General features: G+C 43.2%; 2 protein-coding genes across 5 annotated transcripts; both read right to left on the bottom strand.

The window, feature by feature from the left end:
• Nucleotides 1–59233: 59233 nt before the first annotated feature.
• Nucleotides 59234–177564, bottom strand: Ttc17 (tetratricopeptide repeat domain 17). Of its 3 annotated transcripts, none has more exons than XM_057781335.1 (25): nucleotides 177402–177564; nucleotides 157813–157902; nucleotides 150872–151041; nucleotides 150197–150308; nucleotides 149708–149839; nucleotides 146828–146937; nucleotides 145805–145949; nucleotides 145272–145411; nucleotides 142535–142695; nucleotides 140167–140279; nucleotides 137242–137388; nucleotides 134821–134936; nucleotides 134499–134664; nucleotides 132901–132978; nucleotides 132560–132784; nucleotides 129225–129411; nucleotides 105464–105634; nucleotides 95344–95603; nucleotides 93110–93263; nucleotides 89713–89833; nucleotides 87278–87437; nucleotides 86477–86560; nucleotides 64350–64469; nucleotides 62031–62174; nucleotides 59234–60295 (listed from the first exon to the last, which is right to left on the bottom strand). In XM_057781335.1, the coding sequence occupies exons 1-25, from the start codon at nucleotides 177558–177560 to the stop codon at nucleotides 60164–60166; spliced, it is 3597 nt and encodes a 1198-aa protein (XP_057637318.1). In that variant the 5' UTR covers nucleotides 177561–177564; the 3' UTR covers nucleotides 59234–60163. The 3 variants fall into 3 exon arrangements, with proteins under 3 accessions (XP_057637318.1, XP_057637319.1, XP_057637320.1); XM_057781336.1 differs by having other exon boundaries at nucleotides 150872–151038; XM_057781337.1 differs by lacking the exon at nucleotides 105464–105634.
• A 4730-nt stretch (nucleotides 177565–182294) lies between these two features.
• Api5 (apoptosis inhibitor 5) lies at nucleotides 182295–206136 on the bottom strand. 2 transcript variants are annotated; one of them, XM_057780820.1, is made up of 14 exons: nucleotides 205918–206136; nucleotides 197977–198138; nucleotides 196223–196316; nucleotides 195696–195761; nucleotides 195072–195223; nucleotides 193986–194192; nucleotides 193331–193435; nucleotides 192142–192231; nucleotides 191009–191190; nucleotides 190092–190185; nucleotides 189605–189661; nucleotides 188028–188104; nucleotides 187472–187608; nucleotides 182295–184347 (listed from the first exon to the last, which is right to left on the bottom strand). In XM_057780820.1, exons 1-14 carry the CDS (start codon nucleotides 205984–205986, stop codon nucleotides 184265–184267), a joined length of 1575 nt encoding a protein of 524 aa, XP_057636803.1. In that variant the 5' UTR covers nucleotides 205987–206136; the 3' UTR covers nucleotides 182295–184264. The 2 variants fall into 2 exon arrangements, with proteins under 2 accessions (XP_057636803.1, XP_057636804.1); XM_057780821.1 differs by having other exon boundaries at nucleotides 182295–184342.
• Nucleotides 206137–280375: the final 74239 nt, after the last annotated feature.

Below are 280375 nucleotides of genomic sequence, written 5' to 3'. Positions count from 1 at the left end.
CTCCTCTTGGTCGTTGGTGCTCCTATAACAGTGAGAGGAAAGGGACATGGTGTCAGCAATCAGCAATCCATCGCTCGCAATCCCCTGCTGGTATTCCGGGCTAGGGCAGCCTCTCCCCCTCCTTCCCTGCCTGGCATTATTTAGACTTTCCTAGAGACAGAAGGAACCCAAGGGGGCAAGTGTTCAAGGCTACCGACTGTTGGGCAAAGGGACGGCACCCTTACCAGCAGGTGGTCAAATATGTGTTCACTCCCAGCTGGCAAAATCTGGAACTATTCATCAGGAAACCCCATTTCTGGCAAAGTGGAGTTCATGGTTTTAGCAAGTCAAACTGAAACAGCTGTTTCTCCCACAGCCGCCAAAGGCTGGGGTAGTTCCACCATGGACAAATAGTTTTAGATTGGACACTGTTTGGGCCAATGATACCAGACCAGTCACGGAGAAGGCCCTACCTGTCAGCTCTATATTTTTAGTTGGCGTCATTCTGAACCTATTATGACATCATGGCCTTTGGGAAAGGGTGGTTAATGGATGGTCTTGGGTTGGAGGAAGGAGAGCTGGGTGTGATTTGGAGGCACGATCTTTTTGTATATCTGTGACAGAGCCAATGAGACTACAGGCCAGCATCCCGCCCAGGGCAGAAACGAGAACCCTATTACTTGTCCATATCTCAGATATCTGGGAAGAATTAGTGTGGACATGCTCTGAGATTCTCCTGGATAGGCTGAAAATGTACACATCTTCTTCACACTCATACTGCCAGAAGCACTGAAGTAATATTTGAGTTTTCCCCAGGATCTTAGATAACTCTAAAAGTTGGACTGGTAAGAGATCTGTCCCCAAAAGACAAGTGCCCAGTGAAATTTCTAGTTCAAATACTTAATGCCAAAGGGAGGTAAAAAGAACTAATCTGAGAAAGGGGAAATTCAGGAAAGGGTCTACATGCATAACAAGAACATTTTTACAGTCTTTATTTCCTGAGATTAAAAAGCTCAACTTACTGGGTCTTGGTGGTTGCTTGATCAAAGGACAAAAACTCAGATCCCATAACCCACACTTTTGTGGCTTATGGGCATCTCTAACTCCAGCTCCAAGGGATACAAAGCCCACTTGTGGCCTCCATGGGTACCGATATCCACACAGCAGTAGAAATAACCGACCCCCTGCAATATTCTTTCCAAAAAAAATGAGTCTTAGACCTCAGTCCCAATCAACACCAAGCAGAAAGTCAGGGCTTAAGCTAATGTTGACTCCTAAAACAAACCCCAGATTTCCCTCGGTTGTTTAATTTCTCAATTTGTACATGTACTGTGCAACCCGCCAGTCTTTCCTCCACAGACCTTCACCTGCGAAAACACTGGTGTAAACATATTCTGTAGGTTGGAAAAATCCTCGTCTCTGTCCTGGAAGTTCTTTCTGGTCAGCCTGATGTCTGTTCTGCCTTCTTCAAGGTGGTGTAATAGAGGGCAGACTAGATGAACACAGACATCTAATCAATTGCCTCTTGGGCTGATATGTTTTCAAAAGTGGGGCTGAAATGCTCTGGTACCCAGAAAGGTGACGGAGTACTCTCAGCGCCCAAGTCTACCTACTTGTCTTAGGTGCTGAGGGCAAACTCCACTTCCCACTTCTTCCTTGGTTCTTGCTTCTCCTGAGTTTTCACCTCTAAGAATAATGAGAATCTCAAAGACGGAACCGCAAGGGGCTTGTTTTATACAATGTTGGATCTCTGTCACCTAATATATAAAACTCAGTCTTGGAGTTTGGTAAGCATTAAATAAAATTTTGTAAGCAAAACACTCAGCACTGTATTGGTGCCCAGTAAACAGCAGAATAAATTATGAAGGATGTAAAAGAAATCAGACCAAAATGCTCAGAGGCTTCAAGTTAATACCCACGGGGCAGGGGGGGTATGGCTGCTATGGAGTTTTACTACAGGACCAGTAGAGGGCACTCCTGAGTAAAATGGATTTTGTCTACATTTTCTTCAGTTCTTCATAAAACAAAACTCCGCTGAGAGGCTTTTTCTCCATCAGAAATCTTCTTTTATTTAGAGAAAATTAGAGACTTTAGGGATCTGACCCGGGTCTATTTTCAGAGAACATGTGGGTCTTGAACTTTGGTTCGGTCCCCTGTCAAGGTTCAACTCTTATGTTGAATGGAATAAAAAATATGGCTCCTCTAGGTCTCGTCCCCCAGAGATTCTGGACTGAGACTGAGAGCTAACAAATCTCTGGCCCTTGGAGTGTTGAGGATTCTCTTATTTTCTACTCGGCCTCCTTCCATAAACAGCTAGATCACAGCTGCAGAGGGTATTGACAATTTAGAAACAACTTGCCACAAAGGTATCCTAAAGTCTAAACATTCCTCTGTTCCCCAGAAGATTTACACCAAGGCGGTTTTGTAGCTCAGAGAAGAGCAGCAAAGTGAAGGAAACGATCACTCCTACTTTGGGGAGTCTTTAAAGGGTGGATGCAGATCCCTTTCAGACAAGAGACCTAAAATGACCGCACAAAGCAGGATGGACTGTCCCCAGGCTTCTGAGCCAAGCTTTCCCACACTGGTTTCCTTGCTGAGATTCCTGTCAATCAGTTGGTTGGCTTCCCCAGGCATAGCTATTTTTCCACACTTATTTTCTAACTCACAGTTAATCGGTTCACTATTAGTAGCCCAAGAGATGAGGAGAGATATTTCTGTCTCTCTTACAAGTCACATCTGCTCACCACCTGAGTTTGATTAACAGTGGCCTCATTTCCTTTAGGGTACCCGAGAGACTCGGCTCCTACCTACTTACAGGATGATACAGAGCTTGGAAGGGACTCAGAATGAGACATAGACTTGCCATTTACAAAGGTTCAAAGTGTGAGATGAGCATTCTTTTCTGCTGGCATATCAAAAGTAGTGATAGGCACTGAGGACCTACGAATTTCAGGACTTGTATTAGACCATGTATGCATCATCCCATTAAAACCTTAGCCAACACTGACAAACAGGTCTTAATACAATGTACTTTTTCAGTTGAAAAAAAAAACAACAAGGTACAGGGAGGTTAAAATACTTGTTTAAAGCCAAACAACTGTCATGCATAGTATTAGTATTCAGAAATTTGAGCACTGGCTGGGCTCTCTAAAACAGACAGTAATGAGATATGCTTCAGGGTCAGGAAAGGTTTCTAAGGCCAGCAGAGGCTGTGCAGGTGAGGACACACTGGCTTAAGGTCAAACCAAGACTTATGGCAGCATGTGATGTTATGTCTTGCTCTAATAGAGCAAATGAAGCCTACCTCAGAGGGATATGTCTCAGCAGGGTGAAGTGTTTTCTCCCCCTTTCCATCTGGTGGTCTCTGAGATACCTGACCAAGGCACACAGACAACAGGACTCATTATATTTTGGTTTTGGAAAATGCTTTGTATTTTCATAGTTTGGGAATGAACTGGAAAACTGACAACTGGGCCTTAAAAGAAAAGGTACTCTTTAGAAGTTCCATCACGAAGAGAACGAGCAGGTCATGGATGATCATCTGCCACCATCCCTGTTACTCCACGTGCCCTTATCCTTCTCTGTGTCTTTACTGGGGTCTGCTTGCCCACTTCTGGTCAAGGGCAGCGTGGACGTCTTTGGTACGGGGGTTGTACAGCTAACATCACAAGAGGCACAGCTCCTTGATCACAGATGACAAAGAGTCTGCTTTCAACCACCAATGAGCTTGGCTGCTTATGCTCATCCTCTACTTCCTGAAGTCAACAGAAGGGAGCTGTCCAGTAAGATGGTGAGTTTCCGAAGGTGTGGAGGAAAAGAAAGGAACTCCAAGCGCCTCAGGACCACTGACTACAGGAAGAAGATCGGGCCCCAGACTCAGGCCCTCATCTATAGAGTTAGCACCAAACGGCATTGCCATCCTCATACAGGATTCGTGCCGATCACATCTACAGGACATGTACAGCTCACACTAGCACAAGCATCAGATATTCTGCTTCATGGGATAATTTGTTACTCTAGCTCACCGGTGTCGGTGGCTATGTGGGGCCCCATCGGATTCAAAGAGTGGTTAGGTGAGCAAACAAACCACAACTTTGGTTTGGATTATAACTTAGGATAGAGGGTCTCAACCTTTCATATAGTTCCTCACGCTGTGGCGACCCTCAACTATAAAATTATTTTTGCTGCCACATCATAACTGTTATTTTGAATCATACTGTAAATATTTTTGTAGATAAGGTTTGACAAAGGGGTCACAACCCACAGGTTGAGAACCACTGACTTAGGAGAATCAGTGTTCTGATGGGATATGTTTGTTCTGCTGAGGGACTTGTAGTGCAGCGAACTTCTGGCTTCTTCTATGAATGTAGCATGTCTTCAGTGGGGGTCAGCTTTTATGATGCTGCAATTTTTAAAATAGAGATCCTTAACATTTAAAAAAAATATGAAAACTTGGGGCTGGAGAAATGGGCTAGTGTTTAGGAACACTGTTCTGTTTTCAGCACCCACACTGGGTAGCCTATGACTGACTATGATTCCAATTCCAAGGGATCCAATGCTCTCGGTTAGCCTCTTAAAGCACCCACACATAGCTAGCATACGTTTACACTAATACGCGCGTGTGTGCGTGCACGCAAACACACACACACACACAGAGAGGCCTTTTTTAAACTCTCAAAACTTAGAAACCAGAAAAGTAATGAAAAGGAGAAACTCTTGATTTGGTGACTGTGTCTAGGGAGATGGTGAGAAAGGATAGTAACTACTTTGATCCTCTCTTCCCCTTATATCACCTCTTCTCATCACTCCCCTTTTTCCAAATGTGTGCAAACAGAGTATGGAAAATAACAGGTAGGATCACATAGCCCTTGCCCTACACCAGGATTCAAAGTGCTATAGCCAGAGGCAAGGCTGAAGTCACTCTCTGCAGATGTGGCAACTTCTGACTCTACGGTTCTATTTTAATTGAAAATTGTGTGAGTATGTGCATGTGTGCACATGGAGGTCACAGCTCAACATTAGCTATTGTTCCTCAGCAGCTGGCTACCTTGTTCTTTTTGAGACAGAGTCTCCCAGTGGCCTGGCGCTTGACAAGCAGGCTAGACTGCCTAGTCAGTGAGCCCCGGAGATCCCTGTTTTCTCCTTCCCTGTGATGCAGTTATCACTACATCTCACTACCACACTCAACTGTTTGCTGATGTTGTTACAAGAGTGCTAGGAAGACCAAACTCAGGGTCTTACGCTTGCAAAGCAAGAAACTAATCAACTGAGCCACCTCCCCAGTCTCTGGCTCTGTGGTTTTTAATACCAAGATGTAGGGTCAGAGTAAAGCCTATATTCCTGGGATCCCTAGCATAATGAGAATATGGGTTTCTAGTAAGAAGGTTGTCATAAAAGTCTAGCCTTTTCACCAAGAATATTGCCAAGACTCTGTGGTCTTAGTGAATGGCCCTTGCTCTTCTCTCCGAACTGGCACTGGCACACCATTCACGTGCTTACATCAATTAGCTCAGGAATGAAAGGAGTTCTGGCAGCAGGATAGCCATAAGGAAGATGAATTTGGAACAGAAACAGAGGCCTTTGATGGCTTATGGTCCACACAAGGACTCTCTAATTGTCTAGGAACGCAGTCAGTAAGGGGCTCATCTGAAGAAGAACGAAGACTATTGAAAGGATCTTCCTTCTCTTGACTACAGGTGTCATGGTGACATGGATTTGTGAAACCCAGGGCTAAGCTTCCCTCACCTAGATGTTTCCCCTTTCAAAGTGAAGGCTGCTGGGATAAACTCCGAGTTGCAGTGAAGGCTCCATGACAGTGGCTCAGGCTATGTCAGTAAAGAGCAATTCCTTTTAGTAGGAAGTTGGGAAGACACACTTTACCTAGTTCTCTCAAGACCAGAGTTCACAAGAGAAGGGAAGCGGTAGCTTCAGAAAAGAGAGGAATTAACTAAGAAAAGTCATCAGTAGAACTGCTACCCAACACACAGCGCACCTCAAGAGACATTGTTCCTAACTCACTTCTCCAATGGTTACAGGGTCACCAGTGGCCACAGACGTAACAGTTAAAACATTGAAAATAACATATCAGATACTCGGTAATCTTTAGGCCCTGTGCCAAATCACATGCAAATAACAAGTTAATGGATTATTATAGTCGCTCTTTGAAATACGTACCTAGGTTAACAGCCAAGAAATGGAAGCTTCAAGAGTTGAAATAATCTATCAAAAGCCACATACCCAACCAAGTATAGGAGTCAGTATTTGACTCCCAGCCTGACTGTTCGTCATTATACTGTTCACAGGACACTGTCTATCAGGGTCCTATGTCTACCTTTATTGAGTGACTGAGGAAAAAGAGGAATGTCAAATTTAAAGACATTGTGGCATCTACCTCTGTGTACCCATGTATACAAAGGTACACATCACATGTGCTAGAGTGATGTCGCGTAAGCCATGTCATTCTAGTCTCATGATAACCATCCAGGGCAATGGTTCCCAACCTGTGGGTCTCGACCCCTTTGGAGATCGCATGTCAGATATCGACATTATGATTCATAATAGTAGCAAACTTACAGTTATGAAGTAGAAATGGGATAGTTTTATGGTGGGGGTCACAACCTGAGGAACTATAATAAAGAGTCACAGCATTAGGAAGGTTGAGGACCACTGCTCTTGGGTATGGGTTATAAGGTGAATACTCCCACTGTTCAGGTCAAGTGAGCAATGCAGATAAATAATTTGCTTAAAACACATCCACATGGCTACTTAAAACCTATGTAGTGGGGCTGGAGAGATGGCTCAGTAGGTAAGAGTACTGGTTCCTTTTCCAGAGGTCCTAAATTCAATTCCGGGCAACCAAATCTGTAATGAGATCTGGTGCCCTCTTCTGGCCAGCAGGGATATATGCAGGTAGGATACTATATACATAATAAATAAATAAATATTAAAAAATAGCCTAGGTAGTGTGCGCCAAGTCCATTTTGGCATCATCAGAACAGTGATGATACATACTCAGAGCCATCTATCACTAATTCCTCATGACGGGTCTAACTCAGAACTAGGCTAATTCATAAACAGTAAATAATAATTCACTGATTGGTCTTCCAGCCCATCAACTGGACTATCACTGAAGCTGCCCCAAACCTTATAAAAGTTACAGGAAAGAACAAAAAAGAGTAAATCCTTTTTCTTTCCCTACACAGTTTCAGTAGTATAGACTAAACTAAGTATTTCCCAAAAGGGCATTCCTGTCACCTAAAGGGGCCTGGCAGAAAAGAAAAGTCAGACTAAAGCTGAAACAACACAACCCTCGGCTACCCTGAGCCAATGCTGCAGGTTCAACAGTGTCTTTATTCTCCAGGTTGGAGGCACTTTTAATGCTGTTTTAATCCCTCCCTGGCCACCATATGACTTCCGCCTTGCTCCTCAGAGTGTTACAAACAGTAAGGCATTTGATGGAGGAAGGAAAAATTCCTTTCTTTTTGGAATCCATCAGGAATACAGGACCATCTTCCCTTGGACCCTTTAAGCCTCAAATCCTTTTACTTCTTCATGTCAACATGAATTGACTATACTGCCAAAGTAATTTCTGAAAACCTGTCATTTTCCTTAGCCAGGAAATCTCTCGATAGACTTCAGAGGGATGGGGAAATCAATAATGATTGATAATCAATAATGAGCCGGGCGCTGGTGGTGCACGCCTTTAATCCCAGCACTCGGGAGGCAGAGGCAGGCAGATTTCTGTGAGTTCGATGCCAGCCTGGTCTACAAGAGCTAGTTCCAGGACAGGAACCAAAAAGCTACGGAAAAACCCTGTCTCGAAAAATCAAAAAAAAAAAATCAATAATGATTAAATCACTGGCACAGTTATTCGTGGATCATGTTGGGCATCATTTTATTTGCGTTAGATGGTAAACTCTAAAGGTGTACCTGGGTGGGGTATCTGATTAATCTAGTCAAGCTTGGGTATGACAGGTATGAACCAGAGTGAATGCTTCATTTTCAAGGCCCGGTCTCTAGGGCAAGGCATCAGTGGGTCTGGGAGACATCAACAGGTGGGCTCTGTCTTCAAAACTGAGACACCAATCAACATGAAGTAGTGGGGTTTTCAAGGTGGAACTTAGTTAGAGAAGATGAGTCCTCTAGTCAATTAGTAAGGAGAATGCCGAAGTTTTCTGCTGTAGATGGAATTATTTGCTTGATGGAGGACGGTGAACAACTGAGCTCTTGGTCCGGGAGCTGGGTCAATTTTCATCCATGCCCGCCGAGGATATCTTCAAATGTTTGTGACTGTATAGTTATCATGTAGGGTCCTGTGCTCAGAAGAACTGAGTGGTTTGTAGGAGAACCTAAAATTCGTGACCCTGGGGTTGTCAATCATCTCATCTCTGAAGTCGCATTCTGCAAGTCTGTAGGCCAGTGGAGTATGAAGTGAATGGAGAAGACAGGTAGGTTGTGTTCCCACTCTGTTTTCTGGTGCCAACACCCTGTGCAGAATGCCAGTGAGAGTTCGGCACACTCAAGCAATGAGAGTTCGGCACACTCAAGGTAGGTGAGTGTAAGTCTAGGATGGAGGGGGCAGGGATCCTACAGTTCTGAGAGGTCACGTTTGTTGTCGTAAAGCTGCTTTGAATGTAAGAGACAAGCCACGGAGCTCTAAACATCACCGATGACCACGGGACCCTAGCACAGAGCTTGTCACTCATGGCCCTTGTCCTAGTCAGGGTTACTAATGCTGTGATGAGACACCATGACCAAAAGAAAGTTGAGAAGGAAAGGGGTTGTTTGGATGGCACTTCCACATCATTTGAAGGATGTCAGGTCAGAAACTCATACCGGGCGGCAACCTGGAGGCAGGCGCTGATTCAGAGGCCATAGAGGGGTGCTGTTTACTGGCTTGCTCATCAGCCTTCCTTCTTATAGAACCCAGAGCCACCAGTCCAGGGGATGGCGCCACCCACAATGGGCTGGATCCTGCTCCATCAATCACCAATTGCGAAGATGCCCTACAGGCTGGCCTACAGCCAGATCTTCTGGAGGCATTTTCTCAGTCGAGGGTCCCTCCTCTCAGATGACTATTACTTGTGTCAGCACAGCCCTTCCCTGTAGTTAATGCCCACATGTGGGATGCTGAAAACCTTAACATAGGAAGGGTGGACAGAACATGACCCACAGAGCTTTTCTTCTCAGACTTTCCCTGCTCAACAGCAAGCCAGAGAGCACTGGCACTGGGTACCCTTACCAGGAAGTGAGGAAAATTCACTTTGCTTGATGGACCATCATTCTTCTATGAATGGAATGCCTGGGCATGCATGAACTACAAGGCATGAGGTGTGTACTTTCTGGGATTGTGAGAATGAGTTAGATGTTCTTTTGTCTGTATTTAAAGCCAACATCGCAGAGTATAAAGAATAGTAAAATTCACGCTGACAAAAATAAAATAATGTTTATTTAACACAACACTGAATGCAATCAGCTCCATAACGGAGTCTAGAGAGGCCCAGGAAAAAAAGGGAAAACTTTTATCTCAGTATCTTTAATGGCATCATCTTCGCGCTTTCTGAACAAGGGGTCTTAAATTTTCATTTTGTATTGGGCACCCCAAATTATATAGTTGCCCCTCCTTATCCCCCTATTTTTGAGAAAAAGGGGATAAACACCAGGGTTATCCAAGGCACTGAAGAAAAAGTTGGAACTTCATTCTTTTCATTGAATGGCTCTTTGCTTGAGGTAACTCTCTCCAACGTCGCGTGAAGAGGCAACTGACTCTCCTGAATGAATATGAGGAAACCCAGGGCAAATTCAGGTTCACCACATACACTCAGGGATGTCAGATCCACCCCTAAACCAGCCGGAGCATTTCTTCACTGGCATCTCTGGACTTCTCAGAAGAGGAAGGAAGATTGTACGTGGCTCATGGACTTCCGTACAGTGAGAACCCTGGGCATACTCGCATGTGTTCATGTTGTCTTGACACATACAGATGCATATATACTTTGCATGCATGTCTGCACTTGACAAATGCCTCGGCATGTTCAAACCTGATAAAGATGGATCCTGGGTGGGACGGCTGGTGGGCATGGAATGCCTTTGGTCTATTGCCCTTCTGAAATTTGGTCCTTGGGAGACCACAGCTGAGAGTAGAGAGGGATTTATAGGTTCAGGGGATGATGGAGGCCATACGGCTGGATTTTAAGACCAGCCCAGTTTCTCTTCTCTCTACATCTAAGAGAAACATTTCTTAGCCTAAGTAAAGAATAGGGCAATTTTCTTGCGAGAAGACTAACCCAAGTGACCTTAATTTATAGGCTGTGAAAGACGTTGTTCTTCCAGTGGCCAGAAAGTGATCAGAGCAGTTCCTTAACCAGAACCCAGAGTGATGCTGGGGTGCATATCAGACATGCTGACCTGGCTTTACTCCAGGGTGGAGTCTCCATCCGCTGCTCTCCCCAGACAGAAAGTGCTCACATTAACTAGAGCCTGTATCATCTCTATCTCCTCCCTTCTTTCTTTTAATAATTTTATTTATTTGTATTTTATGTACATTGGTGTTTTACTCACATGTATGCCTGTGTGAGGGTGTTGGATTCCCCTGGAACAGGAGTTACAAACAATTGTGACCTACCATGTGGGTGCTGGGAATTGAACTCAGGTTCTTTGGAAGATCAATCAGTGCTGGTACTGCTGAACAGTCTCTCCAGCCCGTCCCCCCCCCTTTTTAAAGATAGGCTCCCATCCTGTAGTCCAGCCTTGCTTCAAACTCACAATATGTAGACCAGACTGGCCTCAAGGCTGTGGCCATTCCCCTGGCTCTGCCTTCTGAGCACAAGGATTGCATCCATGTCTCTCCATGCCCAGCACGCACCTATTTCTATGCACATCCATATACGCCCCCCCGCCCCCCCCCCGCGCTTCCCTGCATTTTGGTTTTTCTGGTTCCAGAGGGTGAGGCAATGCTGATTCTAACTTCCAGCTTCCCTTCCCTCCCTACAATTCCCTTGCTCTTGTTGGTATTCCTTATCAGTTGCCTTTGGTGACTCAGCCACTGCCCCCCCCTCCCGCTTAGAAGCGGAAAACCCCCCAAACCACCACTTTCCTTTGCCATGTCACCCAGCTGATCTTCCATCACCCCACTGCAAGGCTTCATTGTCTTTTTCCTATTTCAAGTTCAGTTTAACCAGACAGCCAAACGGCAAGCTCTTATCTCCATCTAAAGACAGCAGGCACCCCCCTCCCCAGGCACAGTTGTACTACATCTCCCAGAACAGGCTGCTGTTCAGAGAACAGGCGATCCAGGTTTCCTAGAAGATCCCTATGCAGGGGAGAGAAAACACAGCCCTTGAGCTGACAGTGCTGCCTGCTTCCCTAGATCAAAAAAAAAAAAAAAAAAAAAAAAAAAAAATCCTGCTTTCAGACACATGGAATCCCCATTGACGAGGTGTGGCCAAAAGCAGGCGTTACATTTTTCTCTGGGTACCTGTCAAAGCTCGGGATAAAAGATGAGGATCATGACCCTTGATCTGCCTTTTCAACACTCCGGGGGATTCGGACCCTGTTTCCCAAGGTCAAATGACTGACATTAAAGCCCCCTACTCAACTCCGCCACTCTTCAAAGCTCCTACCTAACAATGCTCTCTCTACAACACACGATACAGACGGTGGATTTACCTCGATTAGAAAACCCTCCAAGTCCTTTCAGAACTAATCTTGGGAGAGACACTTGTTGATTACCGCCTGGCTTTGTGCAGGGGTAGGAGGCAGGAGAGACCAAGAGACCAAGGAGGGAGGGAAACCCCGGACTCAGACCTCCACATTGCCACAAGGTACTTGACAACACATCAACAAAATCTCCCAGGATGCTCCCCACCTAGCCACATACCCTGCAAACCCCTGAGCCCAGGCTTGCTCATCTCAACGCTCCTCCCGTCCCCACCCATCCCCCACCCTACCCCCACTCCAAAGCAAGGGAGGCCAACTTTACAGCTTCATAGATGACTCCAGTGAGCTTCCGTCCTTTCCCTCCCTCGCTGCCCGCCCCCGCGATTTCGCCCTTCACCCTGTGGGGGCCTGCCTCTCTTCCTAAAGCAAAGTTTGCCAGCCGCCTTTCCGGGCGGTTTTCCTCCACACAACCGGCCCTACGAAATTGTGCATAAAGATTTCCCTCTACAGGTGGTTGTGAGCTGCAGCAGGTTTTTTGCTCTTCCAATGGAAACATTTTTTTCTATTTTACCAACTAATAAGTTTTTTTTAAATCATTTTTTGTTACTAAATCACTAAAGACATAGCATCTTTTGCCAGATATTGTGAGGAGAGAATAAATTCTCTGTGATGGAAACATTGCCACAGCCACCACCAGCATGCCCTAACTCTCTTTATCACCCTATATTCCCCCTCACTTTGTTCTCACTTCATGAAACCTTTTTGGAACTAGATTTTCATGTGCAAAATCATTACCAGGATAATGAAGACATGTAGTGAATGAGAATCAGTCCCAAACCTGGCAAACTGGAAGGAGCAGTTGCCCCCTAGAGAAACTCCCGGCACCCGGCACCCGGCCACCCCCCACCCCACAACACAGCATCTCTTTCCCAGGTCAGCATTACAACTGACTCCTTATAGGCATGCCTCTTGCAAGAATCATACACACATGACCCTAGCAAAGCCTGCTAAAGAAGTCTAGGCAATTTGTACGGATATTGTTCAATGAAAAAAAGACAGTGATCATGGACAGTCATAAAGAAATACTCTCCCGAACATTCACCAATTGACATTATAAACTTTGCAAAAGGCAAACACAAGGCAGTGCATGGTATAACCTACCTTGGCGAGCTCCTTCACTTTTTATGCAAATGTTTTCCCCTCCACGCTCTACACAGATTTCTAGGGAAATTTGGAAGGGCTGGTGAGGGGGTGGGAGAGGGGAGGGGATGAGGGTAATATAAATAAGGAAGCATTTGAATTGCACCACGCAAAGAGCTCCGGATTTCGCGTCGTGTCTGCACTCTTCCCGGAGCAAAGCAAAACAGTTCTCTTTCAGTGCCAGACTTGTAGGGAGAGGGAGAAGAGAGCGGGAGGGGGAGAGAGGGAGGGGAGCGAGGGAGAGAACAGAAAGAAAGAGGGTAGGGGAGATGCTGAAAGAGGAGAGGGAGAGAGGGAGGGGGAAGAGGGGGGGAGGAGAGAAAAGCAGCCAGAGGGAAAGAGAAGAGAGGAGGCAGCCCCCTCCCATACGCCTACCCCCTCACATTCAGGCACCTCCCGAGTAACTAACTGATCAGAACCCAGAATTCACCACCCACGTTCGAAAACCCCAACCAGGGACTAAGTCTCAATGCATACACACTGGGGTCTATTTATAGACACACCCTAATGATATGCCTTGCATTCTGAGTGTAAATGTGTGTGCACGCTGCCCGAATTACATATGATTCCTTTGACAGGTAAGATTTTTTTATTTTATTTATTTATTTTTTTTAGTGCTGCAGTGCGCCTGCTTCTATCTATTTAGCCTTTCTTTGAGTCAGGAAAAGATGCCTCGGTTTTGAAGAGGCTCTGGAAAAATAATGGGGGTCTTGATGTTTACAAAACCCCGGCTTTCCCCCACCTCCTGCAAAGCTGGGATATTTGCAGAGTTGGGGCTGTTTGGAAAGGCTCCAGCCCTGGCTCCGTGTAGCACGCCCAGTTCCAGCAGCGTGTGCTATTGACCTGCATTGACGTCAGTGCGTCATTAGGTCTCCCTTAGAAACACTGACTTTCAAAAATAGTATCAAATTAATTCAGCTGGAGCTGGTGAAGAAAGGCTACTAGCTAGAATCAGCCATAAAACTCCAGAATTTTCAGCCCTAGATCTCTTCTTCTTTGCTGGGAGCCAAATAGAATCAGATTGTATGGAAATTGCCATCGATGGGATTTTGTTTTCTTAAGAAAGGGGACCAAATTAGATTGCAAAACCCAGAAGTGCTGCTTCTTCTCTCTCTCTTTTTTCTCCTTTTTTTTTTTTCCTGATCTAAAAATAACTCCCTGCCTGAGCCGACTGCGGTATCTTTTGTGTTGCAGCCTTGGTTGTTTTTTTTTTTTTTTTCTTCAGTCTGGACCCTGTGAACAGTGGCACACAAGCATAGACTACTGATATATTCAAAGCCAGGAATTCATTTTGCTAAAACAGGTGTGCCTTATGAGGGTGAGGGGCATTGTGGTGGAGGGGCACCACGGGAGAGACTTATGCCATTCATAGATTCTCTGTTTCATTTCTTCCAATTCAGTTTTTTCCAAAGACACAATTCCCACCCCACGTGTCTCACGTGGCCTCTGACCAGCACATGCAACCCCCATTCATGCAGACACAAAGTGCCGGTGCATTCATGCTTCGTGGAGGCAGTACATTCACACAGTACATTCACAGACAAGGACTCTGGGATAGCCTTCCCCTTGTGGTTGCTTGGCAGAAAAGGTACAAAATTCATGCCTCAAAATAGAAGGAGGCTTCATCTGAGGGGAACTTAAATATGTAACCTGATGCCAAAATTGCATCATTAAAATCTGCATTTATTAAACATGTGCTCGTTACTGGGGACAATTATATCCTTTCCATAGCTAAATAGTGTAATTTCCAAAGGTCTGGTTTACATCCAGACATTTTCACATGTACCTGTGACTTCTTCATGGGAACACTTATTGCCTCCACCAGACACATAGATAAGATACATCACTTTCGGATCTTGGAAAGGGGATGTGATTTTGTTGTTTGTTTTGTTTTTAGAAGAGGGACATGGTAAGCATCTGGTGGTCTTTATTTCTTACATTTCTTGCTCCTCGGCCCCTCCCCCGAATCACCCTCCTCAAATGGACTACACTTGTATCTCTAGATGACGAGAGATTTGGCTTCCCTGTCCCATTCAGTCCTTAGCATCTGCCAGACGGTTAGAGAGGGGACTAATTAGGACTGTTGTGTACAGGGGTACTCACAGAGACCACTTGGATGACAAAGGATGTATGAGGCCTGGGGTGGAGGAGAAGAACCCAAAATATATTTACATCATATGACTTAAAATTATGTGGACCTTCCTTAATTTTTAAACACATTCATCAGGTCTGATTTGCAATTCTCACCTCCCCTCAATCATTTCTGTTTATCTCTATATCCCCAAATGAGGAAGTTCCTCCTTCCTTGAAAGCTTTTGGGGAAAGAGAAGGGCATCAGATGTAAATCCCAGTATATCAGACAAGGACCCAATCTGCATAATTCTTCCTTGCCAGGCTGGTGGGAGGGGGGACACAGGTCAGAGAAATCCCTACTTAGCCACTACTCACCTGTCCCTTGCTAAGCCCCTAAGCTAAGGAAGAGTATCAGGGGCTATACAGGAGGCTATGGGGCTAAAGGTTTTTTTTTTTTTTTAGGACAATTCCTAGTGACTAGAAGAGTGTTCAACTGATGACAAACAGACTGCCTGTTTCCCCTTTTCTGGGACTTCTGGGAGGACCATACAGTTGCTAATGGTTCATGTTTTAGCAGCAGCAGCAACAACAACACAAAAGGCAGATGCTATGAGAAAACCATATACTCCCCCAACATATCCCCAACCTAACCTCACAGACTTCAATAAGGATACTTTATTTGTGGATGCTTTCAGCCAGGCAGGCACCTGCAAGCCACTACCCCAGCTTGCAAGGGTTCCCATACACCCTTCATCACAAATGCATTCATTCATAGAAACTACAGTCATTCATGCACCTGCACACAACCACATTCATTCATATTTTAGCCACAATTTTGCCTGCAAAGTCTGAAAGTGTACACAGCAGGAACGCCATTGGAAGGCTGTAGTGTATTCCTCTTTTTTTATTACCCCATTCCCCATTCTTTGCCCTGCTTCTTTTTCCTTGAGGGGGTTCAAGTCTGAGGCATATGAAATCCTGGCAGGAATAAATTTCTGGCATCCAGACAATCAAATCCCCAGCCCGCAAAAAGACTCGCTGACCCCTGGCCATGATTAGATCATGGACAAGATGCCAGAGTGCTGGCAGAGCTGCTGATACCTAGGTTGGGGGGGGGTGCAGCTATTTTCCTGGTCTGATGTTTCTTCCTGGGAGTCCAGTGACTAAGACAAGGCCGAGGGAGGGGCTCACGTGTGGCCCATGACAGCACAGTCCCCCACTTGTCCTTTGGGTAGAGGTGAGGGCTGTGGTGAGCTGTCAAGTCCTGCAGGAGCCAAGACTGTATCCCAGGCCATCCCTGGAGACTTCTTGTTAGCTTTTGTTGGTGCTTGGATCGGAAGCTGAGGACTCTGCATTCACCCTTTTAGATCCGCTGGGCATTCTCCCCACCTGTTCTGTGCCCTAGGAGATTGACTTCTAAGAAATGCATCAGCAGACTCCCCCCAGCCCTGACTGAGCTGGTGGGGGCGGGGAGCTCTCTAAGGGAGAGTTGAGACTTCAGGAGAGCATGGAGAAGATATTCACACGTGTGCCCCACCTTTCTCCTTGCCAAGCTAGGGTTCCTCTTCCCTCTCTACTAAAACCATAGTTTCTGACAAGTTGCCCTCTTGAAAGTTACAGTTATGGGTGCTTCTGAAATGAGTGAGTGTATGCGCGTGCAAGTGTGTTTATGTGTGTGTGGAGTCCCTGCCCTCTGTGCACATCTAGACAAGTAATTCTCAAGTTCTTTCTGGCTATGGAACTCTTTTTTGTTGTTGCTGTGTTTTTGTTGTTGTTGTTGTTGTTTTGTTTTGTTTGAGACCGGATTCCTCTGTGTAGCTCTGGCTGTCCTGAAATTCACTGTGTAGACCAGGTTGGCCTTGAACTCAGATCTGTCTGGCTTTGCCTCCCAAGTGCGGGGATTAAAGGCACGTGCCACCATGCCAGGCCATCTCTGGAACTTCTAAGCAGGACAAAATCCATGCATCTCATTGACAACTACTAGATACCTAAAATAATTCTCCCATTACAAGGCCAGGTAAGTAGTGTTTTATTTTTAAACAGGAACCAAGGAGAGCGTTTTCAGTGAGTAGATGGCACTGTAATGTATGACAGAGTAATGGTTATCAGGACTCTAGAAGTAGGCCATCTGTTTAGCTGTTTGCTAGCTTTGTGTTCACGGCAAGAGATAATAATTCGAACAAGAGCACCCTGATCTTAGACCTACAGTGAGGTCTGCATGAGACAATGCATGGAAGGCTGTGTAACATAGTGACTGGCACACAGGAGCCCCATGCTACTTACCTGTGAAGAGCATCCATTCATTCTGAAAATGGCCATCTATGAAGCATGTAGAGCTTAAAAAGCTTCAAAACCATGACCAAAAACATTTATATCATGATACGAAAATATCCACCCAGCTGAAAGTAATGCTTAGCTTTAAAATGTGCTCTCCACTCTGAATTTCCTCAACCATTCTATTCCATCTATGGGTTCAAACCATATTAACCAACTGAGATACACCGCTGGAGAAACAGAGATCTGGTAGACCTTCCGAGAGTCTATGATAAAACATGGATCATCTTTGGGAATGGATGATATAGGTTAACGTCATTGCCTGGTGTTTTCTACACAGCCTGCTCCCCTTAGCTGTAGTTTGCTTTCTTTGGTTTCAGTTACCCACAGTCAACTTTGGTCTGAAAATATTAAATGAAAAGTTTCCCAAAATAATTCATGACTCAATGGGTAAAGAAAGACATTTGCCACCAAGCCTAACTTGAGTTCAGTTCCTAGGACTCGCATGTTAGGAGATAATTGACTTCTTAAAGTTGCCCTCTGACCTCTATACACATGCCATGTCATGGGTGCATCCTGACACCCACACCCCCACGCATAGTAAATAAATAAAAGATAAGCTTTTAATTTGTAGCCATTCATTCTAGGAAGCATGAAGAATTTGTGCTCTAGATATGAATAATACTTTGTCCGTGCATCCACACTATCGATGCTACCCACCCTGTAACTAGTCAGTAGCGTCTCAGTATTGTGCTACCTAAGCTGCATCATAACATCGACACCATCCACTCTGCTTCTCTCATCACACAGACATTGGCTCTTCTATCCACACAGGTGTGCCTGACATCATAAGAAGGATGAGATTTTGAGAAAGAACACATCAACTTTATTGTATGGTATATTGCTCTATTTTTATCATTGTTGTTGTCTTTTTTTAGAATTTTATTTATTTATTATGTATATAGTGTTCTGCCTGCATGTATGTCTGCACACAAGAAGAGGGCACCAGATCTCATTGTAGATGGTTGTGAGCCACCATGTGGTTGCTGGGAATTGAACTCAGGACCTCTGGAAGAGCAGTCAGAGCTCTTAACCTCTGAGCCATCTCTCCAGCCCATCATTGTTTTTCTTAATCTGAGTCAATCTACAAATTAAATGTTGTTATGGGTATGTAAGTGTTGAAAATTATGGTGGATCTTGCAATTTAGTACTGTCCATAGCTTCAAGTATCCACTGGGTGTCTTGGAATTTACCTCCCACAGAGGAGGACGGACTACTTCAATTATGTAAATGTGGGGATATTTGCCAGAGAGAGATTCTCTTCAGACCCTGAGAACAATTGAGTAGACTTGCCTATAAATAACAAAGGATGGAGAAGGGAATTCAAATGTCTGAAACATGTGCTTGTCCTCAGGGAGTTTATGGCTTACTCCCAGAGTTAAAATTTCTCTACCCAAAAGCAAGCCGAAAGTCCCTGACCTTGCTGGGTTTGCCTTCTATGGTAGTGACAGATAATGACTAACTGATAACCAGTAAGCACTCTTGTTTGGACAGTGGTCAAGGCCATGAAGAAAGAGGAAGGGAAAGGAGAGTGACTGGCAGAAAGGCTTATTCCACATGAGGCTGCCAGGAATGATTCTCAGGGAAGTCATTTGAACCAAAGGACCCACACGAAGTAAGGGAGAGAGCCACATCAAATTTGAAACACAAGTACTCCATTACCAGGGTCAGCAAGCCCAGAGTCTCTGAGGAAGGCTTATATTGCAATATTCCAAAAACAGGAAGGAAGCCAGGGTGGCCAAAGAAGGCAGAGTGGCCTGTATCAGACAGGGCCAGATGCTGTGAATCATTTCTCTTTCTTCCAAAATTCTTGCCTCCTCTCTCTCTCTCTCTCTCTCTCTCTCTCTCTCTGTGTGTGTGTGTGTGTTACGTGCATATGTACATGTCACAGGAATAGTTTAGAGGTCAGAGGATAATTTGTGGGACTCGGTTCCCCTTTTTTGACTCAGGTCACAGATTTGGCAGCCAGTGCCCTTACTGGCTCGGGCATCTCCCCGGCCCCAGATGTAGTCGATTTGACTAGCTCACTAAATCTTGAGTCATGTCTGGAGGTGATTACAGGATCATGAGGAGGGGAGTGCCTGATCTAATGACCACTTTAAAAGGATCCTTCTAGCTGCTGTAGAGGTGACCAAAGAGAGCAAGAAGGAACGGATGGATCTGTTAGGGATGCTGTCACGACAGTCAAAACACGCGATGATGATGGTTGGAGCAAGGTGTGTGGGAGCCGGGAGCCTACAGGTTCACTGATAGAGGTGAGCAGCCATCTGATCAGCAAGAGATCCTTACTCAGAAGGACCATGTCCCCTGCACCCCTATAACACAACACATTATGTGAGGTGTCAAGCCAGAGAACACAGTGTTGTGGGAACTCAGGTTGCATGTGGCCGGCTGATGAGCTGGCACTCGAGTGAGCTGTGTTTTCAAGGATGAGTGGGCAGACATGGCGGCGGAGGAGTGGATCCTCCTAAGAAAAAGGGAAGCTTGTGGGGGAAGACATACAAGCAGGGTTACACAGGCCATGTTCCCATCTGGAGGTCACCCAGTAGATATGGTACGCGGGAAAGGATGCCTGGGAAGATAAAACTGAAGAGGGAGGTCTGTGAAAAACCATGAAGGGCCTTCTGATGCCACAACAGATATGGGCAAGGACAGCCACTGCTGTCTATCTGTCAAAGGTTTTTCTGTGACTATAGCTGAGCTTTAGGGTATGCTGGGCACCCTGGGGCTGGGGAGCCCATGACTTACCCTCAGTACACTCATTTGTTAGCCAGATCTTTGCCTCTCCCTGGTCATGAATTCTTTCCTTTGTTCCAGACAAACCAGCCTAATATGCCTGGTCAATGAGCTAGCTAGTCATCACCATCCCTTCCTTTCTGGTGTCGCCTGCTGTTGGATCTGTCTGTCTGTCTGTCTATCTATGATTTGTTTATATTTTATGTGCATTGTTGTTTTGCATATATTGTGTCTATATGAGGGTGTCAGAGACCTTGTTACTGGAGTTACAGACAATTGTGAGCTGCCATGTGGGCGCTGGGGATTGAACCCAGGTCCTCTGAGAGAGCAGCCAGTGCTCTCTGAACCATCTCTCCATCCCCCAAGGTGTTGGTTCTTCACATCACATACTGCACATAAGATTCTCCTGTAATAGAGAAGTTCCTTTGGACGGGCGGGTGGGGCTTACTTGCACTCCCTTTGTTCTCCATGTAGTGGCTGGCACTTGATCACCGCTCCATTACATTGACCACTTCCATGCCTGAATATACAGAGCTGAGCAGCCTTCTCAGGAGTCAAGAATAAAATGCAACTGCTCAGACACACTGGTATCCAAAGGCATAGCCAAATGGGACTCAGGACACCATCCCACCCCGTTCTCATTCCCTCGTTCCCTGGCCATACTGGAAAGAGACGATCAGGACACAGTGAAGCTTGCCTTGCCTTGCCTGGAGCTGCTTGTCCTGGGGACAAAAGGCACATGCAGGCAAGCACACTGAGGCTGGATTCTTAGCGAGACTGGAAATTGGGCCTGCTTAGGTCTGTGTAGTCCCCATCCCCTGCTCTTCTCCAGAGCTTGGTTATTTCATCTACACATGGCATCCCTTCTTCCTCAATTCCAGGCTCTGTGCTTCACCAAATATGGCTTTCTTTGACTTTAGGAGCTTCAGCCCCACTCTCTCTATTTAACTGGCCAGTGAAAACAGCAACCAGAAGACAGAGGTCTCAGGATAGCAACAGGGCTGTACGGTCTACCTTGATACCTGACACCTCAGAAAATGGGTCACTTAAGGACACATCGCCAAGGCACAGATGGGTTTCCATCTACTCCGTTACTGTGGCTACCCAATTGTGCTTGGCCTGTTACTGTCTTCATTCCTAACTGGATCTTTCCAACCTCCACTTGCCATTTTGGGGTTGGGGAACCAGAGGTATCAGTGAAGCCAAAGACACAGGAAAGATGAAGATGCTGGATTCTTCTTCATGCATTGAACGCAGTGCTGCACCCAGGCTCTGGTAACTTGTGATACCAGGTCCAAAGGAGCACAGACCCGGTGGGCAAAGTCTAATACCTGTGTTGATCATGTCAGTGTCACAGTAATGGAGGGTGAAGCGTGCCGGGGACACCATCCCCAACTTCCTATCAAAAGCTCACCTCCCGCAGTTCCTTCCCAAGCTTCAGCTTAAATGTGAAATTAAGTCTTCCCTTGAGATAAGAGTCTCCTTTCCAGTCTCCTCCTACCACTAGCGGGACGCAAGGCCAATGACGTATGGGGAAGGGAGACCAAATCTGTTCCCCAAACCTAGGCTAGTAGACAGGCCTGGTGTCAGTACCTGCACCTAGTACCTATCGCCCCGGCAACCACTGGGCAGAGGGGAGGGTCCCTAACCCGGAGACGGTGCCGCTGCAGATGGAAGACTTTTCTCCAGCCGCAGCGGCCTCCCTCCCACGCGTGGAAGCAGAGCTGCAGTGGGGGCGGCGGTCACGAGGGAGGCACGCGGCCCTGAGCCGCGCACACGTGAGGGGGCGGGGCCGCGTCCAGGATCCCCTCTCGCGGCCGCTGACGTAGCAGCCCGGAGTCCGCCCTGCCCCACCCGGCCCTGCTGCCTCTCCCTCCCCTAGAGCCCTGCGCGGGTGCGGGGGCGGTGCGGAGCCCCGGAGCCCAGGCGGGGGAGGCGGGGGCGGGACGCCGGGTGGAGGGGATGCAGGGGAGGAGGGACGGGGGCTCCGAACTGCTTCAGATATCCTCCCCGCCTCTCCAAATCCTTGTCGAGCGAGGGCAAGCTGGTGGGGGAGATGCGGAATGGAAATGCGAGCCTCGGGAGGCACAGGGAGTGGGCGGCTGGATATGAGGCCCCTGCCCCCGTCCGCCCACGCGCCCGTGCTCTCCCAGCGCTGACGATGTCCTCGCTCCAGCTTGGCTCGTGACTCTGCTTTTTGCTGGCAGAATTCCGCAGCGCAGCGTTCACTGGACGAAGGGGGAGCAGCGATGGCTTATAGGGGTGACCCTAGTCTATTTAGATGCTAGCCACCCCACTTACCTTCCTACCCATCCTACTTTGACTTCCCAAAGGACATTGTGTCTTCACCCCTCTAACCCCCGTAGTCGTGGTCCACTCCTTGAGACTCCAGTCCTGGGTCTCTATCCTTCCTCCAGCTGCACGCCAGGCTATGAAAGATGTGTTTCGGGGCTGGATGTGTAGTTCCTTTGCTTGTCTAGCATTCACAAAGATTTGGGTTTGATCCTCAGCGCTGTATAAGCAGATCGGGATTGGTAAAGTAATCCCAGCAGTTGAGAGGCAGAGACAGGAAGTTGAAGTTCATGAGTTCAAGGTCGTCCTTGTTGGAAGCCAGAATAGGATCCCTGAAACTTTGTTTTAAAAGAAAAAAAAAATGCTCATCTCCTCCTTGGGCTTCCTGATCTCCCGAGGCTGTGTTTGTGCTAACAGCAGAGGGATGTGGTGGGGTCTTGGGACTGTGCCCAGACTTGTACACCAGGGCCACTTCAGTGAACACCTTGGACAGGTCAATGGAAAATCAAACAGGAGTGAACCTGGTCAGACCCAACCCTAGTTCTTTCATCCCTCTCTGTTACAGATTTCATGACACATGTTCCTCCCTGCGGGGAAACATTGTGGTTTGGTTCTGCTGAAACCCAGAAGATGCACTCAGTGGCCCTGGTACCTGGGCAGCAACCTTGACCTGGGGGTTTTCTTAGGGATGCAGTGAGGGAAGGCAGATGCTGAGATAGGCATATCCAGTATCTGCGAACACACAGTAGGTAAGAGAATTAAGTTGAAAAGTCGGAGAGCCTCAGAAATCACACCAGTGTCAGTGCTCTGCCTTAGGGGGTGCCAGCAGCTTTTAGCTAGCCTGAGGCAGAATAGGGGTGTGCCTTGACAGAGATGCCCGCTTCTGTCCAAGGGGTAGTGGTCAGGTTGAAATTTTCCTAGAAGACAGGCAAGCCAGGCCCAGTAGAAGCTATTTGAGCTTGACCAGCCTTGCACACAAGCTGAGCAGCATCAAGCCAGAGTTTATCGCTCAGGGCTTCTTGCCTCCCTGCACAGTCGTAACCAATCTGTTGAATTTAGTTGTCGCTAATGGGGACTTAGACTCATCATTCAGAAAGCCCCTGCGCAGCACTGGCTGCTCGGAGTTCCTGCTATTTGATGCAGTTTAGCACCAACTTGAGCTTTCTGGGGTTTTGTTTGTTTGCTTGCTTGCTTTGGACTTCCCTTAATTCTTGTCACCTGATACATGATGTCACCTCAAAGACGGGGATTTATGCACAATCTGTGGTGGGTTGACCTCCTTTGTTAAGACTGTAATGGATTAATAAAAGTGCTGTGGATTCCCAAGTGGCTGCAGCGGCAGAAACACTACAGGTCAAGAAGCGGCAGTGAGTTGCAGGTCCCCTAGCGGGGACAGGCCGTGGGCAGGGCGTGCTGAGCTGAGAGCAGCCAGTCCCAGGCAGGGATGGCATAGTTCCCCGAGTGACTGCAGCAGGCCATGAGGAGAGACAGATAGATGGGCATGTCCCGAGACCACACCACAGGTCTCTGAAGGCGGCTGGTCATGGGCAGGGAACCATGTGGTGGACAAGACAGGTGGATAGGCACGCCTTGCAGAGAGAGGTTGGATATTTATTTAATGGGTTATGGAAGGGAAGGGGGAGGAGAAGGAGGAGAGAGAGAGAGAGAGAGAGAGAAGACAAAAGGGAGAGACAGAAGCTGCCTCTTCCAGAGGGAGACGGAAATAGGGAAGAGACTCAGGCTGCAAGCAGGAAGGAAGATCTACCTGCCTCAGTGGATGGGGGAGGGAGTGGGCGTGGCTTGTCTCTTAGGACAGACCATTACAAAGACAGGACAGAGCATTTGGCTTCTTTGGCCATTCATTTGTTTTCTTGTTTCATGACTTGAGGTAGGCACCAAGTGAAAAGTCAAAACGACGTGGGCTTTGAGTTTTGGATACACAAGGAGGAAACAACCCAAAAACCCAATCACATCACAGTGAACTCAGAGAACCAGATTGTTCAAGAGGCAGAATGAGAACATATTGAAGAGGCTGCAGATAGCTTGCCTCAGGGAGTGCATCCATCAATCAGCTTGAGCTGCATGTGCTGCGGTAACAAATGAGCTCAGCATCAGTGGCGAAAAACAAGATTTTACACACACACACACACACACACACCATTAATTTCCCCTAGCTCTGTGGCTCAATTTCACATATCTTCCTTCTGGAAGGGAGAACAATGGCGGAGTTTCACTCTGAGCAGGAGGACATAAGAGGTGATGGAACCATGGGATGACTTCCCTAAGGTTCTCTATGTCACATGCACATTTTCTTGGCCCAAGTCCGTCAGCTGATTTAAGTCCACAGTAAATTGGAGCAGGAAAACAATCTTTCCACATGGTCAGCAGCTCTGGCAGGGCGGAGGGTTTGGCTACACAGGCTACCACATCTCCTTGGCGGAGGTGATGGTTAGGCTAATTTCACACTCAGACTCAAACTGAAGGAATTCCTGCAGAGGGAGTCTTGTTAGCCACAGACATAAGGGACTTGGCCCATTCCCTACCCACTGAAAAGTCTTTGCTCTTAACTTCATCTTGTCTGCCCTTGGTCACCGTGTTTAGTTCCTCCTCCCCTTTAAAGACAGGGTCTCACATCGCTCTCAAACTCACTCACGGAGCTGAGTATGACCTTGAATTCATTATCTACCTCCCAAGCACTGGCTTTACCGGTGCAGGGTAGAAGGCTTTGTAACTGATGTACTTAAGTGCCCTGGAAGATCCCTGGCAGAGAGGCATCTTTAGGAGGCAGTGGTCACCTGGCTGTCAGAGTATTTTAATCCCAGAAGCCTTGCAGCCTGGCCTGTGCTGGGGCTGGATTGCTGTATGTGGGTCACCTATAAGTGACCCCAGCAGGTGTCCCACCTGCTTGGAGCAGCTCTGGGCTATAGAGTCTGCCCAGATCCAGCCTTGTCCCTTGGTGTTACCCTCCTCTCTGCTTTCACTTCCTGCCTTCTGCACAAATGCCACAGAGCAGCGGCAGACTCGTACTGTAAGTCCCGAGCTGTTAGATACTGTGCTGAGCTATCCTTCACGATTTCTTCAGGGGCGGGGTGTAATGTCTTCCCTCCCTCCTCCTCCTCTGCTTTCTCAGGTACTCCAGGTGCCCCAGGAAGCCTGGTTAATGTGACAGTTCCGGGTGGGGATTCACATGTGACTGAAAATCCAGCTCACTGGCTTAAGTTAAAGTGCTGGGGTTCTTACGTGTGCTCCCCTCAAACTCTCTTTCTTTGGTTTTTAGAGACAGAGTTTCTTTGTGTGGCCCTGGCTGTCCTGGAACTCACTCTGTAGACCAGACTAACCTCAACCTCACAGAGATCCATCTGTCTCTGCTTCCCAACTGCTGGGATTAAAGGTGTGAGCCACCACCCAGGGATTTTGTCTTTTAAATTCACGCGACTAAAACTTCTGCAGAGCAGAGGCGACTTCAGATATGGCTTTGTAGCATCTTAAAGTGCGCATATAGAGGGACTTTGCCAAGCATCTGGTCTTGAAGATGCTGATGACAAGTGCCACACACTCAGCCTCAACCAGAAAAGGCTGTCTTTGCAGTGAAAGGCAGAGGTGCAGAGACTCATGACTGCTCACCGTGCTGAGAACGAATGAAGGCTGTGTGCTCTGTGCTTTGGTAATGGTAATAAGTACCCTCACGCTCCGTGTGTGTCTTCGTGTGTGTCTCTGTGTGTGTTTGTTTCTGTGCACCTGCACAAGGAGGGCAAAGGTCGATGTTTTGAAACAGGAACTATCACTGAGTCTGAAGCTCACTGATTCCGCTAGACTGGCTGGCCTGTGAGCGCCAGACATCTTCCTATCTCGGTGCCCTCATCCTGGGATTCTGGGCATAGGCCACTGCGCCCAGCTTTTCTGTGGGTTCTCAGGGTAGCACTCAGCTGGAAGCACAGAGCAAATGAATATCTCCATCCGGATTTTACCCATAAGGTATTTTGTTTCCACAACATATTTAAAAACAAACAAAAAACCCAAGTCACCAGCTGACTAGACTGCTTAGGGTTTTTGTCTATAGACTTTGGGCATCTTCGATTTGTTTGATTTCTGCTGATTTGGAAGACTCAGCATCTTAGGGCCCACTGCCCTACTTGTCTTTCATGGAGGTGTTCCTTAAAATAAAGACCAGGTCTCAGGGTCTTTCAGTTTTAACATGGCAACCTGACTGTGAGGGGCTGCTGGTCAGCATATCATTTTTATCAGAAGAGTTCCTTGGAATGAGTGAGTGGAGAGGACACTCTGCTGAGTTTGGCCATGTAAGAAAGCACACCGTACATTTGACAGAGACACTGGCTCACAGGGGCTTGGACTGGGTTCAGTTTTCTTAGCAAGAAGAGCTTCAGAATGTGCTACCACAGAAAAACTGTGTTACTGATGGAATAAAGACCCATGTTCAAGCTCAGGAATGAAAGGGTTTGCAAGAGGATCAAACATCTGACAGAGAGATGAAATGATTAGTGTACTATCCATCGAATAAACACGCTTGAAACTTAAAAAAAGAGGGAGTTTGAAATCTAAAGCTGTGTCTCCCACTCTTTTTAGGGTTCTTGTCTCTCATTCAAGGTGCTCACCCTGGCTCTTCCTGGTTTTGAGTCTGCAGCAAGACATTTGAAATGTTGCAAAGAGATTTGAAGACGATGGGGACTGGAGAAGATGGGATTGCCCCCAGTGACCTGATCCAAGATCTGCTTCTTATTCTGAGATTCTGTGCTTGCGTTCTGCAACACTGTGCATTCCTGGACCCAGGCAAGCCCCACACACCTGTTCCTGGCTGAGCTTGGGGTGCATGCTGGGATCTCCATCAAGCTGAGCTTCAAGACATACCATATGTTTGTGTATGTACACAAACACATGTGCACACACATGTACACACGAATCCATATATAGACAGTGTGTGTGTTAAATATATATAATTAAGTTAATTTGTGTGTCTGTTTGTGTGGGGCTTGGACACGCCACGCACGTTTGTGGAGGTCAGAGGACAGCTGGTGGGAGGAGTCTCTCTTTCCATCATGTAGATTCTCGGCATTGAACTCTGCTCATCAGGCTTGGCAGCAAGTTCCCTTACTCACTGAGCCACCTTGCCGGCCCCAGATCTAAGTGCACAATCCGGTTGCAGTGAGCATGCTCTTGTGCTCTGTGTCCTTCAGCACTGTCCATCTCCTGGGTGTCTTCATCCTTAGGAAACCCTGTCCCACCAGTCACTTACAAGTCTCAGTCTTCTTTCTTGTTCTATGGATTTGCCTATTCTAAGAGCCTCACATAGGAAGAACCCTATGCCGTGTGTCCTTTTGTGTCTGACTGACTTTATTTAGCAGCATCTTCCAGAGTCGTTCATGTTGTAGCATGTGTCAGAATGCCACCCCCTTTAAAGCTGAACATTTTATAGTGTGAACACACATATTCTTTCTGCATCCATCTGAGGACAGTCACCTGTGTTGTTTCTAACTTTGGCCGGTGTGACTAATGCTGCCATGACAGGGACATTCAGGTTCCTTGGAGTCCCACTTTCTGTTCTTTTGGGTATATTTCCCTGTCACATTTCCCCTTAAATAACCAACCTGTAGTTCTGCTCTGAGGTGGTGAGGTGCCCCTGGTACTTTCCAGATGTTCCTATAGCAGCAGCTCTTGGACAGAAGCTGGAAGCAGAGCCAGGTAGGTGCTCCTGTGCACAGGCTTCTGTGCTAGGCTGTTACCTCCCTAGGAGCAATGCTTTCCTCTCTTGATGTGGCTGGCACATCTTGAGGGGACAAGCGACTGGAACATGCTGTGTTTTCAAAGAATAAGCAGAGTGTGAGCTTTCGAGTGAACTGGCACCTGCTCGTCTTTCCTTTCTCAATTCCTCCTCTCCTTTGAGTGCCCCCATGACATGGGCCTGGGCCTGGTCCTTATCTCAGTAAGAACAACTCCAGCTTAGTCAGGCCTTTCCCTCCATCCCTGGTTACCTCCAGCATGCTGACTTCTCCTCAGGGAGCAGCTGGCTCTGGCTTGCAAGAGAAGCACCCTGGGGCCACTGGTGGAGAAGAGGGGGATCCAAGTACCTCAACAGTTTGGTCAGAAAAGCACTGCAGTGTGCTTGACTGTGTTCCTCATTCCACAGTCCTGGGGAGGGAGTTGGGAACCTCAACCCAGATTCCTTTTCCTGTTTTTTTTTTTTTTTTTTTTTTTTTTTTTTTTTTTTTTTTGGTTTTTCAAGACAGGGTTTCTCTGTGGTTTTGGAGCCTGTCCTGGAACTAGCTCTTGTAGACCAGGCTGGTCTCGAACTCACAGAGATCCACCTGCCTCTGCCTCCCAAGTGCTGGGATTAAAGGCGTGCGCCACCATCGCCCAGCTCCTTTTCCTGTTTTTAAAAGAGACTAAAGTAATCTCGTTGGGTGTTGAGAAGGCTGCCCTTCCAAAACCACACTTAGTCCTTGGTTTAGGAATTGGGGGCTCTGAGATGACTGCCCTAGTCTTGTCAGAGCTGGTTTCTGCCCTTAGACGACCCAGTGAGGCTGTAGTTTAATCACTGAGGTCTTCTGTCTCCTGTTTGTGATTAACAATAGACCCTGTATCAATGGTGTGAAGGCCTGATGCAGGAGGACAGCCACTGTCTGCTCCTGGGGAGAGTCCACGTAAGGAAAAACAGTTAGCAGGATCATACCCAGGCTTCTGTTTCATCTGCCCCCAGCTGTTCATCTCTCAGGAAAGGCTAAGTGGTGCAGGAAGAGGGGAACAGAGAGATAGAAGATCGGCAGAGGTGGTAGGGGGTTGAGGCTTAGCAGGAACCAGAAGAAAACCACCTAAAGACAGACAGGCTGAAGGTCATTGACCCTCCCTCTGTCCTTCTAAAGTGAGCAAGGCCGAGGGGAAGACCCAGGCAGAGTAGGGAGGTGGCGTTAGGGTTAGGGTTATGTCAGGAGCCATTTTCCAGGGATGATGGCGGGGACCATTGTCCTGGGGATGTTTGCAGAGAGCCCCACACCCCAACTGTATTGAGAACTGTTTGTTGGCAGAGCCCACCCCACACCCAAATATCTTGACAGTTATCTGTTAGAGGAACCTGCCTCGCATTCCAACTATCTAGAGAACTGTTTGTGGTTGGAATCACAAAAGGAACGATTCCTCTTGCATAGAGAACTAGGTGTGTCGACTCGTGACCTCCTGACCGATGACTCGTGACCGACTCCTGACCGTCGCTGCAAGATCCCTTCCTGCCCTGGCCATGCCCCTGCCCCCATCCCAACCGAAATTCCTCATCCAGGGGCTATATAAGCCACAACCATGACGCTAATAAACGGAGGCTTTGACAACAGATCTTTTTTTTTTTTTTTTTTTTTTTTTTTTTTGGTTTTTTCGAGATAGGGTTTCTCTGTGGCTTTGGAGCCTGTCCTGGAACTAGCTCTTGTAGACCAGGCTGGTCTCGAACTCACAGAGATCCGCCTACCTCTGCCTCCCAAGTGCTGGGATTAAAGGCGTGCGCCACCACCGCCCGGCAACAGATCTTTCTTGCTTGGCCTTCTTCGTCTCTCTTGCCCATGTCTTTTCAGATAGCGCCTCTCCGGGACCCTGGAATAACTGACCTGCTGGGTGGTTACAGGGTTAGGGTTGATACCCAGATACCCAAGCTTGTCAATGCTGGGTCTTTTCTGGAACTTGCACTATTGTGTTTTTATTTTCAGGATTTTTATTGATTGTGTTTTCTCTTTCAAGATTTGGCGCTTCCTTTTTATTTTATTTTTTTTTAATATTTATTTATTATGTATACAGAGCATTCCTTCCATGTATGCCTGTAGGCCAGAAGAGGGCACCAGACCCCATTACAGATTGTTGTGAGCCACCATATGGTTGCTGGGAATTGAACTCAGGACCTTTGGAAGAGCAGGCAGTGCTCTTAACCTCTGAGCCATCTCCCCAGCCCATGGCACTTCCTTTTTAATATTTGAAATATTTATTGGGGATGAAAACACATCCTCTCAAGGGTACAGACTGTGACATGGAGACAAACTGAGGGCTTGAAGGCCAGGGATTGGAAGGCTCTCTGAGTCTCTGATTCAGCCCAAGAGCAGGGTACTCATTTTTTCCGCCTCCTCCATGACTCTATTTCCCTACTCCTGACCCCTGACCACTGCTAGGAGGACCTTCGCCTGCTAGTCCACTAAGAGGACATTCATGAGGACCTGAAGGCCGCGGGTGCTCCTATGATGCACAGCTCCCTGCTGAACAGCATCGTGAACCCCACTGGTTCTGGGACAGGCAGATCCTACCTTCCCTGCCTCCTTTCCTCCTTTCCTGTCCCCATGAGAGATGGTGTAGTTAGGAGAGACAGACGCTGGTTCCCAGAAAGTGTATGTCCCAGAAGAAGATGAGGGATCAGGTTATAGAAATGAGGGTGGAAGTTGCCTGGGTACCCAGTGACAATTTAGAGAGGGGTCTATACTTTAAGTGCTAAGGACATAACTTAGTGGGCAGAGAGGCAAAAACACTTGACACTCACAGTTGCCAGAACGCTGTCCGAGCAGTAACATGCCTCTGAAATCCCAGCTTCCTGTGGAGAGATGGGAGACAAAGACAAGAGAATTCCCTAGAGGCCCCCCAGCCAGCTAGCTTGGTGTACACAACAGCAAAACCCAATAAAGATACTTTCTTGAAAAAGATAGAAGGTGACAGCACTTGGGATTGTTTCTTGACTTCCACATCTGAAATCAAGTGTGATACGTAATGGCTGCTTCCACGCACACACACATGCACGCACACATGCATGCATGCACACATGAACAAACACACACACACTTCATATACACATCCATATAAAGAATTTTATAAAGAATCTGTGGTCGTATGGTAGCAAAATGTCCAGGGCCAACATATTCCATAGAAAGAGTCGTTAGTCTGAAGCATACCACTATGTGTGGCTAGGGCCCTTAGGAACGCGTGGTACAAACAGGTTCAAAAGAAAACAAAAAACACGTCAAATCATGGAGTTCAGGTAAAAGAATGCAGCAGCAGAGGTGTTCGTCTCTAGACAGGCTAGTGCTGAGAGGTTAGTATAAAACCTGAGCTAGGTTCAGGGTATAGAAGGAATTGTGGTGGCAGAAAGGAAAGTGGTCCTTCTCTGCTTGAGAGGACCTGACGGCTTCTTAGGGGAGGTGAGGGAGATGGTTCCCAAGCATGCTGCTGCAGAACTGGGGGAAGAGCGTGCCGCAGAGGAAGCCTGTGGAGTGACCTGTGCTCCGATGGGCTCACGGCAGCACGGCAGTCTACGGTCACTGGAGGGAGCTGAGGTTAGAGAAGCCACATGGCAAAGGGCTTCCTGTCTAGGAATATGGACTTCATCCTTGCCATCTGGGATCCTGGGGATCTAGGAAGAGAGTGGTGTGATGAGGCTGGTGTTCCTTGTGGGGAATGCACCGACATGGTTGGGAAAAGAGTAGCGAGTGGGCAAATGTGGTGGTGGGAGAATGGAGAGGCGGAAGAAGAGGAGGGGAGGGCAGAGCAGCGAGGCGTGGAAAGAAGAGGAGGGCAGGGCGGAGGAGAGAAGAAGGGAGTGGGAAGAGTGAAGGAGGAGAAGACAGTCCTCGGGGGACCTCCACCATGACAGAGAGGATGAAGAGAGAAACTGCTACAGTGTTTGTGGTAGAACTGAAGCCTGGGTGACAATCTAGTGGCTGCAATAAAGGAGAAGGAAGCCGGGCGGTGGTGGCGCACACCTTTAATCCCAGCACTCAGGAGGCAGAGGCAGGCCGATCTCTGTGAGTTCGAGACCAGCCTGGTCTACAAGAGCTAGTTCCAGGACAGGCTCCAAAACCACAGAGAAACCCTGTCTCGAAAAACCAAAAAAAAAAAAAAAAAAAAAAAAAAAAAAAAAAAAAAAAAAAAGAAGGAATTAAGATGGTTCTTGGAGTGTCTGTGTGAATGGTGGTGTCATTCACAGGACAAGGATTTAAAAGGAAGCATGTATTTTGGGAGATCAGTTCTGTGCTAGGCATATTGGGAATGAGATGCCTGTGAGAAGTTCCAGTGAGAATAGATGCCCAAATTTTTTGGATGTAAGCAGGAAGTTACAGAAGGAGGGGGAAGTCATGGACACAGTGTGGAAGTTGGGGAAGGGCTGGGTATACATCTGCTGCTTGCCAGGAGTTGAAACAAAGGGCTTGGATGAGATTATTTTGGGTGAACCATTAAAGTGGGGGCAAAAGGAGAGCTGAGGGAGAGAACGTTAAATAAATAAGCACTCTGCAGAAGAACATGGAGCTTCCAGAGGAGATAAAGACCAAGCAGAAGTTCCTGTGGCAAGACCTGGAAATATGTTGTCATGGTGGTGATGGTGCTGTCTGCTGCCTCAGAGGGATGAGGTAAGGAAAGGATCTCAAAATGTCCATAAGGTGGACATGGATGAGATCAGGGTCAATGGAATGAAGATGAAAAAGGCAAAATTGCTTGGAGAGAGGAGTCAAAGGAAAGGGAGGAAGTGTGGATGATTCCTTCAGAAGGCTTGGTAGTGTCTCTTAAGTAGAAGGATGCAAAGAACTTGAAGTTGTTGTTGTGGTGGTGTTTCTCTGAGGGATACACAATACCAAAAGAGCATCACCACTCACGATGTGTGTGTGGGGAGATGTGTGCTTCCGGAAAAGGGTGGGCTCCAGAGCTAAGATGATTCAACTCAGAGGAAGGATACAACAAAGCTGATGATGGTGATGATGGTGGTGCTAGCTCAGAGAGGTGGGAACCTGGGAAGGTCCCACACAATGTGACACATACTCTGCCCCCCAAATAAAAAGCTCTTCTTTGGGGATTAAAAAGATCTAATAGCAGATTTGTAAAGTGAAGAAAGAAAATCTTGAGAAAGAGGCATATATTAGAGTTCAGATGCAGATAACAAAATACAGGAGTGTGAATCAATGCAGGAAGTATTCAGGCATTGGATGCTCACAAAGTCATTGGGGGGTTGGAAGGCCCTGGGATGAATCCAGGAGGAGCTCATCACTGATTTCTTGAAAGAGTTGCTCACCACCTCAACCACCATCAAGAAATGGGCGAGGCGGGAGGGGAAAGTTTGGAACCCACAGAGACAAATGCTGAATCCAGGGAACCCTCCCTTGACTGTGACACAGGAGTCAGGAAGCCATGACTCTGCTTTTGGATACAGAACCAAGTTTTCAAATTCAAGTCTCCCCGAGAGTTGTTTGTCAGAAGAGCCCGAGTGTCTCTCCAACTGTAAGACAGTGGAGCCTGATTGTTCAACGCTATAGGAATGCCCATCTTCAGTCCCACATTTAAACTCCAGTAAAACAATAGCAGTAGCAATGTGCTCCCGATGCAACAACAGCCCCGCCCCCCCCCAATGATGCATCCGTGCTATGTCCATTCATCTAACCACAGCGGGTGTCAGAGGCTGTGTCAGTAGGGTTCAGTAGACCACATCTGGAACCTCAGCTCTAATTAAACTCGCAATCTAATTACCCTTACACATTGCCATCATTCTCCAAGTGCAGGATAGATATGCACCAATGTGCAGTAAATGAGAATGTGACAGGCGTCATCAGTGGCTTGTGGGTAAACTGACTCTCAGAAAGGAGAGCAAGGGCTCGACCTGCTGCACTTTTCCTATTTCCTTGGTTTAACTACCAGAGCCAAGTCAGACTGCAAACATCCAAAGTGCTGCCACTGAAGACATCTGAGGTTATGGGAGATGAGTTGATGGTATTGGTAAAGCACCTGCCTTGCAAACATGAGGAAATGAATTTGGAAGCTCAACATCCATGTAACTGCTAGGTAGGTGTGACTACCTGCTTGTGAGTCCTATGCTCCAAAGGGAAGACAGCAGATCCTCAGAGTAAGCCGGGTAGACTAACTGAATCAGTGAGCTCTGGTTTCACTAAGAGACCCTGGCTCTCGCTATAAGATGTGCTGTCTACCTCTGGCCTTCACACACATGCACTGGCTCACATACATGTGAACACACACACATGCACACACACATAACAGACAGACACAGACAGACAGACAGACCTCATGAGAATGGTTCTCAGCAGTCTGTGTCGGATGGCTCCAGCTTGCCAGCCCTGTCTCAGTCCTCTCTGGTGGCACTGATCTCTGAATTAGCTCCACCGCAGAGGACTGACTTTGACTTCTTTGTAGGGGACTCGTGTCCTCAGGCACTCTCTCTTGGTCGTTCCTGTCTCGATTTTCCATATTCCATAGGTCGGGCTGGCCTACATCTGAATGTGTATTTCAGCTCCGCATGCAGGTAGAATGTAGGAACAATCACAGGGCAGAAACAAATCTGTTTGTCCCACCCTCATTTGGTCCCAACTCCATGAGTTTCCAGGATCTTATTCCTTACTCAGCCCCTGACCAGGAATTCTCATTGACAGAGCTGTGAGAAACCCTGAAAGTGCTGGGGCCTCTCCCTTGTCTGCACACAGTCACTCCACTAAATGACCACAATTCCCTTGGGGGGATTTGGGAAGAAGAGTTACAGCATCAGCTTGCAATGTCATATGTGACAGAGTACACTGTTTTTCTCCTCACCTGATGTGGTCTGGGAATTTAGTGAAGATGTATGCCCCCTTTGATATCCTCAAACAATTTAACAATTTGTCAGTTCTCTCTCTCTCTCTCTCTTTCTCCTTTCTGCCCTCCCTTCTTCCCCCCTTCCTTTTTTCATTCCTTCCTGTCTCTCCTTCCCCCTCTCTTTCTTAACTATTCACATAGGATCTTTTTTTTTTTTTTTTTTTTTTTTGGTTTTTCGAGACAGGGTTTCTCTGTGGCTTTGGAGCCTGTCCTGGAACTAGTTCTGTAGACCAGGCTGGTCTCGAACTCACAGAGATCCGCCTGCCTCTGCCTCCTGAGTGCTGGGATTAAAGGTGTGCGCCACCATTGCCCGGCTTTCACATAGGATCTTGATGATGGAATTTCCCACATATTTTAGTCCTTGCTATCCACAATTGTTCAGCAACTACCTTTATCTGGTTCTGTTGCTGTCTGTGTCTACTGTACCTGTGTTTCTTATATAGCCAATAGCTTGTTTGTGGTTTTATGACATAACCAAAGCTGGGATTTCTTTACGAGGAACAGGGTCGTGGAGACAGCTCAGACAGTAAAGTGCCCACTGTATCATAAGGAACTGAGTTCTACCCCAAAACTCACATACAAAGACAAGTACCCGAGAGCCTGTACAGCACTTAAGGGCACTTGTTTCTCTTGCGGAGGACCTGGGTTTGGCTCCCAGCACACACTTGGCGGCTGCAACCACCTGTAACTCTGGTTCCAGAGGATCTGACCTCCACAGGCACCAGGCATGTACGTGGTGAACATGCATACATACAACCCAAACACTCATACCCATAAAATAAAAGCCATTGAACACATGCAGTTCCAACCCTGGGGTGTGGAGACAGGAAGATCTCACTGGCTGGCCACCCTATCCCAACTGGTTAGCTCCAGGATTATTGAGATGTGGAGGCCCAAAAATGTGAACCTATTTCCACCTTGACCAAAGGTCAGAGAGTTGAAACTCACCTCTATTCCTTCAAGGTTATTGTGTTTCTACCTCAAACAAAGGTCCCACCTAGATTTAGATTAGAGAATTCTGCTGTCTCAAGGTTATTGTCAACAGGTGTGGCTAATATCCAGCCCTTGTTTTTCAGGAATAGAGAAGTAGATATGTTTCTACCTCAAACAAAAGTCTAAGGATCTAACTAATGTTCCACTTTTCTTAAGGAGATAACATTGGATTCCATCCAGGGAGTGGTTTGCCTGCAGAATGTTTTGGTCTGGGGTGTGAGCGTGACTTGTTTTGTTCTAGCAATAGATTGTTTAACTATGACTGTAGCCCATGACCTTCAACTGGCCTGTTTATTTCCTTGTATCATGTTAATTCAGTTTTTTTTTTTTTTTTTAAATCTTACTCCTACCTCTTGGGGTCGGGGTATTTTAAGCAATTGGAAATTAAACATGAGTGATTTCAGTGTTCACTGGAACTCCCTCCTGGTTCTATTCTATGCTTTCTGTCTTATTATTTTTACACATGTCTTTGTATTCTTTTATTTCTGATCCCCATGCCCCGACCTTGGCAAGTGGTATTTTTGTCGAGGCTGGTCCCCAACATTGAGAGACCACTGTCTAAAAATGAGAGTGACAGAGAAAGACAGCAGATACCCACCTCTGGCTTCCTCACACACATACAGAAATGTGCTCATACTCCTTCCCACACATGCACCCCACATATGCATGCATCTGAACACATATACTCATGCTTGTGCACACAGACACATGCACCTGCACACACAGATCTGCCTTCTATCCTTTTTCCCTTCCCCCTTCCCTTTTTCTTTCTATCCAGTTTTCATCCTTTCTCTTCTCCGCTTTCCTCTCACTGACATACAAGTTACAAACTTTCTAACTGGCTCTCAGAACACAGAGATCGTCTTTAACGGTAATCTGGAGGCTGAGTCAGGTGTTAAGGGCAAAGGACAGTCTCAGCAAGCAGGATCAGCTGCCTTGGGGAGGATGGGAGAAGTGGTCTCTGCCTGTGGGAGAGCTTGATAGAGTTGTATGGGTTTCAGGTAATTAGATTCACCCAAAGCCCCTTGGATACTGTCACTCTGATTTGGGGGGGTCTGTGGTCTTAACTAACCATTGACCCAGCTTTCATGTAAGGAATCTGGTGAGGCTGTGAGTTCAACCAGCACTGCAAGCTAACCACCTGTGGAGAAAAAACTCTATCTGAACTTGGGCTCTGTTCATACACTGAACTCTGAAGGTGATGATGCTGGTTTAAGGCAACCCAGGACACTCTTAGGAGAGTCACAGGAAGCCCCTGTTTCCCTGGCTGTGGTTTTTTTTTTTTAATATTTATTTATTTATTATGTATACAATATTCTGTCTGCATGTATGCCTGCAGGCCAGAAGAGGGCACCAGACCTCATTACAGATGGTCGTGAGCCACCTTGAGCCACCATGTGGTTGCTGGGAGCCTGGCTGTATTTTGAGTTCTGAATCGAGGGCCTTGAGTTTGTTAGGATGCTACTGGTGTCTGCACCACAGTCAGGGCTTTTCTCGTGGCCACAGCTCCTACTCATGGTCAGGCAGACACAGTCTGGGGAGCTTAGGTTGGAGGGGAGCCTGCAGGCTGGCAGACTGGTGATGTCAATGGATGGCCTAGTTTTATAAGAAGTCTATGCTAGCAGAAGGGGCTGGGGGTTGCTGTTCTTTCGGAGACAAGGCCATGCATGTGCAGAAAATACAGCCTCAGTGGACTACGAATCCCAGCGGTACAATGGAAAGCCACGCATGCGCAGGACATTTTCTCCCAGACACACCTGAGCTCCCCCTTAAAAACGGGGGGGACACCTTAACCCGCCCCTTTTCCCCCATCTCTCCTTTTGTCTCTTCACCCCCGTCCCTTACCTGTTGTCCCCATTAAAGTTCGCCCACGTGGGACCCCGCGTGTCTCGTCTCTCCTTTCCCAACTCTGTGTGTCTCGTCTCTCCTTCCTGAACACCCCACGTAAATAATAATAACAGGGGTAGCATAGGAAACCAAAAGATGCTGCTCTTCCCCTAACCATCTGCATGGAGTTAGTGGGTGAGCTGTATCAGTGAGCTTTGTGCATAACCAGCCTCACCAAGGAATTAAACACCTACAAATCGCAATACTAGAGGACCTAGACAACAATGAGGACCCTAAGAGAGACATATATGGATCTAGTAATCTACATGGGAAGAAGAAAAAGACAAAATCTCCTGAGTAAATTGGGAGTATGGGGACAATGGGAGAGGGTTGAAAGGGAGGGGAGAGGAAGGGAGGGGAACAGAAAAAAAATGTATAGCTCAATAAAATCAATTTTTTAAAAAAAGAGTAAAAAAAAGAAAGAAAAAGAAAAAGGAATTAAACAATGAATTCTTGCCAAACTAGGAATCAGTGCTCAGCAAGTGCTAGTTCTAATTATCACTAAAGTGAGTGGTGGATGGAAGGAATCGGGTGGGTGAAGAGTGGGCAGGTCTGACAATTGCAGTAAAGATGCAGGAAGGGCAGTGGTGGAAGCTGATGCAGGGTCCTGCCCTCCCTTCCCCTTCTCTTCCTTGCCCTCCTCTAATGTCCTCTGTTGGTAACAGCTTCAGGGTACAATTCGCATTCCATACCCATTTAAATCATACAGCTCAAAATGTTCTTAACTATATTCCCACAATGGTATAGTCATCATCACAAATGACTATAGGACATTTTCATCAGCTCAGAACCAAAACAAAGCTTGGGGGTGGGGTGCAGCTTGGTGGAAGAGCACTTGACTAACACATGGGCTCCATTGACAGCTCTGCAGGCAAACAAACAACCCCTCTGTCTTCTTCAGTCATCACCCCCAAATTCCCATCACCCCAAATCAAGGAACCCACTAATCTAGTTCCTATCTCTGTTTCCGGGTTAGCCTGCTTTGGCTATTTCATATAAATGAGGTAAAAATGCATACTAGCCAGCCTGCTTTCTGAAATGGCCTTTTATTTCAGCTGGAAGAATCCTTCAGCACAACAGAGCACCAGTGGTAGACTATCAGACAATAGTAACAGGTGTACACATGTGTACGGTGTGCATGTGTACACATGTTTGCATGTGTGCGCACGTGTGTGTGCTGGTGAAGGAGCAGGGTTTGCAGGCTCAGATTTCACATTTTTGGAATGTAATAATCCCCCGCCTGTTTTTTGTTTTTTTCCCTCTTGCAACGTGCTTAGAAGGGAAAATGCCAAAAGCCAACCAAAAACAGAATCCAGGAGGTTGCCAGTGAGTCACTCAGTGGCTCAGGCCTGTTGTGCAAAGCAAGGCTGGGAAATCTCCGCCCTTGGGGCTCCCCTCTGGAGTGAAGGCACAGGAAGAAGAGACCAAACCGCGCTGATCTGGGGGGGGGGCAGGTGGATGGGAGAGGAAGATGAGAGTGGCTCCCAGCAGATCGCCACAATGGAAATATTGAATGGGTGGCCATGAGAAGCGCACAGAAGACTGTGTAGAGAGGTCACTGGGAGGGCGGTGGCCTGTCTTCTCCACACAGAAATTATGCAAAGGAGCATCCAAGAGGCATCTGTATTTTTAGTGTGGGCATCACCGAGTGGCAGAGAGATGGAGTTGGGGGCTCTGGCATGGCAGTCCCATGACAGAATTAAAATGCCTACCAAGGACAACTCTTGCTTTTTACAAGAAACTTTCCCATGCCTTCTAAGTCAAAGAGAGAAAATCCTCCTGGTGGCATGAGCCCACCAAGTCCTGTTTATGCAGTGCATGAGGCCGGCTCTGTGCATGCGCCGTGCTTGCTGAGTTACCTCTCCAGATTCTATTTTTAGACCTTAGTCAGTGTAAAGAAAATTATTACTTGAATAACAGTAGGTGGTGCACAGATGTGACAAAGACGGTGGTGACTGGATGAACACGGAGCTAGAGGAGTGTCAGAGTCATTGTCAGCCCAGTCCCTCTGTGACTCATGGCTTTCCCCAGGGGAAACTCCACTGAACTCAGACTGAGTGGCTCCCGGCCCTGCAGACCTCAGTTGCAGACACTATGAGTGGGGATGCCCCTAGTCTCTGCATTTCCTGTTGGAGGGCAAAGGGAGGCTTGCACTTCTGTCCGTCTCACTACAGTGTCTGTCCTGTCCTCACAACACACAGGATCCATTAGTACTTATTAGCTGAGAGCATGAGAGAATGAACGAGCAAACAGTTGTCATCTCATTATTGCCCTAACACAGAAGGTAGTCACTCTGCACATCTACTTGCAAATTCATCCCCTGCCCCTAACTTCCTTGAGCCAGCTTCATTTTTAGTCAATAATCAATTTCCTTGTTGTGCACAGCGGGAATGAAGATGCTGGGGATGCTGGGGAGATGTGATCGCTTTTCAGCCTTGAAGGGGGCGTGGGAGGGGGTGGGGATGCTGGAGCCAGGCAGACCCAGCCTCCTTCCTCCTCCGAAATCTTGGTGTCTGGGACACTTTTGACCATTTCAAGTTTGAAGAGTCTCCCCCAGGTATAAATTAACCAACAAGATGGTCCTGAGTCACCTTGGTGAATGTCGTGAGTGACTGCAGTAGGGAAGGAGAGAGTAAACACGCTCGGCTCCGACTCAGGGAGCCTTGCTCTGGCTCCTTTGCCTTAGCTAGCGATGGGCTTGCCGGCTGGCTGAAGATTCAAGTCCAAGCTTTGATTAAACATGCAAACATGGAGCAAAATGGGCAAAAATACCTATGCTAGGAAAGCCCTCTCCTGCTGTGAGCTTGCAGGCTGGTAGCTGGGCCAGCAGCAGGGGCCCTTTGGGCAGGTGACCTAAGGGACTAAACGCTTGCTCTCTAGACTGCAGAGACCCTGCCGCTCCCTCCCTCAGGAATGTGGGCAGTGCGATGTTGGCATGGTGACCAGTTGGCCGATCTCCCCCTCCTCTGCATCTTGAGGAGCAGAATGGGGGCCCTGCTAGCTCCACTGGCTCCGAATGGCAGGGAGAGCCCAGTCCAGGAACTGAGGGGGCCTACAGCTCCACTACTGCCCGGGAACAATGAAGCTGTTGCCCTGGCAACAGAGACTGGCCTCTCCCTGGGCCTCAAGGCTGAGTCTGGGAATAGGTGTCTTAAGAACAGGAGGTGGGAAGAGAGGGGTCTGGGCTGTTCTCAGAGCTGGGAGAAGGATGTCGCTAAGGACGGGAGCCCAGCTTCTCCCCAGAGAAGATGATCGGAGCCCTGTTGGCCCATTCTCCAGGACCATTGTTGAAGGCGTTGCCGTGGAGTCCCTCAGGAAGGGAGAATAACAGCAGTCTAGTTCTCTGAGTAAGGACTCACCCCCTCTCCAGCTCTCACAGCTTCTGAAAGCTGGTCAGGGTCAGTGGATGGTGAAGTTGACACACGGGGCTGACAGGATGACAGCTGTAACTTTGGGGTCATCCTGAGAACTCTGGGCTGTCTGTGGCTGCCGAGGGCACAGATTGGAATGAGGTGCTGATACACGCAGGTCAGGGCCAGGTCCTCTGCTCTCTGAGCCTGAAAGCTAACAGATCCTTCTAGGGACCCTGGGGGTTTGTTTCTGAAGTGCTTTCTTCTTGGGCAAGACAGTTCAGCTTCAGATCGAGCTGCCAGGCCCCAGGGAGTCATTCCAGTCCTCAGCATCCGGTCTCCCCAGCTGTAAAGCAGGCCTCACCAGGGTGGCACATTGGCATTGAACAGGGCTGACGCCCCTAGTCTCGGGGATACAGGAGGCCCACTTGTTTCTCTCGTCAGAATACTGCAGCTCGGGTGCTTCTTGGCATTACACAAACTGTCCAGATACCCATCTGCAGTGACCCTCGTTCTTCCCGAAAGCCCCTGCACCTCGGTACTTATTAACCTTCTGGGGAGCGGCGTTTAGGAAGAACGTGGCTCTGTCGTGTCAACGGCTGACTCTGAGAAGGGGCAATTGCAGGTTCCCCTTGCCTACCTGCATTTCTTATTCCCCCTTTTGAATTTCAGTTGATTTCACCAAGAAAATGAAGGATTAAGAAAGGGTGAGGTGCTCCTTGAGAAAGGCCTGCAGGCTCAGAGGCACTGGGGGTGGGCATCTTGTCCCAAAGGTGCCCCAGGCTTTGTGAACATTGTACTTCCCAGGAGGCAGGTGGCAGGGGAACACCTGCTCAGTTACTGGCCCACCCACACCTTGCATCCCATGGCTTGCCCACCTCCATAATCAGCACCCAATATCACGATTAGGAAGCCTGCGTGGGTGTTGGGGGAGAGGAAGGCGGGAGGCAGGCTCATAGCCAGACTGTCCCCTTACAGAACTCGTGGCTCCCTCTTGTGGCTGTGAGGCCTCATGACGCCTGGCGTCCTGTCCAATGCCCTTGGCGACTAGCAGCTCAGAGTTATCCTCCTCCTCAGGAAAGGACACACCAGGCCAGGCTGGTTGTGCAGTCAAAGTAAAATCATGCCTAGCTCAAGTCTTATTGGAATTCCAGGACTCTTTTCTGCTCCCTCCTAATCAAGAACCTTGCTGGTAAATCAGGGGTGGTGGAGCACGCATTTAACCCCAGCACTCGGGAGGCAGAGGCAGATGGATTTCTGTGAGTTTGATGCCAGCCTATTCTACAGAACAAGTTCCAGGATAGGCTCCAAAGCTACACAGAGAAACCCTGTCTGGAAAAACAAAGAAAGAAAGAACCTTGCTACCTTGCTGGCATCTACTGTTCTCCGGAAGGCAGACCGCGGCTGTGCTTCTGAATGAACCGTGGGCCAGGGGCAGCCTCTATCCAGAGACCTTGTCTGGTCTGAGAGCAACTAAGACTGTATGAGAAGCTCATGGACGATTTAGGAATTTCTGTAGGTCACACGATGAGGCTGTGCCCATCGTTGTCCCCGTGGGCAGAACCTGAGAAACTGAGGCACCAATGGCTGCTCTCTGGTGCCTCCATGCAGGGCTGTGTGCTCCTTCCAGTCTGAGGTCCTCCAGCCGAACCCATGGCCCCCTGAAAGAAATGATGTTCAAACGTTGGACTCACAGACTTTTCTGGAGAGAGCTTCAGGGCTAGCGTCATTTCTCAAGGGACTCAGAGACTTAAAAACCCCAGCAGAGCAAAGGGAATGTTCTTCAGCACCCTGTGCATCCCTCCCCACACTCCCCACGCTCGCCACTGTGGGAGGGGCACATCCTGCCTTTGTATCTGTCTAGAGCTCCTTTGAGCTGCCCTCGGGGACAGATTGAAAACTACAAAAGAATTTCAGACTCATTTCTTCCTCAACGTATTCGTTTCTGCCCCCAGAATGACCCTCCTTAGTCACCGGCTTGGGATCCAAAGAGTGTTAGCCGGTTTCCACAATCTCCTTCCCCTTAACAAGGCACAGCGTGTCACCCTCAGGAGTACTGGGATGAATGTGACTGTGGGTGGGCAGGTGGCATTGCTGCAGGAGCTCTGTGACTTCCCTCTGCATACAGAGGGGAAAGGGAACGTCACAGGACCGTTTTCTGGGGAGGCTACGTCGTAGAGTTTGATGATTCAGTAGCTAGACCATGATGAGCTATTACACAGTTAACCGAGGGACAGCCACAGGGCTAAAAGATGTATAAGGCAGAGAACAGAGAAGGTGTGGTGGCCAGGGATGTGCTGTATAACACTTGAGACACTCAGGGCTGTGGATGCAGCTCACTTGGTCCAATGCTTGTCCTGTGTTTGATCCCCATTGCTACATAAATGGAGTGTGTGGTACACGTGTCTAAACCCAGCACTCAAGTTGTAGTATCAGCAGCATCCAAAGGTCAAGGCCAGCCTGGGTCACATAAGGTATGTTGGGGGTGGGTATTCAAGATGTGTAGACACTTGCGCTGGAGTTGGGTAAGACAGGAGCGCCAGGTACAGACTGTGAAATGTTACAGACAGAGAAACACAGGACCGCACTCACCTAGTGATGCCCTTAAAGTTCATCTAAGTGGTGCCAAGTTCACTCCCAGTTTTAGGAGTTTGTTATATATTTTAGTCTCTGACTCATCCCTCCCCCTCTTTCTGGCTCTGTCTGTGCATCAAGTGTTTTCCTCAATAAATCTTTGCTTGACTCTTTGAGACAGGGGCTCTCACTGAGCCTGGAACTCACCTGCTAGAATGACTCGTCAGTGAGCCTCCCTCAACCCCATGAGCTGCAGAGATCCTCCTGTCTCTGCCTCCCAGTGCTGGGACTACAGGTGTGCGGCCACGCCCAGGTTTTCCGTGGTTCTAGGAATGGAATCCATATCCTCCTGTTTGCACAGCAAGCACATCACCCACTTGACCCTGGGTGCTCTTCTATTGACAGATGTGTGATCTGCAGGAATTTTCTCACATCATTTGGGTTGTGTACGACTGTTGACCACCAACCAGCCTCTCCACTAGGATAAGGGGATGTGCTGATGTCCATGAGCAAGACAGGGTACAGCTGATAGAGGTGGGTAGTTGTGAAGGAATCACCCTTCCAGTGCTCCTTGCTGCCGTAGATTGCGGAGTTCCTGTATAGGGTCATATGTGTAACTTGATCCATAAGAGGGAACTGTGGGTACCTGGGGGAGGGTCCTAGCCCAGGTTCGCATTGTCGTGGGAGTCTTTGGCTCCCTTGGCTGTTCTCATGCTCTTTCATTCTGTAATCTAGGCTGGCATGGAATCCTCCTGCCTCAGTCTCTTAAGTGCTGGGATCATGGAACTCCTCAGTTCCTCTCTAGAATACTGTTATCAAGCATAGCCCTGCCTGTTCTCATTCTTTGCTGTCTGGGTCATGATGGGACCCTGTGTTCCTGCATATGTCCCTGGTGTGCCTCGGAGGCCAGACTTCCTGGTCTCGGTCTTGGAGCCTCCCAAATGTTGATCTAAATGAACCTTTTCCTCCTCATAAGAGAGTGATCTCGGGTATTTTGTTGTAATCCTACAAAGCTGACTAATACGTGTTCCTGTTGTAATCCATTCTCCCCCATCCTCCGTCACAAGTCTGAGCCATGAAGCCCATTGTCATGGGGAAGGAGGTAGGTACTTCCCAGAACAAAGCTCCCTGGATGAGAGGGGAGACACACTGCAGGGAGGGTCATTTGCATACAGGAAAATAAAATAGCAGTTCAGGAATGAAGAGGTGGCCAGGACTCAGAGCCAGGCGGTGATGGCAAGGTATGCAGTAGTTGGCGGCAGAAGAAGTATCTTTCCTGTGAGGACCAGGCCAGGCAGAGAATGCCCACCTAGCTTCTCCACCTCTGCAGTCCACTACCACTCTGAGTTTGAATGTCTGGCTTGTCTCTCCATCACAGAACACCTGAGAGATGGCTGAGGAACCTGGGCAGTGCAGGCTCCCCCAGGGAGGTGGTACTCAGGAAGTACTAGGATGAAGCATCACTCAGGGAGGGGAACAGGACAGAGCCCCCGGCAGATGGACCCTACAGGCCTGGAGTGGGAAGCAGCTCCGCGTTTGAGGAGCAGAAAGCATTCTCGTGCAGAGATGGCTCAGTGATGGAGAGGCTAATGAAAGAGAAGGGCTTCCCCATGAGCCAGTACCACCGTCGCCTGCGTCTCCTGGCCTCACAGCCACCATGGTATTCTAATCATCTGTCGCAGGCGGAGCCTTTCCTTCTGACAGGTTGCCCTCCTCCTCTGTTGAACTCCATTCCTGCCCACCCTGTGTTTATTATCTTGTTATTTTGGGGGGATTGAACCCAGAGCATCACACATATCAGGCAAGCACTCTATTATCATCAAGCTGCACCCCTAATCTTTGTGTGTGCGTTATATGTGCATGTGTGTGTGTGCACATGGGGGCCAGAGAAAGATATTGGCTGCTCAAATCCTATGTGACCCCTTGCCTCCTTTCCCCATAGTGCTGGGGTGACAGAGTATGCACACCCACACTAGGCTTTCTACATGGGTGCTGGAGATTTGAGCTCAGATCCTCAAACTTGCATAGCAATTGCTCTAAATCATGTCCCCAGCCCCTTCCTGTGTTTAGACCCACAGCTGCTATTCTCTGAGAAGCTCCTCTGACCTTCTCAGGTGGAAAGGACCTCCTCCCCTTCTTTGTACCTCTGTTTAAATTGCCCCCCCCCACGTGTGTGTGTGTATGTGTGTGCACGCACATGGGCATTCACTAGTGAGCATGTGTTTGTGGAGGCTCGAGGTCACCCTCAGGTGTTGTTCATCAGATGCTGTCCACCTTGTTTATTGAGACAGATTCTCTTACTGGCCTGGAGCCAACCCAGTAGCTGAGCTCTCAGTCTGGCCAGTGAGCCCCTTCTGTTTCCACCTCCCTAGTTCTGGGATCACAAGTGCAGCCACCATGCCCAAGCATGTGGGAAAATCCCACATGAGTTCTGGGGGCCCAGGACGCCCCCTGATGAGCCATCTCCACAGCTCCCTCCGCAGTGCTTTCTGAATATCACCACCATCTTTTCCTGAGACCCCTTGCCCGTCTTTCTGGTCACCTGACTGGTATTCCTGGGGGCAGACCCCGAGTTTCACTGGACACCTGACTGATGTTCCTGAGGGCAGACCCCGAGTCTCACTTTGTTTGTGTTCCCGGTGTTTTCCTGGTGCTTGTTTCTGCATCACTGGCCCATGGACTTTCACCTTGTTAGTTTCTCTTGAGGCTTGGGTCCCTACCATCTGCCTGCCCAAGGAGTCGCTCATCAACTATCTGCAGGAACGACTGTTCACATGTCTTCCGAGTTCTTGGATCTGCCTGGTGATCTTGATTGGCAGTCAAGATAGGAAACAGTGTGGTTATTTAGACCACTGGCATAGGCAAACACTACAGCAAGGGCTTCCCTCCTCCCCTGCAGAGCCAGGACAGCAGCACCAGGGACAAGAGGGTTCGTTAGCACTCACAATGGTGGACCCACCAGAGCTCCTCGTTCCGGAGCACCGGAGCGTGTGCATCTTTCACAGGTTCGCAGAACACTCTTGGTCTGGGGACCATCGTTTGAGATCCAGTAATCACGCTGACCACAAGATCAAGTTCAACCCCAGCCCTTCTTCCTTTATTTCCGTATCATCCACCTGCTTTCCTAAGCCAGAACCCCGGATCCTCTTGATGCCTCACCTCTGTCTCAAGCCCCGTCGCTAAGGATCGTGGCTTTCTATCTTCCTCGACATTCTCTCCTGTCTGTCCTCAGCGCAGGGGCCCTATTTCCTCCCTGAGTTCTCTCCTTATCAGCACTTCGGCACCAGTCTCCTGGGCCCGTCTGACCCCTCAGTCCACTCTCTAATAGACCTGCAGCAGTGCAATCATATTATCCAGAGGGTGGAAGATGGCAGTGGCTCCTTTTCGCTGTCTGCCAGAGGGCTCTGTCTAGAGCAAGCGCCCCTCCCGCTCGCAGCACCACCAGAACTGCTCCTGCTCTTCTCCCACCGCAGCAGGGCTGGACTCTTCTCACTTTCCTTGCTCTCTCAGGATTTTAAGCCCAGTCTTCCTTCTGACCATTCCTTCTGCCTGCCTGTCCCTGCAAACTCACCCAGGAAGAACTGAGTTTGTTTGCTTATCTATTGATTTAGAAAGCGAGCAAGCAAGCAGGAGAGTGCTCAGACATGCGCCACTGTGCAAAGGGGAAAGGAAAACTTGCAGGAGTCAGTTCTCCCCTTCCACTTTGGGTTCTGGGGACCAGCACCACAAGTACTTTCATTCCCTGAGCTATCTTATCAGAACCATTATTATCATCATTATCTTCCTCCTCCTCCTTCATCACCACAGACAAGGCTCCTGGTCTCCCAGGCAGGCAAGGCTGGCCCTGCCTCCTGTGTGCTTGGATTACAGCAGTGTTCCACCATACCTGGTTTATGCTGTACAGGCAACATCGGGCAGGGCAGGCTTCACGCATGCTAGGCAAGCACTCTACCAGCTGAGCTACACCCAGAGCCTGCCCCACTTGAAAAAGGAAGGAACAGTCTTCTCAAACTCTGCTTGCTACTGTATCTTTCAGGTGGGTTTAGGTTGTTCCAGAAGAAGACTAAGAATTCACACATGTCCTTTAAGTGAACACAGCATTAAACTGACACCTAATGTCTTTGTATTAGTTGATGACCAACATAGAGAACCATAACTGTTGAAGATACAGAAAGTAGAAGACTGAATAATGAACACACATACTGCACCCCCAACACCAAGACTCAGGGATCATTGTGGAAGAGTGGACAGAAAGATGAGGACCAGAGGCTGTGCGTGACTACAAGGAATCTGTCTTCTGGATTCAGCGGGCGGTGCACAGATGGACTCACAGCGGTTGCGACAACATGCACAGGGCCCGCACAAGCTCAAGCCAGACTAAGTGTCTGCATGAAAGGCAGAGTGAGGCATGAGAGTCCACCCTCAGTTGTGTAGCTGTTTGTCAGCTGCTGGGCAATGAAAAGTCAGCTTCTCCAGGAGCACAGCCTCTGGTGAGGTGACCATGCTCCAGTGCATCCAAGAGTATTTGGGCAGAACAACTTTGTCTTAAAAGTGTAGAAAATAAAATTATACAAAGTTGGGTGGGTAGGGAAGGGGGTAGAACTGGGGTTTAGAGTTGGGGGAGGGGAAGATATAAGCAAATATCTTCCATGTATAACAAGTCGCTCAAAATAAAATGATGATGCTGTAGGGACAGAAGGATGGAGAGACTGCTTGGTGCTTAAGAGATCTTGCTGCTCTTGCAGAGCCCCATATGGGGGCTCGCATCTGTCTAGAACTCCAGTTCTAGGAGATATGATATCTTTGGCCTCTATGGGTCCCAGGCACACACATGGTTCACAGACATACATGCAGGCAAACCCTGCCCATCCCCAACAGGGATAGGGTAGCTATCAATCCTGTGGCCTCCAAAGCTGAACCCTGTGTGGGAGAGATTCTGAGAGAGAAACACCTGATCTCAAAGATGTTGTGGCAGAGAGCTGCTCCTGGCCACTGTTTCCTGTGCTAATGAGTTTTGGCATCCCTTCCTTGGGGGGATCTTGAGTGGTCTGTAGCCTTGGTCATATGGCAGCCATCTTTGGCACCTATGATTGGTAGGTGAGTACAGGGGAGACACGCACGTACATTCAGAGGCACTGTTCTTTTGGGAGCTATGGGAGGCCATGGCATGACCTTCAACACAACCTGCCTGTGCTTCCTTAGCAAGAAGAACAAGAGTCTGCTCCATCTCACAGCTAGAGTCTTCCAGAACTCTTAAATTTTGTGCAGTCTGGAGAGAGGAGCAGTGGCTATTTCCTAAGAAGTTGAGAGTAGTTGGCATCAAGGGCTCTGCTCTGGCCTTTTAAGTGGGTATCTGTCAGTATGCCTCTACTGGTGTTAGACAGAGTGCTTTTGGAGATGTGTGAAATTCATTGTCTAACACCATGCTAACCTGTGGAACTTTGATTTCTAATCTGCATGTCCTACACAGAAACTGTTGTAAGTCCTTGCAATGAGTCCAGTATTGAGAAAGGAGAATTGTAAGTAAAATTTAATGAACTTATGTGCAAATGTCAACAGGCAGATGTGGTTAGCTGGACAGCATTGTCCTCTCCTTTCGAACTTATGCCTCCTGTGCAGCTAGCTAGCAGCCGTGAACACTTTGGTGCCTAAGCCTACTTAAGGCCCCCTGACCATGAACACCACTGTGCCTAAATATACAGTTGCCAAGGGCGGAGAGCTTGATTCTCAGATCCTCAGCCTTGTGCCCAGTTGGCCTTGCAGGATTTGGAGAACAACAGGCAGAAGTGCATTGATCCCTTAGCCTATCCAATTGCCTAGCTCCATGGAAGTTGCTCTGGGTACCTGATTGTAGTGGGAATGGCTGTGGAGACAGACTCTAGACTCAGACTAGAAACTCTTGGAAAGAACTTAGCTATCAATACTCCAGCTCTTCACAGCCATTTTTTAAGAGGCTAGCATGTGCTAAGTGTCCCACTGGGACTTCATTTCAACAGGGTTTTGAGGATAGATAATTTTACGGATCATCTTGACAGGGACTTAGTTTTGTTCCTGCTGCTGTGATGAACATTCTAAAAATGCAACTTAAAGGAGAAAGGTTGTGTTCACAGTTTCAGGACATCATTGTGGGGAAGCCAAGGTGGCAGGGGTGTCAAGAAGCTCAGCACATCACATGCACAGCCAAAAGCAGAGAGCAATGCATGCATGCTGGGGCACGTCTCGCTCTCTCCTTGACATTCAGTCCAGAGTCAAGACTGTGAAATGCAGCTGCCCACGTTCACGGTGGGTCTTCTCACCTCAATAAATATAACTAAGAAAATCCCTTAGTCATGCCAACAGGCAACCTAATGTAGACAACTCTTCATCTAGACTCTCTTCCCAGTATATCCTAGATTGTGTCCAGTTGACAACTAACCATCATAAAGACCAAGGCTGTTCAGATACACAGCTTATATTTTCTATGTCTCTGAGGTATTGCTCATGAACCAAGTAACACTAAAGTAGTGGCTGCTCCCATGAAGGTGGACCTCATCTTATATGTGGAGGGCTGCACAGAACAGAGTGGAGGGAGGCTGAATCCTTTCTGCCTTACTGAGCTGGAATGGAGGTCTACTTGCCCTCAGTGCTCCTAATCCTTGGCTTTTCAGTCACCCTACTGAGACTCGGTGACATCCAGCTCTTTCTAGCTGGCAGAGAAAAGATCATGGGGCTTCTAGATGCCCACAATCACATGTACCAATTCCTTATCCTAAATTATATATGATGTAGAGGGATCACAGAGAAATAAAACATGCTGGCCTGTGCAGACTGAAGCCGCGGACCCCCGCGCGCAGACGGAAACGGCTGATGGGGGATAGTCCAGGCATGAAATAGTGAAGCCCACAATGAGAGCAGACCGCCCTACTACAATTAAATCAAGTAGGTTTTTTGGGGCCTGGCCTGCAGAGAGGGAGGTCCATGGGCGAATGGGGAGCTTGGTCCTGTCCCTTAAGACCCTCCTGAGTGGGGAGAGTGTTCTAGGCCCATGCCGGGACACAGGAAACTGAGCGGTGATGGAGGAGTTAATTTCATTGGTTAAATAAAGAAACTGCCTTAGCCCTTTAATAGGACAGAAAATTAGGTAGGTGGAGTAGACAGAACAGGATTCTGGGAGAAAGAAGCCGAGTCAGTGAGTCGCCATGATTCTCCCACTCCAGACAGACGCAGGTTAAGATCTTTCCTGGTAAGCCAGCTCGTGGTGCTACATAGAATATTAGAAATGGGTTAGATCAATATGTAAGAGCTAGCCAATAAGAGGCTGGAACTAATGGGCCAGGCAGTGTTCAAAAGAATACAGTTTCCATGTAATTATTTCAGGTAAAGCTAGCCATGTGGGTGGCTGGGTGGCAGGGACGCAGTCCTGCCGCTCATATTACAACAGAGCGGGAGCATTCCCAGACCCCCTTCATCCCCCGGTTGGCCTGCGAGGGCTGATACCCTCTGCTGGGGCTGCTCCTCCTCTGCTGTGACCTCTCTCTTCCTGGCACATCCCAGCTTGTGCCCAGGGCCATCCTTCACTCCCCCTCCCTTCTGCGGGCCGCGGGATCACCCAGTATAACCTGTTTGGGCACTGGGACGGGAGCTCGGGGCAGAGGGCAGCGGGAGTTTCTCTGTTTTGGTGGCTGGCCTACAGAGGGGTAGGCCTTTTGTGGATGAGGTCCCTAGCGAACGGGGAGCCTGGTCCTGGTCCTGAAGATCATTCTGAGGGGTGAGAGAGATCTTGGCCCACGGCGGGAGCCAGGAAACGGAGCGAGGGCACTTTGTAAGCGGGGCCCTTAGCCAGCAGGGAAACCTGTTCCTTACTTAAAAGACCCATTAGATAGCATTGATAGGAGGAGATGGGCAGGCGCCAAGGCAAGAACTCACCCAACAATCTGAAAAACAACATGAAAACACCAGAACCCAATGATCTTACAACAGAAGGACTTGAACACCCTAACACAGAGGAAGTGGAAAAAATTGACTTTATGAAAGCAATAGAGTCCCTTACACAACATGTAAAAAACACCCTTATAGAAATGGATGAGAAGTATAACAAAAAGTTTGATGAAATGAGTAAATACGTAAATGATACCCTGGGAAACCAAGAAAAAACGATCAAACAGGTAATAGAAACAGTTCAAGAATTGAAAACGGAAATCGAAGCAAGGAAGAAAACACAAAATGAGGACCAGCTGGATATGGAAAATCTAGGTCAACGAGCAGAGGCTACAGAAACAAGCATAATCAATAGAATACAAGAGATAGAAGAAAGAACCTCAGATTCTGAAGACAACATAGAGAAAATAAATGCACTGATCAAAGAAAACAGCAAAGCCAACAGATTTTCATCACAAAACATTCAGGAAATATGGGACACAATAAAAAGACCAAACCTAAGAATAACAGGGATACAAGAAGGAGAAGAGTTACAACTCAAAGGCCCAGAAAATATTTTTAACAAAATTATAGAAGAAAACTTTCCCAACATAAAGAAAGATATTCCTTTGAATATTCAAGAAGCATACAGAACACCAAACAGACTGGATAAAAAAAAATCCCCTCACTATATTATAATCAAAACACAAAATATACAGATTAAAGAAAGAATATTAAGAGCTGCAAAGGAAAAAGGGCAAGTTACTTATAAAGGTAAACAGATCAGACTTACACCTGACTTCTCTATGGAAACCATGAAAGCCAGAAGGTCCTGGATAGAGGTACTGCAGAAACTAAGAGACCATGGATACAAACCCAAACTACTATACCCAGCCAAGCTATCGTTCACTATCAATGGAGAAAACAAGACATTCCAGGATAAGAACAAATTTAAACAATACGTAGCCACAAATCCAGCCCTACAGAAAGTAATAGAAGGAAAATCACAACACAAGGAATCCAACATAGCCAACACTGCCTACAATAACTCAGGCATCTAGCGACCCTTCACCAGCACGACTCAAAGAAGGGAGACACACAAACTCTACTACCAAAAACAATAAGAATAACCGGAGTAAACAACCACTGGTCATTAATATCACTTAGTATTAATGGTCTCAATTCACCTATAAAAAGGCACAGACTAAAAGATTGGATACGAAAACAGGATCCAACATTCTGCTGTTTGCAAGAAACACATCTCAACCACAAAGACAGGCATCTACTCAGAGTAAAGGGTTGGGAAAAGGTTTTTCAAGCAAATGGTCCTAAGAAAAAAGCAGGTGTGGCCATACTAATTTCTAACAAAATGGACTTCAAACTAAAATCAATCAGAAGAGATTGAGATGGACACTTTATACTCATAACAGGAACATTCATCAGGTTGAAGTCTCAATCCTGAATATCTACGCCCCTAATATAAAAGCACCCACTTATGTAAAAGAAATATTACTAAAACTCAAGGCAGACATCAAACCACACACACTAGTAGTTGGAGTCTTCAACACACCTCTCTCACCAATGGACAGGCCAATCAGACAGAAACCTAATAGAGAATTAAGAGAATTGTTGGAGGTAATGAAGCAAATGGACTTAACCGACATCTAGAACACTCCACCCAAATAGGAAAGAATATACCTTCTTCTCTGCAGCTCATGGAACCTTCTTGAAAATTGACCACATACTCAGAAACAAAGGAAACCTCCACAGATACAAAAAAATATCAGTGTCCACCTGTGTCTTATCAGATCACCACAGATTAAAGTTAGAAGGCAACAACGATGCTACCCCCAGAAAGCCGACAAACTCATGGAAACTGAACAGTCAACTACTGAACCACACCTGGGTCAAGGAAGAAATTAAGAAAGAAATTAAAGTCTTCCTTGAATTTAATGAAAATAAAGAGACAACATACTCAAACCTATGGGACACGATGAAAGCAGTGCTCAGAAGAAAGTTCATAGCACTAAATGCCCACTTAAAGAAAACGGAGAAAGCATACATTGGGGACTTAACAGCACACCTGAAAACTCTAGAAAAAAAAAGAAGCAGAAGCACCCAGGAGGAGTAGAAGACTGGAAATAATCGAACTGAGGGCGGAAATCAACAAAATAGAAACACAGAAAACAGTCCAAAGAATCAATGAAACAAAAAGTTGGTTCTTGGAGAAAATCAACAAGATCGACAAACCCCTATCCAAACTAATTAAACGACAGAGAGAGAACATGCAAATAAATAAGATCAGAAATGAAAAGGGGGACATAACCACAGACACAGAGGAAATTCAGAGAATCATTAGATCTTACTACAAAAGCCTGTATGCCACAAAACTGGAAAATGCAAAAGAAATGGACATTTTTTTGGATAAGTACCATATACCAAAGCTAAACCAAGAACAGGTGAGCGATCTAAATAGACCGGTTAGTCACGAAGAATTAGAAATGGTTATCAAAAATCTCCCTTCCAAAAAAAGCCCAGGACCAGATGGTTTCAATGCAGAATTCTACCAGAACTTCCAAGAAGACCTAATACCTATACTTCTTAATGTATTTCACAATATAGAAACAGAAGACTCATTGCCAAATTCCTTTTATGAAGCTACAGTTACCCTGATACCAAAACCACACAAAGACCCAACCAAGAAAGAGAATTACAAGCCTATCTCACTCATGAACATCGATGCAAAAATCCTCAATAAAATACTGGCAAACCGAATCCAAGAACACATCAGAAAAATTATCCACTTTGATCAAGTAGGCTTCATCACAGAGATGCAGGGCTGGTTCAACATACGCAAATCTATCAATGTAATCCACCATATAAATAAACTGAAAGAAAAAAACCATATGATCATTTCATTAGATGCTGAAAAAGCATTCGACAAAATTCAACACCCCTTCATGATGAAGGTCTTGGAGAGATTAGGGATACAAGGGTCATACCTAAATATAATAAAAGCTATTTACAGCAAGCCGACAGCCAACATTAAATTAAACGGAGAAAAACTCAAAGCCATCCCACTAAAATCAGGAACATGACAAGGATGTCCACTCTCTCCATACCTCTTCAATATAGTGCTTGAAGTTCTAGCAATAGCGATAAGACAACATAAGGAGATCAAGGGGATTCGTATTGGAAAGGAAGAAGTTAAGCTTTTGTTATTTGCAGATGATATGATAGTATACATAAGCGACCCCAAAAACTCTACCAAAGAACTCCTACAGCTGATAAACACCTTTGGGAATGTGGCAGGATACAAGATCAACTCCAAAAAATCAGTTGCCTTCCTATACACTAAGGATAAGGAAGCAGAGAGGGAAATCAGAGAAACATCACCTTTCACGATAGCCACAAATAGCATAAGATATCTTGGGGTAACTCTGACCAAGGAAGTGAAAGATCTATTTAACAAGAACTTTAAGTCTTTGAAGAAAGAAATTGATGAGGACACCAGAAAATGAAAGGATCTCCCTTGCTCTTGGATTGGGAGGATCAACATAGTAAAAACGGCAATTCTACCAAAAGCAATCTATAGATTCAACGCAATCCCCATCAAAATCCCATCAAAATTCTTCACAGATCTGGAAAAGACAATAATTAACTTTATTTGGAAAAACAAAAAACCCAGGATAGCCAAAACAATCTTATACAATAAAGGATTGTCTGGAGGCATTACCATCCCTGACTTCAAACTCTATTACAGAGCTACAGTATTGAAAACAGCTTGGTATTGGCATAGAAACAGAGAAGTCGACCAATGGAATCGAATAGAAGACCCTGGCTTTAACCCACAAACCTATGAACACCTGATTTTTGATAAAGGAGCTAAAAGTATACAATGGAAAAAAGAGAGCATCTTCAACAAATGGTGCTGGCAAAACTGGATGTCAATCTGTAGAAGAATGAAAATAGATCCGTATCTATCACCATGCTCAAAACTCAAGTCCAAATGGATTAAAGACCTCAATATCAGTCCGAACACACTGAACCTGATAGAAGAGAAAGTGGGAAGTACTCTACAACACATGGGCACAGGAGAACACTTCCTAGTATAACCCCAGCAGCACAGACATTAAAGGCATCATTGAATAAATGGGACCTCCTGAGACTGAGAAGCTTCTGTAAAGTAAAGGACACTGTCACTAAGACAAAAAGGCAACCCACTGACTGGGAGAAGATCTTCACCAACCCCCCAACTGACAAAGGTCTGATCTCCAAAATATATAAAGAACTCAAGAAACTAGACCGTAAAGGGCTAATCAACCCAATTAAAAAATGGGGCACTGAGCTGAACAGAGAATTCTCAACAGAAGAAGTTCGAATGGCCAAAAGACATTTAAGGTCATGCTCAACTTCCTTAGCGATCAGGGAAATGCAAATCAAGACAACTTTAAGATACCATCTTACACCTGTCAGAATGGTTAAAATAAAAAACACCAATGATAGCCTTTGCTGGAGAGGTTGTGCAGAAAGGGGTACACTCATCCATTGCTGGTGGGAATGCAAACTTGTGCAACCACTTTGGAAAACAGTGTGGCGGTTTCTCAGGAATTTCAGGATCAACCTACCCCTGGACCCAGCAATACCACTCTTGGGAATATACCCAAGAGATGCCCTATCATACAACAAAAGTATATGCTCAACTATGTTCATAGCAGCACTGTTTGTAATAGCCAGAACCTGGAAACAACCTACATGCCCTTCAATGGAAGAATGGATGAAGAAAGTATGGAATATATACATATTGGAGTACTACTCAGCAGTAAAAAACAATGACTTCCTGAATTTTGCAGGGAAAATGGACTGAAATAGAAAACACTATCCTGAGTGAGGTGAGCCAGACCCAAAAAGAGGAACAGGGGATGTACTCACTCATATTTGGCTTCTAGCCATAAATAAAGGACATTGAGCCTTTAATTCGTGATCCTAGAGAAGATAAATAAGAAGGTGAACCCAAAGAAAAACATATAGGCATCCTCCTAAATATTAACCTTCATCAGGCGATGAAAGGAGACAGAGACAGAGACCCACATTGGAGCACCGGACTGAAATCTCAAGGTCCAAATCAGGAGCAGAAAGAGAGAGAGCACAAGCAAGGAACTTAGGACTGCGAGGGGTGCACCCACACACTGAGACAATGGGGATGTTCTATCGGGAACCCACCAAGGCCAGCTGGACTGGGTCTGAAAAATCATGGGATAAAACCGGATTCGCTGAACATAGCGGACAATGAGGACTACTGAGAACTCAAGAACAATGGCAATGGGTTTTTGATCCTACTGCACATACTGGCTTTGTGGGAGCCTAGGCAGTTTGGATGCTCACCTTACTAGACCTGGATGGAGGTGGGTGGTCCTTGGACTTCCCACAGGGCAGGAACCCTGATTGCTCTTAGGGCTGACGAGGGGGGGGGGGACTTGATTGGGAGAGGGGGAGGGAAATGGGAGGTGGTGGCTGGGAGAAGGCAGAAATCTTTAATAAATAAGTAAATAAAGAAAAAAAATAAAAAAATAAAACAAACAAACAAAAAAAAGAAATAGTCACACTTCTGAATAAAGATTACTAGGGAGGCAAATGTTTTTATTTCCAGAACTGGGGGAAAGCCTAGTTGGAGAGTGAAGGCCTGTGTTAACAAGAAAAGCTCACACCTATTGATAGCTTCATATATGGCTATATTTATTCCAAGGGCTTATTGGAGTCAGGAGCTGCACATGGCCAGCAGTTTTCCCACGCCTTTGCTGTTCTTGATGATTTAGACTCCCCTATCCTTTCTAGCTCATGTTCCCTGGTGTCTCTTCTCCCTGATGTCATTATAGTGTTGTGGAATATTATTTTAAATCGGCAAAGATGTGTTACATTTGTTTATGCTGTGGGATATTACTTTAACTATGTGAAGGTGTGTTACCTTTGCTTCTTGCTGCCTTTGCTAATGATGTAACTATGTGTAACATTTGTCTGTGCTGTATTTGTTTAATTATGTAAAGACTTGCTGCTGTTTCACCTTGCCTGCCTAAGGCACCTGACTGGTCTAATTAAAAAACTGAATGGCCAGTAGCTAGGCAAAAGAGGGATAGGTAGGGCTGGTGGGCAGAGAGAATAAGTAGGTGAAATCTAGGCTTGAGAGGAGGAGCGAACAAGGGAGAAAGAGAGGGACAAGCCTGGGGACAGAACAGGCACCCACCAGCCAACCAGACAGGAGAAGCAGTGAAAGTAAGATAATACAGAAGGAAAAAAGGTAAAAAAAAAAAAATAATCCTGAGGCAAAACATAGACGAAGAGAAACAGGTTAAGTTAAAAGAGCTAGTAAGAAATAGGCCCGAGCTAAGGCCAAGCATTCATAACTAATAACAAGTCTCTGTGTCATGATTTGGGAGCTGGTTGGTGGCCTAAAAGAAAAAGCCTGGTGCACTATAGTCTGCTGCAGTTTTATTGTTTGGTCTTTTCAACACGAATTCAATAGTTTTGAGCAACTACTAAGTTCTGGGCCTATTGTGAGAACAGAGGGTACAGATATTGATTAGACTAAGGAGCTGGGCACCTGGCAGGGGACACTTCAGTGTGGTGACTGTTCCCACATGACATCTAGTAAAGAGTGCCCTAGAAAACCAGCAGAATTAAGTGGGCACAAAAGAGAAGACCTTGAGGAGCTGGCAACCTGGGTAGTAAAAAAAAACTAGCCTCAGAATGAGATGCACACACTGTGTGATTCTGTTTCTGACATGATGGGAACGCAGAGCTGCAGGGACAGATGAGAGGCCAGCGGCTGTCAAGGGTTAATGGCGGAGGTGGTTGGGCTGAAGAGCATCAGTGGGAGAGGCCTTTGTGCGTGGTAGGAAACTCATTGTTACTTTTTATTGTGATATGAGGGATCAAACCCAGGGCCTCATAAATGCAAGGCAAGCACTGCCACAGAGCCACAACCCCCAGCCCATGGTGGAAGCTTTATATTCTGACTGCTATTATGGCTGCAGGATTCTACACCCCTGTGGGAACTCAAAGTATACACCAGAAACTTTGTTGTAAGTTTCAAAAGCCAACAAGCATTTGCTGAAGGTTTCTGGAAAACTATCAGACTGTGATGAGGTGGGGAGGCAGGACCTCACTTCCACACATACTGGAGGTCCTCCTGAGCACAGCCTTGCCACATCCAGTCACGAAAGAGCCTGCTGCTTTCCAAATGCCACTCACTGGACTGCCTGCAGCGAGCCAGCGTTAGGGATGGCCTGACGTGTTCTGGAAAACTCTGTAGACTGCTGCCCTTGGTGGGCCCCATTCCATCCTGGCCTCACTTTGTCCTGGGATGTGTTTCTTGGGCAGACAAGAGGCTCAGGGCTCATCTGACGAGTCGAGGAGTCGTGACTCTGGCTTAACAAACGATGCTTCCTTTCCAGGAAGCCCAGTCACACGGCGAGCTCTGCTGACGCTGCAGCTTTCTGGTCAAAGTTTCAAGCTCTGGGTTTGTACAGCAGCGATAGATGGTTTCATTTCTCATCTTGATGCTGTGAGATGACCCAGAACTCAGGCAACCAGAGGCACAGTCATCAGAGAGTCCAAATTAGCCCATATCTGAAGGAAAAACTACACCATGGAGCAATTTTGCTCATAAACAATTTTTTATTTTCGTTTTCGGTATGTGCCCTTAAATATTCCAAAATGTTGGAGTTTCTGATTCTCCAGGAACCAAAGGAGAGGGCACTGTATGGGACACCCAACCCTGGCTCCTGGCTCTCCTCTGAGGAGCTGATGTGCCAGCGTCAGGGAGAGGGCTGACAGTTACGCCTAGTCCAAGACGGGGAACACAGCGAACAAGGAGTTAGTAACGCAGAGTCAGTCTGTAGAGGGCTTCAAATACACATATTCTATATATATAAACCTGTTATATAGGATTTCAATGTATTGGTATCCTTGTGATCTGCAATTAAAATACAAATGATAAAGATGTTGCACACGGCTGACTCCCCTGCTCAGCCCCCCTCCCACCCCAACATAAATAACTTACAAAGGTCAGATGACCCTAAGAGTTTCTGCTGTTGTAAATATTTTGTTTGTAAAATTGTTTCCCCTTCCTGCCCTGCAAACAATCTCTGAGCACTCATAACATAGCAGCATGGAATGGACGGGACTGGGGCAGGGCCCAGAGCTGGTGGGGACAACAGGAATCCCTGCTTCTCACTGACCGGCCCCAGGTGGCATTGCAGTTCCAGGGACAACAGAGGCTACACAGGAAGCAGAGAATGGGCAGTGTGGCTCGAGCCTCTCCAGGGACGAGGCTGGACCACAGAGGAGCCTTGAAGGCATGGAGGTTTGAAGATAGAGCAGAGCTCCGGCTGTCTTGGCTCATATTTACAGTGTCTGGGAAACCCTGTTTCTGAAGATGCCTCTTCTGAGGGTGGCTGGGGAGGAGGAACTTAAGAACCAAGCAAAGCCAGCTCTGCAGGCCAAGTCCTATTATTCACACACACCATTCACGTGGGTACCGGCAGTGGGGCTCTGCTCTGACTGTGGCTGGGAGAGCTGGGGAAGGGAGGCATGCCCTAGGGGGAGCGCCGGCCCTTCTTCAGCATCAGGTGGCACTGGATGGTCTGGACCCGGTTCTTGGCAGGCACGAACTCTGGCTGTAGCTTCAGTGTTGACTCATACCACACCAGGGCCTTCTCAAACTCCTCCTGTGAGGATAGGGAACACATGTGACTACACACGCTGTGACCAGTGACAACCCACCATGACTTTGCAGTGAACTTAAGTCTAAAGAGAGCTGAGGTGTGGGAGGAGACAGTGGCCTGTCCCTAAGGCACAACCACAAAGCAAGCAGTGGCTGTTCCCACAGGCCAAATAGAAAGCAGAAAACTGGCCTGTATTGGTCTGGAGTGGCAGTGGCCCCTAAGAGCCACCGCCACTAAGCCCTGAGATGTGCCTGGCATGGTGCTGGTGCCTTATGATGTTCCTTTTACTTAGGCTCCGAAGCCTTGGGACTGAGGCCTGGCAAATGCTCACGGTGCATCTTTGATTTTTTCTAGCATGCCTGGCAAGACGGAGCTGAACCCGGGCATCTCTTGCCACTGTATAAGATTAGAACTTTGTATTTTCCTAAACACTTAAGATGTCTAGAAGTGAGCACTGTTACACTGAGCACAGTTCCACACAAGGAGACCAGGAGGCCTCACTGGCTGTCTCGCTCAGTGAGACACACTTGCTCACTCACTGCAGCAACTTCACATTTACTGCAATAAAAACAGTCCAGTTTTAAGAAGCAAGAAGAAGGTTACACATTTGGAGATGCCAGCCTGGTCAGAGACGTCATACCTCAGAAGTCAGAGATGACATCAGCCTGGCCAGAGGCAGGCAACCCCTCACTCAGGGATGGTACCCTCCTGGACAGACACACTAATACATCAGAAGTCAGGGATGACCCACGCACGGCTTACAGCCCAGAGCTGCTCATTCTATTATCTGTCAGGAGAGCAGCATGGAACTGCTCCCTTGCCCTCTCCTTCAAATGAAAGCAGATGACCTGGTTCCCATGTTATATGTGGTTATGACAGATTTGGTAGACCGTCTGACATTTTAAGTTTTGAAAGCAAGGCTGGGGTTGCAGAGCCCAATGAGAAACTACTTGTTTAGCATGTGCGAGGACTCTGGGTTTGCTCCCCAACATCACACACATGCACACGCGTACACACACACTCGTGAAGTCAGACCTCTTTCTTTCTAGATGAGGAAACTGGAGGGCGGCATTTTCATTCTCCCTGGTGAAAAGTAGCTGCAAAGCTACTGGATTTCATCAGCGAGTGTTTATTTGCTGGGCACCAAATCTGCTCTACACATGAAAAAGAGCAACCCTGTCCCAAGGGGCTCAGAGGGGGAGACGAACACTTGAGTCATTTCAAGTGTTTTAGATTACCGGGCTAACGCCACTGTGCTAAAAAACTAACGGTGAAGAACATGGAGTTGTAAATGCTTAGATTATACATAACATGTGCAATTTAAGGAAGTGCAACCCATGGGGTCAGAGAGATAGATGCGCAATTAGGAACACTGGCTTCTCTTCCAGAGGACTGGGTTTGTTTCGTAGTACCCATCTGATGGCTCACAACTGTCTGTTCTCAAGGATCTGATGCCCTCTACTGATCTCCAAGTGAACTAGGCAAGCACATGGTACATATACACACATGGAGGCAAAATAGTCATACACATAAAATACAATCTAAAATAAAATTGCAAAATATCCAACCCCCTCGCCCCAAAAAAAACCAAGAACCCAACCCAACCCCTCAAACCCCTGTGGATAAACTTTATTTTGAGGTAGCTGGGAAACTGGAGCACAGTGACATATTCTAGAAAAGCTCTGGAGTCAAGGTGTCCTCTGTATCAGACCTGAGCTGGCTTACACCCCAGTCTCACCATCGCCACGTAGACGTTGCCCAGAGTGAAGTGGTTCACGGCAAAGTGTGGCGCGATCTCCACAGCCATGGTGGCCACGATGACAGCATCATTCCAGAGCTTGGCGTTGTGCAGGATGTTGGCCAGGCTGATGAGGGGCACATCCTGGGGAAGGAGGAGAAAGAGAGGGGAACTGAGCTTCTCTCCTGACTTTGTGAACATGAAGAATACTCCAGCGATACTTTGTTTATGATCTAATAGATAAAGGTTGCCTGAAGATCAGAGTGCACAGCTCGCCACACTAGTCAGCCATACAGGCCAGGCAATGGTGGCGGACACCTTTAATCCCAGCAGCCACACTATTTAGTCCCAAAAGCTGGGTAGTGGTGGTGCACGCCTTTAATCCCAGCACTAGCGAGGAATGTACGGTGGGATGAGACAGGAAGTCGCTCTCCTTTCAAGAATGAAGATTTCATAGAGGTAAGAGCTCTCTAGTGGCTTGATTGCTTTGCTTTTCTGATCTTCAGTTTGAACTCCAATATCTGCCTCTGGGTTTTTGTGTTCCCTGCTCCCGGGAGATGACAGAGTGTGACAAGGAGGGACACAGAGCCAGGCTGCTGTTTGCTACTGATCTCTAAGCGAAGAGCAAAACAGCTTGCACCAGAAGGAAACCCAACAAAACCCTGTCACTGAGAAAGCCTTCCATGAAAGGATTTAATATTAATAATACTAATGATAATAATAAGTATTATTAATGCTCTTATATTGCTCTACAGGCCTACTTCTGAAAGCGAAGACAACAGCAAACAGAAGTGAGCGCTGAATGACTTCCCCGGGAGCGTGCTCTCTGTCACTGCAGACGGTGAATGGAAAGTCCACGGACAGACACCTGGACACAGCCACAGCCTGCGCTGAGTGGTGACACGAGAGTGTGCTCCAGAGTGCGCTTGCACGCGCTCTTCTGAGCTACAGCCTCGATTCTGTGCAGGGACGAGTGTGTCACTTGTAGCAGCTGGCAGATGTGCCCATAGGCCAGGTCCAGTCAGCCACTTGTTTCTGTGGTGATTGGAAAGGAACTTCCCCCTAACTGTTGTGGCAGTCTTCACACCACAGGCAAGACCACAGGTGTGCAGAGGCTCTCTGGAAGGCACAGCACAATGCCTTCCTGTCTGCCTTGTCTGCGGCCCACAGTGTGAAGCACAGAAGAACTAGCCAATTCCCACAGATCTCTTCCCTTTAAGCATGCCATCTGAGCGTGGTTGTCACACACTGCACTGGGTCCTAAGGGAGACATGGACAAACAACAAAAAGGGACACAGCTCTGTCTGATGGAGGTGGGTCTTGTATTAATCTGTTGCTTTCATTGGTTAATTAATAAAGAAACTGCCTAGGCCCATTTGATAGGCCAACCCTTAAGGGTGGGTGGAGTAAACAGAACAGAATGCTGGGAGAAAGAAGCCGAGTCAGGGAGTCGCCATGATTCGCCCACCAGACACAGACGCAGGTTAAGATCTCCCTGGTAAGCCACCAGATCGTGGTGCTACACAGAATATTAGAAATGGGTTAATCTAGATATGAGAGCTAGCCAGTAAGAGGCTAGAGCTAATGGGCCAAGCAGTGTTTAAAAGAATACAGTTTCCGTGTAATTATTTCGGGTAAAGCTAGCCGGGTGGCGGTGGGAAGCAGCCCTGCCGCTCATATTTCAACATCTGTCCTCAATGGGCAGATGAGAGAGCAGTGTTCAATGTCTGAGCCCAGGTCAGAACGTCAGTGCAAAGCATAGCTGTGCTTGGAACCCAGAGCTGCCCTTGGTGAAGTGGCTCTCTTCCGCCAGCCTGGGCGCCACATGACAAACACACACAGTTGGGTCTGTACAAGGCAGGGCACCTAGACTAATGTGAACTAGGAGTGTGCATTATCCTCAGTCCTACTCTCAGCCCGTGACAACACCAGGGCTATGGGAAGAGCTACAGCAGCATGCTGTGCTCGGAGGAGGAGAAAAGAATTTGCTAATATGCACAAAGAGATTGGAAGTCAAGCACTTAGGAGCTGGCCAAACCCACAGGGGATGAGCTAACTCCAGAGAGACTTCCAGGCAGAGGATACCTTGTATGAGGAGTGGCTCTCCAGTACAGGAAGGTGTGAGGTGACAGACTGTCACCACGATCTCAGACCTTTCTTTATGCTCCAACTCTGTGACGTGGGGATAGCCACAGGTCACCTCTCCCACCGTGACCTCTGTGCGCCACCTTCTGAGCATGTGGACGCCTAACTGAAACAGCATGAAGCCACTGGCCATCAGAGAGGAGCACACAGATACTCCCTCACCCCCTTGCTCACCTTCATCTGGTGGGGGGCGTAGTGTAGGGCCTGGCGTAGGCAGTCGATGGCTTTCTTCCCCTGGCCTTTCACTCTCCAGTAGAGGGCTGCCATGCTGGAAAGGACCCACGATGTCTGATTCTGCAAAACACCAGTGGGTTAAGCAGAGTCCCCTGGACCACACATTCAATGCTGCCATTGAGTCAGAGGTGCTGGTGCGCAGCTAGCCACTCCGTGTTTTCATGGATCCTTAAGACAGTTCCTCAAGCTGGGCTCTACTAAATACAACTTTCTACTGCCAAGAACACTTTGATTCCGAGAGCCCGTGTCCTTGTCCAAGGTCACTGGAGTACAAGCAGAGTGGCTCTCGTGTCCCTATTTTGTTCTATTTAACTTCTTTGAACCAATATGCATACTTAAAAGAGAAAAGTTACCTTCCCACCCTCCTCTCTATAAACACTACTTTTAGTTTCCTATGTAGTTTTCATCATATCTTTATGCTTTATATAAGCAACTGTCGATATAGAATTATCTTTAAAAAACAAGACTTTATATGAATCAGTGTTTGTTTCACTATGGGAAACAGTGTGCCTTGAGGACTTTCTCTGTTGGCCTGAGGAAAGCGTCCTTGTCACCTTGTCAATAGCCGCATAGTGTTTCCTGGTGTGGCTGTCCGTCCTTTCCTTCACAGAACTCTTATTAATGAATACCTCTTCCCAATATTTTATTGCTCTTATTGCCTAAATGGGATAAAAAGCTGTACACAGGTGTGACCTTACTGTGTGAGCACATGTGCACAGTTCAGAGGTGGACATGGTACGCAAGGGATGTACATTTTCACTTGGTACATACTACCACGCTGCTTTTCACAGGACTGTGGTGACATTCTGCCAGAGACATGAACGCTCCCATTTCCTAGCAGCTGGGCGGCAGAGCCCTAGGGACCTGTTCGATGGGAGAGGTGGGCGCCAGCTTCTGTCTGCACTTCCCACTTAAGAATAGCACTGCCTACTGTTGCATATCTGTAGTATTTTGGATTCTTTTTTTTTTTCAGACCTTCGGTTGTCTCATTCTGTTAACGTTCCTGAGGTCTTTGTCATGCTTTCTGCAAAAAGTACTAAATGAGTTGAGACTCCACAGACAGCAAGAAGGCTACCTTTGAGTCCCAGTGCCTCATATGACACAGGTTTTTATTTCTGTAGAATTTGGTTTTTTCATTTATCTACAATGACTTCTGGGTTTCTGGCTATAGTTTAGGAAGGCTACCTTTACTCCAAGATGATCAAGAAAATTTACTGTGTTTTTCTCCCCAAGAAAATTTTAAATTTAATTTTTACATGGAAATCTTTGATTCATTCAAAATTTAACCAGACATAAAATGTTTATCCAACTTACTATCCTTCCAGATGGTCACTCAGTTGTTTCAACAGTTTTAAAGGAAAAAGTCACCTCTTCCAATTGTTGCCTCTGTCGCACACAGAATCCAGCTCATCCATGCGGCGCTAAGTATTTCTGTCTCATTCACTGTCTTCACTGGACATTAAATGACACTAAGAATTTCCTCCAGCCCATGTGCCCTTTTATCCAGATGGGCACTGGAATGGCTTCCTGCTCTAATGCCCTATGCACAAACATGTGCAGAGTTGTGCGGGAATATTATTTTATGCGTGTTGTTTTTGTTTATGTTGCATTTGTTGAACTCTGAGAAGCTGTGATTCTTTGCCCGTCTAAAACACCTGATGGTCTAATGAAGAGCTGAATGGCCAATAGCAGGGCAGGAGCAAGGTCAGGCAGCCTGGCAGGCGGAGAGGATAAACAGAAGGAGAACAAGGAAGAGGAGAGCAAGAGAACAAGGAGAGGCAGACTGTAGGGGCCAGCCGTCCAGCCACCCAGCCAGTCATGGGAGTCAGGAGTAAAGAAAGGTATACAGAAATAGAGAAAGATAAAAGCCCAGAGACAAAAAGTAGTCGGGATAATTTAAGAACAGCTGGCAAGAAACAAGCCAAGCTAAGGCCGGACATTCATAACTAAGAATAAGCCTGTGTGTGTGGTTAATTTGGGAGGTGAGTGGCAGGCCCCAAAAAGAGCTAAAACAGTAAAACTTTATACAACACAGAGTTTCTGGGATCAAGAGATGTGCTGGGCGACAGGACAGGCAGATGGTCAAACCCCAAGAGAATTCTATATGATTTCCTACACACTTACTAACCTACACTTACTGTGGATCAAAAGGGCTCTTTGAGGGAGGTACATAACCCAGTTCTGAGTCTACCATGGCCATAAAAGGGTGCTTAACTGGGGTCTTAGTTTTCATTTCTTGATCATCAGTAGAACTAAGAATTGCTTCATGTTTATCTAACACTTCTTCTTCCTGGTTTTTCTCTGCTTTTGGAAGCACTGAGGCTCATGCTGGCCAGGCTCTGCACTACTGAGCTGTGCTCGGCTTTCTGTGGGCGGGTGCGCATCGACCGTGATCCCGCCATCCACCTGTGTTCCAGCCATCTCCTAGCTTTGCGGGCTTTAGTTAGAACTTCCGCGCCTTCCTCAAACCTTTCCCGCTTGGAAATCCACCTTCTACATTTCACTCTAACTCCCAAAGTAATGTTTTTGATACTTGGCCCTTAATTTACTCGGAATCAAGTATTTTTTAAGATATAAGGATTGAATTGCTAACCAATAGCCACTTCTCCCTTTAAAGGGCCCTAACTACTCTTTAATCCTTATCTTTCCTTAGAAATCCAAAGTTTTGCTCTTCTCAAAATTTTTTAGAATAAAAAGTTAGATTAACAAATGACACGGCACACCATGGTGTGTCATGGCCGAGGATTGTGGTCAGAGGTAACTTTAGAGAGCTGTTTCTCCCTCGTCTCCCTTGGATCTGGGGATGGAACTCAGGCTTACACCAAGCTGCCTATGTGTCTTCGGATCGGCAAACAGGGTGTACGTAAATACAGAAATATCTACAAACATAAATATACCAAGAATATTGACCCTATTTAGGTCTTTTAAAATATCTTTCAATTTTTATCCTTTCTGTTCATAGGTTCAGCTTCATTTGTTGTTATAACAAATGCTATGAACACATTTTTGCAACAAAGGAAATGCAACTTATCTTTATTTACTGCCCTTCCATGCAGCCACCAAATAAAAACGCTCCTAAAAATCTGACTGTATATTTTCTGAGTACTACATAGGTAGCAGTATTTTTTCTGAGAAACATTGATTTTTGCCTAACACACTATTAATTCTTTTTGCTTGTTTCCAGTATGAGGCATGTTCTCCATACGCTCAAATATCAGAGTTCTTGGTCCCCAGTTGTTGGTGCTATCTGGGGAGACGGTGCAACCTTGATGGAGGAAAATGTCACTGGGGTGCGCTCTGAGCAGAACCATGGCCTACTTCTAGTTTGCTCTCTCTTCCTGCCTTCCTGCACACGTGGAAGTGGAAGTGACCTTGGGGCTCCAGCTCCAGAGGCCTGAGCCACGCCTCCCCGCCATTAGGACTCTACTTCCTGGAACCTTCCTTCTGCAAGGCACTCCTGGTCACAGTGTTGGACCACAGCTGAAGACAGGAACTCAGACACACGCAAGTGTAGGGTTGTCATACTTTTCCCTGAAGCCAGAGAATTCTTTACATCTTTTTTTTTCCCATAAGGAGTTAGCTCCCAAGTCCTGCTGTGTAAACCATGGTGGTCCCAGACTGCTCATTCTGCATTAGTTCATATCAGCTGTGACTGAATTTCTCAAATGCACTCTACTTTTCAGAATTTTCTCTTTCAGTGTGGTAAGTGAAATTCTGAACTTTCCTAAGGTTCTACTCCTTTCTAAATTTCTTGGACAATCCACACTGGTCGATATAAATCTTAAAAATACATTATTGGATCCAGTCTTTCAATAGTTTGCCTATTATATTGCTGTGTTCATAAGATTAAGTTTTTAATTTAAATTTTATATATAATACATTATATACTGTAGTCTTGTTTTAAAGATTACTTTTGACTCAAGGAAGTAACTGGATAAATGTTCTCTTTTCTCTTGCTCCAGAGTCTATCTGTTGGGATTGAAGTATTTACCAAAAGTCTGGTAGAATTCCCCTACCCAGCTGTGTCGTATTTCTTGCTGAAAACATATTTAACTTACTGCTCAAGACTTTTCAGATTTTGTCTTTGTTCTTGAATCAGATTAAATAAATTACAGGATTTTTTTTCCTTTTTTAGGAATTTAAAGTTAGGTATTTTCAAATTGATTGATATAAAGATGTAAGTATGCCTTTATTTATTGATTGATTATTTAATTTTTGTGTAGTGTAAGTGTGGCATAAATGTTTGTGTAAGTACATGTATACACACCTGTGTGCCGAGGCCAGGTGTTCTGAGGCATTATTTTCAACCTTATTCCCCTGAGAAAGTTCTCTCATGGAACCTGAAGCTAGGATGGCAGGTAATAGCCTCAGCAATTCTGCCTCTGTCCCCACAGCACGTAGTTTATAAGTGGGCGTGGCCACAACTGGCTTCTTATGTTTGTGCTGGGGATTTGAACTCGGGTCCTCATGCTTGTGCCACAAATGCTCTTTCCACTGAGCCACCTTCCCAGCTCCAGCTGTAGCTTTTAAAAACCTCTTTAATCAAATACAGCTGAAGTTTTATTTTCTCTTTTCTCCTGATATTAGTTACTTATAATTTTTTAAAATTAATTTTGTTAGAAGTTTTTCTAAATGTTAACAAAATCCAAGTTGTTCAGTGTTGACTGTACTACATTCTCAGATGAGTATATTCTTTGTTCTCACTTGCACTGATCTCTGCATCTAATAATAGAATATACACAACTAAGATATAAACAAACTCATAATTATAGATGGATGCTTAATATGCTTCTTGGTAATTCATTAAAAAATTACTGAAGCTAGAGAAAACAAGAACAATACTATCAATCAATGTATGCCAGCATTTCTAGATTAGTCTGCCTAACAACAGATGCTGTTTCTTTCTAGTGCATGAAATATTTCCCAAGGCCATCTTCTAGACCATAAAATAATCTGAGTACATTTAACATGTTTGTTTACCACTACACAATAAACAACAAGCGCATGGAGCTGGAAGATGCTCACCTATTTGAAAACCAGGTGCCACCTTTAAATTAGTAAAAAAAGAAACCACAGGAAGCTGTAAAATCAACTTAATCACATGAAAATGTGATAAATGAAATTTGCTCTAAATTTAATGAGACTACTTAGCTTTAGAATAAAGGGAAAAAATCCACATTACAAACTTCCAATTTAATTTCAATCAAGCAGGAGAAACTATAAAGGGCAGGTGGAAGCAGGCATCAGGAGAGGTACCTCAACAGTCAAGGGTGTTGGCTGCACAACAGGAGGCATGGAGTTTGGATCCCAGCAGCTGTGTACATCTATAACGCTAGCTCCAAGGCAAGTGGAGACAGGGGGGTCAGGTGGAGACGGGGCAGTTAGGTCGAGAGGGGAGCTACTAAAGTTGTTCATCTCCAGACTAGGTAAGAAAATGTGAGCCCCAGGATTCAGGACCCTGAAAGGAACAGGTGCAGGACAGAGGAGGATATCTGATGCTCTCTTTGGACTCTTTATGCACACACACACAGATATGTGTCCCTGTGCATATATACAAAAATACAGGTAATAAGTAAGCTGATTTTTAAGAGGAAGCAGAAGAAAAACTAAAACAACCTCAATGCATATTAAACCGTGGCTAAGATGGATAAAATGGACACCCTTCTATGTAGTCTGAGCAGGAAAAAAAGAAGACACAAAACATTACAGGATTAAGAGTGGGTAGACATTACTACAGATCCTATGGATATTCAAACGGTGGTAAATCAGTAAATCAGTTCAATCATTTACATGAAAAGTATGAATTCTTTCACAGATACAACTACCAAAGATCACTGAAGAAGAGATCATCATGGCTATTTAAAACACTGAATTATAGTTTACCCCCTTAGAAAGAAAACTCCTGTCCTGAGTGAACTGTAACAAACATTCTAGAAAAAATATCACCTCTCCAAGAACTGTCTCAGAAAACTCAGGTGGGAGGAATACTTCCCCACTCAATACACATGGTCATTATTATCCTGACTCCAAACCTAACAAAAGCATTATAGTACAAGAAGTGCCGTGAGACAGACGAAGCTTTCTTCCCCCTCTTCCTCCCTCTCCTCTGTAGCTCAAGCTGGCCTTGAGCTCATTCCCCAGCATGCCAACCTGTCCTTCTGTGACCTGTTTGCCACAGGTATTTGGTCAGTGCCAAAAGGCTAACTCAACAGGGTTTCAGGTTTGTTATTTCTTTTAAAATAAGTAATCATTATTTATAGGTTATGTCTGTATTTGTAACTTTATCATCTTCTTAGCAAATCTTGTGTTTTGGGATAACGTATTGGTGTCTTTACATAGAGAAGTTCCTGAGGGACTCCTGGATGTGAACTTTTCTTAGCTCTTTATCTTTAAATGTCTTCTTCCCTCCCTCACCGAAGGTCATATAATTCTAGGGGGTCTGTGTCCTTTCGAAACTGTCATCTGGCTTTGAAGGTGTTATCAAAGAGGCTGTCATTTCAGTCACCATCCTCTGTAGGTGATCTGTCCTCCCCAGTCTCCACGATGTCAGAAAAACCTTCATTTTCCTTCACTGCTTTATCTGGAGCACTGAAAAGTGATACGCGGTAACTAAGCCCTCAGTAAATATCTGCTCAATGAGTAGATGAATGAATGGCTGCTTTCATATTTATTAAGCTGTTTGCCTCAAGGCCAAAGCCTAATTCCATAACCTGCACCATGGTCCTGTGGCTGTGAGTTTGCAAATCACCTTGTTCTGTCGTGAGCAGGCTTCTTGTTATGTTCTGTAAATGAAGGGTCTGTGGGGCAAGGGAAGTTGTTCTCCCTGTTCAAATGCAATGCCACTCAGACTCATACCAGCAACAGCACACAGGGCTCCCCTGCCCCCCACTCCCCTAGAACTAGCCTCACTGGTCCTCATCAGCAGGCAGATTGTGTTAGAAACAGGCTCCAACCCCTGAGAACTCATCCTGCAGATGTGTACTAGGAGAGGCCCAGCGCTCGCCTTCTCCCACCTCTGGGCTGGGAGGGCTCCCTATAGCTGTTACTCCTGGTTGACCTCAGTATTTCCTGTTCCCCTTTCACCTTCTACAACAACGCAATCGGTTTTCTAAACTAAGTTTGCTCTTCTGAAACATGTGGTGTCTTTTCTGTCTCCCTGATGGCACCCTGACTGAACAAATGCTTTTAAGGTTATCTTGGTCTTTGCTGTTGGCAGCTTCCGTAATACTGTACCCAGTTTGGGACACATCACATGTCCTGTCTACAGACTGACTGATCTCCCTGTCTCTTTATTTAATGTTCTTGCTTTTAAGTCCACTGTTTTATGTGGAGGTGCAAAGTCACCAGTGTGCTGGTGAGGAGGAGCACCGTGGACAGAGGCCTGACTTGTGAAGATAAGGGCAGCAGGTCCCAGGATCCATCAACTCTCTGGGCACAGGAGCCAGGTCATTTCTTACATGAAGCTTCTAAGTCACTCTTTAGCTTCTTCTAACGCATCCACCCACTGTGTGATTAAAATCCTTAAATAATTAAATTTTTAGCTTTAGGTGTTCCACTTACAGCTGGCACACACATGTAACCCCAGCACTGGGGAAGTGAAGGCGGGAATTCAGGAGTTCAAGATCACCTTCAGCTATGCAGTGAGTCTGAGGCAACCCTGGGCTACACTGGGTTCGGTTTCAAAAATATCACTCCCCAAACCCTTCTTCCTAATTAGCCTGTATTCATTCCTTTCTCATTTCATTTGATCTTCACTGTTGCTATTAAACTGTTTTTCTTTTACTTTTTTTTTTGGTTTTTCGAGACAGGGTTTCTTTGTGGTTTTGGAGCCTGTCCTGGAACTAGCTCTTGTAGACCAGGCTGGTCTCGAACTCACAGAGATCCGCTTGCCTCTGCCTCCCAAGTGCTGGGATTAAAGGCGTGCGCCACCACCGCCCGGCTGTTTTTCTTTTACTTTATCATGTTTAAATTTGCTTAAAATATATTATAATGGGTGTTTAGGAAGTACAATCATGGGCCAGAAAGATGAAGAGTAGGTAAAGGCACTTGCTGTTAAGTTTGACCACCTGAGTTTGGTCCCTGGAACACACATGATAGAAGAAAAACAACCACCAAGTTGTCAGCGAATCCCTGCATGTGCATACATTAATTACAATTTTGTAATAAAAAACATACAGTGCACGCATGGAATAGGAAAGCAGTGTAACACCCCCTTGTGTTCATTACTAGCTTTGCTGATCAGTCCATTTCCATCTTGTCTACACCCTCAATTACATTAAACTGAAGCAAATCCCAGTCTTTATGTAGTTTTGCCAATAAATTTTTCAGAGTACTGCTGAGCTAAAAACTCACATTAAAGCCCATGATTAATAGATCATGTCTAAAATACTGCAACTTATTCTGTAATACCATCCATTATTTAGTTGGCATATTTCCCCCAATTGGATTATGAAAGTTCTGTTTTGCTTTTACAGGTTGAATAATAATTTAAGTGAGGTTCATACACTGCAATTGGTTGGCACATTCCTTATGCCTCATTCAGTCTCTGGAGTCTACCTAGTTCTTTCCGCGGCAATTATTTCTGTGAAGAAGCTGCGCTACACAACACGTAGCCATTCCTGAGCTCTTGCATGCTTCCCAATAACTCTGCCCAGCATGCTCTTCTGTCCCCAACATTGTCCGTCAACAGCTACCAGGGACTGGACTGGACTCAGATTTTACTTCATAGGGAGAGTGAGGGCAGGATTATTTTTAATAGTGATGTGAGCTTTCAACACTTCACATACAGTGCCACTCTCTGTTTATGAAGCCACTGGTCCCCAGGGGCTACCATATACTTGTGAGCATGACTACACCCATTAACATACCAGGGATATCATTCCTAGTGTTTTAGTTAGAATATCCTATATAGTTTCCACATCAATTATTTGTTTATATCAAGATACAGTGAATTTAGTAGGAAAAATGCATGTGATATTCTATTTACATTTTCAATAAACAAGCCGTTCTCATGCACCCTAGATAAAAATTACTACAGCAGATTTATTAGTTTAAATACAAGTGATAGTTCAAATCATTGTGGTCACTAATGTCGTCACTCACCTTACCCTGTTCTTAGACCATGGGAGCTTATTTACACTGGCTCTGAGTTCTTCTGACATGACCTAGTTCCTGTCTCTGGGTGATTCCTTGTGTTGTCAGACTTGGTAAAAGCTATTTCCAGGGGCTGGAGAGATGCTCAGTAGTCAACAGCATGTACTACACTTGCAGAGGATCTGAATTCTGTTCCCAGCATCCATAGGGCAGCTCACAGCCATCTGTAACTTTAGCTGCAGGGGATCCTATGCCCTTTCTGGACTCTATGGGTACCTGCATTCACATGGTGTACAGATTCACTCAGGAATCCATATGTACACATAGAATAAAGGAGTCTTTTTAAGAAAGCAATTTGTCCAAGGAATACACTCCCTGCAGTGTAGCAGGGAGCCTGGACACCACAGCTGAGACACTGAGGTGCTCCTCAGCACAGGCTGGGCACTGCTGCAGCCTCCAGTGTCAGCAAGGCTTATTTTACAAATGATACAGTGTAGCAGAAGCCCTCACTTATATTTCCAATTCAGGACATTTAGCATCCCTTTTCCTACAAAACCTCTGTTATTAATGATTGCAAGACCCAAATCTGTAAGAGCATCAGAAGAAGCAGAGGACAGACAGCTCTTGACATTGACAATAACTGATATAGAGTGAGAACTTCAAAGCACAGGGGAAGTCAGGTGCCTGAGATTATGCGGAACTCAACTGTTTCTGTATGACAAAGGAAACATTCACTGGGAAGGGACACACCTGGCTGCCCAGATGGCATGGACTCTGCACCTGTGAAATGGGGCACATGGAGAGAGAACTCCCCTGTGCCATCTCACAAGGTCCAACAGGACCACGTGGCAACCTAGTACCTGATGCAGGGTGATGGTGGCAGCTTGGTGTGGTGCACGCGTGGTGGCACAGAGGGGCCTGTGCTGAGGCATCTGAGCACTGAGTGGAAAGCTCAGCTGAGTGTTGAGGGTCTGATGATGCTTATTGATCTGAACCTAGAGTGGAGTCTAATTAATGTCATCTGTTGGCAGTTGGTGATAATTAATGGCAATGCAAACTCGATAATTCCCCAAGGAGATAATTACTGATGGGCACTTGAAGAATACTAACAGGTAATAATTATCCTAGAAGTTGAAGGCAAGAGAACACAGAGGTCTTTGTTATGCCTTGTTATGGCCATCATGAAGGAAGCACACCACACCTGCTGTTACTCAGCCCCATGCTAAGGTACTGACTTCTGAGTAGGGTCTTTAGACCAGTAGTATTATCTGAGAATATAGTACCAACAAAAATCCCAAGCTTGATCCCAGACTTATGGAATATGGGGGAGGGCCACACGGACCCATCATTATGTTTTAACGAGATTATGACTCTGGTGTACCCTGAAGTCTGAGTACTACAGAAGGCTACCAATTCAGAGCTCAGGACTTTAGTCTGCGAACCTACAATGAAAGCAATGTTAGATTAATGTTTTAGCTCTTCATCCATGAAAACCTAATAACAGGTGGTAACAGGCAGCAGAGCTTATAGTGAAAATGACCCTGGTTGGTGAACTGTACCTGGACTGGGTAACTGTAATAAAACATGAAAACCCCTTAAATGGAACTTGAGACCTAAGTTACAATGGATCATGTGATTTGTTTGTTCTTTTGGACCTTGGTAGAGAAGGGAATAGGCAGAAGATGATCCTCTGTGCAGCTCACTTATACACACCTGCTGCTGTGTGGCGCTCACTGCCTTTCCTGTACCACACCCTTCTGGTGAGGCCAGGAAGCCACCCAAACTATGTGAAAGAAGTGTTGAACTGGACTGACCAGTTTAGTGCACTTGGCTGTGCACTCCTATAGCCATGATACTATACTAAATTACTTAAAATACTATAGTACATTACTATACTATAGCTAAATTACTTCAGAGGGGGTTGTCTACTCATTCATATAGCGTTATTTCTATTTATACCCAGTACTGATTTGGTTAGGTGCTCTTTGCTGTTTCTTGCATATCTGAGCTCTCACTCTTGACCATTTATTTCCCTTTGGCCTGAAAAGACCATGCTAGAGAATTTTAGTTGGAGTCTGCGGGTAACATACATCCTTCCATCTCTGATAGTCCAGACATCTTTTGGAGGTTTATCTAAACTTTATTTATTTTTAAAGAATCAAAGCATAATTCACATAGAGAGAAATATGGATCTTCAGTGTAATGTTCAGCCTTGACAATTACTTAAATACCCAACAATCCAGAAAGTGCTTTCATGCTGCTCCCTTTCTACACTGTCCCCAGGAAGCAGCCTAGCTTCTATCACAACAGTCACGATAAACCTAGTTTATGATGTGTCTAGAATCCCACAGACTCCAGCTTGCATCTTCTAGAATCACACAGAGCTGGAACCACACATTATGAATTGCCCCAACCCGCGTGCGTGTGTGTGTGTGTGTGTGTGTGAGAGAGAGAGAGAGAGAGAGAGAGAGAGAGACTTCATGTGGGTGGTATATATACATTCAAGGAGAAGATACACACGTGATGTGCATGGAGACCAGAGGTTAACTGGAGTCATTCCTCAGGTACCCGCCTTGTTTATCTAAGACAGTTTCTCTCTGACATGGATCTCATCAAGCAGGCTACCAGGTGGCCCATGAGTCCGGTGGAGCTCGTCTCTGCCATCAGCGCCCCTCCCCTCCTCCCCGTCCCATGACCAAACTCATGTCTCATGTTTTCATGGTGTGATGGCTGATGACTGGCTCTAGAACCAACTAAAATGCACCACTTTTGCAAAGAACTTTCTTGATTAGATTATCTGAAGTAGGAAGAACCTTCTGTTGGCAGCCCACATAAAAGAACACAGAAGAGGAAAACTGCTTTTTCCCTGCTTTACTCCAGTCTTGCTGGCATACCTATCTACTAGGCGTGCTTACTGCAGCAGCATTTCTTTAGACATTAGAAACAGCGTCTTTGGGCTTCTAATACAGATTAAAGAAACTCTTTAGAAACTCTGCAGGCCCTAGTGCTAGATAGGGGTTTCTGAGACATTCGGGCTTGTGGACAGAGAATGTGTCTGGGAATGCATGAGACAGCATAGTTATACCTCAGTCATAGCCAGAAAGCCAATCTAAAAGATTCCCCTTTAATTCTCTCTCTCTCTCCTCCAATACAGAGGCACACATTCTATCAATTCTGTTCCTTTAGAGAACCCTGACTAATATGGATGGCAAACACTTTACCAGATGAGCTATTTCCCCACCCTCAACTTCTTTTATTAGCATACTTTTGAGTTTTGTGGATGCTGGCTCTGTTGTACTGAATAGTATCTAGTCATGAATGCACCAGTGTCTGTTGCCCATTCCTCCACTGTTCCAATTTCATTGGCGAATGTGGATAAAGCTTCTGTGCACATTCTTAATGAGTACTTCTGTGGATATATGCTTTCATATTTCTTTGATAAATGTACAGCAGTAAGATTACTGAGCCATGGAGATTTAAGTTATAACAAGCTGCCACCCTGCTGACAGAGTCACTGGCAGCTGGCTACACCCTCTCCAACATTTGCCATTCATCTTTTTCTTTTTAAACCTACATTTATAAATGTGATTCCTTTGGGTTTTGGTTTGCATTTGTGTTCTTTATAATTGCTGCGTTCAGCCCTGGGCCAGATACATGAGTTGTGAGTGTCTGGCTCTTTTCTGTAGCTTGCCTCTTTTCTGAAATATCTATGGAAGAGAGGTTTTAATTTTTGTTGAAGTCGGCGCGGTGCAAGGCTGGCAGGCTGGGACGGGGCGGGGCTGGTGAACTTCTGTGCCTCCTCGTCCTGGGACGCCACGGGACACCGGGCAGGCGGCTGGCACCATGAAGATCTGGACTTCCGAGCACGTCTTTGACCACCCATGGGAAGTGGTTACCACAGCTGCAATGCAGAAATACCCAAACCCCAGAATCCAAGCGTGGTTGGCGTTGACGTGTTGGACAGACATGTCGATCCCTCTGGAAAGCTGCACAGCCACAGGCTCCTCAGCACAGAGTGGGGCCTGCCTTCCATTGTGAAGTCTCTCATTGGTGCAGCAAGAACGAAAACCTACGTGCAGGAGCATTCTGTAACTTTTGTTGAAGTCTAGTTTTTCCAGTTTCTTCCTGTGCAGTTCATGCTTTTGTGTTCAGAACATCTTCACTATCCTAGTCTAAGGATCTCAAGATTACCTATGTTATCCTCATAGTTGCGCTGTTTCAGCGTTGACAGTGACAGTCATAACTCACCTCGAGTTGCCCTTTAGGGACTACATGAGGTACAGTGGGCTCCCCTTTATTTTAATAGTCATCTATTCACAACACACTTTCACACTGAGTACTATGGTCATCTGTGGCCTCTTACTTCTGTTTTGTGCCTCCATTTACCCATCTTTGCTCAGCCTGCACGCAATGAAGAGTCTTCGTTGTGTGAGGAATCTGCAGGGGATGGAAGTCTAGGGTTTTCCTTCAGTAGCTGAGATTCCTTTGCATTCCAGTGTGACGCCTGTGAAGAAGTTGGCTGGAGTTCATTTGAAAGTGACACCCTTTTCTCTGTCTTCTAAGATTTTATTTAGTCTTTTGTCCATAGTCATTACGATGATAACATAACAAACAATTCTTTGGGCCACAGACGTTCTTGATTCTATGGAATAATATCCTTCATCATTGTTAGGAAATGCTTAGCTCTTACTTCTTTCTCGAATGTTGCTTTTGCACTTTCTTCTTTTTCCTGGATTATGCTGGACTCTTTGCTGTTGTTTGTTCTTTTCTTGGATGTGTCTCTTGTCTTTAGACGGGCATTTATACTGATCCTACTATTTGGCTACATAGAAGATATGTACCAAGAAGTGAAGTTGCTGATTCCCTGGCTACGTCTATCTTTAAGAAGACCTATGATACTTCCCCCTCTCCACAGCAACAGTAAGATTTTATGTTCATACCACCTGCATTTTTTACAATCCTTCTTCATCTTTACTAATATTTCATTTTTATCATTCTTCCTAAAGGATGTGAGGCCATTTGTATTGTGGAATATTAGTTTAAGATGTGTTGCATTTGTTTGTGCTTTGGAATATCTGATGCAAAAATTGTTGCATTTTTTATGTTGCATTTATTTAATTCTGTAAAGCTGTCTTACTTTGCCTGATTAAAACATGATTGGTCTAATAAAGAGCTGAACAGCCAATATCTAGGTAGGAGAGGGACAGGCAGGGCTGCCAGGCAGAGGGAATAAATAGAAGGAGAACTCTAGACTCAAAAGAACAGGGAGAAGTGAGAAAAGAAGGAGAGGAGGATGCCAGGAGCCAGTTACCAGCCACCAGCCACTCAGCCACAAGTCACTCAGCCACCAGCCACTCAGCCACCAGCCACCCAGCCAACCACGGAGTAAGAAGGAAAGAAAGATATATATAGAATAAAGAAGGCAAAAGCCCAGAGGCAAACCATAGTTAAAGAGAAACAGGATAATTTAAGTTAGAAAAGCTGGCTAAAAACAAGCCAAGTAAAGGCCAGACATTCATAAGTACAAATAAGTCTCTGCATTTATTTGGAAGCTGGGTGGTGGGCCCCCAAAGAGGAAATAAAAAATCAACTACACACTTTGGTTAGAGTTTGCCTTTCTCTGACTGGTAATGCACAATACTTTTCTCATGATTTTAGCCACTGCATACTAACACTTCAGATATGGTTACTTAAACCCTGTGCACATTTTTAGGTTGAATTTTTAGTATTTATTATTGAATGGTGTTGTAGGAAGGCTACTTGTTTGTTCCTGGCTGCTCAGCCCCGAAATAACCACACAAAAACTGTGTTAATTAAATCACTGCTTTGTCTATTAGTGCTAACTTCTTATTGGATCACTTTTACATCTTAATTTAACACATTTCTATTAATCTGTGTATCACCAAATGGCTGTGGCTTACTGGCAAGGTTCCCTCTGGTACCTGTCTCTGTGGGGCTACAAGGTTTCTCCTTGACTCTGCCTACTCTCTCTGTATATATCTCTTCCAGCCTGGCTATATTCTGTTAAGCCATTGGCCAAAAGCAGCTTCTTTATTCATTAACCAATAAAAAGCAACGCATACACAGAAGGACTTCCCACATCAAATGGTAGAACTTTTTGATATGCTTTGGACATTACGTTATCAGATGGATGATTTGACAGTATTGCCTCCCATTTCACAGCCTGCTTCCCATGCCAGTGACACACCGAAATCTTTTAGTCATGGTGGAGCCTGGTCTCTCTTTTATTCTTCTGACTCCTGTGCTCCTGGTGTCACAACCAAGAACCCTTTGCCAAGCCCAGCATCAGCGTTCCATGGATTCTCCCAAGAATCATGTAGTTTTGGCCTTTGAGCCACTCTGAGTCCAGCTATATGTAAGAGTTGAGCTTCAGCTTTCCCCACGTGGATTACCATCTCCTTCAAGCCATTTGTCACCTGACTTCTATTGTTTGGTCTCATTTTATGACCATGCAGTAAGTTCTTAGTTTCAGTTTTTATGATTCTCAGTCCCCAAAAGCCCATTTTTCTCACAGATTCCAATTCTCTATAGAGAAATTTTTCCAATCCTATTCTACTTTCCTTCTGTCTTCTTGAGCATACTGATTGCTGAGATTTTTAAAGTCCTTGTCTTAACTCCAGAGCCTAGATCATCTGCAAGTCAACGTCCACAGTCTCTCCTTTCCCATGGACAGCTAGTATGATTTAGTGGAGGGGCTGACCTTTGTACCACAGAAGCTCCAGATGAATTGATCTTCTTTTTTCAAATGACAAATTTTATTATAAAATTTAATGTTCATACTTGAAAATATCATTTTCCTTCGCATTTATTCATCATTCATTTGTTCACGATTTAATTAATGTGTGTGTATGCACATATGTTGCAACACTCGCATGGAGGTCAGAAAGCAGCTTGAAGGTCTTGGTTCTCTCTGCCTACCATGTGGGACCTGGGGGGGTCAAACTCAGGCCATCAGGCTTGGTGGCCTGTGCTGACCCAAGGTTATCTTCTTACAGAGAACTTCTTTCTTCTCACATGGTGTGTGAGAGCTGGCCTGCTTAATTCAATCACTGGGAGCTGAGTTTTGGGTTCTATACCACAGTGCAAAGGCTCCTCTCTGATTGGGTCCTTCTTAAAGGCACAAATCTTCAGATGGTTCAAATGAAATCCTGGGATATTTATCAGAAGCCCCTGACTTCAATGGTGATTGAAAGCTCAAATTCTTGCCTCCATAGTTGGCAAGATCATCTCAAACTTTCCCATGGATTCTGTCTTAGATTCCTGTCCTTGTGCCTTGTTGTTCAGAGTTTGCCAGAGAACTGTTGAGAGCGCTGAGACCAGGAACCCACTCTTCTCCCAGAGAGCACCAGTTTCTCTCTGGCCAGAGGGCTCCCGAGCCTGTGGGTTTGTCTGACTTACCACCCTCCCCTGTACAGTAGTTAAAATGGAATACTTTATAGTTTCTGACCCTTCTGAATATCTCCATCATTTTCCCTGCTCCTTCATTCACCCTTTCTTCTGTTACATTTATGCTAAGCCAAGAGATACCGACTTTTCTTCCTTTTAGGAGCGCCTTAGAAATGAAGTCTGAAAACGCCTTCCCTCTAGTGTCAGCTGGAACTATACCCACCCACTTTGTTTACAGTGTTCACGGGAATTGTTAACCTCTTCCCATACTGCATGCGAATTCCGAGTCAATCTGGAAATGTTTGCCACATTCAGGCCACACAAAGACCCTACATTCTATTTGTACTTACACGAGATCTGTTTTTAGATGAGTTTAAGTCTCTGATCCACTTGATATTTATCTTGGCGTATGTGTAAGGAATGGATTTAATTTTTACATTTTTCCTACCCAGCATAAAACGTATTTCTCTGCACTGGGGAGGGGGTGTCTTTATATGCTAAGCTGCCACATGCAATTAGCTTTCTGTCCTTTCTCATCGGTCTGCATATTCATGCACCACCATTAAACAGTTTTAATTAAGGACTTCATGTATGTTTAATGTGAGGTTAAATCCTCCTCTTCTCCAACTGTTCTTTTTCACAGTCTGCCTGGTAATTCTTCATTGTTCACTCTTATGGATAAACTTACAATTAGCCTGTCTGCTGCTGGGGAAAACACAGCACTTTTATTGTTAGTGCTAGAATCACGAATTAACTTAGGAAGAACGAACGTTCTTGGGCTTTAGGGACTTTACAGTCGGGACTATGGCTGTATTTTTCCATTTGTTATATCTTTCAGCATTGTTTTATATTTTCCCTCAGTTTTAGAAATTTTTTATAAGTTTACAATTTCTTCATATCTATATGAAAGCCCCTCGTTTTAAATATTTTTACTTATTTTAGTTTAGCCCTAATATCCTAAGTGATTTCAACTTCAGAATGCTGTAGATGTTGAAGCTTCTTTTTTTTTGTTTTTTGGTCAATCAATACATGACCCTCTTTCTTATGCACTTGAGAAGAACATGGCCTGTCACTGCTAGACAGATTGCTCTGCACCTCGGTCACCTGGGTCAAGTGCACAACTGTTCATTTTCCTGCTCATTTTACAGTTATTATATAATGTGTATTAAAATCTACCTAGATGAGAAGTACGGCTACTATTTTTTTTTTAAAGGTAAGTCACGGTATATATTTTGGAGCTATGTGAATTAGATACAGTTAATAGGGCTCATCTACATTGAATTGGTTAGATTCCTATGGCTGTACCAAATTGACTCAAGCTTAGTAATTTAATGAAACAGAAATATGTTATTTGCACAGTACTGGGGACAAGAATCCTAGATCAGTATTACTGCGAATAAGTGATCAACAGGGCTGAGCTCCCCACACAGGACTGAGGGGAGGATCATCTCCTGCCTCCTGTGGCCTCTGGTGGTGGTCAGCACTCTTTGGGGATCGTATCACTTCTACTTATGTCCCTGTGGTCATGGTAGCACAGGCTCCTCTATCCTCCCTCCTGGAAGACCACCTGTGGGTGCATGAAGTCTTCCTATATAAATTAGGAAAACCTTTCCATCTTTCAGTTCTGAAAATCTTACCTGCCAATACCCCCTCTAATCTAAGGTAACTTTCATAGACTCTGGAATTCAGACATACACATCTTTTGGGGGTTATGGTCCAGTTTACTATAGATTCCTTTATTTTTATGAAATACCACTTAAACTCCATTAATGCTTTTTATCTCAATGTCTCCTTGATATAAGTATTCAGTGATACCTAATTCTTTTTTGTCACTTTGTATGATGTCATTTTCCTGTACTTTCAACTTTTTCATATTCAAATATTTAAAGTGTCTCTTCTAAGTAGCACATGGCTGGGTTTAAAAGCCGATGCACATATGACTTACATGTCTGTCTTTGTACTCACCTCCCAATGCATCTGTCAGTCACCTCCCGACTCATCTGTGTCTGTATTATTGTTTGATGCTTTCTGTGCTCTTACCTTTCTTGACTTCCTTGAATTTAATCAGATACTTTTATGCTATTGCATTTTCTTTCTACTAAAATGTATCTTAAAATAATTTTGGTAGTTAGCCTATGACTTAAAACACACATTTTAAAACATGTAAATCATTACTCTTACACTCTGATTGACACCAGTTAAGCTGTGGTACTCTAAACCCCATTCAGTCCCTATGGAACTGCTGTTGTGTATTTTATATGGTTACAAGAGTGAGTTGCTCAGGTACTACAGTCATTGTTTTGAATATTCATTGTGCATTTCCATCTTAACTTTTGGTGTTCATTTCTTGCATATCATATTTCTACCTGAGATATTTTTATACAGATCTCCCTTTACATTTTATTTCAGTTTAGATATACTAGTGGAGAAGTCCCTCAGTTTTTGATAACTGAACACATCTTCATTTTTCTTCGGCTTCTCAAGGGTGCTTACACTGGCACAGAATTCTGGGCTTGCCACTTTCTTTATGCAGCACTGTGATGGCTTCTTATTTTTCTTCACATTCCTTTCTTCTTCTACATAAGCATAAGATCTTCAAATTAATTAATCAGTACACTGACCTTACCTTTTATATATGCCCCTACCCAGTCTATTTTTTGACAGTGTAGCATACCTGTATTTTCAGAGGATGGCAGTGGTCTCCATAGAGCATCTTAGCTGTGCAGGCAGACACCATGCTTGACACTAGGCCCTTCTACCAGTGCTGCTATGGTCATCGAGGTTGTTCAGAGCACAATCTATCAGACGGGGTACATGGGAGCAACAGTCCCTGCAAGCTCATCACCATTTGCATGTGGGGTTTATAATCATCCTCAACTCAAGGCTCATAGTTTTTTTCCTAAAAATTTTATTCTTTTGACTTTTGGAATTGAGTCTTTGTTGAAAACCCAGCAACACGAGTCTATTCTGAATACTTTTAAAGATAGGTGAGATGGCTCAGTAGGAAGAGGCACTGTGCACAGGACTGAATACCTAAGTTTGACCCCAAGACTCCACAAGGTGGCAGGAGTCAATTTCTAAAGAAAGTTGCTGCTAACATCTACATAGGTATGGTGTACATGTCTGAACTCAAAATACACACACACACAAACACACAAGAGAGAGAGAAACTAGTAATTAAAAATATAATGCTAATAGAATATATTTTAGAATTGGCTATCTTAAACTCCAAAAGTAGATGGGAGTTTTTTTATTTTAGCTTTTATTATTATTATTTTATTCTATTAATTATATTTATTAGACAGGCTCTCTCTATGTAGTTTATTTACTTACTGAGACAGGATCTTTCTACATAAGCTCTGGCTGGCCTAGCGGATTTGAATTTTCAAAATACAGTTCCAAACTTTTTTTCTTTTAGGAATGTTTTTATAAATTATAATTTTAATATTTGCTTTGGTTCATTTATTTAAGGCTCCTATTTATAGCTAGCTTTTTAACTTTTACTTTATTTCTTATTTTTAAAATTTTTTTTTGGCATTTTCTATATTGGGGGTGGTGCTTCTGGTTTGTATTTTTGAACAAGGGCTTACTGTCTAGTCCATATTGGTCTTGACCTCACTATGTAGCCCAGAATGCTTGCAAGCCTGTGGTTCTCCACCTGCAGTTCTGTCTCCTTTTGATGAAAAGAATGATCCTGTTTGGTTCTGTCTTTCTTGGGTATTATTCAGCATGCTTGCTTGTGTCTTCTCTTGTCTTCATCTGGAAATAATTTCTTTCACTTGGAATTCTTTTGGATATGCCATTGCTTATCATAACCCCCATTCCCCCCACCCCCCTTTGCCAGCAATCTCATTCTCTAGCTCTCCCAAGCCTAGCTAAACTGTTCTTCCAGACTTGCTGGTTCACAGTGGGAGTCCAAGGCTCAGTTCCACCAGCTGTGGGCTCCTTATTGCCCTCTAGACCCCAGCATGGGCTCTGGGCGCCTCATTGTCCTGTCAGCATCAGGCCTGGGCTCCTCATCGTCCTCTAGACCAGCAGACTCTAGTCCTGTCCTCAGTGAGCTCACACTCACACTTGTGAGTGTCTCTAAATGAATACAAAGATCTGTGGACACCTGCTTTGTGTAGGACCAATAGTAACTCAGAAGCATCTTCTCCTGTGCAGGATGGAGTTGTTCTGAAGTGGGGCGATCTCTCCTGGAGACTGAACTGCTGTGTCAGGAGATAAGTGACAAGGATTCTCTCTTGTTTATTAATGCAGAATGATTTGCTTGAATAAGTATCATTGCTAACGCTTTTGAATTAGTTTCTTTGTCATACAACATGCCATTTTAATTAGACATGTTTTACAGAAAAATGAGAACTTGCTAAGTCTTATTTAATTTTATCCTGTCATGTTTTCTTCTATTCTTTTTGATTATCTCTTTCATATTTTTTCCTTCCTGCACCTCCCTTTTTCCCCAATCTATCACCGTCTCTTCTGTTTGCTAGCATTCAGGGTGAGAATCCTGTTTTCACACCCTTTGCTAACCTCTCCCTGCATTTTTAGTTTTGCTCTGTGATCTTGATTCATAGTCAGGTGTTTCAGGTTATTTTTTAAATTCATGCCAAGAAGGCTAGACTAAACCATGTTTTTGACCCCTGCAGGATCTCTCTGCTGCGTGGTTTCTGCTGGGCCTTGATGCCCCTGTGTGGTGGCCCCGAGTCTGGGTCACTGCCACTCCTGTGTGGCGGCCCTGAGTCTGTCTACCTTCCTGTCAGGTAGAGGACTTACTTCTGTGAACATATTGGGAAATGGCTATCTGAGCCTGCCTTCTGCCTCCACTTCCCATGTGCCTTCTATGTTGATCTCAAGCACTTTTGCAATTTTTACTTATTACTCTTTACATTTGGGTCTGTAGATCACATCCGTGACCCACTTTCACTACAAATGGACAATTCCCATGTGTGATACGCAAAGGAAGGCAGTTGTTGCTACATCTGTCATATCCACACTCAAGTGACTTGCTTTTCTTAGTCACTGTTATAAATAACCTCTTCAATATCAGACAGCACCAGAGAGATTCTTATCTACAAAGTAATCAAATTAAAAATATAATTTCTTCTTAAGGTAGAAAAGTCATCTCTTCAGATCAGAGATTTGAGCCACCTTCTCTGAGCTGTAGGGAAGCAGTACTACAAATGTGCTTCAGGACTGCAGGGAAAAAGCTACTTTACAAGGTATTTCCTGTCAGTAGTGTGTTCAGCCTCACTTCCTGTGCCAGGTCCCCGAGCTCCCAACAGCACCTCTCCACCCAGGCAGAGGAAAGGAGACACTGCTGACGGGGCACACCTCATCCCAGAAGGCAAAGACGGGCGGGAGAGAGGGAAAGTGCTGATGGAGACGGGTGGGGGAGAGGGAAAGTGGTGATAGAGAAGTTATGAAAGTGAACAGGATAGCCTGAGTGGGGATACTTCACCCTGGGCCTCTGGTCTTGCTAGTCACAGATAAAAGAGGCAAGAGACATGTGGGAACCAACTAAGAAGTCTTAGTAGTCCAACAATCTACTAGTCACTTGGGAGACTTACTTTTTCCAACACCTTGGCGATTCGGGTGCCGATCTGTTCAAGTGACTGCTGTGGATACTGGTCTTTGCCGAGATTCTGCAGTACCTGGAACAGAAGGAGATGGCAGGTGAACAGGGCTAAAATGAGACTGGATGTGGATGCTGCTGGTGCTTCTGAGATGGGTGGTGGAGCATAACATCAGAATACTTTTCTGGGTCCCTGCTGTGCATCTGCTCAGAGCCAGTCTATGAAAGACACTCTTCAGGTGACTGACAGCCCATGGCCCTCTCCCACGTAATAAAAGTTATAGACACATAAAGCAGTTATCACAGCTCCATCCTAGGGACTGAAAGGAATTGGGCTCAGCCAAAAGCCACACAATTCAGGGCCAAAAAAGAAAGAAAGAAAGAAAGAAAGAAAGAAAGAAAGAAAGAAAGAAAGAAAGAAAGAAAGAAGAAGAAAGAAAGAAAGAAGAAAGAAAGAAGAAAGAAAGACACATGCACATACCCCTCCCCCATGTATATATACATAATTTAAAAAAGAAAGGAAGAAAGGAAGAAAGAAAGTCACGTGCACATACCCCTCCCCCATGTATATATACATAATTTCAAAAAGAAAGAAAGGAAGAAAGAAAGACACGTGCATATACCCCTCCCCCATGTATATATACATAATTTAAGAAAGAAAGGAAGAATGGAAGAAAGAGAGAAAGAAAGAAAGAAAGAAAGACAGAAAGAAAGAACGAGTGAGCAAAAAAAGCCCTGGCCACATCAAAACTGTGAGGCTGACATTCCAACAGTCAGAACAAGGCTGAGTACTCACCTCTGTTAGCTGGCTCTCACCCGTGTAGTGCAGGCTGGCTCTGTTGGACACTCCATGTAAGTGGTCGAGGGTATGCATGCTCGTGGGGAGATTGCCATTGCACAGCGGTTCCATTGCTGGCTGTTGTATAGGTGTGGCAAAGTCTATGTGCTCTGTGATGCTGGAAAATGGAGATGACCACATCAGAAAATCCAAGTAGGTAGAGACAGCTCTAACAATCAGCGGATCTAATTCTATATGGTACTCCCTCACCAGGGAGGGCTTGGAATTAGCGGGTGTTCCTTTTAGGAAACAGAGTAAGACACACAACGGTTCCTCCAGCCTGCTTTTCCTTAACACGCAAAAGCACACTTGTGCTCAAAGAAAAAGTCATCTATGAGACAGTAAATTTTATGCAGACCCAGATGGACACTCATTGTATTTGGTATCAAATACAAGTATTTCACTTCATGACCTCAAGAGGTTACTTTTTAAATTACAATTTTAAATTATGTATATATACATGGGGGAGGGGTATGTGCACGTGTGCAGGTGACCAGAGGGCACAGATCCCTGGAGCTGGAGTTACATGCGGCTGTAAACCATCAATATGGATGCTGGAAACTGAACTCTGGCCTTCTAGAAAAGAAGTACATGCTCTTGAATATACAATCATATGCTCTACATATGGTAATTTGGCACTAACAAATTTTACTTTGCAACTTAAATTTAAAAATTTTAACTTACATTTGGGAAACATTTATTGCTCCATGATTATTTATCTCAAACCTGTTGTATATCAGATACCAAGAGTACAGTAATTAAGCAAACATAAGCAGTCCCAGTTGTTATGTTACTCATGTCTTAGAAGGGGTAGGATTACATCTAAGCTAAGTCATAAGACATGCAATAATGAAAATGTGCCCGAGGGTATTTATCTCCTCTGTGCCATGAAGAGGGTGGTTATGACAGCTCTGTGAGACAGCAGAGCTCAGAAAGCCTTGGTGTGAAGGCTATGGGCAGAGCAGGAAGAACTCTCATAGTAGGGACGGAGAGGCAAGGCGCCAGGCAAGAGGCCTAATGAGGTGACTGATGCACCTGTGCGGCAGCAGAGACGCTCTGGAAGAGCAGTGTAGAGGCAGAAAAGTAATTCTGAAAAGTTATCGGGGAGTAAAAATATTAAGAATTGGTAATAGACAAGGCTTGAAAGATGAAGGGAAATAATTATAAGGATGATAGCCAGGTTTTTGACCTGCACATGGATGAATTTATTTCTGAAAAATATGAAATGGAGGAGCTGGAGAGATGGCTCACTTGGTGTGGAAAGGCCTTCTGTTAATGTGTTGCTTTTATTGGTTAATGAATAAAGAAACTGTCTTGGCCTGTGACAGGGCAAAAGAACAGAGCTAGGTGGGGAAAACTAAAATGAATGCTGGGAGAAAGGAGGCAGGGAGCAGTGAGAAGCCATGGGGCCACTGGAGACAGATCCTGGGAATTTTGTGGTGATACACAGATGAACAGAAATGAGTTAAATTAATATGTAAGAGTTAGCTAATAAGAAGTTAGAACTAATGGGCCAAGCAGTGATTTAATGAATACAGTTTCTGTGTGGTTATTTCGGGTCTAAGCAGCCGGGCAGCTGGGAAGAACAAGCGACCTCCAGCAGACTTCACCAGCACTCACTGGTTAAGAGCACACATCACCCAAGTGGCTCACAAGCTCCTGCAACCTCCACTCCACGGGACTCTATGCTGTTGTCTGAACTGCATGGCCACCTTCATTCACACATATACATTATTAAGAAATAAAAATGAATCTTTAAAAAATATGAAATGGAGAAACAAAATCAATTTTTTTTTTTTAAAAAAAAGATGGCTGCTGCGCAAGAAAAGTGTTTTCTTGAGACGGAGGCTACAGATAAGTCTGGGGCTTTGAAGAGCGGTCTGGCCTGGAGACACAGATTTGGGAGGGCTCATCACCATCTGTGGTGAAGGAAGTCATAGGAGCAGTCACTCTGATGGAGAAACAAGAAGGGGAGCAGATCTAGGGCACAGCAACACTTCAGGACAGGAAGTCTGCATGAGTCCCCTTGTTTGCTGTCTCTTCACAGGTGCTGGGACACCTCCATTTACCCCACTTTCCCTGAACATGCACCACATCTGTGCAGTGGGCTCTGTATTCCTAGAGAGAAGGATCTGGTCTTCAATGTGACCTGTGCTACACGAGACTTCTGGTAGCTTCCAAAGTGCGGATGAAGACGGCCTGCGGTTCACCCACCGCTCTTTGCATGGACTGAGCCCATCTAGGCTGTGGGCGGGTAGTAATGGTCATTCTCTGTTGACCACAGTGCCGGAAAGATGGCTCTGCCAGCTACCATTGGCACAGACTACATCACCCTGTGGTTCACGGCTGTGGTTCGTGGGTAAGAAAATTCCATGAACATCAAAGATACTCACTCAATGTTTTTTGAAGAAACTGCCAGCCAGGTGCTCACAATGGCAGTTAGCTCTACCCAGCGAAGTTTGAGGCATTCATCTGGACTGGGCCATCCCAAACTCTGGTAGTCACGCTTTTTTCCTGGAAGGAAAGGATGTCATGAATAGACACAGTACAAAGGAATGTCGTTTTCCCTATTGATGACACAACCCAAAATGGCATGTTTTAGTTCTTGTCTTTAGAATGGGCACCATTGACAAACAGATCTAATTAAAATTTTATTATTCGTGGCAATGGAAATAAAAATCCTCTCTGAATAAAGTCTTCTCAAAGATAATGAAATAAAACTTGTCTCCTTTGTTGTACTTGAAGTTGGTCAACATGAAGTACGAATTAAGATCTCTTAGACACTAACAATCTTATCACGTTTAATTTTTACCCTTCTGGGTTTGGATTTTTATGAGGATAACTTTGACTTAATGGAAACATGTATCTCTAGAGCTGGCATCTAGCCCTGGCACTGTGGCAGTGTGAGCTGGATGCTCTGTTGAAAGGATACTGTAGTGCACTGGAGGCCATGTTAGCAGCACCTATCAACCCATGAGAATTCAGTAGCACAGCCTCCCCAGGAAATATCGTCACACACTGCCAAATGTTCTCTGGGTGCAAAACTGCCCCAGGTAGACTCACTGCTACAAAGAAAAGTGTCAGGATGGGATCTACGACAGTGTGAGGTCATAATTTATTCCATGAGTGTTTTTCATGTGTGTTCAGAAGCTGAATTCTATGTTTGCAACTCTTAACCTCACTAGACTTTGGTCCTTACAACTCACAGGAGGAAGCAGCCACAGTTCTCTGGCTGGGGGGCACAGAGCTGGAACCTAGACACAGGTTACTTGACTCTAGCACACACGAGTCCAGTTCCTGTGCTGGTAAAGTCACCACCTTTTTAGCCTGAGTCATTCTCTTTACATCATGCCACGAGAAAGAGCAAAACCAAGTCTTATCTGATGGGCTTCTGATGGGGGCAGCAGGACGGAAAACCTTAATTCTACTTAGCACTTTTTACACTGTAGGTGTTTACCAGCAAGAGAAAACATCTGAAGTTCAGGCAGGAATTTAGATTCAGATTTTAATAAAGCAAAAAATAACAGTTTGGAAGAATTTCAAATTAACTTTAAATAAAAAATACATTTCACAATAAAGCTCATTTTCTTTTTGTATTTAAGAAATTCACTTGAAAAATATTTATTGAGCACCTATTATAAGGGTCTGGGAACTGTGTAACACAGGGGTACACACATAAAGAGGCAGCCTGCTCTGCAGCTCACAGGCTAGTGAGGAAGGCAAACATGAGCACACTGTTCCACCGTACAGCGCAGTGCCTGAGAAGGAACCCAAGAGTTGCACAAATGAAAGAGCAACTAATTTTGTCTGAAGGTAGCAATGGAGGAATGGCACTTGACTTTAAAGTTTAAGGGTGAGCAATATTAGCGCCACAGAGGTGGTATAAGGGCATAAAGGCAGAGGGGACAGCATGTACAAAGGCATAGATAAAATAAGAGCATGGCTGTTTCATAGGTAGCGTTGAAGGGTGGAGAGAGGCTGGTTTATAAAGGGTCTTGAATGCCACACTAGGAAGTCTGCACTTTATCTTGTAGGCAGTGGGAAACTTCGAGCCCATATCTCTCCATCTTGTTCACAAGGATATCATAAGAGGATGTTAAATGCCTTGCTGAAATCCAGTTACATTATGTCTATGGCACTTCCCTGGTCTTCCAGTTTAGAAGCCCTAGCCAAAAAAGGAAATGAAATGAGTTCAATGTTATTATTAGCAGTTAGTGTATCTACTATGGCTCACAATGATCTCCACTCCTCCCCACAGGTTTACAGATATTTGCTCAATAATTTGCTTTAGAACTTGGACATGATTTACTGGAAGGCTATTAGCTGGCAGTGGACAGAATCCATACTGATTTAAACTGGGCTACTAACTCCCTGTAGTATTTTTGCACCTTCTCCATCCTGCATTCTCTTTTAAGAACAGTACGTACCTTCATGATTTACAAGTACCTTTAATGTTCCACTAGAATCTACCAAGCTGAGATCATTTGAAACTGCTTAAGTGGGACCATGGCGTAGCTCCGAAGTAGTGGAGCTATCTAATACGAGCAAGGTCCTCACTTCAATCCCCAAGCACCACAAGCAAGCAAGTAAGTAAGCACACACCTGCCCAGATGTTCTCATATAATCTCAGCCATATCAGCTTTAAAATTCCCTTTGTAAGAAGGTTTCTTTAAAGTAATACAGGATCATTAGAAAATGTCTGTAAAATGAACAGGCCATAGAGAAGAAACTACAAATGGTCTGCAGTTTTCTCAGGACCCACAGAGAACATCTGCAGGGCTCTGGTCACCTGCTTCTACACGCGTGTCAACACACTTGCTTGATAGGCCAAGTGCAGCTGATCTAAGAGGCCATCAACTCCACGGGATGGACTACTTCAGACAATTTATGACGGAAAAATCCTGCCAACTATTACATATAGTCAGTGATATACACATACAACTATACATACTGTGACAAGCATCTCATGTATCAAAGACATTGAAATATGAAAAAATACAGCTGACAAAACACAGTGTGTTTAACTCTCAAATTGGAAACATCCTTATGCCATTCATAAACTGTCTTTACTCATTTGCTGTGTTGTGTTTCTCTGGTGTACAGCAGATGCCACAGACATGCAATATTTAGGCTGCTTATCAGCTGTTACTATAAGGAGCCCCCTGTAATCAACATCTCTGTCTACATGTCTTTGGTGACTACAAGGCAACTTTCCTAGAGTGTGTTAACAGAAGAAGAATAATTGGTACGTTCTAAATTCCTCTGACTCATCTAGCCAAACTAACCACAGGGTTGCTCTGCTAATTTTTATTTAGAGACAATGTGGCAAGCACAAGTCTCCATTGTCTACATTTACTCTCCCATAGTTGCTACTGACTGGACATATTTTACTAAGGTGCACCCTGGGCTTGGACAATATATTCTATTCTATACATTCTACTATTGCCCTCTGCTTTAGTCAGCACATTTAACCAGATAAATAAGACAGATTTTAATGAATTGAATTTCAGTCTAAGATAGTAAAAATATTCCTTTAAAAGGGAATATGATGTTTTTAAAAGAAGAATTCTATTACCACCATTTAACTACTGGGGGAGTAAAGAATCACCTGAGTGTATGACAGTGGCCTTTAACCCAAATAGTTAATGCTTAAAAATCAAAGTCTGAAAAGAATTTCTGATATGGTACTTTTATTGTCTCATCTGAACTGCTCTAAGTCACAGAACACATTCCTTGTGAGAGAGACAGTGGCCTGAAAGAAGAATTGAGATCTGACACATCCTCACTTACCTTGGGGTCCTGGAGATGCCACCTTCGGGCCAGTGATCTCTAAGTTTGCTTGGTAACGCTGTCCACTTTCCACTTGATTGGACTCTACTTTTTTCCCAGGAGGTTTTTTATGATCCCCTTTGGGTTTCTTTACACGTTTGACCTGGAATGTGATCTGGAAATCAAAAATGTTAGAAAAAAAATTGAGACCAAAGAGTGAATCTGTCTCTCACTATATATTTCAGTGGTTTTAAGGATACCCCAGTCCACCAGAACTTGATAAGATTCTACTTCTGAAGACACCACACACTTTGGTCAGAGGACATGGAAAATCAAGTTGATACTGACCGGAAAGCTTCCTCCTCACTGGCTACCTTTCCTAGCACCAAAAAGGACAATGCAGGCTATTAGAGGAAAAAGGTCACTGATGACTTTATTCAGCTGTGAAGAGTAACAACCTGCATGGCAAGATATGTTCATGGGTGCAAAATTATCATGGATATGATGGGGTAACCAATTGCTACCTTACTGGGTTTAAGATCTGCTCCTTAGGAGGGAATGAATGCCTGGTTCCTGGGGGTAGGGTGAGATGAACCCATTACTATTGTGCTAAATGGGCACAGTATCAACATGCCTTTGAAATCTGTACCTATATACTCATTGACAGTGTAGTTCTGAGACTGCAGCAGACAAGTTTCTTTGTGTAGTGAACGGTGGTTAACTCAGAACTGGCCAAGACACAGAGTGTTCATCCACAGTGGGGCAGCTATATCTTACCCCTCCTCACAGGCTCAGGACAGCTGGGGAAGAGAGCGCAGAAAGACTAAGAGTCAGGGGTAAGTAAGGCACCACGTGGGCTGAACATTCCAGTGGATGGTCCCATACTCATTTTTCTATGTGTACTCAAATGGGACTGGGTAGGTTACTAGGGGGAAAAAGAGGTTGAGAGTTCCGGGTCTTAGAAGAGTTAGAGAGGGTAAATACAATAAAAATATATACATATGAGATTTTCAAAGAATATTATACTCAAAAAATAACCTGGATGCATACACTAATTACCCAGTTTGGTTGCTGCACATTCACACTGTGTACATGTGTGGAAACAGCCACTGGAGATAAAAATAAATCTTTATATATACATTTTACCATAAATATGAATAATTATTATGGATCAATTAAAAATCTCTGTGAGATGTGAGTACATGTGTGTGCTCATTTGTGTTTGTGTGGGTCTCGTCACAGGCTACCTGGCCTGAGAGCTTCGGGGATGCTCCTGCCTCTGCTTCCTTCTCCCTGCGGGAATGCTGGGAGAAGATGTTTGCGCTCCAGTGGCTGTGAGCACTCCAGAGGGTTCATGAGTGCACTGGAACAGACAGTGCTTCTATACACTGACACATGCCCTAGCTTCCAATTATAAACATTTAGATATATAGTTTGAAAAGGAAAAACACCTTCCAAAAGCCAGTCCTGCCAAGTTTCCTTCAACCTTATTATTATCAGTAGTATTAGTCTGAACAATCTATGTTGCCCAGATTAATTTTGAATTCCTGGGCTTATGTCATCCTCCTGCTTCAGCTTACCGAGTACCGAGATTACAGGTGTGTGCTGCATTCTGGCTAAGTCTAATTTTAAAGATCTAATGAAAACTTGGTAGTGAAATGTACAAAGTAACCTGGTCCTGACGAGCACATAGACACTAAGAGAAGCACCGCATCTGCCCCAAGTCTGTGGCTTTGAGGGGCTTTATACCCCTCCCCTTCCTCTCCCTTACCAGACATCAGCAATGTTTATACAAATGAAATGCTTCCTGGAAAAGTCTGGTGTGAAGAGTGTCCTGGAATGTGGAGTCCAGTAGAGCATGTACCCAAAACCTTCACACTTGTCCATTAAGAGTTCCCCAAATAGCTGGGTCTATTTCATGACAACTGAGATGGTGAACTCTTCATTTACACGTATGTGTGTTTATGAACACACTGGCATGCATGGGTATGGAGGTCAGAAGACAACTTGAAGTATACACCCTCAGGAGCTGTTTACTTTGTTTTTGAGATCGGGTCTTCATTGGGGTTCCCGATAAGGCTAGGCTGGCTGGCCAGCAAGCCACAAAGATTCTCCTGCCTTTGCCTCTCCAGTGCTGGCACCACAAGCACGTGGCACTATGCTTGGTTTTATAATGTGGTCTTTGGGGACTGAACCGAGGTTCTTGCTCTTGCTTGACTGGGCCTTCTCCTCGGCTCCGAGCCGGCAATTCTTACCCATTCTGTTGCTTCATCATCTTCACTTCTGCAGTCACCATAACAAGAACTTTTGGCTACTCCATCCTGGGGGCCTTTCTTCAGTACCCGTATGCCCTGCAGGTCCAGACGCCGACCCTTCATTTCCAGTGTTCCCCCAAAGCCTTCTAGGGGCCAGGCCTGCTGAAACTCATCCACCAAGGCCAGTATCTCTTCTGACATCTTTGTTTCATCTGACTTCTCCACCTCGTCAGAACCATTGCTCTCCTCAACCACTGTGCCTGCAATTCAAGGGTTCGTATTGTCAATAATCTCATAGCATATACTCAAGTTCCACGTGACTCAAACCTTGTTTCTATGGACATCTTGGCTCTGCTTAGCAGCTTAGCTATAATTCTTATAGAATACCACTCAGCATCTTCAGACATCACATCAGAGCACCATCTCTGCCATTTAGCCTTTGCCAAACCCTGCCGGAAAGCAATGGCAGAAACCGCAGGCAGGCAGGCAGGCAGGGATGGTGTCGCTAGCGACAGGACAGCTGTGGTTCCCATGATTTGTTTCGAAAGACCACTTGATCTCTCTATAAAACATAGAAGGCAAAGATGATGTTTACTCTTATTTATTTAGTGTGTAGGCCTTTTAAATTTTATTCAGTTACCATGAAACAGTTATGTGTCCAGTCCACATTGCTTGCTTAGTTATCTGAACAATGATTTAGTAAAAACTACTCTAATTCTACATGAAGGCCATTTTCAATGATGGTTATTATAAAAATAGCCATATGCTCACTTCATTCCTTTAAAACGGGGTACTTATGTTGCTCAAGTATTTAAGGCTTTCAGTGGAATTTGCTAGCAAAAATTTTCTCTCAAGAATCTGGCATGTTTGTCTTATTTTCCTAAGAAACTTGCAACCTTTAAGTTCCATCCCATACTTAGACTATGAGGATGCTCAGAAATGATTATTCTGAGTTTCTTAGTGTATTTTCTTTTGCTAAATTGCTGACTACTCAATCATTGCTCTTTATTTTGAATTAATCACCAGACCTTATATTGTGTTTTTTATAAATGTCATGTCTTATCCTTTCCAGAAGTGGATAAGGTACAAAAACAAAGAGCAAAATGCTTCCTTTTATAGCATGTCCCACTGGTTAGCCTGAGAACATCGGCTAGACAGCCTATTTCAGTTCTATTATCCCTTCGGCTGGCAACCCTGGCTTTTTCAGAGATAAGGACATCGCGTTAGCAGGCCAGTGTCAGGCCTCCCACGCAGACACGACCAGATCTGTAGCCACAGAACGCATGTCAGTCGTCCCCGGGGGTGGGGATGAGCTAGAGTGATGACCACAGCTGAAAACAACTTTGCACAAGGCCAGTGGTGTCACCCTCTGTTTTGCTGGCACCTCTGCCCTCCTTCCAGTTTCTAGTGTGCAACATGGGCGAGCCTGAGGTCAAGCTGTGCTTCTTCCTTAAGAAATCTGGAAGGTTCTATTTATGACCACGTGACTACAAACCTTACTGCTGTCACTTAAGTAAGTTCCTCTTAGACTTCCTATGCCAACTGCTGCTTTCTACATTTTTTTATGATTATGGTCAGTACTTTGAGAAAAGGATGTGGGTTTGCCAAAGCCCCTTCTTCAGGACACTGAAACAAAACCAGCTGGTTGCCGGGCGGTGGTGGCGCACGCCTTTAATCCCAGCACTCGAGAGGCAGAGGCAGGCGGATCTCTGTGAGTTCAAGACCAGCCTGGTCTACAAGAGCTAGTTCCAGGACAGGCTCCAAAACCACAGAGAAACCCTGTCTCGAAAAACCAAAAAAAAAAAAAAAAAAAAAAAACAAAACCAGCTGGTTGTTGTCTAGCTCATGGCCAGGGGTATAAATGCAGCCAACAAGGATTAAGGGATTAAGTTTAGGGTCTAGCTTGTTATGATATTCCTAATGTCCAACCCTGGGCCCGCACAAGAAGACCCCAGTAGCTGTGGAAGAGATGGGAGCGCAGAGCAATCTCATCTCTGACGTGCTTGAGGTCCTGCTGTTGCTGTCTCGCCATGCCTGCAGACAGCTGGAGACTAAACTCATGGTCTCCTTTGTCAGGTGTTCACACATAACAAAAGCCTGCAGCTCAACCTAGCTGAATGGCAAGCAACATAAAATTAAGCTTCATATTAGCCAGGAAAACAGCTGCAGAGAGTTGCCACTGGGAATCCTCAAAGCAATGTCCATGGAAGAGCTGTCTGGCAACTGACTAAGTTGTCAGAGTTGTCGCTACTTGTTCGTTTTCTGATTTTCAGGTTCTTTTTCTTTCTCCTCCTATGGTTCCCAAATGATTCATTTTCCCCATTCTGAAACAAGACAGAGTCTTTGATAAATTTCATCCATGAAAACATATGGGTTTACAAAATGTGGCTTTGGCCAAAGGGAGACTACCAACTACTTTTCAACCTTTAGTTTGATTGCATAAGGAGGCTCTGTTAGTTGGTTTTTTTGTAAACTTAACAAAAGCTAAAGTTTTCTAGGAACCCTGGTTAAGAAAATGCCTTTATCAGATTAGCCTAAAGGCAAGTGTGTGGGATATTTTCTTGATTAGGAATTGATGTGGGAGGGTCCAGCTAACTCAGTGTGGGTTGGTGCCACCCCTAAGAAGGCAGGCTGAGCAAGCCATGGAGAGCAAGCCAGTAAGCAGATCTTCTCCTTGGCTTCTACTTCAGTTCTTGGCATCAGGTTCCTGTGTTAACTTCCCATCATGATGGACTGTGAACTGTAATGTAAAATAAGCTTTGCTTTTGGTTACAGTGCTTATCACAGCAATGGAAACCCCAACTAGGACACATGCTGTGGCTAGGAACTCTTTCTTTCTTTCATTACTGGCTGTTATGTGAAAGCATCCATGCTGTTTACCTGCAAAATGTCTAAGTTTTCAAGGTTATTACTTCCCACTGCTTCAGTCATGTGTATATGGACACACTTAGTATTATACAAATACATAACTTAAACTTGAGAGAGAGAGAGAGAGAGAGAGAGAGAGAGAGAGAGAGAGAGAGAGAGAGCGCATTTCATAATGGAAGCAAGTATTTGAGCGAAGAAAGGCCCTGGAATTGCTTCAGGCGTTTGCGGCTAGTATACAGTGAGCCGCTCAGAGAGGGTGTTTGAGTCAGAGTGACAGCAGTTCTTAGGGAACACTAAACACATACACTGTTTATATTTACTCCTCTGATGGGTGGTTCACAAATGGGCTGTACGTTGTGGGTGAGGGAAACCAGTGTTTGTTTATTTAGCTTTTCCTATGTATGTATCTATCTCTGTCATAAACTATTTTGATGGGAGCAAAAAACACATGAAGATTTTGACTCTGGAAAATTAAATATAACAATAACAAACTTTGAAACAGAAAGTTATATATGTTTGGAACAATTAAAATTTTTTATAAGACAAAATTATCTGAATGCAATCACACAGTACTTCCCAGAGAAAAGGTAGAGTTGCAGCAGGGTTTAGACAGAGAAACAGTCTGGGGGAAACTTTCTAAAAAAAGCATATGTGCACTGGCTCAGGTACTTACGGAACAAAGTAGATATGTATGCAGGAATAAGGAAGACATTCGAAGCGCTACTACTTGCAAGTCGATTAGAACAAAGCATGTAGATAGGCAATCAGCAAAGGCAATTCAGAGAGAAGCTGTGACATTAGTATTTTCTGGTGGAGTCTAGAAAAGGGGTTCCTACAGAAGGGATCCCTTGTTCTTTGGGTAGAATAATGATAAAGTATGTGAAGGCTGTGAGGATGATGACAGCCCAGGTCTAGGAGTACTGAGTCAGTGGTGAAGGTGTGGGTGGTAAGGGACAAGAAAGGACAGAAACGGGACCAGAAAGGCATTTCATGAAACAGAGGAAGTTGACTTTGGGACTGCAAAGAGAACGTTGGAAGAAAAATAGGGTGAGCTTAAAGATGGTTTTGAAGTCTCATGTGAAATTGTAGGCTTCTATGAGTGGATGTCAGCTTCCAACCTGAGTATGAAAATGGAATACTGTCTACAGAAGTGAAGTTAGTGGAGAGTTAGGATTTAATGCAGTTATCAGATAGCTCATATAAACATTTTTGCTGGTGCACAGCAGTGTGACGAGGGCTGGGATTTCACAATCCATGGAGCTTAGAGACTAGACTAGAATGGAAAGAAGCAGCGATCTGCAGACACTGCCCAGGGAGAGCACTGTCGTGCCCCAATGTCCCATAGAGCTGGAAATACAGCCTTCCGTATGGTAACAGGTTTGGACTGCGGAGGAATCTCAGATTTTAAATAACACTGGAAGCAGCAGGAGTGACTCTAGGCTTGCAGCCCGTGGGGCAGATGGTGTGATATAAACTGAAACAGAGACTGACACCCACGTCTCCAGTTTCCCCTCATCTCCTTTAGCAGGCGCTATTTTCATATGGGAAATGGAGGATAAATATTGTGACGCCGGAGAGAACTCGAGCACCCACAGTGAGGGTCACATGGGTTCACAGTGGGTTTCAGTCATATTAGGGATTCTGTCAAGAGTCACAGAGAGTAGGGGTGCTGAGAATGCAGATTATCATATGTGCCCCAATTTAAATGAAAACAGCTCAGTGTGATTTCTCAATGTTTCAAAAACACATGAACATTCAGGCTTAAGTCTGGGGCCTTTAGTGTAAGAGATTCCAAAGGAGACTATGCTAATAGAGAGAGTCCTGGTCACACAATGCTGAGATTGGTAGCTGACACACAACCCAGAAACTAGCAGCTGAACAAATACTTTGCTAGGAAAGCTGTGAAAACTCCCAGTGAGAGCATTTTAAGGATGGTGAGACCTGGGGCGAAGAACTGGAAGGAAATGAGCACACTGGACTGATGTGGAGAGTGAGAGGGCAGGCAGCCCCTTGACGCCACGAGGGCAGGACAGTAACAGGAAACAAGACCACTGGCCTCCTAAGAGGAGGCCTGTGTTCCAGCCCAGTGTTAGAAAGGTTTAAATCAATGAAGAATGGAACGGATCATCAAAGTAGAGATGGGAGATCCAGATGCCCAGGGTAGCCACGGAACCAGTGGATGACTTGCTGCTAGGGGCACTATTGGGAGGGAAAGAAACATCAGAACAGGAATAAAAGAATGTGATTATCTTTTTTTGGCAGGGGTGGGGAGGTAAGAAATGCATTTATAGTTTCAGAAGAGTAGCTTTGAGAGCATTTTAAGGAGCAAAGGTTAGAAAGATGTGAATAGATTTACAAAAAGTACATGCACAGTAAACAGCCTAAAGGCAGACCTTCAGGTCTGACTTAAAACACCCCCTCTATGGTCTGGTAATAGAAACACTAGTCAATGGAGCACCAGAATTGAACTGGTCTGTTTGAAGCCAGGCTCTGTCATGCCATCCAGTCTGGCCTTGAGCTTGCTATATATCCTGAACTGTCCTCAAGCTCATTGATCCTTTTTGCCTGGGCTTTCCAAGTACTGGGATTCCAAGTGAGCATCACGAAGGGCAGTGGAGAATACTCACTTTTAATGATACCAAACATAGGACACAGACTAACTTGGTTTCAAATTACGATGCAACCAGTTAGGGCCCTGGGCAATACTGTCTGGTGCTCCAGTATCCTCCTTGATTGTAAGTCAGGTTGCAAAGCTGAAGGTCTGCTGGGGACTTATGTCACAAGCACTGGTGTAAACCATCAGGATGCTAATCAGAAAGCAGGGTCTAGAGTTAAGCACTCACACCAAGGTGGGCAGGGAGGTTTGATGTGTTCTGAGCAGAGAAACAAAAACAAAAAACAAAGCAGTGGTACTCTTTCTTCTTCTGTGTGAGTCATTACAGCAGGAGCAACAACTCAGAGGACAATCTAGGAAAGCCAATGGGAATCTTCCCTGGGGGCTCTGGTACCAAAATGAGGGCTCCTTCAACTAACAGGTGCTCCTGTGTGTTAAGCACTTGGCTCAGGGAGGTGACCTGCTCAAGCTTTAACGCCCAGTGGTGGTGGAAGTAGGTCATGATACCACTGTCTCTGTACAGCATCTACATCTTCCTTCTCTAGTGGTGGCTTGCCACTGAGGACCTGTGGACCAGGGAAACAGGTACTGAGCAGTGATCTGAAAATGTCAATCAGTGGCATCATCTTCACTCTCAGCAAAGTGAAATTTTTAAGAAAGGACACATGAGTAAAGTTCTTTCTTCTCTAGGGAAATGTGTGTTGGTGGATAAGGTGTCTGGATGTACATTTTTGATGAGGACTGACTTACCAACTAAAAATGATGTTCTCACCCATCAAACCTCTATTTCTGAAGTCCACTAATAATGAGACCACATGCATCATGAGGCTAAATATAATTTTAGATATGCCACCTTCTGACAATTTGAGGGAGTTATCTAACTTTCCTGAGCCTTAATTGGCCATCTATAAAGTGGGCTTAAGGATATCTGTTTAACAAGTTAGTGATGCACAATCCCGTGTAAGTTATAAAATGCCATCACGGTTAACAGTCACCAGAGAGGACCTAACTATTTGTATTTCTTTAAATTTTCCCCCAAAACTAGACTTCTCAAAATGTCTTTAATGTCTATGCTTGGCTGCGTCCATGAAAACACACTATCATGTTTGCGGTAAAAAGCAGGACTTCTTACAACTGATAACCACAGCAAAGAAAGACTACTGATAAAAACATGTGGACTGTTCTCTTGTGGACATGTTATTGGTATCCAGAAGATAAGACAAAGAACTCCAGGTGATTGACACATGGCCAAGAAAAGTGAGTGCCTAAAAGTGTTCACTCCTCACACTGAGCAGAATCATCAGCGACAAAAGGAATCTGCCTGAGTAAGTCTGCATGACGCTGAAGGGGCTCGAGAAATTCCCTGCCCCAGTCAGGGTAAGTACGGCTCATCCTAAGCACGGGGGCTGAATAGAAACACATGGAATTGAAGATATAAAAATGCTGAGCAGGTGATTGCTGTCTCAGGCAATGATGTGTTATACAAAAGAGAGATGGGGCAAAATTGCGGTTGGGTTTTACTCTAAATTGTCCTAGAGAAAAACAGTGATTAATGTAGTAGTCATAAATATCCTAGATACTAGAGAGTTGTAATGGAATAGGGACCATTTCTATAAATGGGTGAAATGCTCTAGCATGACTCAGTGTCCTTTCTGATGACTGTAAGCCCAAGGACCTCAGGATGTTCAGGGAACTGTGTGGGTGTAATGGTGCCAAAAAAGACATGAGATGGCCAGGCGCCAGAGAGGAGTCATCCTGACTAAATGAGCAAACCCACTGTCCAGTTTAAGGATTAATTCCTGTGAGTTGGTAAGTGAGATTTAGTTTGCTTAAAGTCTAATACTTTCTAATAGAACTGATTATTTCTCTAAATCGATAAGGGTGAAGGTCACAGTGGGCAGAAAAGACACAATTGTTCCCATCAGTGGTGGTCTCCCTGAGGACTTACTTGCTTCTTTTATACAGGAGCTTTTAAATGTTTAATAGTAGGAGAAAAGATTTTCTATTAGTATCTACTTTAGACATTTTATTTATTTATTTGTGTATGTGTACACATGTGTGCATGCATGTGTCTGGAGATGAAAGGATACCGTGTGGGGGTCAGTACTCTCACTGTGCCATGTGGATTTTGGGAACAGACTCAGATCATCACACATACCTACCACTGTACCAACCCTACTTGCTAAGTATTAATTCAACCTACATAAGACAAATACCATGTTCAATTAACAAATGTAAGATTTCACAGGTCATGGCATGTAAAAAGTTCAAAGACTGGGCACTGAAGAGAAGGCCTGGTAGAGTGCTCATACAGAAAATCTCAGTTCAGTTCCAAGACCCATGTCCAGTGGATGACAACCATCTGTTACGCCGGCACCAGAGGATCTGACATTCCTTCTGGCTTCTGTGGGCATCGGCATGTATGTGCACATATCCACACACAAGTAATTAAAAAATAGTAAAAATATATTTATTTTTTTTAATCCCCAAATATATTTATTTTTATTACCCAACTGTATGCTGGGTATTGTGGGGCAGACCTTTAATTCCAGCACTTGATTAGCAGACAGGTGAATCTCTATGAGTTCAAGTCCAGTCTGATCTACATAGAGAGTTCAAGGACACAGTTAGGGCTATGGAGTGAAAGACCCTGACTCTCGAAGAATAAACAAACAAAAACGATGGGACTGGAGAGTTAGAGCAGCTGTTGAGAGTGCTTGGTGCTTTTGCAGAGGACCTAGGTTCAGTTCCCAGCACCCACGTGGCCTACAATCTTCTGTAACTCCAGTTTAAGGAGATTCAGAGTACTTTTTTGACCTCCAGGGGCACCAGGCATGCATGCAATGCTCATAAATTCATGCGGGCCAAACACTTAACACATGAAACAATAAGTAAAAATGAATATTAACAGCTGGGGCGATGGCCTCGCAGTTAAGGACACTTGGGCTCCTCTAGAGCATCTGGGTTTGCTTCCTAACTTCCTAACTTCCATGGCAGCTAACTAACAAGCCTCTGTAACCCCAGGGGTTCTGATGACCTCTTCAGGCTTCCACAGGCATTGCATGCATGTGGTGCAACAGACATGTAGGCAAAACACCTACACACATAAAATAAGTAAATCTAAAACAAAAAGAGTTAATGAAAGCTCATAATCTGATGGAAGCCAAGACACACAAACAAATTTCAATATATAAAATGTGTTTTGTAAAATGTAGGAAGAAGATAGTAGACGGAGGTTCTTAAATATTTGGAAATCTTTGTGAATGTTTCAGAGGAGGCAACACTGGAAATGTATAGGATCTCCCTCCCTCCCTCCCTCCCTCCCTCCCTCCCTCCCTCCCTCCCTCCCTCCCTCCCTCCCTCCCTCTCTCCCTCCCTCCCTTTTTGAGATAGTCTCACACATACCAGGCTGGCCTTGAATTCCCTATGTAGCTGATGTGTGACCCTCCACACCCAGTTCATGCAGTATTGGGAACAAACCCAGGACTTTGTACTTGCCAGGAAAGCATTACCATTTGAGCTACATGCCCAGGTCAGCGAAGCATTGGCAGAGGTCAGTATAAGTCTGTGTGAAGGATATGGAGGCTCAAAAGAGGCCCGAGAGAGGAATGGGCATTGTACTTCCTGCTAAGGTATAGTTACAAAAGGAATGGAGGCCAAGCTGCCTAATGGCCCACACTAGTTTAGATTCTTCTGAATCATAATAGAGAGTTCCTGAGAAATTTAGGCTTAGGAAACTTACCTGATTAGAAGTATATTTAAGAAACAACTCTTGGGGCCCACCATGAATCCATTAACAATGGACTTTGTTGGTCTTCTCTACACACACACACACACACACACTATATATATATTTCTAATTCTATATAGACTTATATGTATGCACACATAGATAGCGCATATACAAAGTAAAAGGTAAAAGGCTATAGTTAGGAAAACAGATTAAGAGGAAGGGCAGAAAGTGAAGATAGCCTAAGTCAGTTAGTAGCAGAGAGAGTAGATGAAGAATGAGAGCTTCAATAGGTCTTAGTGACTGAGGAGATAAAGGGGACCGGGGTGGGTTGAGCTGCAATCACAGGATGGGATATCGGAATTAAACGCTTCAGTTCAAACGCCGACCCTATTCATCAAGAGAAAGAGCCTACAAAAATTAGCTGGAGCTGTGGAGAAGCCTTAAGCCAAGCACAGCCTGGGAGTCACTGGTGTACTCATAGGAATCTGTACCACCGAAGGCAAGACACTGCATGGGCAGGAAGAAGAGCAAGGCCAGGACACAGGTGCGCTGCTGACACAGGACAGAGTTAAGTGAGGAAAGTGGGAGAGCATTTGAGGACAGGCCAGGGTCAAGAGCAAAGGATGCCAGAAGCCGGAGATGTTCCTCTCAGCAGTGACTCACTGCACAGACTGAGAGCATTGAGAAGAAAGAGGCACATGCATGAATCAAGTCTGTTCTAGCAAAAAAGGGACAGAAAAGGAAGAAAGCATGTGAAGAGCACTTCCCCGTCATTTGGAGTCACTCTCCTGACTCTGTGAGTGTCACAAGAAGGAAACAAACTCTTGAGAGGAGAGAGGAGTGTAAGCCTGATGTCTGGGAGTTGATTTTCCCACAGAAGCATAGCTCAGGTCAAATCAACTTACTTTCAAGTCTAAGGGCATCTGAGCCCCTCCCTGAGTTCTCAACAGAAAGCACAGGGTCCTCCTCTGCTCCGTGCTTAGAGGGCTCTTCTTCAGCAGCATCCAGTGACTGTGGGTTGCCAAAATATTTCTGTTTGTCATGGCTGTTGTCCAGGGCTTTCTCATGACAATGACCTCAATGACAAGAGATACAGATACACACATTAGAAACATCTCTCACGCTGCCTCATAATGCAAGGTCCCGAAACATCAAGAGCAAAAGGTGACAATGCAGACAGTGCAGAAAGCAGTACATAGGTGTATGTGTGTGACCCATGATTTTTACTGAAATTCAAGTTTTGGCTGCTATGGTATTGTAAGAATCAAGTATTTTGGTGAAAAGCTGGTAGGCAACAAAGTTCAAGCCTCAAGATCTTGTTTTTATTCATCACTGTAAAATATCCCCTTGAAGCTAAAGATACTATAAAAAGCGGTGGTGGCACATACCTTTAATCCCAGCACTTGGGAGGCAGAGGCAGGCAGATATCTGTGAATTCAAGGCCAGCCTGGTCTACAAGAGCTAGTTCCAGGACAGGCTCCAAAGCTACAGAGAAACCCTGTCTTGAAAAACCAAAAAAAACAAAAAAGTGAGAAATATAGAGCCTGGATATGTCTGAGAATAATGGATTACAGAAAAATATACTAGTCTTTCATATAGCTCATATGAGTCATATCAAAAGGTGAGGGATTACTTAAGTTATATGCATTAAAACCCAAGGAATTAAAGGAGAATGATAGCAGCAATCCCACATTAAGACTGCAATGTGAAAAGGTCGCTTGATTTCCTTTCAGACAGCATGTTCCGGCTCCCTGGGTAAAGATGTTCTAAGAACAAAATGTTAAATCTTGAATGAGACCCTGGCACTTTTGGCTACCTTCATTATTCCCACAGCGGGACTGATCTCACTACAGTTGTGCCGGGAGTCAAAGGATTTGGCCCTATCAGGAATATCTGTTGACACTCCCAGGACTGAGTTCCACCTGATGGTCTGGGCCAGAGAATACTATGTCTGCTGTGCTGAGACATCTCTCCTTTGTCACTGTTTGTCTCCGATGGTTTGGCTCACTGAATGGGATCTTTCCCCCTCCTTTCTGCTCTCCGTAGACTGTCACTGAAGATGCAATCACTGGAAGGCCACAGATTTCTTAGTAGAGACAACCATTTGGTTAAGAATATGTAAGTAATTTCTTTCCTTTACCAGGACATTTAAGTGTGACTGCAGACTGAGGGAGTCACTTTCCAAACGAATGCTTCTCACATACAGCAAAGATACTGCCAAAGCTGAGGATTCGGTTTCAAGAGTTCTTGCTTTTCAGAAATTACAAGCAGCTTGGGAAGACAGCAAATACAAGGCAAACAATGCTGAGGCGGCACGTGTGCCCAGTAAGTCCTTCAAGAAAGCACTCTGGGGGCATAACTTCAACTCTGAAGCATCCAATAAGCCTACAGAAGGGTGCTGCAAGGAAAGGTGCCAATATTTATGGTGTGCTTTGTGTTTTTTTTTTTTAAATCCTTCCCCATAACCCTTATAAAAATTGTTAAATATCTTTGTTTTAGACACAAGGAGACTGATTCTTAGTGAAAATAATAATAATCCAAACTAAGTTAAATGGTAACTGGAATTTGAGTCGGCCTGGTCACCCTTTACTCAGAAGGCCTCCGAACAGAGGATGGAAGCCTGCCGGCACCATAGGTAAAGAGCAGACGTGTGTCTAGGAGGCAATGGGGAACACAAACTGACAGACACAGTGTGCATGCACATGTGTCCACAGAGGGCTGATGGAATGGGAGCCATGAGCAACAGGAGCTGCAGTCTCCCCCTACATTCTTCCGGGGGACAGAGGGTCCTGATCTGTGCCTGCCTGTGCTTCACCAGCTGGTGCGAACAACGAAACACAGAGAACTAAGCACAACAACGCTGAAATAAAACAACATGGACAGCTCTCCACACCTAACTGACTTGAATGTACACTTCCCAGAGACAATTCTTGATTGGGATATAAATAAGAATGGTTGTTAAAGCAGAGAGGAAATACTGACGCTAAGGACTGATTGCATCACTTTGCCCGATGCAGGCTCTGTAAACTGTGATAGTATCAAAGCATAGGCTGGTGCAGTTTTCTGATGCCATCTGTCACATCACCTTGCTTCTCTTCTCTTTCCCTTTTCCTACTGCAAAAACCATTTCATCATTTAAAATGTCTCAGAGAGAGGAACCTATAAGGTATGATCTTCAAAAGCCCTCAAAGCTAAAATTGGTCTTCCTGAACAGCCTCAGTGATGGAAGAGGGTCATCTTTCTATCTGTTGCTTTCATTGGTTAATTAATAAAGAAACTGCTTGGCCTCTGATAGGATAGAATTAAGATAGGCGGAGTAAACAGAACAGAATGCTGGGAGAAAGAAGCCGAGTCAGGGAGTAGCCATGATTCTCCCACTCCAGACAGACGCAGGTTAAGATCTTTCCTGGTAAGCCAGCTCGTGGTACTACCCAGAATATTAGAAATGGGTTAGATCAATATGTAAGAGCTAGCCAATAAGAGGCTGGAACTAATGGGCCAGACAGTGTTTAAAAGAATACAGTTTCCGTGTAATTATTTCGGGGCATAAGCTAGCCATGCGGGCGGCCGGGTGCCAGGGACACAGCCCTGCCGCTCAACGTGCTAATGAACTCCACGTAAAACCTGAGAGGGCTTAAAAAGGAGAGAGAGAGAATTCAAGACAGTTTTTTGCTGTTTGTGGGTTGCGTGTGGCAAAGAAATTGTCCTGACTCAGCAGCAGGAAAAAAACTGGCTGTTTTAAAATGCCAGCTTTCTGCACTGTGCCGCCATTGCAATCTCTGTCTGGCTCCTGCGGGAGAAAGAGTCTTTGAATGGAGCATTTGGAATAAAGTGCTACGATTTGTTTGATGGCAACTAGACTCGCTGTGTGCCTAAAAGGAAGTCATTGCGTGCTATGGCTCAGGGGCACCAAATGGCTCTGAGGCAGGAGCAGCTCAGCTCCTCCATGCTGAACTGTGCTGGTCTCAGGCAGGAACTACCGTAATAACCATAATAACAGGGCAGTTAAGGTTTAGACTGAGCAGGACATAGGTGGTACCATATTACTTGTACATGGTGCAACTTAAGTTTTTAAGAAGTGCTTAACATCTTAAGAAATGCTCCTGGATAGTAAAAAAATTACAGATTCACAATAGAACTGATTCAGACACTGTTGGATGAATGTACGTAGGCTTGAGAGAGAGAAAAAAATATATATAAAGAATAAAGTTAATGTCTTAAAAAAAAGGTAAAGTCTTTAAAGAGACAGAGTACAGATAGTTATAGATTAAAAGAAATAAAGAAAAATAAGCCACGTAACAATGGAATATTCACAGAGAGTCTGGATTATGTACATTGTGTTTTCTTTAAAATTTTTGACTGTAAAGGAGCTAAGTACAGAGAGACATTTCATTACATGGGCTGCCAAGCTAAACCAGAATGGATATAAGGGTATTATCATTTCAGAATTTGGGACTAAGGATATGATGCTTTGGAGAGGGTCTTCTTTTGTTTTCACAGAGGATGCGACCCTGTGGATTTCTTCTATCCCAATATGGTATGATAGACCACGCCCTCCTGAAAGGTTACTGTGAACACCCTCAAAAAATTACTTCACTCAACTGCCAACTGAGATGACCCTGGCACACAGGTTATACCATGAAAGACGTAATTAACGACGCCCCCATTCAGCAGGAAGCAGTTTGGAGAGAAAAAACTGCGCCCATGTTCCCAAATATGGTTTATAAATGTTCTTTTACATTTAAAGGGGGATATGATATAGATATGAATAATTTGCATTGGTGTGGATTTGAAGGTCAATTTTGTTATATGTATATGCGTATTTCTAATCTTTATTAAGGTATTGTGATTGTGTAGTTCATTTAAAAATGTAATGTATAATTAGAAAATATAGGTTGTTAATGGATAATCATCTATAATAGTCAAATTTGTAGTCATGTTAGTTAGATTTTCTGGATATATAGAGATATATTTCAGTTAGACAGACATTCTTCATCTCTTTCAAAGACTGCAGAATATGGCATTTAATGTTTTAATAACTTAGGGCTTTTCATGATAATGAGACACGTCTGCTCCTGACAGCACCAATCTATTTCAAGAGGAAGATGGGCACCGAAGAGGCTCCTTAAGGAGTTTGATAGCCATTTGGGCAAGAAACTGCTCTTGCCTGGACTGTTGCATAAACTGGACACAGAGAACCCGCAGAAAGAGGACTGCTGAACTTGCCTAAAGGTGAGATGGTCTTTCAGGGTTCCTGACTCATGAAAGAATCTGCAAGACATTCTGCAGGACACAGCAGATAGTGACTGAACTGCCTTTGAAATTCCCTGCTTCATGGAAACATCTGCTGGATACTATGGGCCTGAAGGCTGAAGATGGATGCCCCAATGGTACAGAGGAACTTTGGGTAACTGTACAGGCAGCGAGATGTCTCTGTCATTTCTAGAGTTTTGGATTTCTTATTTGTTTAGGAAATATTATATCCTTCTGGAGTCTTTGATGGAGTTGAAGAATGGTTAGTTATAGTTTTCCTTAGTTATGATAAAGGATAAAATAGATATAAGTATTGTAACTGTAATTCTTGCTTTATAACTGTTTTGCTATATGTAATTGTACTATGTTAAAATGAAAGCCTTCCTTTTTGTTTAAACCGAAAAAAGGGAAATGATGGAAGAGGGTCATCTTTCTATCTGTTGCTTTCATTGGTTAATTAATAAAGAAACTGCTTGGCCTCTGATAGGGTAGAATTAAGATAGGCAGAGTAAACAGAACAGAATGCTGGGAGAAAGAAGCCGAGTCAGGGAGTCGCCATGATTCTCCCACTCCAGACAGACGCAGGTTAAGATCTTTCCTGGTAAGCCAGCTCGTGGTACTACACAGAATATTAGAAATGGGTTAGATCAATATGTAAGAGCTAGCCAATAAGAGGCTGGAACTAATGGGTCAGACAGTGTTTAAAAGAATACAGTTTCCGTGTAATTATTTCAGGGCATAAGCTAGCCATGCGGGCGGCTGGGTGCCAGGGATGCAGCCCTGCCGCTCTTATTACAACACCTCAGACCTGGACCCTCTTGGGAAGCAACATCTGTGAAGCTGACAAATGTCCTCCAAATCACAAACCCAGGCCAGTAGTTCTCAGAGGGAAACAGAAAAGGGGAGGGAAGGAAGAACAGGCAGCTATTCTGTATGAGGCGTTTCTTAGCAATACAAAGCATCGGAACAGCCCAGTGAAAACTAAATACTTGCGTAGAATCTGAGTTCATTTCCCAGCACCCATGTCCAGTGACTTCACAATCACCCATAACTCCAGCTCCAGGGGAATTAAGGTCTCTGGCTTCCACGGGGTACCAGCACTACCCACTCAGAGACACAACATATGCAAAATTTTAAAAAAATAAATCTTCAAAAATGAGAACTATTAATGCTAACTTTTTTACATCAAAAGTTAAAAACAGACTGGTTTTGAGTCAACTGTGATCTGTCTAAGTAGCTGGGTTACTGGTAAGTTAAGTCGCCTAACTTTAAAACTACATCTCCAGTCATCCGGGTGTGGTAAAGGAGAGTGTTAGTGAAATACTTTAGAAATAAAGTCTGTGTTCCCTAGACCAAAGTACACTTTTGCTCCAACTCAGAGCAGAACTGACAAGCCTTGAAACATGTTACTTAATTTCCTGATAGATTATATTCTTATTAAAGATAAGAAAATATTGGATCTATACCAGAAAACAACACCCAAAATAGTTGGGTATGCTGAAGCAGGAGGATTTGAAGCCAACATGAGATACGTAGTTAGACTCTGATGAGACAGCCAGTCAGACAGACAGATAGGCATGCATGCATGCATGAAAAGTAACAACAGCATTTTCTATACACAACATCTACCCCGAACTGATGTAGAAGGGAAGATACTCTATCTATGGCTTAGGCTACCCTTGAGACGTATGCCATAATTTTTAACAAAGACCTCATGATTTAAATGAAATGCTTTAGCTAACAAGGTCCCAAGTGAAAGACAAACATTCTTCTATGCATAACACTCAGGACTTGCTCACAAAGCATTTTCATCTAAATCAATTCTATCTCCTTGTTGCAATCCCAGCTAAGCAGGAAACTCCAAGGAGGGCTCTTTTGCTTTGGGAACTGCTGTAGGAGCTTTAGCAATTCAACACTTCTTCTCTGTGTGGAGTGTCTGCTGTATACTAGGGTTATTAATACTTCTCTGTGTAGAGTGTCTGCTGTATACCAGGGTTACTAATACTGACCTAGGTTATGAGGGTGTTGTGGAAAAAAGAACTAGCTAATACTCTTTGTCAAAGTGTAAGTAATTTGAGGGAAAAAGATATAACTGATTTGTGGATAGATTTTTTTCAGAGTAAATTAAGATCTTGAGAGTTCCTGTCATTTCTAAAGTTAGGCAAACCTTTTTTCTTCTCATTAATTCTGTTTACCAAGTTCCTAGAAGATTACGTTCCACTTCCTAACAAGAGTTATCACTTACATGATAAATCTTAAGGAGTATGGTATTCCACACACATAACTCCAGCATCAGAAATGCTGAGGCATGAGCACCAACAATGGGGCCAGCAAAGTTATGGAGCAAGATTCTGGAACTCTTAGCCAAGTAACTCAGCTGGTGTCACAGAGAAGATGGTTTGGTGCTTTTGGCATGATTATAGTCAGGAACAGAGCAAGAACCAGACTTCCTGAGTACAAATTCTGTCTCTAGAATCATTAGTATTCTAAAGCAGGGAATTACTTTTATTATCTTTGTGTATCAGATCTCTCAACTGTAAACTGAGTTTAAAAATAGTAGGCCTTCACTCATTCATTGTAAATTAAATATAAAGAGTGAGACCATTGTGAGCATGGGATAAGCTGCTGTTGTTATTAGTGTTGGTCCCTTGAAAAGTCACAAAGGAAAAAGTTCTCTGGTATGACCATTCTTTAAAACAAGGCCTTTTAGTTTTAGCCATTGAATAATCTTAAGAGATGACCCACTGGAAGTTACTGAGGTACAGGCATAACTTCAGAGAATGCGTATATGTTCACATGTATGTGTGCATTTCTGTGCATGTGTGTGCATGCATATGTTTGTGCATTGTGTGTGTGTCTGTGGTATGTGCGTGCATCTGTTTGCATGCATGTATATGCATGCATGCCTGTGTTTATGGGATGCTGGAAGCAGAGATCCTATCAGTCTTTGAAGAGAAACAGCAACCAATTCAGCTCCAACTGCCTTCATTTCTGAGCCCCAAGGCATCTGTTAGAAGTTAGCCTCACAGTAGCCCCACAGAAGAACCCTTACTGGCAACAGAGAGCTTTGTGTCAGGAATGACAGTCCTGTGTATGCCTTCTCCTTTTAAAGATCAAGATGGACACTCCATGCTAGGAAATCAAATTCCACCTTAGTCAAAGCCTTAGCGCGCAAATTTGAACAAATCAACAATCTATTTTTGTCAAGTTTCTTTCTTTATTTGAACCGAAGAGATAAGCTCTTGTGTGCAGAGACTCTTGGGGAAACAACAATTAATGAAACCACTGCTGAAGTAAGAATTTAGAACACCTTGAATTATGGGTAACATGAAGTGGTTGCTAAGGACTGGAGCTGAGAGACTGATGAAGGCGCTTCACCTCCTTTGCCCTATGCTGTCTTCTATTTGGGGAAAACAAAAGAAATGGTTTTAACAGCAGGAATGCTTCCTTGTATTTCACATTCAGCAATTAAAGCCCAATAAAATTCTTTGCAAGAAGTTTAAAGTAATGGCTATATGCAGACTGACCTTATAAGTGCATTGCCAGGGAGAAAGAAGCTATCTTTAACACTTGAAATCGGCAATCACTGACTGGTGTACACTGGGATTCCCTCCTGGTAAACGGAATGAGTCGGAAGATAGGGAGGGAAGAAAGAAAGAAAAAAGAAGTAAAACACATGACTGTGTGTCCCTCATATTATAAATTCTGGAGTTGAATTCTATCCCAAGGGAAGGGGAGGGTTTATCTGGTGTTGAACTGATCTCTATTGTCATAGAGTAGAAAACAAGAAACTGGATGTAAATTTGGCTTATTGATCCTGCCACATGGCCTTTCCTGAGATGACCAAGCTAGGAAGCAAAGTCAGGTTTGGTGGAGACAGAATCACAACACAGCTTTAGAAACTACTTCAGTGAGAAATCCAGGCTCTGCCTTTAGAAATGTGAAGGACCAGATCATACCCAGCAGCATTCACTCATTAGAATCTTAAAGAAGTTTACTATGAGAGGATTTTACATTCAGAAACTATGAGGAAAAGTTAACCACTATCCATAGCCATTACCATTTTTAATTTTAATGTGGCATTCTTTAACTTGGAGAAATTTTCTTCAAGTTAGGATAGTGAGGAACTAAGCTCAACTGAATTCCTCAGGATTCCTAACTAATTCACAGATACTAATACTGAATCTGAGTCCAAAGAGATATTTGCTTGTAATGTATATTACAAGGTTGGGAGAATATCTGTTAGCTTATCGTGGACAAGTGAGAGGAGACTCTTCTTTATCTATCTTCCTCCCGCGGCAGGAGTAGCAGACTTTAAAAAGCTCTCTACTGACACATGCATATGAGAGATGGTTTCTACAGAGCATTCTGGGTAAATACAGACCAAACAATCCAGCTACTTGTTACCATTGTTTTACAAAGGCGTTCTGAATACTGAAACCCCAAGGATCATCAGCTACTACAGCATTCCAGTAAGGACACCAACACAGGAGGAACAGAAGAAATAATAGGCATGAAGGTGAAAAAGTTTAGTTCTTGCTCTTGAGAAGGTTAGGAAATTGCAGCACAGTGATTAGTTATAATATGACTTACGATTAGTAGACCAGGAGCCAGGCACAGTGGTACATACTTTTAATCCCAGCACTTGGGAGAGAGAGGTAGGTAAATCTCTGTAAGATCAAAGTCAGCCTGGTCTACAAAGCAAATTCCAGGCCAGTCAGGGCTACATAGTGAGGCACTAACTCAGAAAATAATAAAACCAAACCAAACCAAACAGAATAGGGGACCATATACGTCAGAAGGCAGAGTGGGCCTTCAAAACTGGATATGTTGATTTGTGGGATGAGGATTCAAAGTTGTGGGGGAGGAGTTACTGTAAATATGTGTAAACACACAAAACTGGGAAGTCAGTGTGGACATACAGGTGTGCATACACATGTTAAGGAAAGTAGACTATGTACAATGTATTCATTATATGTCAGAATTTGATTCAATTTGTAAACTTTGTAAAAAGCAGACATAAAAATATAGAAACTGATAACATGATTGCTCCGCGGTGTGGTTAAGGGGAAGGTTTTTAGTATAGATCTGAGGGAGAGACTAGCTAGAGGCATCTGGAAGAGTCCAGGGCAGAGATAAAAAGTAGACTGAATATGGCCAGCAGACTGGGCCTGGCTACAGGAGAAGCAGAGGAGAGTGTGGGGAGGAGGGAGATAAAGACAAGAGAGTAGGTAAAAGAGAGACCAAGGGAGCGCATAGCTGAAGTAGCAGGGTTATAAGGAAAATGAGAAGCTGAGGGTAGGGAAGCTCCTGAGCTGGAGGAAGTTTAGGGTAGTGGGGGTTGGGAGAAGGAAGAAGAACTGAGAAGAGTCAGCACAGACTCTTGAAATAGAACAGCGAAGGGCCTCACCATCAGAAGTATCTGCTGGGAGCAGGCTTGCCCTTTCTCTTAGAGTGAGGCTGTGATGCGAGGACAAGACTGTTAGATTTAAAGCTAAATTGGCTTTACTTATCTGTGTTTAATAAACTGTCTTGAATTTCTTGAGTTTAGTAATTGTAAGGACAGCATCTCAAACAAGAACCAGAGACTTAGGAATTCTCTAACTGCTCAGGCCTTGGGTCCAGTGACTTCTCATAGGATTCAGATATGAGCACCAGGAATTCTTAGCTTTGCTATGCATAGTGAGTGTATCTAAACAAAGTTTAATAGAATTAATTTTTAATGTTTAATTATATTTTTATAACGTACATGTGTGTTTGTGCATGCATAGAGCTTGTGTAGGGGTTAGACTTTTGGGAGTCTATTTTTTTCCCTTTTACCATATAGGTTCTGGTGAAAAAACTTGTCATATGGTTTGATAGCATGTGCCTTTACCACTAGGTCACCTCTCTGTCCCCACTAAATTTTAAACAGCTGATGTGGAATTCCCCTCTGTATGCTGTGATTACCATTAATGAATAAAGAAACTGTTTTGGTCCTATAGCAGGGCAGAACTTAGCTAGGCTGAAAACTAAACGGAATGCTGGGAGAAAGAAGGGTGGAGTCAGAGAGAAGCCATGTAGTCCCGCTGGAGACAGATGCCGGAACTTTAGCTGGTAAGCCACAGCCATGTGGCAATACACAGTTGAATAGAAATGGGTTAAATTAAGATATAAGTTAACCAATAAGAAGCTAGAGCTAATGGGCCAACTAGTGATTTGAATAGTATAGTTTCTGTGTGTTTATTTTGGGGCTGAGCGACTAGGAAACAGTAAGTGGCTTCCTCCAACAAATTGGCACCCAACACGGGGAACTATATCCACATTAAAAAACCTGAGAAAACTTAAAAAGGAATTCTGGACACAAAAGAACAGAGTTAAGCATGGCTTTTGGTAGCCACAATTTTTTTTTTCTAGATGGGCTTGCAGTGAGCAAGGTGCCGCAGGGCGCAGTAAAAACTACGAGACTTCTTTTTAAAAAAGTGGCGGCTTCCTGGTTCAGCAGTACAAATCACTCTGGCTCTTTCGGGAGGTCTAGGAAATGAGCATTTAAATGGGTTTTGTGAACAGAGTACGATAACTTGCTTAATGGCAACATAGACTGGTTGTGTGCCTGAAAATGGGGCAATGTACATGGCTCTTGGAGGCAGCAAACAGTTCCACTCTGCCATGCTGGACTGGGTGGGGCAAGCCGTATTTGACCTAGCTATGCCACAGCTTAAGTTTTTAAGAAGCACTTAGCATTTTAAAAAGTGCTCCTGGACAGTAAAGGATTACAGATACACAATAAAGACAAATTCAGATAAAAAAGATCTTTAAATAAGACACAGTATGTTAAAAAAAATGTATATAGGCTTGATAGAGAAAAGAAAAAGAGGATAGTTATAAAAAGAAGTAAATGGTTTTGAAAAAATAAAACAAAGTCTTTAAAGAGACAGAATACAGACAGTCATAGATTAAAAGAAGTGAAAAAAATAAACCATGTAAAGATGGAATATACACAGATGATGGAGGTGGGTCTTGTATTAATCTGTTGTTTTCATTGGTTAATTAATAAAGAAACTGCCTAGGCCCATTTGATAGGCCAACCCTTAGGTGGGTAGAGTAGACAGAACAGAATTCTGGGAGAAAGAAGTCGAGTGAGGAGTCGCCATGATTCTCCCACTCCAGACAGACGCAGGTTAAGATCTTTCCTGGTAAGCTAGCTTATGGTGCTACACAGAATATTAGAAATGGGTTAGATCAATATGTAAGAGCTAGCTAATAAGAGGCTGGAACTAATGGGCTAGGCAGTGTTCAAAAGAATACAGTTTCCGTGTAATTATTTCGGGGCATAAGCTAGCCGTGCGGGCGGCTGGGTGCCAGGGATGCAGCCCTGCCGCTCTTATTACAACACACAGAGAGTCTGAATTATGTATACTATTGTGTTTTCTTTGAATTTTTTGACTGCAGAGAGACATTTGATTCTGGGGACTGCTAAGCTAAGCCAACATATATATTTTAAAGGTATTTTGATTTCAAAATATGGTTCTAAGGATATGCTGCTTTGGTAAAGAGGGTTTTCGTTTGTTTCCACAGAGGATGAGAACCTGTGGATTGCTTTCAGACTAACATGGTTTGATAGACCAAGAGCCCCTGAAAGGTCACCTTGAATATCCCTCAAAAAATTACTTTGCTCAATAACAGCAGGAAGCAGTTTGGAGAAAAACTATATCCATATTCCCAAATATTGTTTATAAATGTTTGTTTACATTTAAAGGGGGATATGCTATAGAGATTTGCATTGGCATGGATCCTGGTTTATTGATACAATTTTAAGGTCAATTTTGTTATACTGTGTATATATATATATATTGCTCTTGATTAAGGTATTGTGCAGCTCATTTAAAAATGTAATGTACAATTAAGAATATAGGTAAATAGAAAGTCATCTATAATAGTCAAGCTTGTCACCATGTTAGATTTTCTAGATGTACAGACATGTATTTCAGATAGATAGGTATTCTTCAAACCTTTCAAAGACTACAGAATATGGCACTTAAAATGTTTAATAACTTAGGATTTTTCATGACAATGAGACACATCTGCTCCTGGCAGCATCAAGCTACTTCAAGAGAAAGATGGGCATCAAAGAGGCTCCTTATGGAGCTGGTTAGCCATCTGGGCAAGAAAGTGCTCTTGCCTGGACTGCTTGATGAACTGGACATGAAGGACCCGCAAAGAAATGACTGCTGAACTTGCCTAAAGGTGAGAAGATCCTTTGGGGTTCCTGCTTCATAAAAGAGTCCACTTCTGCTAATGTAGGCAGAACTGTCTTTGAAATTTCCTGCTTCATGGAAAAGTCTGCTGGATACTATGGGCCTGTGGGCTAAAGGTGGATGCTCCAATGGTACAGAAGAACTTTGGGTGACTGTCCAGGCAGCAAGATGTCTCAGTCAATTCTAGAGTTTTGGAAGTTGCTTACAATGCACTTCCTGTTTACTTAGGTAATATTATATCCTTCTGGAGTCTTTGATGGAGTTGAAGAAGTTATATAGTTTTCCTTAGCTATGATAAAAGATAAAGTATATATAAATACTGTAATTGTTGATTCTTGATACCTGTTTTGTTATATGTAATTTTATTATGTTAAAGTTAAAACCTTCCTGTTTTTATTTAAACAGAAAAGGGGAGGTGATATGGGATTTCCCTCAGTATGCTATGATTACCATTAATGAATAAAGAAACTGCTTTGGACCTATAGCAGGGCAGAACTTAAGTTAGGCTGAAAACTAAATGGAATGCTGGGAGAATAATATAGTTTCTGTGTATTTATTTTGGGGCTGAGTGGCTGGGAACCAACAAGCGGCTTCCTCCAACAAACAGCCACTCAAGTTATTCTATAATAGAATGTTTAGAGCACAGTCCTGTAGACGTCAGTGACAGAGTTCTTCACTTCCTTCACTGCAGATCCCACTTGCAAGGGCTTTGGATTTGGAGGTGGGGAAGATAGGCTTTGACTGGGGCACGTCTACCTACTTGGGTACCAACAGCCAATGAGTATCCTTACTGGGTTTGCAGTGTCTTACTTCCACTCTGTTATCCACTGTCCTATTCAGGAAGCAAAAGGCTGAGTATCAGCACTGACAGAGAAGGCACACATATCCAAACCTACACAGACAGGAGCACCCACAGGGCATATTCCGTTGTCATCTGTATTTGAAAATCTTATCCATTTCTTTTCCTAACAGACTCAATGTTTTATTCCCATCAGACCCATAGAACTCAGTAGATGTCATCCAATAATCAAGCCCGGGTTTAAACACACAGCACTCAATTTTTGGAAAGGTCTCCAAACTAGGAATTCATTTGTTTCCTATCATACAAAAAGCATCGCCAAAGCTACAAGTCACTTTAAAAAAAATGTCAAAGAGCCCTCTACCAGTAAGGGATGGATACTGCATGTATGTGTAGTGTGTGTATTCTGTCAATAACCTTTCTGAAAGAGGAAGACTCATGCAAATGCCACTGTGTGAGAGCAAAGTTTTATGTCCTGGTTAAATTTTCTGTCAACATTGTCACAAGCTAGCATTATCTGAGAAGAGGGAACCCTTGTAGAGAAAATGCTTCTATCAGATTGCCTGTAGACAAATCTGCAGGGCATTTTCTTGATTAGTGATTGATATAGGAAGGTGAGCTTCTGAAGACAATTTCAGCCTTGGCACAGAGTCCTGGCTTGAGTAAGAAAGCAAGCGGGGAAAATCAGGAGAATCAAGTTAACAAAACTCTGCTTTGGCACTTGGGAGGCAGAGGCAGGTGGATCTCTGTGAGTTCAAGACCAGTCTGGTCTACAGAGCTAGTTCCAGGACAGCCTCCAAAACCACAGAGAAACCCTGTCTCGAAAAACCAAAAAAAAAAAAAAAAAAAAAAACTCTGCTTTGGGAAGTCAAGTTCCTGTCCTAACTTCCCTCCATTAGGGACAGTGATCAGGACACATGAGTGGAAAAAAAGTGCTTTCCTCCCCAAGTTGATTTTAGTTATGTTCTTCATCACAGCAACAGAAAGCAAACTAAGAAACTTAACATCACATGAGCTTAGCTGTCTCCAAAAAAAACACCAGGGGTAAATGAAACCTTAAGATATAAGATGAGGGGCTGGAGAGATGGCTCAGAGGTTAAGAGCATTGCCTGCTCTTCCAAAGGTCCTGAGTTCAATTCCCAGCAACCACATGGTGGCTCACAACCATCTGTAGAGGGGTCTGGTGCCCTCTTCTGGCCTGCAGGCATACACACAGACAGAATATTGTATACATAATAAATAAATAAATATTTAAAAAAAAGATATAAGATGAATCAAAGCCCAGTGAACTTGCCTAATAAACACTGAGTGCACAGAAGCAGAAGCCGAGAGACTTGGGTACAAGTGCAGTGACACTTAGTCAGAGTCACAGGAGGGCGAGGACACAGGCCCTGTCACCCTGCTCACCTCACTCCTTGCTGTTGCTCTGTAGTTTGCCCTGACTAGTGTGTGTTCAAGAAATCACCAAGGATCCTATTGCAGAGTGGAGCCCAAATACAAATGAAGATCTTGTCTAACTTTGTGATAACAACAACTTTCATAGTACATGTGGTGCAGAAAGAAGGACCTGAGATGCAAAGCTCACTTAGTGCTCCCTAACCATACATGGTTTAGAAACTTGGGACAGCATCCCTAACAGTGCTGGCTGCTTGTGCTCCCAATGTCTCAGGACTCATCTTTCTGAGAATACAAACTTGTGTCTTACTAATAAACATTATGCTTTCTATGAGTGGCAAAGCTGCAGTGCCATCCATCCCGGCTGCCTTTGTTCTCAGTGTTAGCCATTCCTATCAAGAAAGTCACACTGCAAGTGTTTCCCAAAGTCTGCTCCCCTCCCCCATCTGTTTCATACTGTACTGTGGGAAACAATACAGGCTACACTACTATTGATCTTTCTTCTCAATCTGTTCCTCAGAACTGCAGTACCCACTCCTTGGCTATTGTGACACCTTGACAACTCAATTTTCATTTTTCTTTTCTCTCTTTTTTTGGGGTGTGTATGTTAAAGACAGGATTTCTCTGTGCAGCTCTGGATGTCCTATAATTCACTCTGTAGATGAGGCTGGTTTCTAACTCACAGATCCTCCTACCTCTGCCTCTTAGGTTCTAGTATTAAAGGCGTGCACCACCGCTGCCTGCCAGTGTCTATTTTTAAATGTTAGCATTTTGGAGACTCTGTTCTTGGCATTCAACACCCTGAGTTCCCCTCCCCCTCTCCAAGGGAACCTGAAGCAGTAAATGAACATGGAGCGAACTTGTTACTCCAGTACAATACCAATGCTGGCTCATTTCTCCTCTGAGCTTCCTTTTTTGATTAGTGACACTAACATCTACCTACCTTGCAAAGTTAGAAACCTCTCTTGTAACTCACATTCTAAACAACAATTTTCTGTCCCTCTTCCCTCACGGCATCTCTGCCACTCTCAGCTCCTTTTCACTGTGCTCTGACAACTCAACTCTTTATTGTGTTGAGAAGCAACCAATGTTATCCCACTAAATCTTTGAGCAAGCATACTTGGATGTTTACTTGTATACTGTCCCTCTCCTATCTAGAGACGTCTTGGGTTCCTTTACTTTTCTGCTCTCCTTTCCACACTCCCTCCCTATAGAAAACTCAGTATTTTGAGATATAGTGAGCTCTTTCCTGAATCTTTCATTTCTCCCCTTTTATTTGATTTTCCTAAGGCAAATATGCTGCAATATATTCTATTTTTGTAAACATACAACCAAAACAAACATCCTCAATCTCACAATTACACCCTACTTTTTTACACCCTCATAAAGCTTGCCATTCCATTTTCTCACTTTCTTCAAACCCCATTTCATAGGTTTTAAAAGATTGCCAACAACCTCCAATGCTGGATTTATCCTGCCGTCACCTGACTCAGCACCCCAGGATGCTCCTACTGGTGTCTTGATTGCTCTTCTGAATACTCCTGACTTGTGGGTAAATACTCACCTTTACTCTTCCCTACTGTACTGTCTACTTCTTTCCAATTCTCCTGCATCTTCGCCTTGCCTAATGTAAGCTAACATGCCTTACTAGTAATTGTTTATACAGTCTCCATTCTATATCAGTTACTCAGGCACTTCCATAGAAGCTTGTTATGAAAAAAACCCCAGGTGCCTATGGCTCACAAACATGGTTTCTAGCCTGTCCTTCACTGACCATTATAATATTCATATAGCCAACTGTCAACATCTCATCTCCACTTGGTAATTCCTGAGGAAATGCAAGCATAGTCTGTCTAGATACACAGCTCTGCTCCCTCAGCCTGCTCACTCATTTTCACGCCTCCATGAACTCATACCAGCTGTTCGGGAGCTGACTTCCTTGCCTTCTCTGTCATTCTCCACAATCTCCTTTTATGGATGTTCTTTTATCCTAAACATGATCATTTCTCCTGTGTCTGACTCAGGCCAATATTGCTTTTAGGAACATGCGTGCACACATGTGCGTGCAAGTGTATGTGTGTCTCTGCATGTGTGTGCATATGTACACCCCTGAGTTTGCTGTGCAGGCAGAGGTGGAAAACAGAGGTTAACAATGGGAGACTTCTGTCCCTTTTATCTTATTTTTTGAGAAACGGTCTCTCACTGAACGTGGAGCCCACTGGTTATTAGCTTGGCTAGTCCGTGAACTTCTGGGATCCTGCTATCTCTGCTCCAACACCCCCCTCCCCTTCACCAGTGCCAGAGTTAACAGATGTACACCACAACACCTGGCTTTTATATGGGTGGTAGGGATCTGAACTCAGGGCCTCAGGCTTAGGAAGCAAGCAGTTACTCTCTGAGCCATCTCCCAGCCTCTCTCATGGATTCTTTGGAAGTATCATCCTAACTCGTCTTCAAGTCTCTACCCTCACCCCACCACAATCTATTCTTCGCAGAAGAATCTTGTTAAAATGTAAATTCAGTCACTTTATCACTGTTCAAAACCTTCCAAACATCTTGCTTTTGAAATGAATCCTCCAGTTATTAAAACAACTTGCCACACAATAAACATGAGGCTCTTATCTTCCCTTCATTTCTACTGCAAAGAAATCTGCTTATAAACTGTGTCTTCCTTGGCCAAGCCTTTGCAAAGACCAGTCTCTCTGTCTGAAGTCTCCTGCTGTGGATGGGCACCGCATTGTCTTTGCCACCATGCCGTTTCTTGGGTGGGATCCCCTGATGTGCTTGTGCTGGTCCCCCACAGCAGCACTCTTATCCTAAATAGTTACACTCACCATCCACTCTCCATTTCTTACAACTCGAATGCAAGTACATAAGAGATAAAGCTTTGGTGCTTGCTTTCCAGGTCCTATAATATTTCCTGGCACAAAGTATTGGCTGAATGAATAAATAAACCACATGCAAGTTCTTTAGATGAAATAAATCAAATGCTACTTTGTTGCTTAAAGATTATATTCACAGTCTGGTGAGATGGCTCATGGGTAAAGATGCTTGACATGCAACCGTAGTGACTTAGGTTTGATCGCGAGAACTCACCTAATGGTGGAAGGAGAACCACAAAGTTGTCATCTGAGCTCCGCATGGGTGTCATGGGACATGTGCCCCAATCCACCACATTATACATACACAATAGCAAATAAATAAATGAAATTTTGAAGAAAAAAAAGAGAGCATGTTTGCCATCACTGCTATGGAACCAGCTCTGTTGTGGAGCATTTGCTTAGCAAACATGACAGCTTGGGTTCTACTCCCAGCACTGTGTGGGGATAAGGGGAGCAATAGATTATAGACACATCCACCACAGATCATTTATCATGTTCAATTTTTCTTAGGTATTATTTGGCTAGTACTGTTTCTCCACTTCCTTTTGTTGGGGACTTACTCCAGGGTCTTGCACATTCTAGAGAGGCCCTTTGACACTCTACACTCCCAGCCCAGGTTAGTAATCTATACTGACAGGATGGATGGTCGTGGAAAGAACTTGTATAAGGGTCGGTAGGCTCCTTTCTCAAAAGAAATAAAAATATTTTTACGTGTAGGACAAAAGGTTTTCACTATAATTTAAGAAGGCTTGGAATGGTGGTACATTCCTGTAAGCCCAGCCTTCAGGAGGATAAGGCCAGGGGATCACAAGTTTAAGTGGAGGCTGAGCTATACTGCAAGGCCCTGCCTAAGACTAAACAGTCAGGAGATATTTACACATTGTCTTAGGGTTACTTTGCTGTGATGAAAACCAGGATCAAAAGCAAGTTCAGGAGGAAGGAGCTTATTTAATCTCACAGCTTGTAGTTCATCATGCTGGGATATCAGGACAGGAACTCAGAAACCGGAGGCAGGAGCTGATGCAAGGACCACGGAACAGTGCTGCTTTTTGGCTTGCTCCACATGGCTTACTCAGACTGATTTCCTACTGCACTGGCACTACTAGTCCACGGGTGGGAATGCCCACAATGGGTTTACCGTCCCCCCCCCCCCCCCCGCCAACATCAATCACTAATGAAGAAAATGCCCCTACAGACTTGCCTACAGCTGGCTTTTAAGGGGACATTTTCTCAACTGAGAGTCCCTCTTCCCAAATGACTGTAGTTTGTGTCAAGCTGACAAAAACGTAGTTGTGTCACGTATCTTCACTGTTTTAACCCCATGAAATACAATTTACAGTGTCCTAAAAGAAAAAAATATGTTAAAAGATTTAACTGAATTATCTCTGTGTGTGTGTGTGTGTGTGTGTAGGTCAGGACAACTTTGGGAGTCGACTCTCTCCTTCCACCATGCAGGTCTTGGGTAATTCAATTCAGAGCATCATGTTTGACCGCCTTTACCCACTGAGCCACCTTGCCGGCCCCAGAGACAAAAATTTTGTTCATAAAATCTAAGTACTGGGAACATCCAAAGAAAAGCACTGCTTGCTGACTTAATACATGTATAGTTACCAGTTTCCGTGCAAAACCCAAAGCAATTCACATGCAGCAAACTAATGCACAAGTCTTGAAAAGCATGCATCTTGTGTATGCTTGTAGGGAGGGCAGTTAGAGCTGTTCTCCATAATCTTCATAATCTACTGAAATTCATACTTTTCAGTATACACATACTTCTTTTAAGGGATGACAACAAAAATGCAGGGAATATATTACTTTTATTAAACATCCCAAGCGTCAACAAACATGAATTCTACTACCATGGATGTGGCGGTGGTTTATTGTGTGTTTAAAAGCACGAAAATTAACGAATGAGTCAGACGTGCAGGAAGGCAGCGGCTTGGGTTAGTTTCAGTTCTACTGACTGATCTTTGACCTGGGCAAATCATAACCTTTGTTTCTAGACCCATAAATTCACAGTCTTTTTCTTATTCTTCCTTATCACATGGATGCATGTCAAAAGAATTATCTGGTAACTATAACTAGAGTCCTTAAATTGTTAAAATTATTTTGTGAAAACAAATGGAGGTGGCCTAAATATATATTGAAGTTCTCCCCAAACTAGATCTATAGAAATATCTTAAAGACACACACACACACACACACACACACACACACACACACACACACACACTTCCAGCCATTCTTGTGAAGAGATGGTGAAGCAGAGGCTCTCAACTGCAGGTGGCATATGCTGCAGAGTCTGCAGGAGGCAGCAACTTGCAACATTGCTTCTTTAAAATCTAAATTACAGAACACTGTGCACAGCAAGCCATAAAACAACAGAAATTCTGGCTGCAGAAAACAGACTAAAATCTTATAGAATGAAATGTTATAAAAGAGATATTTATGTAAATGCATGTGATAAATGCAGAAATGCTGTAAGAAGAATACAAAGTCATCCACCTATACATTGCAAGCTACTAAAGTTCACATACACAATTTAGAAATTGTTGCAAAGGTTACTTGCTGTAGAACAATGGCCTGATATCCTGTAAAGTTTTTTAAGTTGTACTGGTGTAATAAAATGCCGATTGATCAGTAGCCAGACAGGAAGTACAGGTGGGATGACCAGAACAGGAGAATTCTGTGAAGAGGAAGAGTCAGTCTACAATTGACACAGAGGAAACAAGATGAGACTGCCTGGCTGATAAAAGGTACCAAGCCATGTGGCTAACACAGACAAGAATTATGGGCTAATATAAGTTATAAGAGGTAATAAGAAGCCTGAGCTAATAGGCCAACTACTTTATTATTAATATAGACCTCTGTGTGGGACTGAACGGCTGCGGGCCCTGGCGGAAACCTTCTGTCAACAACTACTGAACATGTATTATAAAGAAACTTGCCTAAAATTTTAAGATATGCTGATTTTATGTATGGCTTATTCTATAGAATATCTATTCACAGCTTCTAAATATCTAGGGTAATGTGTTAGGTAAACACGTCTTGGTGCATTGGTGGTAAGCCATTGTTGAAGACACCACATACTTGGGTCAAAGAACAGTACTGATCGGGAAGCATCAACACTGCTGGCTAGCTTAAATAGTTCTGGAAGGTGCTATGCATGCTTCCAGAGGAGAAAAGTAGTCCTCAGTCTTCCTAAGCTGTGAACCTTGTACACTACAATGACTGGCCTGGTAAGACATGCCTGCTAGTGCAATGGTGCCAGGAATGTTGTGGGAGGAACCAACCACTTTCCGATTAGATTTAAGGCCTGATCCAATGAAATCCAAACCTGGCACCATTACTGGGCCCAAACCCTATGACTAAGTAGACCATAGGCCCTAGGAGAGAATCTAGTACTATTATTCTGCTAAATGGACACATTATCAAACCTCTCCTAACAATTTATCATTGTATCCATAGACGAAGGCATCTCTTAACCTTCATTAGAGAAACTTCTATTTACAGTATGTAATGATCAACACAGAGAACTACACCTGGCCGAGGAATAAAGAAAAAGAGACTCCAGAATCTTCAGCCCTAAATAGACACATACACTATATTCCTTGCTTCAAAGACTCAGGGATCATTGTGGAAGGAGAGTGGAAAGAGTACGAGACAAAAAGAGTAGACTGCTACAAGGAAACAGTGTCTTCTGGATGTAGCAGGGCAGCTGTACATCTGAACTACAGTGGTTGTGACAGCATTCACAAGATCTGCGCAAACCTAACCCAAATCAAATAGCAGCATAAGGAGAGGAGTTGGGCGTCAAGTTCTACTTCCTAGTCAAAGAGCTGCTCAGAGAGAAAGGGTCAGTTCTTTCTAAGAGTATAGCCCCTGAAAAGTTGGCTATGCTCTAGTGGAAGGACACACACCCAAGAATATGTGGACAGCATAAATTGGCCTTGATGTGGGATGGGGCACAAAGGGAAGAGAAAGTGGCTCTGAGAAGAGTTGAAGGAGGCAGGGTGAATATGATCATAATACATTTTACAAAATTCTCAAAGAAATAATAAAAACCTTTAAAAATCCAACCTTTTAAGTCTTCCTTTATAAAACACCTGAAATGAGTTTGTTAAATAAAGAAAAATTCAGTAGTAAAATTCATTCAGTGTGATCACTGAGATTCATACCTAGGAATACTAGGCTAATGCCATGGTTAGACATTTTCCTGTTTACACGCTCACCATCTCAATACTGACTAACTGGGAGAGCCTGTTCTAGTAATCAGGGCGAAGGCTTCATGACTTACACAGTTGGTTACTTAGTGGAAAAGGATTAATCTTGTCCAGTTTTGCTCATGAGTTCTCTCTGAAAGAACAACAGCAGTTCATCTTTCAAGATAAATTGTTTTCTTTCGTAGTTATATTGGACCCAAGGCTATCATGGAGATAATCTAGACTAGCAGATGCTCCACATCTGATAAAGATGTGTCTCACATTACTTGTTCCTGGACAAGTTAGGCTCTTGGGGGACAAGCCCATCACAACTAAATTCCTTCTGTTTACAAGGGTGACAGAGGAATAAAGTGTAAGAAACAAAAACAAAACAAACAAAAAACTGAACACAAGTGTGTACCATTAATGCAAAGGGAAATAATTTTCAGAGGAAGGCCACTAATATGTACAAACTTCCAGGAACCAAAGTGTTAAGAGAGGTGAGAGAAGAGGGCAAGGACATGAGTTTCTCCTAATAAAAGACCCTTAGTAAGGAGAACAAGGCTCTTCTTGGGTAAATGAAGAAGAACCAAACTTTCCCTTAGAAAGCTCTGAATACCTGATATTTACTATAAATCTTTTTTAAATTACATTTTTATTTAATGCACGTGTGTGTGTGTGTGTGTGTGTGTGTGGTTACACATGTGGAGGGTGGAGGACAACTGGTGGGAGCTGGTTCTTCTTACACCATGTGGGTTACAGGCACTGAACTCAGTTCTTTGGGATTGGTAGCATGTGCCTTTCCCTAATGAGCCATCTCAATGGTCTTACTATGAATTTCTAAAGGCTTACTTTTACCCAGTTATCTATTATAACTTAAATATCTCACTTAATTCTCTCAGCAAATATGTGACAGTTTTTATTGTCTTTCATTGCAAAGGTAATGATATGGTTTTTTTGGAGGGCAGAGTATGGCCCAGGCATGAATCTGTGTAATTCTAGTGCTGGCCACATGACTATTCCTTACTAAAATACTGTCCAGGCCTTCCGCATTCATGAGAACTCTAATTCATACCATGCCCAACACTGATACGCATCTGACCTATGTTATTATGTTGCTGACAGAGTTTGGTATTTAATGATGCAAGGACATTTATTCCCAATTCTATTAACATCCTGAGGCAGTCTGGTAAAGAGAATCAGGAAATCAGTTTCTGTCTTAAGTCTATTATAAATCATCTAAGTCAGGTCACATAAACTGGGTGTCAGATTTGTTCAATTTTTAATATCCAAATTGAAGGAGCTGGAATGGCAGCCCTCTGCCTAAGCATTACACTATAATCTGGACATCAGCGGATGTCCATTGCTGCTCTATCCAGCACCTGCTAGGTGCTGCAGATCCACACACGTGTAAACTGTTTCTGTCATAGTTCAAAGGCTGACTGTGAAATAAACAATCTTCTTATAATGAAGGTTACTGGAGTTCATGTGACTTTTAGGAAGGTTTCATGCTAGTTCTACTGAGGAAGATAACCTTAAAGAGAAAGGACACTGTGATGTACTACTAAGTGGTTACTGTGAAAGTGCAGGAAAACCGAGTCTACTCTGAAAGGTAAGAGCTGTTTTCAGGGACTAAGTATGTAGAACTGTGCTCATGACACATGCTGAGCTTCATGAGTTTCCTTTACTATGAATATCGGTTATGGTTAAACAGAAATTTTATGGTTAAACAAAGAGAAGACACATAACCTCAATTTTACTGTATAGTTTAGCCAGCATTTCTTAAGCCGGAATTAGCTTTCTAGAATCCTGAGGGAGTTTCTAAACCATCTCTGTTCTTGCAATCAAGACAACAGCACTGGTTGAGCTCCTAATTGTTCTGGCATTTAACAGGTGCTTACCACTACAGACAGAAGAGGTGATGTTGTACAGAAAAGGGTAAAACTGCATGCAGCGGATCAGCTTCAAGCTGCTCTCACACTCTGGGCATTTGGTAGTTAACTTCAAGGCCCGCCTGAAGGCTTCAAGTGCCCCGCTGACATTCTTCAGAGCAAGGTAAGCATTTCCCAGGCTCAAAAAGGTCAGGGGCTGAGAAGATAAGAAAAAAAGAAATCAGCAGAATGTAAATGAACTGCTGTGTTTTGAGAAGCAGAAAACCTTCACAGTATACTTCTTTCTTTTTTTAATTAATTAATTTATTTATTTCTTAACGATTTTTGCCTCTTCCCCGCCACCGCCTCCCATTTCCCTCCCCCTCCCCCAATCAAATCTCCCTCCCTCGTCAGCCCAAAGAGCAATCAGGGTTCCCTGTCCTGTGGGAAGTCCAAGGACCACCCAAGGAACTCTCCAAGGCCAGGTGGCCTGGGTCTGAAAAAGCATGGGATAAAACTGGACTCGCTGAACATAGGGGACAATGAGGACTACTGAGAACTCAAGAACAATGGCAATGGGTTTTTGATCCTACTGCACGTACTGGCTTGGTGGGAGCCTAGGCAGTTTGGATGCTCACCTCATAGTATACTTCTTTGAGCCTCCTCTTAGGCTGCTCTGTAAAGGTTCCTGCTAACCTGTCCATGTTATTCACACCAGCCCACTCTAAACTGTGCAACACACATAACTGGACCCTTAACAAAGATTAAAAACTACTAAAAGTTGTAACTAGTCTTAAATATAACGTAATGAATTTCATATTACATATTAATATATCCTGGTAACTGCTACTCAACCCAATATATAAAATGAATAGAATGTCTCCAGTATTCCAGAGGCTCCCCACCTAAAGCAACCATTGTTGAAATATTGTGACTTCTACCACCACACATCAACTTTGCCCTTTGTGAAGTTCACAGGAATGGAATGAAACAGTGAGTTCTCTAACATGTACATACAAAACATATTGCTCATAGCAGCTTCTTTTTTTTTTTTTAAGATTTATTTATTTATTATGTATACAGCATTCTGTCTAGATGTTTTGCCTGCAGACCAGAAGAGGAAGCCAGATCTCATTACAGATGGTTGTGAGCCATCATGTGGTTGCTGGGAATTGAACTCAGGACCTCTGGAAGAGCAGCCCGTACTCTTAACCGCTGAGCCATCTCTCCAGCCCATCATAGCAGCTTCTTTTACTTAATCTAGGATTAGTTCATGTTCCTAAACTGGGCATATAGTACATGCCTACGATCCCAGCAATTGAAAGGCAGAGGCTGAGGGAGGGCATTGTGAGCTTTGAGGCCAGTTTGGACTACCACAGTGAGATCATCTTAGAAAACAAAACATTTTTATTAAAAGTCTAAAAAATGTTAAGACAAGGAAGTGGCATTTTGAAATAAGGTAACCAGTTTTATAAATGGTAGTTCCGAGGCAATTTACTATTAGTAAAGCGTGAGTGCTACGGTCAGCGTCCCCAGGCTCAAATCTGAGCTGGTAGGCTCTGATGCCTTTCAGTCTTTGGGAACATTAACTCATCTACCAAGGGAGAAATCCACCTCCTAAGGCTGTCTGCTGATAAAATGGACTATTCTATGTAAAACACCTGGAGGGTGCCTGGCTCTAGGAGAAAAAAAATCTCGTATAAGAAAGCAAATGATGTGCCCAGTTCGGGTGAAGACAGAATGAGGATTTGTAGCTCTTGCTTACGATCATATGTATGGGCCCAAACTTTTTGCTGGACTCTCTGGCTATGTAACTGATAACCATAGTTATCAAGATATTTTCTCTTTCACTGACTTATTAATTAATTTCAGTGCTAAGATATTTACCTGGAATACAGAAAAGGCTCTGGTAGAAACCATTATTAACAATAGTTATTAAGACTATCAGCTACCTAGTAAGTCATGGTAGCAATCCAATCTATGGACTAGTTTTTTTTTTTTTTTTTTTTTAAACCATTTAAAACTAGATAGTGACAGTTTTTTAAATGTAGTAAATTTTAAGGTTCACTATGAAATACTTGCAATTCCTGGTTCTAGGTGAGTATTCCCAAATGCTGACGCTGGGTAGGGAGTGTTGGTAAAGTATATTTTTGCTAAACTCATTCTGATTCACTGATTTTCTCTTTATCTTGTAGAAGTACCATAGGACTTCATAACTAAAATTTACTTATAATTTTAAATACAGAAAGACAAGTGTTTTTTCTTCTTCAGAAAAATGTCCCGTAGCTGCTTTAGCTGGTAGCAGCAGCAAGTGAACACAGGAAGAATTATGGACCACAGCAGCACAGGGCCTTCCATGGGTATGCCTTCTTCATCACACCCTGACACGTACGTATCATCTATTCTCACTGTACCTTGTCTGCTACAGAGCAAGCACTGGATAATACCTGATGGACTTACTAGCAACCTGACCCACTGGAAAGTATAGAAATTAAAAAATTATGCTTAAAATTCAGTTGTAAATTTATGAATTCTCAATAGGTAACATCCTATATTTAGAAATTTAGTTTTAGGATACCTTAAAGAGATCTGAGATATTTATACCCTTGTCTTCTAAAGGATTCTCTGGAGATAAAATATATAATCATTTAGGTGTTAGGAAAAGGCAACTTAATTGTGTGTGTGTGTATATATATTACAACTGCATTTCATCAAAAACTAATGTGATAAATCAATAAGATGATTTATAATGTGGCACCTTAAAAACAAGAACTAAAAATAACAAAGCAGTCATGTTGGACATGCTCTACCACTGAGTTCCAGTTCTAGTCCTCTATTATTTCTAACCAAAACAACTGTTTAGCTGTGCTTTGTCTCAGATGACATAAATATATTTATAAATCAAAAAGCTCCATCTGTAAAATGCACGATACTGAGCAAGGTACATTCAGAGATGAGGGGATAAAATAAGAGCAGGTGCTGCAGACTGACATAGAAAGTGACAGTATATTTTCATAGCTGCAGAATTTTTGTTTACATGCAAGCTTTAAAAAAAGCCAACTGAGAATTGTCAATTTCATTCATTTAAAGAAAAAGGCTAGCATGATGGTACATGCATGTAATCTTGGGTCAGGAGCATGAGGCAGGAGAATTGTGAACTGAGGAGAGCTCTGGCTATAGCCTGACCTGTCTCAAAATAAATAAATATCAAAGTAAAATATATTTTTCTTGAACTATGCAAACTCTACCCTGAAAAGCAAACTTGACAGTTTTTATACCCCTCCTAGACACAAACAAAGTGCATTCTGTAACCAAGGTGTTCTCACAGCTCACAGCCGTAAGATGGTAAGAAAGGAGTGTCTCACCTCGGAGCTGTTGACAACCAGTGCTTGCAGGAGCAGCTTAGTAGCATCAAGATGAAGGCCGTAATGAATCAAAAGGTTGGCCAGGTTGACAAGAGGAATGTCCTGGTACTGAAGCGGAGCTAAATTCAAAGCCCTCTGAAGGCAAGCGATAGCGAAAGTGCTGTTTCCCACAGCTCTCCAGTACAATCCTGCTTCATTCAGAATGAGCCAGATCGGAGCATTTGGCTGAGAATGTCAAAGTACAGTACTCGTTCTAAATAGAATCTTTAACAAATACATTAAAAACTTTAATTACACTTAGTAAGTATTTAAGCTTTAGATGCCGCAAACAAATGACTTACCTTGTTAATAGCATGAAATAAAAAAGACCCAATTTCTTCTTCTGGGACAGTATAGTTTTTAATACGGGAAAGCAAAATCTGAAAATATCAAAAGAAAGACTGACTCAATTGAAAATAACAGGTAAGGCATTTGGAAGAATATCTATGATGGCAATCTTTAAATGGTGCCTCAAAATTTTATTTATAAATAAATACATTTATTTATATATTAATTATTTTATTTATGAATAAATAAAATGAATTTATGTATTCATAGTTCATGACTGTGTATATGTTTTGTATGTGTTCCTGTACATATATGTGTATGTGGAGGTGAGAGGTTGATGCAGAGCGTCTTCCTCTCCTCTGTCACTCTCAGTCTTATTGAACTTGGGACTCACTGATTTGCTAGACTAGCTGATCAGTAAATGCCAGGAGTTCTGCTGCCTTCACCCATCCTTAGAAAATGGGAGATTATAAACTCAGTGTTTTACTGAGGTCCAGGGGTCTGAACTTAAGTCCCCACACCTGTGCGGCAAACACTAAACCCACTGTGGCGTCTCCCCAAGAATATTACTCATGTATAACCATATATGCAGGAGTTTATTAACACACAACAAGTAATCATTAGCTCACATATATGCTCTAGTGTCCGCCAATTATGAAAGTTAAAAGATTTACATACATTCTCTGTTTCTGTCTGTCTGTCTGTCTTTCTAGTAAGTGTATAGAATCTAATGAGCAATTCTGCAGAATCAACAACATGCACTACTGGGTATACTAAAACTTTGCACTCGTCCCAAGCTGGAAAGGACCAGACCTCAATCCAGCAACTTTATCTTCTGCAGTGTTTGTGTACTTATGAGCCACTCTAAAAAAACATTGTGCCTTAAAACATGTTTTGTGTTCTAAGAACCAACAACAGTACCCGGTAAATGACCACCTCTCTGCTTTAGTGAATGTGCACCAATTTAAGTAGTCACTACACTCAGCTTAAAACGACGTCACCAAATCAGTTGCCATGGTCTGTTTTTCCACAAAAAAATAATGCTTTGATTTGTAGTTTTAGAGTAGTTACATTTGTTAAAATATGATAATCTACATATTATCTCTGGAGAACACATTTATTTATGTTAACAAAGTACTCTTAGTCATACACAACTAATAAGATCTAAAGGAAACAGTATTAACAGAATTTACTCATAATTTTGCTGGATGGCTATCAAATTAATAGATTCCCAAGGACCTCACATAGGTCCGAGGCAAATGACAATGTCAGAGAGCAGGAGAACTTTCAAGCTTTTAATTCCCGAGGCAGCTGAGAGGGCACAAAGCTAAGCTGAAATAGTCAGGACGGCCTCCATTGGACAGAGTTCTACGTCTCGTGTCACTGACAGCACTCAGCCTGACTCCGTACACTGCAGCTCCAGGGAGCATTTCTTGCTGCTCTGTGGTTAGGAAGCACGGCTGCCATCTCAGTCATCTCATCAATTCTGAATGCTACTTTAGTTTCTCAGACTGAAAACTAAGCATCTTCCTTCAAGCTTCTGTTCCATCTAAGAGGCTTCCAAAGTCACCCAGAGTGGACGGCAAGAAACAGCAGCCTAAGTGAGCCTTACTTTGCGGGCATGGTCATCGGGTATTTTGGCTTTCAGATCCATGCGGACCTCTAATTCTTTGACTAAGTAGGACAGAGTGTGGCTTTTTCTGAAGTCAGTTATGGAACAGTCAGGGGTTTTGGCCTCTTCTTCTGAAGAATAATCATCACTGGTCAGTTCGTGGATCCTGGCGTAAGAAAAAGGAACAAGATTCATATTTTCAAAGTTTGGGTGAGTTCAAAACAAAGACTTAACCTTTCAAGTCCAAGGCTGGTGCTCTCAAAGAACCGCCAGGAGACAATCATGCAGAATCAGGTGCTTTGCCAAATCCACCAGCACTTGCCTGAGTCCTTTGTTTTCTGGAGGCAGGAAGTATGTTGGCAATTCCCCACCAAGGGGGACTCTGGGATAGCTGTCTCTACAATCTGCTCTTTTAGGCCAAAGAATATGTTGTTTATCCTGTGAAAGAAACAAATCTTGTCACAGATTACTTTAGACTCACCATTTCAACATGGTAAATGAACTGTCAAAAGAATTAGGCATTCTCGGGGCTGGAACAATGTTTCAGAGGACCCACGTTTCATTCCCAGCATCCACATGGCTGCTCACAACTATTTCTAACTCCAGTTCCAGGGAATCTGAAGCCCTCTTTTGATCTACATAGGCCACTTCACACATGTAATGTACATATATGCAAGCAGACAAAACATTCATATACATAAAAATAAGAAAAAAATCTAAAAATATTAAAAAAATAATTTAGGTATATGTGGTGGTTTGACTAAGAATGACTCCATAGAGTCATATATTTGAATGCCTAGTCACCAGGGAGTGACATTTGAAAGGACTAGAAGAATTAGGATTAACGGCCTCATTGAAGGATGTATATCATAGGGGGGTGACTTTGAGGCTTTAAAAGCCCATGCCAAGCCCAGTGTCTTTCTCTCTGCTTAAGGATCAGGATGTTAACTCTTAACTCTTTCTCCAGCACCATGCCTGCCTGCTGCCGTGCTCCCTCCTAGGATGACAATGGACTAAATCTCTGAAACTGTGAGCAAGCCCCCACTTAAACGTCTTCTTTTATAAGAGTTGCTTTGGTCATGGTGTCTCTTCACAGCAGTACAGAGTAACTAAGACAGTATACAAGAATGGCTGAACAAAAAAGTAATATTTTCAGATAAATGTGGGCACTCTGATTTTACAATAGTCCTTCTACCAGATTCATAGTCTGACTTATTCTATTTGCTTCCCCACAGACTGACTGTATGCAAGGCAGACACATGTATGTCAGCTAAGGCACTGAAACACAAGGACAGACTGGCAGCATTACCAGAAAGAAAAGCACGTCTCAGCCTCATATGCACAGAAAGCCTTGCTGTTCCAGTTGCTGATGGATCCCATAAAATTTTCAAATGAAACCAATAATGTGCTTGGCACCATAAGAGGAAGGAAATACGTCACCGGGAAAGTCACTGGTCACTTAGGGTCACCTGAGCCTTAAGTTTAGCCTATCTGTCTCTGGACTCTGTATAATAATGGTACCTCCTTTGGAGGTGCAGCTTGTAGCTTGCACCTGAAAGCATATATAAGCTCCTAATATTGCAAAACAAACAAACACCAACCAAAAATCTTTGATCAAATGCCAAAACTTAATAATCCTGTTTCAGCTTCCCAACAATTCCTTTAGAAATTTGTAAAATGTTCATTTTTCTACATATAAATGACTGCAGTAAAGGCCTACTAATCCAAACTTTAAGGATTTTGTATTATATAATGATTAAATCTAATGACTGAATTAATTGTTAGAATAAAAAATAGCCAATTAAATTCTGAAATTTGAGTGGTGAATAAAAAGTACACATTTTTGTCCTCATGTTCTGGCTAACATACAATTTCTTCACGGTAGCCTAGAAATGTATTTATCAATGCATTCACTGTGTGCATCTTGCATTAGTATAAAGCTTCAAGAGGGCAAGAAGTTATCTACTATGTCCTAGTATCAGCCTAGCATCCACTACTGACTGAATAAGTAAAGAAGACACAAGCTAGAAATTATACCCAGCATATAAAACTGGAATCAGGGTTTTTATCTGCCCTAGTGGATGATGAAGAACTCAGCAAAGATCTTCCTGATTCAATTCCCTAACAGAATGCCTTCCATTTAATAGTAAGTTTACTCAGTGTGTGCTACATGAGGCTGGACAGTGTCGGGACCACTCTAATCACTGCAGTAGACAGCCACAGCTTAATACTACGCCCACATTCCCAAAAAATGGACTATGAATATTTTCCTTTTTTTTTTTAAAAAAAAAAAGAGGGGGAAGTGGTGTGGGAGAATCGTCTGTATTCTGTCAATCATGTTTTAAATAAACGCTGATTGGCCAGGCAGGAAGTATAGGCGGGTCAACCAGACAGGAAGTAGAGGCAAGACAATGAGAACAGGAGAATGCTAGGAAGGAGGAAGCCCATTCCTCCAGAGTCCAGCCCAGACCACCGAAGAAACAAGATGTGACCTGCCCCACTAAAAAAGGTACCGACTCATGTGGCTAACATAGATAAGAATAATGGGCTATATAAGTCATAAGAGTAAATAAAAAGTCTGAGCTAATGGGTCAATCAGTTTATGACCTAATGTAGACTCTGTGTGATTTTCTCTGGGACCAAAGGGCTGGGGGACCTGGTGGGACAAAAACTCCAACGAGCCCGGCCCTCATGTTACAACGTCTGCTGGAAAAAATACCTTTATCATTCTCTACACACTTACCCTGTATGCATCAGAGTCACGGCCCCATACCCAGAGGACAGAATGGGCTACAGGGGAAGACTTGGTAGACTCACTGACATCACTCTGATTTGTAGGGACATCAAAGTTCACGGACATCATACTGGAGGTTGATGAGTCATCACCAAACTAGAAAAGTTTAAATCAATTCTGAGTAGAAGTGGAATTATGAGGGAGGTTTTACTTAAGCCAAAAACCTAGTGAACATTCATCAGCAGTCTAACAGAAATTCAGAAAGCAGGTCAGCAATAAGCAATAGGATCATTTACGCCTTAGAACTATGTCCCGACAGTATTCTCATGGACGTGCACTGCAGTTAGCAACTTTCATGCAACTTTGCCATAGAAGGTGAGAAAAAGCACGAATGTCTTCCTGTCCTTTCACTTCCTTTTTTTAAAAATGGTTTTCCTAGTTTAGATTCAACAGTTAACTAATTAGGCAATTTATTTCTCTCCCATGCCAAAACTAAAATGGTTATTATTCTATAAAACTAGTTCTACAGTTAGAATCAAGGAAGGTGAAGGAAGAATTCTTAGGAGTTGGAGAGACAAGTCAGAGATTAAGAGCACTTACTGCTCTTGCAGAGGACCTAGTTAGGTTCTCAGCGCACACATGGTGGCTCACAACCCTTTGTTAACTCCAACTTCAGGGAATCTGAAACCCTCTCTTCTGGTCTCTGCAGGCACTGGGCACACATATGATGCACATTATCTACATGCAGGCAAGCATTCATACACATAAAAACTACTAATACAATTTTTTAAAGTATACTTAGGGCTTTTACGTAGCTGTCATTTAGAGATTATAAACTGTTGCCAATTCTATACAATCTGTAGAGCTAAAGAGGGGAAACTAAAACTGAAGGACCACACACACATACAGTTTTGCTCCGCACAAGGATAAATTATTTGCTACCCTTGTAAGACATCCTGGTTCTACTGGTGTCATATAGAGAATGAGGAAAGGATCATGGGAGGGAAGAATAGGAAAGACATGAGAGAAAGGAGCAAGCATGCTAACTTCGTACTTCTAGGTCTTATGAATAGAAACACAATCTTCTGCTATACAGAAGTGACATACCTGGAAGGACACTGCCCCAGGGCAGTACTGAATCTACTGGGATATCCAAAGGTCATACTGGATCTCAGTCATAGTTCTAAACCTTCTTTCCTCTTTAGAATGCTTGGGCTGACAACAGTGAGATACACTCTAGGATGGTAGGAGTCTTTACTCACTGACAAACATGGAGGAGTGCTAGTGACTGGTCTGTGGAAATGAGAGGAGCATTTGCTCCACAATGCTGCTGCCCCTCCTGAAAGGCCTATATATCTTAGTTTCTTACTACTTGTGGCAGTTTGAATGTAATTGGTTCCCGTAAGCTCACTATTAGGAGGTGTGGCCTTGTTGGAGGATGTGCATCACTATGGAGGTGGGCTTTTGGGTCTCATTCATATATGCTCAAGTGATGCCCAGTGTCTCAGTTCACTTCCTGTTGCCTGTGGATCAAGATATAGAACTCTTAGCTCCTTCTCCAACACCATGTCTGCCTGAATGCTGTCATGTCCCACCACGATGATAATGGACTGAATCTCTGAACTGTAAGCCACCCAATGAAATCTTTTCCTTTATAAGTGTTACTGTGGTCATGGTGTCTCTTCATAGCAACAGAAAGCCTAACTAAGACACTATTCCTATTAATGTTGTCTGGGGTTTTCCAAATTAAAGGGATTAAATTTGCTTATGATTTGTCCCCTAGAAATGTTTTCCTGACTCTTATTTTAACAGTTTGTCTCTGGAAATTTCTTTAGGACAGTGTACAATGAGTCTTACGAAGGACAGGATAAATGCTGGTTTTGTTTTTATAGCTTTTCTATGATCATTAATCTGGTTGTGCTGCACCCTTTATTATTCTCCCAGCAAGAGTTCATTGTATTTACATACTCTCTCTTGCAAAACAGACAGGCTAGAATGTTCACACGTGTGTGGATGAGTTGTGTGTGTTGTGTATATATGCATACAGAGATGGTTAGAGAAAGCATACTCCTAGCAATGGTACTTAATAAGTATATATATATATATATATATATATATATATATATATATATATATATATTTTAGTGGCAATATAATTTCGTTGGTATTTCTGGATGGGCAATACAATGGAATTTTAGGAAAGACATGGTTTTCTCTCCCACATTTTATGTACTCATGCCTTAGAACTGTGATTCTCACTCAGGAGGCAAACACAAGTGGATCTCTGTGAATGCAAAGCCAGCCTGGTCTACAGAGTGAGTTCCAGGACAGGCTCCAAAAGCTACAAAGAGAAACCCCCTCCCCACCATAAAAGAAAAGAAAAGAAAAACAAAACAAAACAAAACAAAACCCAAAACCCAAGCAAACAAACAAAAAAACAGTGATTCTCAACCTGTGGGTCGTGCCCCTCCACAAGGTTGTACATCAGATATTTACATTATGATTCATGACAACAAAATTAGTTACGAAGTTATAATGAAATAATTTTATAGTTGGGGTCACTTTAACATGAAAAAGTATATTAAAAGGTCACAGTATTATGAAGGTTGAAAATCACTGCCTCAGGGGATAAACGAAAACTGAGTCAAACAGTAGTAACAGTCAAGTCTAACTCCCATAACACAGAGGAAAAGAATCAAATGCACATGAATGGAGACACAGTGCTAGTACTATAAAAATGGAATGTTATCCATGCAACTGATAATTCACAACAAAATCTGCCTTCATACACTTAATAGACAATAAAAATCTTAAAAGCTTTAAAAGGTAGCCACACATTTTAGCAAGTGAACTTACAAGAAGTCAAAGGAATAAAACATGATATATTTATACATAAGTGAGTCAATAAGAACTAGAAGAGATGAAGAAAAGGACCTGAACATAGTCCACATTCTCAAAGATATCTCCTCGATGGTAGCGCACAGGTTGGTCCCACTGGCAATGCAAACTATGCTGCTGGTTGACCAGACGGCATATCTGATGATTTCCTGGGGCAAGAAGAAGTTACACAAATGATGAGCAAGGTCACACAGTGATAGTTTTTTCTTAGTAAGTCTCGGAATTTTACTATTGTGCTTCTTTCTTAGTCTTAGGAGTATTCAGGCTACCTACACAGAGAAACACTCATTAATAGGTAATTAAATGAAATAATTAAAGAAGTCCCAGGTCAGGGTTGGAGGGATGGCTAAGCAATTATGAGTGCATACAGTTTTTCTAGATGACCGGAGTGGTCCTCACCACTCATACCAAGTGGTTTTTAACCACTGCCTCTCCAGCTCCAGGTAGATCCGACACCTTGGCTGATGACAACACCTGTATTCATGTGCTGCTCATACTGCCCCCCACATACACATAATTATAAACAAATCTTTAAATCATGGTTTCTCTCAATAGAAAACAAGGAGAGATTAACCCCATTAGTTAATTATCATAGCAATTACATTCTGTCCATGTTGATTACATGGTTTGAAGAGACCATCTATCTGTACAGAGAGAATTTGCTATATATAGCTCCTAATTTTGTTTCAAATGCCTATCTGAGAGCTCAGGTTCCATTTAGTACAGATTGATCACTAAATAATCCTAAAACCTGAATATATTCTTTATTCTCAAAATGGCAAAGAGAAGCCGTGAGAGGGACTGTGAAATGGGTGACAAACGGTCACAGCTAAGGTCCAATGCTTGAGTCCTTCGAAATGAACACACTCGTCAGAGAGGAGGGAATAACTGAAGGCAGTCTATGCCTTTGTTCTCTGCTGCTGAGCTGTCAATATGTTCCCTTGGGATTTAATCACGAACAAAATATTCCAGATATAATCAAATCATCGATCTCTTTCCAACCTAAGTTCTTCTAGACTAGTGGCACTGTTTTGGGGGAAACAGACTTCAAAAGAGGCTAACAAAGTGATGCACTGCCTTCTCCTAAAGACAGACAGACAGACAGACAGACCACACATGTGTGATTCTATGGACAACCGTGGAAACAGACAGACCACACACATGTGATTCTATGGACAACTGTAGAAACAGTCAGACCACACACGTGTGATCCTATGGACAACTATGGAAATGACTTTGAACTCCCTTGCAGCTTACCTACTGACCTAGGCTACGATTTCCCACTAATTCTAGTCTAAACTCCTATTTCTAAAATAGTGTTTGTTTTTGGGGAAGCAGGGGAAAACCAACATTTCCTTTGGTAGAGTACGCACACGTTGTTTCTAGCATTTCTCTGTGTTTGCTTAGAGCAGTGGTTCTCAACCCATGGGCCATGACCCTTTTAGCAACCTTTTCATAGGAATTGCATATCAGATATTTATATTGCGATTCATAACAGTTACAAAATTAGTTATGAAGTAGCAATGAAAATAATTTTATGGTTGGGGTCACCACAACATGAACTGTGTTAAAGGGTCACAGCATTAGGAAGGTTGAAAACCATTACCTTTGCAGTGTTTGTTATGAGGGAAGGAGCTTAGCTCCATCTCATACATCCTGAGTCAGAAATTGGGCTGTACCAAGATCTCTAGGAGAATGATATGCACATTAAAGATGGCTCAGTTGTTAAAAGTCCTTGCTGCTCTTGCAGAGGACACAGGAGCGGTTCCTAGCACCCACACTAGGAATCTCACAATTGCCTAGCACTGGCTCCAGGAGATCCCATGCCTATTTCTGCAGGTACCTACGAGCTGGAAGGTGAGCGCACGCGCGCGCGCACATACACACACACACACACATACACTAAAATTAAAATAAACAAGCAAAAATATTTAAAAAAGTCAGGCTGGGAGATAGCTCAATGCTTGCTGCTAAGCCTCATAACCTGAGTTTGATACGTGGATTCCACATGATGGAAGGAGAAAACTTCCCCTCCTCTGGTTTACCCTCTGACTTCCACTCACACATTGTGGCACACTCTTGTACACACACACACACACACACATTTTTAAAAAGATCCAGAAAAATCATAAATATAACTTCTTACTGTTTTTTTTTTTTTTTTGGTTTTTCGAGACAGGGTTTCTCTGTAGCTTTGGAGCCTGTCCTGGAACTCCCTTTGTAGCCCAGGCTGGCCTCGAACTCCCAGAGATCCGCCTGCCTCTGCCTCCCGAGTGCTGGGATTAAAGGCGTGCGCCACCACCGCCCGGCAACTTCTTACTGTTTTAAGGTTAACCAAAAAGCCTGGCAGGCAAACGTGCTGGAAGTGGACTCCCTGGCTGCCGGCACTCAGGACCCTACTCACCTAACTGTGCCTCTTTTGCCATCTGAGTCTCATGGATGATGTTGCGCAAGATCTGCTCCTCCTGAATCAGCTTGTGTTTCTCTAGGATCTCCTGTTGCCGCAGGTAGTGGTCATGCTGCTTCTGGTACTCTTTCAATTCATTCAGTGTTCTCTGGAGGGACCTTAACATTTTTTAATATCAGAAAAAGCCAGACCTTGAAAAATCACGAATTTTAAAAACTTGCTTAAATACATAACTTTATGGTTACCAGCAATAACTGTTATTAATAAAAACTATGCCACAAGTTGAAGAATAACGATTCTATATAAATGCTATTTTAAACTTGATACTTGAGAAACATTAAAATTTAAATTATTATTTGGGGAAAAAACATAAATGCAAAGGCCTTCTTAAAATCAAATGATGTGCTGGGCTTTTCAGATGTCATAAGAAACAGAATCATCTGCCTTGTTTGCCCATGAATTCTAACTGAGGTAGAGCAGAGGGCAGCTGCAGCGAGCCCCAACTGAACTGGACTACCTGTAAGATGTGTTCTCCCCTTCTGCTTCCTGTCTCCACAGTAAAATCGCAGTGCCACCCATACCACCCAGCTGCCTGAGCTGAAAGCACTATCTCCTCAAATATTTACACCTCATTATGGTGAACAGGCAAGAGATAGCTCTTGACAATAGATTCATGCATTGAAATTTCATATAGTACAGCACATCTCTCTGTCTCTATAAATCAGCTATGAATTTAGGGTTGAGGCTATGTCGGAGAACTTGCCTAGCATGTACAAGTCCTACATTTACTCCTTTGCATCATGGACAGAGGATTCACAGATATATAAGTTAATTAAAAGCTGTCCATGTGCTGGCTAGTTTTATGTTAACTTGACACAAGCTAGAGTTATCTAAGAAACGGAACTACAACTGAGAAAATGCTCCCTTGGGCTTCAGGCAAGCCTGTGGGCATTTTCTTTTTTAATGATTGATCGTATGAGGGCCCACCCCATAGGGAACAGTGCCACTCATGGACTGATGGTCCTAGGTGCTATAAGAAATCAGGCTGAGCAAGCATCCTCTATGGTCCTGCTTCTAGGTTCCTGCCCTGACTTCACTCAATGATGGACTGTAAGCTTGAAAATGGAATGAACTCTTTCCTCCCCAAGTTCCTTTTGGTCATGAAGTTTTATCATAGCAATGTAAATTCCACTGACAGTCAAAATCACTTCAGAATCCTTTTCTCATGTTCATATTTATTGGCCATAGTGTCCTGGCCTCATATTCTAGTTCCTTAAAATAGAGAAATATTGTTTAGAAATATTCATCGTCATCTGACTCCAGTGAGTCAGCTACCTGATTACATTTAAATACTGGAACTTTATTATACACTGCATTATAACATGGAGAATTTAGACTATAAAGACTGTGAGGGAGTGAGTTCGGGTACTAAGAATTACGCTGGAAGATCTTCAGCTAGGACATATGCATATTCTGATTCAGCGGAATAGAAGTCTGTTACAAGGAAGCAAGCTACCATTTTGTCTCACCACATAATGCCTTAAACAAACTAGGAAACGAGCAAATACACACATTTAATGGGTCCTAAATTCCACTTTAATTCTTTAATAACCAAAATAGACCCAAAACATGAAGGCTAATTTTGAGGAATAAAAAAACTTCTCTTCTGAATCATATCAAGTTTCTTAGTGGGCCTTATTATCTATGAAAGCAAACATATTTTGCCAGGAATCCTGATGGGATCATGTAGAAAAGAGTTCCATTGCTGTTGAACCTAACGTATACCCAGTTAAAATGTGGGTCAAAAGCAATGTCTGACCCTAGGAGCTAAAAGCTTAAAGAAAGAGCAAATACTGTATGCACATGTGATTTTACTGACACACTATATTCTGTTAAAATAAAACTACTATCAGCAGAATTCCTGCATAACCAGAACCTCCCCAAGAGCACCAAGTGTCATGATGGCAACAAGAGGTCAAGACGCTGAGGACAGTGCCTCACACTTGTGATCCTAGTACTTGGGAGGCTAAGACAGAAGGCCTGCTGAGAGCTCATAGCTAGTCTGAGCTACTAGGTTAGTCTGAGTGGGGTAGTTTGAACAAGAATGTATCTCATATGTGAAGCTTGGTCTGAACTTTGTGGAGACATTTTGGGAAGGATTAGGAGGTATGGTCTTGTTGGTGGAGGTATGTCACTGGGTGTGGGTTTTGAGGTTTCAAAAGGCTCAGTCTCTCTCTCTTTTTCTGCCTGCTACTTGTGGATGAGATGTAAGCTCTCAGATACTGCTCTAGAACCATGACTGCCTGCCTGTCTGTTGCCATGTTCTGTCATGATGGTTATGAACTAACCCTCTGAAACTGTAAGCAAGGCCAACTAAACTCTCTTCTTTCATAAGTTGCTGTGGCTATGCTGTCTCTTGCAGCAATAGAAAAGTAACTAAGGCTCTAGGCTATAGAATGAAACTGTGCGCCAAAACAAACAACTTATAAAGATCCAAATTGGGAGCTTTTCATTACAAATGTTCTCTATTCCTGGTACTGATGATGCTGGAGAGTCAGCTGACCTGTCACTGACCAGTGCTAAGTCACTTGGATTTAGTGAACAGGATGGCCCTGCAGTATGAAGAGGTTTTCTCCTCAATTGTTCTGACCATGTTAAGGTGATGCCACTTGAGATGGTTTTAAACCAAGGATCTGCGGTGCTGGTGCTTCAGTACAGTTTTGCTTCTAGTTACCTATGCTGAGCCTCTAGCTTCTGCTCCAGCTTTTGCTGACAGAGGACAGCATGCTTCCTCTTTATTGCTTGCTCAAACCCAGGTTTGGCCTGCAGAGCATGGTCATAACAGAGTACTGAGTGGTTATATTCCCCGAGCATCTGCGGAGACAAAACAAACACACACATATATAACACAGTGGAAGAAATGTTAGCCATGCTGGTTGTATCCGTCTAAAGCCCATATGATTCACTTTTTCTGCAGTGAAAACTGCTTTCATGAATCCCACAACAGCATGGCATACCATAGCTGGAGAGGTTTATGCTGCAGTTTAGAATTTCAGTTCAATTATATTTCTGTCCAAAGCTAAGAACATTATGACACAGTATTGAGGTGTTTTTTCCCCCTCCCACCAATTATTTTATTTCCATTGTTCAGATAAAAATGGAAACGAAAAAGCAATCTTTTGAGAGAAAACAAGATAAAATAAATAAACAAAGTGAACTCCCCTCTAGCAACTGTTCTAGTTCAGCAAAGAGAAAAGTAGTATTTACTGCGTATATATTCCCCAGTGTATAGTAGCTGGTGAAGAAGTCGCTGTCATCCAGAGCTGCATGGACCACGACAGCAGCATCAGCAGAGAAATGTGCTCTGTGCAGAACATTGGCCAGATTGACCAGAGCAATGTCTTTATTGTGCCTACAAGAAAAGAGTGCAGCTGGAGGTCAGGGCGCCACTGTCCATGACTATGTATCTACTCATGTTTTACATCTCAGTTTTAATTACTGATCCTTCCTCAACTTCATAGCTACACATGTTGCCACAAAACTAAGATCGCATGGGCATTTTATGATTGAAAAATTTATTTGTGGCTTATATCGGCTTTAAGAGATGCCCATTTTAGGGGCTGGGGAAATGGCTCAGGGCTCGGACCTTCAATGCTCACATTTTTTTAAGCATAGGAGGATCCCAGGAATCTGCTGACCAATCAGCTAATCTGGCAAAAATATCAAACTTCAGGTTCAGTGAGAGATTGTATCTTAAAAATAAGGTGGAGAGAGACAGAGGAAGACACCCGATGTTGCTTTCTGGTCTCTATACAGGCACCCACGTGCATATGTCTACACGTATAATAAAAAAGCAGTTCAACTCATGCTAATTCCTCCAGTGTATGTCCTGGCACTAATTTCTCATGTGAGCTACGGCCTACCTACCTTATGAACTTAATGAGAAGTACATCACATAGTTTTCACTTTGACCTTATTGACATCTGTGATTTTTCTCTTTAAGAGATGGAGAAGTGTGTAATTAAAATAATGCTTCTGCTGTTCCCTATGTGTTACTCTCTCTTTTTTTTTTTTTTTTTTTTTTCATTTTTCGAGACAGGGTTTCTCCGTAGCTTTTTGGTTCCTGTCCTGGAACTAGCTCTTGTAGACCAGGCTGGTCTCGAACTCACAGAGATCCGCCTGCCTCTGCCTCCCAAGTGCTTACTCAAACCCAGCCCAGCCCTATGTGTTACTCTTTAACAGTCTTCAGTGATGCGGCTAGTCAGGAGTCCTGCAGAGGAGGAATCTCACCTGGAAGAGAAGTGAAGTGCTCGCATGGCACATTCCACTACCTGATATGGTTCATTTTTTATTCTCCAGTAAAATGAAGCCAGGTTATACAGCACCCATGAGGAAGAGTTCTAGGAGGAAGCAAAACAACAGTCACATACAAGAGAAGACAGTTTATTTGACTGAGGATGTTCAAAATGAGCACAACTCAAACACTGGCTCTTCTGGAACTCAAGATAAAGAAAGTAAGGCGAGCTACATTGATAAGAACACAGGGTACAGCATAGAACAACCCGTTCAAAGACCCTCGTGGAGTCATGGTGGGAGCTGAGACAGGACTGTTAAGACTTTGAGGCTGTTAGGGGCTACACAATGAGTTCCAGGGCAGACCACAAGCAAGTAAACACACAAATGAACAAGCAACAAAGTCCTGTCACTGTCAGTGAGGGAGCATCCATCCCAATTTTCCTGATTTCTCAAGTTCTGAGAATGCAAACTTGTCTTTGGAAAGACAAGGTAAAGAGGCTAACTTCTATAAAAATTAGAAATGCATTAGAAAATAAAACTGTTTTCTTACTTTTAAAAATTTCTCTCAATATATAGAGCCATAAATTATAGACTCAATGTCGTTTATTTATGGCTAGAAACCAATTATGAGTGAGTACATCCCATGTTCATCTTTTTGGGTCTGGGACACCTCATTCAGGATAGTGTTTTCTATTTCCATCCATTTGCATGCAAAATTCAAGAAGTCATTGTTTTTTACTGCTGAGTAGTACTCTAATATGTATATATTCCACACTTTCTTCATCCATTCTTCCATTGAAGGACATCTAGGCTGTTTCCAGGTTCTGGCTATTACAAATAATGCTGCTATGAACATAGTTGAACAAATGCTTTTGTAATATGATAGGGCATCTCTTGGGTATATTCCCAAGAGTGGTATTGCTGGGTTCTGGGGTAGGTTGATCCCGAATTTCCTGAGAAACCGCCACACTGATTTCCAAAGTGGTTGGACAAGTTTGCATTCCCACCAGCAATGGATGAATGTACCCCTTACTCCACAACCTCTCCAGCAAAGGCTATCATTGGTGTTTTTGATTTTAGCCATTCTGACAGTGTAAGATGATATCTCAAAGTTGTTTTGATTTGCATTTCCAGAAGCTAAATAAGAAGGTGAACCCAAAGAAAAACATATAGTTATCCTCCTGGATATGGGAAGTAGACAAGATTGCCGAGCAAAAAATTGGGATCTTGGGGGTAGGGTGGGATAGGGGTAACGGGAGATGGGGAGAGAAAAGTGAGAAGGGGAGGATGGGGGGAACTTGGGGAGTTGGGATGGTTGGGATATGGGAGCAGGGAAGCATATATCTTAATTAAGGGAGCCATCTTAGGGTTAGCAAGAGACTTGAACCTAGAGGGGTTCCCAGGTGCCCAGGGGGATGTCCCCAGTTAGTTCCTTGGGCAGCTGAGGATAGGGAACCTGAAATGGCCCTATCCTATAACCATACTGATGAATATCTTGCATATCACCATAGAACCTTCATCTGGCGATGGATGGAGATAGAGACAGAGACCCACATTGGAGCACCAGACTGAGCTCCCAATGTCCCAATGAGGAGCAGAAGGAGGGAGAACATGAGCAAGGAAGTCAGGACCATGAGGGATGCACCCACCCACTAAGACAGAGGGACTGATCTATTGGGAGCTCACCAAGGCCAGCTGGACTGGAACTGAAAAAGCATGGGATAAAACTGGACTCTCTGAACACGGCAGACAATGAGGGCTGATGAGAAGCCAAGGACAATGGCACTGGGTTTTGATCCTACTTCATGTACTGGCTTTGTGGGAGCCTAGCCAGTTTGGATGCTCACCTTCCTAGACATAGATGGAAGGGGGAGGACCTTGGACTTTCCACAGTGCAGGGAACCCTGACTGCTCTTCAGACTGGAGAGGGAGGGGAAAAGGAGTGGGGGGAGGGGGAGAGGAGTGGGAGAAGGGGGAGGGAAATGGGATGCTGGGAGGAGGCGGAAATTTTTTTTTCAATAAAATATATAGAGAGAGCTATGTATCTGAATAAACAATACAGCAATGTTGTAATAATATATCTTAATAATCAATACTGCTAGACACAGAACTGTATTTTCTTCTTGAGAATGAGGTCTCATGTAGTTCTAGCTGGCCTCAAATTTGCTATGCAGCACAAGGATGACCATGAACTTCTGATGCTCCTGCCTGTCTCCAGAGTACTGAATGACAAACACATACCTGCCACATCTGGTTTATGTAACGTTGAAGCTGGAAGTCAGGGCCCTACGAGGGCTGGGCAAGCAGTGTACCAGTGAGCTATACACTCCAGCCTGGTGCTCCTTAGAACAGCGAAGAAAAGAGCAACAAGTGTCTTTGGAATCCCTGCACATTCTTGGCTCACTTTACATAATTTTCTACTTCCTTTTTGTTATTTCTTCCTTTACTTTTTGGAGCTGGGGTCACTCTGTGTTGCCCATGCTGGTCTTGGGCTGGTGGGTTTGAGAGAGTCTCCCAGTTCAGCCTTGGGAGGAAGTTCTTGTGAACAAATGACAAAGACATGAGTGTAACTGGGGAAGAGAGTGGTGGTAATGTGTACTGTGTACAGATGCACCTAACTGAGAGAATCTAGTTTATAAGCCCCATTGCTTCTACTAATGCTTTTTTTTTTTTCCTTTCTTGTATTAGTTTAAATATTTTCAATATCTCTTTCTGGTAAAGGAAATGACTCTACCTAAGGCCCTCTCCTGTACAATGCTATATTTTGTACCAGTGTAATCACAACTCTGGATCCTCCTCCAGAGGAAGAAGCAAAGCAAGTATCCCGAGAGGAACACACAGCCTCCTGGCTCAGTCAGTCACTGGGTGACTCACCTTCTGCAGGCCTTCATGAATGAGGTGACCTATGTCGTCGATACTCCTTCCTAAGCGTTTAGATAAATATGTGAAGATTGGATCTTCTTTAGGTAAAAGAGGGGCAGACAGATTAATTCTTTCTTGCACACCCTAAAAGAGGAGGCAATTCGAAAAACACAGTAATAGTAGAGAATGTAAGATGTAAGAAACGCAGTACCCTGTAGCATTTATTTTAAAGATATAAGACTTGTAGGTGGCCCAGCAATGGTGGCACATGTCTTTAATCCCAGCACTCAGGAGATCTCTATGAGTTCAAGGCCAGCCTGGTCTAACAGAGCGAGTTCCAGGACAGGTTTCAAAGCTACACATAGAAAACTTGTCTTGAAAAACCAAAAAACCCCAAACCAAACCAAAAAACCCCAAGCAAACAAACAAAAACTTGTTATAAACATAGGACCAAAAAAAAAAAAAAAGTATGCCCCCCAACCTCTAAAGTTCTCCACTTACTCGTAAGTGCTGAAAAGCATGTATACTATATGGAAGTTCTAGAATTTTAGTGCAATCAGGTTGTTCCGGATCTGGAGGGACAGGAGATTCTGTGTCTATGAAATCCTCAGGGCTAAAATCAAGAAGCAATGAATGAATGAATGAAGAGGTAAAACATTGCTTTGAGGAACTCTAATTCGCTCACATTCTCCCTGCACCTCGACCTTGCAAACAACAGCACTCAGCCAACTCTTGCACCTTTCCACACCACAGCTGCAATAAAAAGTCAAATATTTGGGGCTTCAAGTCAAAAGAGACACAGCAAGAATCAGAAAACAGCGGCTAAGATGGTGGTCTCTCAAGACTGGAAATAATGACTGAATGTTCTCTGGAAATGTCAGACCAAGCGAGAGCCGCTGATAGCCTTTCATGTTCTTATAGATACTGATTGCAGTGTGGTAGATGAAACTGTTTTAACCGGCACTCTTATGATAAATTCAGAGTATTTCCACATGTTTACTGGGCACTTGTCTTTTACTTTTTGCCGTAAATAGCTCCATTTTATATTGTGGAGAAATACATCTTAACTGGCTTGCTAGATTTTGCACTTTGAACTTTCAATCAACTCATCAGTGATGAACCTTAACTTTCAGGAACTTCTTATTGATTCAGGTCTTAGAAAGAGAACCGTTTTACCTGATGTCCTTGCTCTCCAGAGTTATATATGTGCCATCGTACAGATCCAGGTCTCCCAAGGGCACTTTAGCCTTGATGCAGTCAGGGTCTTCTTTATTGTGTCTCTGTTCTAGTCCTGTGTCTCTGTCCTCATTCTCCTCTATGTGAATTTTTTGAGCAACTAATTGCTTCTAGTAAGAAAATAAAAACACAAGGGGACCAGTGAGATGGTTCAGTAGGTAAAGGTACTTGCCACCAGGCCTGAGGATCTGACCATTTGCAGATTTCACATGACAGAAGAACTTCCTGCAAGTTGCTTTCTAATTGTCATGCATTTTTGCATGTACCTATGTGTGCTTCAGCACATACACACAGACACACAAACACACAGACATAATTGACCATGCATGCATACTTCCACACACAAATAAATGTAAGTTAAAAATGGCTTAAAAAATTTCAGCTAGATGCCACTGAAATGAAAGGAGAATGTAATGAGCACTGAACTAGTTAGTTAGAGGAAGACGAAGATTCTGAAATGCCCTAAATTACCCTAGTTAACACACACCAGTCTCTCTAAAAGGTATCCATATGCATGATTCATTTGTTCTGTTATTCTCTTAAAATATTATTTTGCTAATGTATGTACTGACCCAAAATAAAAAACTCAATTGTTTTCATAAATGGGCTTATGTTGATGTACTGCTGTACATTCTGCTAAACTTAACACTGTATTTTCAGATTTGCCTTTATCAGTTGTTATAGCTTCAGATTTTCTACATGAATGTATACAAAAATATATCTTTTTTTTTTTTTTGGTCAATGCTTAGGTTGCTTCTCTAAACTTTTTCTTTACTTTAAAAACAACAAAACGTTAGGGGCTGGAGACATGGCTCAGTAGTTAAAAGCACCTGAGTTCAGTTTCCAGCATTCACACCAAGTGACTCACAACACCCTATAAGTCCAACTGAAAGGGATCTGACGTCCTCCTCTGGTTCCCATGGACACCCACACTCATCTGAATATACCTGACCCACATACACAAATTTTTTTAAATTAAAACTTTAAAACTAAAATAATGGTTAACTGGACCAAAAACTTATATCTAGGCAGGTCACAGGTCCTAGAAGAAAACTCAGTAACAGTATTCAGCTTAAACTATACTGTAAATACTCACTACTATACCCATAGATTAGCATCTAACAACCTTTATCAGAGAAGCTTCCTTCTGCTGTGCATGGTGAGTAATGCAGAGAGCTCCAGCTAATGAAAGTGCAGGGAACAAGAGACCGTGGAGTGCTCAGCCCTATTTGGGACATTGATACCAAACTCTCCCTCCAAGGCTCTCGTCGCAGGAGATGGCAGAGGACAGTGTCACACAGACACGACAGCTGCTGCATCATAAACTCAGAGCACCGTGAAGCATTCACAAGGCCATGGGAAAACTCCAGCAAGTACTGGGGAAGGACTCACAAACCCCACCTCTAGCAGGGGAGCTATTGGCCGCTGATGGCTACTAGGGAGTCAGTTTACTTTCCCCTAAGAGATCCGCGCATGTTCAGTGCAAGCGTTCTGGTGGGAGTACAACTAAGTGTGCGGGTCAGAGGACAGCATGTGGGAGTCAGTTCTCTCCTGCCATCATGTTGGTTCTGGAGACTGAACTCGGTCCCTAGGCTGAGGAGTATCTTTACCCACTGACCCATCCTACCAGTCCTGCATCTGATTTACACCGTCAAATCTGTTCTTCATGGTGATTATAAAAATGCTACCAGCAGACCACAACAGAGTCCATATCCTTAAACTTATTTTTATTGATGTGTTCTGATGGGTATGACATATAGGTTTTAGCTATCATGAGAGATCACATTACTATCATTGTCTACATCATACTCCTTTGTGTCCTCTTGCACCTCACAAGATAATTTTACACCACTGCTCCTTGGACTCCGGCCTACACAACATGATGTTGAAAATCCTGTGGCCCTCTAGTTGGCAAGCTAACAGTAGGTTTTACTTTAGTTACTGAGAATGACACTATACAGGCAGTGGCTTCTCTGACAGCCTGGTGCCTACCTTATGGATCAGGGACTTGGTAAGTAGCTTAGAAAGTCAGGCCCCAAATAATTAGCCATTAAGTTTTTATGATTCAGCCAGGTGAGATTACATGTAATCCTAACGCTTGGGAGGCAAGGGCAAGATGATGAGAAATTCAAAGACAGCTTCAGCTACACAGCAAGTTTCAGTCTAGCCAGGGCTTCATGAAACCCTGCTTCAAAAAGCGAAAGGGGCTGGAAATATGCCCAGTGAAGAAAAGTATATAGTGATCTCCTAGAGGACCTGGGTTCAGTCTCAAGCACCCCCATCAGGGGCTCACAAGGCCTGGCACTTCAGCTCCTGGGAATCTGACCCTCTCCCGTCTCCGGGGACACTGCACAGAAGTGTACACCTTCCCATAAAGACACGCATGCATGCACACACAATACATATACACAATTAAAACATAAAAATAAGTATTTTAAGAAAGAGATTTTCTTTTTTCTTTTTGGATTTTCGAGACAGGGTTTCTCTGTAGCTTTTTTGGTTCCTGTCCTAAAACTAGCTCTTGTAGACCAGGCTGGCCTCAAACTCACAGAGATCCGCCTGCCTCTGCTTCCCGAGTGCTGGGATTAAAGGCGTGCACCACCACCGCCCGGCTAAGAGATTTTCTTATTAAAAAGAGCATATTCTATATCTTATGATCTGTTCCCAATTCACTCCTCCCAACCACTTTTCCTAAGCTTAGCCATGTGATTTTCTTTGGCCAATGGAATGATGAGTAGATATGTGATTGTTTTTAAGAATTTTTTTTTACTTAAAAATTTTGAATTTTATTTATTATTATTATGTGTATATAAGTGCCTCCCCTGGCATGTATGTGGAGATCAAATCCAGTATCAATTCAGGCCCATGTGGCGAGCACTTCGACCTACTGGGCCATCTTGCCAAGTGGAAACTTTAAACAGGTTCATTCATATTGCTTGGCTATTCTTCTGTGGGCTTCTACCTTTCTGAGAATAGCAGTGAGATTTTTTTTTAAAGATTCATTTATTTTTATTTTGTGTGTGTGTGTGTGTGTGTGTGTGTGTACCACATTCATGCATGTTGCCCAGAGAGGGGAGAAAAGGGCACTGAACCTCCTGGAATTGGAGTTATAGACAGTTGAGAGCCACTATGTGAATGCCAGGGATTGAACCCTGGTTCTCTGGAAGAGCAGCAATCCTCTTACTGCTAAGCCATCTCTTCAGTAACCAACCCCCCCCATTTTAATTTTTTTTTATCAGTATATATTTTTATTTCGAAAAGAAAATAACTTAGAAACATTAAATTATCATGTCATTGCCATATATTTAAAATAATATCTCTTAATATCAAATACCTAACCAACTGTGTCTTTCTTCCCTCCTTTTGAAATCCAATTTTAAATCCTTGCTTGCATCAGAATCCCACTGGTCAGGTTGGCCCAGCTTCCAGTGCAGTTAGGCCTGGGCTGCTCTCAGCCTTGGTCAGTGGGCAGCACACAGTGGAGACGTCCAAGGTGCTGAGAATAAGAGACTCAGTGCTCAGTCCTAAGTAAACATCACTATCAATGCTCACCACACCAAGGATCAAGGACATGGCAGAAGAGCAGGCAGGAGGAATGGAAGAGCCAGAGGATGGGGAGGAGAGCTGTGATCCCTGCACATTGAGGCACCAGAATCCCAGCATGGAGAGGGTCCTCCTACCTTATACTGAGGAGCTATGGAGTTGTTGCTGGGGAGGGAGAGTCACTCTTTACTGAGGATATGGTCCACGGTGGGTTTCCCTCCTCCAGTGGATAGTCTCATGCCCATAAGCATACTGATAACCTACCTGGACTTAGTAGGTTATCAAAACGAACAAACAAATGTAAAGTTGGAAGGGAGAAATTTGGGAGGAATATGAGAGGGTGGAACGGGAACTGCTGGACGACTTGTTTTCTTCTGTATTACCAGCCTTTGCTTGACCTTTTGGTAATTTTCTCCTCAGATCCTCTGTAAGAGTGGAATTTGACTCCACCCGTACTGAAGAAGTAAGCCTGCTCCTGTCCCTTCACCCTACCCAGAGTATGGTCAGTGTCTTAGCTCCAAGCACTGAAACATGGACATTACAGCCTGTTGGTGGCTGTGGTCCCCACTAGTGTTTCTGTCCCCTTCCACTTTCATGGTGGTGCTTCCACTGCTTTTCGGTGTGACCATTCATTCATTCAGTCTGTATATGTGTCTCACCCGTCACTCCTGTCTGTATGAGGTAAGCACAAATTCCTACACGACACTTACTCTAAACAGGGTGGGTCTACTGCTTTTCCTCTGCATTTCACTCACTGGATGAATTAATTACATGTTCCCCATCTATCATTAAACTGGATTATTTTATTTATGTCACTCAAAAAGTAACAGCAGTAAGTAGATATAATGTCTTTATGCAGGTAAAAGTAAAAACCAACTTCTGAACCATTACCATTTATTTGAACACTGTGTTTGAGTAAAAACAGGTCATGCTTCAAAACATGAAACTTGGGGGCTGGAGAGATGGCTCAGAGGTTAAGAGCATTGCCTGCTCTTCCAAAAGTCCTAAGTTCAATTCCCAGCAACCACATGGTGGCTCACAACCATCTGTATTGAGGTCCAGTGCCCTCTTCTGGCCTTTAGGCATACACACAGAATATTGTATAATAAATAAATAAATAAATAAATAAATAAATAAATAAATAAATAAATAAATATTTTTTTAAAAAAACATGAAACCCTACAAAGAAATCTATTATTGTATTCCTGTTATTAGTGGAAAAATATCAACATTTGCAAAGTTATAAGTGACAAAGCTGGTAGTAGCAGGGTGAGAGATTTATTTTAAAATATTGCAACACTGAGTTCTATGTTCTAAGAACACTATATCTGTAGGTAAAAGTTCACAGGTACCAAAAGCCTTTCCCTTTTACTGCACACAAATTAAATATCTATAGACGAGTATATGCTAATAGAGGTACCAGTCTGAATTTATGTCAATGAAATTCAGGGCTTAGTGTGGTCTGAAAATGAATTACTGACTTATTTTAACAGGATCTGACTTCCAAGGTAAGAGGTAAGCCACTGGGAGCACAGACACAGCTCAGTAGTATAGGGTTTGCCTGGTGTACTCTGGGTTCAGTGCCCACAAGACTGTACTAGTGAAGTGGTTTTTTTCCTCCTCTCTTTTGACAACTCGACACAAGGTTATCAGGGAGTGGGAACCTTAGCTGAGAAAATGCCTCTATCAGACCGGTCCACAGGAAGTGTGTGGGAGCAGTTTCTTTATTAAAATGGTTGGTGAGAGTCCAGCACACCGAGAGAGGTGCCAGTCCTGGGCAGGTAGTTCTGGGAGTTAGTTATAAAAAGGGACACTGACCATGAGCTAGTAAGCCATGTTCTTTCATGGTTTCTGCTTCAGTTCCTGCCTCCAGCTTCCCGCCTTGACTTCCTTTCACGATGGACTGTGATGTGGATGCACAAGCCAAATAAACCCTTTCCTTCCCAAGTTTGGAGGGGAAGTCATGTTGCTTTTAATAGAAAGCAAACTAAGAGAGAAAAACAACAAAATTTCCCCAAACCAAAAAAAAGAAAGAACAAGTCACGAGTCTTCTGCCTCTAGTTCTGCTGTGTCCGCCTTGAGAACACGAGCAGGTCTTGTTTCAGTTCTTCCAGCTAAACTGAGCAGGTCCTTAGGGTCCCTTCCTGTACAGCACTCCACTCCACACAATTTCCTCCTGCTTACTCCCAATACTTTCTCTCACCTAGCACGTGACTTTTTCTATAACTTAGTTTCCTTAAGATTGAGATATAATTTACATTATAACTTTCAAGTAGATAGTTTATGGGGGGGGATTTAGTTTTTCCAATTATTGCACGTTATTGAGCAAACCCAGCTCATAGATATAAATGGTAAAAATCAGTGCTAAAAATGCTGCTTGGTTTGTTCATTAAACAAAACTCTATTTTATTTTTCCATAACTTTCAAGCTTTCATGGTACAAACTGGTTAAGACTTTTTGACTTCACCACAAGAAAAGACCACAGATGAGACCCTAGATTTTTATTTATTTATTTTTATTTTATGTGCACCCTAGTTTTTACTTCTTCAGAATGAGTGGAAATGATAACTTTTAGGTTTCATGAGAACTTTTTCTCTGTTTTGGATACAGTAGCTCTCCATGCACACTGGACTAGCTTGGGACTCAAGAGCTGGGATAGTGGGTGTGCGCTACTTGCCTGGTTTCTTCTTTTTGAGACAAAGTCTTCATAATCCTGGAACTCTATACAGACCAGGCTAACCTCAAAGTCACAGACATCTATTTGCTTCTTTGCCTTTGGAGTGCTGAGATTCGAAATGTGAGCAACCATGTCCAGCTCCTTTCTTTTGTTTCCTATCCCCCCCCCCCCCAACTCTTTTCAGACCATACCAAAGAGCACAGTCCTCTTCTCCAGAGAGCACCTAGCACATACTGGGGTGGGGATGGGGGCAATGATACAGACCCTATTCTATGAAAAGTGAAGGAGAATTAGGTTGATACCTCCACCAGGATATTCTGTGCCTCCATTACTCAAATCACTTTGATGGAGAGAATGAGTGTAGACAGAAGTAGTGTGTGTGTGGGGGGAGTTGTCAGTATGTATTACACACATGTGTAAAACTGTGTGGGGCAGATTACCTGATAACACATACACACACACACACTCTCTCTCTCTGCTTTGACAAAGTAATTTGAGAAATTAATTGTTTTGAAAGACCCCACCTCAAAGCAAGATCTAAAACTGTATTCCTATAAAAGTCACAGTAACTGGGCTTAATGAAATGTTCTAGTTCTTTGAGCATGATCGGCTCTTAAGAGGTAGACGCTTCAGCTGTGCACCTTATGTCCAGTTGCCTCACCTCTAATTCTTTGAGGTAGTTAACTGTAGTTTCTTGTCTCATTAATATGACTAAGTCATGGGGATGCTTCAAGTTCATTGGTGAATCCACCTACAAGGAAGCAATAAATAAGTAAATTAAACTCCCATTTCATTAATGCCTATTTAGACTAATAAAGTTCCATTTAATGATCTCAACTGTTGTCCTATCACAATTCTAGTTTGTGCCAGTTGCTCAGTAAGTTTACAGAGCATATCAACAGTGATTGCTTTGTAGGTGGAGGTGACCGAATCTGGGCGGGAGGGGCTGCTCAGTGAGCTCAGCATGCAGAGTCCTAGGGTTCATTTTCAGCGCCTTGAGTAAACTAAGGAAGAGAAGTACTTGGTAACAAACAATTGTAGGTGGAGACTGCTCTTTCGTTCCTTGCTGCCCAGACTCAAAATAATCACACAGAATCTATATTATTTGCAATACTGTTTTGCCAATAGCTTAAGCTCTTACATCTTAAATTAACCCATTTCTATTATTTTATATTTTACCACGAGGCTTGTGGTCTACTGGTAAAGTTCTGGGTATCTTTCTCCTCTGGCGACCACATTTCTCTAATTCTGCCTACTCTCTCTATATATATATTTCTGTTTGGATTTTCCACTTCGCTTTACTCTGTTAAGTCATTGGCAAGAAAGCAGCTTCATTATTAATCAATGGCAATAAAACATATTCACAGCATACAGAGGGGAATCCCATATCAAATAATAAAATAATTTCCTTTAAATATTTTTCATATCTAACAAAACAAAAACCAGATATTTCATATCTGAATAGACTTGGAAGTGATAAAAAAATAAGACATTAAAAACACATTTTTGTAAGGCCATTTGGAGAAGTCATGAATCAAAGATGATATAAGATTTATTACACTTAGTGTGGGTTCTCTGACCAACAGATCAAGTGACTATGTGGTTGCAGATGTAGGAAGATGAACCCCACATACTGGTAGTAGGCTTACAGATTTGCTCACTTTTTCAGAGTTATCTACAACATATACACCAACATGTTCCCTGTTACTACATGATCCTTCACTTAGCAAAACAAACCCCAGGAAACTGAGGTACTCTGAAACAGGGAGACAAACCTATATACAAGACGCTCACCACAACATTTTTAGCTGAACGGATTTCAGATACCTAATCTTATCAATAAAGCAATAGAGAGGAACACTGTCCTATGGAATGGAACAAAAAGAAAACGTAAAAGCTATAGCCTGCGGCCTGAGTATAAAAAGCTTTGCATAGGAAGCAAAGAGTGCTTGTTTACTTGCAATTTGCCTGGACCTCAAGCAGCAGATATTCAATGGAGTTTCCAGAAAACTAAGAATTAAGAGGGGTAGGAAGTGGGGAAATAGTCCTTCTGTCTCAAACACCCAAGTCCATTGTTTACCTGCTATCTGAAGGACTTGCAGGAATATTAAGACAGATGAAGACAACATTTCAGAGCTGGAGGATGAATAATCTTATCTTAGATTTAGAAGTGCTGACATAGACATGGTTGTACCAGACTGCTCCTCACATTCCATTGTGAGGGAAGTGTGCTGCATTTCCTTGGATGCAGTAAAGATGCAGTAAAGGATCTAGTGAAGACGCAGAGACACCAGGATAAAATTATTAGCTGACAGAAAGGGTAGCTGACAGCTGGGTTTCTCTTTTTGAGGTGACAGCAAATGGTGTGGATCTTTGCCAGATAAAAGGTTTAGCAAGGGAAGACTTATGACCTGACACATACTTTTATTGCAGTGATGTCAAGGTCTTAAATTCTAAAATGTTATGGCAATTATCTTGGTGCCAAGCATGGAAACCTCTCCTTTTGAGTACCTTTCCTCAGAAAATTATAAACGAGTGTCTGCTTAACGGTCTTGTAAATATCAGAGCATACACTTGCCCATGTGCTTACAAAGTCTCTATAGGCCTGGCCCACTGACTGGACACTGGGAATTATATACTCCTACGCTCTCTCTGTGCAGTGGGGAAAGGAATGATACAATGGCATAATCTAAAGCATTTAAAGACCTTCAGGATCAAAACCAAGAGGTCTCAGAGAGAGGAAGTTTAATCATAATACTCAAGAGCATGAGGCAAGATTATTATGAGTTTGAGGCCAATCTGGGCTACATTTTACTGTCTCAAAAAAAAAAAAAAAAAGAAAAGAAAAAGAAAAAAGAAACCACCAATACCACCAATTTCCATTTCCTCATAACGCAAAAGATGCTCATAGGCCCCGAATCACAAAGAAAAGGCAGAATCATTTTCATCTGCCTTTTGAAAAAAGATTTATTTATTAATTATGTGTACAGTGTTCTGTCTGCCTGTATGCTTGTTGACCAGAAGAGGGCACCTGATCTCATTAGAGATGGCTGTGAGCCACCATGTGGTTGCTGGGATTTGAACTCAGGACCTCTGGAAGAGCAGTCGGTGCTCTTAACCTCTGAGCCATCTCTCCGGCCCCCTTCATCTGCCCTTTTTAAGAAAAGAAATATAAACTATATTTAGAGAAATTATACTGCAGGGAAAAACAAAGCTGGCATTTGAAATGTAACTGTGGACTTAATTCTGTGCCAGGGAAAGATGCATTCTCTGGGCCTACAGGTTCCACTCCACCAAAGAAGACAAAATATCTCAGGCAATTCAGCTTTATTTTCCTTAGAGTGCATGAGTACAGACACCCAATAATATAAAACAGCAGTACATGTTTTACTCCTATCAAGTGCACTTTTATAGATTTCTCTTGTTGCTTTCTCTAATGAACCAGGACTTTTAAAAATGATTTATTTTTATCATGTACATTGGTGTATGTCTATGTGAGTGAGGATGTTGAATATCCTGGAACTGGAGATACAGATGGCTGTGAACCACGTGGGTGTTGGGATTTGAAACCTGGGTCATCTGGAAGAGCATCCAGTGCTCTTAACTGCTGAGCCATCTCTTCAGCCCCGAATCCAGACATTGTGAATGTCTGATCTCCAATCAGGGCCCTAAGATGGTGGATTCAGTAAATCCATACAGCAACAGATGGAAATTGATCCACTGCCAAGTTAGATAAGTGTGAACATCATAAACAAAATAACCAACTTAGGGTACAAACATGTTTGATGTTCTTGGAAGGCAAGTTTGAGCGAATCAATTGTCAGTGGTCATTTATAGCAGGAAATGACACATTTCTGTAGTGATGTTAATTCATACATAGTGATTTTTCTAACCTCTTCACTGGTATTCACTTTAATATATGAAAGTACATGGAGACCTGTTCTTCTAGCAACAGTGTGAAAACTGATTAATAAAATCCTACAGTAACAATTCACTCATTAAAAATATTCCCTTTAAGTTAATAATCTGAAGCAGAATATTTTTAATTCAGAATTTTAAGTTATTTACATTAAGACTGTCACACTGAAGCCTCTTAAGACACTCTCACTCCACCTCCACATGAAGCCAGTGTGGCTCTACCTGCTGCCCACTTCTAGTCTTTCCTGGTTAGGACCCATATTTCCCTCTTTATCACAGTTACATGGCTGGCTTCCTCTCCTCCACCACAAGATCCAGCCAGTGCCTTCTTTCTATTACTCATACGGTTATTTCTGAGATAGGGTTTCCCAGGTGAGGTCAGGTGGTACTACAGAGACTAATCCAGAACTCCTGTCTGAGCCACTGGGGACCAGCCAGCTTGCATTCCAGGGGCCTGACAACGGGGTCTGAAGCAGCACAAAAACCTACCTTTATTTACACCCTGGGACAAACCATTCGTGCAGCACGTGCAGTTTGTCCAATATGCCAGTAACATGTTTATAATTTGGAAAGTGTTCATATTATATCAAACATTTCCCTAATCTTTATTACATTTTAATTAATTCAGTATGGAAGAATGTACACATGTGCCCCATAAGTAGAGGTTAAAGGTTCTTCCATTCCATTATGTGGGTGCTGGGGATTGAATTCAAGTGTCAGGCCATTAAGTCATTTCAGTGGTCCAATTTGACCTAATTTTAAAAGACCTTGCCAGGGTATCTTTCAGCTCTTTATGCTGCCTACTATGCTTTTTTTTTTTTTTTTCGGTCTTCTTTGGCCAGCCTGACTCAAGACAGCTTCATCTGAGAGGAGGGAACCCCAGCTGAGAAAATACCTTCATAAGATGGGGCTGTAGGGCATTTTCCTAATTAGTGATTGATGTGGGAGGGCCCAGCCCAATGTGGGTGGTGTGTCCCTGCATGGGTGGTCCTGGATGCTATTACAAAATAGACTGCAGAATCCATGAGGACCAAGCCAACAAGTAGCAATTCTCCATGGTTTCTGCTTCAGCTCCTGCCTTGCTTAAATTCCTGCCTTGACTTCTCTCACTGATGGACGGCTACCTCAAAGTCTTAAGATGAAACAAACACTTTTCCCCTCAAGTCTCCTCCCCAAGTTTCTATCACAGCCATAAAAATCCCAACTGAAATAAGACTCTTGTGACTTTGCACATGGTGCTTCCTATACCCGGCATATTCTTGACAGGGGCTAGATGACTGAACCAAAAACAATTTCTTTTGTGAAGCCAACCATCCTCCTCTTGATTTAACATTAGACTGTATACTCCTGTTATCATCAAGCATTACATGTGTACACACTCCTGTATCGTCAGGCATTACATGCACACATATCTGTATCATCAGGTATTACATGCACACATATCTGTATCATCAGGCATTACATGCACACATATCTGTATCATCAGGTATTACATGCACACATCCTCCTGTATCATCAGGTATTACATGCACACATCCTCCTGTATCATCAGGTATTACACGCACACATATCTGTATCATCAGGTATTACATGCACACATATCTGTATCATCAGGCATTACATGCACACATATCTGTATCATCAGGTATTACATGCACACATCCTCCTGTATCATCAGGTATTACATGCACACATCCTCCTGTATCATCAGGTATTACATGCACACATATCTGTATCATCAGGTATTACATGCACACATCCTCCTGTATCATCAGGTATTACACGCACACATATCTGTATCATCAGGTATTACATGCACACATCCTCCTGTATCATCAGGTATTACATGCACACATATCTGTATCATCAGGTATTACATGCACACATATCTGTATCATCAGGTATTACATGCACACATCCTCCTGTATCATCAGGTATTACATGCACACATATCTGTATCATCAGGTATTACATGCACACATCCTCCTGCATCATCAGGTATTACATGCACACATACTCCTGCATCATCAGGTATTACATGCACACATACTCCTGTATCATCAGGCATTACACACTTTAACTGCCATTTGTACTTCTCTTTCTACTGTTCGTGTGTAATATGTTCTGAGGTGTATGATATGTAGACAACACAACGCTGGCTATTTTAGGACACTGTCTTGATGCCACATTTGCTTGATGTTCCACTGGAGGTACAGTGGCTAGCCCTCCAGAGGTCAGAACAAGTATGCCCCTCACTGATGTCCCTGACTAACTGAATCAAATTGCCTGAGGTACTTCCCTGTCTATCAGCTGAAAAGACCCAATTAGATGACTTCCGGGTTCTTCTAACGTTTAAACACGACCTCTATCACATTTTTATCAGCCTGACTTATACTTCTGTGGAAAAAATCTACTATTAAAATGAATGAGACTGGCACATTTTCAATTTGCCCATCTAATCTTTACTTGCTTGGAGCAAGGATGATTTTCACAGTTGCAGCTAAAGGCTTCTTCTAGTGCTAAAGAGATGACCCCATCAGAACAATGTTTGCTATGTAAGCATGTGGGCCTGAATTCAAGCTCCAGAACCTACACGGAGAAAGCTGGGAGTGGTGACATGTGAATCCTTGGGGCGTCAGCAGCAAACACCAGGTCTGGGAAGGGACCCTGTCTAAAAACTAAGAGAAAACTAAGAGAATAGGAATGGGGGCTGGAGTTCGAGAGGGTTTCTCTATGTAGCTCCAGCTGTCCTGGAACTCACTCTGTGGATTGGTTTGGTCTTGGAATCACAGAGATCCACCTGCCCATGCCTCCCTGAAGGCTAGGATTATAGTCATGCGCCACCACTGCCTAATTTTTAAATGGGAAGAATTTCTAGTGCACTGAGTCCTTCCCCTGCCCATTCCTCTGCCCATTTTATTGAAAGTCTCTCCCAGTAAATACATTTGGATCATTAATCTTATCTCCTTATTATGTGTATATACAGGCATATGTGTTCGTGTTCATGTGCACGTGAAGACCAGAGGTCAGCTTCATCTATCACTCTGAGATAGGATCTCTTAGCAGAACTTAAGACTTGCAAATTAGGCTAGCCTGGCTGGCCAACAAGCTGCAGAGAGCCTCCTGTTTCTGCTCTGGAATGTCTACAGTCCTGGGATGAGAAGCATGTGCTACTACTGGCTTCTTATGTGGGTGATGGGGACTGAATTTAGGTCCTCATATTTGAACAGCAAGCACTTCTGACCAAGCTACCACCCCATCATGTATTTATTTATTTATTTATTTATTTATTTATGTATGTATGTATGTATGTATGTATGTATGTATGTATGTATTTGTGTGTGTGTTGCGTTGAGTGTGTGTGTACTCACACATGCACAAAGGCCAGAGGTGCCCTACTCAGCTGTTCTCTACCTGAAGTTTTTTTTTTTTTTTTTTGGTTTTTCGAGACAGGGTTTCTCTGTGGTTTTGGAGCCTGTCCTGGAACTAGCTCTTGTAGACCAGGCTGGTCTCGAACTCACAGAGATCCGCCTGCCTCTGCCTCCCAACTGCTGGGATTAAAGGCGTGCGCCACCACCGCCCGGCTCTACCTGAAGTTTTAAGACAGTCTCTCAGTAACTCATCTAGATGGACGAGCCAGCAAGATTTCTATTTCAGCTTTCCCAGTGTTGGGATTATATTCATGTGCCGTTGCACTTGGACTCCTTCTGTGGGCTCTAGGACTGAAGGGAAAGCACATTATTTATGAAGACATCTTCCCAAATCCTGACATATTTTTATTTATTTGTTTATTGGTTATTTGAAACAGGGTTTCATTGTGTCTAGCCCTGCAGTCCTGGAACTCACTTTGTTCCCTGAGTGGCTCCAACTCAGAGATCTACCTGCTTCTGCCTCCCAATTGGTGGGATTAAAGGCATGCACCACTAACACCTGCTAATTTATTTTTGACACAGAGTCTCTGTTAAACTGAGGATGACCTTGAAATTCTGACCCACCTCCCAAGTGCTAGAATTATAGGGGTGGGTTATCACACCCAATTACGCAGTGTTGGGGATGAACACAAGCATTCTGCCAACTGTATCCCTAGTTCAACCTCAATTTTAGTGGTTAATATTTTGTTTTGAGACAGGTTGTTACCGTGTGAGCAGACTAGCTTTGAACTAGCTCTTCCTACCTCAGTCTCTCAATGTTAACCTAGCTCGGGATTAACAAAGCCCTACTTTATTCCTAAAATTTAGGTTACTCATTATTTTTCTTAAAAAACTGTGATGAGCATCCTTCCACACATGTTCTCAGAACAGCAGTCCAGATAAGTTCTTCTCTCTGAAGAGAATGTCTAAGTCAGAGGGAATACACTTCATGGCTTTTGCTAACATTTTCCAAAATAGTTGAATCAACTGAAATTTCTACCAACAGTGAATTTCCATAAGCCTTGAGGAATACAGGAATACATTTAAATCTCAATCTTTTTGTGGGCTTTATATTGGCCATTCTTTTTTTTAAATATTTTATTTATTTATTATGTATACAATATTCTGTCTGTGTGTATGTCTGCAGGCCAGAAGAGGGCGCCAGACATCATTACAGATGGTTGTGAGCCACCTTGTGGTTGCCGGGAATTGAACTCAGGACCTTTGGAAGAGCAGGCAATGCTCTTAACCACTGAGTCATCTCTCCAGCCCTATATTGGCCATTCTTTTATACTTAAAAATATTTCTCCCACTTCACTTTAAATTTGATAGTTTATATACAATATTTTAAAAGTATGGCTCTAGTTAATGGAACTCAGGTGATTATCTTATTTGTGTTTCCTGTCTTTTCAACAGTGAGTGCATATTGATTAAATTTATAATGAAAACGTCTACCTATAAGTATGTTATCTTTGTAAACATCAAACTTGAGCATATTAGGAAACAATTTTGTTTTATTTAATTTTAAACAAACTGCAATGACAAGTAAAAGTCAATGTCTTAGTATTCATATAGACAGTTCTTGTCCAAGGAGAAGGACTCCAAAAATACCAGCTAAATGTCTTTTCTGGACCTTTTCTTTCTCTTTAAATCTTATCTGAAGTCTAATTTATTGCCATTGTCAAAGAACTGGCCAAGGAACCTTTGCACCTGTGCTGCCAGCTGTGGTCATACCATGGCAGTCAGGATGAGTTTTAAGGGGATGGGCTGAGACAGGCAGGTCTGCTGTCAATACTCTCCATCCAGCCACCCTTCAAGTTAAGCCATGATGGACTTTCACCTTCTTTCAGGTTCGGAGAACTGCAAGTTCGAAATATCAGTCCAGCTCTACTTAGGCTCCTGGCTATAACCATGAAAACTTATACACATTTGTGCATATGTGTGTGTGGTACATGTGTGTGCATTTGCACAGTGGAAGGCTATTCTCCAAGACATCCACTCTCCTTTTTTTTTTCCTTTTAGAGGGGAGACACTCTCTCTCAAGGACACTGATTAGGCTAGGCTGGCTGGCTAGTTCCAGGATTTCTCCAGTCTTCACCCTTTCAACAGTGGAATTAGAATTTATGACACAGGGAATATCTATAAACAATGTATTTTCAGCTAGACTATTTGTAACTTTCCAAGAAAAGAAACCAAAATGTTGGATGAGATGAAAAGAGTCATGGATTATTTCTCCATGTATTTGTTAAGAAGCTCTTGTTAACATGTATGAAAGCAATGTAGCTGATTCTGTTGTTGCTGTTTGCTCCTTTGAGACAGGCTGGTCTCAAACTCCTATGTAGCTGAAGTCAAAAATGAACCCCCTGATTTCCCTGCCTCTTCCTCCCAATTGCTGTTTATAGATAGCTGTTTTATATGTAACTCAAATGTGACTTTAATTCAAGCAGTAAATAAGTACTGAACAAATAACAGCAGGCAAAATAATGGCCAATTCATGCTCAGATCTCTAATCTTGTGAATACATTATGCTGTCTGACAAATGAGAATTAAGATGTTAACCAGATGAGCTGTTGCTAATCAGTCTGTCTTAATTAGGACAGATCACAGCTTGGATATCAGGTAGGTACTGTGAAAATATATGGAAGAGGGAGAGTGTGCACGTGCATGAACACACACACAGACAGACGGTCGGCCGCAGAGAGACAGACAAGGAAAGAAAACAAAGTCAGAGGCATGCACTGCTGCTGAGTTTGAAGATACAATGCCAAGAGCCATGGAATACTGGCAGGCACAGGCATTCGAAAAGGTGGGCACTGCCCAGAGCCTCCAGAAAGATGCACAGTGCTGCTGTCCTCTGGACTATGCCTGTGAGTCTCAGGTTGACTTCCAGCCTTATTAACTGGAGAGCAGTAAGTTTGGGTTGTTTAAAATCATTAAGTTTGTGGTCTTCTCTTCCTCCTTCTCTTCCTAAACAGCAACAATAGAAAATAATATAAGCACTCACTAAGCCTAGATATAATACCACATTTTAGCTCTAAAATTCTTAGTGCAATAACTGGGTTACTCAAATCCTAGAAAAGACACTACAATCAGGGCGAGACACTGGGCGATACTGTTACTGAGGTGAAAGGAAATGGCCTGGGGATAACTTTGCTAGTTTATGCTGGAAATCCCCATCCTAAAGAGAGTAACTGGATGTAGTTAAACCTCATTACTAACCCACTGGTCAGGGGATGAAACCAATATGATGCTTTTACTGCAATACAAGTAAGAAACACACATTAATGATAAAAGTGTAATTTTTCTGGGAAGACACAAAGATGCAACTAAAGGTGGCTTTTTGCTTGTCACTCTTACTGATGCTACAGTGCTGCTTAACTCAGGGCAATGCATGGTCTTTTCCTGCAGTGAAATTATGAACAAAGGTTTTGCACATCCCAATTACTGTTGGGCATTTTCAACTGTTGGGGAATATTATTTTAATGTGTGTGACTTTTGTTTATGCTGCATTTGTTTAACTCTGTGAAGCTGTGATTCTTTGCCTGTCTAAAACACCTGCTGGTCCTAATAAAGAGCTGAACGGCCAATAATGAGGCAGGAGCAAAGAGAGGTGGAGCTGGCAGGCAGAAAGTATAAATAGAAGGAGAAATCTGGAGAAGGGGAGGGAGGAACAAGAACAAGGAGAGAAGGACATTGGGGGCCAGGCACCCAGCTATACAGCAAGCCATGGAGTGAGAGTGAAAGATATATAGAAGTAAGAAAAAAGTCCAGAGGCAAAAAGATAGACAACTTAATATTTAAGAGTTAAGATAATTTAAGATTAGGAAAGTTGGCTAGAAACAAGCCAAGTGAAGGCTGGACATTCATAATTAAGAATAAGCCTCTGTGTGTGATTTATTTGGGAGCTGGGTGGTGTGACCCTCAAAAGAGCCAAAAGAGTAAGAGCCAAAACAATCACAGCATTAATATACTGATATATTCCTTTAGCATGATAATTTGCCAATACCTAAGGAAATTAAGAGTAACACATTCTTTAAACTGGTTAACTCCATTTCTAAGAATTCACCTTACAAATACTCATGGGCAGGATACAAAGAGACACACTCACTTGCCATAGCATTATTTGACAGTAAAAAAACCTGAAGACTCTAAAAGCCTGCCAAGAGCACTGGATAAATACATATAGAATACTCATTCAACTGGTTACTATCAAGTCTTAACCAAGAAGGAAGCTTTTTACTTTATTGTGGTTTTAAGCTAGCAAGTTAGTCATCAGACAAAACGTTCCCAGTTGTATGTTTACAAGAGAAATTCATAAAAGTGTTTGCAAATACAAGAAACTTTGAGGAAGAACACTCATTGTGATGTGGCCAGGGAACATCCTACAATTCTTATTCAGAGATACTATGCTCTTAGGATTTAGCTTGTCCAAGCTTTTCATTTGTAACAGGAACCAAGGAACCCTCTTGTCACCTTCAAGTAAACACACCTTCCCAGCTCCAGACCAGTAAAATGATGGTGGCCTATGAGTATGCTGACACGTGTAAATATTGCAGGTAAAAATACTGTATGCAAACACGCTTTTCTCACTTATTCAGTATTCCTTGAGGGCATACCATGTGCCAGGCACTGTTTTCAGTTCTGAGGTTACTTCATTGAAAAGGACAAAGCTGGTGCCTTCTTGAGTGGGCAGGAAATAAAACATAAATGCTATAATATAGCACCAGCAGTGAGTGCTACGAAGAATAAAGCAGAGGAAGTAGACAGTGTTGGAAGAAATGTTTTAGTATGTAAGAGATGCCATCTGAACAGACCTGAAAAAAGAGGAAAGCTGAGCTATGATGGCATCTATAGAGGGCAGTCCAAAGGCAGAAACTTGCTAGGTCTGAATAGCCCCAAAGACTATTTCAGCTTTGAAGGCTGAAACCCAGTACATCACCTAAGATGGACAGTGGACCTGAGGCTGGAGAGGTGAGCAGGCCTCTGGTCTCTCAGGCCTTGTAAGCTATAGCAGAACCTAGCTATTCATCTTCATGTGTGATTGGAAAACCAATGCTCTCATGTTCTCTGATTCCCTCCTATCTGTCCAGCTGACAGTGACTGATGTGGCCACATGTGTTTAAAAAACAAAACAAAACATTTTCAGTGATTCTGGGGAGTACAGACAGACCATCTAGGGCACAAGAGAAGTGGGAAGACCAGCTAAGAACTGTCAGCAGAGCAGGACGGAGGCAGAGTTAGTCTGGACTAGGGCTACAGAAGTGAAGTGGAAATACATGGCTGCATTGGGAAGCACTTTGTAAGTAACAGTGGCAGATGATTTTCAGACTCGGTATGAAGTAGAGAATGAAAGAGTCAAGAACACCAGTCTTTGGTGTCTCAGCAATCTGGTGAATGGAACAGGTTTGGGGTGGGGTGGGTTTAAGGCATGTGTACATGTGATGCCACTCTGAGTGGAGACTCCCAGGAGACATGGAGCTCAGATGAGATTTGGAAGGCTTCAACAGGTCAAATTTTATGGCAGGAGGCTGCATGAGACCATCAGGTGGGAGCAAGACAGCACACCAGTCAACAAAAGTCATCAAGAAAAGGGGGAATCAAGCAGAAAAGAACAAAAGTCATGACCAAGGGGCTCAGAAGAAAAATAGAGTCTGTGTTTTGGCAATCATGAAAGTAAACAGTTCAGTAAGGTAGGAGGAGGCCACTGGGTTGCTAAGAGGTTAAGTACGATTGTTGAGGTTTCTCGGAGCTGAGTGTGGCAATAAGAGAAGTCCTGGGTGTCCTTATGAGAGCTGTAGGGATAACGGGCTGACTGGATTGGCTTTAAGAGAACAAAAAGAGTACACACGTGACTCTTGAGTTATCTGCTGCAGAGCCACACACAGGAGCTTCTGCTGTTTTAGCTTTTGCCATCAGGGAGTATCACTGAGACACAAGTACTGTTCTCCATATTCCAAAGTGCAAATCTGACCTAATATTTGACTTGGTCTGTTGGCAAGACCTCATATTCCTCACTGCCAGCATGCCTCTGTTTGCTTCCAAACTACAACAGCTGCTGGGCCCACAGCTGATTGTAATCCCTGTTCAGCAGTGTAGCTGTCAGCCCGTGTCTGCACCGCCTGGCTTTCTCATTCTCCTCTTACTTTTCTTGTTCACTGTTTTTCTTATTGCTTCTTGACATATTTACATGTCTGGGCAATAAAGCTCATCTTTTGTGTGTAACCCTAGTGAAAGAGAGGATGTTATCCCTTACAGAGCATAACCTGATCAACAGCAGCCGGGCAAGGGTTACACCTGTAGCTGACAGTACAGGAGGGACTGCAGTGGTGGAGGTGGATGTACTCAGACCCTCTTGGGACCACTGCAGTGAGTGTCCAAAGGAACCGAAGACAAGTGAATGGGCCGGACGGTGGTGGCACACACCTTTAATCCCAGCACTCGGGAGGCAAAGGCAGGCGGATCTCTGTGAGTTCGAGGCCAGTCTGGTCTACAAAGTGAGTTCCAGGACAGTTATACAGAGAAACCCTGACTTGAAAGACCTCCCCACCAAAAAAGAAAAAAGATTAAGCAAATAGACAGAACATGGGACAGTAAAGGCTTTCAGAAAGAAATTCAGCATGCTATGAAAACACAAAGAAAATAACACCAAAGTTGTGGAGCTACACATGCAGAGGACAGAAGCAAGGGAGAACATACCTAGGGATGCTTGTAGCAAGAGCAAAACGCGCGTGCATGCGTGAGTGCATGCGTGTGTGTGTGTGTTGTGTGTGATGCTGGAGTGAGGGTTAGCTGATGGATGATTATATAAAGGCTAGAGAGAAGGAAGGGCTAGGCTAGAAGTTGTGGAAGAATTTGGGTCATATCCTGGATACACCATAACCAGGTGATCTCCTTTCTTAAAAAATACCGAAAGTCAGCTGAGTCACTGTGCATGCGAAACTCCTCTCAGATCTGCCTAAATCACCATTGGATCCAAAATTAAATAGTCCATCCACTTCTAACCTACTGAAGAGCAGTGCCATAGGGACTTTGGCCTCTTTGTCAACTGCATGTGGTGTATCTCTTCTTTGGGCAAGAGTTGCTGAGAGTCACTTAGCATGTATGTCTTGCCAAAAGGATCAGCTTTCATGCATCAGCACCGTGAGGAACTTCACTGTGAGCAAGGAAAAGCATCTGTGCTTCCTAGACATCTGCTTGGCTGAAGGCAGATGATTTACACAGTCACCAAATAAACTCTTACATTTGAGTTCCCTCTCCTCTCATTGTACTATGAAATACTTGGCTGAAATAATCTAAATGGAAAGAAAACAGATTGGATGAGTCTTCATTTATTTCCACATTTGCTCTTATGTTTCTTTCTATTCTTCCACTTACTAGGTGATGAGTAGAAAAATGTGTACTTCAAACAGCACAAAATGCATGCTACTGTAGATGAATATGCTTATAATTATTGTCACTACTAAATGATACTCATTAGATGTATGAAAAAGGTTACTAAATTGTAATGTGTATTCTTTTTTACCTTAAATAATTTATTTTTATTTTATTTGAATTGGTGTTTTGCCTGCATGTATGTTTTTTTGTGAGGGCGTCAGGTCTTCGAGTTACAGACAGTTGTTAGTTGCCATGTGGGTGCTGGGAATTGAACCTGGGTCCTCTGGAAGAGTGGTCAGTGCTCTTAATAGTGAGCCACCTCACTGAGCCATCTTTCTAGCCCTGTAATGTGTTTTCTTTAAGAATTCCTTCCTCACAGAAAATACTCCCCTGACACTAAATTTAAAACTTTATGGTTCTAACTTTAGAGGAGAAGGAAACAGTGGTAAAGAAAACAAATGCTTTTTTTTTCAGGCTTCTTATTAACTCTTATTATTATTAAAAATTTCCACCTCCTCCCCTCCTCCCATTTCCCTCTCCCATCCCCTCACTGTAGAACCATGGATTGAAATGTAGGCACTCAATTCTACTTCATTGACAAATGTGTATATTTTTATGCCAAAAACATGTTGATTTTAATTCTGTCGTATAAGTTGAAATTAGTAATGGTGATTCACCAAGCAGTCTTTCAGTTGTTCCAGATTATTTTGATTATACTCGTTTTTTTTTTCTGTTTCCATATGAATTTTTATTAGGAAGTGAGACGATAAAAGAAAACTTCAATCCAAAAAAGGAAAGAATGAAAGAAAGAAAACAAATGTTACACTGTGGAGACAGTTGGTAACAACAGAGATTCTTCCAAGGCAGAGACTTAGCTAGCACATTTCAAGAGTTCACTTGATAGGAAATGAGCCAGGCTTGGAAGCATGCACCTGTAACCTTACAGTTACAAAGTTTAAAGCTCAAAGTCATCCTACATGGTGAGTCTGAAGTTAGCCTGAGATACATGAGAACCTTTCTAAAACAAATGAAAAACAAAACAAAACAACTCACAAAAACTAAATAGGATACGAGAGACTGCAGAGGGTCTATAGGCTAATCCAAAAATTTATTTAACATTCCTTATTTAGCAGGTATTGCGGGGTGGGGGGAAGGAAAAAGAAAAAAACCTTGGCCTGATGGGTATTCTTATAATCTCAACACTTGAAAGGTGGCAACAGAATGATCAAAGAGTTCAAGACAAGCCTCTGTTACACAGTTACTTTGAGGCAAATCTACTGACATGAGACTTTTATGTTGAGGCAAGCCTAGGCTACATGAGACTTTGTCTCAAGAAACAAAGAACAAGAAAAAGGAAGGAGAAGGGAGGAGAAGAAAAGCTGCTACATTATCGTTAAGCAAAGAACATCAAAATTAAACAATAAAAGTATTTAATTGAATTTAAAGAAGTAGGGGCCATGAATTTGAGAGAGAGAGAGCAGAGGGTTGTATGGGAAGGGTTGAAGGAAGGAAAGGGAAAATGATGTAATTATATTTTAATTAAAACATAAGAAATACTGGAAAATACTGTCGAAGCTTATTCTTCAGGAAAGCAGCCAGCAACAGCCCCGGTTATGGTCACGGAGAAGTTGTCTACATTCTCTAGCTGAAGCATGCTTGCTTTCCTTCTTCCAAGTGAACGTGTGTGCGTGCGTGTCACAAGCGCAAGTCTGTGTTAGAGACATGATCTTACATAGCCCAGGCTGGCCATGACCTTGCTAGAACCTACTGACAAGGATAACAAACTACTGACCATCCTGCCACCACATCCCAGTGCTGGCATTACAGACGTGTACCACTGTACCACTAAACCTAACTCTGAAGCCCATTTAAACACCTAAGGATGATGTAAGTTTTTTTTTTTTTTTTTTTTTTTTTTTTTTTTTTTTTTTTTTTTTTTTGCCTAATTACACAGTAGATCCTCACACTAACTGGTGAATAGCACACACTCATCTAATCCACAGACTGAGTTCAAGTTAAGGACCCTTGCTTAAATAAGAAATATAAAGTAGGATCATCAGTTTTGTCAGTCTGACTCAACCGAGAACCACTGGCGTGTCTCAATGAGGGACTGCTAGATTAAATTAGCCAGTGGGCATCTCTTTGGGGAATTGTCTTGGTTTTATTAATTGAGATGGGAAGACCCATCCTCTGTGGGTAACAGTATTCTCTGGGTTTGGGGCCTGGACTGTAAAAAGGTGGAGAAAGTGAGGGGAGCACTGGCCTATATGTGTTAACTCACTGCTCTCTATGGCTGTAATGTGAGTAACTGCTTCAAAGTGGTTGCCTTAAGTTCCTGCTACCCTGACATCTCTGCATGTTCCTATGAGGGACTGTAACATGGTGTGATGAACTCCCTTAAAGTGTTTTTGTAAGGGTATTTGGTCAGAGCAGCAGGAAGGACAATGAAGACAGATAGATCGTCTTTCTCTTTTCCAGGCATGGGGGCAATGAATGATATAAAAGGTATCCCAGAACCCAAAGTTGAGAAAAAGCTCGCAATTGTGGTCAGCCTTTTTCTTAATCTTTGTCTATGGTGGGAAGAAACATAACAAATGGAACATTCGCTTCACAACCCAACTCCATGACTCCCTAGAGTATGTTCTGGAGTTCAGTGGTAGGAAGGTATGCTTCTTAGCTAATGCAGGGATTGTGGAAAAGAAACACTCTGATTTTCCATGGACGCACTGGGCACTTGTAGCCAGCAGGAACCCCAGTTTTTATTGTGAAGAGGCTGACTGCAGGAATGTAGATCTGCCTGGCTGAAGCTCCAACTCAACCCACCTAAGGACAGAGGGTTTCTACACTTGCACAGTCACAAGCCTGCAGCGTTGAACTGGTGGGGATTGATCTTTAGGGTCTGCTAAGGCTTGAGATATAAACCCAATGAATACGCACTTCTCCCGGTAAAGACTCCATGCTGTACTTAAAACTAACTGCAATGATGGAAATGCCCCTAATTAAATATACACTTTGGGCAAGTCTGATTTTTTTCCCCTGAGAGATAGGATCTCATTATACAGATCTGGCTGGCCTAGAACTTGCTAAATAAGTAAACCAGGCTGGCTTCAAACTCATAGATCCACCTGCCATTGCCTCCCTAGTGCAGGGATTAAAGTTGTGTCCACCACTGTTGGCTCCAGTTCTGATTATTAATTCATATAAATGTCTTCACATCTGCTGTGGAAAAATGACTATGCTGTAGAAAAATACTGACTTACATATAATTAGAAAAAGTTTAAATATAAAAATTCAAATAATCCGAGAGGCATTTGCCACTCTAATTTTCTAAGATTTTCTACTTCAGTTTGCCCATAGCTCCTTCTTGATAGTAGGTCATTTTAAAACTGAAACCACATTTCTGCTCTTGGCTGAGTGACAGAAGCAAGAACCAAGCAGTGGGAATTACATATGCCACTTAGGATACAGTATATATTCTGAGGACTAACTATGTTTCGAACATATGAACAGAACTACAGTATCCCCAAATTTGTGTACTAATATATACCCAATGTGACCACTGACTGTAATCTAAACTATGTTTATTAGGTTTTGCCTGAATTAAGTTTATTGCCAGGAAAGGACACAGGAGTTAGGCAATTATTGGTGTCCAAACAAAAGCTGCCCACCATATCCAACTCCTATTTTATTGATTTGTACTGATTTCCCTTTAGATTAACTCCATTCTCTCTATCCCTACCCTCCAGTTATCACACTGTTGCGTGCAACTTAATTTTTTATAGAATAAAGTTTCATGGCTGCCAGAACTCAATGCTGCAACTTTTAATGTGCAGAGAATTGGAAAAGTCAATAAAAAGGGGTCATTAAAAAAGACACAAGTAAAAAAGATTTGCTTTTTTTAACTTTAAGCCTAACTACTTACTGAAGGGATGACTAGGCAGTCACAAGATTTGGCCCTTTTCTGAGGCAAGTTACTAAAACCCCGATTTCCCCTTCTAAAACGTAGATCCAGTGTGCAAAGACGGCATTTGTTAACAAAGCCAAATCCAATTTAACTTTTCCATTGCATTTTAAGCACATAAACAATCCATATCCATCAATGAGTCTTCACTTTTCAGATGGGCTACTTTTTCAGCCAAGTGGCAGGACACCAAAATGGGAAGGAGAAGTCAATGTCATAGAGTATAAATAGCTGTGGCCAGAAACAATATAGCAAAAGAGCCAATAGGAGAAGAGCTCCCCAAATTGCAGTGTAAGTACTCATTCAATGTCTCCCTTCATGAGGGCCTCAGAGAAAACCAGCAACAGCAAACAAAAGATGAAAACAACGAATGGATACAAGATTTCTAATCTTATGTCGAAAAGACTGCCTTACTGTATCTTCTAGGGTTTCTGAGAACCTTTTTAAGCCTCAGTTGGAGCTCAATGAAAATTAAGCTGGAGCTTAATATTCATGGAAAAGAAACCTTTTAAAATGGGAGACAGCTATGAATACACGCGAGTAAACAGTATAATAGAAAGACAGGCTGACTTTTTAAAATTATATTTGTTTAGATTTAGTGTTTCTACAGTTAACCCGAAGGATCACTAATTTCACGCGACTTTAGTTAAAACATTAGAGTTACTATGCTTCAATTGCATGGAGTACACATTTCACTTTTTAAACGTCTGCTGGACGTTTTCCGATAGTTGTCAAGCACTGAAAGTCATTTAAGTTTACAAGAGTCTGTGGTGGAAGGTGAGCACGCGCGCGCGCACACACGTACTCTAAGCATCAGCAGTATAAGCGCAACTGCGGGCATCAGAAAGTTACATAAGAAAAGCAGTGTGTCCTTTGAGAAATCAGTTCAAGCATACAATAATCTAGTAAACTAACTGCATATGCTGCGTGCCGGGCTGGGTCACAGGAACTAGGTAAAGAAGCAATGAAAAAAAAAGACGCAATGAAATGAGGGCACTTAAGAGCTGAATGATGCAGACAATACCACCAGAGGCATCTTCTGGCATTCCTTCGGAAGGAGCAAGAATGGGTTGTCTTTAATGAGCCTGAGACCTGGCTAACGGCAAAGCCTAAAACCACCATATCCTGAAACAAATCCCACCATGTGGGAGAGAAGACTGGAGGAGTCGCTTTAAGTGATTGATCCATTCACTAAAGCTACCCTGGCTGTCACCGGCCTGGGACTCACGCACTCCCCGGCACTGCCACCTGCTCTCTGCTTCCTCGGGAAGAGCTGGTGGCGCGCGGGACCCGGCCCACAGGCTCCCAAGGCAGAACTAACGATGCCTATGTGATTCCTAAACCCCCAGCTCAAGTACAGGTTCCCCAGGGTCGGTTCCGGGACGGCGCGCGGCCCCACGGTGGAAGGCTGAGAAGTTTCCCTCGGCGGAGCCGGGGCAGTGAGACCCGTGGGGAGGGGGCGGCGCGGGGTCGAGCGGCCCGCGGGGACCACGGGGAGGCGAGCTGGGGGCGGAACCGCGCGGAGCCTCCCAGGGGCCCGGCTCGGGGATGCCCCTGACGGGGAGAGAGGGACACCCTGGCCGCTACCTGCTGCTGGATCTTCCCGTCCTCCGTGACGACCCAGTGCGTGGTGGCCAAGGCCCCTCGAGCCACCACGCTCAGCAAAGCGGAAAGGCTGAGAAGCCACCCTGGGCCAGAGCGAGGCGGCAGCTCGAACCGGCCGCGGACCCCTATTGCCGCCGCCATCTTGCCCCCCCAGCCGGGTCGCTCACACCGGAAGCGGAAGCTACTCGTCGCCGTCTGCCATCTTGGGGAGGTCGCCTCTGGAGCAGGAGGAGGAGCCCGCAGGGTGTAGCGGGCTCCCTACCGTTCCCTTCAGCATCGCTTGGGGCAATTGGTCCCGCTATGCCTCGGAGCTGGAAACTGCCTTTAGTTATCCTGTAGGCTATGTGATCTCCAAGCGTGGGAACCAGAGGGGGAGACAGTAATAGCAGACTAGGTGGAGCTTGAGCAGAAGTGAGAAGACTGGCTGGTGGTTCTTTTTAAAAAGTAAGTATTATTTCCGGTAGTGCAATAAAAGATGTGCTTTCGAACTACCTAAGACAGGCATTATTCTTACAAGGTTCGTAATGGAGTGTCAAGCGGCCCACTCCTAATGTAATGCGCGTGACGTAAGGAATTAAAAAATTGCTCTGGTTAACTTACCAAATACAAAATTGCAGTTCAAGATCTGCATATATGATCGGTGTAGATACTTTAGAAAGCGATGTGTACTTACAGATCAGTCACATCTGTTAAGGCCCAGAAGTGTTCCCTTCTGAGCCTGAACCGCAGCACGTGTCTAGTGGTCCTTGGTGGGCAGCTCCAGTCTAAAGGCCTGGGTGTAGAGCCCAGATATTGGCATCTCCAAGGATTGTATTAAATATGCCAAGTTTTCAGCACTTGTGGCCTCCCTCCCCCACGCCCTGCTGAGTTTTAGGGAACGTCTCAGATGACTGATTTGCATATTCAAGTTTGAGGCTTCCTACCAACAGGTAGCTTAGGTTCCAGCTTCTACCAGCTTATGTTCTTACAGAGATTTCATGACTGCCAATAGTATGACGTATCATTTTGTGTTGTCGCTGTTATGCTTTTTTCTGTTGGGAAAAGGATAATAGTGCCCTGCCACCTCCCTATATAGGTGTTGCAGAAAAAAAAAACAAAAACAAAAAAACATCTGCCTCATGCTATGGGCACTGGGGCCATGACATTGTTTAGTTCTGACAGCAGCTTGGTTTTGTTTTTGAAATGGAGTCCCCATATGCAGCCCAAGTTGTCTTGAGATTTATTATTTAGCCCAGGCTGGCCTTGAAGTCTTCCTTAGTCAGCCTCTTGATGCTGGTATTGCTGTCGTAAACCATCAGGCCCAGCCCCAAGGGCAGCTTTTCTTAAAGTACTGTAACATTCATTTTACTAAAAAGGTGCAACTTGGGGGTACAGAGATGATTCAGGGCTGAAGAGCATTTCTTCCTATTCCAGAGAACCAATGTTGGACTTACCTCTAACTCCAGCTCTGGGGGAATCCATCTTTATGTATGTGGCACAATTCTCATATACAAACACACACATACACCATACATATTTATCTGCCTTTTGCGTGACAGTGGAGACTGGGCATGTAAACATGAACACTGAGCAACAAGTCAGGATGTTTACTAGGTAATTAAAATATAAATAATGGGTGTGTGATAAGGGTGTGTGTGTAAGAGTGTTACAACCAGGTGAAAAAAGGCTTGGCACAAATGATTCAGGTAAAGTGTGGTAAAGGTGATGCTGGTGTCAAATTGTTAGGGTCTCATGTGTCATTGAGTTTAATGTAGACAATAAGGAGTATAACTGAGTTTTAAAGTAGTGACACCTTATTTTTAGATATTGTCATCTACTGTAAAATAGGTGGCATCATGATTTTTTTCTTTACAGTGCTAACGAATGAGCCCAGAACCCTGCATACCTAGCCAAACACACTACTAATGAGTTATGTATCTCTAGCCTGTCATTTAATAACTTGTGTTTAATACACCTACTTGGCTTTAGAACCCCTAATATCACGTTTTAACTATTAGCATTTCTTTGGCATTTATCCTTTGGAAAGGAGGCAAAATTAGTTTCTGTGAACTCAACGGATCATCCATTTGTTTTTCATAGATCATAACTAATCCTTGTCCATTGAGACAAGATTGTGAGAGCTCTCCATGGTTTTCTGTTGTGTAACTCATGTTCACAAACGTAGTTTCTAAGGAAAAAACCTACTGTCTCACACAACTGGTATCAGGGCTACACTCTGAAGCTTGGTGGTAGGGTTGGATGAGGTATCCTCTTCGAGCTCATTCAAGTTCTTGCAGGTTTTAGTTCTTTGCTGTTATAGGACTGAGGTCAGTTTTCTTGCTGGCTGCTGACGAGACATTAATATGCAAAACACCCACTATATCTTGCCATGTAGCTCTCAACATGGCCATTACTTTTAAGGTCAGCAAGAGAATGTCTCCAGTGTTTGAAATTGACTCACTACATCTCTAGTCTAGATTTAATGAATTTTTGATAAGATTTTCCAAGTGAATAATCTTTTTTACTTAACCCTAAATTAGCTTATTTGTGACTATGACATTTGCAAAAATACCTTTGGCCAAATAACATAGTATTTCAGGAAATTTCACATAGCTACATGTGTCTTCCATAGTCCAGGTGGATCTTCTTAAATCCCAGTCTTTATTAAAGTGTAAAAAAACTGTATATATTCAGTGTACAAGGATGTCTATGAGTCTATGAACACCATTCCTACTTTAGGCATTCTTAATGCAGAGAAGAGTGTTTGCTTATTTCTTCCCAGCCTTTACTTGTGCTTCCTTTTCTCCAGTTTAAGGTATAGCTCAAATCCTAGTTTGTAAAAAAAAAAAAAAAAAAAAAAAGTCAACTTTCTTGCCAGGTCTAAATTTTGTAGCACTAATGATACACCATACTACTTTGTGATATACTTTCTACATTTTGAGCACTGAAACACTTTAGTAATTTCTGTAAAGGTTCTTAGGTCTAGTCTAGTGAGACACAATACACAGTAAAACTAGGAAAAGAAAATACAATACAGGTAGTCAGCAAAGGCAAGCAGAGCGAATAAACTTTCTCTCCTTGGTAAGGGAAGCTGCCCAGAGCAGATGGCAATATCCTATGTAATACCACATCTGAAAGATCCCAAAGCACTCTGGGTATTGTATTCTAGGTAAAACTGGTATCACTGAGCATAAACATGTACAACATACCTCTAGAAAGAACAAGGACACAACCCTTATGAAGGTTTCTGTCCCCAGCTTAGATCAGTTCATTCTTGGTATGTTCTGAGAAGTACAAGCAGGACTGGAAAAAGTTGGGCTGACTAAGGCCATCTAAGGAGTCTGTCCTAAAATTCTTTGCTTATTTAACCTAGGTAAAAATGGGAGGAATTTCTTATGTTATGTATTAATATTACATATATAGTCTTCTTGAGTAGCCATACTTAACTTGTGGCTGGGTTTTTCAATTCCCAAAAATAGCTTTCCCCACTTAAAGTGAGTAAAATAATTATAAATCTCAACCTAAATGTGCTATTTACTTCTCTTCCCTAATTCCGTGAGACAGGCACTTTAAAGGGAGGGCTTATTGTGGTTCCCAGTTGCAGGGGTTTCCGCTCATGCTGGCCCCATAGTGCTGAGAATGTGACAGTGGAGGGTGAGAAGCAATCAGAGGAGAGAAAGTTGACTAGGGACACAATAGACCTGTAGTTTTCTTCACCTTCAATTTCATTCCATTGCAAACTCATGATTCAACCATTTCACTGAAGCCCACCCCTGAATACTGTATTAGAGACCAAGCCTTCAACACACAAGCCTTTGAGAGACTTTTCATATTCAAACCATGGCTCTAGAATATTACTGTTTTGAGTTTCTATATCCAGGTAGTCATGTTACTTTTTAAAAATCCTGTTCAATGCACTTATTTTTTTCTTTTCCATTCTACATGCATTTCTTTCCTTAGAGAAAATATAAAGTGCTAATGGGAGAACTGACAATACCTCACACTGTGAATCAATTCTTAGGTCAGTATGTAACAGGAAATGTGCAGTATGTAACAGTAACTGTTAAAGGTTTATTTTTTTTTTAAATTATGCATTTATCTCTGTATGTGGGTATGTACACATGAACATAGATGCTTGTTGAGGAGGAATATGTGTTCAGTCCCTTAGAGTTACAGGCATAACTGCCTAATGAGGATGCTGGGAACTAAACTGGGGTTCTCTGCAAGAGCAGTCAGGACAGATTTTATGATTATTTCTTAAGAATTTGATGTGGGTTTTTATTAAAATTTTATTACATTTAGTGTGAGTTTGTGGTCGGTAATAGGACAATTTTCATTGAGTTGGTTCTCTCCACCAGCTAGGGGATTGAACTTAGGTTGTCCAGCTTGGAAGGAAGCTCCTTCACTGGCTGAGTCATCTTGCTGGACCGGGTTTTTATTTTAAAGAATAGATCTCTTTAGCTTAGACTTGCTTCAAACTTGTGATCCTCCTGCTTCAGCCTCCTGTTTGCTGGGATTACAGGTGTTTGTCATGGAACCTGGCTGATATTTTTCCATTCTCAAATACTGGAAGAGTCTTACTATGCAGCCTAAACTAGAACTTGTGATTCTCATGCCTCAGCCTCCTGATGGGATTACAGGCAAGGGACCATGTTACAACTCTGCTGACACTGTTTCAACAAAAAGAACCAAATCTTTTTTCAGAAGATTGTATTTACTTGTATAAAAATATAATAAAAACAGATGGCTTGCAAGACTGAATCAAAATTGACCTTGACGACAGAGCACGTTTTTCATCTTTATATTTAAGACCTACCAGTTCACCATAAGCAACCAATAAATGCTAATAATACCTAAGAATCTTATGTTATAATTATAACACTTTAAGACACAAAACAAAATTACAAAAGGAAATTTATTTCAAAAGCATAAGGGAACATTTACATTTAAACAAGGGGATAAACAGGTGTCTTGAAGAAGAAAAAATGTATTTATGGCATGAAGCTTTTCATTCAAATCTCTGAAGCAAAAGAACAGTAAGTTATGCACTATTGCCTAGGCAAGGGGAAGGGGAACAAAGGGAAGAGGGAGGAATGCAGTGAGCTCTGCATCAGACATGAGGTCAAGTTATTTCTGCTGAGTTTACAAATACACTCAGACAAGAGAAAGGAAAAATTACACCATGTTCAAAATTATATTGCTGTAGTCCAATTTATTTTCGTACTCAAAATGGTGTTAGACCATGGCTGATGTATCTGAGGTCCATACTAGATGGTCAGTTTTCAACTGGCAATCCCATGTTCCTATGTCTGTTCAGATTCCAAGGGAGCCTAGGTTCAGCTCAATCATGTGGAATGTTCAGAGATTATTGCCAGCACTCCATAGTCAAGCTGACCAACTTGTTGTGCTCACTTGTATCATCTAGACTTCTAGAATATTTTCTCCATAAATTATATGCAGTAATTCTCACAAAGGGGTTTTGCTTTTTTCCCGGTGTAGAAGTAATGGTAATGAGGACACCTGTGTAGGAATCGAAACCTCAAAACAAAACAAAAAAACCCAACAAACAACAAAACTACTAGCAATGACATCTGAATATTTGACTTGAATAGCAAATTTAGGGAAGGAAGATTAACTGGAACAAAAATATATGAAACATTCAAATGAAGAACAAAGGGTCTGAGCCACTAATAATGTCCACGATATGAGGCACTCCACAAACCTCCCATCTGTTGTTTTAATCTAAAGACTACTGGCTAACTTATACAAAAATCTGATTAATAACCTGAGAAGTTAAATTTTGAAAGTGGCAAAAGCAAACTGAATGAGCATCTCTATTTAATGATAGTATGTCATCAAGTCATTTTCCTGGTTAGCCCTGGTTAAGTTTCCAAATCCTAAATTATACTATCCATCCTGTGAGAACCTGTATGTATACCAGATCTGATTATATTTCACCAACAAGGTCTTCAAATTTGTCTCTGAAAATACAACCTCTGTTTTCAGTTTTAAACAATTTTAATCATGTAAGTATGACTGACTCAAATTCCTCCCCACTGGATTGAAAACCTGGATACCAAGTTAGTAATGGATTCATTTCAGCCTCAAAAGGATAATCACTGTGTCAGATGACCCATTCCTAGAATTTAAAATAGTGATTTGTTGTACACTCAAGTTCCATGGCACGCACATATACACACACAACATATGCTTATGTTTATATGTATATTATGCACATGTACTCCTATTCAAATAATAAGACCCTGTGTTCAAAAGCTGTATCCCAAAAAATGGAGAAGAGTGAAGGAAGCAATGCAAAACTTACTGCTTCCTAAAAACCTAATGTCACTTGTACACTGTAAGAAGTGTTTAACTTCTATGAGTCTTAGTAGGAATGCTACACACTGCCTAGCAGTTTCATTAGCAAAAGGTTAAGACTGATTATTACTCTTCTCCATGTGTTGGGCAAAAAACTGGAACAGAATGGGGAGGAAAATAAGTAACCTTTCAAAAGTGATTGGCTTTACCAGATCACGAGCTAGACTGAATTTTTCATTAGATTCAGTTCTTAACAACAAATTATGAAGATGTTTAATAGCAAGATTCACAAAATGAAGTCTAATAATGAGGCTATTTTGAAAAGAAGTCAAAGCTGCAGATAAAGCATCCAAAAATATTGTTGTGGTTTTACCTTGGACACAACCATGGTCTGTTACAAAAGTAGATCATACATACAAAGGTAGAAAGAACATTACGTTTTCAGCTGAAGGCAGCAGTCCTGTTAAAGGGACATCCCCGGCAATCCAATGAGTAGTAGATTTAAGAACATTAAGCTCGTGACAATGCTGAAGAATGTGATGTTGCACTCAGTAGAGTCTTCCTCGACTACGATTTCCTCGTGTTCCCCAACCACGGCCTCCTCTACTTCCCCTGAAGGCTCCTCTCTGCTCTACGAAAAAGCGAACAATGGTTTAGGTCCTGCTTAGAATTTCATGGTTCAGCAAGTAGAGAAAATACAGCTGGCAGTTCTGAAAATAGCAGCAGGCCTTATAAAGCTAAAGTGGTGTTCTCCTGCTGTCTTCAAATGCACTGTCCATCAAACCAGGACAGCACTTACAGAAACAGAGAGGTGAACAGCAGAGTGCCAGACAGTTTGGTTAAATGCTTCTCATTAGCAAAGTTGCTGCAAAGCGACAATGTTAGGATAATCATACTTGTAAGTTTTTATTTTGGTGCCAGTACTATCAAAGAATAAAACTATTAAAATGCCTGCACTTACTAAAGAATTAACAATGCAACAAAAACATCTCTGATCTTTATATATGAGAAGTATCTTACACTATTGATTTGGACATGAGGCTGCCCTTTTGTATGTGACACAAAGGCAGTGTCCTTCGTTGTGACTTCACTATCTACACAGCACTGGCATTCACGGTAAGTGCAGGTTCAGTGCTGAGCCTTTTCATTCTTTCATGGGCTCTATGAGCTCCCCAGAACTGTCAGAAAGCTGTGTGTTACATACACATATATTCTGAGTGAGCATAGTACATCTTTTGCTGAAGGTCAAGGCACACAGGAGAACAAGATCATGAAGAATTAGCTCAAAAGACTCTCTCCAGTGAAGAAACTGAAGTTATCAGTGAGGCTACTCTGTTCATCGTGGGCAAATGAAATCAGTCTGTGTTGAACTTCTTCACTGCAGCAATAAAGGCTGGCATTTATCTTTCTGATCCACAATTTTGGTGTCTTGAAAAATACCTTTTAGGTCAATTTTACAATTCATTTTAAAATTTTTGACAGTATCGCTTATCAGATGGTTTTCTGATGAAATCCCAAGAAGAAAAAAATAATTGAATCTGAGACAGAAAACTAGACTTCTCCAATCTAGTCAATACCTCTCTCTCTCTCTCTCTCTCTCTCTCTCTCTCTCTCTCTCTCTCTCTCTCTCTCCCCCTCTCTCCCTCTCTCCCCCTCCCTCCCCCTGGATCTCTCTGTCTGTCTCCGTCTTTCTCAACTTTGGATGTTCTGGAACTTGTAATATATATACAGATCAAGCTGGTCTTGAACTCAAGAGATCTGTCTGTCCCTGCCTCCTAAGTGCTAGAATTAATTAAAGGTGTTTACCACCATACCCCACTTTTATTTATTGAGACCAAATTTTATTTTTTGCAGATTTTAAAATTAAAATATAATTACATCCTGGTTTACTGGCAAACAAGCTAAGGTGTTACATTTCCTGCATTTCTTCTCCAACTTCTATCAGGCACACAGAGAGTTCTATGAGACAAAAATCTTTGTGGAAACTCATAGTAGGCACGTGACTGCCCAAGTGAAGAGGAACTTTTTAATGTACTGTGCAAAAGCTCATGGCTACTTTCATTCATGCTATATACACCCTCATATCATCTAACTGCTGATTTTCTGATTAGTACAGATAACACATTAAGTCAAATTATCAGAAGATAATATCCAATGTAATAAAACAATGGAGACTCTTTTCTGTTTGCAAAATGCTCTCAAAAATATTATCTGAGGCTCCTAAGAGTTCTGCTATCCCTATTTTTCAGATAAGAAGCAAAGAGATGCACATTTATATCCAGTTAGATAAATACCATCCAATATAGCCCCTAAATAAGTCTTTAAGAGTTCATTTAATGCCGTGAAGTAGTGGTGCAAGTCTTTAAACTCTGCAGGCAAAGGCAGGTGGATCTCCAAGTTCAAGGCCAGCCTGGTCTACAAAGTGAGTTCCAGGACAGCCAGGGCTGTTACACAGAGAAACCCTGTCTCGAAAATCAAAAAACAACCAACCAAACAAGAGCTCATTTACATAGGCGAGTTCTTTTCTCAGACTAAAGCTGGCTTTCTTCAATAGAGGAATTTACTAATGTCACCAGGAAACAGAAATCGAATATAAAGTAACATATGGCTCAGAATATACTTAAAAACCAATACTGCAGAATTAATTATATTTAGCAATCAAAATCAATCACATTAATGTTTGGTTGCTATTGTTATGATGTTGCTGATACTGTTATCATTGAGACACGCTCTAGTGGCTCAGGCTGACCTCAAACCTTCTATACAGATGATGACCTTGAATGCCTCTCTAGAGTTGGGGTTTCTAGTATTAAGCTTTTCCTAAACAAAAACGGGGCTGGGTGGGCTACTTCTGCTCATTCTGACTCTGGCTTGCCTTGAACTTATGATCCTTCTATCTCATCCTCCTGAGCACTGGGATTATAGGTATGTGTCATTATGCCCCATGTGTTCTTCATTCTGTTTTTTCTTTTTTCTTTTCTTTTTTTCTTGGTTTTTCAAGACAAGAGTTTCTCTGTTTTACAGTCCTGGCTGTCCTGGAATTAGCTCTTGTAGACCAGGTTGGCCTCAAACTCAGAGATCCACCTGCCTCTGCCTCCCAAGTGCTGGGATTAAAGGCGTGTGCCACCACCACCACCCGGCCTGTTCTTCATTCTTTCAAAAAAGGACTTATATGGGGAAAAGCCAGTAAGAGACAGACTTCATTACTGATTCTATAAGCTTTCAGAGAGAATGGACAAGTAGGAAGTTCTCCTAGCCAAGGGGGAGTAGAAAGTAGTGGCAGGAAGTTTGCATTTTGGGCAAAAGAAGGCAGTGTAACAGCAGCCTCACAGCCACACAATGCTCTACCCCCTGCCCCCGTTTCTATGGCTTCTCTTCCAACTAGCAACAGAAAACCCGAGTATTTTCAGCAACAGGCTGACAAGTCCCAGAGACCCTCTACACCACATTTGCCAGCGTTGTATCGTTCCATTCATGGAGAATAAACATGATGGCTCATGACAACTTCCTGGTTCTTATAACTACAGCAGGCATATTTTCCTTTTCAAGTGCTTAGGTGTCACATGTTGGTTCAGTGGGCCCACAAGAGTTAGAGAAATGGGATATAATTATTTCCCCAGTGGCTCCCTTTTCCAGGCTAACTCAAGAAAAGCAACCTAACAGAACTATGATACTATATATAATTCACAATTAAAAGCATGTACCACTTTCTACCTAATCTCTTGGACTGCTTGTACCCAAACGAAAACGCTCACCATAATTAAAGTTGCCCAAATTGCTGCTGTATTTCCCACTGGGAGGATTATAAATCTGTCTGGCATCCCTTTTTGGTCCGCCTGGAGATTTCTTGGGTGGTGAACCTGAACTTGTGTCTTCACTGGCTCTCTTTTGCCTATAACAGTGGGAAAAGCAATAGTTAAAAAGCACTGTATTATGCCAAAAGCTACAACAGTCCTAGATTATCCTGTGAGCTAAAGAGGACAGTCACATAAGAAAGTAAACAAAGTTATCATCAGAGTAACTGTTGGATTATACAGTTATACGGGAATTACCAAAGGGCATTCACATTACTTGAAACATGGTTTCAAAGACATATGCAGTGTTGACTGTGCAAACCTACCAACAAAGTCTAGTAATGTGACAGGAAACATAACCAAGCACTCCAGGGCTGTCACTACCACCCTCTCTTGTAAAGCTCTGGCATAAGACTTGTACTTTAAATCCTCTTTCTGAACATCATATTTTAACAATTTCTTGAGAATCATTTCACTATCAATGTACTCTTGAATCTCTTTAAAACCCGTTTCTTACCCAATCTCAACTTTCTGTACAGGTTTCCAGGACAATGTTACTGTGCTCTTATAAGAAGGAGGAATGTGGAAGAGATCCTGGAGAGACAAAAACAAGAATCAGTCAAGACTTCTAATGGATGTGCTAATGTTAGAAAATACTGGGCGAGGAAGGGGGCAGGAAGATTTTGGTTGAGACTTCTCTGTGTAGCCCTGGCTGTCCTGGAACTCACTTTGTAGACCAGGCTAGCCTCAAACTTAGAGATCCACATGCCTCTGCCTTCTAAGTGCTGGGATTAAAGGCATGTGTTACCACCTCCTGGCTAGGAAGACATATCACATCTTAAATAATGGTTTTGTGTGAGGCCCTGGGTATAATACATAACAATGAAAAAGAAAATGTGAGCCGGGTGGGGCTCAGAGAATCTACTAGACTGGTTGGCCAACGAGTTCCAGGGGTTCCTGTCTCTGCCTCCCCAGTGCTGGCATTACATGCACACACTTTGCTTGACTTTTTACATGGGCACTGATTGAACCCAGGTAATAAATAGTAGCAGATATATATATTATAAAGCTTTGAAAGGAGTACGTTAGGGCTGGGTGTTGAGGAGGGATGGTTTCACTTTGTTGGGCAGGTCTATCTTGAACTTGTAGCCATTCTCCTGCCTCTACCTTTTGAGTGGTAGAATTATAAAGCACACCACACATTCACTGACTCTGTTCTGAATGCCTTTTCACTTCTTATCCTAACAATGTGACACTCATCCTCCATGTCTAATGACACTATCGTTTTCTCTGGAATGCTATGTTCTCTTGGATAAAAAGCACACTCTCCATAGCATTTCTTCTACATTAGTTGACAGCATACTTGTCCTCACTGTTAGTTAGGCTTTATGCTCTGGCTTTATTTAGGAAAAAGAACAGGAGGGTAATTATAACTTAAAGGCAAGGTACCACTAGCCTGCAGCACAGAAAAGTCAAATGAATCACACAGATAAAGAAGGCCACAGGAAAACATTTCATGTGCTGCACAGCACTGCCCATTATTACAATAGGCAATGCGAAGTTTCACTGACTTCAAAAGGACCCAATAACATTAAGATCACCAGAACTGGGGGCTGCAGAGATGGTTTACTGGTAAAAAGCACTGGTTACTTTGCCAGAGGGCCTGGGTTCAATTCCCAGCACCCACATGGCAGCTCACAACTGTCTATAACTCCAGTTCCAGATCATGCAAACACCCTCACCCAGATATCATGTAGGCAAAAAGCCAATGTACACAAAATATGAATACATCATTCTTAAAAAAAAAGTCAAGTCTTCAAAACAAAACAAAAATAACACACCAGAACTGTAAGCTACTGAAATTTCTAAGTCTATCTCTATTTGCTGACTGCTTTGCATGGCTCTCTCATCTTTTCCAACCTTTTAAATTCAGGTTAGCTCAAGAAATATCACTTAGTATTACAAAGAAGTATCAAGTTTTTAAAATCAGAAGGCAAATATAAGGAAGGAAATGACATCTCCCCATTGCAGACACACAGAAAACCTTTTGCACTGACTCTGGTTAGCTGGCAGGTCAGGGAGAAAGGGACTCACCTTGATTAAAACATTGATATTATTTGTTATTTTCAAGGCAACGACTTTTATCTTGTTCTGTATGTAAAGGAAGCAGAAAATTAAAAACCAGTAAGTTCTGTGTGTACATTCCATTCTGCATGCAACCAGATTCACATCACTAGGTAGAGAATTTCTAGGCAGAGATTTAAATCTATAGAGAATGTGTTTTTGTTTTCTTCCTTCCCCACTTCTCATACTAAGCAAATCAACCATGCTTCTTTGGCAGGCTAGAGAAAGGACGACCTGCAATTCATATGATAAACACACAGGGCATATAGTTTCTAAGAATCATCTTAAAGGAAACCAGTATAAACTATAGGAAGTTTAATGAAAACTGGAAAGTGTCGTTTGGAGTGTGATGAAGCTGGCTTTTATTATGAAGATCAGGGAGACCCAAATCCCAGCAAGGACCCACAAAGTCTGTCATAGGACTGACAACTTTTGTGTCATCAGCCAGCATTCTTACCTCTTCGGTTTTTAAGGCCTCGCCTGTTTTACCCTGGAGAGCCAATCGAAGTTGTCTGATATAAACCTGAAGGCCTCGAGCAAAGTATTGCAACCTAAATGACAAAGTATTTAATCAGTAATTCATCACTTCAATTTTGTTCTTAAATAATCTACTGTCGCAGAACAATCCACAGTGCAAAAAAATGGCTACATGAAACAAACAACAAACAAACAAAAAAGGGACTTTCTTAAGTAGTTTGTTTCTGATCAAGTATCTCATCAAGCATTTGATGCTGAGATGGATACTCGCTATGCTGTCCAGGCTGGCCTCTACTGTGCCCAAGTGATTATTAAACCTTAGCTTCTTGACTATAGAGTCTGTGAGCCATGATGCCTGTATGATCATAGTAAACCACTCCCAGTGGAAAATTAGAGTTAGCAGGTGACAGTGAGACTCAAGCACTGCAATATGTAAGATGTAGGTTTGTTAATGGAATGATTCTGTTGAAAGTATCCTATGAAAATCAGTCACTACCTTTCCTAGCACTGCTGCTCCACCACTGCTGCACATCATCAGCTGCAGACACAGGTATCGGACACATCCTAGGTGCTGGGCATTGGACTAGCTTACTCACATTGCTACGGTCATTCAAATCTAACAGATGAGAAATATCTAAGGAGTAGAGTGGTTGCCCAAGGTAATGGGGCAAGTGAGAAGAATCAGAGTTCATTTGTTTGAAAGTTCCCTTCCCACCAGACATCTGTAATGTCACATCCGTGAAATGCTACAAACATGTGTCTTCTGGACTCTCATCCTATTTCACTATATAAAGGAGAATGGGGAGAATCAGATATTATAAAACACAATCAAAACTAAAGGAGCTTGAAGATTTTTTCATCTTTGCCAAGGACTAAACTACTTCTATCATGTATTACCTGATTTTGAAATCTTTGAGCTTTTCTGCATTCAGTTTGGCTGTTAAGAAATCTGGAAGTTTTCGGCCCAATTGGTGAAAACTGTATAATAAACATTCCACATAACTGAACTGCAGCTTGGGTTCTTCATTGCCAGCGTTCTCTCCATTTTCTGCTTCTTCTGGAGGAAGAGGCATATACTCCTAAGACAGGAGAGACCAAATGTTTGCAGTATGTTCTAAAGCCTCTTGTTAGAAATACCCATGTAATCCTAAGGTGTGGCTGGAAGACATGGAGCACTAAAAACAGACTAGAATTGAGCTAGGACCTACTGGACCAAGGCTCTGGCACACCAGCTATCATTGTTAGCCCAAGTTACAGTTGCTACCATTAGTAACAAAAGTGGAAATAGATAACTTTAGGCACTAGGCACCAAAGTTCAGAGATAAGATTCAATGTACACCAAGACTTTATAATCTTAATGAATAAAAAAAAAGTATTTCCTGAAGTCCATACTTTTTACACTGAGAGTGTGACACAGACATTCAGTATCAGCCTTACAACAACTGGTCTACCCCGCAAAGTCTGGAAACAGCAGATGTTCAATGTCTCCATATATGCCAAGGGCCTAAGGCTTACCTCTGGTCATTTATGTAACTGCCCACATCAAATACAAGAGTCACTCAATGATGCTGACAATGATTTTTATCAGATGGCCTATTTTCTCCACGATTACAACTTAACTGACAGACTATTTCCTGGTTGCTAAAGCTACTTGGCCTAAGGCAGCTACCTAGTTGGTGGCCTGGAACAAATGGCCTTCCCATGCCAGCTACAGCCACAGTTTGTAGACTATTTAGCACAATCAGAAGAATCAGTGATTCTTTTTCATGGACATATCATTTTGATTTGGGAGCAAGGGGATGATCTAGTTTCTAAATCATGGGTGATCTTTACGCAACACATCAACATCAGGAAATGCCAAGATCCAAAGAGACTTCCTTACAGGAGGAAACATGAGGCCCGAGCACTCACTAGAATTAGTGTTTAAGGTACATTTCAAAAGCAAGTTCTCACCATGTCAAAATGAACAGTAAATGAAGTCTTTAAGGTTATAAACGGACCACCCCACAAGGAAAGAAGAAAGCTCTTACCAGTAATTTATCAAATAGTTTTCTTAAATTTGTTTCTAGTTTTTCCATGTCACCACAAAATGAACTCATCTCGGCTAACAATTTTAATACCTAAAACACACAAATTTACCATTAGAACTATTTTTAAATGAGCAAGGGCTATGGAATGAGAGTTATTCTGTACACCTTTAAAAGATTGTGCTTATTTTCAATTATGCTTTTCAGAATCAGGTTAGAACTGGAAATTTCCCTAGAGATGAAATGTTACAATTAAACATTCAAGAAAATGAAGGCCCTTAGTACAGTCATGAGGTCTGTTTCTGAGCAAACCCAGGATCCCTAATTCCCAATACATCTGTGGGAAGCAAGGAGAAGAATACCCATGACCCTTTCTACTATAGGCTCATAGTGACAGTGTTAAGTATACTGAAAATTGATAAATACATTAAACCACCAAGCATCACTTAGAATGTGTAACAGCAGCCAGTCTCTCAAATTTAATTAAGGTGGGTTCTTACTAATTACTGAAGTTAGACTTTAGTACTATCTGAAAATGCTAGTAACTGCCAGTATCTGGAAGTTCATCCTGTTCCCTCCAATCTCAAGATTGATCAGCTTAGCCTAGGACATCTGAAGCAATATAAACCCATACTCCCTGTTCTAGAGGATGTTGAAGGAAATGGCGTGCATTCCCAGCTTTCAGTCAATTCACCACCATTATGGCTGTTCAGAGGTTTGCTCTGTGCCACACAGTGTGACACAGGAGTACAAAGAAATGCTGGAGGAGTGACACAGTAAACACACGAAACAACAGGTGCCACAGAACTGTGTCTGTACAACTGAGATCCAAAGCAGGAGGCTGCTCGCTCCCCTGGAGGACAGGCTTGGTAGCAAAAACCTTTACCTGCTTGAACCACCCCACTCGCCCAATCTAGGTTAACTGTCTGGCAAACTGTCATGAATTAAGTACCTTATTTAAAAATATTTAGGCTTCAAAGGCATAAACTCCGTTCAGTGCTGTCCCACCGCAGCAGCTATAATGGGATCCATAAATCACTCCTATGCAATTAATTCTGACCTAGGAGATTACTGGCTAGCATTGCCAGACATTTCAATTACCCCCTTGGAAATTAGATCTAAGCCAGTGAGTCACATTTCTACTGAAATATGGGAAAGCTTTTTGGTGCTGAAGGCAGGAATATTCTCTTACCTCCAACTGTATATCAAGACCCTCCACTGGGGTAGTCAGGGTACTGAGATTAGGGAGCACTTGCTCACAGAAATATGTCACAAACCTCGTAGAATGGACATTTTTCTGTAAAAACAATGCAAAAACAAAAGTCACAAAACAAACAAAAAGTCTCTTTTTCAAAGATTATAATAGTAAGTAGACTGCCATTTAAAAGTGTGAACTAAGTATCCCACCATTATGTGACCTTCCTTGAAAGGTCTCCTGGAACACTGGGACGTGGATACATCTTGGATCTCCCTTTTCACTCTCTAGTTTAGTGGCACTTAAGTGCTTTAGCGCTGGATTTACACACCGCACAGTATTACAGACTGTCCTTACTGTCTCCCAATAAGGACAGATCCTTTATGGTTTTCAAAGTAAAGCATACACATCTCAGAAAACTCATCCAAGGGAAACAAAGCTGGAGACAGAATGTAAGTTCTCACACCTCTCAAAGTTTCTAAGCAACCCCTCAAAGCTACTTCTTGCTGCTTTGGGGTCCTACAGTGTCGCTTTGCTTCTACATGCTCTACTACACTAAGAATGCCTTCGTGCGAAAGTCTGAGGAATGATCAAGTAAATATGGACAGAGTTAAGAGTAACCCAAGTGTCAGCTATGTGGAACAAAGCTCACAGAGAAGAGAGGCACGGCCTGCCGGGTGCACTGCAGGAGCCTGTCCACACAGTCGGGGTCTGAGGGGCTGAAGGTCTGCTCCAGGTCAGCTTGTTCCGCTACCAGCTCTACCAGCTGCTGTCTTCCGCTCACTGTCTGTAAGCTTTTTAACCCAGACAGTATCTTCATGAACAGAACAAATTCTTCACCAGTCACATCTTCCAGGACCTGAAAAAAAAAGTAATTCAGAAGAACAGCATTTTTATTAGTAGAAGGGGCAGAGGGAGGGGAGGGAGAAGGAAGGAGGAATGGAGAGAGAGAGGGAGAGAGAGCGCTTAATAGCAAGAGTGGCATTATTTCAGTTACATCCTAATGCTTCTGTATGACAAAAGGATAAGTTTTAAGTTCAGACGAAGGGAAAGCTGTATTCTCTAAGAGGACCAAAATTATTCTAAAGAAAAAAATTTTTTGACATATAAAGCACCACAAACAAAGAACTTCACAGATTTACAGTATAACTCAGATTAAAATTTCCATTTCCAAAATGAGTAAGAAAAATACATAAAAATGTTCCTGGTGAGGGTGGGGAGTGATAGAAATGATTAAGAAATTTTATCCTATTGTGTATTTGTTTTACTGTCCAGGAATGCGCATTAAAATGCTAAGCATGTCTTAAGAACTTAAGCTACGGAATTACTAGGGTATGTAAGGTACTGCCTACTTGCTTCACATAGACCAACATGGTGGAAGTCTGTTTACTGCCACAGCAATAAGTTAAGCAGCTCATACAAATGCTTTTATACTTTTGAAAGATTTTACACGCAGCAAAAAAAAAATCTGTTTCCATTATTTCACTATGCTATTTCATTTTAAAATGCTCCAGAATACTCTTACCATCTCAAGATGGGAAAGAAGAATAAGGAGCCATTAGTATGGCACCACCAAGGATTTCAATGTGATTGTACCCTTTAGATTAGTCTGAGTCATTAAAGTGTGTGAAGGAGTTTTGGTAAAAGCAGGTAAAGAACACTTTTGCAGTGAGACACGTCTCTCATCCACATCCAACAATGACAATTACCAGTGAATCTCAAGGGGACTGCAACAGACCTTTTTTGATTCAGTGAGTATGAGCTCTTCAACTTCCTTAGTTAGCACTTCATCTGGGAGCGTCTTAAGTTTCGTGGACAGGAATTTAATTGCTCTTTCTCTAACAATGTCTTCTCCTTGAAGAATCTGGCTAAATAAGCCACCTAATGTTCCTGTAAAGCAAAAGAGCAACTGTACAGTGTGAAGCGTTTACATTTATCTCATCATTGTTCAAACGAGGAATAAACACCCCGATACTATCAATGCTGGCCAAAGTCAGTCTGAAATCTTTACAGCTCAAACCAGAAGGCCACAATGCTTGGCTCCCAGGGCATCAGCTTCAGTATGACTGGCATTTCGTTCCAACTATATCCATAAAGTCCAAGTATTTTGGGAAAATTCTTTAAAGTTGCCAAAGGAACTTTTCCAACACATTTTGAGGGGAAATTTGAACTGTTTTATTTATTTTTTTTACAATTACTTCTTAGTAATTTTAAGTAGTACTTAGTAATTAGTCCCAAACATCTAAGCTGGGAGGCCCCTTTTCAGAACAGTCATCACTTTTATGAAAAAGACCCGAGTAAAGCCCAGGCCTCCTGGTTTCCTAAGACTCCAAGCATGATTCAGAAATAGAACTGGCTTTACCTTTTGCATCCATCTTAAATATACTTAATAGTGCATTGTTCACCAAGTTAAATTCTGCAGAGTCATCTGGGGAGAGAACAGTAACATGATGAATAAAGGATAAACTTAAAATAACACCTTCATTTTCAAAGTTAAGATTCAACAAAGTTTCACACAGGTGATGGAACAAACAACCTACGGCCACTAAGCAACTCTTTCAGAGGATCGGGGACACATCAGTCCTTTACAGTGGCAGAGAACATCACGCGGCATGCCTGGGACAGCACCACAGGAAACAGGTGAAATGATAATGTGTTACAAGTCTGAAGAGAAGCCTACCATTATGCCTTTATAAACAGAATTTTAAACAAAACAAGTCACAGACTCAGAAGTCAGTGAGTTTCATAACACTGAATGAAAGAAAGAAGTTCCATGTCATCTGGCTGAGGCGGGTCCTCCGTGCCCATTGCCCATGCATAGCAGAGTCAAGAACAGCAACTATTCCAGAGAGGATACTGAGATGCAAAGGTGACAAAGTAACCTCTCACCTGTCTGCAGAAGCTGGGTCAGTATATCTGCTACTCTTGGAAGATTTTCTCCTGTGGCAAACTGAGGCAGTTCTTTAATGGCTTGGCGTCGTATCTGAGCATGATTTCAAACAAACAAACGAATTGCTTCATCATAAAAAAGCAATGACAAACTCATCGTTTAAGACAACTGAAACCATATTAAGAAACCATATTAAGGAGCACACGAATCATAAAATGCAAGATGCTTTTTCTTAAAATACTTTAAATACTGTGTACCTTTGTGGAGGATGGGGGAGGGAAGTACACATGGCCCAAATGCACACATGGAGGTCAGAAGACAACTTTGTGAAGTTGGTTCATTCTTTCCACTTTTACATGGGTCCTGATCTGAGGACCGAACTTAGGTTAGGCTTATGTATAAAGCATCTCCAACTGCTCAGCCATCTCACCAGCCATAAAGATGAGTTTTTTTATTTAAAGATTTTTACTTTTTTTCTTTATTTTTTTCAAAACAGGGTTTCTCTGTAACTTTGAGGCCTGTCCTGGAACTCACTTTGTAGACCAGACTGACTGGCCTCGAACTCACAGAGATCCACCTGCCACTGCCAGGCTAAAAAACTTTTGGTGGGGCGGGGGGAGATTTTTACTTTTATCTCCCCCCCCCCCATGTGTTTGTGTGTGCACGCACGTGTGTGCTAGTACACAGAAAGGATAGAATGACAGAAGAGGACACTGGATCCAATGGAACTGAAGTTAGAGGCCACTGTGAGTACCAGTGGGTGTTGCGATAGGGTCTTTAGAAGGGCAACGGGTGTTCTTAATTGCTGATCCATCTTCCTGTTTCTAACAGTTTGAAAAACAATTTGCCCCATTTGTTTTTGAGACATGATACTGCTATGTTGCCAAGACTGGCCATAAACTTCTTGGCTTAAGGGGTCCTTCTGTCTTAGTCTCCTGAGTAGCTGGGACTAAGATACATGCCACTGGCTCAGTTTACTATTCAGGTTTCACAGAATAAATAAGACAAATGCAGCTGGAAGGGATATTAAATACTGAACTGCAGCAGAGAGTTCATTGGTAACAAACCTGCTTGTATGGGACTTGTATATACAACTGTTGGGCTGTGACTTTTAGGTATGTTAATATACTGTTCCTTTAGAACAGCAACCATGACGGAGTCCTCACCAAGAATTATTATAGGGCCTTCTATAATGGCTACTTAATTAAATTAAAAAAGATTCCGATTTACTAGCTCTTCCATCAAAAATGATGCAGTTTATATCTGTCATTCGCTGCATGAAATGCTAATGATTGATTTCATTTAGAAAGTTAAGAGCTAATAGCTGTAGAAGCCTACACCAGTAACTAGAAATGTTAATGGTAAATTCTGAACCACGAGAAAAGGATCAATGCTTAGTCTGGTAATCGGTTACAAGTATTACAGTGACCAACTATTGTTTTGTGACACATATACTACACCTATCAGCACAAAAATTGCATTAACAGTCTAATATCATACAAAATATGAGTAACAATTTAAGATGTGAGCTACATTCCATTTTTATCAGTGGATAATGAAAAAGCAAAACAAAAAATTGTTATTCCATGCATTTTTTTATAAATACAAGATAATAAACTTAGTATTTTTTTGGGTCTGGTAATAATGTGACCATATTATGATAGCAGATTATGGACTGATCACTACTTTGATCATGTTACTTTTACACACACAAATACTAGAAAGCTTACTGAAGTGTCAATCATAAACTTACTGACACATCTTCATCCTCACACAGGTCTAATTGTGCATTGATTGCAGAATCAGCCAGTTCTGGAAAATGCTTAAAGAATTTTGGAATAAACTGAGCTGCTAATCGCTTTTCCTTGGTGCCACCTTTCACACCATCCAGGATCACTTGGTAGGCATCTTTATGCTGGAAGGAAGACAAAAAGAAACAATACTTAAGAACTAGAAGCTACAGGAAGATTTACCACACATGCACAGATGCTTCCAATATTTAGAAACACTAGAGTTTTACACTAGTTCCAAAACTAGTGCTTAAATTGGACATGACCTTTTTTACTCTATTTCCCTGTTTCCTACTGCCGAGTCCATTTTATTTGTCAATTAGGAAAGAGGGAAATATGACCCTAATTTTAAGTAGAAAAGAAGCAAGTAAGTTGCTCAGTAGCTCAACATCCTGTCATTTAGGTATCACCAGGCCTTTTGACTCTGTCATGATTTTAAAAATGGAGAAAGATATTAGAGAAGTCTCACAGTGGCCAGGCATAGAGTAATGCTAAATAGCATTCAGGAGGCTGAAAAAAGAAGGTAGTAAGTTTGGAGACAGTCTAAGTTACATAGCAAGACCTTGTCTTACTCTGCCTCCCACCTACACGGACCTGTTCTAATTAGCATCTTGAGGAAGTTGAAAGAAATCCATTTCTGAAATTCAGTAATTACTAATATAGAAAATAAAGCAGTATTTCCAGGAATCAGTGACTTATTATTTAGTGGTACTTTGGACTGCCAGCAGCATAAAATATTCCAAATAGTGCACAGCTCTATCCACCTCTCTCCCAGCATGGCTGTGGGTTCCATGTGAGTTCGAGGCCAGCCTGGTGTCACAAGGTGAGTTCCATGCCAGACAGTTACACGGTGAGACACTGTTTCAAAACAACAGAAGCATTAACTTAAGTACTTTGTATATTCCGTGCCCACAGTGGCCAGAAGAGCAGATCCTCTGAACTACAGCAACAAGACAGTTGTGAGCCATCATGTGGGTGCTGGGAATTGAACCTGGGTCCTCACTTGGCAAGAGCAACAAGAGCTTTTAGTCACTGAGGCACCTCACCAGCCCAACTGTAAATATTTTTGATGCTTTTCTAAAATCATGTTTTGGTATGTTTTCAACAATAATAAAACAGAACTCTAAAGGTGTTCCTTCAGGAAAAATATAAGATACAATTTAAATCATTTTCATCAGTCTACTTAAAGAATTGTGTGCATGTGTGTGTGTGTGTGTGAGTGTAGAATATAAGTAGGAAAGCATAAGGAAGCCTGGCCATTGATAAGCTAATTTAAGAATAAGAGTTTGAACAGAGGTGCCTTCTGGGCATTTCCAGAATGTGTAGCTTATTAAGTAAAAACCCAAGTGCCAGAGGTGGGCTCCTTCCCTATGCATTCTTGGTGATAGACGCCTCTATCACCAAACAACACAGGTAATTGCCACTGTGGTTGGCTCCCCATCAGAACTAGGTAGTAAGACCTTACTGACAAAGATACTACATGCTTTGGTTGTGGGACACAGAGAAATCAGGCTGAAAATAAGCTGGAAGCTTCATTCCCGATGGCCAGAATGTCTGAGGTACTCTGCAGGCTGCAGAGGGAGCCTTGTCAGCAACAGTCTTACTCAGCTGTGCACTCTGACATGAGGCAAGATATGGAGAAACAGTGGTGATTCTGTTATGTAAGTAGGCAACTGCTTTCTGACTGGAACTTCATATATATGAAGGAATTCACAGCTGGTACTGTAAACCTGGTCAGAAGGCCTGTGGCCAGAAAGGTCATGGGGCAAGTGGAGAAACTACAGCTGTTATTTTGCTAAAATGGACATGTGTTCATCAAACTGCCATCTAAATAATTATACTTATCTCATAGGTTAGTGCTGCTGCCAGCACTGCTCAGAGAAACTTGTTTGCAGTGGAGAAAGGAATGGCAGAGACTCTTAAGACGTCGAAGTACTGAGAGTAAGTGACTGTTGCCAAAGTGGGACATAGGCCATCCCCTCCAGGCTTAGGGAACACCCAGAAGGGAAGGCAGAAGAACAGCAGATTCTAAAGATGGAGAACAGTGTTGCGGCATCCTCAATTTACAGCAGCTGTGATACCTGCCCAACACTGGGCCAGCCAACGTCCTGGCAGAATGGGAGGAACTCATGAGACCACAGCCCTCCCTGTACCCCCTCCCAGAGATCTGTATGTATTTACTAGCTGCCAGGGGAGGGAAAGACATTTTCTTCAGTGGTGGAGGCACTCGCAAAGTACCCATGCTCTGTAAATAACCCCTCATCTATGCTCCTGTGTAATCTGGATCAAACTTCCTTGGTCATAAACAACAAAATTAAAACATGAAAGTAGGATTATCTGGAAAAAGGAACGGGTCAGTAGAGAGAGTGAACAGGGTATGATAAAAATGCATTATGTACATATATAAAAATATAATGAAACCACTATGTAAAATATACCAATAAAACAAAATTAGCTGCAGCAGTGATGTTCAAAACATAGGCAGTATGCATTAAATGGTCAGAGACTGGGTGAAGGATGGGACTTTCACATAAATATATTTTTTGAGTAAAGAAAAGGATGAAGGGGCTGGGGTGCAGCTCAGCGGCACCACCCTTGCCTAACACACAGTAAGCACTGGGTTCCATGCCTAGCAGTGCAAAATAACCTCAAAAACAACTGAACACTGAAAGAAAAAAGGGTTTCAGCTAAACTATATTGCTGCTTTTTTATTATTTTATTTTTTAAATCTTTTTAATTTTTGAAATATTTATTTATTTATTTATTTATTATGTATACAATATTTTGTCTGTGTGTATGCCTGCAGGCCAGAAGAGGGCACCAGACCTCACTACAGATGGTTGTGAGCCACCATGTGGTTGCCAGGAATTGAACTGAGAGGACCTTTGGAAGAGCAGGCAATGCTCTTAACCACTGAGCCATCTCCCCAGCCCTATAACTGCTTTCTTCCTTGACTCAAAAGTGTTTGCATTTATACTACTTAGGTTGCTAGTATTTTCATATACTTTTCAGAATTTGACTATAGTTTAATCATACAGAATAAAGCTACTAAAAGAGTGGTATTTCATGAATCACAAGTCAGCAAGTTAAGCCTCTTCCACCCCAGGAGGCAATGCACAAATCAGAGCTTTGGGATTTATACAGCACCTCAGATCAGCCTGCTGCCAGTCTCTAACAGCTGTCTTGACACATGTGCCAAGGCAGCTTAGGAAGGTCAAAAGAAAACCTGAGGTAGTTGGTTCTTTCCTTCTTCCATGTAGGTATTAGAAACTATACTCCGGTCATCAGGCTTGATGGCAGGTGACTGACCCAATGGGCCATCTCTCCAAGCTAGATAATAAGTTTTTACAGGGTAGAATATCACATGTAGTTCAGGCTAGCCCAAAACTTGTTATACAGTCTAGGCTGGCTTAGCGCTCCTCCTTCTCCCTCTCCCTCCAGAGTGCTGGGAATATGGAGGTTTCCACTAGACAAGTATTTACATTTTAAAATTAAGTTAAAATGTGAAATAAAGGTGAGTTACACATTGTTCTATCATGGCTACTTGGGGGCGGGAGCCAGAATGCAGTGAGGAGAGCCAGAGGAGAGGACCTGAAGGAGTGGAGTTGGAATGGGGGAGGCATGTGTAGTACCTGCAATGACAGGAGAATGATAGATTCTGAGACAATAACAGTTATTTAGAATTTATCACCTGCAATCTGCTTATTAGAAATGCAGATTCTCACCGGTCTATAAAGTAAAGCTCTCTTCATTTATCAGACAGCCCTTGTAAATTTTTTTCCTTTTTTGTATCTATTTAACCTTAAGAAATTATTTCCTAGAAGATACAGTGCAAGGATTTAACACTTATCCCCACAACTTTATAATTTAGTAAAGGAATAAGAAAAATCTATACAGGAAAGGATCTGGGCTGGAGAGATGGCTCAGTGGTTAAGACATTGGCTGCTCCTCCAGAGGGGAGATGGATTCTTAGCATCCACGTGGCGGTTCATAACTGCTTATAGTTCCAGTTCCAGGCAATCCGATACCCTCTTCTGGAAAAACTTGCACAAAACAATAAAAATTTCATGGAAAAAAAAGACAAAACTTAGAGAGAGAGAGAGAGAGAGAGAGAGAGAGAGATCTGTTGCTTGAGGGGAACTAGCTAATAAGATCTGGGGGAGGCTGGTGTCTAGAACGTGACTGTCACTTTCTAGTGCAAAACCCAGGATGTCTGGGGAAGCTAAGCATGATGGTACTGCTTGTTATCCCAATGGAAATGGAGACAGGAGGATCCCTGGAGCTTGCTGTTCCAGGTCCAGCGAGACTAGTTCATCAAACAAGGTGGACAGCTCCTGAGGAACACAGACGTGACCTCTAGCCTCTATAAGCATGTACACACATATGTACCCACTGTGTCCTTCTAGGCCTGAGAGGACTTGTGTGCTTCCTTGTATTTGGGGGTTCTGCCCTGAAAGAGAGACCTAGAGAAGCTGGGCGGTGGTGGCGCACGCCTTTAATCCCAGCACTCGGGAGGCAGAGGCAGGCGGATCTCTGTGAGTTCGAGACCAGCCTGGTATACAAGAGCTAGTTCCAGGACAGGCTCCAAAGCCACAGAGAAACCCTGTCTCGAAAAACCAAAAAAAAAAAAAAAAGAGAGAGAGAGAGAGACCTAGAGAGGGAAAGAGTGGTTTGCAGTAGCAGAGCTGAAAAAAATCAAATTAAAGACAATAAATCAAAAACCGTCAAAGTCGGTTTCAGAACAGTCCACATAGCAATCTGCCAGAGAATGTAACATGAAACTTTATTTTACTAAACACAAAAGATATTTTCTCTTTCTGCAATGGTTTATGTGTCTCAGCTAGCACTTGACTTTTGTTAGTTAAAACTGTAGCAACATCCTAAGCCCAGTATGTTTTTTGGAGAGCCTTTCCAGGCATCTTCTCTAAAAGGGAAGAAGTACCACACAGACAGGACTCACTGTATTGGTTATGTGGTGGTCCGTGTCTTAACTGTGGTCACTACAGTGTCGTGAAGAGCTGACTACCCACTATCTACAGCCCTCAGACTGGGTCCCAAGGCCCAGTGCTTTGTACCTGGCATATGCTCAAAAACGATACAGCATCCTTGAAATCGCCACAACTCACCTGAGCCAGAAAAACTTTTCCTTTTCACTTTCTGGTTCTTAAGCACTCTTCCCAAACAGCAGTTTTGTCTCGAGAAAGCCATTTTTGCTCTCCTGAGGAGAGTTATCAATTCAACATTTTTTTTTTATCATAAGGATAACATGGGGGGCTGGGGAGGTGACTCAGCAGGTAAAATGCTTACAATATGATGAGGACCTGAGTTCAAACCCCAGAACCTACATAAAAGTTTGGCTCACACTGTGTATCTGTAATCCCAGCACTAGGGTGGCAGAAACAAGAGGATTTCTGGGCTTGTTAGATAGCCAGACTGGCAGAAGGGGTGAACTCCAGATTCAGTCAGAATCTGTCACAAAAAATAGGGTGGATGGTAAATAAGTAGAACACCTGATCTCAACCTGGGCTGCCACAGTGTGTGTGCACAGGTATAAACACACGAATATCTACACACACACACACACACACACACACTCAGCAAAAATGAAATTAAAAAATTAAACGATAACCAAGATCTATGCAACTCTCACTTCTCAAACCCAGGCCACACTGGGGCCTGGCATTTCATCAACCTATACCGTCTACAGTATTCCAAAGTCAAATGGAAAGTTAAAGAACAACTTACACATGTGTGGTTTCAGGCATTTCAGAAAAGGATACCTCCCCTCTCCACACAAATTGAACTTGGCTTCCACCTGCCCTAATGTACTCTAATAGGTGGTTGTCAAAAAATACTTTCCCTACTTCAGCAAAAATCAGCGGGGAATGAGACAGCAGCAAGTACACAGTCTCTAAGTTTTCCCTGGAAAATTCCCAATTTAGAACCAGAGCACCATTCTAGAACCAGAAACGAATCCCTATTCTAGGCTCCATCCCTGGACCCTCTTGTTGATGTGTGACTTTTGTTAGAACAGTCAGCTACACGCCTCGGTAGCACGATTAATAAAAATTCAGAGACAGATACTGGGGTTCAATCTTAAAGTCAGAAAAGCAAAAAAGCCAGCCACTGGCTCTTACCTCTACCTCAGTCTGAAAATGGAGATCCTGACTCCAGGAATCCTCAGAATGAGACTGAGAGCTGGCTCCTCCGTCTTGATATTCCTTTCTAGTGCTGGGATTAAAGGCATGCAACAGCACGGCCCACCAGTTTCCATGGCAAACTAGTGTGGCTACTGGGATTAAAGATGTGTGTCACCACTGCCTGGTCTGTGGGGCTGACCAGTGGGGCTACTTTACTCTCTGGTCTTCATGCAAGCTTTATTTATTAAAATACAAATGAAGTACCACTACACTCCTCCCTAACTCAGTTACAAACACCAACAAAAGCACGCTGGCCAAGGCTGCCATATCACTTTTCCTAGGAACAACGAATTCCTCTGTGACTGACCATTGTATTTTCCATCTTATGTAGGAGGCAGAAAAAGTCTGCTTTACAAGGGGCCTAACAGCGTATACACATCTGTCAGGGTGAACCTTCACATTCTGACAATAAAGCCCCCACAGACATGAAAGTAGGGAAGGAAAACTGTGGGGGCCAGCCATGATAAACTAAGTCTGGGCAGGTCACCCAAAGAGCTGTAGATAGACACACCTGCCAGCGTATCTCAACAGGACACCCCTAGACAAATTTCAGCCAACCAGGGGCCCTAAACCTCAGAAACCCCTCTCCCCCACCTCTACTACTATAAAAATCCTATTCTAATTGAGTTCGGGGCTCTCCGGATATTCCAATACGTTGGACGTGCGGAGAGACCGAGTTTGCAAACTTGATTAAAATAAAGGCTCTTTGCTTTAACATATGGGACTCGGTCTCCTTTGTTGGCTTTTGTGGGGACCCCGCGGATTTGAGCATAACAAAACCACTTCAAATTGGTACGTTCGCAATACTAAGTTCTAACACGCCCCTCTTCCCCGCAAACTTAGTAAGGTTCTACTAGAACTGCAGACATCCAACGGGACAGGAAGGACTCCTCCACGGCTCAGCTCAAGGACGTTTCGCTTTCTTTGGTACGGGATGAGGACGCTGAGAAATCACTAAAGCGTCTACGCACTGAAAACGTGGATTTCTAAAACCTCTTGCCAGCTGGCTTCTTTTTCCCAGAGGACAAGCACTTGACCTTAACAGCTCAAGTTCAAAAAAAGCTTCAAGGCCTAGACGAGGAATTCAGCAGGGTCCTGAAAACTATGCCTGGGGAAAAATGAGCGGAGAGCACTTCTTAGAACATTCTATTTGGGGCTTGATCGCCTCCCTCTCCACAGCCCTGCCTGCGACTTTCTTCACAAAACTCTTCCAGTGAGAAACAACACAAAACGCTTGTCCTTTCCTCGCGCATCACTAGTGGCCGGGGGAGCAAGAAGCTGCCACCGCGCCTCCAACGCCCGCCACAGCTGGGTGCCCGCCAGGCGCCCGAACGCGCAGGGAACGAACGAACGCCGCCGCCGCCGCCGCGAGCTCCTATCCAAGTCCGGGCGGCAGGGCCCGGCCGGCGCGTTGCACCGGCCCTGTATCCTACTCTTTCTACATCATTCACAACTTCTGCCTCCAGAACCGACAATTTCGGTCTCTTGAGGAAAACTTTCCATTTCATCACAGTCCGGGAAATGCGAAAGGCGGCGCGGTTAGACGCGGGTCCCGGAAGACCGGGGGAAGGCCGGACTGCGGGACCGCGCGCTCCCGAGCAGGCCGAGGCCGCGTTCCCGCTCCGAGTGCGCGCCCCGCGACGCGGCCCAGTGCGGCGGGAGCCCAACTCCCCGAGCGGCGGGCCCTCCAGGCCGCGGACTCACCTGGCCCACTTGCTCCGTGGCATCGGCGAGGATGCCGTAGTTGCGGTACAGCTCCTCCACCGTCGGCATGCTGAGCGCCAAGTTCCGGGCCCGCTCCCGCCGCCCAACACGTAGTCGGCGCCACCGCCGCCTCCACGGAACTTATCTAAGCCGTCGACCGCACTATTACGCCGGTAGCTGCCGCCGGGGCCGCCACCAGTCACCGCGCACAGCACGGCCCCGCCCCCAACGTCTACGCAGACACAGACGCGTCGGGAGGGGCCCGCGGCGGCAGCCGAGCCTCGTCCCGGGATCTATCGCCCCCTACCGCTCGGCGGTGCGAAAAGAAACAAGGACTAAAGGAGCTGGCACCGGTTGGTGGGAATTGCTTTTTTCTTCTCCGCAAAGTTCTTACATTCACCAGAAATAGGAAGATACAGAGAGAAGTTGAAAGCACACGATGTTTGAGAATTCACACGCTCCATTTCTTTCTCATCCAGGAGGGTCGCAATAAGGGAAAACATTAAATGCGATTAAAAAGAGAGAGGGGTTCCGGGGAGATGACTCAGCTTGTGGGGACAAGCTGAGGACCTGAGTTAGATTCCCCAGAACCCAAGTAAAAAGTTGCATGGGGCTGCGCGTGGATCTAAGATCTCGGCACCTGCAAGGTGCAGACTGATGGATTGCTGGAACTGGCTGGAGAGCCAGCCTAGCTCAAATCAGGCAATTCCAAATTAATTAAGAGACCTGCCTCAAAACCTAAGGTTATGACACCATAGTTCCGAGAGTAAATGTGCTTGCCATGTAAGCCTGACAACCTGAGTTCAGTCCCTGGAACCTGCAGTGGAAAAAGAGAACCAACTGAAATTGATCCGGATCTTGAGACCGGAAAACACTGGTCTGTAGTTCGGATCTTGGGGGGGGGGGGGGGATAATACACAACTCTGACACGAATCTTGAGGCAAAGACACACCTTTAATCCAGACCTTGAAGCAGGAAAACACTTGCCTTTGATCCAGACTTCGAGGCAGGAAAACACAGCCTTGAATCCAGACCTTGAGGCAGAAAGAGCCACCTCCAGTCTTAGCCACACCTTCTGCTGGAAGCCTATATAGAAGAAGGAAGCTTTTGCTTTTCGCCTGCCCGCCCTTGCCTTGCCAGCACATCCACTCCTTCACTGGCATTAGAGCCCACGTTTTTGGGATTCCAGCAAAAACAGAAGACCAGCTGAATGAGATACCAGCCTCGAGGGACTGAACAACTACTAGACTGCTCTTTCCATTCATATGTAGCCACTGTTGGAGTAGTTGGACTGCAGTCTGCAAGTCGTTCCAATAAATTCCATATGTTTATTAGAATTTATTTATATGTATATTGGACTTTACATATGAGAGAGAGAGAGTTCTGTGGCTCTTGAGAGTCTTGACTAATATAAGTGGTCACACCTCCCATTTCTAGTTTCCTTCAAACTTGACTTTTTGTATTTGCTGATATTGAATCCTGGACCTTGTATATTGTAGGTCAACACTGTGCCCCTGAGACGACCTCCCTCACCCCAGGTTCTCAGTTTTACTTCTTATCAAATATCTTTTGAAGAGCCTTGAGCTGTTTCATTTCAGTAAGTTAGCTCAAGAGCACAATGCTGGCTTCTGGACACAACCAGGTGTTCACAACCGAGCGCTCCCAGCAGCTGTGGTACCTGCACTTGGAAAAGCCAGCCACAATCCTAGCATACATAGATGGGGGCGGACGGCTCCAGGCCACGCCCCTTATGGAGGAGCCCTTGTCAGTTGACAGTTGCTGGGGAAGGGAGAATCATTCTTGCTTTGCAAATGTGGCCACTGATAGGATTCCCATGCGGTAGCAGTGGAGAGCACCACAGCCATTCCCACGTGGGCAGTGAACACGTAAGGTTGAGGGTGGCAGTGTTGGAGTATGAGGAAGATGGAGGGAGATGGGGGCGTAGATAGAATCCGATTTCATTGTGAACACGTGAAATTCTCAAAAGAGGAAAAAAGAAAAGAACACACGTGGTGCTGAAGAGGTGGTTTTAATAGCCAAAGAGTACTTGCTGGCTGGCAGAGGATGTGAGCTTGGTTTCCATGCCCACGGGGCAGCTCACAACCAACTGCAGCTCCAGTGCCAGTCATCCAACATCCTCAGGCCCTAGGCACGCATGTGGTACACATATACAAAAAATAAAAATAACTGAAAAAAGGAATACAACGCCATTCGGAAGGCAAGGTTTCTCGCCACATCTCCCTTCCCCAGGTATATCAAGCAGTGTGGGTTATGACCTCATAGGCCTTACACAGAGATACAGTTTCAAAAAATACTCAAACAGCAGCACACTGTGTCCTGTGCTTTGCCCTTCACTTGGCGATGTTTTTTGTAGACCTTTTTAGGACCTGTGGTGAGGCTTTACAGTCGAGCCCTTTCCTTTTGGGCTATTTTCCATTGCCATAAACTCTAACTTTTGCATTTAGAAAAAATATAGTATAGTTTGGATGTTCTCCAGCGGCTGCTGTGTGTCTGTAGGGACTCTTTCCCTTGTCTTTGGATCTGGGAGTGCAGAGGTTACTACAGATGCTTGCATGTCCTCTAAAGGTTCTTATGTTGAGATGGAAACCGATTGTGAGGGGTTAAGAGTGGAAAATTGGGTTGGTTAGAGCGCTTAGAAGTAGGACTTTTGGGAGTGGCTGGGGCTCGCAAAGGCCATCCAGGTATAGATTCTACCTGGTGACTTCATAGGCAGAAGGAGAGAACATCTACACACACATATACATATCCCGCCTCTTGCTGTGTACAGTTCTGCACTGACCCCTGGCCTCTGTCAGCAAGAATCACGCAGTCTCCTGCTCTTTGTGTTATTCATGTAAGTGCCGCTGTGACAAAATGCCAGATAAAGCAGCTGACGGAGGAAAGAGTTTGTCTCCGTTTCAGAGACTCCAGTCCATGGTTGTCTGGCTCCGTGCATTTCAGCAGATCATCATGGCAGTGGGAGTGTGAGGCAGAGAGCTTCTCCACCTCAGGGCGACCAGTAGGCAAAGAGCGAGGAAGGGACTGGGAGTCATGTAAAACCTTCACAGGCACCCCTCATCCTCTTAAAATGACTCCACCAGCTGGGGACTGTGCACTAACAGCCTGAGTCCGTGATGGGCATTCCTCTGGGTTGTGCTGTGTGGCGTTTTGAAAGAAAGTGGCCTCCAAAGGGAATTGCATTATTGGGAGATGTGGCTTTGTTGGAGTAGGTGTGGCCTTGTTGGAAGAAGTGGGTCATGTGGAGGTGGGCTTTGAGGTCTCATACATGCCATGCCCAGCATTTCAGTTTCCTTCCTGGTTCCTTCTGATTGGGATGTAAGGACTCTAAGCTCCTGCTTCAGCACCATATCTGCCTGCACATCACCATGTCATGATGATAATGAACTGGACCTCTGAAAATACAAGTCACCTCAATTAAATATTTTTCCTTTATAAATGTTGTCATGTTTTGTAGGAGGCTGCTAGCTCATTCCCAGATGCTCAGACCTGAAATAATCACTCAGAAACTATATTATTTTTATCACTATATATCACTATATTATTTAAATCACTGCTTGGCCAATCACTTAAGTGTATGGCTAACTAGCTCTTGCATCTTTGATTAAGCCATTTCTATTAATCTGTGTAGCACCACGTGGCTGTGGCTTACCAGGCAAAGTTCTATCCAGCACCTGGCATCTGTCTCTTGCTCCATAACATTCTACTGCGAAGACTGTCTCTGCAGCTGTTTCTTTGGAATTCTTTTCTAAATGTGTATTGAAAAGTTTATTAAAGTGCCACCCTTTCCCCTGCTATGACTTTATCTGCCTTTTTTTTTAAAAAAATATCCATCTTTATCTTAAATTGTAAGAGATCTTATTTTAATCTGATGTCTTTTCTCTAAGGAAGACTTTTAAAATCCAATGGGGGAAAAGTTCCATGACCCCAATAAGAAATTAGAGAAAGTTTTCCAAATTGTGGTCTAGCTAGGTCTTTACGATTTTATTTAAAAGTCTATTATAAAGATTTCCAAATTAAGGTTTAGCTGACTCAAATTTTTAAAAATTTATTGTAGTGTGTATGTGTGTATTATAATACATATACAGAGGTCAGAGAACAAGCTGAGGGAATAAATTCTTACCTTCCACTGTGCGGGTCCAGGCATAAAATTCAGGCTGTCAGACTTGTTTTAGATACCCTTACTTACTCATGGAGCCATTTTGCTGGTCCTCTACCTGGGTCTTAATTGGATAAATTATAATAATAGCAAACATTCCTTAGGTGTTCACTGTGTGCTTGCTAATGTGTGTGTTATAATAATGGCTAAATCTCATGGAATGATTTTTTTTCTGCCAGGCTTTTTCCTGTTTTCCATATTTGGTTTCCTGATATCTGCCACTACCGGTGTGTACCAGCATTTATCCTCATGATGTAGATGGCACAAGACCAATGAGTGCCTGCCAAAGTCCTGGGGTTCATACTCAGCAGTCAGACCTGCTGTGGGATAATGCTCTTGTACACTGTAAACATTTGTCACTTGTATTAGTTTAATAAAATGGTGATTGACCAGTAACCAGGCAGGAAGTATAGGCGGGGCAACCAGACTAGGAGAATTCTGGGAAGAGGAAAGGCAGAGATGCAGTTGCAAGCCAGATGCAAAGGAAGCAAGATGAGAATGCCTTACTGAGAAAAGGTACCAAGCCACATGGCTAAATATAGATAAGAATTATGGGCTAATTTAAGTTGTAAGAGCTAGTTAATAATAAGCCTGAACTAATAGGCCAAACAGTTTATAGTTTATATAAGCCTCTATGTGTTTCTTTGGGACTGAATGACTACGGGACCAGGTGGGACAGAACCATCTGTCTATACAGTTCCTGATGGTGGCAACCCTAACTCCTGTATTACACTGCCTCTTGGTTAGTGTGCTTATTTCTGATAAATCAGGCCAGAGTCCTTCAATTACTCATCAAAGTACTACCAACCTCCTAATCTAACCTGGGCCCTGTCAGGGTAACTTCACACACATGCTCTTTGTGTCTCCTTATAGAATTAGTTATTGTACATTATGAAGAATTGTAGAAATGCCCAGGACAGACACTTCGCACCAATACTCAATCAGTGTCTGCTCTCTTTCTTTTTACCATTCTGAGATAATTTAAATATCATGAATATATTATCCTTGATTATTGCAAGTTGGCTAGTTTATATCCCAGACAATGAAAGCTAGATCGCTTGACCAAGGAGAGCCAGTGTTTTAGGTGGAACCTGAGGCAGTCTTCCGGAGGAGGTTTTATAACTCAGAGGAGGTCCAGTCTTATTTTATTCATACTTTTGACTATGAGAATTGTTGTAGGAAGTCTTACAGCCAGTGGTTACATGTCCACTGGGGTATGGCCTCTTATACTATTTATGCCGATGTAGAGCATGCGTCCTGCCTCTTTTCTGGCTGCGGTATTCAATTTCTGTTCTCTGTTCTAGCAGATGATTCTGATTTGTGAGTCTACCCCTAAATAAATAACTATCTATTTTTCTCAATTCTAAGCTAGTATGGGATTTCTTTTAAGCATCCTTCATCTTCATCTAGTACCCACGTGCATTTGGACTCCATGCCTACTGGGTGGACAGCTGAACAGTCTAGCTGGTCCACAGCCCAGGCAGTCTCCAAACCCTGCCTGCTTGGCTTGCTTTGGCCTAAGTGGTTTTTCGTAGAACCCCCGCCACAGCAGAGCTTACTGTGTGGCAACGTGGAAATTTCCCAAGCACACGCATGACTATGGCATTCCCTGGCATGGCTCCTTGCCGTGTGGTGACTTGTGTAGTTTCCAGTTTCTGCTCCCTGTCTGTGAGTTCTGGGTTTCTTGCTCCATCTATGAAATTGATTTAATTGCTTTTAATTTGTCAAGCAAGCATATTTTTTAGTATTTAGCCAGTAGCAAGGTGGAAAACTAAAGTGGCTCAGAAACTAAGCGGCCCAGGACCATCCTGTCACCACTGGTTGCATTGCTTCTAGTCGCAACTCTGCAACCATGACATCTGTTGGACAATAGAGATTACAGTTTACCGGATCACATAACAGGCAATTAATAAATCAATATGGCAGACTACATTAATATTGAAACTTTTAGTAAATTTTTGCTAATACTATGGATTGTATTATGTGAGGCTTATATGGTTATAGTGATACTTCAATTTATTGGCTATTGGGACTCAGTTTTCTTTTCCATATTCTATCATTCAGAAACACTATGGCACTTTTAGGAATGATACAATCTTTACAGACTAATAATAAACAGCTAGTTGACAGGATTAATACCATCGAAAATCAAAAGTTACCTGAACAAGTAATACTATTAAAAAGAATAACATTAGTTTGACAGACAAAATTGAATATATATCTAAGGGTACTAAGAAGTTATTTGAAAGAATTAATACTGTTGAATTTGACCATCAAACTTTAAAATTTATGATAAGTTAGCAGATAGAATATCTCTCTAGGATGGCAATCTGCACACTATTCAAGTAAAGTCCAAGGATAAGATGTTATCTTTAAAGGAGAAACTTCAGACCTTGGAATCACATATGCAGAATGAGGAACAGAGGCTAGGTGCCTCAATGAAATCACTAGCAATATATATAGGCCAGGAGATTCAGGATTTACAAAAGACAATAGTAAAAAGATTTGGAATTATTGAGGAAATTATTTGAGCTGATGAACAGAGAAAGAAGGCACAAGGACAGGATTCAACATTGCCAGTAGCTTTCAGAAATGACTGACCCAAGGTTTTAACTTCCTACCCTGTAGTTTACTCTGACAAAGCATCAAGTTCTAAAGGCCCCAAAGGATCCAAAGAAGATAGATGTATACCTATGGGAATGAATTATCTAAAAGAAATTAAGCAAGCTATTATAACTTATGGTTTACATTCTGTATTTGTTAGGGAGATGGTAAAGACATGGTCTTCTAGCATAAAAGCAATACCACAAGATTGGATTCAGTTAGTTTCAGCAGTCCTGGATGATGGGCCTCAATTAATGTTTAGAATTTATTTCAGAAAAGAAGCAAAAATTTGGGGACAACAGGGAAAAGCAAAAGGCCTTGAGACTTCCCAAGATCAAATTCTTGGTGAAGGCACCTATGCTGACCCACAGGCTCAAGCTCTTTACAATGAACAATCTTGTCCCCATGCCACAAAGCAGCTTTAAATGCTTACAATAGGATTCAAGAACTAGGAAAACAAATTGAATCATATACCAGGGTTAAACAGAGCCAGAGAGAACCCTTTACTAACTTTTTACAAAGATTAACTAAGGCTGTACAAATAGGAGTAAAAGACCCAGATGCTAGATGAGTACTTATTGAATCTCTGGCTTTTAAAAATGCCAACTTAGAATTCAAAAAGATTCTTGGGCCTTTAAAGGTTAAATCAGCACCTACAGATGAATGGATCCTGCATACAATGAACATTGAGACATTTGACTATAATACTGAATCTTGGGTAGGAGAAGCAATTTTCATAGGAATGAGGAGACATCAAAATGCAAAATGTTTTCATTGTGGTAGAATATGACAACTGAGAAGACTTATAGGCAAGGAATTCCTAGGAATAATATCTCCTCTGGGAATGGCAAGAATAGGAAGGAGGACTCAGCCTTCAGGTATATGTAGAGGCTGATATTGAACCAATGAATGCAGATCAACAAAAGACAGATAAGACAACCCGATACCACTGGGAAACTCCTTGAGGGGCCTCTCGCAGGTCCCCAAGCCAAAAGTGGTCCAGTGGTTAGGGTGAATCCAAATCTTAAATGTATTCTAGTCATATAGCCTTCGAGAATTTCTCCTACAGGAATTTTAAAGAAGAAGGACGATATTGTATTAGAATGGATCTTTTTACTATATAAACCAAGTAAAAAATTAAAAATGTATGTGGAAAAAGTCTCTAATTATAAAAGGTAAATTGAGACTTTGTCAATTAACAGGTATAGACCCAGCAGAGATTATAGTGCCTTTCACTACTGATGAAATAAAAAAGTTATGAGAAGAAAATGAACCATGGCAAAGAGCTTGTGCTAATTTTTTTGGAGAAATTAATAGGAATTATCCTCAAAGCGATAGACTTAACTTTATAAAGAGAACTTCTTGGATTCTTCCTCGAACTGTACATGATGCTCCAATAACTGGAGCCCATACCTTTTATACTGGTACAAATATATCAGGGAAGGCAGGTTACAAATCAGAAGAATTAAGTAAGGAGGAACAAGGCCCTTATAATTCTGTCCAGAAGGCAGAATTATATGCTATTCTAATGGTGCTAAGGGATTTTTTTTTATTTATTTATTTATTTTTTTTACTTATTTATTTATTTTTATTCTTTTTTAATTAAAATTTCCACCTGCTCCCCATTTCCCATTTCCCTCCCCTCCTCCCAAATATTGCCCTCCCCCCACTTCCCTCCCCCTATCCCCACTCCTCTTCTCCTCCCCCCACTCCATTCCCCCTCCCTCTCGATACTGAAGAGCAGTCCAAATTCCCTGCCCTGCGGGAAGACCAAGGTCCTTCTATCTACGTCCAGAAAGGTGAGCGTCCAAACAGGCTAAGCTCCCACAAAGCCAGTTCATGTATTAGGATCGAAACCTAGTGCCATTGTCCTTGGCTTCTCATCAGTCTTCATTGACCGCCATGCTCAGAGAGTCCGGAATCAACCCATGCTTGTTCAGTCCCAGACCAGCTGGCCTTGGTGGGCTCCCAATAAATCAGTTCCACTGTCACAGTGGGTGGGTGCATCCCTCGTGGTCCTGATTTTTTGCTCATGTTCTCCCTCCTTCTGCTCCTCATTTGGACCTTAAGAGCTCAGACCGTTGCTCCAAATTGAGACTCTGTCTCTACCTCGATCCATCGCCAGATGAAGGTTCTAAGGTGATATGCAAGATATTCATCAGTATAGGATAGGGTCATTTCAGGTTCCCTCTCCTTAGTTGCCCAAGGTACCAGCTGGGGACATATTCCTGGACACCTGCGAACCCCTCAAGAGTCAAGTCTCTTGCCAACCCTAAGATGGCTCCCTTAGATAGGATATATACTTCGCTGCTCCCGTATCCATCCTTCCTATATCCCAACCATCCCAATCCTCCGAGCTCCTCCCATCCTCCCCTTCTCATATTTCTCATCCCATTTCCCCTTTGCCCCATGCCACCTCACCCGCAAGTTCCCAGTTTTTGCCCTGGAATCTTGTCTACTTCCCCCTCTCCATGCGGATGACTATATGATTTTCTTTGGGTTCACTTTCTTATTTAGCTTCTATAGGATCACACATTATATGCTTAATGTCTTTTATTTTATGGCTAGAAACCGATTATGAGTGAGTACATCCCATGTTCCTCTTTTTGAGTCTGGGATACCTCACTCAGGATAGTGTTTTCTATTTCCATCCATTTGCACGCAAAATTCGAGAAGTCATTGTTTTTTACTGCTGAGTAGTACTCTAATATGTATATATTCCACACTTTCTTCATCCATTCCTCCATTGAAGGGCATCTAGGTTGTTTCCAGGTTTTGGCTATTACAAACAATGCTGCTATGAACATAGTTGAACAGATACTTTTGTCATTTGATGTGGCATCTCTTGGGTATATTCCCAATAGTGGTATTACTGGATCTTGGGGTAGGTTGATCCCAAATTTCCTGAGAAATCGCCACACTGATTTCCAAAGTGGTTGCACAAGTTTGCATTCCCACCAGCAATGAATGAGTGTGCCTCTTTCTCCACAACCTCTCCAGCAAAGGCTATCATTGGTGTTCTTGATTTTAGCCATTCTGACAGGTGTAAGATGGTATCTCAAAGTTGTTTTAATTTGCATTTCCCTTATCGCTAAGGAGGTTGAGCATGACCTTAGGTGTCTTTTGGCCATTTGAATTTCTTCTGTTGAGAATTCTCTGTTCAGATCAGTGCCCCATTTTTTTATTGGGTTCATTAGCATTTTAAAGTTTAGTTTCTTGAGTTCTTTATATATTTTGGTGATCAGACCTTTGTCTGTTGCAGGGTTGGTGAAGATCTTCTCCCAGTCAGTGGGTTGCCTTTTTGTCTTAGTGACAGTGTCCTTTGCTTTACAGAAGCTACTCAGTTTCAGGAGGTCCCATTTATTCAATGTTGCCCTTAATGTCTGTGCTGCTGGGGATAAACGTAGGAAGTGATCTCCTGTACCCATATGTTGTAGAGTACTTCCAACTTTTTCTTCTATCAGGATCAGTGTGTTCAGACTAATATTGAGGTCTTTAATCCATTTGGACTTGAGTTTTGTGCATGGTGATAGATATGGATCTATTTTCATTCTTCTACACGTTGACAACCAGTTCTGCCAGCACCATTTGTTGAAGATGCTCTCTTTTTTCCATTGAATACTTTTAGCTCCTTGGTGCTAAGGGATTTTAAAGAACCTCTTAATATAGTTACTGATTCACAATATGCAGAAAGAGTTGTCTTGCATATTGAAACCGCTGAATTTATACTGGATGATACAGAATTGACTTCATTATTTATCCTAGTGCAAGACATAATCAGGAATAGGCTTTGTCCTATATACATAACATACATCCAATCCCATACAGGTCTGCCAGGTCATCTAGCACAAGGTAATGCAGAAATTGATCAATTATTGATTGAAAATGTGTTGCAGGCCTCAGAATTTCATAAAAACAGCATGCCAATAGCAAAGGTTTAAAGAGTTTTCTATTACATGTCAACTCTTTCTATAACCAAACCTGTAAAAACTAACCCAAAGGGTACTCAAAGGAATAAAATCTGGCATATGGATGTGTTCCACTTTGCAGAATTTGGAAAATTAAAATATGTACACCACACCATTGACACTTATTCAGGTTTTCAGTGGGCAACTGCTTTAAGCTCAGAAAAGGCTGATTCAGTAATCACACATTTATTAGAGTTATGACCATCATGGGTATACCCACACAAATAAAGACAGATAATGGTCCAACATATGTCTCTAAGAAAATGAAACAGTTTTTTGCTTATTATAATATTAAGCATATTGCAGGTATACCCCACAATCCTATAGGTCAGACAGTTATAGAAAGATCAAATCGAACTATAAAGAATATGTTAAACAAACAGAAAGGGTTGGTAATGCCCCCAGAAATAGATTACATAATGCTTTATTAACCTTGAATTTTCTTAACGCTAATGAGAAAGGAACAACAGCAGCAGAGAGACATCAGATAATAGAAAAGTCTTCTGAAATAAATCAACCAGTTTATTTCAAGAATGTGCTGACCTCACAATGGAAGTCAGGAGATGTGCTGCATTGGGGAAGAGGTTTTGTTCTTGTTTCCACAGGAGAAGAAAACTATGGATACCATCAAAATTAATAAAGATTCGGTTTGAAAAGGAGAAACCTCTTGAAAAAGAGAAATGACAGCTCATCCACAATGGTTACAACCATATAGATGGTAAGGAAACCTCATAAAGGTTGGGGCAGGGTTCTGTTCTTGTCTTTGCAGGAAAATACTCATCTTCAAAAATTCAAGAGACCTTGGATGTTTGAATGCTGATAGATGGAAAAATAACTATCCACTAAGGACCATCGAGAAAAAGGATCACAATTTTTGATGTCAGGTAATTGATACATATATATATATATATATATATATATATATATATATATATATATTGAGCTGACTTTGGAGTTAGACACTGGCTCTGTTCCTCTCTAAATTCAAGCATGTTGTTAAAATAAAAATCCAGAGTTTCTGTCTCATGTTAGGAGCCATGATATGGGACAGAAAGAAAAAAGAATTTAGAAAAATTTTACTTTTCTTCTTATCTATTTTTATCTCTATTGTACCTTTCATTGAATATATATGCCTGTACATGTCTATATTAATAATGTTTAAGTTTTCCACAATGAACAATGAATTTTCCTGCAGTAAGCTTTGAAGTTTCCCGGAAGAAAATGGGGTCCCACAACAACAACTCCACCTGGTTAATATGACGTCATGATGTTGACAGCGCTACTATAAGACCTGTTTTGGGTACCAGCTGCTCAAGATGGTTCCAACTTGGTTAGCTAAAATGTTATACATTTTTACAACGTTCTGGACAGACCTCCAAATAAGAACCTCAGAAAAACCCTACCAAATACTCAGAGACTATTTGGAATTATACCAGACAATAATTTTACTTTCACACAAAAAACATCGTACCCATGACATCTAGAAGATGAGCTCCCCTCTCCCAACAAAGTTTGTCCTCAGGGTTAGGGACATCATTTAAGGGGTTGATTATAATTGGTATAGGGTTGGGTATTAGGGGAAAATTTTATAGGCTCAGGGATCTCTTTGAAAAAAAAAGGGAATATTGGATGGGATAATAGATTAGTGTGAGCTTATTCACACTAATAATAATAGTGAGTAATAGAGTGAATACTTGTGAGTTATTTTTTATAGGCAATTACATTGGTATAGATTCTTGTATATTGATACAAAGTTAAATTACATTGAATATTGTATGCATGCATGCTTCTACCTCTGCTTTAAACATTTTTATATATTGATATATGGTGTAGGAGGTTCATCTGTCTATGTGTTGCTTTCATTGGTTGAATAAAGAAACTGTCTTGGCCTTTTGATAGGGCAGCACTTAGGTAGGTGGAGTAGACAGAATTGAATGCTGGGAAGAAGGGCAGAGTGGCAGACATGATGGTTCTCCTGCCCGAGATGGACACTGGTTAGACTCATGCCGGCAAGCCACAGTCAAGTGGCCATACACATTAATGGAGATGGGTTAAACTAATATGTGAGAGTTAGTCAATAAGAGGCTAGAGCTAACAAGGCAGGCAACGTTTAAATGAATTGTTTCTGGGTGGTTATTTCGGTGTAAGCTAGCAGGGCAGCCAGGACCAAAAGCAGGCCCTCAACAACAGATTGGTGCCCAACATGATGGACTAAGTTCACTTAAAAACCTGAGAGGGCTTAAAAAGGAGAGAGAGAGAGAGAGAGAGAGAGAGAGAGAGAGAGAGAGAGAGAGAGTTTAACATAGCTTTTTGCTGTTTGCTGGTGGTGTGCGGCAGAGAGAATTTCCTGACTCAGCAGCCATACAAAATAAATGCTGCACGGTTTTAAAACGCGGCTTCCTGGGCTGTGCCACCAGTGTGAACTCCGGCTATGACGCATTTCAATGGCTTTTATGGGACCAGATGTTTGTGTGCCCACTCCGGGTTGGGAACAAAGTACCTGAGACCATGCCTGTGGCTTGGTGCACTTGCCTGGGTAGGTGGCTGGATCAGGTCTACTAGGCATTCACAGGTAGAAGAGCATGGTGGACTCTTGCCACCGTACACAGAGATGTTTCTAGGCTGCACAGTGCTCTGCAAGGCAGATTTGGCTATAACTCAGATGAAAAGCGTTTATGTGCTGTACACTCTCTCAGTGTTTGACAGTTGAGCATGGCTCCTGCCTGGCGGCCCCAGAGCTAATAGAAATGGTACATCCACCATTTTGAAATTGAAGAGAAGTGGAACCAAAATCCAGAGCAGCAGCAACCAAGCTGCTTAGCATTTTAAAAGCTCTTCAAGACAGTAGAGAATTAAAGACAATGCAATAGGACAGATTCAGACATAGAAGACCTCTAAATGGGTCATAGTGTTAGATAAAGTTGTAGGCTTAGGAGGGAGAAGAAAAAGAGTATATGAAGTCATAAAATAAAGTTAATGCTTTTAAAAAAAAGGTAAAGTCTTTAAAGAGACAGAGTACAGATAGTCATAGATTAAAAATAAATAAAAAATAAGCCACCTAAAAGAGAGTCTGGATTTTGTGTATTATTGTGTTTTCTTTAATTTTTTTGACTGTGAAAGAGCTAAATACAGAGAAACATTTCATTGTGTGGGCTGATAAGCTAAACCAGGATGGATATTATAAAGGTATTATGACTTTAGAATTTGGGTCTAAGGATATGATGCTTTGGAAAAGAGGTTCTTCTTTTGTTTTCACAGAGGATGAGACCCTGTGGATTGTTTCTAGACCAATATGGTATGATAGACTATGCCTTCCTGAAAGGTTGCCGTAAACACCCTCAAAAACTTACATTGCTCAACTGCTGACTGAGATGAACCTAGAATACAGGATACAGCATTAAAGACCTGATTAACAGCGCTCCCATACAGCATGAAGCAGTTTGGAGACAAAAAAACTATACCTATATTCCCAAATATTGTTTATAAATGTTCTTTTACATTTAAAGGGGGATATGATATAGATATGAATAATTTGCATTGATATGAATCTTGGTTTACTGATACTAATGTAAGGTCAATTTTGTTATATGCATATTTCCGACTTGATTAAGGTATTGTAATTGTGTAGTTCATTAAAAATGTAATATGTAATTAGGAAGTATAGGTTGTTAATGGGTAATCATTTATAATAGTCAAGTTTGTAATCATGTTAGTTAGATTTTCTAGATGTGCATAGATGCATTTCAGATAGGCATTCTTTATATCTTTCAAAGACTACAGAATATGGCATTTAAGATGTTTTAATAATTTAGGATTTTTCATGACAATGAGACATGTCTGCTCCTGGCAGCACCAAGCTACTTCCTGAGGCAGATGGGTATCGAAGAGGCTCCTTATGGAGCTGGTTAGCCATTTGGGTAAGAAACTGCTCTTGTCTGGACTGTTGCATAACCTGGACATGAAGAACCTGCAGAGAGAGGACTTCTGAACTTGCCTAAAGGTGAGATGATCCTTTGGGGTTCCTGTTTCATGAAAGAGTCTGTGAGACATTCTGCAAGACACAGAAAAAAGTGGCTGAACTGTCTTTAAATTTTCCTGCCTCATGGAAATGTCTGCTGGATACTATGGGCCCGTATGCTGAAGATGGATGCCCCCACAGTACAGAAAAACTTTGGGTGACTGTCTAGGCAGTGAGATGTCTCTGTCATTTCTAGAGTTTTGGAAATTGCTTACAATGTACGTCCTGTTTACTTAGGTAATATTATATCCTTCTGGAGTCTTTGATAGAGTTGAAGAATAGATAGTTATAGTTTTCCTTTGTTATGATAAAAGATAAAATAGATATAAATATTGTAACTATAATTCTTGCCTGTTAACTATTTTGTTATATGTAATTTTACTATGTTAAAGTTAAACCTTTCCTTTTCGTTTAAACAGAAAAAGGGGAAATGATGTAGGAGTTTCTTCTGTCTATGTGTTGCTTTCATTTGGTTGAATAAAGAAATTGCCTTGGCCTTTTGATAGGGAAGCACTTAGGTAGGCAGAGTAGACAGAACTAAATTCTGGGAGAAGAAAGCAAAGGGAGAGAGGCACCTTTAAGTTATATAGGTATTAAGAATTATAGATCAATAATCATCTATGTTTGTCATACTTATAGTTAGACTAATCAGGTTCTTTAGGTATATAGAGATTATATTCAGTATAGATAGGTAATCTTCAACCACTTCAAAGAGGTGTAGAATATGGCATTTAAATATTTAAGGTTCAGTTGATTTGAGACACAATTGTTTCTGGCAGCACTGGTCTATTCCTGAGAGAATGTTGAGCACTGAAGACACTCCACTTGGAGGTTGTTTTCTTCTTGGCAAAATTGGCCTTTGGTAAAGAACTGCTCATGCCTCAACCACTGACAAGGTACATGGTATCCAGAAATGGATAGGCAGGACTGTTAAATCTTGCCAAGACAGACTAAGATGGTTTTGAAAAATTTCCTACCTCCAAAAATGGTCTGTCAGTTTTTCTAGGCCTTTGCCAAAGTTTGTTGCTTCAATATTGCAAATGAGACTGTGGGTGATTGCCCAGGTAGCCAGTTGTCTCTGTCATTTGTTGCACATTTTGGAAGTTGCTTGACTGCACCTCCTGCTTACTCAAGTAATATTATTTCCCTTCTCGGGTCTTTGATGGGGTTGAAGACTAGATAGATGTAGTTACTTTCCTCTCATGACTTGGTCAAATTATTTATTATACAAGACTTAAAGTAGTAGGATAGGATAATTACTGAATATATTTTTCTTTTTGTATATAATTTTGTATTAGACTTAGAACTCTCTTATTTAAACAAAAGGGGGAGGTGCTGTAGGAAGTCTTCAGCCAGTAGTTACCCACCCACTAGGGCATGGCCTCTTATACTATTTATGACAGTGTAGAGCATGTGTCCAGTCTTTTTTCTGGCTGTGGTATTCAGTTTCTGTTCTCCGTTCCAGCAGATGATTCTGACTTGAGAGTCTACCCTAATTAAATAACTGTCTATTTTTCTCAACTCTGAGCTAGTATGGGATTTCTTTTTAAGCATCCTTCATCTTCAGAGGATGATTACAGCCACACCATGGCAGGCAACTCTCTTATCACACCTATTATCATGTTTCTGCTATCCGAAAATACCTGTGCAGAAACAGAGCTGTGGCTTCAATATTGTGCCTCCAGGGAAAAGACTTGGGGATACAGAGCCATGCTGTTGAGAATCTAATTTAAGAATTGGGGGTCTAATGAGAGGTCTTTGTGTCACCAGTGAGATGCACTTGAAGGACTGATGGAATCCTTTCTTTTTGTGTGCATGAATGTGTATGTGTATGTATGTATGACTGAAGGCTAGAGGTTGACTTTAGGCATCTCTCAATTGTTCTCTTATTTCTTGAGACAGGGTAGGTCTCTCACTGAGCTTGCAACTCATTAGTTCATCTAGACAGAAAAGCCAAGGAATCCCCTGGCCCTCTACTTATTCCTCCTCCCAGCACTAGCACTAGTTCTACAGACTGCAAATTATGCCACACAGTTGGTATTTTTAAGTAGAATACCTCAGATTTTGCAGGATATTTGATCACACTATGAACCACAAGATTGCATTATGATGTGGGACTCTTCTGTTTTGTCTTAATTTCATTGGTTAAATAAAGAGACTGCCTTGGACCTTTAATAGGACAGAAAATTAGGTAGGTGGAGTAGACAGAACAGAATGCTGGGAGAAAAAAGTCGAGTCAGGCAGTCGCCATGATTCTCCCACCAGACACAGACGCAGGTTAAGATCTTTCCTGGTAAGCCACACCTCGTGGTACTACACAGATTATTAAATATGGGTTAAAGCAAGATGTGAGAATTAGTCAATAATAGTGTGGAACTAATGGGCCAGGCAGTGTTTAAAAGAATACAGTTTCCATGTAATTATTTTGGGTAAAGCTAGCCGGGTGGTGGAAGCGGCCCGCTGCTCTTAACATAACAGCATTACTTAGTGGAAAAACCTGTTTCTAGTTGTGGTGTGGCTCAGTCCTAGCACACATCTTTAATTCAAGAGCTTGATGCTTGAATATTGTAAACAGAATTAAATAAAGTCAACGATAAGTTAAGAGGGGAGCAGGCAAGTAACCAGTAGGTTGGAAAAAACCATGGAGAGTAAGAGGGAGTCAGGAATGGATAGAGAGACAGGCCGGAAGCAAAAGGGAGAGACATTTAGTTTGAAGACTTTTGTATGAGCACAGAAGCAGGCTCTCTTTCTCTGGCTTTGCAGGAGGAGGAAGGTCAGCCAAATGTTTTCTCTACCCCTCTGAGCTAGTAGGGTTTTACCCCAGAATCTGGCTCCCAAATTTTTATTGGTAAATTTGTACAATTGAGATTTTATTGAAAACAACACTCAGAGCTGGCAGTGCACACCTTTAATCCCGGCACTCTGGGAGGAAGAGACAGGCAGAACTCTGTGAGTTGGAGGCCAGCCTGTCCTACAGTATAGTAAGGAGGTCACTTGTTTGGTTCCTGGTCACCCAGATAGCTTAGACCCAAAATAATCACACAGAAACTGTATTCATTAAATCACTGCATGTTTCATTAGCTCTATCTTCTTATTGGCTAACTCTTACATATTAATTTAACCCATCTCCATTAATCTGTGTATCACCATGAGGTCGTGGCCTACCAGCAAAGTTTCAGCACGTCTATCTCTGGATCCATGGCGTTCTCCTGACTTTGCCCTTCTTTTTCCCAGCATTCAGTTCCATCTTTCCTGCCTAAGTTCTGCCCTATCAACAGGCCAAGGCAGATTCTTTACTCATTAACCAATAAAAGCAACACATAGACAGAAGGACCTCCCACACCACTACAAAGTGAGTTCCAGAACTACTGAAAAACCCCATCTCAAAGCCAAAACAACAAAAGGAGCAAGGAAACAAACAAATAAAAACCCCCACAAAACTTAGATACTTGTTATAGTCTAAATGTGACTAGTAACTACAATAGTATTCAATCACATATTTGGGCAACTCCACATGGCCCAGTCAAATGATACAGAAAATCGGCTGGTACAGAGGTCAGCACCTGATTCTGGAAACATCAATGCAGAGACTACTAATTCATAAAACTCAGGAACCCAGCTTGGGTTCCTAAGTATCCATTAGGAGTGTGTAAAATACAGTGACTAAGTTGGTGATAACCTCCAGACAGGCAACCTTGCAAAAGAGAAATACTTCCTGGTGATGCTGAAAGGGTTCTCTAAAGAGACCTTCCATCCTTTAATTTTATTCTTTTCTCATATACTACACCCTGACCAAAATTTCTTCTCCTCCTCCCCCATTCTTTCCCCCAGTCTCCCACTTCCTCTAGATCTACTTTTCCCCCACCCCTGTCTCCCCTCAGAAAAGAGCAGGCCTCCCAGGGACACCAACCAAATGTGGTGTAACATGTTGCAAGAAGACCAGGCTGGAGGAGAAGACAACCCAGTAGTAGCAGGAGGGTCACACAAACAGGCAAAGAGTCAGCAACAGCAACCACTCGCATTGTTAGGAATCCCATGAGAACACAAAGTAACTCAGTCATAACATATATCTGTATATATAAGACTTGGTCAGACTCCTATAGGGTCCCTGATCTCTACAAGTCCCCATGAGTCCTGGTCAATGGATTCTGTGAGCTGTGTTCTCCTGGTGTCTGTCCCTGACCTCTCTGGTTCCTCAGATTCCTCCTCCCCCTCCTCCTCAGAACTCACTGAGCTCTGCCTAATGTTTAACAGCTGTGGACTCTGCACCTGCTGCCATCAGCTGCGGGATGAAGTCTCTCTGGTCTCTCTGACGAAGATTCTGTTAGGTTCTAGTCCCAGAACACTCTGTGGGTAGGGCAAACATGTTTGTCTTTCTAGGTCTGGGTTGCTTCACTCGGGGTGATTTTTTTTCTAGTTCCATCTATTTGTCTGCAAGTTTTATGATGCCATAGTTTTTAATAGCTGAGTAACACTCTGTCATGCAAATGTACCACATTTTCTTTATCCATTCCTCTGTTGAGAGACATCTAAGTTGTTTCCAGTTTTTGGTTTTCATAAATAAAGATGCTTTGAACATAGTTGAGCAAGTATCCTTTGGGTATATGCCCAGGAGTGGTGTAGCTAGGTCTTGAGGGAGATAAATTCCCAATTTTCCAAGAAACTGCCATATAGATTTCCAAAGTGGCTATACAAGCTTGCACTTGCACCAGCAGTGGAGGAATGTTCCTGTTGCTCCACATTCTTGCCAGCGTGGACTCCAAGAGAACCTTTCTCCCAGAGTTATGACTGACACATCTAGTCAGTGTTGTGGGGCAACTACTCTATGTATCTGTTCACTGTTTCTGGGGCAGCTAGAAAGTCTGGGCAGATAAGGGTAGGGAAGCCTAGCTGGTGTAGGAAGTCCTTCTTTATTTGTGTTGCTTTCATTGGTTGAATAAAGAAACTGCCTTGGCCTTTTGATAGGGCAGACTTAGGTAGGTAAAGTAGACAGAACTGAATGCTGGGAAGAAGGGCAGTGTGGCAGATGCCATGGTTTTCCTGCCTGAGACGAATGCTGGTTAGACTCATACTGGTAAGCCACGGTCAAGTGGCAATACACATTAATGGAGAAGGGTTAAACTAATATGTGAGAGTTAGCCAATAAGGGGCTGGAGGATTTAGGCTCATGGCTCTGAGGTTTACGTTGATGGAGGTCTCTGTCCCATTCAGTCCCGCAGCTGTTCAGTCCCAAAGAAACACACAGAGGTCTACATTAATCATAAACTGATTGGCCTGATTAGCTCAGGCTTCTTATTAACTCATAACTTATATTAACCCATAATTCTTGTCTATGTTAGCCACGTGGCTTGGTACCTTTTTCAGCAAGGCAGTCACGTCTTAATTCCTCTGCATCTGTGTGATGGCTGCAGACTAATTCTTTCCTCTTCCCAGAATCCTCTGTTCTCATTGCCCCACCTCTACTTCCTGCCTGGTTGCCCCACCTCTATTTCCTGCCTGGCTACTGGCCAATCAACATTTTATTAAAGAAGTACAAGAAACAAATCTTTACAGGGTACAACCATTGTCCCACAGCAGGTTTTAGTTTAGGTTCTGCTGGCGCCATTTCTTTGGGTCTGAGGCAAAGCTGGACATCATAGTGACTGGGATGAAGAGACAAAAGGAACCAGGACAAGGCATACCCTTCAAGGGCATACTCAGTGATGACTTCCTCCAACTAATTCCCACCTCCTGATGATGTCACCAGCTTATGACTCCAGCATCCTCATGATCCAATCACTTCTCCAAACCCCACCTCTGAATACCAAGAAACAAGCCTTCCAAACACGTGCCTTCGGGGCAGGGACATTTATTCTTCAGCCATGGCATTAGCCAGTGAATTATGAGAGAAAGTAACTTGTCACTTCTGTTGGAAGTACTTGTGGCTGCTGCTAATTCCCTGTGTCGCTCAGCTATTGAGATGATCTGGACACATAATAAGGAGAACTACACTGAGCTGTCGTCTGAAGGGTGGCTGCCCTTAGAAGTCACTCCAAGCCACTAGAGCGTTTGTGCATGTGGGAAACCAACCTTCCTTACTTTAAGGCACCAAGCCTTAGGAGATGTTGTGAGGAAAACCAGCATAGGCATAACATCTCTCTGGTGCAATGAACAAGACTCTCTGACATGCTTGACCAAACAAACAGAACCTAAATATATTTATGTATAAGACGAGAAAACCCATTTTGCGCCAGACAGGGAGATGAAGAAAAGAAAGCAAAATAGAAATGAGTGAGACTATGGTTGTCTGTATGCTAATATAATCCCTCATTACCATCTTGTCAGTCCCCAGAAGTGTAGACCTGAAACATTTATGAATACCTAGTAAGAAGATAATTGTTCTATCATTTATTAATACACTTGTGTTTATTGTTCATTTGTTTGCTTAAAGGTTTTGTTTTTAAATTGGGTAGAAGCCAGTGAAGGGGTGGAGTTTCAAGGCACCCTCTGACATGGGTGGGAGGAAAGGGGAAGGGGAGGAGGGGGAGGAGAGAGAGGGAGGGACTAGCTCTTGCTGCCAGTCGCGGGAACTGGAGGCAGAGGAAGTTCTGGAGTCAAAAAATGCGTGAGAGCACTTGGGAGGCAGAGGCAGGTGAATCTCTGTGAGTTCGAGACCAGCCTGGTCTACAAGAGCTAGTTCCAGGACAGGCTCCAAAGCCACAGAGAAACCCTGTCTCGAAAAACCAAAAAAAAAAAAAAAAAATGCGTGAGAACATTGCTGACCACCACTAGACCCACTCATGAAGTAGTTACTAGTGCTAACCAATGGCCTTTCTGCTTAACCTTCCTGTCACTGCCTTCAATGTAGGGTCTATTGTTATCTTGTTTTAACAGATAAGGAAACAGAGACATCGGGAGTTAAATGGTTCCTTTTCTGTCATTTAATTCTTAGAACAAATGTTTTGTTTTCGTCTCTGGACTCTCCAACTACTTTTGTCTTTATCTGCACTGGTTAGTTTTTTATTTTACCAAGTTTTTATCAACAAACTACAGTCACTTAGGGAGTGGAAACGCAGTTGAGAAATTGCCTCTGTCAGACTGGCCTGAGGTCTGTCTGTGGGGGCATCTCTTTGATTAATGACTGATGTGGGAGGGCTCATCCCACTGTGGGTGATGTCAGCCCTGGACAGGTGGTCCAGATAGACATTTCTGTCCATCAGCTGATTAACTCAGTAACAGAAACCCTCCTAACACACAGGGTTTACCAACCAGACACTTGCGAAGACTCTGAGGTTTGAAGCAAGGGCACATCAACACGGGCCCAGAGTATGTCTCACGATAGCGAGGGGCAATGCTTTCTCTCTGGTCACACAAGAGTGGCTTCATTTAATGAATTGGACACAGTAAAGGCACAATCATATCAGGTTTATCTTTTCAGAAGAGTTTCAACTCCATTGAGCTGAAATTTCTTATCAACTATTAAATACGTACATTTGTAAAACACGAAGTTCAGTATATCCCCTGGGAAATGAATCAACACAACTTTGGCTCTTGTGAAAACCAGATCACTGGTTTTGCAGACAAAAATTTGAGTACATGGAATCAGGTGTTACCCGTGGGGGGGGCTTGTTAAATATTTGTTGGATGAGACAGGAGACAATGTTCTTCAGTCGGCTCCAGTCACATGTTTATACAACACAAAATTGAATTCTGCTCTTGGTGGATCCCTGTCTCTCATACCTCTTGGTAGTCACAGTCTGTGAATGACTGTCTACCGTGAATCCCGGGTCTGTTCTTTGACCATAGGACCAGCAGCAAGTGTAATGCAATTAGCAGCTGTATACACATTTAGACTTTCTGAGGAGGAAAGACTAGAAAGGGAGATGCTTAGTTGATCCATATATCACCTGAGATAAATGTAGGCACCAGAGTGAACCTGGGATAAATCAGTGATGTGAGCCAGGCAGACCACAGAATTGTAAGATATGGGGAATCTTGGTGTAAGGCAGAAGTCAGCAACCTTGTTCTTTGAAGGGCCAGACAATAAACATATTGTAGGTTTTATAGGTCATGCAGCTTCTGTTGCATGACCTATATAATGAGCCCTGTCATTAAAGCAGCCGTAGGGGTTGAGGATACCCGAGTTTGGATTCCCAGCATTCATGGAAAACAAGAAGTGGAAGAGCATATTCATAATCCAGTGCTAGAGAGGCAGGGACAGGGTGTTCCCTGGGGCTTGCTGGCCACTCTGCCTCAAAAAATAAGGTGGAGAAATGACCGAGAAAGACAGGAGATATTGATCTCTGGCTTCTGCCTGCATGCAAATGTGCACCCCTCCATCACAACTGCATGAATACACACACACACACACACATTCACACCCACTTCTTCACAGACAGCCCCCTCTATCACATCTGCATGAACACACACACACACACACACTCACCCCTACACAGACATCTCTCCTCTACCGCATCTGCATAAATACACACACACACACACACACATGCACACACACAGATTCTATATAAACGGGTACATGTGGCAGTCTTATTTAGAAAACTTATTTTCATAAAGCAGGTGGCAACCCTAATTCGACCCACAGACTGGGGTTGAACAGCTCTGTTTTAGCCACTAGCATGTGGGAATGTTCGCTTTGCCCAACAGATAATGGAAACAACCTGCCGTCTCCTCGTCATTATTCAAGGTGTCCTCATTCCAGAGGACACTCCACAGATATGACTTCATTCCTGATGACTCCCTGGTGTGGAATGCCCTCATTTCTCAAGCCTGGCCTCAGGAAAATTAAAACGTCAGCAGCGGATGTTTTTAGCTGGCCTGTCAGAAGGTTCCTAGAGGGAAAAAAAAAAGTTATGTTCCTTTCCCCAGTAGGGGAGGCTGCCAGTCCTTGTGGTGGTTTGAATGAGAATGGCCCTCATAGGCTCATATGTTTGAATTGCACCATTTGGAAAGGATACAGAGGTGTGGCCTTGTTGGAGGAGGTGTGTCCTGTTATTGGGGGCGGGCTTTGTGGTTCAAAAGCCTATGTTTCTGAAACTGTAAGCAAGCACGCAGTTAAAGGTTTTCTTGATGCCTCATCATAGCAATAGAACAGTGACTAAGACAGTTACCAAGTTCCAAATTGTGGTAGAGGCTCTCTTCTTCTGCCCCAGAGCTATGAGAATCTGTAGGACACAGAAGACTAAGTCTCCCAGCCCCATTCTATCGTTGAAAGTCGTCAGCTGTCCCTATGAAATGGTGGCTAACCCCACCAGCTCACTCGTTGCCGAACAGCTCACATTTCCTGCTAAGACTCTCAGAATTCTCAGGAGTAAATTAAAAACAAAAAACAAAAAACAACCAGAACCAGGGTACAACAACTAGGTAATCCTCAAGGAAGAGCGAGCCCTAACCCTAGCTGACCGAGGCTGACGGTGGAACCAAAGTCCTCCCGTTCTTCCTTGAGGGACCCTGTGACTGTAGTGGGAGCTGCGGGCTGTGTTCCTGCCGCCCCAGCTCCTGGTCGCCTGGCTAGCTTATGCCCCGAAATAACAACACACAAACTGTATTCTTTTAAACACTGCTTGGCCCATTAGCTCTAGCCCTTACTGGCTAATTCTCATATCCCGATCAACCCATCTCTAATAATCTGTGTAGCACCAGTCTTACTGGGAAAGATTCAGCATGTCTGACCTGGCGGCTTGCTTCATGGAGTCCGGCTCTGAGAGGAGCTGCCCTGCATCTGCCCGGGAGAGGGGAGCATGGCGTCTGAGCTCACTTCCTCTTCCTCCCAGCATTCTGTTCTGTTTACTCCACCCACCTATGTTCTAACCTATGAGAGCCAAGCAGTTTCTTTATTTTTTAACCAATGACCTTCCTCCATCATGTGGCTTTAGACAAATCATTTCCTACTCCAAGCCTAAGCTTTTATAAAACAGTGATGCTTGTGGTATTTATGTTTGTGTTTTGGTGACAAACAATATTCATGTATTTATTGCAGGATCAAATACATCAAACATTCACTAAATTGTGGTGATCGTAATTATAAACTCCTTGTCAGTCGTTTCAATAGAGTTGCCTAATATATTAGTTAAAATGGTTCCTCCATATAGGGCCACTCTGTGAAACTCACGCATGGGCATGAATTTGCTAGGTGGCCTAGGCTGTTCTTGAACCCATGCTGCTTCTGCCTCAGCCTCCTGTACACAACAGTTCCTAGTTTTCTAAACTGTCCTCATATTTCTGTCTTATTTATTTGCATCAATTTATTTTGACTAACAAGCATCACGGACACTGATGTCGGTCCAAAGGGAAGATGGGTGACATAGCTCTCTCTGCAGGCTTCGGAGAAGATTAGAAAGCTAAGTTAGCCCTGGGGACCTGATCCCAACAGAGCTGCTGCTCCCCACCTCGCCAGGGGTCCGAGGGTGGGAGATGGGGGAGTAAAGGAGTGACTGTGAGACTGTAAGCAAAGAACTTGGCTGATGGTGAGGTTAGAAGACAGAGCTGGGGCTTGAACTCAAGTCCTTCTTAGGTAGCATGCTACTTTGCAGAAATGAGGAAAACTGTAGACGGGGAGAGATGAGAAAGGCCATGTTGTGGTGAGCCAACAGAAGCCAACTCAGTAGGAGCTTCCCGTCTCTGAGCTTGGTTACCTTGGCCCTGAAGCGTTTTCGGGGCTTGCGGTCTGTCCGACTTTCGTGTTTCACTAAGGATACAGCAAGTTCTTTAGAAAGCTGCTTTTCTGTTTCGATTTTTCCACTCCTTCTTTCCCTTTTGTTTTGCTCTTGGATCAACCTCTAACTGCTATGGGGGCCAGGACTGGAGTCTTCTTGGGAATATAAAATCTAAAAATAAAATCTGGCTCCTTAAGCTGTGCTATGTGCTGTGCTTGGTGGACACTAGATGGCGCTCACCATCTACTCTTGAGTGTCCTGTTGGTGCTTTCTGCACTGTAATAATATTATTAATAGCGAATACGGTAGTCATTGAGAAGTCATTGTTTGCGTAGCAAATTACTACGTTAAGCACTTTACATAAATTATCTCATTTAATCCTTGCCATAGTCTTTTAAGGTAGGTTCTTGTTTCCTTCATTTACAAAGAGGTTAAGTAAATTCCCTGAATTAACAAAGCTAAATTAGCTGAAATGCATCAAGATTCCAGCCTGGTTGTTTGCTTTCTTTCTTTTCTTTCTTTCTTTCTTTCTTTCTTTCTTTCTTTCTTTCTTTCTTTCTTTCTTTCTTTCTTTCTTCTTCCTTCCTTCCTTCCTTCCTTCCTTCCTTCCTTCCTTTCTTTCTTAAAAATAAGTATTTTATTTTGGATTTTTTAAAAAAATGTTTGTAGATGTTTTACCTGCAAGTATGTCTGTGTACCACTGTGTGTCTGGTACTGGTGAAAGTCAGAAGGGGCATCAGATCTCCTGGAACTGGAGTTACAGATAGTTGTGAGCCACCGTGTGGGTGCTGGGAACTGAACTCAGATCTTCTGGATGAGCAGAAAGTGCTCTTAACTTCTGAGCCATCTCTCTAGTCCCTGACTTTGGGTTTTTGACGTCTGCCTTTGACCACTTCCTTTGCCATTATTTCTATGGCTTGAATGTGTCTTCAAACTTTCATATTCTGGAAACTTAGCCCCAAATCCAACTGATAGGCAGCCCTGGGGGTGAGACCTTCTGTTGGTGATTGGGTTATGAGGCCTCTCTTCGAATGGATCATTCCATTTATCTGAATGGACTAAGGGATCAATGGATTGTCCTGGCAGGATTTTACTACAAAAATAGGCTCTCTGTTTGGTCAGCACTTTCTTGATCCAGAAAGAAAGCCCTTGGCAGATGCCAGCACCAGGCACTCTTAGACCTCCCTGCTTCCAGATGCACGAGAGAAATAAACTGCTTGCTCACTCTAATGACTTTCCTCACTCCTGTCACAAAATATGTGACCAAAGCAGATGCCAGAGGAGTGGGGGAGGGAGGGGGAGAAATGGGGGAAGGAAAGGGGGAAGGAGTGGCAGAGGGAAGGAAAAAGGGTGGATGCTTTGGCTCACAGTTGGAGGGGTGCAATGGTTAATATCACCAGTGAGAAATTATCCTGACTGGGTTAACTCAGGTGGGATCCACCTTAAACTTGGGTCTTGCTCCTGGGCCCCGGACCAAATAAAAGGGGAAAGGGAACTGAGCATGGGTGCCCATCACCCTCTCCTTCTGGACTCTGGGTGTGATGCAACCAGCTGCCTCAAGGACCTGCTGCCAAGACTTCCCTGCCCACCATGATTGACTGTATCTGAGACTGTGAGCCCCAGTGAAACCATTCCCTCTTCAGTGGTTTTTGTCAGAGCAACAGGAAAGTAAGCAAGACAGAAGGTAATGTCCATCACAGTGAGGGAGGATTGCGGTGGGAGCATGAGGTAGCCAGCTGGTCACATTGTGTGCACAGCCATGAAGGGGGTGGGGAGAGAATGAGCTAGCTTTTTTTTTTTGTGTGTGTGTAGTGCAGCACCTCACTTAACCTGTGGGATGGTACCTTCCATTACCAGGGTGGGTTTTCTCTGCTCTAGAAACACACTTAGGGACATCCCCAGAGATATGTTTTCATGGTGATTCTAAAACCCATCAAATCAACAATGAAAATTAACCATGAACCATGGCACCATCCTTCTTTATAAACTGTCCAGTCTGTGGTGTTGGGTTATAGTAACAGAAACCTGAGTGAGACAATTTCATGAAGAAGATAGTTGGCCACTTATTACATAGAAGGCCTGGTGAGGGTTTATAAATTCTTCGTTTATCACTTCTAAGACCCTGTGAGGTAAGTATTCTTGTCCGTTTTAAAAGTGAGAGGATTGAGGCATGGAATCACCACCAAGCCAATAATAGCTGTGTACTTTCATAGCCTAGCTCCGGAGAGAGGACCAAAAGGATGAGTATTGGTCCACTTAGCCATGGTGGGGCCCGAAGGTTCTGGATCCACTCTAAGATCCTCTGTGAGTGCCTTCTGCTTTGTGGTTGAGAGCTCTCAGTGAGCTTAGCCTGCTGGAGAAAGCCCAGGTTTTGGGGCAGCTCCAGACTCAAATTTGGCTCCACCCGTATTGGCTCAGTGTAACTTCAGCTAAGCCTCTCTCCAGCTCGGCTTCTCTGGGCATCTGCTCCCTTGGCTGGTGTTGTATATAAGTGTTGGTATAAGTCCAGGGTCTGGGCAGGGAGCAGCCCTTGAGAAACTACATTTCCCTTCCCTTCTCTCAAGTTCACAGCTGTAAATTGAGGCTAGGCAAGACTTTGGCAGAGTGGGTCAGAGGACTCTGAAGATTGGCAGCATCCTTTCGGAGGCACTGGGGGAAGCAGCTAATCAGCGTGTTTGCAGCCTTGCCCAGCACCTCTGTCTGTGTCTACGCCTATGCCCACCACAGAACTTTCTGCCAGGCTAGAAGGGCTTTTTATCTGTCTTGTCCAGTGTGGTGGCCAAGACTCACATGTAGGTGTCAAGTACTTGAAATGTGGCCAGTGTAACCAAGGAACTACGTTTAGCTTTTATTTGATTTTAGGTCCTATAAATTCAAATGTAGTGACTGTCTGCTCCCATGGCAAAACTCAGGGATGGCACGGCTTCCGCCTCAGAGTCTGGCAGGTCTGTGCTTTCAATCTTGCCCTGTTGCTGTAATTCCAGAGTCCAGGCAGGGAACAGCATGTGAGAGACAGCCTTTCCCTCCCCGTCTCCGTCCTGACATTTGTTGATTCTCTAGGCTGAATGAGCAAATGTCAGTTACTCATGTGTGTCTTCTGTTCAGTGCCTATGCAGGAAGCTGTGCTTGCGTGGAGGGAGGCTTGGGGTTTGGGGCAGCCAGACTCAGTCAGCACACAGCATTTCAGAGAAGAAAGAGAGGAAGACCACATCACACTTTTGGACATCCCCAGAAGCAGGGAACTCAAAGCAACAGACCACAAATGAGCCCAGGATCAAGTGCTAGTACTTAACTAAGTCACACCAGCCACTTTCCCAGGTTATCTGTTTGCTTGTGTGTGTGCAGTTGCTACCATGTATGACCCGGGGACTGAACTCAAATCACCTGACTTGGACACAAAAGCTTTTCTCTGAGGAACGTCTCACTGGCCCATGCTTTATTTTCCTCACAGCAATGAGTTTCAAGTCTTCAAGAGGAGGGGCCGAAAGGAAGGGGCTCTGCGGAGATAGTCACCTTTTTCAAAGTAGAGTCTGGGCGTATGGAGAAACCTCCCAGGGCCGACTCTGGGGGACAGAGAGACCTCCGGGGTCAGACTCCGGGGGTCAGAGAGACCTCTGGGGACGGACTCTGGGGACAGAGAGACCTCCGGGGACAGACTCTGGGGGTCAGAGAGACCTCTGGGGACAGAGAGACCTCCCGGGACGGACTCTGGGGGACAGAGAGACCTCCGGGGACAGACTCTGGGGGTCAGAGAGACCTCTGGGGACAGAGAGACCTCCCGGGATGGACTCTGGGGGACAGAGAGACCTCCGGGGACAGACTCTGGGGGTCAGAGAGACCTCTGGGGACAGAGAGACCTCCCGGGACGGACTCTGGGGGACAGAGAGACCTCCGGGGACAGACTCTGGGGACTGAATGGGTGTCAGCAAGATGCAGGGTCCATAGGCTTCTGAGGGAGGAAGGAGAATATGGATGTTGCCTTGGGTGGCTCGGTCTGGAGCTCCCCACTTAGGTCACTAGGTGTGACTTCAGATGCTTCTTTGAAGAACACTAGCTCTTTCCACCCCACGGACCACGAGCCTGGTGTAAAAATGCACTGTGGTATAACGATAATAAACATTTGATTGATTGAGCTCGTGGTAAGGCAAAGGGAATGAAAGGATTACATCATTTAATTCTTCCCAAGAGCTTGGAGGCAGATGATCTTTGGCAACATTTTAAAAGCATTTATTACTTACCAACAGTTGCGATAACTCTAAAACGTCATAATCTTCCCACCAGTAGGTTACTGCGCTTCTACTTATGAAAAGTGTGTGTACGACCTGGAGAGGTGCAGTAACCCTCCTGTAACCACAGACCAGCAGGCAATGAAGGCAGGGTTAGAATCCCATCAAGTCTGGCTCCTAGTTTTAGCCTAAGCCCCGCCCCAGAGCTGAGAGACGGTGATTTCCGGTTTTATGCTGCCTTGTTCACAGCAACCCTGACCCAAAGGCAGTGGTATCCGTATGGGGGTGGGGCTGAGGGTAACGACTGCCTCCTAGTCTTGCTTAGCACAAAATTAACACTGGAATTGCTCCCCAAATCAAGACGGATGCTGTTCCGTGATGATGACGGATGGACAAGGGGAAGAGAGGGCTGACTCCCCACTTTAGGAACTATTCCCTTCCCCTCCCCTCCGCCCCCGCCAGTTTGCTGGAAATGAGCACGCAATACTTGCCTCTAGGGTACTGCTTAAGGAGGATTGACTCGAATTCAAGACCAGCTTGGGCTACATAGTGAGTTGTCTCAAAAACAAGAAACAACAAACAAAACAAAACTCAAAGGGGGCTGGGGTGATGACTCGGTGGACAAGTACTTGCCATTGGAGCCTGAGGACCTGAGCTGGGATTCTTAGCATAGCGTGGGTGTTTCTGTATTCCCAGTACCAGAAGTGGGGTGGAGTCTAGCCATTGTAGGCAATTGGTGTTTCAGGTTGGGTGAGAGACCTTGCCTCAGAAACACCGTGGAGAGTATTCATGAGGAAGTTACCTGGCTTTGGTATCTGGCCCCTTTACATGATGCACACACACAATTGCACCGTGCACACCCTCGTGCACATGACAGAGAGGGCCCCTTCAAGCAAAATAAGCCCTGGCCTTGTGAGCAAATAGATCCAGGTTTCTATTCAAGCCTCAATCTGCTACCTGGACAAACAAATTATTTGAGTTCTGTAGGCCTCAGTTTCCCACAAAGACAGTTTTAACTTGAAGTTTGTAAAAATCTAATGGCATTATAGAAATAAATACCCCTGCATACCTTACGCCAATACTGTATTATGACTTCTGCCAAAGACAGTAAGTCAGGAGACTAATTAGATGATTTATGTTTCAGAGGTGAACTGTGGGACCAGAGAATGGAGTATATTGTCCTCCTATGTCCTTTATAGTTCCACAGCCCATGTCTCTGGCCCTCTGAGATTTAAGAGCAGGAATCAACGGGCTGTTTTTTATTGCAGGCATCCCTATGCGTTTCTTTTTTATTCCACTAGGTGGCGACAACTCTCCACCATTACTGTTTATCAGTCATTTGCTCTAAAGCTGGCAGTGTTGTGACTGGACCACTGGGAACCATTTAAGCTATTCAGACTGAGGGGACTCTTTGGGAGAGCACTAAGAATCCCCCCAGGGCACAAATAGGCATCCATTAGCACTCACGAGGGATATCCTCCGGTCCTACCAGCAGGGCTGTCTCTGATGCACAAACTCAGAATTTACATTTATAATAAAAACCTTCCCCAAACAAGGATACATCATTTCTAAATCCCCCAGAGGGGGCAGAGCCCTAATGACTAGGAAGTGAACCTCACCATGGTGTTTCCTGTATGCCTCTATAAACACTGAATCCACTGTGTGAGCATCACCCATGAGCCCTTAGAAACAGACTGTCAGGGCCTATCCTCGACCAGATGAGGAAGAACTTGCAACTGTCTCCACAGGTGACCGCCGCTCTCATTAAAATTTGATAACGTTGGTCTTTGGGATCAAGGAAGCCCATGCTTCCCACTACCCTGCTTTTAATTCTCAAAGTCAGTGGAGGTTACGCTAGGTTTGACATCGCATGTCATTGGTATTCTTACTCTATCGCGCTATTCATTGGTTACCCTTCCTACAGCACTTTAGCAAACAGCCGTGTGCAGCTGAAGAAATGGGACTCAGAGGGACACAAGTGTCCAAGGGCAGAACTGAGAAGTGAGATCAGGTTTCTGGGCCCACAGGGTTCAGACTTCAAGGCAGTCATTCAAACAACCGCCAACAGTCACTCAATACATACTGTGTATCAGGTCAACAGCCACTCGGTGCGTGCGGTGTGTCAGGTCAACATTCACCCAGTGCTTACTGTGTGTCAGGTCAACAGTCATTCAGTGTGTACTGTGTACCAGGTTAACAGCCATTCAGTGCTTACTGTGGACCAGGTCAACAGCCACTCAGTGCGTACTGTGTGTCAGGCCAACACTCACCCAGTGCTTACCATCGATCAGGTGCTCTAGAAGTCATGGAATATATTGTATTTTATCTAATTCTCTTGGAGGATGGAACATCATTGTTCTCACTTAAAAACTAGAAAACAAGCTGGAGCGAGACCCCGTGGTTTAAAGGGACTTGTTTTTCTTGCTGGGGACCGGGGCTCGTTCCCTAGCATCCACATGGTGGCTCACAGCCATCTGTAACTCCATTTTAAGAGGATCTGACACCCCCAGACACACATGATGCATCACATATGTGCAAGCAGAACATTCATACATATAAAATAAATAAACCTAAAAAGAAGAAACGGGAGGATAGAGATATCAGGCTGCTTGGTCAGGGCCACACCGATGCTGAACAAATGACTGACCTAGAATTATGACCCAGAGTTAACCTCAAAGGTCAGGTCAACTCCTCACGCATGCGTTTTGAGACACTTGTATATAGTTACAATGTACTTTTGAGTAAGTATTTTCAGCATTAAGTTAATAATCATGCTCAACACTTAGTCCCTTCTCTGAGTGCGTGTCTAATTTCCTGAATAGCTATAATGGATTGACTGGGTTGCTGAAAACAGCAGAGTCATGGCAAACGGAGACATACGCGGGACTGGTCTCTGTCTGAAGATGTAGGTATCTGCATCTTCTCCAGCCTCCTGGATCCTGGGGATGCTGGTTGTCTTTCATGTCCTCGCCTCAGAGCAGCAGTTTCCAGTCTCAGCTTCTGTCTTCATATGGGGCTTTCTCTTGTGTCCCATTTTCTCAATACTGTTACCAGTTGCATTGATTAAGGGTTCATACCCCACTATGACCTTATCTAACTTTGCTAATTATGAATGATTTTTACACAGTCTCATGGTGGGGGTTAGGACTCCACTATATGTTTTCTTATGTGTGCGTGCATGTGTCTGTGTGTGTGTGTGTGGTTGGGGGGGGGGAGGGCATCCATAATCCTGTCAATCAAAAGGCAGTATATAGGCTAGATACATGGTGACAGAGCCCATATGCCAGGGTTGGAGCCCTGGCTCTGCCATCTAGTGACTCAGGGCAAGGGACCCACGCTTCGCAGATTTGTTTTTCTGATTTTGAGATGAGATTTTGCTGCGCCCCTGCTGACCCGAAGCTCACATTACCATACTGATGTGGGCCCTGCTGGCCTTGTACTTGTGATCCCCCTGCGTCTGTTTCTCATGCTGTGCCTGGGTGGATTGTTTTGATGTGCATAGAACACCCAAAGGAGTTTTGTAGTAGAAGCTGCTTGTTCCCTGATCCCTTGACCTTCTGGCTCACTGCATGGCTGACAGCTCACAATGACTCTCACCTTGACCAAGGCGAGTTACTTTGTAAAAGAAACAGGATTTCCCCTTCCCAGTGTAGAGACCAATGTCCAGCTTGATTCGAGACCAAGTTCTTGCTGAGCATGGTCCCCTTATCTCACGTCCTCAGAACTTTCTCCTGGAAACCCAGCATCCATAAGCAGCGTATGCTGAGTTCTGGCTTCAGCATACACTGACCTGAGAGAAGGTCCCAGGTGACGGTTTGGATTGTTGACAGTCTCAGTTGTCTGGGGGCTTTGCCTCCCTAGCCCTCTGCTTTCTCACCGTTTGGTACCGCCATTACGTTTCAACGTTCCTTTATGTGTCCTCTGATGTCAATAACTGTGAAGGTTTCTCCATACACATCAATGGTCTCTGGGCAAGGTCAGCTAGGCTCTGCCGTAGGAAGCTGTCTTCATCACCACTGGCCACCTCTGATAGGTGTGAGTGCTGGAGTAGTCCTCTCCTGACCATGCTGCCTTTCTTCACCTTGCTTCTTTTACATATCTGGCCTCTCAGCGAACCCCCCACAGTTGCTTGTATAGGAACCAGAAACGTTTAGTAGCAGGATCTGGGCTGAGTAATTACTGTTAAACCAGCTAACATTCCCACCCTGCCTGATTCCAGCTCTGTTGAGCTATACCTTAGCCTCATTCATATTCCTTTTCTCTTCCTCTATCCACTGCCAATTAACAATTGACTGCTAGGTGCCAGGTACAAACAGTATATATATTAACATGATTCTTAGCACAAGCCTCAAAATGCCAAAACTCAAGAGATAGAGAGGGACTTCTTTTGTTGTTGTTGTTAATAAAGATCAAGAGATCAGAGAAACAGTTCCCTTACTGTGGTCATGCAGTAGTTGAGGCTGAATTGAACTAAAGGAACTAGAATTATCTGGAGGAAGAAGGTGACCAAAAGTAACCAGCCATGTTTCATGTGCAACTGAATTCTGTCTAAGCACTCAAACCACGGGACATTGATTTCCACTGGTAAATAATGCCTTTCATAGCAGGCGTCCTTGGCTTTTCCCAGCAAGATGAACTGACCTCTGAACACCTTGAGTCTGTCCTGTCCAGCAAGGCCTAAGATTTCCTCAGATCTTTTTCCTTCTACCTGCCACCTGAAGTGGGCTTTACTTAATCTCTGTGCCTCTGCTCCTCCTCCAGCTCCTCAAGCCCCAGGCAGGCTCCCAGGAAGGACGCATCATTTCCTTCTGTCACAGAGATGGCAGCTTCTCTAGTTTCATTCAAGTTTCTGTCACTCACATTCTGATTCATTACAAAATTTGCATCTTCAGGCCTACATTTAAATTAAGGCATGCTCGATTCTTGTTTGTCCCAGATACTGGGGAAGCGATAGTTGTGCCATTTATTGTAGCTTATTTACGGTGATGCTTGGGAAGACTTCATTAATTAAGCTTCCAAAACAGCCTCCTTCCTTCCCCTTCCCAGTAGCCCGCCCACTGATTAGAATTGAGTATTTGGAAATCACCACTTGGTAGCAACCTGTGGTCGATACTGAAATTAATAAGAACAAATTTTTTTTTGGGGGGGGTAAGCTATGACATTTTGTACGAAAAGTTTTGCAAATGAAAACACCCACTTGTCACTTACAACAAACAGTTCTGATGTCAGTCCTGTCCTGTGTCCAGTGACTCTGTGGGTGAGTGCCAGGCTTTGGAAAGAGTGAAAATCTAACCATGCAAGGCAAACTCAAGGCAAAGAGAAATGGGAAAGACCAAAGAGGAGTAGGATTGAAGTCAGCGGATGATGGAAGACTGTGGGTCCTTGAGGAAGCAACTGGGAACTGGAGGGGTAGACAAGGAAGTGGAGGCCTGAGATAATGATGCAACTATCAGATGCTGGAGGGAGGCCTTTGGGGACACCAAGGAACCCTTAAATAGCACTGAAGTAAATCTCTTGTTTACTCTCACTGAGAAAGATGTGGAATGAGGAATACCTGTTATGGATTTGGGATGAGATCTCCACAGTTGTGTGTGGAATATGATAACAATGTTTTAGCAGGCTCTGAACATTTTAGGAGATGAGGCTTAGATGGGGGCCTTTGTGGGCCTTGCCTGAGGAGAGGATGGGTGTTGTCCCAGGCCTTCCCGCTTCTCTTCCTTTTTCTTCCCTACTCAATAGACTGAGTAGCCTCTGCCTTGACCTTGTAATGGGCAGAACTGACGAGCTGACAAGCGGCCTCCTTACAACGCTGGCGGTCAGGAAAACCTTTTGGAGGTGGAACTTCACTGGAGTAATGAGACCACTGTGGAGCCTTAGCCTTAAAGGCTTCGACTTAGCCGCATTTTCCGATTAAGCTCTGCTTCTGCTCCCCGACTTTAGATGTATGTCATCGCAGGCTCTTGCTACTGTGGCTTCCCTGCCATGACGGACCGTAGTCTTTCTGGAACTGTAAACCGAAGCACACTTTTCCTCCACTGAGGTGCCTTTAATGAAGTGTCTGGTGATAGCAATGATAAAAATAACTAAGAAATCCACCCCCCCCACCGTTTTAAATATTAGAATCCAAAACAACAACAACAAAAAGCTTACTTCCTATCACCCATTAAGATATTTTACTTTTGTTTTTAACTAGGTCATTCACCAGAGCTAGTGAGCCTTAGAGGTCAGGGCTCCTTCATTAATCTGCCCACAAGGAAATTCTTCTTATTGCCCTGGGGCTGTCCGAGCCTGTAGGACACAGGGTGGTGGTGGGAGAATTCCATTTCCTGTATTGCAACTCTGGTGAGCTGGGTGGATTGAGGACAAGGAAGCACATCCTTGTCCACTCCAGGTCAGCGGAACCCTGAGGAGGGTCAGGCCTCTTGTCTTCGGCTTTCACCATGACTCTTGCCATCCCACCAGCTACTCTCAGTTATGTGTTGACGAGTCTCTGCTTGGTTTCCTGAGGGAGTTCAGGAAAAGCATGTTGGGAATTCAACAGAACACCGGGGCTCTAACTGCTCCTGAATGAGACAGAATTAGAAAATGGTTTCAAATTGAAAACTTAATTTTCAATTAGTGTACATTCAGGCAGGAGTGGGAGGGCTTAGGAGAAGGCAGCTTGTTTGGTTAACACACTCTTTTGAAGGTGCACTCGTGAGCTATTAGTTAGCTTTTTCCTCTCTCCCCACTCCCGCCACCCTAAAGCACTCCTTGCTCTGTAATTTGGCAGCCAGCAGCTCCCTCACAGCCTGAAGCCCGCACTTCTCCAACTGACTCAGATGCCGATGGCAGCAGCTGAAGCTTCTGGAAGTGGGGTGCAGCCATGACTCTGAGTACACAGGCGAGCTTGTCTGCTAAGGGACTATCTGCTCTTCAAAGACACTTCTGGAAAAATAAAACCAAACAGCACATTTCTCTAACATATTTGATCACGGTATTGATGGGCATGCTCATAAAGACACACTTTCATACATAAGTCATATTGAAAGACCCCCCCCGAATGGGGATGTCTTTTTTCTGGAGAGACCCCCTACCCAAGGATCAGTCTAAACCACTCGTGCAGATGCAAACAGCAAGAGGTTTATTCAGATGCACAGGTACCTGGGGCAGCAAAGTCTTTGGAATGACTCCCGCGCCCCCGGCTGGGGTAGGGGAAATTTTATAGGGGTTGAGAAGCAGAAGCGCGGGCACAGAAGCGAGAAGCATAGTTACAGGGTTCCCATTGGTCAGCCTGAATATGGCCGAGTCCAAGGCTAAGTCAAATCCCCAAATATCAGATATGAACTGACTTGGCTCGGTCTAGGGTTTTTCTCGGTGTTTTTCGTTCCTCCTTCAGACAAAATGTCTGACCACAGATATCTTGTTTTGGCTGTCTCTGCATTTATTTTTATTGGCAGCCTCTCATACTGTCCTCAGTTGAACCCTGAACGTGTAGTACAAGCCTTGCAAAATGGTGTTACTGGTGCTAAGCTGGGCAGGGGTCCTTCAATATTAGCATACATTGCTGGTGGTCTGTTTGTTCTGCGTTTCCCCCTCCCAGACCAGACGACTCCCAAGGTTGACTCTGTGCCCAAGCCCAGACATCCACAGAGTGAAGGGGAAGCACGATGGATGATAGCCAGAGAGGCACAGATGTCTCAAATTGATGGCTGACCACCAGAACATGGGGGAGGCAGCTCTGGAATGAGTGACTGCCTTGTCCCTCTCTAATCTCACTCCCTATATAGTCTGTCAGCTGCAGATGAGATGGAAGACAGATTTTTCAGGCTCTTAATCCATTGTTTTCTCAGATTGCCAGCCCTTGGAATAAAGCAGTTTCAATTCCCACCTGGTCTCCCTGACCTCTGTGAGTGACAGGAAGCAAGGCATTCTGGGACCCCGTGACTGTGAGAGCTGCACCATTGGGTGAACTCATTAAATGTAACTTTTAAGTTTGTGATGGGAGTGGGTCTGAAGGCGAGAAGGACCGGGATGGGGTGTGACATGGGATGTGGAGTGACATAGGCTGTGGGTCGGGACACGAGTGGCTTTATCTGTCCATTGCTACTTTCTTTCTTGCTCTAGACACTTCTCATCTTCTTCACTCTTGTGTGGTCACCGTTATTTTGTCATTGTTGTTGTTGGTTTTGGTTTTTTGAGACAGGGTTTCTCTGTAGCTTTGGAGGCTGTCCGGGAACTAGCTCTTGTAGACCAGGCTGGCCTTGAACTCACAGAGATCTGCCTGCCTATGCCTCCCGAGTGCTGGGATTAGGGCATGTGCCTCCACCACCTGACTTTTTTCTTTTAATGTATGAATTTTCTCTCTGGCCTGGGGTTCATACAACCACAGCCCATTCACCTTGGGTAGTCAGTCTCCACTGTGCAGCTTCAGTAAACAGAGCGCTCAGCATGACGTATTGACAAACCTGGTACCAGGAAATCAAAAATTCAGTCAGTAGAGCAGTGACTTCATTAGGCACTTCCCTCCACCATCTAAGAGAAAGTACGCCACTGTGATTAAACACGCTTTTCCACCATGGCGGGTCAGCCGCTGTCTCCTCGCTTGGCACCTTCATCTTTTCTCCTCCCTTCCAACTCGTTTCAAACATGGCAAAGCTGGCTGCAAAGGCAGGATGCAGGCATGCTGTCTTAGCGCTGACAGGGCTGCTGGCTCCACTGATTTGTCACTAAGGTTTTTCCTGACTCTTTCTTCAACCTTGGATCATATCCCAGCTCCAAGCTCCTGGTGACATCTGCTCCCCACAGATTGCTATGAACACATTCCAAGTGCCTTTACCAATGACTCTCCGTCAGTGAGTGTGAACCCCAGGCTAGTTTCTACACCCCTTCCCATAGGCATCACATTCAGCCATCCTGGTATCTTACTCCTCCCCCATTAAACTCTTCTCTACTAGAGAAGATACCCGTGCCTACTATTCCTTCAATAGTCTTCTCAAGGCCTGGAGCAACACTTGCTAATCCTCTCTTTGCCTCCTAGGCTAGTTTCCAGGAAGTGCTGTTTTAATTGAAGAAAGGTTGAGAGCAGCCCAGACTCCACAGCCAGCACAGTGTTTGTCAGCTTCCAGTCTTAAATGAAAGAGACTAGAAGAGAGGAGTTTGGGAAACAATTCTTGCCAGACAAATACCAGTGAATCTCGATAGCTCAGAAGCAATTGACTTTGTGAAAGCGAAACTTAAAACCAGAATTTTCTGGTTTGAATAGGTCTCTGAAGCACTGTCATCGAATCCTTTTATTTTATAAATGGGCAGAGTTTGAGTTAAAGAGACTGAAGGGGCTGCTCTAGTAACTAACCAGGTACTGTAGAGAAAGTCCCGGACTCTTCTGGTTCCTAGTGGCTTTACTGTAGCCATAGTTAATCATTTCTTCTTTTGCAAAAGCAGTTAAGAAGTTCTGACGTTTATATTACATTCTATTTATAATGTGTGTGTGTGTGTGTGTGTGTGTGTGTTTGATGAGTATGTTATGGTGAAAATCAAAGGACATTTTGTGGGAGTCAGCTCTTTCCTTTTACCAAGTGGGTTTCTTGGTCATCAGACTTGTAGGCAAGCATCTTTATTTACTTAATCATCTCACCTCCCCAAGAAGGGTTTTGATGGTGGTATCAGTGCTTATGTATGTACAAAATAAAAAAGACCAAAAATTTTGTTTTATGTGTAGGGGTGATTTGTCTGTGTGTATGTATGTGTATCACCTGTATGTTGTGCCTGTGGAGGCCAGAAGAGGGTGTCAGATTTCCTAGAACTGGAGTTACTGATTTTGAGCTGCCTTTTTGGTGCTGGGAACCCAATCTGAATCCTCCCCAAGAGCAGCCAGTGCTCTTTACTACTGAACCATTGTTCCAACATCAGCTTCATACAACTTTTAAAGATATCGGCATTCTCAGGATTTAGGGAAATCTCAATCATAATTCTTTTGCTTACAGGAATCAAAAGTGCAATTTGTTAGGAAGAATTTCTGATTGTATGATTTTATGAAAGTTGGCTAACAGGACCATACAAATCTGGACTAGAGCAAACACTGGAATGACCATAACCCCTTCCTTCCTTTCCCCCCTCTCTTCTTTTCCCTACCCCTTCCTTTTCCATTTTGTTTGAGACAGGATCTTGCTACATGGCCCAGGTTAGACTTGGTTCTGTGATCACTCCATGTCCTCAATCCCTGGGAATTTTCTGGTTGCCTAGATATGACAGGAGGAGTCAAGCAGCCTCCTCTGAGGCAATCATTTTAGTCTGGAGGATGGGATACTATCATTGGCATTATTTGATTCTGGAACTCAGTCTAGGACCAGTCAATCACCCGAGGTAAGCACAAAAGCTTAGGTCCCTTCACATAGACCTCACAGCTGGACTTTGTATGTGGAGAGAAGGAGGGGGAGTAATATGCTCACCAAAAAATGGCTGCTAGATGAAGAAAATGATGGGACATTGTGAGTGACCCAGCCCCTTCTCATCTAACACATTTTGTCTCATCTTGATACTTACTCACCTCTGAGACAAGTTAGGAGGGAAACGGTGGCTTTCCAATTTCAGCCACTTACCTAAACATAAGGCAGCGCAGGCAAGTTGGGAGCATTTCATTGGATTGGTCCCATCTGCAAAGGAGCCTTGCCCTGGTACAGTTTAACTATACTTCCAATCCTCGAGTTTCAAAATTGTTTCATCTTTCTTCCTGCTGAGCTTCTTCTTGGCTCATGTCCTGGTTTTCCATTTCTGGAGCTGAGTCCTTTCATTGGTCTATCCTACAAAATGGCCCAAGGCCTCAAACAGACATTATTAACACCTTTATACCACTGGTGAGATTTTGGAAAGCTGTTCTTTTTTTCTTTTCATAATGATTTTTAAAAATTGTCTCCCTAAGGCAGCAAACCTTCCTTTTTTTTTCTACAGGTTTGCAGTTGTGTCTTTTCAGAAGCAATAGGCTGGATCTCCACCCAGTGATTTTTGTCCTCTGTTTCTTTTGTGAAGACAGACTAGTAGAAGATAGAAACAATAGTTGTGATAACACCAACACTTACTGGGTGCTTTTAACACTCCTTCCGCTCTTGTCTTCATAGGATTTAGCTTAAGTACAGTTTATTGTGATCCCATTTTGTAGATGGAGACCATGACATTCACAAGTACATTTGCTTGCCTAAGGTCACGTGACTAGAAAGTGTCAGAATTGGAATTGGATCTGGATTGTCTGACTTTGCTGTGTACACAAGTGGTGGTTTGGCTGAAAAATGTCCCACACAGGCGTGGGCACTTGGACACTTGGCCCCTGTTGGTGGCACTGTTTGGAGAGCTTGTTGCACCCTTGCTGGAGGAAGTGCATCATCAGAGGTGGGCTTTGAGGATTTACAGCTCCACCCCACTTCCAGTTCCCTCTCTGCTTCCTGCTTGGGTTAAGATGTGATGTTTCCTGCTCCAGCTGCCAGCTGCCGCACCTCCCCTGTCGCTATGGACTCTCCCTTTGGAACTGTAAGCCAAATTCCTCCATCCACCACCTTCTGTTGTGATGCTTTATGGCGGTGCCAGTGACCAGCGTGATGTATCAGACCACCTGGTCTGCTTTCTCCTAAGCAGCCAAGGATTTCAATATGACAGGGTATTTGCATAAACCCCTTCTTTCTCAAACACTTTACCTGCCTGTTGAATGGTAATCTTGGCTGGCTTAATTAAAAATTTCCATCTGCACAGTAAAAATAAAAATCATTCTGGGAATGATACCTAATTTTGTTCATCCTAGAATGTAACTAACACTACTTCCGTGGCCATGTCAGGCAGCATATTAACACACGGAGTGGCTGCTATAATCTTCACTGAAAAGATGAAAAAAAACTAAGCTTTGATGAGGTCAGTGGCTTGGTCAAGGTCACTGGGAGGGTTGGAATGAGAAGGAAGTCTCTCACATAGGCTTAGGTATTCAGACACGTGGTTCCCAGTGGGTGGCGCTGTTTTGAAAAGTTATGGGGGTTGGCTAGAGGGAGTGCACATTTCGCGCTCATGGTCGAGGGATGCGTTCTCTGTTCCCTGCTCTAGCCACCACGCCTGCCTGCTTTCCTGCCTTTCTGCTATGACGGAGTCTTCTCCCTCTGGAACCCTGGGTCTAGACAAGCTCTTCCTCCTCTTAGTTGCTTTTGTTCATGGTGCTTTATCACAACAATAGAAAATGAACTCACAGAGTCACGTAGAAATGGCTGGGCAAACCTGACTTCAGCTTTGGTCCATCTCCCTCAGAGCAAGGCCTCTCTAGAACACCTGCAAATGAAATGATAATATGTGTTTTCTGTCTTGCTGAGCACATTTTAACAGGAAAAGACAGTGGAAAGTACGACAGGGAGTCCTCCAGCTAAAGTGGAACCCTCGAAAGACCCGAGGGGACTGAAAGATGGCGAACAAGGGCAGAGGTGAGAGGTTTGTCACTCTGCTGACCAGAGACAAGGGAACTATTTCCTTAGCTGACGCTTTTGGAAGGTTCCAGCAATTAGGGTGTTAATATTCTGTGTAGTCACAATTACGCTGTAACTACCAATCAGGAGACAAGTCAGCATTTGGCTGTAATGTAATTACATTAAACAGCACTAGTCATGTCAGTGCGGAGACTGGGGCAGCTGCTAATTACCACTGCACCCGGGCACCTCAGCTCAGAGCAGGGATAATTGCTGTAATGCTATTTTGCGTTTCAGGGCTGGCCCCGTCTTCCTCGGCACAGCTCCGACAGTCCTCGGATCCTCTACTGTGTCTGTTCAGCTGTGCCTGTCATCTGGAAGCAGATAAGGCACTGATATCCCTGATCTTGCTCCTTAAAGAAAACTTGAGAGGGAAATATCTCTGCCAGGTGGAGAGCCCTGTGAGGACGGGCTGTGTTTGTCCATTTCTCCTCTCACTGTCGGACATGGGCAGAGTGAGAAGAGCTAACGGGTATCCTGTGCTCCCACATGACAGAGAACGGCATAGGTCCTTTACAGATGTTTCCGTTGATTGCGGAGAACATTTCTCTAAAGTGACATGATCCCATTTACCAGATGAGAAGCTAAGGATCAGAGTGACGAGTCACTGGCCTGCAGGCATAGAGCTTGGCAGTAGCAAAGATGGGTACTATACTTTACAGTTCCTCTTTCCACTGCCTCTCATTGCCTTCTTAGTCCCAGCCTAAGAAAGGGTGAGAGAGACAGCTACCCATATTTGTGCAAGAGGATGGCCCTTTATTTTCTTGTTTATTTTCCAGCTTCTTCAGAACTAAATTTCTATAAATTTGCCTACTTTCCTGCTAAAGAATCCAAATCCAAATCTTATTTCCAGACAATTTTAGCATGGGGGTGAGAGAAAGAGAGAGAGAGAGAAAGAGAGAGAGAGAGAGAGAGTTTTAAGTCAATTTTGAAATGTATCTGAGTTTAAGGTGTGTGTGTATGTGTGTGTGTGTGTGTGTGTGTGTACGTGTGTGTGTGTGTGTGTGTGTGCGCGCGTGTGTGTAAGCCATAGGAAGTCATTAGATCCCCTGAAGTTGGAATTAGAGGCAGTTGTGAATGACCCAATGTGAGTTCTGGGAACCGAACTTGGAACCTCTGCAAGAGCAGCAAATGCTTAGAGCTCCCGAGCCACCTCCTGTCCCTACGAAGTGTGTTTGAGGGCTATCAACTGAGCAACTGTGAGGTGAAGACACCCAAAGTTACGGTAAAGCTGAAAACGGTTGTATCTTTGCCGTCTGACTCTGGCAGGAATCTGATTTAAATTGAAGGGAGTGCAGCAGATGGCTGATTTATATTCACATACAAAATGCTTTTCCCAAGTGCTTTGGAGACCCTGATAGGTTTGTAAGGTTATAATAGCTCTGATTATTTCATTGTATCTTATAGACATACAGTGTGCATGTGTCCTTTCTGATTGATATCCTTGTAACCTAAATGCATCTCATTTATGTGATGAGGAAACTAGAATGGAGTAGATGAGCAACAGAAGAGAATCATGTCTGAAGACATCAGTACAGACCTTTCCTTGAAGGCCTGGCTAGTGGAATTTAGCTTACCCTTGGTGGAAACAGACATCATTAACGAGCTGGGGGATTCATGGCTTCGGGAGGACTGATTGGTCTTACCTTTCCAAATGAGTTTTCACTACTCATATTAAGTCTCTTTTGGGAGGCTGTGTGTGTGTGTGTGTGTGTGTGTACACATAAGTGTGGAGGTCACAGGACAACTTCAGGTATCATTCCTCCTGAGCCTGGGGCTTGCTGATCCAACTAGGTTTGCTGGCCATCAGGCGCCCCGAGTCTGCCTCTCTTCACTCCCTAGAGCTGAGATCACAGTGGTCCACTCTTGCCTTGTCATGTGGAATCTTGACCCCTAGTGCTTGTGCAGCAAACGCAACACCTGAACCATCTTCCCAGCCTGAGAGGCTTTTATTGATCTCTGCGGAGTTGGCAAAGTCAGACTTCTCTGTTCGGCTCTGGCAATAGTAAGTTAACTTGCACCCAGGCTTCTTAACTCCAATCTAGAGGAGATGCATGACTTGGAAAAACCCTCAAGCTATTTCAAGGAGAGAGGAAATCAGCAAAGCTTTCCCTGGGGAGAAGTAGAGGGTGAGACAGTTTTGGGAAACTCCAGTGTATGAAAACATCACCAGGGAGAACATCCTCAGCAAGGCCACAGACCCTGGGATGACTGATTATTAAAAACAAACAAACAAACAAGCAGCGTGAGGATGTCACACGGCTCAGTGGACAAGGGTGCTTGCTGCCAGTCCTGACAACCTGAGGTTAAGCCATGGCCCAGCAAGTTCAGTCCCCATTCTTGCTGGTGAGGAAACAGGTGTGACAAAGAAATTCAGCCTTCTCAGTGCTACACATTCTGTCACAGTTCTGGGCTGGGTCTGTTGAGCCAGGCCTGTGATTCCAGTCACTCAAGAGGAGGACAGTCTCAGTGCTTAAGAGGACCCAGAGTCAGTCTGCAGGACCCATATGGTGGTTTACAACTGCCTATTAATTCCAGTTCTAGGGGATTCAGTCCCCTCTCTGACCTCTGTAGACACCAGGCACACATGTGATGCACATACCTAACATGTAGGAGAAAGAATGATTGCTGATGGAGGGGTCAGTGTGGTTTCACAGTGAAATGTCTTTCTGGAATGTCTTCCAATAGGCTCATGTATTTGAATCCTTGGTCCCCAGCTGGTGGTACAGTTTTCAGAAGATTGTTGATTCTTTAGGAGAGGGAGCCTTGTTGGAGGAAGTGTATCACTGGGGTTCTGACTGGAGGTGGGACAGCCTAGCCTCACTTTCTATCCACTTCATGTTTTTGGTTCAGCCAAGATGTGGCATGAGGAGTCCCAGATACACACTTCTGTGGACATGGTTTGCTGACTTAATGCCATGGGGTGAATGCATTATTAACTTATTTTGCTAAATGGACCTACTGTTAAACCATCCTCTAAATCTATATATCCAGGTCCATTGATTAATGAAGCTTTCAGACCTCATCAGAGAAGGGTCTGTGCAGTGGAAGAAACTCACAACTGATAAAACTGCAGAGGATTGTCAGTAGAGAACTCACTCACAAATGGGAATTTATAGCATTCTTGCCCTAAGGCTCAGGGACTTATCTTGGGAGAAGGGCTGAATAGAAAGGACTATAAACACTAGAAGTGGGGGAGGACCGAACATAATGGAACACTGCCCTTGCAAACTCACAGCACAGATCACGACTGCAGGATCAAGCCAGGCACCATTCTAGCTTTGGAACAGGAGCAAAGTCATGGAAGAGAGTTGATGTCAGTACTGGGAAGAAAGACAGGGTCCAGGTCTGGGAAAGGGAAAAGTGGGATCCAGAGCTTATGGGGCATTATGAGTTGGCAGAAAGGTGGATTAGCCAAAACACGAAGCAAGGTCTGAGCTTTGCTTTTACAATAAGAAAGAGAAGGGAGAGGCAAAGATAGAGTCACATAGACACATAAAAGGAACAGAAGGGGAAGAAAGACGGATGAGAGATCCATAGATGAAAAGAGAGAAAGGGAGGTTGGTATGGGACAATTCTGTATTCTGTCAATTATGTTTTAAATAAACGCTGATTGGTCAGTAGCCAGGCAGTAAGTATAGGTGGAACAACCAGACAGGAAGTAGAGGTGGGTCAATGAGAACAGGAGAATTTTGGGAAGGAGGAAGCCAATTCTTCCACAGTCTTGTCCAGACAGGGAAGAAGGAAGATGTGACCTGCACCGCTGAAAAAGGTACCAAGCCATGTGACTAACATATACTAGAATAATGGGCTAATATAAGCTATAAGAGTTAATAAGAAGCCTGAGCTAATGGGTCAATCAGTTTACAACTTATGTAGACCTCTGTGTGATTTTCTTTGGGATTTACCAGCTGTGGGAACTGGGCAGGACAGAAACCTCAACAGTCCCACATGTTACAGGAGGTAGATACAGAAGGAGAGAGAAAGGTGAAGAGGGAAAGAGAGGGGTAGGGAGGACAGGAAGAAAGTGATACAAAGAGAAAAGGAGGGGGAGAAGACAGAAGAGGAGAGAGGAGAAGAGAAGGAAGAGGAGGAGAAAGAGGGGAAGGAGAAGGAAAGAAGAGGGAGAAGGAGGAGTAAGAGGAGAGGAAGGACCAGGAAGAGAAAAGCTACCAAGAGTGGGACAAAAAGACACAGAGTCAGTGACCACCTCAGCAACTCTGATGAGAGAAAGCTGGGATGCAGCCAGGAAATAAAGCCTGTTAAGAAATTGTGGTGATCTGAAAGAAAGTGGCCTCCAAAGGGAGTGGCACTGTTAGGATGCGTGGCCTTGTTGGAGTAGGCGTGACCTTGTTGGAGAAGTGTCTCATTGTGGGTGTGGGCTTTGAGGTCTCCTATGCTCAAACTTTGTTCGGTGTGGGATGTGGTTGCTTCTGCTGCTTGTGGATCAAAATGTAGAACTCTCAGCTCCTTCTCCAGCACCATGTCTACTTGATTGCCACCTGCCGTGACAATAACGACTCAACCTAGGAAACTATAAGCTAGTTCCAATTAAATCTTTCCCTTTATAAGAGTTATGGGTTTATGGTGTCTTTTCACAGCAATAGAAACCCTAACTAAGACAGAAGTCTAACTCAAGGGTGGATCTTTCCAAAGCATCCTCTCCTAAAAAGGAGCATGTTGGCTTTCAGATCTCAGCACATCTTGGATACATAGTCTCTCCAGCTGACTGGCTGCATAGACCTGGCCTGCAGAGACACAAGCCAAACAGAGATGCTCAAAGGAGGCAAAGATGTGAGAGGCCAGGGAGCCATGGGTTTGATCATAAGAGGGAAAGCACACAAGATGTCAGTCAGCCAGAAAACCTTTCTTCCTTTATGGAGATGTCAGGAAGGCCATCACTTTGAAAATGCCCTGAAGCCCTTGGTGACATTTCTTTTCTCTGAGACTTTCTATTTTTTTTTTTAACTAAAAGTTATTATTAAGGCAGACTGATATACTGTCTTTCAGGGTGTGGTTGGTTCTTTCTTCTAGACCCTCAGGGTTCAGTTTTTGTTTTTTCTTTCTGCTACAGCCGCTGCACTGGCTGCCCTCTGAAGGGACACTAGCCCATTTGAGCATGTGGCTTTAGCACGCCTTGCCCTTCTCCCCAATTCCCTCTGACTTGCTAAAAACTGTTAGATTGTGGTCTTCAAGTTTATTTCCTTATTTGGCTATTTCTTCCTCCTGAGGCTGACTACTAAGGTCCAGCTATCAAAGTATTAAAGTTTAGCGATCAAAGCCCCCTTTGGCTCATCTAATTAACATGCCCAATTAAAATTAAACGCCTCATCCTAGCACAGGGTTTTCCCCTTGTACCTTTATAAACTGCCATTTTCCTATATGACATGTCTATCTCCTTTCTATCCAGAGGCAGTCTGGGGTCCTGAGTCAATGTTCTCCCTTTCACGTGCTCTTCTCTTCTATTAGATAAAGAACGGTTCACGCTTGCCGGTTGCTTTAGAGTGAGAACATTACTCAGAAGCTCATGTTGTTCATGTATGCCACTAAAAGTGGCTATAAACTAGTATGTCCACTCTTTTGTGTCTAACAGACCCCCAGAGGCTCACTCAACTTGGGTAAATAAAAGCAAGTATTTCTATTTTGGTCTGAAAGTGGAGAAAGGTTATTTTGTTTTCCATGAGGCTGGAAATCAGCTAAAAAAAGATGCCCCTTATAGTTCACACCTATGTATCTTCAATTTCCATTATCAATTAAAAGACAGTAAACCCTTATCCTGAATAGAAGTGCAATTAGATCCAATAATGAAATCATCAAGCACTACTGAGGTGGAACTTGGTAGTAATTAGGTTTTTGATACATAAATACAATTTCCAAATGCAATTTGTCCCTAAGCCCAGGCTGTTGATTCAATTCATGGTGTTTGCTATCATCAGGGACTGTGGGGTAAAGTATAGGCAGTTCTGCTTTCGGTAGAGAATAGAAGGAGTTGGTTAACTCTGAAATAACTAGAGAGAAATAAAAAAAGAGATACATAGATCTTCTGGGATCAGGAGTGGACAGTGTGCCTTTAGCATGTCACTGAGCTGTGAATTACACTGTCAGGTAGCAAGCTGGTCTTCTCTGCCCTTACTTACCCTTTCTGTGTTTGCTTATGTTTCCTCCTCCTTTCCCCTAACACTCCCCCTTCATTCACCTATGTTTGTATTCATTGCATTTTTCACTGAGAATATTCTACACCTTGTCAGGTGCTGGTGTAGAGCAGAAAGGGAGCATTCACTACTGCTGCTACTGTGGGACAGAAACCACACATTTCATTCTAATTGTTGTAGTGCTACCAAGGGTCTCGTGAGAGAGCAAACAAGGGTTCTATTCTAGTTGAGGAGGTTCAATAATAGCTTCCTGGTGTTACTGACATTGTAGCTTTAATCAGAAACATGGATAGAGGGAAGCAAAGAATTTGGAGAAAACTGGTTAGGGAGGAGAGAGAGAGAGAGAGAGAGAGAGAGAGAGAGAGAGAGAGAGAGAGAGAGAGAGAGAGAGAGAGAGCTGTAAGGAAAAAGGAAAGAATAGAAACATCAGTGAGTGAGGGAGTTGACATAAGTCCATCTGGTAGACCTTGTTCAAGGTTTTAGATTTGATTTAAAAATCCACAAGGGCTGGGCAATGGTGGCACACAACTTTAATCCCAGTGTTAGGGAGACAGAGCCAGGTGAGTTCTGTGAATTAAAGGCCAGCCTTGTCTACAAGAGTTAGTTCCAGGACAGATTTCAAAGCTACAGAGAAACACTGTCTTAACCCTGTCGCCCCAAAAATCTACAAGGAATTCTCTGAAAATTTACAACAGTGGCATGGCACAATCCTGTGCTTTAGTTGTCAGTATCCTGTAAAGTTCATTTGTGGGCCTCTTACCTCAGAAGTTCAGTTTGATTATTCTTTTCTTTTCTTTTTTTTTTTTTTGGTTTTTTGAGACAGGGTTTCTCTGTGGCTTTGGAGCCTGTCCTGGAACTAGCTTTTGTAGACCAGGCTGGTCTCGAACTCACAGAGATCCGCCTGCCTCTGCCTCCCAAGTGCTGGGATTAAAGGCATGCGCCACCACCGCCCGGCCAGTTTGATTATTCTTTAAGCCAGCTTCCACTGTGCCTCAGAGCCTTCAGAAGTCTCTCCTGGAAGGGACATAAAGCTTGTGGCCCATTTTCCCTAGTGACTTGCAATGCCAGAACTCAGCGTTCCTAAGCTATGAAGCCACAGAAACATAATCAGAAGTACTTTAGGAAAAGGGCAAAAATTTCTGACAGATTCATCTGGCAAGAAAAAATGGAACAGTTTCCACATGAATGAACCTATTTGAAAGTGCTGGTGGGGAGTGAAAATCCTCCCTCACCTTTCTAACCCAAGTCTGCCTAACAAGAAGTACCCAGATCATTGCATTATTCCCCCCACCCCATCCCAATGAGACTTGAAGAGTCTTGGGGAGAGGTCTTAAGGCCTCAAATCACCAAAGTGTGGTACCTATTGACCTAGTTTTCTCAATGAATGGAGACTCCATCTTTGTTTGCTTCAGGATATGGGCTAGGTGAAGGTAGACAATTGGAACCCAACAGAGCAGTTGAAGAAATGAACTCTTTTTCATGCAATATTCTTTATGGGAACATTTCAGATCAAAGAGAAAAGTCTACTCTTTCATATTGAAAAACCTGAATTCCTTGCAATTTCCTATGCCTCAAGCCCTCTTGATATCACCATCTGCTTCCTAATAAACCCCATGTGTTTGCTCCACTGAGATCCTGGTTAGTGAGAGGCAGAACAGAGCTTCGCCTAAGACATTTCTAGAGATCTCAGTTGGCACATATCACTTCCACCCTGACTTCACTGAGGAAAACTCAATCCATGGTGGGGACTTTCTTACCTGTGATCACACTTGCTGTGAAATGGACTGAACTATAATCAATATGGCTGGTTGCAGTTGTGCCACTGAGGAAGAAGAGAGAATGGGTTTTAATGGAAGGCTAGAATTTTCTAGATCCAGTGTGATAGATCAGTTGCACAAAGATCACAGGTCTTCATATCTCCATGTGTCCACACTTAAAATGTGATGCTGAGGCTCCTTATAGCAGGAATTGGAGTCTGCTTTTCTTTCCCTTGAATTCCAGTTTGGCTCTTGTTTTGAATAATCAATACTATCTAGTAGATGTGGCAATATGCCCATCTAGGCCTTAATAGGATTTGTGTACTGTCTTAGACCTAAGTCAGGATTCTAGAAGTCAGGATCAGTGGAAAACTGTCTACTTGTTCAAACTGAGGTCATCCTAGACCAGTGCTGATAGCGGGTTGACTCCCAAACCCATGAGAAGACCAAGCAAAGATTCATAGAGATGTGGACCCTTTCATAAATGCCCATACTCCATTATGTTCAGTTGAGATCCAAGGAATATCTCAGTTGATTTGTGAATTTGGGGAGGCCTGGAAGAAGAAAAGGGTAGGGTAAAAGCGTAATTATATTTTAATTAAAATATATAAAGATAGCAGAGAAGATCCTGGTATGGCTTTTGTTCTGTTTTTTTTTTTTTTTTTTTTTTTTTTTTTTTTTTTTTTTTTTTTTTTGCTGTTGTTCTTGCTTTTGTTTTTGTTTTGTTTCCTTGCTTACTTTTTTTTTTGGTTTTCTTTTGAGGGTGTGCAGAGCAGGGATGGGGGAGCATGGGGGCTTTGGGAGGTGAACAGAATTGGGGTGCATGATATGAAAGTTCCAAAGATTCAATTAAGTTGTTAAACATATATATTTAACACACACATAAAATCTTGAAAGAAAATTTAAAGAAAATGGTACAAAGATAAAAGTTTGTTACATTGATGCAATGAGATAATAAAGATTTCATCTTATGTTTTAGCTAGTAATCTAGAGAAACAATTTAAGAGGAGAAAAGGTTACTTTTGGCTCTCCGTTTTAGTTTATGGAGAGCCAGAACCATCATTTCCCGGTTGTTGTAAGTCAGATTATCACAGTGGAACACTGGGGTGTGTGGGAGAAAAGTTGCTTATGTCATAGTGGCCAGAAAGCAGAAAGGAGACGGGAAGTCAAGATAGACTTTAAGAGTTTAGACATAAGTCAGTTTCTCTCCCAGAAGACATGGTGCAATATTGGCATGGAGGTTATGAGGGTAATAAATTGCTTTCTGATTGGATTTGAGTCCTACCGATTGACTGTGAGGTGGAAGTTCATGTCTGGTATCATAAACTCACCCAGAAGCCCATGATTCAATAGGTCATAGGCCCTAGCAGCGGGAAGTTATGCTGTCAAACAGCTTTCAAAATGTCATTCACAGCCGTAGATTAGTGCTGCTCTTATCCTTGCTCAGAGAGGCTTCTTCCTGCAGTGAGTGTCAGCGAATATGGGACTCAGAACTGGTTGAAGTGCTTAGAATAAGTGGCCACTGAGTGCTCAGCCCTAAATGGGACATTTATATTAACCCCTACCCCATGCCAACAGTTAGGGAACTTCACAGAAGCAGAGTAGAGGGTGAGCGAGCCAGAGGATATGGAGACATGCTGGGAAATGCTGTCTTCTGGACATGATCACAGCACTTCTGAACTCACAGAAGCTGTGGTTACCTGCAGAAGATACCCCTGTAGGAAGTCAACATCCCTGTAGGAAGTCAATACCCCTGTAGGAAGGACTGATTGGACCCTGTCTGGTGAGAACAAACAAACAAACAAACAAAACCCAGAAAAACAAATACAAAGCACGCTTCAAAACTACTTCCTTAGCATTCTACTTCCTCCAGCCAGACATCGTTCTGTTCCGTTATTTTTCATCTGTCTTCATATTCTTTACTAATATTTCTAAATTTCTATGCCCCTACCCTGGCTAGCGGTAGTTTTGTCAAGGCTGGTCCTTGACAGTGGCCCTTCACAATCCATCTTAGAAGTTTTTGACATAGCTTAACCTCATCTCTACTATTTTCTTTTATAGATAGTAGATTTTTCCATATAATTTGTCCTTATCATAGTTTCCCCTCCCTCTACTCTCCCAGTTTCTTCGCACCTCCCCTCTCATCCAGATTCACTCTCTTTCTGTCACTCATTAGAAAACAGAGAGGGGGGCTGGAGAGATGGCTCAGTGGTTAAGAGCATTGCCTGCTCTTCCAAAGGTCCTGAGTTCAATTCCCGGCACCCATATGGTGGCTCACAACCAGGAGGTCTGGTGCCCTCTTCTGGCCTGCAGACATGCACACAGACAGAATATTATATAAATAATAAATAAATAAATATTAAAAAAAGAAAACGAAGAGGTTTCTAACGGGTAATAATATAATAAGATAAAACAAAAACAAACAAACCAACAGAAGAGAAGAGTACAGGAAACGGCACAAAAATCAGATACAGATGCAGAAACCCACTTGTTGGCATACCCAGGATTCCCCAAAACACAAAACTGGGAGATGTAACATATATGCAAAGGACCTGTTAGGTAAAACCAACCAAAACCAAAACCAAAGCAGAAAAAAATAAAACCCAAAAAGGAAAAATAAAATCCAAAAGCGAAAAAAACGGATCTGAACGCAGGTTCTTAGCCTTGTGCCACAGGCACTCTCTTAACTGAGTCATCTCTCCAGACCCCAAACAAGGTGATTAAAAGGAGACATCTGTGGTCACAGACTGCAGCTCAGGAATCTTTCTCAGCAGCATCTGTAATTGTGGAAGCACCCACATTCCTTCCCTCATGGGACACTGGCTTTCAAGAAATAAGCAAAGGGCCTGGCAAGTGCCTTTTACTTGATCCTTGATTCCCTCGAAGGTTGTAATGTGCTTTCAGGTGCGCCCTAATGGAGCTGGAAACCATCTCTGCCTTGACCATGTGGTTTGCATCCCCATACTCTTCCAAATTCAACCTTGGTCGGGGCTCTGGGCCTGGCAGTCACGTGAGAGAAGGAGAAGAACAACAGGAAGCCAGGACTCTGACTACTTCCTTTGTGAATACCCCGTGTCATTTATATCCTGCATTTCAGGTTAAATTAAAATGGCCTCCTTTTCTCTTTTTTGCTCACAAATGTGCATTCATTAGTGAAGGGCAGACCTAAGAGCCATTTGCCCTGGTCCACTGGAAATAGTGTGACTGTAAAATCAGAAGATCACATTTTAATCTGCATTTTATCATTTTCTATCATTTTCTCCATTTATGAAGAATAACGCTGTACAAGCTTCAGTTTCAGCTCCATGAAAGGGGCAAACAAGGGCCCATCCAAGGGAGGACCACCCATTCTTCCCACAGCTGCTCATCCTCCCTAAAAAGAAAGATGTTTCTCCAGGAATGTAAGTAAGTCTTAATATTTTATTATTTGTTTGTTTTAACACTGAGGCATTTTCTTCAGGTGCTAATGATGCCAGGTATTCACAGCTATGCATTAAACTGGAGAAGTGTGCATGCGCGCGTGTGTGTGTGTGTGTGTGTGTGTGTTTCTGTTGGGAGCACGATGCTGGCTTGGAGGGAAGAGCAGGAGCACTGTGCATCTAGGGTGGTCTGCAGTGCTTGATCTGGTATTGGACCATTCAATGTGCCCTCCTTTCATTCCCACCACTCAAAGCAAAGTTCTGCAAAGGTGTAAGTGTGTGATGTGTGATCCCAGGAGCTATGCTGGATACAAGTCTTTGCTGAGCAACCACCTTCCTCTGACTCAATAAAGACCTTTTATCACAGGAGTACTGGTATCAAAGGTAGTTTCAAAAAGAAAGGGAACTTTGTTTCATCTGCAGCAGCCCCTTGCCTGTTGACCAGCCAACAAGAAGAATGAATGGCCATTTCTAAAAGACTTGATCTGTTGATAACCAGGAATCCTTCAAAGGTAGGAGAGATCCTACAGAGTCCTTAAAAACCACCCATCTAAGGAAGGAGACTTGCCTGAAGTACAGAGTTGTCAGTAAATGTGAAGATGATATCAAATGCATTCTGGGTATTTTCAAGATTTTTAAATAGACAAGTAGACATGGAACACAGCATCTGGTCAATATCTAAGTGTCCTGTTCAGTGTACTAGTTAACACGTTGATTTGTACTTGCTCCATATTTTTCGGCTAACAAGATGGCTCAGAAAATAAAGGCACTTACTCCAAGTCTGATTACTTTAGTTAGGTCCCTGGAATCAACACAGCAGAGAGAACTAGTTCCTACAAACTGTCCTCTGACTGCCACAAGTGTTATTGTGATATGTGCACACACACACACACACACTCACTCACACACACACACAATAGGTGGATCAATTCAAAATTAAAAAAAATTTGTTCAATCTTAGGACTTTCTACATTGCCCTCAATATTATATCTAAGAAATAATGTATACGTATCTGTACATTGATTCAACTCTGAATTTTACCAGGGTCAAGGACACTATTAAGCTCAACTGGCTCACCCTCCAATGTTAAGCCTTGATTTCTACAAACAAACCAGGTGATTCTTCTCCCTTCAATGGAGAAAAGTCAACCCAAAGCCCCGGAAGAGCTGGGTTTACAGTTGAAGGTGAACTGTGCGGAGTTTTTTTTTTTTTTTTTCTTGATGGTTTCTTTAGGATACATTAGCAATATGAAACTTGTCCCTGTAGTGATGAGAACATCTTGGCCAAGAAAAGGAACTGCATGTAAACATTCAGTGAAATCTTGATTTTCTTCGCTTTGAAGGGATTGGGGAATGTATAGAAATCTGGGGGCTGACTCGCTTGAGAAATATGCTCAATAGACTCTGAACATTACTAGATATAAAGTGGAATCAGTCTTAAGGCCACTCAGGAAATTCCGACTCATGGGTCACAAGGCTACTGCGCTGGCCAGGACACTAAGTGGATAAGATTAATTGCTTATTACCCTCTCCATCCGCAGGATACGATCTCTACCCTGTGTTCAGTGATTCTCATACAGTTATAAGAGAAAGATATTTGGTGACAAAAAAGCCATCTGTGTTCTAAGATTGGAACTAGGGAGGTCAAAGAAAATGATGCCTTAAAAAGTAGAGCTTACAGATAAATTACAGAGACGAGGGAAATAAGAATGAATTGGCATCGATTGCAAAGCAGATATCCAGATATTCTAGAGGCATTACTTTTAATTTAATTTCTATTTCAATCTCCCACTAAAATTAGTGAAAAACTAAATTTAATATCATAACATCTTGAGTATGTTAGGTTGTAGTAAAGGTTTTATTAAAATTAAAGTTAATTTCACCCGTCTGCTTTCGCCATTGCTAATGTGACTCTTAGAAAACTTTAAGTCACACATATGGCTCAAATTATATTTTTATTGGGTTGTGTTGATCTACGTTATTTGTTTTGCTTTTCAATAATCAAGGTGATGATGGTATTTCGAACTTTTGGCAAGCATTAATTTCCTCCTGAGCTGGGAAGCCTGTCATTTGAAGTTGAGACACTCAGTCGGGTCTGCCACTGACCAGCAGGGCAATATATTGAAGTCAGTTCTGCTTTCGGTCTCAGATCATCATGAACTAACGCTGCTGCCTCAGTACTGTTTATGACACCACAGAGTCCTAAAACACTGACCTAAAAGGCAATTGGGAGAGCAGTGACTATTGAGAAAAGGGAACCAGATATGCAGAAGAGGCGGGTGATGGCATTAGGAGGAAGGCAAGAGAGGCAGGATCTGGGTTTGTAAAAGTAGAAGGCCGGGGGCTCTGTAACTGAGCTTTGCTGTGCTCCTAGCTTCTTTTCTCGTGGCTTCTCCTCTACTCTGTCCCTTTCTTTCCAGTTGCAATGACAGGTGTGTAACCAAGAGACCCAGATGGAAGGCTTCACCTGTTCCACCAATTCCGTTGCATGCCCAACTTCCCCCTCTCTGAATTTTCACCCATTCCTGACCACTCTGCATCCACTGTGGCTTGTATATCATCTTTATAGGCTCAGGTACTAAAACCCAGGAAGTTTTTAAAGTCACGTCTGGCAATTCCACTGAACTTGACAGCTCGTTAAGAAGATTCATTTAAAAAACATTCTGATCAGCCCTGGCACCTTCCCCAGGTCTGAAAAATAGGCGTTAGCCCTGCAGGACAAAGGAAAGCCTGGTTTTGTTATATCAGCCTGCCTTTGTCCCAAGTCTCCCAGGGCTTCCCCAAACCTTGAAATCCAGCCCTCTGATCCTGGGACATCTTGTCTGCAAATGAGTTTCAAGTAATTCCATGCACATATGGTTTGCTTATATTCTTATTAATCTGCTATTTACTCTGAATTCTTCATCACTGTTCAAATTGATGTTTTAGTACATTTTTTTTCCTCTGTGCGTTGTATATCTTAACCTCTTTTCTTTAAGAAAGTTTCTTTCATTAAAATTATTTTTTATACAATATATCCTGATTACAATTTCCTCTTCGACTACTCCCAGCTCCTCCTCCCCTCCCCTCCCATTTGAATCCATTCCTTTTCTGTATCTCATTAGGAAACAAACAAGCTTGCAAGAGATAATAATAAAATGTAACAAAATAAAATATAATGAGACAAGCAAAAGGGAAAGAACCCAAGAGAAGGTATAAGAATCAGACTGTATAAAAAAAAAAAAAGAATCAGACTGTATATTGTAAAAGAATACAAATATCTTTACATCAAATATAACTGGGCATGGTGGCTTATGCCTATAATTTGAAAACTCAGAAGGTTGAGGCAGAAGGACTATTATGAGCTCAGGACCAGTCTGGGCAATAGAAAAAGACTATCTAAAAATGTAAGAAGTAGAAGTTAAGAGTATAAGGTCTAAGACTCTGTCTTTCTCCCTATCCAGTATATAGTAGGGCAGATAACTGTTTGGTTTGTTGACTGGTTGAGTGGATAGTTGGTTTGTTGTGGGACAAAATCTTTGTAGCCCAAACTAACCTCAAACTCAGCACAATCCTCTCGCCTCAGCTTCTAAGAGCTGAGATTATAGTGTTGTTTTAGGAATGATTGAGTGAGCAAATCTCACTCTAAATGATTCTGGCTGTAAGTCATATCAACCAACAGGTACGCTTTCCACAGGATCAAGCATTTCCATGTGATACAGCAAGTGCTTCCTAGCACGTGTCTGGCTGTGCCCAAAGGAACCCCCTCTGGAGATCTGTTGACTGGGAGGTTTCTATCCTGCCCTGTTCCAACAGTCATTAAGTCCCAAAGAAATCACACAGAGGTCTATATTAGTTATAAAGTGATTGGCCCATTAGCTCAGGCTTCTTATTAACTCTTATAACTTACATTAGCCCATTATTCTTTTCTGTGTTAGCCACATGGCTCGGTACCTTATTCAGCAAAGCAATCATATCTTGTTTCTTCTATGGCTGGATCAGGACTGCAGATGGAACTTCCTTCTTCCCAGCATTTTCCTGTTCTCATTGACCCACCTCTACTTCCTGTCTGGTTTTCCCGCCTATACTTCCTGCCTGGCTACTGGCCAATCAGCGTTTATTTAAAATATAATTGACATAATTCAGACCATTGTCCCACACCAGGGATCAGGTTGGAGGATCAGCAATGACCTATCCTCATGACTGTGTTCAGAAGCTCCCAGAAGGAATAGTAGAAACAGCATTGTCTCTTTAGAGTTAAAGGTCAAAAATGGAATTTTGTCACATCTGCACACATTCCACTACCAAAGGAAAACAACGGCTAAGATTGCATCGTGTATGGGGAAATGTTCTCCCACGGAGGTGGGTGAAGGAAAAGAATGAGTACCGGCTTCTGAATAACCTAATCAATCAGAGATTCCATTCATGAGACAGGAGAACTGAAGCTGCCTGAGTTGAAACTTGCAACAAACCACCTTAGTTTTCTAGTCTGCTTCTTGTGGATTTCTGGGGCCACTTAAAAAAATAAGGGCCCCAAAGGACATACTTTTATAATAAAAACAAGTGCTTGTGTTTGCCCTGGATATGCCAAAGAACCAGTGGGGAGGGAATCCTAGGTTAAAAAATTTGCTTAAAACGATTTTTATTTTTAGTTTAACACACACACACACACACACACACACACACACAGTCGTATTTATTAATTCATGATTGAAAATGTGAATGAAGGAGGGGGCTTCTGTCAGTAAAGTGTCCCTTGTGAAGGCAGGTGGGCCTCCCCAGCGCTCACATAAAAAGCTGGCTGCAGCACTATACACCTGGACTCACAGGAGCAAGGTGCTGGAGCTCCCTGACCAGCTACTTTCGCTGAACCAGGAAGTTCTTAGTTCAGTGAGAGACTGCATCAAAGAAACAAAGTGGCGAACAATTAAGGAGGATGTCCTATATTGACCTCTGACCTCTTTATGCCTGTGTACATAGGCGTGTACACACCCACATGCACAGGCTTACATATACACTAGCGTATACATATGCACACACCACAGCTACATACACATACAATAGAAATAAAAAAATAATTTAAAGATCATAGTGAAAACAAGATTTAACAGTGCTTTGGCCAAGCAGAATGCTCGGTAAATTTTCCATGGTCATTTCTAGTTTAATCACAAGCTTCCTTTTAGTCTTTCCCCCCAAAGACATCAATGGAGACAAGGGAACAAGAGCTTTTGATGCAGAAATAGCATGTGTAATCTTGTGTAGGGACCATAGCTTTAGAGGTAGAACTTCATACCTGATTTGTTGAAATGGGAGAGGGGCAGGAGGAGGAAGGAAGGGGGAGAGAGGGGGGGAGAGAGGGAGAGAGAGAGGGAGAGAAGAAGAAGATGGAAGGGAGGGAGAGAGGAAAAGAGAGAGATGAAGGGGGGAAGAGGAGCTGCTTTCCAGGGATCACTGAAGCCATGTGGTATAGAAAAGCGCAGTTAAGTACCCTTAACTGCAGTTCATTCTTAGGGACCAGATTTGAATCTAAGGCCCGAATATGCTGTTCAACCATCCCATTGTGTTCCTTTTGATTTCAGAGCCTCCAAGCTGGCTGGCCCACTTTCCAAACTACCTATGAGCTGGTTGGAAACAGTGTTGAAGCAAGCAGGTGGAAGAGTCGAAGACTCCACCAGCAACCCTTCTTCCTAGGTATGAATGAGCAGGGAAGAGGTAGACTGCGGTCATCACCCATGAAATGACTTCCAGGTAAGGGAAGCCATTGCTGTCGAATTTCCCTCCCAGTTTTAAAAATCTGGACCATTTCCCCACATCCACACAGAGCCACTTCTGGTTTATCATCTGTTGATAGGAAAAATTATCTTCCCAGCTGCGGAGCTGCATTAGTTATGCTCTGAGCAGGACAACACTGTAAATTATTTGCAATATGCTGGAACTCAACACGACTGGGTTTATAAATATGATATTAAACCCTTAAGAGGGAGTTTCAGACCTTTTATAAAGCCATTAATTTTTAAAGTGGTAGGAGTCCAAATTAGCAGCTTTGTGTGGGTGCCAACTTCCAAAAAAAAAAAAAAACAGATGGTGCTGACTTTTCCAAATGCAACGAGATCCTAAGATCAAATGGGATGGTCAGGACTTTTGGAATTGAGTTCAGAGCCCCAAATAATGAGTAAAATTCAAAGCCCTTCTTCTGGCTCCTTCCCCATCCCCAATCCACTGCCTGGAGCTTCATTCACCTGAACCCCTATTGTGCTTGCTGCATGCTGACTCATTTAGAAATCAATCATATGCAACAATGAAACTCCTTCCAGGCAGGGAAGTTAGTTTCAACAAATTATTCATTCCATGCTTATTTAGTATCTATTATGTATCAGGTGCTATCAGATATAAAATGAACCAAGTTAAAAAAAAAGTCTCAGATTTTATGAGCTTATCTACTAGGGAAGAAAAAATCCATGAAAAAGAATTATTATGAAACAATGTGATGGAGTCTGGATCCCAGGTTGGTATGGAGCACCTTGGTGAAGCCTTTCAATTGGCCCTCTGGGCAGGAAGATGCACACCTGTCTGACTGGCTCAACCAGCTGAGAAGAGATTCATGTTGGGCTATTGACAAGACAGACGTTATGGAAACCACCCCTGCACCTCCTCAGCAGAGGCCACCATCCAAACTCCTCTTGATGTACAATCAAGGTTGCTTCACGTTTCTTAGCCCAGACTGCTTCCCTGTAAAGTAAAAACAAGCATACTGCTTCAAACACCGAGAGGCCAGGGTTTAGCCCCAGAATTCTGATGATTAAATGAGATGACATATAGGATAGCTCCTAGTTTTTACACTGGCTATTTTGGATCTGTGGAGGTAATGAGACTATAAAGCAAAAAAGATCCAGGGAATAAAATCAGCAACTTTATTTTAAGGTTCATCTCAATTTTTTTGAAATGCTCTTGAAAATCTTCATGTATATCCCAAGTCATTTCAGGTCACGTCAGGGAGTCCTAAGGTTATTACAGGGAATGTTCTAATGTCTACTCCTGTAGAATATTATAAATTTCAAACATGTTTAATAATATTTACTTTTCAGTAGGAAAAGTGTTATGTTCTTTGTATAAATCCTTCCCATCTTCCTGTCTTGCTGGGCTTTCAGAGTCAGTCTACCGTGGCACGGCGGTACTGAGAACAGATGGTAGGAACAGGCAGGCAGGAGCATCAAAGAGGCTAAAAATACTTTGATCTGGGTGTGTCTATTTAGCTCTCTGCTCTCTGAGCATAGGTGGTTTTAAAGTTCCCCACCCCTCTCTTTTTGTAATCCTCTGGAAAGCTCCAACATCACTTTGACCTAAGACAGGACTCCTAGTCTTGACACCACTAATTGACGTTTGGGTTTAGTCATGTGTCCTTGTTAGGGTTACTATGACTGCAATGAAACACCGTGACCAAAAAGCAAGTTGGAAAGGAAAGAGTTTATTTGTCTTAAAGTTCCCCATTGTAGTCCATCATTGAAGGATGCCAGGGCAGGAACTTAAACAGAACAGGAACCAGGAGGCAGGAACTGATGTAGAGGCCATGGAGGGATGCAGCTTACTGGCTTGTTCACATGAATTTCCCAGCCTGCTTTCTTATAGAACTCAGGACCACAAGTCCATGAATAGCACCACCCACAATGGGCTAGACCTCCCCATTTACCACTAATTAGGAAAATCCCTACAGCTAGATCTTATGATGAATTTTTCTCAGTTGTGTTTCCCTCCCTTCAAATGACTCTAGCTTGTGTCAAGTTGACATAAAACTAGCTCGGGCACTGAGTCTCTGCTATGGAAAGCTATCTTATGTGGCAAGGGTGGTCTAAGAAAAGAATCAGATGCCAGCTGTACTTCTTTCACCTATAGCATCCCCAAATATCTCTCTAGTCATCACCAAGTGTCTCCTGGTAGAGGAGAATAGCCCTGATTGAAAACCATTGAGGAGGTAAATATATTTTATTTCAGTAGTTGCTTCCCTTATGCTACACTGTGGATATAACATCTAACTTCTTTACAGTTCTCTCTCTCTCTCTCTCTCTCTCTCTCTCTCTCTCTCTCTCTCTCTCTCTCTCTGTGTGTGTGTGTGTGTGTGTGTGCATGTGTGTTATGTGTGTTGTACAATAAGTGGGTGTATATAGAATCAAATACTTATCAATGCAGTACTTGAAGATGACATTTCTATTCCAGAAGATTTGGTGTTCATTATAAAGTCTGTTGCTAAAGCTGGGCTAGTCATTTCTTGGTAATTTAGCCTAGACAGGTACATGACTGGGATTAGGAAGTCATGGGCAATGGGCACAGATATACTTGTTACAATGACTGTTTCAGGGATTGGAAAACTTCTATGAAGGGCTAGATAGAAGATATTTTAGGCTTTTGTGCTGCCTATCAACTTTGCACAAGCTAGAATCATCTGCAAAGACAATCTCAACTGAGGAATTGTCTAGATTGGCTTGGATGATGGACATTTTCTCTACAGGGTTGTCTTGACTGTTAACTGATGGAGTAGGAACCAATCTACTGGGCTGGGCCTTGAACTGTCTACAAACAGAGGAAGCGAGCTGAGTAGCAAGCAAGCAAAGCTCCAGTCATTTATTTTCTTTGCTATTCTTGTAGCTGAGGGGCTGCAGGTGCCACCTGCCTTCACATCACCAAAATGATGGTCTGCAACCTGCAGCTGCAAGCCGAGCATACCCCTTCCGCCTCTATATTGCCTTGTGTCCGGGTGTTTGTCAAAGAAGCAGAAACAAATCCAGGACAACTTTGCCATATTTTCATTGAGAGTAAATATTCAATTACATGTTGTAGTGAAAATTTAGCCACTAAAGAATTGGATGCTGCTGAATTTCACAAAATCAGGTTTGTTGACTCCTCATCTAGATGACTAACAGTGATGATGATGTTGGAGGGTAATTGGAACAAATGGAGAACCCCGCACACGTCCATTTTTTATATTTGTTTTGCAAAATCCCTACCAGGTAGATATTTTTAATCATCCAACGGTAATGTCAAGCCAAGCTTTATAAAGTCAAAATGGTTTTGGTAAACTATTTAGCAAGTGAGGTCAAGTCCACATCCTGGTGTATTTGACCTAAAAGTTTTTTTATCATAACAGTAAAAGGCCAAACAGGAATGGACTAGACAAGGATATGTAAGGGGGCTTTTGATGAGGGGCAGGAAGTGGCTCATAGCAATGGGACTGCATGTTAGTACTGAACTGATTACAAATATTTGCCTGCCAGCTTTGGAAATCTTTTTGCCACTGTTGCTAAAAATAAACATGTCCTCTCTTCAAGCTGCTTTTCTCTAGTACTTGTTACAGTGACACAAGACACACATCCTGAAAGACAGATTTTCATACCCCTTTTAACGCAAGGGTTCTTTTGTTTAAAAGTAGCTGGAAGGCAGAAAGTGTATAGTGTTCTTTCATATCGGGCCCGAGACCGTAAACTGGAGAATAACTGTGAAGCTCTGGTGTGTTAAGACTCTACAAGTTCTCTTTGGCTTGATCCTGCCTCTTAAATGACTTCCTGCAGCAGATAACATCAAAATTCCTTTAAGTAACACTTTGCACTTGATATAAATCCTATTCATTTTTTTATACTTTAGGAATCCTGGTTTTATTTGTGTGGCTGTTTATTGAATTAAGGTCCTCAGTCACAATGGTGTCATTTGTGGCCCTTAGTATAATGCCTGGCACATAGTGTACAGAAGAAATGTTTTTCTGAGTTCACAGGCCTGACAGCTATGCTGCTGAACTGAAGGAGCTCCTGTTTTATGAATATAACCTTCCTTTCCAGCTTCTATTTGCTTTCAAATCTTGAGCTGCAACAGCACCTTGCAATTTCTGCACAAAGCATTTAGAAGTTTATATATTAATAATAACAATAGCATTTTTGACAGTAAAAGTGTCTGTTTACTGAACGCCTCCCATTTCCCAAGCATTGCTTTCCGTGAGAACACGCATCATTTCTAATTTCAAATCAAACAACTGTGACAAAGGTTTCTACACTTTCATTTTATGGATGAGAAAATGTAAGCTCCTATGGGTTAAAATCCCTCGGATGCACGTGCCACAACAAGAAATAGAGCCCTGGGGCTGGAGAGATGGCTCAGTGGAGAAAGGACTAGCCACACAAGTATGAAGCCTGAATTTGGATCACCAACAGGTGCTGGGATGAAAGAGGTGGATACCAGAAACTTGGGGACTCTCTCCCATACCAAGTTGTCTGAAACAGAGAGCTCCAGGTTCAGTTAGAGACCCTTTTGAAAGTAAGTGAAGAGATGGAAGAAGACTCCTGGTGTTGACACACACACTCATGCACACACACACACGGCCATATGTACACACACACACAGATGAAGGCGTCATACACACAGGCAAGGACATTTGCACACACATGAACACACACATGCACAAACACACATAAATAAGGGCATCTACACATACACACAACATACATATATACAGGTGAGGGCATCTGTGTACACACACACACACACACAGAAAAGAAAAGCAACCTGAGCTGTCTTTATGAGGTGTTCTAATTGTGGGTGTCACCGTAAATTTCCCTTAGAGCTCAAACTAAGGCAATGGGGAGGTCAAGAAAGAAAGCAGGGCTAAAAAATTTGGTAAAATAGGCTCAGGTTACTATCTGATTTCAAACAAAAATACTTATTTTTAAGCTACAGCTGAGCCAAAGGCCTTCTTGCACATGCCAGGCAAGTGCTCTGCCATTGAGCTACATACCTAGACCAACAAGAAGGATTTGGAATCATCTCCTGCAAACAGGAATGGCTGTTTTATTCAGAGAGGATAATGAAGATTTGCTGAGATCTCAATAGATATTCTGCAGGACATGCCATGATCACTAACCACTTTTATCCTGAAGGGTCCTTCAGTCCAGATACACTGCACCAGTTCAGTGTAGGCTTAGATCTACTAGCTCAAGTCAAGCAATCAAAAGCTTCCCTTCATGGACCTGCCTGACATCTTCATATTGGCTGCCTATGGGAGCATTCACAACCCTCAAATGCCAATAAATCAGTGCCCCATGTGTCACACACAGAAGATAGAAACAGATAAATTAAAGATCTCCTCTTTATTTTTACAGTTTTTATTTTTACTTGGTAGATGTCCAGAAAGGTCCCCAGGACTCAGTTACCTACAGTGCTGGCCAGACATGTAGCTTTATTCTGTGTTGGCCATCCATCCATTCTTTCCTACTCCACACTCCCTGTCCCTTGACCCTTTCTCCACCCAGTGATGATGTTTCTAAATAGAATATATACTCATATATACACATATATATTATATATACATATATTATATATACATGTATATATCATTTTAATGGAGTATCTCAGAGTCATACAATGATTGACTAAAATTTACATAGCATTTTACAAAGTATTAAACTTCTTTGCACAATGATCTTTCTTATCTATACCACAACTATTTATAGTATATTGTGTTATTGTTATTCCTGTGTTCTTAATGTGCCTTTGGAGATTCCAGGAGTTGAAATGTTTTACTTCATAGAGGAGTTAATAGAGCTAGAACAATACTGTTAAGTTCTTGAGCCTAGTTGATCTTTCCATTCTGACTAGTCAGTCATCTGGAACACATTCTTAGAATTAGGTAAAATGGGGTCATATTACAGAATTTTGCATTCTCTAGACTTTAATTGTCAATCTATGCATATGTATGGTATATATACATATACAACAAAACATTCAATGATGTATGAGCTTATTTATATGTAATTACATATTTTCCAAGTCTTTTCTAAACAAGCGCTTATAGAGACTTTGACTGGGGACCGGCCTGGTTCATACTGTCATACAGGTAGAGGAAAGTAGAATAAAAGTAGCTACAGTTGTTGGGTATTAGCCAGAGCTCTTGCTTCTTTCCACAGCTATCTTATTTAATACTCACAATGATCCTGGGGAAAGTGCCATTACTATCATTTGGAGAAACTGAGGCCCATGAAGATTATCTCACTTAAGGTTTCAAAGCTAGTAAGTGGTATAGTCAGATCTCAAACACAAGCCACCTGACTCCAGTTCCCAGTGTCAGAGACACTGTGCTATCTATCCTTTTAGTCATTTTATGCTGAATCTTAATTCCCCTTCCCAGGCATCTTGAGTTTGGAAGAGGGTGATGTGATATCACCCAGCCAACTGCACAAGCTCTGTTTTAAGCACAGCAAGCCATGGCTACCCTGAGAGGATTGCTTAGCTTAATGTTCACTACAGAGCAAAGTGAAGGGGTAGGAATACAGAAAGCAGAATGCGTGCTTAGCATACACAGAGTCCTAGGTTAAACCCTACCGCAACAATCAAAAAGTAGGTGAGAATTTGTTGGAAGGTCATTTGTGAGCATGCTCAAGTGATAGAGTTTCCTGCTTTAAAATGTGAAATGGAAGCAAGCTTTGTTAAGGGTGCTTACAGAGTTGTGAGTGTGTCACCACGCCTGCCTGACTTTCTCTTTTCATAAAAGATTCATTTTTATTTGTGTGTGTGTGTGTGTATGTGCGCGTGTGTGTGATGGAACTGTATTACAGGTTGTGAGCTTCCAGACAGGAGTGCTGGTTTGGGTCCTCTGGGAGAGCAGTAAGGGCTCTTAACTTCTGAGCCTTCTTTATAGGCCCTGTGTGGTTTCTTATAGATGTAAGTTATTTTATGAAAAATACAGGTATTGCATTAAGATATTATTTTATGTAATTTCAATCTTCATTTGTATTAGAAGTAACTTCTAAAAAGGCTAATGGTTTTATATGTTAAAATCAAATATGCAAATTACAGTGGATTCAAATTTAAAAATTAGGTGTAGTGGTGATGAATAGCTGCAGGGACATTCTAAGCACAGCGAAGAGCAATTCTCAGGTACGGTTGGAGAGGTGGGCCAGTGTTGTATGGTGGCGGGTCACTCTTGAAGGTGATTATAACTAACTTGTACTTTTCATCCATGTGAAGGCTCTCCCACGGCTCCTCCTTTATAATACCCCGTTCACCCAGACTGTGAAATGGTGCAGTTTAATAAGCATAAAAGGGAGCTCATTACTAGTGTTAAACAGAATTTTTTAAGAAAGTTGTTTACGAAAGACACTTTGACTTGAAGAGCTTCATTACGAAGCCTTTTTTTTTTCTTCTTGTCTGTCTCTCTCTTTGGTTCTCCCACTCCCGTACCACATGAGAGAAGAGGCCAGGGACTGTGTGGAGCTGTATCTGCCAAGAAAGGATGAAGGAAGGTGTGATCTCAGAAGACGGGTCAACTAGAAGCTCTGCTCTCAGAGACTCGAGGGGAAAAACACTCTTTCATTTCATATTTCCATGATAACTGATGGCATGAAGCTACCTGAATGAAACTACCAAATAAAAGAACACTGATATTTTCTCTGCATATCTGATTTTCTCTGTGTAAAAATGGTGACCTTGACTCCTCACATCAACTTACCTTAGTTCTGAGTAATTAGCCAGGCTTTCATGCAGTGATAGGGCTGGCCACCAAACGCTTCATTCGTGTTGTTTCCTTACACCATCCAAGAGAAGATGGGGCATTGCATATTTTACTTTCACTTTTTTGACCTATGGATAAAATGAGGTTGGTGATGTGAAGGAGCCTGCCTGAGCCACATTATAATAAAGAATGGAGCTTCTAATCCAGAGAAGGATTCAGACTGCACCCGGAGCACCTGCTGACTCTGGTTTCATGGGAACGTCGTGAGAACTGTGAAGATAGGACACACTTGAATTCGGTCATCACACTTTCTGCTTAGAATAGCATATAGAGCTTTGAAAAGAAAAGATTAGGCATTTCAGAATATGGTGTTGTTGTGGTTGGTATGAGAACGGCTGGTTTAAATAGAGGTAGGCTTTGTACCCCAGGGCCTCTGGTAGAGTCAGTCATGAGGGCAAGGGCAAAGAGATGGCGTAGCATAGTCATGGAGAACGTAGGCTCTAGAACCACTTTGACCAATTTTTGAGTCCTGATTTCTGCTATTTCTTGTGGTCTTAGGCAAGCTATAGCTATTTTTGTGCTCCTTAGGGTCTATGGGAAGTGGATCAAGATCCAAAGAATATAGCTGTGCCATTCTACATGCTAGCTGGTTTGTTTTGTTTTTGTTTTTTTAGGTGAAATTAAAAAAAAATTGTTTTCACATCCCAACCAAAGTTACCCTCCCTCCTCTCTTCCCAGTTCTTCCCCAGCCTCCTTCCATCCTCTCTTCCACTGCTTTCGGTCACTGCTGGGCATCCCGTGAATAACAGCCAACCAAATTGCAGTGAGACTAGGCACCTCCTCTTCTATTAAGGCTGGACGAGGCAATCTGGTAGGCAGAATGGGTCCCTAAAGCAGGCAACAGAGTCAGAGACATACATCCCTTACTCTCACTGTTAAGAGTCCCACACGAAGACCAAGTTACCCAACTGTAACAGCCTAGACCTGGAATGGGGAACGAGGATGGAAACGGGGCGGGGGGGGGGATTGGATGGGGACTAGATGGAACTTTTGATTGAAGGAGAAATGACACATAAAGCCTCTGAAAGCAACAGGTATACAGCAAGGGCTGGATAGCAGCAGCTGCTGAGTAGAGGGCAGAGGTCAGGTAGCAGCTACTGTATAAGGAGAGGTGCTCAAGAGAACTGTTACTGACTTTTGCAGTATGGGATACCAGCAAGGAGACTTTAAGACACGTAGTCAAGGGACAGGATTGGGATTAAAAGGAAAATGCCCACCACACTGGCAGAATTTCCTTCCCAGCACAAAGTCTACACCCCCCACATACAGTTACTGGCTTACCTCAGGAGGCAGGCACAGGCTCGGATTACCGTCTTCAGTTTCACCACTGAGAAAATGTCACTAAGAACGCCTGTTTCTAGGGGCCTTTCCTGCTGCATTCAGAAAGGCTTGCAAGTGAGAGAGCAGCTCCTCTTTTGCTGTTTTGTAGGTTTGCTTTACGTGGTGACACATTCTCAAGTCTTGTAGGTGAAAATTCAGCAAAGGGAATCCAGGACTCAAGCAGGGTAAAGCCATAACATTTCCACTGGGGGAGAAAGATTCCCTCCCGCCTTTTCTTTTTTCCTTCCTCCTCACCTCCCATCCCTCCCTCTATCCCTCCGTTTTCAGTGCTGGGGACTGAACTCAGAGTCTCATGTGTGCTAGGCAAGAGCTCTTACTACTAAACTACATCCTAGCCACAGAGGAGCGTGTGACTTCTGAATGGAGGAGCAGGTGAGATGCTTTGTGACAATGATCTTTAAGGTGACTTCCCACGGGCATTCTGTTCATCCTCAGTACTTGTTTGGAATGGTACTACGCTTCTGCTGTAGTAGGATGCCAGACGGAGGAACCACTGTCCATCTCTCCGCTGTATTTTCTCTGGGATCTAACCACAGAGGCGAGCGAACCAACAGAATTGTCTAGCTATGATATGTTATTTCATTCTGGGATTCTGCATGTATGAGCAATATTTTATAACATGGCAATTCTCCATTCCTCCTACAAGTCAAGTCCACGTGCATCAGAGGAAGCAGCTGCAGAAAGAACAGTGGCAGAGGCTTGTGAGGCAGAGAAGAATGACTGTCAAGAGGAGATGGCTGTTTTTGTTCTGTTTGCTGAGCAGAGAGCTCTTACGATACATTAACTCACAGAGAGCAGGCGAGACCTGATGCTCAGATGGGAGATGTTCAGCGAGCAAGCTGCTGCAAGGTCAAATGCCCATTGTCCCTCTGCCTTCGAGAGCCTGGTGTCGACTGCACAGCGTCTCCAGTGATTCCCCTTCCCATCATACTGCTTCTATTTGAGAGAGCTACCAGCTTGAGTGCTGCTTCTCTGGGAAGGACCAGACGGGGCTAGGAGGTTGCAGCCACCATGGGAAAGGCTGCTTCTGTCACTCTGTGAGGTGTCCCAGCAGGGGAGCAAAGCCCTGAGTCCTGTTGTGGTGGGAAAGCTTACAGTGCCATCTCTATCCCAGAACTAAAGACTTTTATGTCTCTTCAGTCACTTTCACCTTTCTTTTCAATTTTAAGAAAGAAAAACGGCCAACCTATAACTTCTGCCACAAGGATCCTGCCTCATCTGTGGGCACCTGTATTCTCGACCCCAGACTAGCCCTTTTGAGCTCCTGCTACCTTCAGAACTGTCCCTTAAACTTTTCTCTCCCAGCAAAAATGAACTTTTCCTTTTCCTCCCATCCAACTCATGCCCCCCCCCCCCGCAAAAACCCGTCCATCTAGTCTTTATCTGACTCCTCTATGAATCCAGAGTGACATTTAAAGACCAGAGACGCTGTGATGTAATCTGTGCGGCTGTCACCTCTAAAAGGTGGTCAATCTTATGAGGGCGCTTTTTAAAACTGTGACTAAAATCTAGAACTCAATTGCTTTTATATATGGCTTTGTGAAATGCTACTGCTGTCAAACTCAGTTTCTTTCTCTTGTGGGGAAATCCACAGATGAGGACTGAAGTAAAGATGGAAACAGTTTAGATCAGTTCCCAAATTCCGGACTTAAATATTTCCCAGAAATTGTTGAACCTAAGGCAGGTCTCGGTGTGCACAACTCAGGCCTCCCATCAGACCTGTCCAAGCCATCAAGCGTAACTGAGTCACCTGCAATCACTTTCCCGGAGATGATAGAATTACAGCCCATCTCTTTCTAAGTCACAACAGTGGTTCACTGAGACATTAGGAGGCATATAGGAACTTCAGAAATCTAAGGGTTGCTGGATGGTGAGGAGAAACACTGTGGGAGGTTCATGAGATGAGGTCTTGGTGATGCACAATAAATTAACACTCAAAGTGAGAAATTGGGGTTCAGCCTGAAGATCCAAAAAGCAAAACAGTCAACCACTGGCTCTTACCTCAACCTCAGTCCAAAATGGCGATCCTGCCTCCAGGAATCTCAGAATGAGACTGTGTCTGAGAGCTATTTCCTCCCATTTTATAATCCTTCCTAGGGCTTGGATTAAAGGCGTGCACCACTGGGATTAAAGGTGCATGTCATAGCTGCCTGATCTGTAAGGCTGGCCAGTGTGACTGTTTAACTTTCCTAATCCCAGGCAAATTTTATTTATTAAAATACAACGAAAATGCCACTACTCCTTGGCATTGCTTAACCCACCTTCACAAATTCTCAAATACTCAAGATTCTTTCTGCTGTGTGTTGAAGTTTGTTTTCCAAATACCCTTTCTTGGGATGGTACATATTAACCAGTTTTTCTAAGTAACAAATCATTCCAAAACGTGGTAGCTTCACTATCTTTTATTTGCCTTTTAATTCTGTTGGTTGGAAATTTGTGCTTATTATAACTAGTTGATGTTTTTAGTCTACATTAAATTCAGTTTTCTTAAGTCAACTGCCAGGCAGTGCTGCAGCTGGTTAGTCAGGATTGTTTTGGTAGAGGCACCTTTATGCCACATGGATTTTTATCCTACTCAGATTATCCAGGCCACTTCACATGGCCACTGGACAAGATTCTGAGCAGGAGTGGAAGCTGCTAACCTTCTTTTGGCTCCCTCTCTGCTGCCACTTTTTGTTTTTCAAAGTGAGGCTAGTGTCAGTTTGGTTGATGGGATAGAGAATACGCCCCATCTCTCGTGGGGGGAACTATAAAATTACATATCAATGTGTACAGACAGAAGGATGAAATAATTAAGAGCACTTTTGGTATTTCTTTTAAAATTCGTTTTTAAAGTTTCATTTATATATTGTTCGTGTGGTACTCTTTTATATGAGGAGATATTTTTATGCAATTAACATATGTTTTGTTGAGCCTATTTCCTCCACATTCCCTACCATTAGCCGCTATTTGCTGTGGGACAATGGTTTTACCCTGTAAAGATTTGTTTCCTGTACTTGTTTAATAAAATGCTGATTGGCCAGAAGCTAGGCAGGAAGTATAGGCGGGGCAATGAGAACAGGAGAATTCTGGGAAGAGGAAGGATTCAGTCACAGTTGTCACCCAGACAGAGAGGAAGCTAGAAGAGAATGCCCACTGATGAAAGGTACCAAGCCATGTGGCTAACACAGACAAGAATAATGGACTAATTTAAGATGTAAGAATTAGTTAATAAGAAGCCTGAGCTAATAGGCCAACCGGTTTATGATTAATGTAGACCTCTGTGTGTTTTGTTGGGACTGAGTGACTGTGGGACTGGGTGGGACAGAAACCTGTGTCAACATCTATTTGTCCCTCTAAAGAGTTTTACTTCTATTATGTCATATATGCATACATTATACATATATGCTTGCATGTATCCCAACCACAGAAGAGAGAAGCAGTGACAGTATCTGGAGTCTGGATTAATTTCCCTAACATGCTGACTGAAGTTGCATCCATTCTCCTGAAAACAACCATTCTTCCTTCTTCCTCCTTAGAGCATGAATCCTCTTACCTTTTCCTCCAAGCTTGCTGTCCAGCATGATTTAGATGGAAATTCACAGCCATTATCATTTCAAATATTTTTTCTTTTTTTCTTTTTGAGGTCCCCTTTCAAGCCAGCAAAGGCTTAGCTTTATTATATGTAGACCCAAAGAAAATACTAGGCTGATTTTTTTTTTGGGAGCTTCAACACACAGCTCTAGAGTTAGTCTCCATAGGACTGAGTGAAACACTTTATTGATCTCTGGTTATCAGCTCAGTTCTCATCTCGAGTGCTTTGCAGAGCTGTGTTCCTAGATCCTACACAAGTCCCATCTACCACTAGGCTTTCTGCCATCCTCAAAGTTATACTGTCAACTACTGCCAAGAGGTCAATGCACTCAAACTCCATTATCTAATTACCCAAGTTTTGATTTATCCGTGGCAATTCTTGTTTATAGACTCTTTATTTGTACCTACTGTGCATGACAACACAGAAAGGTACAGATAAATAAAATAAACATGACAGCACCAACGCTGTCCCTTTGTGTGTGTGAAGCTTGGCTTGCACTGTTCCTTGGACCAGATCCATTGAAGTGCTGCTTAGTGCTTGTTTAGGGATGCTTTTGTCCTAAGTCAGAATTCCTCATAGAGAATATATTACAAACTCCCAGATGTCATATGTATCTGAGTTCAGAGCAAGTGTCAAGGCAAATCTAAGGGATTCTTTTTGAATCATTCTCTCATTTGGGCGATCCCGATCTGCTTTCCTGCCTTACATAAATAATTGAGAATTGACTGCATAATACATGTGTGGTGGCTTATTTATAGTTCTTGATAGAAACCCTTGCATGCTTCATTCTGCTTTATAAAACTCTAATATATTCAGATCATAAATATTCTCTTCTTTTTTGGAAGGCAGTTTCCTACAGGACTCAAACATGTAGTAAATGTTAAAATGGAAATGCCTGGCAAGCAATCTGTGCGGTCTGAGAGCTGATCTATTAAGAAGATCCTCCGATGAGACAGGTGCAGCTTAGGTACTTCAAATGTGTGGATAATTCTCACCATCACCATTCAGTTTGCATTTGGTGGTGGACTCTTATTTTTATCTGAGGAAATGAAGACTCTGAGAAGTTAAGTAACTTGTTCAGAAGAGCATAGAACCACTAGGTCACAAGCCAGACTGAAAACCAAAGTCAGCTCAGCTCATGGCTCAATCATCTTTTTTTTTTTTTTTTGACTAAAATAGAGTTCTTAATGCTGATGACTTTTTACTACAGTACCAGCACTATTCTGTAGCAATGTGTTTGTTTCCTCCTAGAGGACTTAGTCTCACCATGTTCCCATCTCTATAATTTTATGATAGAGCTACAAAGTCAAAGCCAACTTTTAAAAACTTGAATGGGATAGGAATGGCAGATATTATAGAAACCTAGGGGAAAGACATTGACAGAGTCAGGGACATGAGAAAGAGTCTCTTTGCTATGTGTTTTTCAAATTGAAGTCAGTTACTTTGAAAGCAGCTGTCTGCAGGCAGCCCATCTTCCTCCACATTTGTACTTCTCTGTGTACCTTACCTGCAGGGCAGGCCAACTGCTTCTATTAGTTCAGTTCTTGCTGAAAACATAGATGTTGCTTTACAAACTGTTGGTTCCAATACAGCACTTTCCAAGGGTGTTAGTTTTAGACCGTGTCTGGGAAATGTTTGGAAATTACTCCATTCTGATCTACAAAAGGCACACTGCAGTACTTCATTGTAGATGCCCAATTGTTTGATCTTGGACAGAATTAATTGTTGACATTTGAGCAAATTTTAGGAGCCTTGAAGAAGATATTATGTGCAGTTGTCTAAGGGGAATATGATGTATGATTTTTGCCAGAACACAGGGCAGAAAAAGCTATTCACCTAGAAGGAATAAAATTTAATAATGACATTTTACATGGCAATTAAGATTGCTTTCGGTGACAAGACCTAGTGGGATCCTGTGAATCATGCCATGGAAGTTGCTATCCACATTTCAGAAAAGGCCAATCCAGGAGAGGGTTTTGGAGTCATAACTTAAAACAGTGAAGCCTCTGCTCCTTAGAGATGACAGCCGGGGGAATACTCTGTTTTAAAAAGCCAAGACTCCAGGGAATATTGTAGTGTGCCAGAAGAAATTTGATCATTATCATCACATACACAGACACACACAGAGACAGAGAGAGATAGAGGAGAGATAGACAGTGACAGATACACAGAGACAGAAAGAGGGGGAGATAATTTTTAATACTCCTAATTGTTTTATATGTAATGCCTTCTTAGACCTTAGAAACTGGGCTGGGTCATGGCTTTCTTTGGTTCCCTGTAGCTTTAATAACACTCCCAGGTTCCTACAAACTAATTTTTGATGACACACATTAGGGTTATAACTAAAGACATCTGCCCGTTGAACTGACTTCCAATATTTCTGAGATACTATCCTTCCTTCTTCTGGGTCTCATTTTCCTCATGAACTTTGGGTAGTCACTCTCTCTAACACCAAGTGAAGGGCTGAGAGAGGACCAAAGTCTCTGTCCTCCACTGGGCTTGTATCTCAGGATGGGTTTCTCAGCATGGTGTTACAGAGCACCATGCCGTCTAGGATGACTAATCCCCAA

Source organism: Chionomys nivalis, chromosome 9 (assembly GCF_950005125.1).
Source record: "Chionomys nivalis chromosome 9, mChiNiv1.1, whole genome shotgun sequence".
NCBI lineage: Eukaryota > Metazoa > Chordata > Mammalia > Rodentia > Cricetidae > Chionomys > Chionomys nivalis.
This window is presented reverse-complemented; position numbering and strand designations above follow the sequence as displayed.

Bases quoted from the DNA above. Each gene is read 5' to 3' on its own strand.
- Ttc17 (XM_057781335.1), bottom strand. From the start codon at position 177,560: ATGGCGGCGGCAATAGGGGTCCGCGGCCGGTTCGAGCTGCCGCCTCGC. The intron at 149,840-150,196 runs GTAAGTGGAGAA...CTCCTCTTTTAG, and splicing joins ATGCTTTTCAGCACTTACGA to GGTGTGCAAGAAAGAATTAA. The intron at 137,389-140,166 runs GTCCTTTTCTTC...AAACTTTTCTAG, and splicing joins AGAATGTGGACTATGTTCAG to TTTGGTGATGACTCATCAAC.
- Api5 (XM_057780820.1), bottom strand. From the start codon at position 205,986: ATGCCGACGGTGGAGGAGCTGTACCGCAACTACGGCATCCTCGCCGAT. The intron at 192,232-193,330 runs GTAAGAGAATAT...TGTGTGTTTTAG, and splicing joins GTCTTGATATACAGTTGGAG to GTATTAAAATTGTTAGCCGA. The intron at 189,662-190,091 runs GTAAGAATGCTG...CTTTACATACAG, and splicing joins AGGCCTTAAAAACCGAAGAG to AACAAGATAAAAGTCGTTGC.